Below are 288,358 nucleotides of genomic sequence, written 5' to 3' on the forward strand. Positions count from 1 at the left end.
TTTTTTGTAAAAGATTTAAATGGATATCTTATTAGAACACTAGCGGACCCGACAGACGTTGTCCTGTCTACACGTCTTTAATTTGAAAATTTCAATTTCAATTTTTTTAATAAGCTAAAACATTCTGGACCATTTTGATGAAAATTATTATTCAAATGTTATGACAATATCTAACGTCATTACATGTAAATTTTTTACAATTAGACTAATCGATAGCGTGTGAGTATGTGTAATGAAATCTTCAACTTGTTTTAATAAAAGGTAAAAAAGCTTACACTCAAACTATTTTATTTAAAAATATATTTGTTTATTTACAAAAACTTAATTTATCGTAATGCCATTGGATGTACAATATTTTTGGTTAAACCCTGAGGTGTATAAATAAATAAATTCGATGGTTTTCCAACTCTGAAACACGCAACATATAATTGGCCGTGAGAAAAATATGGGTTTTCTAAATCTAAGCCACAAATTGTCATTGTTTAGCCTTGTGACTTATTTATAGTCATAGCATATGCCAATCGGATTGGAAATTGTAAACGTTTGAATGGTATAGGCGAATCTGAAGGAATCATTGGGATCCGTGATAAAAGTACAACTTCACCTTGAAATTTTCCACCCAAAATAGTGGCTTCAAGAATGTTGCCCATGATTTTTTGTACAACTAATCGCGTGCCATTACACAATTTTGGGGCATTTAAATTTCGAAGCAAAATTATAGGTGAGCAAATTTTCAGTCGAAAATTATGTGGTGGCATTCCAGGGAAATCTATAGTGAATTTAAAAACTCTACAGGATAGTTGACAACTTCGTCAGGATCAACAACAGTGTCAATCGATTTAAATGTACTTTCATCACCAGGCAATGACTATTGTATTTTAAAATTGATGGCATTAACATCTAAATTGTTTGCGGTTAAAAATAGCTCGCTCTCGCAGCCATTCATGATTAGTATAATTATGTCTTAAATCTGGAAAGATACTTGTTATTAACTCATCTTTGGTAGCTACCATGTTGAAAAAATTCTCTGGAAGTCGAATAAATTGTGTATCTTCATACAGTTGAATTTTACCGTTGCCAATGTCTAACAATTGTTCAGAGAATCCTGACGCTAATGGATCATTTTGAAGTCGAACGCGCATATTAATAGTAAGGCGTAATTTAGTGACACTTGGCCATAGATAAGATTCTTTCAAACATGCGTTTATTTCGTCTGCATATGTCGCGCGTGGAATGACTGGTAATGTTTGTCTGAAATCACCAGACAGCAGCAGTAGAGCACCACCGAAAAGCCGAGCATTATTTTTGATATCTTTCAGGGACCTGTCGAGAGCTTCAAGCGAATGCTTGTGGGCCATTGTACATTCATCCCAGATAATAATTTTACATTTTCTCAAAACTTCAGCCATGCCTGAATCCTTCTTTATGTTACACATTGCTTCGGGATTTGTATGAACGTTCAAAGGTAATTTATGTGTTGAATGCGCAGTCCGTCCAACATCAAGTAACGTTGCTGCAATGCCTGATGAAGCAATGGCCAATGCAATATGATTTTGAGATCGAATCCGCGCAAGTATCAGTGCGATAAGAAATGTTTTACCAGTGCCACCTGGAGCGTCTAAAAAAAGAATCCACCTTGTTGTGCTGCAATTGAAACGTTAATTTGATTAAATACATTTCGTTGTTCAGCAGTAAGCAATTGTTCATTTTCCGCAACAAAAGTAGCCAAAGAAGTCTTATCGAACTGGTGTTCACGTTGAACATCGCTGTTGATGATGTCTACTGCTGGGCAATTCGGCGCTGGCATTCCAAAATGGATGAGCGGCATGTTTGAAATAAGAATACAAATTTCCTCAATCATTATTAATGACTCGTTGTATATTTCGGCGGAGAATTCAATATTAAGATTTTGATTAGTAATTCTAGTCCGATGCAAAATATCCTCGTTCATTGAGTCTTTCAGACGGAAAACACGTTGTCAATATTATTGAAAATAATTGACGAATTTGTTGTGGAGATGAGCTCAGGCTGCATCTGCAAGTGTGAGATCCCAATGGTTATCATCCTCCAAAAAATGTAACTCACGACACTCATCGAAGAAAGAGTCGTATGAAGTACCATTGACTTTTCGCAAATATTGGAAGGACTTCGGTCCAGGGACGTTAACCAGTAATAAACGCAAAAAAAAAACATTTGCGTTGCTTAGGATGAACTGTATATAATCGACCTAAAGTTTTTGTCATAAATATATCAGCGAATCCTGGTACTGGAATGTCTCGTTCCCGTGGTTCCCAATTCTTTGATTGTTTATTCCATGTAAAAAATTTAGGAACATCAGTGTACATCAACGTCCTTGCGAATTGACCAGCAGCATCTTGTCGACTACAATGTTAAGACAAATTTCTGAATCTAAACCATTCCCAGAACCCCTTGAACACACACAAAAAATTTCATCAAAATCGGTCCAGTCGTTTAAGAGAAGTTCAGTGACATACACACTCGCAGAAGAATTATATACATTATATATAGCCCATTTGACTCTAGTATATGAGAACTTACTAAGGAATTCGTAGATAGTGTTAGGTTTAGTTGCAAGTAATTATTAACGAAAAGCTAATCAAGAAAAAAATCCTTTTGAAATCAAAAGAGTCCATTTTTGAAGTAAAGGTTGATTTTTTAGCTATTATCTTCTTGGCAACACTAGTTTAAATAGCTGAAGCACGTTTCGTGTTCTGTTTTACTGTCAAACATCTTCAGTTTGGTCTATAATTGAACCATGAATCGTCCTACAAAAGAACAACTCTTGAAAATTATTGACTTGGAATATTTAAAATCATACTAAGCTGATGGACATCTTGAGGCGCAGTCAAGGGCAACATTTTCATGAAATAATCTTCAAAAATTAAATTATATGGACCGTACTATCAATTCAAATAAGAATTTCATGTATTTTTCTGAATTGTATGTGTGTTTTTTTTTTAACTTTCCTATAGCTTATTAAAATTCACCCTTTATAAATATATACATATACATATAAAACGGACAAACTAAAGGAAATATATCAAACTAAATTTTAGCATGCAATGAAATCCTTACTGAAAGGCATTGCGTTTCTCCTATGATTATACAATCCACCCAATCTTTTTCCGTGTAGAATATTTCATTCACGATATGAAGCACGAGATGGGTGTTTTGTGTTTGTTTATATTTGCCTTTTTCTTCTCTACCTGCCACTGAATAATAGGGAGATTGGCTTCAGTTTAAGAATTTCAATGCTCGGGTTTTTTACATATAATAAAAAAATTGCCGTTCCCCCGTTCGTCAGCCTGGGGAGTCATTCCGTAATTTTCGAAACGATAATCGTCAAAAGACGTAGAGTTAAAACAAAAACAAATTTTGACAACATAAATGTTGATCACGATACAAGAAGTATAGATTGCCCGGCGTATAGAAGGCAATTACAATCTGAGAGAAGTAAAATTAACTACTAGCAATTATCAGAAATTAAATGTTTGTGTCTAAATATTCAGGGATTGATAAATAACTTCAGTGAGCTTGAAACCATTATAAATGAGAATAATTTTGAATTCATATGTCTGACCGAAACCCATATAACAAGTGCAAATGAAAATAAAGAAATTGAAGTTAAAAATTATAGTGTAGTGAGATGCGAATCCATATCTACATATACAGGTGGTGTTGTTTTTTACATTAAAGATGGTTGGAACTATGAAGTGTTGCAAAATATTGTTATTGGAAAGCAAATATGGTGGTTATTGATAAAAGTGTCACACAAAAATTTAATGTTTGTACTTGCTGGTCTATACCGATCTCCTAGCTATAGTGAAACGATTTTCTTAAATTATTTCGAAAATTGGGTTGATAGTTCCAACTTTGCTCATAATTCAAATTTAATAATAATGGGAGATGTTAACATAGACTGGTTTAAAAATAATTCATTCAAAAAACAAATAAGTAGTGTATTTAAAGACAACGCGCTTCATCAGATGGTTTTTGAACCCACCAGAATCACAAAGAATTCAAGATCGTTAATCGATTATGTAATTGTAAACGACAAGACAAACATAAAAGCAAATACGGTGAGTGAATTGAAAATCAGTGATCATGAAAGCATTTTAGTAAAAATCAAAGTTCTTTCCGATATCACTTTAGAACCTAAATCAATAACATTTTTGAAATATGACAGTGAACAATTTTTGAATGAATTGCAAACTAAAAACTTTTATTTTGAACAAGATAATGTTGAAGTAAATTCACTTGCTGTCAAATTTAGTGAAAATTTCATAAGTGTATTGCAAATATTTATGAAAACTATAACTATTGAGCAAAATCAGAACGAATGGTTTTCTGAAAACTTAAGAACATTAAAAAACGATAAAATAGGATATCATATCGCGAAATTGTCTGCTGATGAAAATGATTGGAATTCGTATAAGAGGAAAAGAAACCGTTTTAAAACTGCCTTGGAGACCGCAAAAAACAACTTCGTTAGGAGAAAAATTGATAGTTCGAGAGATCAACAAACTATGTGGAGAAATATTAAACAGTTAATACTTAGGGAAACACCTAAAGAAATAAAAGAAATTTATCATAATAATACAGAGTATAGAAATAATATTGATATTGCTAATGTATTGAATAATTTTTTTGTAAAAAGTATAACTCAAATTAGAAACCAGATACAAGATATTGAGTATGTAAATCAAATAGATGATTATTATTATATTAAATTTGAATTCAAACAAATAAACACACTAGAATTAAAAGAAATTATGAAATTGATGAACAACAAAAAAGATACAAACTATGCTAATATTAGAATATATTTAGATACTTTTGAAATCTGTGGAAATTTATTGACAAAGGTAATAAATAATTCAATTCTTGAAGGAATTTTTCCAGATTGTTGGAAAGAATCAACTATTGTACCAATTCCTAAAGTTAAAAACACCAAAAACGCAGAAGAGTTTAGACCTGTTAATATGTTGCCACTAGAGAGTAAGATTATTGAAAAAGTAGTTTACATACAATTGCAAAAATACTTAGAATCATTCAATCTTATATCACATTATCAATCAGGATTCCGGAAAAACCATAATTGTGAATCTCTTCTCAATTTAATAATAACTAAATGGAAAATTGAAATACATGACAAAAAGATAATTGTTGCAGTTTTTTTGGATCTAAAAAGAGCCTTTGAAACAGTAGATAGAGATATTCTTTTAATGAAGCTAGAGAAATATGGCATTAGGGCAAACGAACAAAATTGGTTTCGATCATATTTATACCAAAGACGGCAAAAAACTAAGATAAATAGCTGTTTTTCAGACTCTATAGATATAAATTGTGGAGTACCTCAAGGATCTCTGCTTGGAGTCCTTTTGTTCTTAGTTTACATAAATGATATGGAAAAAGTTATTGAATTGTCCAAGCTGGTATTGTTTGCCGATGATGCCCTTCTTTTTGCTTCAGGAGACACTGCTGAGGAATGCATTATAAAGATAAATAATGATTTAAAAAATTTGCAACGATGGTTCAATATGAACAAATTGAAACTTAATATCAATAAAACTAAAGCAATGGTTTTAAATGGTAAATCAAACAGTGATATTTGCATAAATAATCAAAAAATTGAAATAGTAAGTGAGATTAAATACTTAGGAGTCTTGATTGATAATGGTTTAAGTTTTAACTCTCATGTTGATTATATTTGTAAGAAAATTGCCAAAAAAATTCACTTTTTTGGTAGAATCAGAAAAAGAATTTCAAAATCAACTGCTATAAATGTTTATAATACTATTATTAAACCTCACTTTGAGTATTGTTCTAGCATCTTATTTATGTGCAATAACACAATGATGAATCGCTTGCAAAAACTTCAAAATAAAGGAATGAGAGTAATTTTGTTGTGCAATAGACTGACGCACATAGAAGACATGTTAACACAATTATATTGGCTCAGTATTAATCAAAGAATTATATTTAATGTTTTGTTATTTGTTTATAAAATGAAGTTTAAGCTCTTGCCAAATTATCTATGTGAAAATTTAACTTATGTAAATGAAGTCCATTCTTATCAACTAAGAAATGCAAATGATTTTAGATTATTAAACTATAGAAACCAAAGAACTAGGAATATGGTAATGCATAAAGGATTATCTATTTTTAATAGCTTACCAAATGAAATAAAGAATGAATTCAATATAGATAAATTTAAAAGACTAACCAAAATATATGTTAAAAATAGATTTTAAGATAAAAATATGTATTTTTAAATAGCTTTTTTTAGCTAAATAAAGTTTAATAAAAAAAAAAAAAAAAAAAAAACGATTATCATTAACGATATCGTCAATAATTTGCTTCACGTAAATTTATCGCTATCGTCTCGTCAATCGTTTTCGGTATAAGATCGTTCAGTATGACTAAAATGTCAAAATGAACTCAACGAAAGATAATGCTTGTTCGATAACTTAACCCTAGAAAGATAATCTACGTCTGCGGGACGTATGGCGCGGGGAAAAAGTGTTATATCTTTTCAATTATAAGCCGTATTACATTAGTTTTTTATATTTGCTCAGGACTAGGTCAGAGCTTGCACGGTGCATCTTAAAATTCACGCTGAAGATGCATTAGGGCCAGTAATGACTATGTTATACGTCTGGGAGACGTATGATTATCTTTTATGAAACTTTTATGCACTGAACAAAAGTATATGGGGAAAAAACTTTTTTTTCTCAAAAATTACTAAAACTATTTTTTATAGTTAGCTTACCCCTCAATGAACTAATTTACCAAATATTAAGACTCAAAGTCAACTCAAAGGTTTCTTTAAAAAATAAAGAATTTTGTTCGTTCTGTTTTCAAAGGTGGTTTTTTATAAATTTTGCTCAAATTTTACTTCTTTTGTACTTAATTATTGATTCATTTTACTTAAAATAAAAATTGTCATCTTTAAACGCGCTTAATAAGTGCCATACGTCTCTAAGACGTATGATTATCTTTCACGCACTAAAAAATATGATTATCTTTCTAGGGTTAAAATGTTATTAAACTTGGTTTTTCTCTATGAGAAATTTTGAAAATTTGTAAAAAATGTCATGTTACCAAACATGCTAATTACTTTGTGAAGTTTATTGTTACTGTTACTTTTAGTGTTTTTATTTGTTGCCGCTGATGATAAAACTCTTGTTTCAAAATGTAAGTTTTTTTTGTATGATATGTTTTTAAATTGATAAATCTAAATATATAATTTTGTAAATACATAGGTCAGTAACACAAAATCAGTTCCAAATGTGTATCAAATTTATGGATGAGCATCCTTCCTTGGCCAATGGGTATAAACCTAATTTTGTACAAGGGAAGGCGGACCTAAGTAAGTTGTGGGCCGAATTGGCTGAGATTTTAAATTCGAATGGCCCACCTATGAAAAACAACTCTGTCAGTTGCATCGGCGTTAGCAGCAACAGCACCATCGACAGCCCCATCTTCCTCGGATTCAAAAAAAGTCAAAAGTCCACAGCATTCCCCAGGAAATGAGCCTGTACAAAATAGGAAAAGGTTGGTTTCGTAAAATTTTGTTAACTTTCTACATTATAAATATTGTTCTTCCTATGAAATATATGTAGATATTCAACCCCCTTCGTGGCAGCCAGTACCCCTAAACGCCGAAAACAGAAGGATACAAATGAGTTACTGAATGCTCAAATTGAAAATGATTCAATTTTTCAGGATAAATTATTGAACATTTTGCGAGAGCGAAATGAGCAAGATGCAATGTTTCAAGCCAGAGTCATTGAACAACTGGAAAGACGCAACGACATTGCAGAAAAGCAATTACAAAAAGGATATTTTTAAGTTGTGTGATTAATTTTGTATTTGAATTCATTTTTTTTTGCTTAAACTATAGAATTTTTGTGTTTAGTTTCTAGTTATGTATGTTAATTTATGCAGTTGTTTTTGTGTGTTAATGTTTTTTTTTCAGAAATATACCTAGTATAAATATATTTAAATAATAATAAATAATCATGTCAAAAACGAATTTTGTATATCATCTCTTATATTAATTGCTAATTGCTTCATTGCATTGTTTTCACTTGATATTTGCGATTCGCTCAATCCATAGCTAGGGAAGTTTTCGTCCACTATTAAAATGTTACCATTTTCAACATTATAATATATACATATGTTATGTAGAGCAGCACAAACATTTGCAAAGGTAGCAATGTTTATCAGTTCGTAGCAACTCTTTCTTTCTTCCAAAGGAATTCTCCATCGACCTGAGGATTCCAAAAATGTGTATTGATGTCTTGAAATAAGTTAATTTGTAATTTCCCATATTGCTTACCTTTCAAAATACCGATACAACGTTCAATTACATTTCTAGCTTTTGAATGAACATTATTAAAATGACTTTTCGTTTCATCGGATGAGCTTCTATATGGTGAAAGCAACCAAGGTTCTAATGGATATCCACTATCACCTACAAAATTTTGGTTATAATGAGTTATTTATAACGTATGAAGTGTTGTTTTTTTACCCAAAAGCCAATAGTTATGTTCTCGTACATTAAAAGTGTTTTCGAAAAACTGTCTTTCATTTGAACGTTTCCATACGAATGAGTCGTGTGCAGATCCACCGTATTTAGCATTAATTGCCATTATTCTCATTTTATGATCACAAATCTTAAAACAAAATCGATTAATAGATTTTCATATCGTTGTTTCAGTATTACTTACAACCATTGCATTTACGCTGTGTTTTCCCTTCCTGTTAAAGAATATTTATTCGTCTTCTCGTGGTCTTTGTAAATAAAAATGTGTGCCATCTATGCAGCCTACAACTAAAAGTACATCTTCAATGAATAACTATTTGCAATTTATGGTTTTTGTCAATATTCGTTCTATACTTAACCTCCTGGTATTGAAATTAAAACCATTGCTTTATTTCGGACTTTTCGTTTTTCCCAGATAGACTCCATTTTATCCACAGGGGACATAGCTTGGCTTCCATAATGTTTGTTGTTTCCGAAACTATTTTTGATAATGTTCTTTGTGCAAGAGCGAGTCCAAAATCGTTGCCTGTCAACCATTGGTACCCTGCGCCACCCAAAGTCTCAATAGTTATAGCAAATCTTAATATTGAAGGTATGTATGTAGAACGACTACCGTCTGGCAAATTTATTGTTTCCAGTATCATTATAAAGGCCTCTTTTGAAATGCGAAAACGTTGAATAAAACTACAATTTTGTTAAATTATTTTACAATAAGTAATATGTACATATTTTCGTTTGTATATAAAATAAAATGCTTACATATGGGTTGGAACAGAAAGAGGGTCTGATTCATCTCTTAATTGTCTTCGTAAACGTATTAATTGTTTTTTTTTTTTTTTGAGTTTTCATTTCCACTTTGTAACAAAAGTAAATTACGTCGAAACATGTTGACTTCAATTTGCTTAGTTGAATTTGGAAATTAATGACAGACGATACCTATTTAACTATCGTGCAAACGCTATCGTTTTGACGATATCGCTTTGACGATTATTGTCTTACGTGAAGTGATACTATTGTCGAAACGTTATCGTCTAACGATAATCGTTTTACGGAATGACCCCCCTGGTTTGCTTCGAGAAACAAAGTTATTTCCAACAAAAACGACCGACGGTGATGGCGACGGATGGTTGAAGGATTGCAATGTTCGGGTTTTTACATATCATAAAAACTTCGATTCGCGATCCTCAGCCTGGTTTGCTTAGAAACAAAGTTATTTCCAACAACAACGCACAGTGTTTGGGGTAAGTGATTTTTTTTGAAAGAATTGTTGTTTTTTCGAGAAACAGAAAAGATAAAAAATGCGTTTGGGTTTTCCAGTAATTAGGTTAGGCGCGACGCGCGGTGCGCCACACGCCGTTGTTTCAATTACATACAATCCTTTTCTTCTATTATTTATTTTTTCAGTTGAATTCCATTGTTCATAGTGTCAACAAGTGAGTAAAGCTTAAAGTTATTAAAAAGAGTTTAGAAAATAAATTATAAGTGTAAATAAGTGAATATTTTGGTAAATTGGTAGAATTTGTGTTCAAGTAAATTTAAAAATGAGTTTTGGTTTTAGTAGGAGCAATTTAAAACGCTTGGCAAAGCAAGAAAGGGATATTTTTGATAGGAAAGTTAATGAGGCCATTGCTAGTAATAGCACGCCAGCTTTAGAAACTGTAGACATAAATAGGGACTTAGAAAGTGATATTGAGAGTGAGATTGAAAACAGTAGTTTCAATGCTCCACAGACAAGCTCTCATATCTTTTCAAATCAATGTGAAAATAATAATAAATTGTCTGACAAGCTGAAGCATTGGTTTACTAAACATAATCCTTCACGGAATTGTACCGAGGACTTATTAAAAATTCTAAAGGCTTCCGGATCTAAACAGTCGGCAATTGACTCCATTGAATTTTCACCCACAAAGCAGCCAAGGCGGATTTTTAAGAAAACGGTAATTATAGCTATTATTATTTTATTAAATTAAATTTCTATATAATCTGCTTTACATTTTTTAAAGAATCAACAAGATATGATGGACGAAATGAGAGCGGACATTAAACGTTTGTGTGTCACCACGGAGCAGCTAAAAAATGAGATCTGCACTTTGGCAGCCCACATCAAACACTTAATAAAGGCTGATGTTATCAATTCAAAAGAAGTATCTACAAATTTCCCTATTGAAACAATCAGTGATTTGGACGAAATTGAAAAACGAGCAGAAGAAGATCCACAAAAATACGTAAGTATGCATTTCTCATAAGAAATATACATACATACATACATAATATCTATTTATAATCCTACTTGGAAAGATTATATTTTCTAAAATTAAAACATATTTCTATTTATTTTCTTAGACCGATATTTTCAAGAAAATTATCGATTCGTCAGGCGGGGGCTTGGAAAAGGCTCTGAAGAATATTATTTCGTCAGAGATAGCCATAGAACTCAATTATGAAGGAACGAATGGAAAACATTCTTTTAAAACGCTGACAAACATTAATTCATGTTTATATAGTAAGTTTATATAATATTTATTTTTATTAATATTATCCACTTGTTGTTATCAATTAATTTTTTTTTTAAACTATATTAACATGTTTTTTTTCAGATGCGGTGAAAAGAGATGGCCCTACAACAAAACTTATCTACAGAAAAGCTATCCAACAAGGTTTTAAGAGGATGAAAAACCTGCATTTTAAAAAGGGTGCTGCCGAGAAGAAAAGAGAAGATGGATTAAAAATGCATACTTCTCACATTTAATTTTTATTATGTTTGTTTTTATGTAATTATGTATTTTGTTTTTTTTTTTACAATAATATTCATTTTCATCTAATTTAATTTTTTTCAATAAAATCATAAAAATTTACATGACTGTTTTTTTAAATATTTGTATCCAAAGATTTAAGTATGAGTAAAAAATAAGTCGATAATAAAAACATGATTGACTTCATTTATGCACATTCACGACATTTTTCACCAGGTCAATTTGCATTAGTGAATGAGTTACATTGGCTTCCACTGGTCAATATTCATTTATGAAAAAGGAGTTCAATTTTGCAAAGTGAATTCCTTGGTGAACATTCATCACATTTTTCACCAATGTAAAGTACACAAGTATATCAGCAACTCCACTAAGCCAGTGATTTCCCCGGTGTGAATTCACGGTATTTTTCATCAACTACAATTCACTTTGGAATACACCAAATGCACTTGCTTGGTTTTGGATTGGTCAATCCAAAGTTCAAACCTCAATCCAGAGAGATTTCGATAAGAAAAGATTCAAAAATACATTTGTATGTATAGTTTTCATTCGCAAGGAGGACAATTGCTCGCATGTCAACCCTAAAGATCTAAGACCTATTAGCCTATCATCATTCATTCTCAAAACTCTGGATAGATTGATTGATATCCATGTACGTAATAGCATTGATAAGAGACTATAGATGTATCAGCATGCTTACTGCAAAGGTAAGAAACAGCCCTGCACACTCTGGTAAGAACTATCGAATACTACCTAGAGCAAAAGGAACATACTATGGTGGCCTTCCTGGATATTGAGGGCGCTTTCAACAACGTTGACACATCCGCGATCACTTCTGCTATGACCACCCTAAACGTCTAATACTCAATCTGTGAGTTGATTAATCTAATGCTAAAAAGCAGGATTATCAACTCTAAGATGGGGGATTTTTGTACGAAAAGGTCAGTCGGTAGAGGCACTCCGCAAGGTGTTATTCTGTCCCCTCTCCTGTGGAACATAGTGGTTAACTAACTACTAATATCCCTTGAGAGGGAAGGCTACAGAGTGGTTGCGTATGCCGATGATGTTGCTATCGCCGTCACAGGAGAACATCCTAATACACTGAGAGATCGCCTTCAAAACGCACTTAACATGCTCACTAAATGTGCTGATCACTACGGACTTAGTATTAATCCACAACAATCAGACCTCGTCCTTCAAAAAAAGGTGAACCACTAGTTTTTACCACTGAAGTCAAATATATTGGTCTGATATTGGACAAAAAATTAAGCTGGGGTGGAATCGGCTAAGGTGATTTTTGATTGTCACCTTTGTGATCATAAAAAGTGATCAAACTAATTTTTGCGTCTGTGTAAGGTGATCACCAAATTGTGTTTAGAATTTGGTATCACTTTAAAAGAAATTCACTGACGTTTGTTACAATTTCAGTAGTTGTATTCAAAAACCGATCTGAAGCTATCCGTATTATTATGTAATTATAAATTTTGATGTACCAAGTAGCCACGATGATGTTCTGCCTGCACAATAGTCAGCATTTAACTTTTCTCGTTGAGCACTCTGTCTCCATACAAAGCTGTCGTGAGCACTCCCGCCATATTTTACATTTATTGCCAGATTTTTTCTGTTCTCGTTGCAGATCTAGGCAACAAAAATTAATGAATCAACAAATTGACTAACGATCATAGCGTTTACACTATGTCTTCCTTTTCTATAGAAAAACAAATGCTCATTTTCCGAAGGGCGGAGAATCATAATATGACTCCCATCAATGCAGCCGATTACTAGGAAAAAAATAATAAAATAAAAAACAAGTAATAAAATTAGTTTATTTTTACTAAGAAACAAAATCCTACCTCCAGGAATTTGATATTTTTCGTAGAAGAACATTTTTGTTGCTTAAATTTGATTGTAAGTGGGCACAATTTCCTCTCCATTTGTTTTAAGGTCAAAGAAATAACCTCACAAACAGTACTTTGGCCCATTGGAGCTGACCAGTCAGCGCCAACTTGCCTTTGGTAGCCACCACCTCCAAGAAAATTTAAAGTCACGGCTAATCGAAGAATAGGGGGAATGTGTGTTGACCGCATATATAGCACATATGTGTACTTACTTTGGACTTGGAAGATCAAGAATGTTTATTTTATTGCGTAGGTTAATCCTCAAGAGCCGGACATTTCTATTATGACTAATATTTTTATTTTCAGCATTTTCAGAATGTAAAATCAAAGGCACAAACACATTCATATTGTCTTGAAATTTCCGCAACTAAAAATAAAATTCAATTTCCAATGAAAGTGACAACTAAAGAGCTGTCACCAGAAAAAGTCACCAAATCGTGATTGTCACCGGTGACTATCACCTTACACAGACCGAATTTGTTGATTGTGACTGTCACCTATCACAAATCACCTTACCCGATTCCACAACTGGAAATCTAATGTTCAGAAAAGAGTTAAAAAAGCTACAGCAGCTCTTTTCCTTTGCAAGAAAGCCATAGGAAGCAAATGGGGTTTTTAACCTCGCATAACCTTCTGGCTATACACATCGGTCCAATACTTATGTAAGGGGTTGCTGTATGGTGAACTACACCTTAGAAAGTCACATACTACGACAAACTCAGCAGAGTACAACGCACTGCATGTCTCTGCATAAGCGGGGCATTGAGAACCACACCCTCAGCAGCGTTAGACACTCCTCCATATGACACCCCTCGACATCTTCAGCAAACAAGTGGCAGCTAGTACAGCTATAGGACTAACGCCTCATCTCAATGGACCAACAACAAAGTGGGGCACTCCATAATTTTGAACCTCTTTGGTGCTATACCAAAGTACACAGACTACACTATTCCAAAACTCCAATTTGGACAAAACTTCCAGGTAACCATTCCATTCCATGATGAATGGGAAGATAAAAACTCCTGGATGACAAAAGCATTCATTTTTATACAGATGGGTCCAAGACAAATGAGGGAGTTGGTAGTGGTGTGTACTCAGAAAAGCTTAATCTAAGCATCTCCTTCCGCCTCCCTAATCATTTTAGCGTCTCCAAGCGGAAATTTTAGCGATCATAGATGTTCTCTCCTGGCTAAGAGAAAACGTGATATCAACTTCTCATATCCGCATCTTCTCTGACTGCCAGGCTGCTATTAAATCTCTTGACGCTGTCTCAACTAAATCCCAAACGGCCCTCGATTGTCGATCGTCTCTTATGGAGATAGCGCAGCAATTTAACATTCACCTATGTTGGGTGCCGGGCCACAGAGACATCACGGGAAATTGTAGAGCCGATGAACTCGCTAAAAATGGAACAGTCATGCCTATTTCACCTGAAAGGGAGGAGATAGGTATACCGAAAGCTACATGTAAACTTATGCTGATAGAAACAGCTTTTGCGATAACAAACTCTAGGTGGCACAATTTACCAACAGACGCAGCCACAAAACTCATATGGCCTTTACTGGACCTAAAGCGCTCTAAAGACTTGTTATCTCAAAGCAGACTAGCCTCAAATGACTTCTGCAGAAGCTGTATGGACGAGGAAGAATAGGAACAATCTCTCACCTTCTCTGCACTTGCCCTGCTCTTTAACTACGACGCAAACTTTATCTGGGAGACCACTCTTTTGACAATTCCAGTGACCTACCTAAAAAAGATATCAAAAATCTTCTTCGCTTTATAAAAAGCTCAAAATGGTTCGACTAGTAAGAAGTAATTCTCTAGATTCATGTGGTATCACAATGGGCCTTTTATTTTGGCTTAAGTGTGTGGATTCTGAATCCGCAGCAACTTTAACCTAACCTAACCAAACCTACTGTATGTATAGATGTTTCTTGGAATTCCATGCACAAACTACCAAATGGATTCTGATGAAACATCAACACAACACAGGCCTTAACTTATAGATTTTGTGTGAATCGTCCAAAATACAAATAACGAAAGTGTGAAGTAAGTAGTACAAAATTGCCTACTTTGTATAAACCGTTAAGAAACACTTACCTATATAATATTTGAAGGAAATGTTTATCTTCAATATTCCTTGAAAAAAGTCACACAAAGTAGAGGAAAAGACCTTGAAAATAGAAATAAATGTATCCCCATTAATTCTTAAATTTGTCAATGATTTTTAAAACTATTTTGTTGACGTAAAAACGTTTATTGAAATTTATGTGTTTCCGTGGTGTAGTGGTTATCACATCCGCCTAACACGCGGAAGGCCCCCGGTTCGATCCCGGGCGGAAACAAATTCTTTTTTGGGTAATTTACTTTTAACTTACCTATTCAAATATATTTAGGTTTTAACTTATCAGTTTCACTATTTTCTCCTCAAATCTCAATCAGCTTAGAAAAAAGTATTAAGAAACATTCTAGGGTATTATACTACTTGTTACGGTTAGATTCGTCTTTAATTTTTGATTAATTTCATTAAATACACTTTCTAAAAAAATAAACACAAATGCAAGGTATCACTTAAGTCTTAGCTGCACACCAAACCAAGGTAATCGTCCATCAAAGTTCCAATAGCAAACTTAAAAAATAAAAACATATTTAAATCAAACAGCCCAATGATAAAAATTAGTAAATCTTACAATTCCTGTGGCGTCCACACGTGTTCCCACGATTTTCAGTCGAATTTTATCCTCACCAGAAATTACAACATCTTCATCTTTGGATTTGTAACAAGGAGGATTTCCATTTGGACAGAATTGCATATCAGCGGGAATGGACTGAAAGAGATATGGGAAACGCTTGTGATAAGTTTTCTATACTTTTGAGCTTGAATTATCTTGAAAACTTACATGATGCGAAATGAAGCAAGATAGAGGACCGATTTCCGCAAACATACCGACCTGAGTAAGATGATAAATTGTTGTACTTTTTCTTTCATAAATAGCAAAAACTAGGGAAAACTTACTTTGTTAATTTGTTTGACAACAGCATCGAGTACTTCTCCCTTAAACGGACGGAACACTATTGCTTTATATTTCACCGGATAGACAACAAACCCTTGGCCAGGTTGAATGACACCAGAGCCGATTTGATCGATTGTTGTTACTGCAATAACGAAGCCGTATTTGCCAGTACATGTTCCTTCTACTTCGGTGTATAACTTTTGCTTGACTGTTTCTAGGAGTTGTGGTCCAAAATAGCGCGGATGCAAGAGGATTTCGTGTTCTAATGATATCTAAAGATTTAAATGTTTATTGTACACAATTTTCAAAAACAAGATATGCTACTTACGTGGTAGAACATTTTTGTTGATGGAATTAAGTAGAAATTAAGATTAATGTATAATAAATACTACTTGCATTTAATTAAACAAATATCTATGCGAATTATGGAATAAATATTCTTTTTCAAAGAATGCGCGTATTTTTATTATTTTTGGCTGTCACCTGTCAATTTGTAACTAGAAGGTACGTTCACGAGCTAAGCAAATTTGAAGCAATTAATGCTAGATCACAATGATGAAAAAGAACGCTTAAGGATTATACACATTTCACCGGAAGTCTTTGTTCATGGGTTTTGGTTTCTAAAAATGTTATAAGCTTTTCACACCAAGTCCAAAACCCGGTTTTCGCGAAATAATCGGTTTTAGCCGAAAACCTACATCGAAAACTCAAGTTTTCAAATACATTTTTGGTTAACCACAAGTTTTCGTAAACCACAAGTTTTACATAAAACATCTCGAAAACTAGTAGCAATTGAAATTCGAACTAAAAATACAAACCTTTCGAAACATTCGGCGCTCAAATTAATGTAACCAAAAAAGCTAATGGCTGCTGTCAAAACAAATATTTCATTTTGAAATAAATTTGGTCGTGGTAAATAAATTATTTATACAATTTATTTACAAAATAAGAATTATTTCTTTTTATTTACAGAATATAGAAGAGAAAGAAAAAGGAAACTTTGGGGCAGCTGCATGGCAACAAAAAAACGTAGAGAATAAAAGCCCGGTGACTATTTGCAACACTGGCGATTCTTTTATGATCCCCCAGAGTTTCAAACGCTCTTTGTTAAGCAAGAAACCGGAATTCACTATGGCTACTGGCGGGACAACCCAAGGACGAGGATGCGTCTTCAAACTCTTCGCCACAACGTTACATAGAGCCTACATAAATCCTTATTCACTGTTTAACTATTCATCCGTTTAGCGAATAGTATCAGTCTTATTTAATAGAATTCGCTAAACAGATGAATAGTTATACAGTGAATAAGGATTTATGTAGGCTCTATGTAACATTGCGAAAATTCCTATTTATAAAAAATTCTGCTATAAATTTTAGTTATACAATGCTTATATCAAAAAAAAGTACCAAAATGTCTATAAAATCAGCTTGTTGTCATAACAACTAAAATATAACAAAATAATTCCAATTATTTTTGTGATATTCTCTTTCGAAAATCTATATTTTGTTTAAATTCTTCGTTTCTTCGGCTCACGAGCTAAATTGGAGAGGCATTATTGTTTTTATTTTAATTTCAAATAAAAGAAGAGAAATCAAAATGACATTTACGAAATAATAATAACAATAATTTCCTTATGTAGGCTCTATTCAACCTCAAAACGCGTTTAGCTTATTATGGGACTATGCAACCTTGTATAAGTTTTATAAATAGTATTTTTGCGTTTAGAGGCATTATAGAGATTACATAACTTTATGTAGGCTCTATACAGCGTTTTTAAATAAGACTGTATGTATTTAAAATGCTTCTGGAAAAAGACTTCAGTTTAGATGATAAGATTTCTGTAATGGAAGAAAGTTTGTGCATTGACTAGGGAACTTTCAATTTGTGCGTTATAAAACAAAAATATACTAATTTACATGTTTCCTAAAAGTTGTTTCTCAAGAATGTGGTTTTAAGTAGAAATACCATACATGTCAAAAATTAATCTTTATTATAAAGATATTGGTTTGTTATTATATTTTAAAAATGATTCTTGAGCAAGTTGTAACCACAATTTGCTGGAACAAAAATATGGGTTCACTTTGAGGACGTATGTTTATCATGACACGAGTTAACCGTCTCAGGCTGATCTGCATAAACAAACGGTTTGCCAACGTTGATAAGGAATAATTGTATTAATTATGAATTGAAAAATCTAATAGAGCATTCATATTTTGACAACTGTCAATAAGACGAACTCCGTAAAAAGCACTATCAGATTGAAAATCTCAAGTTTAAAAAGAAAAACACTTAAAAGTGATTTCACCTCTTGTTATGCTTGTCCACTTGTAAGTTTAGTGGTTATATTGGTATGGTTCAACTAACCAAAATAGAGAAGTCAAACGGTGCCAAAATACATGATCATAACCACGTGAGATAGCACGGCCATCCATTCTATTGTTTCGTTTGCTGTGAGGCAAATGGCACCTACCTGTTGAAACCACATTTCGTCCACATCCACATCTTCCAATACGGCAGTAACAAGTTCATTATGAACTCACGATAGCAAACACCATTCACAGAGCCTGCCTGACTGGCCTCAACCAATAAACCACACTGGTTTTTCGAACCAAATGATTATTGACTGAAAATAATTTTCTTCGTAAATTAATCCACTGTTGCCATATCTTGCCACCATTTTCATTTAATATATTGTGTATCTATTCATGGTTCAGATTAAATAAGTTTATAATTGAGAAATGTCAAATAAAATGCAGAAAAAAAACTTAACGTTAAGGTGTTGTTCACATTTAACCATCAAAATTAAGTTTAAAAGTTTCTCCATATTTTCGCTAAACTTACAGAAGCGCTAGTTGTGCTAAGAAATAGATAACACGAACTTAAAGTTGTTTCATATCTAGTAGGTCAATGCATTTCCACTTATAAACCAGTTGTTCCAAGATAATTGTACAAAAAAGGACAGGTTAGCACTTCAAAGTTCATAGTTCTCAATTCTATATTTTTTAAACACTGTCATAAATTTTGTATAAATTCTTAGAAAATTGATGTTAGCTTTTAAATTAATTTTATCATCAGAAGTGTTCGTGTATTCTGAAGTTTTAGCTTTTAGGCCTACCAAATTGACAGCTAGATTTTTGGTCTTAATATAGAGTATCTTTTATGGAATTGGTTGACGTTTCAAAGAAATACAAAAAATTGAATATTCTCTTTTTTTAAGCAAAACTTAAGCTAGCATCACACTACCAGTGAATTCACTGACAACTGACAGGCTGTGACGTAAAAATTACGTCACAAAGTCGTCAGTGTGGTTGCGCGTAGTGTGATAGCCAGTTTTGGGACGTCAGTGAAGTATGTCAGTGCACTGACGTGTTCACTGACAAGCCGAAATTGTGTCAGTAACTGACACGAAAAATGGCAAGTGTGATAAGTAGTCACTGACACATGGGACAACTGGCAGACTTTTTTGAGAAGAGCGTCAGTACACTGACAGTGTCCCATCACTGACAACCCATGTAATTTCATGTGCTGTCAGTGTTGAAATCCTGTCAGTGAACTGGCAGGTTTTTTTGAAATTTGCATGTTTTCTGCAGGAGGTTTTATTTATATAAAATTAGTGGAGGCAATAACGTGGCTGATTCCGAAGCATCCATTAAAGCCAAGAAGCGGGCTAAGCGTGAGAGGGCTATGAACCATAAGTGAATATTTGAGCAGGAGACGTGTCTAATAGAGCATAAATAAATGCCCAAATATAAAAAGTGATTTGTGGGGGGAAGTCGTGAGGGAATTAAACATCGACACGATCAAGGTCGAAGAAGCAAAAATCAAGTGGGATAATCTACGAAGCAATTTTAAAGCTTTTTTGAACAAGCAACGCACCAAGAAATCTGGACAAGGTGCTATAGACGGAACCGCTACAGCTAAATACCCCCATTATTCGGAATTGATGTTTTTAGAATCGGCCGATGTGCAGCAGTCATCGCAGTCCATCTCCACGTTGGAATTGGTAATAATGGTAAATAATAAGCATTTTCAATATATCTTTTGATGAATGCACCGGGCGTACCTTTGTAGTTGTAATAAAGACTTCCAGCGTTAGGTGGTGCGTTTATAACCACATGGTTTCCGTCCACAGCACCAATACAATGAGGATACTGCTATTTGTCCCAGAACTGCTTTGCCACCGCCTCCCTCTCGACTTCATTTTTTGGAAAAGGCTTCTATTTAAACGACAAGGAAAGTTATTATTCATCAATTTGTATCGCCAGTCGCCAAATTATTGACAAATCATTATTGAAACAAACCTTAAAAAAATCACCGACAAGAACCTTGTAAATGGCGTCGAGGACTTCTGGAATAATGGCAGAAATAGTTGGTTGCTCTATGCGGAAAAGCAGTCGCAGGGAATTAAAACTCTCGCCGGTGGCCAAGTAACGCTGAGTGAGTGCGAGTCGTGCTTCCGCTGAAATGCTTTGCCGGAATTTTGTATCGGCTTTTGCAATATGTGGCTTCATTAAACTGAGAAAATAATCAAACTGTTCGCTCGACATGCGCATTACATTCCGATATAGATCCGGCTCTTCTTCCCGTAATTCCATGAGCAGCTTGGCACAAAACCCTTCCTTTTCCCTACGCTTCAACCATTTCTTCTGCCAAACACTACGCGGTCGGCGCTTTATCCTGTCGTCATCATCGTCGCTGATGTTTTCCAATACACACCCCGCCAAATAAACCATCGTTGCAGTTTCTGCCATCTCGAACAATTCTTCTTCCAACATTTTTAACGCAGCCACAGTGTTCCTCCGTTTAAAAAAGATATTATTTTTTTTTTGATTTAATTTATTTATGCGTCCACATAAGACCACTGACAACATAATATAAACAAAAACAAGAAACTGACAGCCCCGGCTGTTGATATTCAGTGCTGCCAGTATAGTGTGATAGCAAAACTGCTCACTGACCCAATTTCATGTAAATTTCACTGACGCCACTTGCCAGTGTTATGTGCCAGTGAATCATGTGTCAGTGTAGTGTGATAGTCAGTTTTTAAGGCGTCAGTTCACTGATCGACTCGGAAAAAAATTCACTGACTAGCATCAGGTGTCAGTGAGTTTTGGGACACACTGGCACGGGCCTGTCAGTAAGTGTGATAACCTTTTTTGCTCAACTGACCACTGACAAGCAATTGCTTCACTGGCGTTAAAACCACGTCAGTTTTTGTGACGTCACTGCCTGTCAGTGGTCAGTGAATTCACTGGTAGTGTGATGCTAGCTTTACACATGATACGTGTCCATTATAGTCAAAAAAACGAACTGTAAGGTGGGCCTTATATGCCATTGGTAATTATTTTTGTTTTGGAAATTCAGATACCTGTTCTACTTAAATTATTATTGTGAACCAACGACAAAACTTTGACACATCGAAATACAAATGCCAAAAATAAAGCGTTTGAAAATTCTCACAGTACCGCGTACATTTCTTGTTATTGTTTATAAACTTAAAAAAAGTAAATAAAACTGATTTTTGTTCGATAAAATCAAACAATGACTACGAAAAAATGTTCTTACAAGGGTTGCGGGAGTTTCACCAATAGTGCACATCCAACTTCAGAAACATTTTATGCATTTCCAAAACACGCCGACCGACTTAAACTTTGGATGAAACTTGGCGGAAATCTAAACGAAAAGGAAATACCACAAACCTCAAGATATTTCTGTTCAAAACATTTTGATGAGAGTAAGTATGTTGCGAGTAATCCAAGGCGCAAGCAGCTCCTAAGCACAGCTGTTCCTTATGCCTGCATGGAATCTCCGGAGCATGATGATATGACTATTGTTGATGAGTATCAATGTGTTGTGTCGAGCGTGCATCCTATTGAAGAGGATTACGATGCCAACGAATCAATGAAGATTCACGACGAAGATCTTAGTGAGGAAGTGGCAAATGAAATGAACTGTATTTCTGAGTCTGTGGAAAGTAAGAGTCTTATTGTTGATTACTTGTTTTTGACATACATAAATAAATTTCATTTTTTCATCTTCTGAAGCACTAGAAACCTATGAAGAAGACTACCAAAACGAAGTCCATTGTCCTGTTGATTTCGAAGAGAGCATTGAAGTTGAAAGGAAACCATTAAAACGAAAACTTGATCAACTAATAATTAAACACCCGGCGGCGGCGTCATTACAGATAGGTCCATCAAAACGAAGTCTCACTATTGTTTCAAGTCGACCGACCTCTACGATCAATGTACATCAGCATCAGCAAGTAGCAGAAAAGGAGACATATAACGAATGCAATCTTAACAATATCCTACCAGAGTCGAATAACATAACAACATTCATATTCAAGGGCGAAGAGTACGTTCAGATGCCAAAAGAACAATATAATCGTGAGAGGATGACCTTTATAAATAAGATAAGAAGCTATGAAGAGACTATAAGGAACGTCAAAAATATAATGGATAGTGTTAAGATTTAAAATTAAAACTGTATTAATTGTATTTTAAAATTCTTTTCAAATATATTCAGATATTTCCAAAATAACTTTACTTTTGTCATCTACTAACAACACTGGTCCATACAATTTTGTTTCTAGCAAGCTAATTGCACTTGCATGTCTCCGAAAGGTTGTGATGGCCTTAATTAAAATCATACTCCAGATTTGTTCAACACTTCATATAAAGACAAATGAAGACTCATAGCTTATGAGAATTTCAGAAAACGAAGAGAGAGTTTTTGATTGTCTTTAGCATTTTTAAAATAAACTCAAGGGGATGTGAATGCCCTTATAATTATTAAACACAATGCGAGCAATTAGGAAACTAAGTTAAGATTGGAAAGGATATACCGATGCACACTGAGAATGAATGTCTGCACATTGTTATGAGTAGGAAATATTGAGCCTTGTGAAGCATTCAATATCCTTGCAGTGCGACCAAAAAAAGAATCCCTACTTTAATTTACGTATGAAATTTGGCTCAATGGTAAACTAAAGAGAATACCTACCAGTACGGGTATTACGGTTGAATTGTTTGAGGGAGGAATGCAACTGGCGATTTCAGTTGAGTATTGTTTGTGCAAATAATGATTAACAAAAAACCTTCCGACGACGGTGCTCAAAAGGTACAAAAGTTGAAGTTATACAACAGGCACCTATCATTTTTAGAGCTTTCTTTTGAATTCTGTCCAAGAGACTTGAGTGGGTTATTAGAGCACCTGTCCAGATATAGGTGATGCATATGATATTGAGCAGCTTTGTGTTTGTCTGAAGTTATGAAGATTCTGCTGAAACTAAAGATTTATTTTGTATTGTAAGTTATATCCGCCCAACAAGCGGAGTAGATTTATATACCGAACATATTTCTAGTGCTCAAGAAATAGTAAGTGAATTAACACATAACCGATTTCCCTATATACTTGGTGATATCGACTGATGCTACATGGAAGACGATCATATTTTGATACCTTTTAATGCAAATAAAGATTTAGAAATGTTAGTAGTTGATTCATTTTCTTCTATGGGCCTGTTTCAAATTAATAATGTTAAGAACAGCTTAAATTGGATTTTGTTTTTATTAAAAATTTCTGATTTTCCTCTTTTAAATAACTCTATTCATCATAAGGCTATTTCTCTATCTTTTGAAAATTATAATTATGCTTCTGCCCCTCTCGAAAAACAAAAAAAATTAAACGGCATTAAATAACTTCTATAATACTGTTATCTGGAAGGATTTATTAGAAGGCAAGTCTCTAGAAGATATGTTTACAAGTTAAAAAGTATGTATTGTTAATGCAACGGCATTGAACGGTTTGTGTCACCTTAACTAAGAAAAAGTTGTTTAAGCTTCCATGGTTTAACAAAAGGATAACAAATTTAGAGAATGCTAAAAATAAGGCGTTTAAGCGTTATAAAGTAACAAATTGTTCGTAAGATCGTGCAGTATTTTTTCACTGAATCAAATATAAAATATAATTCTAAATCTTTTGGGATATTTCTGAACTGTAAAAGAAATTGTTTATCTTTTCCTCAATGTATGGAATACGATGAAATTACATCCAATGATATTCAGTCCTCGTGTGACCTATTTGCTCGATTCTTTCAAACTTCTTATAATTGTGATATTTTAATAAATATTAGCAACTTGTAACCTGATATAACCCCTTTGATTGATATTAAACCACAGAGTTCAGAACAAGATGTTTTGGATAGCTTAAAAGAAAATGATGTGTCAAAAAAACTGGCTTTGATATGATTCCTCCTATTCTTTTGTCAAAATGTTCGTATTCACTTTGTAGTGTTTTAACCCTTATTTTTAATAAATCTTTACAAACTGTTTTTTTTTTGTTCTAAATGAATGGAATATATCTTATATAGATCCCATTTATAAGAGTGGTCTTAAGCACTTAGTGAAGAACTATAGACCAATATCAAAACGTTCAGTTATTCCTGTCAAGAATTTCTTGTCTCAAAAAAAACACGGTTTTGTAAAGGGTAGATCAACGTGTACTAATTTAAATCTATTTGCAAATTATTGTTATAATCATGTTGAAAAGGGTAGACAAGTTGATGTCCTGTATATTGACTTTATTACAGCCTTTGACCGCGTGCATCATGGTCTTCTCCTACAAAAGCTTAAGATGTTAGGATTGAATGCTTCATTTTTACAGTGGTTGGATTCATACCTTTCTGATAGAAAACAAGCTGTTAAAATAGATGATTGTGTTTCAAATCGTATAAGCGTGGTGTCGGGTCTTCCACAAGGCAGTCATTTGGGTCCACTTCTTTTATAATCTTTATAAATGATTTACCTTCTGTTTTTAAATTTTGTAACTGCTTAATGCCGATGATGTGAATGTTTTCACAGGATCATCTTCAATTGAAGATTGCTTATTAATGCAGCTGGATATAAACAATTTTCTTAACTGGTGCAAATATAATCATCTTCAGCTGAATTACTCGAAGTGTACAATTTTTAGTGTATCAAAGTCTTCATCCCTTATTGACTTTGAATATAAATTCTATAATGTTAGTCTTCTGAGGGTAATGGAATTAAATGATCTTGGGGTGATTTTTGATTCAAAGATTGACTTTATATCTCATGTTGATTACATGGTATCTAAAGGTTATTCACTTTTAGGTTTTAGAATATTGTTGTATCGTCTGGTTTTCTTTCTATCAAAATAATATTTTGAGAATAGAAAGAGTTCAGAAAAGATTCACTCGTTATGCACTTCGAAAATTTAACTGGGTCGGGTCTTTACCATAGATTATAAATGAAGGCACGCTCTTATTGCCTTAAAAACGCTTAAATGTCGGAGAATAGTCCAAAATGTTTTGTTTATTAAGGATATTATTGATAACAGAATAAATTCTTGTGATTTGCTTTCATTAATTCCATTCCATGTCCCATCACGAGTTTTTCGCAAAATAAATGTATTTTTTTATCCTCCTCTTCATAGGACTAATTTTGGTCTAAAACTCTAAACGAACCAATGGGCAGGTTCAGACAACATAAGGATAAGGAGCTTTATTTCCAGTCAGCTTCATTCTCTGAACGTAAATTTTGACCAAGGCAACTAGTTAGTTTTTCAACTGTCATAATCTTCAAACTTGGAACCATAGAGGAAATATATTATCTAGAGTCCCGACTTAATGGGTTTGCTCTCTTTCGGCCTACAAGCTAAATTGGGAGGATTTTGTCCATAAGGATAAGCAAGTGTTAGTGGTCCCGTGCATTTCTTATGGGACCAAGCCATTATGAATGTAGTTGTTATGGAATTTGTGCCCACATTGCTCGACCGCGGGGGAAAAAACTATGAGGTGAACTCAGCCGTTCAAAAAAGAGATCCGTTGAATTCAAAAATTGAAAAATAAATGCAATATTTTAAGAAAAATTAATTTTGCAACTCCTTTTTAGTGAAAACAGTGCTAAAAATAATATTTAACTGCTTTTGGCAAACAAATTCTATCGTTTTTATGAAAAGTTTAGCTAAAAACAGAATAAATCATGCCGAAAGTATAGGCGCACCCTAGAACTGCAATGCGAACGTGGCGCAATTTGAGTTGTACCCAGTTTTGACAGATCAAAAGCGAGGTAAGTATTTTGACAGCGAAAATTAAATTAAATAAATCAAAACAAATAAATCAAAATAAAAGTGAAAATTAATAAAACAAAGTTGTTAATAGTACTCCTGATTAACTGTTTTATCTATATTATATAAATAATTTTATACAAAATGATCCAGAGTCAACTAATTCATCGATCTAAAAAGTGACTTCATCATATCCGAAGAAGTATTTCCCTACGTAACTTGGCTCTAGCTGATAGAGGACTCTTTCAGGATCTCTTTCCAGACACCGCTGGGTAAGTTGTATATAGTAATGAATTATATTCTGTTCTTCTTAAAACGGTAGTCCGAAAATGGCAAAACTTTTCACAGGTAAACACCAATCAATCTACGCCGGCTTTGATCAAGCTGCCGATAGTCTAACGTTGGCAATCTCCTGGTAATAATTGGACTTCTGCATGGCATCGAGAAAGACACAATCCAATTGCGTTAGTTGGAATACGGGTCTTATCGGTAATCCTAGTGGCAAAACAAAACGAAATAAACTAGGGTTGTCGGTCATTTAGACAAATTAGGTAACTATAATAGAAACCTAATGCGCTTTAAAAACTTAATCGTTTTGATAATCTTTTTTCAGAGTCGTCAACAATGCATCATGGTAAGAAAATCTGAATGTAGAGGACTTTGTTGCCAATATGGGAAAACACTTTCGAATGGGATTACTGCTCTCAATATCGTCAGTCCAGTCGTGACTTAATAGTGCAGCTAGAATGAGCTTTACCGAATTCACATAACAAATTTTCCAGGGTTATGACTTGTTGCATTTGCTTCAGAAATACAATTGTCGCTTTCAAATGGGAGGCAGTGAACAAATGGGTAACTTAATGACTGGCCACGAACTATCAGCAGAGTAGAAAAAAAGAAATCAGTATTTGGATTGGCACTTCCAATAGTGATCAACGAAGGAGAAGACAAGTTCGGAAAATCTGCTGGCAATGGTATTTGGCTGGACGAAGAAAAAAGTCGCCATTTGTTCTTTATCAGTTCTTTTTGAAAATGCCAGATTCTGAAGTCGAGAAGCTTCTCATGTTGTTCACTTTTATCCCACAAAGAAGAAATTGCATTTCTCATTGAAGAACACAAAAAATTACCAGAGAAGAGAAAAGCACAAAGAAGATGTGACGCTTCAAGTCTATGGAGGTGATTTTTAATAAACAAATAAATCACTTCTTTTAGCTATTTAAGTTTTTCTCATTCCAGAGGTATGTCTAAAACAAGACGAAAAAGTCACAGCGGCGCTCTATAAGGGAAATGTTGAAGGACTAGGTGAACTGAATTACAACGAAATCCCATCGTTGAGATTTTTTCGGAGCCTGAACTATCCATTCTTGATCTGGCACTAAAAGCTAAATGTTTTACAACTGAAAGTAAGTGAAAAGTGTTAAGTTTTTGCTTCAGGTAATTTATTTTAAAATTAAAATTCTTCTTTCAGCTGATGCGATCAGAATCATCACAACTGGAGGGTTCTATATCAATCAAAAGTAAATGTAGTTTATGTGTTCCGTTCCCATTTTCATATGTTTTGTATTTTATTTATTTATTACATCAATTAGAGTTAAGAGTATACTCAAATAGACTAATGAATATGACAAGTTTTATTTAAAATATTATATTATGAACTAAGAATGTAAAGTTAAAAAAAATAAACTAAGCATACATATATTTGAAGGTATTTCTATTAATATGAAAATTAAAGTCAATATTATTTGATAAGTTATTAATTTCTCTAACACTTCGAGTTAATGGTTCGTTGAAGGCATAGTTCATTCTATGAGCGTTCATTTATTTACTGTTGGTGCTGTTAATGCTTTGTTGCAGCTTAACTTCTGGCTTTTTGGATTTTCAAGTTGTTAATTTCTTATGTTTTCTTTTGTTCATAGTTTTCGATTTTGAATCGATCCGTTCAAAATGGTTAATGTTCCATTTTTGTTGGCAAGGATGAGTATATGAATAAAAACAATTTGTTTAGATTATACAATTAAAATTCACATTAGTTAAAAGTCCTTAACAATAATATTGTATTCTTTTCTGTGATAAGGAATTATTTAAATCATGTAGACTTTTTAATCTATATTCATGAAATAGCTTTTTTCAAAACAAAAAAATGAGTTATGTATGTTTTTTCAAACCTACAATATTTTTCCTCAGTATTTCGTTCAAATTTGTTTCGTACTTTTTATTACGAATTTGTAGTCTTAGGATAAAACATCAAGTTCCTGTAGTAAATTAAAAATTGACAAAAATAATATTGAAAATAGTTTTTTTTTAGCTAAAATCGAAGTTCGTATTCGTAATCAGCATCAACAATAAACTCACGAACTTTTTAAAACCATAAAAGTATTACAATTCAATACTTTAGGTAGAATCAAATGAAACTCATGAGTCTGTTAACCACATGGAATCGCGAAAGAATACACACGAACGTGATGAACCAAAACATAAGAAGAATAAGTATTACAAATATTAAATTTGTAATGCCTCAATAAAGAAAAATATACTTTATACAGCTTATTCGTTTTTCCAACGAACATTTAGTTATGTAAGTCCTCTGAAGCAAAAAGCACCAACATCTTTGAATTCAAAACAAATTCCTTTATTATTAAAGTAAAGTAAATCATAAATAATTTTGAATAAAAATGATCCTAGTCAGCAAAGAAACAATAGAATATACAATATATACAAAATTACAGTATAGCTCAAAATAAATAAACAAGTTTTTTGCAAAAAAGATTATTTTCTAGATATACATAGAAATAAATCTAGGCTTCAATTTGACCAACTTTTATCATCAAAAACTTTCGATGATAATGCGTGTTTTTGACATTCTTTCTTTTCGGGCGTGTGTATGTATTCACAAAAGTATATTTCATCAAGAAACTAAGGGTAACATCATCGCCTGGTTTCAATCCTTCTTCAGGTGTGAAGTTCAATTTAATTGTTACGTTATTGGACTTTCTCCAAGTGGTGAATCTATAAAAAAAATAAGAGAAACAACATAGAATAAGAATTTCCAATTCGATTTTTTTTGTTTTTTACTTTGGTTCCTTTCGTTGAACTTTTATTCGAAGTCGATCATTCGCCGTTCTTCTTCCTTGGTTAGCAGTTTCATAATGGTTGTGGTCATATGGTACATCGTTGGGTTAGTTAGCTTGAGGATCAATTCAGTGGACGTGCCAGGCTTCAGTGGCTTTTCACAACGCACAAGCAGAACGTCTGGCACATGGTAGTTAGCAAACAATTGAATGCGATACTTGATCGATCCTGGATGGCACTCCGGCTTGATGACATTGTGTTCGCATTGTCGACAACGCAGAGATCGCTTCTGCTACGAATAGAGGTTGTTCACTGTGAATGGTTGATCGGCAGGTTGACCATGACGCTGCTGAATTGTCGTGACTATAAAAAAATTAATTTTCATTATATAAGGAAATCTGAAATGGAAGTTGACTTACTTTTTTTGATGTTGATTTTCTGTGTGAAAATCGATGGATTTAATTCGCCGACATTGTCAGTAGCTGCCGAGAGACTGATCTGAATCTGTTTGGCTTCTTGGGGGATTCTTGTCGGGCCAGATCATTTGCCTCCGAATGATTGACACCGTTAAGCCAGTGCGATCCTTAGGAGCAAAATGAATGGATTCGTTGTAGATTTAAAATTTGAACTCACTTACAGTCAGGGTTGGACATTTTTTGGAGTCTTCCTGCGATTGTATTCTTGTTTTGTTTGCGTCTCTTGCAGAACTGCAGACTGGTAGTACTCTTTACACCTAGAAGATGAAGATTAAGCTAGTTGACTACGATATGAATGTTTCGATACGTACTTACACAATTGATGGAGAAGGGCGTCAGCGGTCGACTATTACATGGCAAAACTTCCACTTGCATCATTGACTTGGTCGTGTTGTTTCTAATGGTTTTGATCATAGACACACCATATGGTGTGTCTATGGTTTTGATGGTGACACCTCCGCCGTCAACACCTGCGGCAGCTATTGCAGTTGAGAAGTACATACAAAAACAATGGGCAGTATCTGTAGTTAAAAACATTGATATTATTTTGTTAAGAGAAATATAATATATACAAAAAACTTACCTGCAAATCAGCGCCTTGTTTGGTTTGCTTTCCAAATTACTTAAAGGAAATTGCTTCCTGCATTTTGGACTATCTAAAATGAAAAGAAAGAATATAAAATAAATCCATTATTGTTGCACCTCCTTCACTGCAATTTGACTTAATTTTTATTCAATGAAGTGAACTTGTATATACCCTCTTCATTATAAAGAATTTTGGTCTGAAAAATATCAAATTATATTAAAAATCAAAACAATTAACAAAAACTTACTCTAAAAATCCGAAACCCATTGTTTTGTTTTGCAAAATTGATTGTCATTTTTGACAGGTCACAAAAATTCCATAAGTTTCTTTTAAGCCCAATCCCCCATTTTGCTTTTTTTTCTCCACTCACATGAATTCACCGATAGAGAATTTGTGAGAGTTCACCTCGAATTTGGGAGAGTTCACCTCGAATAAAATTTGAGGGTGTTTCAGGTAGGACGGGTACCGGTCTTGGAACTTTACTTCACTAACCTCTACCTTCAGTTCATTGTAAAAAAAACTATCAAACACATTATTGTCTACAAAACACTCCTCAGGCAAGCTACAAATCCAGCACGATTTGTATTTTGTATTCATTCATTCTTCCAATTTGACAAGGAACCCTTTTATACAAAAGATCAAATGAAATTGTGCAGAAAATAAATAATCCATGGAGTAATAAAGTTCAGCTTTCAGTTAAATTAAAAAAAATATCATCAATTGTCATCGTGACATAAGTTCACTTTACTTGATAGTTAGGGAGATTTTTCTTGAGTAACTTTCCAGTCAACTTTCCTTAATTGAAAGCAATTTTTTGGCAGCTGGCCAATCAGATACTAGAAACTTGTCTTACTTTCAAGTCTCTTGTGTTGTCTGAACCTGCCCAATAACGCGTTTTCTGTATCTATTTAATATTGTTTATAATGAAATTGACCTTTGTATGAAAAGAGATTGTTTTAAGAAAACAATTCTTGAAATACATATGTAATTGATTGTAAATACGTATGTATTTATATCTTATTAGCTTTATAATTTTGTATTAATTTTGTAATCAGCAGACCTTCGATCAATTGATGAAATAAATAAATGAAGATTCGTCGAATAGAAAAGTGGACACTTTCAAGTTCAGGATGACTTATGTCACTAATTGGAAGCTTTGAATTAAGAGCAAACTGTGCTGCAAGCAAATTGAGCGATTCTTAGGAACAGAAAGAAGTTTGAAAGTTTTATGAGAGGGTGAAAGGGAATTCACAAGTTCATGAACCTCGAACCAAAAGACGCTTGAGGATATGAAAGGACCACTTCTGCTCACTTTAGTTAAGGATTTTTTGTCTACCTAGGCTCTTGCAAACCGCTGTTTCCTTGGGCCAAGAATTGAATAGTAAAGCCCTCTTGCGAGCGACCAAAGTGTTGATATATATCATCCCTGTCCTGATATATGGTACCTATGCATGGACTATGTCAAAACCGGATGAACTTTTCATCGTGGAAGACACGGATCAATTGGCGCGCATAAGTAGTAATTGATCTCACCTAACTTGGAGTGCGCAACTGGAGACATCTATGTACTCGTACCTACAGCTGAGCTATATGGAGAACTTTGTTGGGTGAGGGCTTAGTTCACACACGATTGTACCGCCACCTTAAGTAAGTAAGTAAATGTCCAAAACGAATTAAGAATAAGACTCAGTCATTATATTAAATTTACTTTCAAAACATTCAACTCTAAAAAGAAAAGCAAAACGACAATACTTTTGATTTTAAATATACTTTGTTATAATTGTATTTATTTATTTTATATAATAAGAAGGAATTGTACATCATTTTATTTATTATTTAGTAAAAAGAACAATACATTTATATAAATATTCATATATTCTTTATTATAACAATACAAAAAAAAACATATAAATAGGTATAGGTACATAAAGTTTTGTAATTAATTTAATTTAAACTTAAAATAAAATGTATGTAAATAAAAGAAATTATGCAACAAATTTATTAAAAAGATTAAGAATTCTTATTTCTTCATATAAAACCTTGTTTACACATTACATAAACTATTGTAAAATGTTTAATATACTTTTTAGTTCTCAAAAGTATTGACGATTTTAAATGGTGAATTTATAATAGTACCTAATAAGGTGTTTTGGAATGGAGACCTGTAATGAACCTGTTAATTTTGAGCTCAATCATCATGAACAAGAGAAATCTTTTAAAATTCTTCAATATTTTTAAGGATGTTCTCTTACTAATTCATATCCAAAACAATTACAATTTAATACCCAATCGAATTTGAAATTGGAAGAATCCACTTATAATAATAATGGTAATAATTATAAGAATGAATTCACAAAAAGAGTTTAACTTCTTACTAGATCGGCCCTAAAAATAATAACTACTACTAGTAGATTACTCATTCGGTTTATTACGATGAGTGCCCACAGATAATGCAGCGTTGGAAAGAAGAATGAAAACTACATTGCATAAGGAACAAAAACATCACTACGCGAGTGTTTCTTTAGAAAGTCAAACAGAGCCAACCTAGTCCAGCCGGACTTCCGAACAAAACAAGTTAGCAACATGGAACAAATTGATTAATGGATGAGCAAATCCCTAAGCGGAAAGCTTATAAATGCCATAAGCCAGCCCAATGTCAACATAAAAACGTTTAACTGGTTGATTGCTCAGGAAATATGTTGCCGAAAACCGAACGGCACATGATCGCCAATCAGTAATATCCACGATTTAGTAGAACCAAATAATATCTGGGTGTTTACTTTGCATTTTTCTGGCAATAAATACAAGCAAAGACATGGCTCAATAGCAAAACTTGTCCTTTCTTTCCAAGGTCATGGAACCGCTGATAGATTTCCAGCTTAAGGAATATCTTGAAGAACGGAAGCTTCTTAATGACCGGCAGTATGGCTTTCGTTGCAATAGATCCACTAGTGATCTCATAGTTTATCTCACCGAACAGTGGAACAAACCTTAATATCGTTTTGGAGAAAGTAAGATTATTGCACTTGATATTTCAAAACAATTTGATAGAGTTTGGCACCAAGCTCTCTTATCGAAAATCTGATATCCACAAAATAAACGCTGGTGTGCCCCTCTGCTCCGTTTTATCTCTTTGTCTGAAACTTCTAACTCACTTAATTGTTTCGCTGATGACAGTACCCTCAGCTTCTCATATGATAAGCTCATTAAATTCTGACCTTGACAGCATTGTCCAATGGGAAATCAAAAACCGTGTAGATTAAATGGTTCGCAAACTCGATGCTGTCCACTGTCACAAAAGCATAACCTTCCCCCAATGCCAATCCATGAGTGGTACTTTCATCGAGGAAACCGAACAGCTTTCAGTCCTATATGCATTACAAACCACTTGTTGTTGAGTGATCACATATTTGAAATCGCCAAAAATCCTGCTAAGTGTTTAGGTTTTCTCAATTTCCCAACTTGCGCAGCCACAAAACTCATGTGGCCTTTACTGGACTAAAGACTTGTTATCTCAAAGCAGACTTCATATTAGCTCCCTAATAGGTGTCCTTACGGGTCACTGTCTTATAGGCAAACACGTAATACGACTTGGTGTAGCCTCAAACGACTTCTGCAAGGGCTGTATCGACGAGGAAAAAGAGGAAACAATCTCTCACCTTCTTTGCACTTACCCTGCTCTTTTACTAAGACGCAAACTTTATCTAGGATACTACTCTTTTGATAATCTCAGTGAACTGGATAAAAAGGATATCAAATATCTTCTTTGCTTTATAAAAAGCTCAAAATGGTTCGACTAGTAAGAAGTAATTCTCTAGATTCATATGGTATCACAATAGGCCTTTTCTTTTGGCCTAAGTGTGTGGATTCTGAATCCACAGCCACTTTAACCTAACCTAACCGGGTGAAGCCTGGTAAACTAGCTAGTAGATCTAGAAAAATGAACGCGACATTCAACTAATAAGTTACGACGAACCGCTCTTGACGATCTCATTTTCCTCAGCGACGCCGTTTAGTAAATGGACACCCATTGCTCAAATTCGTCGTTCAGTCGCTCAAGGCGTGGCCGAGGTCTTATGTTTGTTATTGATTTGAGCGATTTACAACCATTGTTCAGGAGTAACTCTATTCACTATGAGATGACAAACCAGAATGGCCAAAAAAAAACAAACCCTCATAAATTATTAAATTATAATGATCAAATGTTAGACATGTATATTCAAGAGGACAGAAGCGTCCACAGGTTTTTTTTTTTCTCAAAGCCCCCTCTGTCTATCGACTCCTACTCTCACCTCCCCGTGGTAAACATCGGGTGCCTATAGTACTTCAACTGGAGATCGGGTTCTAACCCTTATTTCGGCAGAGGACGAATTCTCGAGATGGAATCAGCGGTGGCGTCTACAGTTCCAGTAAGGGTGAACCACTTAGTGAACACCTTATAGGGCTTCTTCGACATATTCGGAGCTCTTGAAATTGTACTAAGGATCTGGCCCTCCAGGTTGGGGGTTTTGCCGTCAGGGCAGCAGTGCTCTGGCTATGACATTAAAATTGTCTTAGGAGATTTTAATGCCAAGCTAGGAAGAGAAGACATCTTTGATGGCATAATCGGGAGATACAGCCTGCACGACACCACCTCCGACAACATCGGGGTGAGACGTTCTGGTAGCAAGTACGAAGTTCAAACATCTCAATATCCACAAGGGGACATGGAAATCTCCTCATCAATCAACTCGCAACCAGATTGACCACATTGCAATATATACAAGACACTTCTCCAGTATGATATCCGAACTTTTTGAGGGGACAACATTGACTCGGAGCACTACCTTGTTGTAGCCAGGGTACGGCTACGGATATCCCGATCCAAGCCAAAACAGGGAAGTACTGTGAGAAGATTCGACGTTAGACCTCGCAAGAGACTGCCATGTTCTATTCCGATCGAGTCTCTAATAACCTTTTAAGGAGTCCTATGCTGCCTGCATTAAGCATTGAAAATCAATGGCAACATTGCCTTGCAGCCATCAGAGATGCCGCCTCTTAAGTGCTAGGTTTCACACGGCCACTACAGCGAAACCTCTGGTTTGACGACGAATGCCGACAAGCGAACGCAGCGAAACAACAGGCATACAAAACGGCGCACAGATGGACCAGAGCTTCTCGCGAGCTCAACGAGCAGAAGAGAAGATAGAAACACCGCCTTCTTAGATGGAAACAAAGAGAACACGAGAAGCGCGATCGAGGAGATAGAGGGATGTCACAAAAGGAATGGGGTTCGTAAATTTTACCAAAAGGTAAAAAAAACCTCCCAAGGGCACCAGCCACGAACCGAAGCCTGTATAGACGATCAGGGGAACATCGTAGTAGAACAGGAATCGATGTTGAGAATATGGAAAGAACCACTTCTCCAAATTATATAATGGCGATGACAAACCGAATTCCGCTGTAAGGGAGATAGAACCACTCAACCTCGGCGACGCAGATCAACAATTGCGCCTACCCGACCTTGACGAAGTGAAGATAGCTATATCTAAACTTAAGTCAAACAAAGCTCCTGGAGCTGACGGCATCGCTGCCGAACTATTCAAAGCAGCAGACGATGACTTGGCAGGGAGCATGCACCAACTCATCTGCAAAATACGGTCGGAAGAAAGCATGCCCGATGAGTGGAATCTCAGCATAGTATGCCCGATACATCAGTCTTCTTAAAATTGCATATAAGATCCTCTCTGCCGTATTATGTGAACGTCTGAAGCCATTCGTCAACAACCTGATTGGTCCTTATCAGTGTGGCTTCATACCAGGAAAGTCCACTATCGACCCAATATTCACACTGCGGCAGATCTTGGAAAAAAAACCAGGAATTTCAAATCGATACCCACCATCTCTTTATCGATTTTAAAGCCGCGTATGACAGCATCCATAGGGAAGAACTCTACAGAGCAATGTCTAGTTTTGGCATCCCTGTCAAACTTATCCGTTTGTGCAGAATGACGATGAAGAATGCACGCTGCTCTATCAAGGTCGGAAAAGATCTTACCGATGCATTTGATGTCAAAAAAAGTTTTAGACTTCTTCAACATCGTCCTAGAAAGAAATGTGCAAAACTCAACCGTCAACACTGGAAACACGATCTTCCAAGGGTCCATCCAATTACTCGGATACGCAGATGATATTAACATAATTGGAAGATCAAAGCGTGATGTCAGTGGAGCGTATTTAAGCATTGCTAAGCGAAGAAGATGGGGTTAGTGGTCAATGAGGGCAAGACCAAGTATATGCTGTCATCAAAAAAGGACACTGAACGACGACGTCTTGGACAAAACGTCACCATGGACAGCTATAACTTTGAGGTAGTTAAGGACTTTGTCTACCTAGGCACCGCTATTAATGCAGACAACGACACCAGCGCTGAAATCAAACGAAGAATAACTCTTGCAAATCGCTGCTTCTTTGGACTTAGAAGGCATTTAGAAAGTAAATTCCTCTCTCGAGTATCTAAAATCACCATCTATAAGACACTCATCATCCCGGTTCTCATTTATGGCTCTGAGGCCTGGACCCTATCAAAGAAAGATGAGAACGTCTTAGGATGCTTCGAGAGAAAAATTCTTAGGGTGATTTTCGGTCCCGTACGCATAGATGGAGAATGGTGGAGAAGATATAACGACGAACTGTAGAATTAAAGTCCAACGGATTAGATGGCTAGGTCAAGTAGAGCGAATGGACATCAACACCCAGCCCGGAAGGTCTTCGAATCCAATCCCGAGGGACGGCGCAGTAGAGGAAGACCGCGACTCAGGTGGGTGAAGACCTCAACCAACTTGGAGTGCGAAACTGGAGACAGCTAGCTAGGGAACGAGCTAGCTGGAGTCGCATGTTGGTTGAGGTCTAGGTCCGCCCGGACTGAAGCGCCACCTGAATTAAGTAAGTAAGCATAAATTATTAATAGATTGAAAACCACACTTCTGAAAAACCTTTTATAAGCAAATATTGATCTCTCATGAAGAAACTTTATTAATAATGTAAACAAGATTTAACTTAATTTGGATACAAACAAAAACAACAACTTTTTTTCAACCAATAAGCATAGATTAAGGCAACTATTTAGTAAAATTTAACATTTAATTGTTAGTAGCACATCATTTTCATAAGATCTTTTTATGTGTTCAAGGAGGAGTTAATATTTTTATAATTAGAAACCACACAAATAAATATTTAGTTTTATATTTAACTGCATTTTTTGTGTGAAATTAATACGAGAAGGGAATGTTTGTTTTGGTTTAAAATGCATTTCAAAGTTGGTGTGAAAAACGGCTCCATTCGATAGCATAATCCGGTCGAAAGAAGAAACAAAAAAGTCTATAACTTTCATTAACAGAAATGTTTTCCCAAAAAATCTAAAACTCCTGCAAATGGCGTCCTTAATTTGGGACTAGGCTTAAATATTTTAGCTTCGATATAAGCTATGGAAGCATTTGTTGCCATTTGTAGTAACGAATCTTCTACGACGGGACTGTGAATAGGCCGATTGTTTCTTCTTAACCAACAAAGAGTTCGTTTATGTTAAATCATTGAAAGTAAAATAACAGTAAGCAAAAGAATAATAAATGATTGAACAGAGAAAAACTGTTTTAAATTAAATAAATTATATTTACCTATATAATAATGTATATTGTATATTATAAGTTATTTGTTTTTGTTTTATTTGTTAGTGTTTTAAATATAATGAAACAAACGGGAACAGGGATTAAAAGTTAATACTCAAAAACACATAAACATACACATACAAGTTATGGATAAAAATTGTTTCATATTTTTGTTTTTGTATCCTTTTAATACAGGATTGGTTTTGAAGAGGAGGAAAAAACAAAACGAAAAAAGAAAAGCTATCACCTGCTTTCGACCTGTTGCTCATCATCCATCTATTGCTCTCTTTTTATAGTTGCTCATAGATCCCATGAGAAGAGATGATGCTTAACAAGCATATCCCTTACTCCATCTTTAAGTGGTTGACTTTCTTTTCCTCGTTTGGGCGGCAACTCCCAGTCAGGATTCAAGTTGAACGCAAACTGTGACAGGATTCTCAATTCACACTTGATCTGAACCCAACCGGGAGAATAGACAAAACTCCAAGTGTGATACCATTTTTGGACGATTTCCACACACGAACAGAGCACCTCCAGCCACAGATGTAGCACCTGTTCGTTGAGACCCAGACAAATGAGACTACGCAACTTCACGTCCATTTGGGCATGAGCATCGTCGTGGCTTTGGTTGACAGCTTGAACACACCGATAAAGGAGCTCCTCGGGTGTGAGGACCTTGCCATCCTCATCTAATCGATACGTTTTACATAGCACCAGTCGGCTGTAGACCGAATCAAAATCCTTTTCCACCTCACGGGTGGCGGCTTCTTCTATGAATAACCACGGATGGCAGGGTCCACCGAGGAAAGTTGGGCGCTTCATGCCATGCTCGAGGACCTGTTTAATTGCTGGCGCTAGAGTGCCCCGCACCAGGTCTGTGACAGTCTCTGAGATGGCATCATCTCCCGCCGAGGTGTACTGTTTGCTTCGCTCATCGAGCAGCTCCACAAACTTAGCCGGAAACCAACCACGCAATCCATTTAACTCTCCCACCCAACAGTGCTCATCCTTTTGACTGATGATGGTGATGATGTCATTTTTCCGGAATCCCAACTCATCATCGTCGTGCCTTTCAAAGTCGTGCAGAGCTTTAGCTCTTCGTTTGCGGGTCCGCGCCACATTTATGAAGTTCTCATGATCCTTGGCGTGACTATCGCTGTTGTATTCGGCAGTGAGGCGGATGTGCGCCTGCAATTTAGGCTCGATGGTAAGAAAGTGGCGAGCAACTTTTAGAATCGCTTCTCGAAGATCCACTAGAATCTCCGTCTGGCGGATGTTTTTGTTCTTGAGTTCATCTGGCTCAGTGTCCTCACCGCCACGGAACAGCAATGTTTGCAACACGGACTTAGTTCGTTTGACTTGTCGCCTGGCAAGTTGCTGCTTGGGTAGATTTGGAACCGCCTCCGGATTGCCCACCAAACCCCCTTGGTCGGCCATCAGGTATGCTAAGTGCCGTCGGCGATGGGTATCGATGACGGTCTGGCTCAGAGAGCCCCCAACTTCGAGGGCATTGCGGAACAGCACCTCAACATCGTCCACTTCTCCGGGAATATCTGACAATGAGTTGAAGATTTGTGCTGAGTTCTCCAAGCGCTGTAAGTCTTCTGTTTTGATACGCAGCATTCCCAGCGTCAACTGGAACAGGACAATCGAACCTTCATAAAAGAACCAATCCCAGATGCGGACGAGGATTTTCATATGGACTACATTGGCGAACAGTGTCAGAAACCAGTGCAGTGTTATCAGCGAGAGTTCAATGTCATGCTTCTTAAGCGTCTCATCGACGGATGCCAGATAGTTAGCGATGAGTGTTTGCATCACACGTTGATCGGCTTGAATTCCCAAAAGAGTAGACGAATAGTACGATGCAGGCAGGAGATCCTCCACAATGGTTGCCATCATCCAGAACGCATTTTCCTCCTCCATGAACAGCAGCAGACAGGCGGCGATAACTCCAGTTCCCTGGCAATAGCCAATATCGGGAAAGAGCCAAGCGATGCCACGTAGAATTCTCCGTAAACGCGGAATTCCAGTGCCATGAGGGTTGCTGAAACAAGCATTGGTGGGAAGTATTCGCAGCAAATCTTTCTCTATCTGTTTCGATGTCATGAGTGCGTCGTTGCCCGAGGCTTTTATGATTTCCTGATACGATGTTTCAGTTTTGATTTTCTTCTGCAGAGCCCCAGAGAGTCTCATCCACATCTGTGGACGTAAAGAGTGAGGTATTCCATCGCGGACCATTTGTCGCAGCTTTTCGGTTCGTGGCAGGACAACATCGACATTTTCCCACGTCAACTCGCAAGCTTCTTTGTTGTGGGAGAACTCCAAGTGGGCAATCCATTGCTTTCTCTGCTCCGTATCCTCCACAAACGGAATGCCTAGCAATTTCTTAGAACTCTGTTCGGGCCCATCCTCCTCCTCCACTCGAAATCCGAACTCATCAAATCGATAATCAGGCTGGTCATTCGGACCCGCCTCGCATTCTGGCTGTCCCAGCTTGGCCAGAATTTCTTGTGGCCACATCGATGGTGTGAGTGCAGAGAAGGGTCCTCCAGGGTTCGGTCGCAAACCGTCCACAACACTCAACTCGTCGATTAAGTCTGGTAAATCGTTGTCTTCTTCCGAATAATTGAATTGCAGCTTTTTCTACAGACCGAAGAAAGTGTAGGCGTGTGAAAAACGCTACCATATTTTAGGTCAAAGATAAGGAAAAACTTACAGCATGTTCCTCACGGCCAACATAGCCCTCATGGTCTCGAGAACCAAATATAGACTTTGCCATTTCCATTTTTATGAGTTCAATAATAGATTTTTAACTGAACCAATATTAATTAAACATTTGATTTTAGAGAACTTTTGTTTTTACAATAAACAAATAAAAGTTTTACGTTATCATTTTTTCTTGCTATGACATCTACGATAAATGTCAAAAGTCATAAGTCGTCGAGACGTCGACGTCAACTTGTTGTTGTTGTTTTTAAAAAAAGGGAAATTTTTATGAAGTGTGATTGGGTGCGTTAAGAAATGTAACTATTTAAGTCCCAAGCAAACCAAAGCGGTCTTGGACAAACCTTAAAAGATTGACCATAAACTCGAAGCGATTTGCACTGCCACTGGTGATGGGGATAAGTGGTAACGTCAAGACGTGTCTGGAATTGAGTTATTTTGAAAAACAGGGACACTACATATAAAATGAACGTTTGTGAGATAGAGAGAAAAGACTAAATTTCAGAAGACATTAATTTCTGGATTATAGGAAATTCTAGAAATCCAGAAGTCAAGATTATAGTGAAGAGGAACATATTATAGCATCCTTGACATCTATGTCAGTATTGTAAGAATTATACAAGTGTAACATAAAAGCTTCACATTTCTCCTTTATATTTTGTTACTATGTTACATTTTTAACGTTTTGTTACACTATTTTCAAGAACTTCATTGCAATTTTCTTTTAATTGTGAATTGTTGTTGTTCGCGATAGTATGGCTCAAGAGGTGTCCATTTCAACTCGTCGTCGTGCCCAACAGTTGCAACTGTCACGTTCCTCGTTGATGAGCATTATTCATAAAGACTTGTATTTACACGCTTACAAGAGGTATTTGACTCAAGAACTAAAACCACTTGACCATTTTAAACGCCGTCAATGGTAACAGTGGATAATCTATTTTCTTATATTTTCTTAGAAAATCATTTTCAGTGACAAAGCACATTTCCACTTCAGTGGATTCGTCAATAACCAGAATTGTTTTGGACGAATGATAATACAAGGGTGATTAACGAAAAACCAGTGCACTAACAAAGAGTGAATATTAGGCCCATCAGACAGTTACTGTAAGTGGAGTTCACTATAGTAAGATGACAATGAACTTTTTTTGGCCCAAATTAAAGATTTATGGATATGTGGTTTTAAAAGGACGGTGCGACTTGCCACCCAGCAAACAAATTCAATTCCCATATTATCTGACATGGTGGCGATGCATAGGTCATGTGTTTTGACATCGTAGGACTTCTTCTTCTTTGGGGTTATTTGAAAGAAAAGGTAAACTTCGATAAGCCATCAACAATTCAAGACCTTAATTATGAGATAAATCAGCACATTGATTTCCTTAAAAATTTGGACCACCGCAATTGTGCAGTCGAGGTCTATTTAAAATCAATATTTGCCAACTTTATTTGCAAGATTTTGCTTACATAAGTGAGATACCTTTTCGAATTCAAATGCATTTGTAGTATATTTATAGAAAACTTAGCTACAATTTTTTGACTTTGGAAAAACTCTGTGCACCTAAATATAGCCAATTTTGTTCATTTTCGATTTTCTTTTTTTAAAGCTTATGTTGGGTTTTTAATTATTCAATTATTAATAACACTGCACTGTTAAAAATGTATGGTATTTTATAGGAAGTAAAAAGAGTTCCCACTTTCGGTGTATTCCTACCTCTACTTTTCAGCATTCTTCATTTTATTTATCGTATACACCTCCTCATATATTAACATTTACGCAAGATTTTAACGGCCTCTTTTGCGATTGTGGTAGAATCATGAAAACTTTTTGTTAACTTACTTTACAACCATTCATTAGACCTTCCGGTTCACTTAATCAAGTAAGATGGCTGGTGTAACAGTTAAGGATGTTGATCTACATGCTGTTATAAACCATGTCGCCATCTTCTTGAAGAAGACTGGCAAGCTAAAGGTTCCTGAACAAATGGACATCCTTAAGACTGCAAAGTTCAAGGAGCTTTCAGCTTATGACCCCGATTGTATCCGCGTTTATTGTGCGTCGATTTTTCGTCGATGGTATCACTGCAGTCCAGCTGATGTTGATTCCATAACTAAAATCTTTGGTGGCCGTAAGCGCAATATCTGTGCGAATGGGACCAAAAATCACCCGAAGAATTTTTCTCTCCATCTTCAATTTGCTTAAACGGATAATTTTGATAGACATTGCTCTGTAGAGATGGTGGGTTTCGATTTGAAATTCCTGGGTTTTTTCGAAGATCTGCCGTATTGTGAATATTTGGTCGATAGTAGACTTTCCTGGTTTGAAGCCACACTGATAAATACCAATCAGTTTGTTGACGAACGGCTTAAGACGTTCAAATAAAACGGCAGAGAGGATCTTATATGCAATGATAAGGAGACTGATGCCTCTGTAGTTGGCGCAGTTTAGATGGTCAAATTTCTTATGTATCGGGCACACTATGCTGAGATTCCACTCATCGGGCATGCTTTCTTCCGCAATCTCTTGCGTTTGTAGCCGTCTAACGTCGAATGTTCTCACAGTACTTCCTTGTTTTGGCTTGGATCGGGATATCCGTAGCAGTACCTTGGCTACATCGAGGTAGTGGTCCGAATCAGTATTGGCCCTTCGAAATGTTCGGATATCCTGTATACTGGAGAAGTGTCGTGCGTCAATCTGGTTGCAAGTTGATTGATCTGGAGATTTCCATATCCCCTTGCTACCTAGCTACCAGAACGTCTCGCCTCGCAGCGAAATCGATCAGCCTAATCCGTTGTCGGAGGTGGTGTCGTGCAGGCTGTTTCTATCGATTATGCCATCAAAGATGTCTTCTCTTTCTAGCTTGGCATTAAAATCTCCTAAGACAATTTTAATTTAATAGCCAGGGCACTGCTCATATTTCTTGTCCAAGAGCTCGAAGAATATGTCTTTGATGTCTTCATCTTTCTCCTATGTTGAGGCATGCGCGCATATTAGCCTTATGTTAGCGAATTTAGCCTTTGACAGTATTCAAAAAAGAGATTTTAAAATGATTGGTGACATTAACATCATCAACTCGTTTACATAGCTCGAACATCGACGCAAGGTTTCGTGCCTCACCCTTTTTTAGCGTTATTTTAACGGACCATGCTCCAGTGAAATAGTCAGATGCATTCCTCCTCTTAAACAATTTAACCGTAATACCCGCGCTTCTAGGAATGCCCATCAATTTACTTTTGAGCCCAACTTCGGCCGTACTATAAAGTACAGAGATTCTTTTTTAGCCGTACTACGCGAATGTGGAACGCCTTGCCACGCTCTATATTTAACTGTCATTGCAATGTTCAGAAATTTAAAACCAATGTACACCGACACCTCCTATCTAACCCTTCCCTCTTCCTAATGCTTACACTGTGTCTTTGGTTCATTAAAGGTATAAAAAACCCTTTTATTGTTTTCTAATTATAAAAAAAGGCTATCAGTCTTATTTAATAGAATTCGCTAAACAGATGAATAGTTATACAGTGCGTATGGATTTATGTAGGCTCTATGTAACTTTGCGAAAATTCCCATTTATTAAAAAATCTGCTATAAATTTTAGTTATACAATGCTTATGTCAAAAAAGTAGCAAAATGGATCGATCTTTTAAATTTATCTGTATATTTAATCGTAACCAATAAAATATGAAACTTTGTGTTGTGCTTTTGCTGTCCTTAAATCAAATAAAAATGGAAACTAAAACTAAAAGGTTCCGTACCGCAAACGGGTATTCGTCCGATAAAATAAGTAATATCAGCGATAAAAACCTTTGAATGAATTTAATAAAACTTCTAACATTTCATTCAGAAACTCCTTCGTTTTTTACAAATTTGTGTGCAATGCTTTTCAATTTAAACTTTTTAAGCGCAACAATGAGGGAAGCATCACAAATTCAGGTTGGTATGAACCTTTTTTTACAAACTCTCCGTCTTCTTGGAGTTATTAAAACGTGATTTAAACTATTAAAATCATTAATAAACGAGCTTAACTGGAAAGGCATTATTGTTTTCTTTTCAATTTCAATAATGGAGAAGAAATCAAAATGACATTTACGAAATAATAATAACAAAATTTTACTTATGTAGGCTCAATTCAACCTGAAAACGCGTTTAGCTTATTTTGGGCCAATGCAAACTTGCATTAGTTTTATAAATAGCATTTTTGCGTTTAGAGGCATTATAAAGATTACATAACTTAATGAAGGCTCTATACAGCGTTTTTAAATAAGACTGTATAAGAATAATTTCTCGAACCTCTTTTACGATCAATGAAGAATTAAATGAATCTTAAATAGGTTCTGTGCAATCAGAACCGTGCAGAATAAATTATCTACACAAACAGTTCTACTCAATGTTATTTTGGGATATTTTGTCCATATTTTGAAATCAGCTGACTTTTGACATTTCTGATAAGAAGAAAAGTGACATAAAAGTAATCTGTTGGAATATTGTTGGGTGTAAAGTAAATAATTAAGAGAAAAGTTTAAGAATAAAAACAAATTTATTTATTTCTCATTTACCAATAAACAAACAATTTAAACAAAGCTGTCTGATGAATATCAAACCCATTATTACATGTAAGATCCGTGTTTGTTTCTATTTTAAAAGGAAAAAGTTGTCTAGAAGTTACTCAAAAATTCTCTAGATTCTGGGGCAGGACCTCTTTTTCGTTCATTAGAAAACAATATCGTCTCGACGATTCCAAATGACACCTGCGAATGGAGACGCTCATATCATCTCCCAGCCAAACAGGTTCGGTTGGAGGCTGCTGTCCAGCCTCTTAATTATGAGGCCTTAGAAAAATACAAAAGAGGCAATTGGAGTATCCTTGAGCATCCAATTTTGCACATTTTTACCACTGAATGTGCGGTAGGTAGCCATTTAGAGCTGTTAAATTCATAAATCTTCATCTTGAATATCCATTTTTAGGATTTGGACACTTATAAATCAACAACTCGCGAAGAAATCGATACGTGGCTCAGAAAACTCAACTCTTATGGTGTCTCTGATTGGATGATCCTTCTGGTTGAAACATTCGATGCGAAGAAAACCAAAAATATACTCCCTCGAACCACTGTTTTGGATAAAATCCGTCTGGATTTTTGTTCGAAGAATGACGATCGCTGTATTTCTGTTCTCAACCCTGCCAAACAAAAATCAACCGAATCGTTTCGCTGTCTTGTCCAAAGGATAAGGTAATTCAAATCATATCTACAATTATTTTGCTACCGCTCTGATTAATTTCCACCCCCAAAAAGATACCTCATGCTAACGAGCTACACCCGCAACATTACCAAGTACGAAGAGCTCATTCGTGTGAGCAGAGAAAAACGTAATCAAGATGGATGGGATTTCCGCAAGTATTTCTTTCTGCAAGAAGATCTCGCCTTGATTTTTGAAAAACTTGAACTATATTCTGATGCACTGGTACAGTACGATGAGCTGGATGCAATATTCTCCCAATTTATCACAAATTCTGGCTTCGGTGAGAAACAAAAGTGGTTGGAGCACTTTAAGCAGCCACTCACCTCGTTTCATGGGATCTGTTTGTCGCGCAGGAACAAGTTTGAAATGCGTGAACGCATTCGAGAGTCGGCAGTGTCGATCCTTGAATTTCGTAACTACCTTTTCGAGCGACAGTCTCATTTATTGCAAATTTCCAACCTTACCCCCGAGATAGCCGAACGTCTGCTGAATTTTCTCTTTTCCACTCTGCGAGAGATCGAAGTGATCAAAGTCGACTGCCAGGAGGGTGCTCTACAATGTTGGGAGTTCGTGTGTGCCCGAGAGGTGCTCCAGATATGCGATCAGGCCATGGAACCCGATGAGGTTGTCTGCTTTCAACATTGTGCTCCGATTTGGAATCTTGCCAAGGACAAACTGTACGAACTGGGAAAGCTTTGTGGATTGCTACCAGGCTTCACTCCCACATCGGAGCAACTGCACATCGTAGTCAATCTTTCTGCTGGCATTGGGGACAACCCACTCGAACAGGAGTTCCTCAATCCAACTCCACAAATCGACACAAGATCACACTCCCCCAATCGAAAGCCCAAGGAGTGCCCAGCGGAGCAGCTGAAAAAAGCTCTCGGCTCAAATCAGGCATTTCAGAAGTTATACCTGGAATTGAGCGAACTAGCCATAAGCACCTATAAGCATGTTTCGCGGCTGCGTTCGGCTCGCTTGGCTGGTCTGGACTTGGGTAACTTTTACTGCGCCCTCAACGAACCCCACAAAGCAGTGGTCTTCTTCACAGATTTGCTCCGCGAATTGAAGGCGGAGAATTGGAACTATTTGGCCAGTCAGACACTCCTGGAGCTAGCCAGTTGCTACCGCAAAATGGACGATCATCTTTCATACACAAAGACATGCAGTGCTATATCCTGCTGCCAGGATCTCGAGATGTTAGTGCGAACCTTCTACTTTGACGAGTTCTTGAAATGCTTGCGAACTCTGAAGGCAAACCTAACAGTGCAATCGATGGAAACTACAGCCAATTTCTGTGTTCTCGAAGACCACTTTAAAATTTGCGAAATTGTCGTGGAAAACTCGAAGCCAATCATTCAAGACGACATCGTCCAGGTTCACGTCAAGGTGGAGAGCTTTTTTCCACGAGAGGTTTTCGTAGAAAATGTGTCGCTATCGTTTGAATTAAATTCAGCAGACGAAGAGGCACTCGTTGAAATTGCTCTGCCGAATATGCAGCAAAAACTGAAAGTATCCTTAAATTTAAGCTATAAGCAGGATAATACTTTGGAGAGTGCCTCAGTTGCCTATGAGAAGGTGAAGAAAACCCAACCGGTGAGGAGGACGAGCAGTACTAAGAGAAAACTATCGCCTGCGGTGCAATCGGATTTCCAAAATTTCGTCGTAGCCGAGGGTGTTGCTCTCCATCCAGGAATGAATGTCATCGAAATGAAAACCAAGGCCACAAGAGTTGGAATATGGATTTTTAAACAAGTAAGTAGGTCATTGATTCATATCAAACTAGAAAACAATGAGGTTCTGTTCCTATTAACCATCCCACCCCATATTTTAGATGTCAATTCGGCTGAATCAACTTCAATTTCTCTCCGAGAAGATTCCGTTTAAAGTCACACCATTCGAAATCACAACGAAACCAGCATCGGCGGTTTTGAGTTTCAAAAACCTCATCGCCGGAATTATACAACCCGTCCGTCTTATAGTCTCTGGTGGAAGTTTTATATTCCCTTCTGAGGCAAAAATCAGCTTAAGTTGCTCGAAGCATATGCGCGTGCGTTTAGGTAACGAACCGCAAGCTGATTTTGAAAGTACACTCAGTGTTCCCTTGTCGAATTTCAAGTCGTTCGAAGAACGTGAGATTCCTTTAGAAGTGATTACAAAACTACCTGGCAGTAATGTGGCCAAATACTCCGAGCACCGCATTACACTTGGTTGTCCGTGGTCACGAAATGAATTAACCATTCCATTGGATTTCATACCAGCCATTACGGCTTCCTATCGTCTGCATACCTGTGGTACTCAAAAATACGTTCAAGTACTACTCAAAGGTGTCAATGCAGAGTTAGCTCTCTCGGATGCCCACGTGAAATGCGATGTGCCCGGTGTTTATTTGACCGATCTGAATCCAGCCACACAAAAGGAGATTGTAAGAAAATCTATGCTTGTTATCAGTGAATATAGAAATGGTCTCTAATGTAAAGTGTTTTGCAGAGAATTTGTAAGAATCTAACGGTATCATTTATTTGGGGCATACAAATGGATTGGAATGCAGATATTGCAGCTAGCATCAAAATTGAGTTCAAAGTCAAGTATTCGGATTGTTTGAGGCCGTCGAGTCCACTGAGAGACTACTCATACACTTTTGAACTAAATGATTATACAACCCTGTTGAAGATTCAAGCTCAACTTGTGCCCAATGAGTTGTGTCGTTTGCGTTCTGTGTGCAGTATGAATTTGAAAATAACCAAGCTTCGGGACAGCAAGTTCGCTGACTTGATGTATGAAGTGCTTACCGATCATATGTGGGCCGTTTGTGGACAATCATCTGGTTAGTAATAAATACAAAAATTCATATATTTATTTTTTAAATTATTTTTGTAGGTATTGTTTCAATGAAGGATATAGAAAGTCATTCCATTTTACTTGATGTTATGCCATTGAGCACAGGTTTCCTGCCAATGCCAAGCATTCGCATATCGCAATATAAAACCGATCCCAACAAAGTGGTCCCTTTTGCAGTTGGCCAAGTTTATAATTCAACAAAAAGCATGCAAATTCATGTGATGGCCAACAATAATGGCGAGTAGTAAAATTATTTAATTTAGATTCATTAAAATATAAGAATTAATAATGTTTTTATTTAACCCATTTACAAAATATACATAATATAATTCCATTTCCTCAAAGGATTGTTGTTTTTATATATTTTAGACTTCGGTGGTGAGTTTATTTAGGACGTCTTCTTCTAAACGATAAAAATGCCAACCTTGAGTAGCTGTTAGATTTGTGGCTCCAATTTTTTCGTAGAACTTTCGAGCAGGATTCCAGTCGAGAACATGGAAATCAACTGTTTTGCAGCCGAATGCTTTGGCATTTGCGATTACTTCCTTCAAGAGCATCGATCCAACACCTTTGTTGCGGAAGTCGGGTTTAACATAGAGATCTTCCATGAAATATGATTTCGTTTGCCATATGGAGTAAGAGAAGAAACAAATAGAATATCCGATAGGTTTTCTGAAATGACAGACATAACATAAAGTTGTAAGAGTAAACTCAGTTTCCCATAAATCTGCATCTTTTTTATTTATTTTTTATTTAGATCACTAAGTGTGTTTGAACCTGTTCGGTCGTGCTTTCTTTATCTTTCATAATGTCTAATAAAGTAACCCTAAAGTGCCTTAAATGTCTAAATTCCTTGCTTGACGAGGGTATCAAGTGCGGTTTATTTTGTGGAAATTTTTATGATGTTCTCACAAAAAAATGTGCGAATTTGACTCTCTTCGAGTGAAATTGAGCGAACTTTTAAACAGCAAGCCGGCAAAAAACAACAATAACTTTGTTTCTAATGCAAGCGAATCGTGTCTAAATACTTTCAATCAACACCATGAATCCTCATTACCCGTAACTTGTGCTATGTCTATTTTAAGAAACAATGCCAGTTTGGTAACAACTCAATTTTTAACTGATATAAACAACAATACTAATAATGATTTAGCTGAAAATTAAAATTTGAATGTGCTTAATTTGCCTAACAATCGAAGTCGTCGGTGTTGACAACTTGCCCGATGATATGAACGTTGTATCCCCAATAAAATGGTTACAAGCATCCAAATTCTCAATATCAACTTCTGAACTAACAATTAAAAACTATGTGTCTCAAATCAAATGGGGTGGCGCAACAGTCCGTTGTGAACCAGGGCCTAGTGACTTACAACTCTCAACCATTCCTGCGTGCGAGTACTGTTGTCAGGAATGGAAGGGACCTACAATTTTAGGCCGAATCCGAACGGATAGTTTGAAAAAGTACTTTTTCATGACAAGAATTACTCTTGAAGGATTTGTCAATTCCTCGCAAGAGGCAGTACCCGCGAAAATTAATTTTTTAAATTAAGGTGGCACAGGCAGGGATTGAACCCAAGACCCCTTGCATGACAGTCCAACGCACTAACCATCATGCCACAGGTACTACAAAAAAAAAACTATGTGTCTAAAAAACTGAAAATTCCTTTTGATGAATCCTATTAACTCATAAAAAAAGATGATTATATAAGGAAACTAAAATTTATAAATTTTAAGGTCGGTATACCTGCGGCCAGGGTTGTTGCGGATGTACAAATTTTCACATGCGGATTTTTTGAGACTCGCATCCGCATCTTTAAGAATTTATTAAATAAAAACAATTTTAAGTCCGTAAATAAAGGAAAATTTTATTGATTATCTTTGCGTTTAATAATTAAATTTAAAAATGGTTGAGTTATATTTTTAATAAAAAGCAAGATTGCAGCCTTCTCAGACTGTAATCTGTTTCTTAGTGGATCGTATATTAATCCAGCTCTACTAAATAATTGTTCGCTGGGAGAGCCTTTTAAAGTGTGTTTGATTGACTTTCGGCCAATCAAGTGGATTATTATCCAATTCTAGTCTTTTTTTATTTCGGTAACACGGTAACTCCCTTCGGAGAAGTGCTTCGGGACTAGCGTTATCAGATTCTCCTTCACCTTCGTCTTCAGTTGATGAATCTAGCATCATTGCCATATCGCTTCTGAAGCAAGCCTTGTAACTTAAACCGGACGTTCCTGGTTCCGAATGTAAAGTCTCATCCATTTTCTTCTTTTTTGTGTTGTTTGCATTTGGTGACAACGTAGGAGAACTGGTGTTTAATGGATTATTTATCATCTTTAGAATTACATCTTTTATTCTTTCCTCGGTGATGGGTTTGAAAAATATATGCTTATAGCGAAGGTCTAAGTATGTTGAAATTGCATACAAATCGTTGTCTTGCAAATATGCAATTTTTTTTGAAAAATTATTTTTCAGATTTAAGGCTGCCAGCCGAATGGCATCAGTGTCCAAAGGTTTTGTTAAGTATTCATCAAGTTTTTTCTTAAGCATTTGAATTATAGGAATCACTGATGAAATAAGTGCCTGAGAGCTGCTCATTTCACGAGTAGCTTCTTCAAAAGTTTGAGTAGTTCAAAGCAGCTTTCAATTATTTTCCACTCTTCTGGCAAAATTAGTTCAATATTGTTGTCATTGTCATAAAGGTGTTACAATTTTTTCTAAAAAGTAGAAAGATGGTTTTATGATCATAACAAACAATTTTGTACGCTCTCAAATAAAACAAACTCTTCTGGGTGCTTTGACTTCAAATGGTTTTTCAACGAAGAAGTCGTGCGTCCTTTTCGTGAGTATGTTTTACGACATGTCAGGATCATTTTTATTTAAATTAAAATAGATCCAGATGCTGCTTCTTGTTGGTGGCAGCATTTATGTTCTGTATCTGTATCACATTTTCACTTAATATATAAAAATAAACTATGTCCTTTGGCCACTTAGCAAGAGCTTTTATATCCACAAATATTTGACCATTTCATATGACTTGTTGTTGCTTTTGTCGTCGCCTACTTGGGACCGAGATTTTTGAATTTAAAATTTTTACTAAGGGTGAAAGGGTCGTTTTTATTGATCATGATCATGATATAGTATGCCGTGCTGTTTGAAAAAAAGCGTTAAAAAACCTCCGCATCCGCAACAAACTCCGCATCAGTTTATGCGGATGCGGATGCGGATGTTGGAATTATTGCGAATAATCCGCAATTGCGGATGCGGATGCGAATATTCGCAACATCGCTACTGCGGACAAACTAACTGATGCAATATTGATATGGTTACCTTCATGTCAGAATATATGAATTATAAATTTTGTGTAATTGGTGATCTTAATCGCGGTGATATACTTTGGTCATCAACAAATAACAATTGCCTTGTTCCATTTTCTCTCCCGTCAGATATTGATTTTTTTTTTTTATTCACAAGCACTTAAGGGGTTATTAGTACCCTTTATATGTTTATATTTAAACACAGTGCGAGCGTTAGGAAAATAGGGAAGGATTGAAAAGGAGATACCGGTGCACATTGGTCTTAAAGTTCTGAACATCAAAATGGGAGGGAAAAACAGAGTTGGCCAAAGCATTCCACATCCTCGATGTGCGATTTAAGAAAGAATCTCTGTACTTGACAGTACGCCCGAAATTAAGCTCAAGGGTAAATTGATGAGCATTCCTAGAAGTGCGAGTATTACGGCTGAATTGGTTAAGAGGTGGAATGCAACTGGCTAATTCGACAGAACATTGTTTGTACAAATATCTATAAAACGGTGTTCAGATCAGAAGGGGTGACAAATTTCTTGCATCTTCGGAGAAATCCTAAGCACCTGGCAGCATTTTTTGCGATATCGAATATGTGATCATTCCATAAGAGGGGATCTGTGATATTCATACCGAGTACTGAAAGTTGATTAGTTTCCTGGATGCAAGTGCCGCTCATGGATAGCGGCATCGGAGGTGGGTTACGCTTTAACGACAGGAGACAGCATTGAGTTTTCGAAGCATTAAATTCTACACGGTTTTTGATTCCCCATTGGACAATGCTGTTAAGATCAGAATTTAATGAGCTTATCATACGCTGCCGTTTAAATTCCACATCCGAAGGACAAGGATGTGAATCTAGAAACGAATATGAAAAGCTGAGGGTACTGTCGTCGGCGAAACAGTTTAATGAATTAGAAGCGACAGACAAAAGATCGTTTATGAATATAAGGAACAGAGTCGGAGACAAAACGGAGCCCTGGGGTACACCAGCATTTATTTTATGAATTTCAGACTTGAAACGGTTAGAAAGGTAATTTCTAATCCAACGAAGAAGATAATCATCGATACCAAAAGCACGCATTTTCGATAAGAGAGCTTGGTGCCAAACTCTATCAAATGCTTTTGAAATATCAAGTGCAATAATCTTACTTTCTCCAAAACGATGTAAAGATTTGTTCCACTGTTCGGTGAGATGAACCATGAGATCACCAGTGGACCTTTTGCTACGAAAGTCATACTGACGGTCATTAAGAAGCTTCCGTTCTTCAAGATATTTCTTAAGCTGAAAATTAATCAGCGTTTCCATGACCTTAGAAAGAAGGGACGTAAGTGCAATTGGACGATAGTTTGAGGGAGAGGAGGATTCGCCTTTTTTAGGGACATGCTGGACAAATGCAGTTTTCCATCCACTCGGGAAGAGACCTGTAGAATAGGACAGATGGAAAAGCTTACGCAGTGGTTTTGCTAGCGTAGAAGAACACCTCTTCAGAACAATAGGGGGAATACTATCCGGGCCAGCGGATTTGTGTATGTCAAGGTCTTTCAGTACTCTTTCGACGGCACGAGTGCGAAAGAAGATTCGTCCCATACAAATTTTATTAATTGATTAATTGTTATCGAATAAGCTTATGCAAATAAATAATGTTACTAATTCGCTTGGAAGATTTTAAGATTTAGTATTTATTTCTGAAGATTTACAATCTTCTGTCATGGTCTTAAAAACTACAATTATTATAGTTTTAGCAAATTTAGTACTTTTATAATGGTTTATTAATTTAATGTTCACAATTTATCTTTGATGAATAATTGTTTTAGTAATATTAATTGGTCAAATGAGTTTCTGGATAAAAATATACATGAAAAGTTCCACTGTTTTAAATTCTTTTTTAACAATGTTTTAAATGATTGTATACCTACGTATAGCAGAAAAGTTAGCTCTCATCCGATTTGGTATAATAAACGAATATTAAATTTTAAAAATGCTAAAAATGCAGTGTTTAAAAAAATCCTTCCGATGATTCTTGTGCAGTTTTCTTTCAAAATTTCTTTATTGTAATTATATTCATTCTGTTAGAAGTAATCTCAAGCAATCTCCAACCTGTTTTTGGAAATTTATAAATACTAAACGAAGTGCTACTGGATTTCCAACAACTGTTTTTTGGTAATAATAAAACTAGTGATCCGAAAATGATTGTAGATTTTTTTTGGAAATTTTTTTAAAAGTATTTATAAGTCTTCTACATCTTCAACAATAAATTATCAATACATTAATGCCTTGCCTTGAAGATGCTTTGCTCAAACTTAAACCTAAAAAAACTGCAGATATATTAGGATTGTTCCCTATTTTCTTCGTCATTGTCCAAGCTCTCTTTCTGTTCCGCTATTACACCTATTCAAGGAATCTATTTCCAATGGTATTTCCCTGAATGAGTGAAAAGTCTCTATCATTGATCCGATTTTTGAATCTGGATCAAAAAACTTAGTAACGAACTATAGACCAATAACTAAGCTACCTGTTGTTCCAAAGCTTTTAGATAGCCTTGTTCAAGATAAATTTAAATCTATCATAAAGCAAAATGTAAGTCAATATCAACATGGTTTTTGGAAAGGTAGGTCTAATCGAGTTCTAATCGAGTATCATTAATACTCTTGACAATCTAAAACAAGTTCATGTGATTAGACAGCCTTTAGTAGGGTTAATTTACACATTCTCTTAAAAAAACTTCAAGCATATGGCTTCCATGGACTGCTACTTCAATGGTTCTCTTCATATTTACTTGTTCGAAAACAATATGTAAAGATCGGGGACTTTTTCTCAAAAGAGATTAAAGCAACTTCTGGTGTTCCAGAAGGTATTCATATGGGTCCTTTATTATTCTTACTTTTAATTAATGATCTTTCAAATGTTCTTAAAAATTCTCATTGCCTTATGTATGCGGACGACATAAAGTTCTTTTTTCGAATTTCTAATTTAAATGATTGTCTTCTGCTTCAAAATGATCTAAATTTATTTGTTGATTGGTGCAAGTCAAATGAATTGTTGTTAAATGTTGACAAGTGAGCTTGTATGGCCTACAATAGAACTTTGTTAAATATTGTTCCAAATTATTCATTAAATAATTTTCCGTTACAAGTTGTTGAAAAGTTCAAAGACTTGGGCGTTATATTTAATTTTTAATTGAAATTTAACTTACATATTAATTATATTGTATTCAAAGCAAATTCTTTACTTGGATTCATCAAAAGAAACTCATTGGAATTTAAGGACCCTTACACTATTAAATCTCTATATTGCAGTATTGTGCGTCCTGTTCTTAAATATAACTGTGTTGTTTGGAGCTCTACAACTGATTTTAATAAAAAGAAAATTGAAACCGTTCAAAAAAAATTTCTCAGATTTGCTCTTCGAACTATTTTTGAAAACAATACAGAAGGTTTCACTCATTCTTATAATTCGAAATGTCTATTACTTGGAATACAAACTCTTGAGTCGAGAAGAAAAATGTATAGAGTCATGTTTATTCGTGATATTTTGACTTCAACTATTGTGCCAGACAGCTCTTGTCAATTGATTCCCATCATACGCTATATGGACAACGTGAACCGATTTCCGCAAGTTGAAATTTATTTAATATGTTTTATTCTAGTTTAGATATATCAAACTTATTTAAAAGTCGATTATTCACTTTAATTAATTTTTTTTTTCAATTTTTTATTTTATATATAATATATATTTATAAATTGAATTGTATTATACATGTACTTAATTTGAAATATGTTGAATGTAACTTCGTAGACTGGTTACTTAAATAAACAAATATTGGAAACAAATCAAAAATGTTTTTCAGTTTCTAATTTATTTTTCTTAAATTTTTAACAAGGCATTTATAAATTAAGTCTATACAACTGCCAGCCTTCTAGTTCTGTTAAATTTGTAGCACTCATTTTATGGTAGAAATTTCGAGCTAGACTGGAATTATTCACATGGAAATTTATTCGTTTGCACCCAAAGGCTTTAGCATTTCTTTCAATTTCTATAAATAGTTTTTTACCAAAACCTTTATTTGTATAGGGTTCTCTTATGTATAAACTTTGCAACTCATAGGATTTTCCTTGCCAGGTTGAAAAGGAAAAGTAGCAGATTGCATATCCGATAGGTTCCCTAGAAATAAAGAAATGCGTTGATTTGAAGGTTTTTCGTTATCTTAGAAAAAAGAAAGAAAGATTGTAAAATGAATAGTATCTTATAGCGTTTAAGATACAACTGAATACCTGAGTATTTTTCAAGTCAAATGCATTACACAGAGAATTTACTTAAAATTATAAAATCCATTTAAGAAACTTAATAGGTTAGGCCTCTATCAAAAGCTTAGAGACTTCTTAGTACGTCCATTTTGACATAGAACTTTTTAGTAAGGGGGTTAGAAATTTACAGAAAAAATAGTCATAGGTGGAGGTGTTTTCAGAGCACTTAAAAGTACAAATTTTGCCTTCTTCTGTTTCTGTTTCTTTTTCCTTTCAACTACCGATTAAATTAGTCCGTGTAAATGTAAGCCCAACAGAGCTAAAGGAGCTGACATCGCTGTCAAATTATTAAAAGCAGCTGGCGATGACTTCGTAAGAAGTATGAACCAACATGGAAAGAATTGTGCAAAAATCAACCGTTAACACTAGAGGCACAATCTTCTAGAGGTTTATTTAATTACTGGGTTACGTCGATGATATCGACATAATTGGAAGATCAAACCAGGATGTCAGTGCAGTGGAGTGTATTTTTGACGAAAGTGAAGACAATGGGTTTAGTGGTCAATAAGCAAAATACCAAGGTTATGCAGTCACCAAAAAAAGACATTAAACGACGACGTCTTCCACGACATAGATGGCTGGGTCATGTAGAGCTAATGGACATCAACGCTCCAGCCCAGAAGTTCTTCAAATCCAATCCCGAGGGACGCCCGGCGCAGTAGATTAAGACCGCAGGAGAGGATCACAACCAACTTGACGTGCGAAACGGGAGACAGCTAGCTAAGGACCGAGATGGCTATAGGCGCATGTTGGTTGAGGCCCACATTCGTCCCAGAATTTAGTGCCACCTTAAGGCGCCAGTTATAGCTATCATTGGTTTTCTTCATTGAAAATAAACATTGGAATTTTTTGGCAGGTCGTTTATAGCTTTCATTAAACATTTCTGTCATTGAACAAAATTTCCTAATTGAAAGCCACCCACAAGTATCTTCACTGACAGAAATCTGTCATTGGAATTGTGTGAAATTGGAATACAAATCAGTGGATCGATTCGTTTTACTTTTGAAAATCCGTCCGAAAAATAGAAAAATACATTGCGCACGTTCAGCCAACATAAGGGACTTCATTTGCAGTCAATTTCATTCTTTGAACGTAAATTTTGACCAAGCCAACTAGTCTATCAACTCCTACTCTTACCTCCCCGTGGTGAACATCGGGTGCCTAGTACCTCAACTGGACATTGGGTTCCAACCCCAGTGGAAAGTTGTTGGGGGCAGCAAACGAGAGAGGGGGGGAGAGGTGTTTCCACTAAGGCACCTCTCCTTATCCAGGCGGCAGCGGACGAATTCTCGAGATGGAATCAACGGTGGCGTCTACAGTTCCAGTAAGGTTGAACTACTTAGTGAACACCTTATAGGGCTTCTTCGACATATTCGGAGACCAGGCCTGTAAGGAGCGGTTTATACGGCTCCCCTTCCTTGGAGTTATACTAAGGATCTGGCCCTCCAGGTTAGGGGTTGTGCCGTCGGGGTGACTTCCTGGCCACGTAAAAAATTGCTTTAGTTTCGAAGCACCAAAAAGCCTCGGATACGGACGGATTCACTGTTGACAACCCACGCAAACGAAATAAGGACAACGAACTTCGGATATGTGCGTGGAATGTTAGGTCCCTTAACAGACCATGTGCAACCGAACAATTAGCGGAAGCCCTAAACTGCTGCAAGGCAGATATTACCGCCATCCAAGAAGTGCGATGGGATGGACCGGGCAAACGCAAACTAAAAGACTGCGATGTATACTACGTCGAATGCTACCGAGAACAAAGACAGCGTCTATTTGGGTGTGGATTTGTTGTTGGAACTAGACTCAGGCAAAAAGGCATGAGTTTCACCAGTGTGATCGAACGCATCACGACAATCCGCATCAAGGCTAAATTCGCCAATATGCCCGCATGCCCCAACCGAGGAGATAGATGAAGACACCAAAGACATATTCTTCGAGCTCTTGGACAAGACATATGAGCAGTGCCCTGGCTATGACATTAAAATTGTATTAGGAGATTTTAATGCCAAGCTGGGAAGAAAAGACATCTTTGGTGGCATAATCGGGAGATACAGCTTGCACGACACTACCTCCGACAATGGATTCAGGCTGGTCGATTTCGCTGTTGGGCCAGACGTTGTAGCCAAGGTACGGCTAAGGATATCCCGATCCAAGCCAAAACAAGGAAGTATTGTGAGAATATTCGATGTTAGACGCCTACAATCGCAAGAGACTGCCATGTCCTTTTCCGATCGAGTCTCTAATAACCTCTTAAGGAGTCCTATGCTGCCTGCATTAAGCATTGAAAACCAAACGGCCACCACATGGAAACCCCTGGTTTGACGACGAATGCCGGCAAGCTCACGCAGCGAAACAAGAGGCATATAAAACGGCGCTGCACAGAAGGACTAGAGCTGCTCGCGAGCTCTACGAGCAGAAGAGGAGAGAGGAACACCGGCTTCCTAGATGGAAAAAAAGAGAGCATGAGAAGTGCGCGATCGAGGAGATAGAGGGATGTCACAACAGGAATGAGGTTCGTAAATTTTACCAAAAGGTAAAAAAAACCTCCCAAGGGTACCAGCCACGAAGCGAAGCCTGTAAAGACGATCAGGGGAACATCGTATTAGAAACGCAGTCGATGCTGAGAATATGGAAAGATCACTTCTCCAAATTATATAACGGCGATGACGAACCGAATTCCACTGTAAGGGAGATAGAACCACTCAACCAAGGCGACGCAGATCAACAATTTCACCTACCCGACCTTGACGAAGTGATGATAGCTATATCTAAACTTAAGTCAAACAAAGCTGCTGGAGCTGACGGCATCGCTGCTGAACTATTCAAAGCATCAGGCGATGTCTTGGTACAGAGCATGCACCAACTCATCTGCAAAATATGGCCGGAAGAAAGCATGCCCGATGAGTGGAATCTCAGCATAGTGTGCCCGATACATAAGAAAGGAGACCCTCTAAACTGCTCCAACTACATAGGCATCAGTCTCCTTAACATTGCGCATAAGATCCTCTCTGCCGTATTGGAAGATTTTTTGGCTTACTTTCCAGTCAACTTTCCAATAAAGTTGCCTTAATTGGAAGCTAATTTTTTTGCAGATACAAGAAACTTGCCGTATTTTTAAGTCTCTTATGTCGTTGGGGCCTGCCCAATACTTAAAATCAATCATCGACTATTGTAAGCGTGTGTTTTATTTTTTGCATGTTTTAGACTATAAAATTGTATTATTAAACTTACTTACAACTAACACTTTTACTTACGATGATACCCTCTAATCATTGTTTGACGCTTGCTATAAGCTAACTACTTTCTGAAGTGTAAAAAGAGCAAAAGAAAGCCTTAAAACCTACAGGATAACTATAACCTTCTCATGTATGTAGATAAATATCTTCATCTTAACACCTCGTCTGAAGTACAGATAAGTATATGTATGAAACCCTTGTCCTGTAAAATGTCAACTCAGGTATTTATCTTCCTGTCTGCTGTATCTTATTTCGATTTTGATGTTATCATCTTGTCCTTGTGAAAAGATTCGATGTTTACTTAGTGGTATGATAAATAATTCAATTAAACAAGATCATTCCTAACCTTAAAATTGTTATAGATTTTGTATTTAAATAAACAAATTTCCTATTAAACAAGTTGAAGTATACGTGTTTTTATTTTGGATTGACATTTTTTTTCAGTTAACAAATATTTGCTAAAGGTCGAAGATTCTATTGAATCACTTCTATTCCAAATAATATGTAAAATCAATCGAAATAAGGGCAAAGTTGGTTTGAAATACACACCATTACTATTGGGAGCATTTTTGAATGCTAAGTTCTACCTAGAATAATCATCAATAGAAATATATGTACTTTTGGGACTTCATTTTGCTGTGATTGGTATTATTTTGATCATTGTTTAACTGATAACAACGTGAAGGTTTTAGGGGTTACAGGTCACAAAAACCGTGTTTAAATAAAAACAAAAAAATGGAACCGCATACTTATGTATACATACAAACGTATGATCATATAGAAAGATTCATAATTAAATACGTACATACTTACACTTTCAGAGTAGATCCATCCATTTGTGTCAGTTCAGCTATAAAGCAATGAAATATTTCTTGGCCACCTTCAAAGCCCCCATCACGGATTAGATCTAAAATTATACAAATCTATTTACCATTGTTTTGAAATGTGTTTTTGGTTTTTAATATTGAAATTATAGGTTGGATATGTTTCGAAATATGTCTCGGGCAGTCCAAGTGTGTTCGGGAATTCCAGATAATTCACTCTTAATATTTTAAAATATCATATTTTCAGTTAGAATTTCAAATGTTTAAGAATTACATTATACACATTATGTACATATGTATGCTTAGTTTCAAGATAAATACGAACCTTGAACTGAGAGCTCAGGTCCCGAGCTCATCTTTTCAAAATCAGCAAGTTCCTGAAAAGTATAAATATATAAATAATATCACTTGTAAGTCCAAAGAGAAAAAGTTAGAATAAATTTAATTCTCTGTTGATATATCGAAAATGTTTACAAAATATTGAAAACAACATTGTGTGAAATTTAATTATATTTATTAATTTATGTATGTATATACATATATTGTTAATATTGGGAGTAATAAATAAAATTGAAGTTTATCATATAAAAATGTAATTGTTTTGAATCGAATCAATTTGAATATGAATTTACAAATTTCAATTGAAAAATGTGACATAAGCGATAAACCAAAAATGCAATATGACAAATGAGACTGCCTAATAGACATTTCAGTTAAAATAGTTTAACATTATGAAAGTTTTTTTTTGTTTTTAGTATAAGAAACTGTATTTTTTAGTGATTTTCCTTAACAATTTTTAAAAAAATTCAGATAAGATTGAAGTTGATGACGATTGATGGTTTAAGCGCTTGTAAATGTTTCTGCTTGCCGATGAGGATGCATTTTGCAGGTGTTCTAAACAAAGTTTTTCATCAATTTTAGCTTTCAAACCCACGAACATATTTTGCCATTCCTCTTCACGATTTTCCCTTTAGGAGAGTACTATATCAACTCCTGCAGCAAGCGCGTTCTATTCTCTGAAGGGAGATTCATTTGTACGGAGCAGTTTAATCAAAATCGTCTTATGAAGCCCATTTTTTGATAGTTTGTAAATCAATGCTTGTCGATTGACCGTATCATCTTTGAAGTCAATTAAGCAGCTGTAAAGCTTTTTCTTTCTCCAAATGTTGTCTTTCTATGCTTGTTACTGCAAAAATTTGGTCTACCGTTGAGAAACCGGATCAAAACCCAGCTTGGAAGATACTTAAGCGGTTGTTTGTCTCTATCCATCTCGTAAGCATCTCGTAAAGAATAGAGTTTAGGATTTTCTTTAAAGAGTTGAGAATAGTTTTCTGCAAGACTCCTTTCACCTACCTTGAAAATAGCGTAAATAATGGCTGCGTTAAAGCAAATGGGTATGCAAGCATCATTATAAAGTTGGTTGAACCAGACCACTAAGTAGTTTTTTAAGTAAGCAGTAGAATATTTGTAAAATTCTGTTGGGATTCCATCAGCACCCGGTGCTTTGTTGTTCTTCATTGTTTTCAAAACACTTTCTAGTTCAATCAAGGATATCGGTTTATCAAGTTCAGGAATAAATATGGTTGTTTAGCATGGCGTAACTAAACGATAACAGAGACTCATCTGCTGATAACAATCTTTTGGAGTAATCTGCCAAAACCTCAGCTCCGAGAGCATTATTATTTAAAGGAGTATGTTTACGCCCTCCTAATTCTCTCATATTATTCCAAAATATTTTAGAGTAATTTTAGACCACTAAGTTTTTTGCAGTAGTTTGAAGATAATAAATAAATTGGGTGGCAGAACAGTCCGTTGAGAACTAGGGCCCAGTGACTTACAACTCTCAACCATTCCTGTGAACGAGTAATGTTGTCAGGAAATGGAGGGAACCTACAGTTTATATGCTGAATCCGAACGGCTAATATGAAAAAGCACTTTTTCATGACAAGAGTTACTCTTGGAGAATTTGTCAATTTCTCGCAAGAGGCAGTACTCGTGAAAAGACTAGATGGCATAGGCAGGGATCGAACCCAAGACCTCTGGCATGACATTTCAACGCACTTACCATCATTCCATGGGTACTACTAGTAGTTTGAAGAACAAAGTTGTTTATATTCCTTATTAAAATGTAAGCACTGCTTTAAAAAAATCAGCGTTAGTAGATGTGAATAGTTTTAAGAAACGAATTGTTTTTTTTCACGAAGATTTACGAATTCCTTGTCATATTTTTGCAGCGTTAAACTTTTTGTTATTACTGATTGCGAACGGTGCTGACATCTTCATAATCCTCATTATCTACACATTCTGCGACTTGGTCGGCTACTCCCGTAGATTGTAGTGATGGAAGGATGCAACAATGTGTATTCAACCGAGATAGATAAAGAAGGGCCTTGTTGTCAACCCACCTCAACTTGTACATGTTTTTTGCGATATTTCGAGTTCCTTCAGAGAAAGTAGCTTTCACTACATTTTGTAGATGAGCTGAAAAAGTAGCAGCCAGAACCTCGAAATCTTCAATCGGTATTAACTGTTGGCCAGATACAGAACATACATATGTCTATAACCGACTGTCCTTGTCCGCTAATAAAAGTAAATTCACCCTCAGCGTCACTTTTGGAAAACCCATTCAACGCGAAAAATCCAAAGCTTTCCAGACATCTCCCGTCTCAATTAACCAAACCATCTTAAGAGTTTCTTCTCTTATTAAAAACCGTTCCAGTATCTGTATAATGGGATATAGAGTTCTGATATTAGCCAATTCGAGCGTTAAGGTCCCCAATAAGCATTATATTTCCAAGGGAGTTGCAATTAATTAAATTAAAAAGGATATCAAGGTCATTTTTCCAGTTGTTGCAATTGCGGTACAGTGGAATAATATAATATTTAATAAGATTGCTGCAGCTATATAGAGGAGCGTATACTGTCTTAACTAGCATGAGACGTGTTTCTTTAAGCACATTAGGTGAAATTCTCTACAAACGTCCCGGATTTAATACAAGAGAGTTTGTTACAGCCTACTCCTAAATGTACCTCAAATCTTAATATTAACGACTGCATATTCCAAGAGTCTAACAGGTAACAAATAATAAATTTGCAAGTCATCAAAATAAAGCTGATTTTGACAATCTACAATTCACAACATCATTTAAAAAAAAAACTGCAAAGAAGAGGTCCCGACAGGAAACCTTGAGGAATGCTCACTTTAATGGCTGAAACACAAAAACGCTTTAGCTTCGCCTGACGTTTACGAATTTAGTCATATGATTTCAATGCACTCACAATGGCTGCGTTCAATATCAGACAGAGAGGGTATGCGGATACCTTTTTGTTAGTTATTTACGGGTAAAATAAAAGCTGATCAAAAACAGCTGAGATATCAAAAAAGGAATCCAAAGGTATCCAAGAATTTCTGGGGTATGTAGGTATCTGACAGAACAGCTGATTCAAGACATGGTCGAATTTCAAGAAACTTGAAAAATTATTTCAGCTTTTCTTATTTGTTTTTAAATAAAAAGATACAAAATGTTAGTTGAATTTTGAGGATGTTCTGCACATAATAGACGATGAAGAAGCTATTTGCCTCCGAATTTTAGAAAGTAATTATGATCTATTTTTTGAACTTCAAAATTGACTTATTTTGTTTTCATTTTGTAGATGATCAATTTGCTAGGTCTTACCTCCAGTCTAGTGTCCAGCATTCTGAAGTTGAAGAACTTCATCCGGTTCCAAAGGTAGAACAAAATACAGGTAAACATATAGGTATTAATCTTGTGGAAATAAATAAATCTAACTTTTTTGTTTTTATGTCTAAAAGCAGACAGAAGCGGACAGCTTGTGGAGCTACAAGCAAATAAGGTCGCTGAAAGGAAAGGTAAGTTATTGTTTCAGATAATTTAAATTCCCATTCTGCTCTTCTTGGATGAGTGCATAAAGAGAAAGGACCCGAGAGTAAAGAACATGGCGAAGAACAATTCTTCAGGAAATTGCAAAAGTTCTTGAAGAACACGGGTCAACTTTTGATGAGAAGGAATTAGAAATAAAATTGAAAATTTTGAAAATTTTAACTTCGAAGCTTAAATGTTTCGCTGCTTTTTGTGAACAGCTGAAAGTTGTTTTTCTTTTTGATAACTAACTTAATACAGCTATCCAACTATAAAAATCTACCTATCCAAGATACCCTATAAAACACGAGATTGAACGCAGCCAATGAAGCTTCGACCTCTCGTGCATTTGACAATCGCGAGGAAATAACGTAATGTTACGTAATGTGACTCAAAACGAAAGCTCTAGTTCAAATTTGCTGAACATTTGCTTTGTCTGACAGCTCAACAGCTGTGAAAAAGTCAACAAACAAAAAACATTTGCTTCTGGAAGGATTCCCATTGGTTATTTTAGGCTGTGTAAGCTACTTCCGCGATAAATTAAAATTTTCCGATTTCAAAACTCATATTTCTTTATTTTGAAAAAAATTAAAAGATGCTTATAACAGAAGTGACATTTTAGAAATGTCATATTTGATGTGTCATTCAAAGCAACCTCAAAGCAGGCCCAACGGAAAGCAGACGAAGCCGAAGCTGCAGCGTGTTTGTGTTTCAGCCATAAGTTCCAAGAAGTATGAGGTGATATATCCAAATACAAACTGTCTGTTTTCGTTGAGATGATCACTCGAGAAAAAATTAAATTGAGTCTTTAACTTATGAGTTTAGAATGAATGATTAACTGACTCAAAAGCATTGAATAAATCAAGAAAGTTTTAAATAACTTTGTCAGCATTTAACGCTATCCGAAAATCGTTTTGAACTTTGAGGGCGGCAGCCTCATTAACCATTAAACATACATTTTTCCCAGCGTTTGAAAGGAACGGCAAAATGTTGATGGAACAACATTTGCAACTTTCCAGGAGATTGGAAACATTAACTTAGTCAAATATTTTTAGCTTTGGGAAGAATCAAGGGTAGCAGCAAAAGAATAAATGTCAAAAAAATAGTTGTGGAACTAATACAAATAAGAGAGTTAAAGCATTCATTAAAAGAAACACAACCAAACGAAAAGGAACCATAAGATATAAGACGGATTAAAGTCATAGATTGAACTTAGAATACTTCCTGTTACGGAAGAAGCAAAAGAATTGTTCACCTTAGTTTTTCAAATTATTCCATAATATGTTTGTGGAGCTTCTTGAAGCATCCAATTTGTTGAAGTAAAATGCTATTTTTGAGTCTTATATGCTACTACTCTTATTCTTCAGCCTAGCTAAGGCTGAATGAATTCTAATCGATATGTGTGATTTGACGACAAAGTTAATTTATAATTATGCTAGCAGCTCTACTGATTTCAAAAGCACTTTTGGAAAGGCATTAAAAAGCTCCAATACCTCGATTGGAAGCAATATTATCAAGAGTGAGTAAAGTTTAACAACAAGACGTGCGGAGATTTTATGTAAATTTGGATTGATCTTTTTGTACGGAATACACCGATTGTAGTTAGACTGCATGACGTTACAGCACAGATTTTATGAACGATATTTCTATATCTCTGCCAATTGTTAAGATATGGCCAACAGCAATAGCCATCTTTCTAAAATCCTTTGCTTTAGATTTTAGGGACCCAAGGTCGAAAAATATCAAAATTTGCAATTCGAAAAATCAGGCCGATTACAAATAATTTCGTATGGGAAGTAAAGATACCAATTAAATACATAGAGATACAATTTTACACTAACCTGAATCATCTGGCACACATCTTGCATATCGCTTGCTTGGGCTCTACGAACTTTAAACGATTCTGTTGGACTTTGTTCCATATCTTGAACCACAAAAATGTATGACAATGTGAGATGGTAAGTATTGATCCGAGCACAGGATTATTATAGACTGAAATGAGAAATACTGAACTTCAACATTAATCTTTATTTATTTCTTGTTTGCATAATAAGAATTTGATAAGATTGTAGGTTAGTATCTTATCTTTCGATTGACTTTATGAGAGTTATAATTTTTAGATCTTAACAGTGGCGAATAAAACTCAATGTACACATGTATTTTTTAAAACAGGCAATATATTTTTTAGGCCTAAAAAACAATAGTTGTTAAAGATTACTAAATTAAGTCTAAGTTAAGTTAAGTTAAGTTAAGTATTGCCCCCAAGTTCAATCATTCCCAAAAGGAAATTGCTGTGTCATATTTAATATTTTCAATACATTTAAAACAAATTGTTTATCCTTTGAAAAGGAAAAAAGCTTACTTTCTTCTCTCATAACTTACAAGTCATAATGTAATCAGGAGGTTTGGATCTGTTTTTTTTTTTTAAACATTGTTTTAGGTCCTGTTTTTCCTAAATTTTTCCTTTGTATAATTTCAAGAAGCGCATTTAAGTATAAATACAGTCGTTTTCCTCTAAGTCGAACTTTCTCGGAATATCAAATCTAGATCGAATTAGAGGAGTTTTAGAAAAAATCGAGTGCAGACGATATACATATTTAGTTCTTATTTCTTCAAAAGTTACGTATATTCAAGATATTTTGACGTAACTAGTTTAGATTAGGTTATAGTGGCTGTCCAAGATGGGAACGGACACACTTAGGCTATTTTAATTTCCCATTGTGGTACCACATGAATCTTGAGGATTCCTCCTAAGCTCAATGAAACAAGTTTGATCCCTTACGAAACGTGAGAGGCTGATTTTACCGATATGATTTAGATCATTTAGATCGTTAGAGAAGAATTCTCCTAGGTAATTCTTGCTTTTTCGAGCTAGAGCAGGGCATGTGCAGAGAAGATGAAGAACCGTTTCTTCCTCTTCCTCGTCGATATAGCTTCTGTAAAAGTCATTTGAGAATACGCCTAGTCTCGTAGCGTGCTTTTCTATTAGACAGTGTCCGGTTATGACACCTACTATTGAGCTTATATGCGATCTGTTTAGACAGAGCAAGCACTTTGAACGTTTTAAATCCAGTGTTGGCGAGATGTTTTTTGTGACTTGACACGTGGAGATGTTGTTCCACCTGGTGCCTGCCCTCCTCACAGCGTCTTGTATTAGCAACAGTTTACAAGTAGCGATTGGTATGCAAGTACTTGCCAAACTTGGTAGGATGGGTTGTACTGTACCGTTCCTGGCGAGTTCATCTGCCTTACAGTAAGTAAATTGGAATTTCTCTATAGCCCGGCACCCAGCAAAGGTGAATATTAAACGGTTGTGCCATCTCTATTAGAGATGATCGATAGTTATGGGCTGTTATAGAGTTTGTAGAGACAGAGCCCAGAGTTTTTATAGCGGTCTGGCTATCTAAGAAAATACGGATATCAGATGTCTTCTTTAAGCCAGAACAAGACTTCTGTAATCGCCAAAAGTTCCGCCTGGAACAAACTTTAATGATTGGGAAGGCGGAATGAGAGACTTAATTTCAGTCGTTCAGAGTACACACCTCACCCAACCCTTTCTTTTGTTCTTGACCCATCTGTATAGAAATGGATTGACTCATCTTCCAGGAATGCCTTATCCACCAAAAAGATCTTGGAGGTATACAAATCTGGAAATTTCTGTCGAATTGCAGTTGGGGGATGGTGTAGTCTGTGTGCTTTATAATTGATTCTAAATACCTAAGAATTACGGAGTGGCCAATGTTGTTGCTAGTCCACTGGAACGAAGCTTTGAGGCGAATAGTAGAGCTTGCAGCTATTTGTTTGCTAAATATGTCAAGAAGTGTTAGGTAGAGCAAGGTGTCCAGTGCCGCAAAAGGGGTCGTGCGAAGCGATCCGCTTATACATAGGCAAGCTGAACGTTGGACTTTATTTAGCTTATCCCAGTTTATACCTTTCTCTAAAGCAGTCCACCATACTGCCACACCGTACGCTAAAATCGGTCTGATTACCGATGTGTATAGCCAATGCGTGATTCTGGGTTGTCAACCCCATTTGTTACCAATAGCTTTTTTGACTCTTTACCATACGTTTCCAATTTAGTTTTTTAACTAAGACAAGACCCATTTTAATTGGATTTCTTTAATATAGGGAGGGTTGACAAATTTAATTTTGTATCTCCTCAAAAATAAGACCAAATCGGTTAACACCCAGTCCACACCGATCAGCCCAAAGTATAAGTCTGTCCAAGGCATTTTGTAAGAGTTCTTTTAGGGTGTTAAGATTTTTTCCTGAAACTGCTATAGCAACGTCATCCGCATAGGCTATCACTCTGAAGCCTTCCGCATCAAGTGATTCCAAAATTAGTCTGTCAAACAAATTAAAAGAGACGAGTAATAATTGTTTCATTATTTATGTCAACGTTTATTTTCATTCAAAAACAGTGCTGAGCGACACACACAAGGTTCTTTAATTTGAGACAAGCGTGCGATCATGCTTTCAAAAAGAGCTGTTAAAACTGTAGTAATAAAATTAAGTTATTATAATGTCCATATAACTTTGTTTCTACATGATTTTCTAATAAGGACTTGATAACTTAAAAAAAAAACACAAACAATTTGAGATATTTCAAAAACTCTATTAGCGACCTGAAGAGCAATCAACTTTTATGAATTGAACTCGATTTCTTTTTCGATCAATCGGTCCGATATTTTGGGTGAAAAGGCCGAAAGTTTATGTTCAATGTAGGCTTTGAGCTTTAACAACGTCATCGTCGACTTTTTGGCATAAAATTATGACTGAAAATAGTTTGGAAGTGTTAAAACACAAGAAATCGCAGGGCGGCCAATCGATTAGACAATTTCTTGGGATAACCACGATTATCAAAGTTACCCTACAATAAAGGTGTGCTGTGTGGCTTGTGGCACCATCCTGTCATCAAAGTCCATGGCTTGCAATTCGGTCCAAAAATAATCGGTAATAATGGAAGTAACGAAACAATTATAAATAAATTAGGTGCCGCAACAGTCCGTCGAAAACGAGGCCTAGTGACTTAAAACTCTCAACTACTTCTGTTTGATAGGTATGTTATCAGGAATGCAGGAAGGGGACCTTCATTTTTTAGCCGAATCGGAACAGGTAGATAAATTGAGAAAGAACTTTTCATACTCTTGGATGATTTGTCAATTCCGCGTAAGTACCAGGGAAAAACTTTAGATAGCGCAGGAAGCGGTTGAACCTACGATCTCTGGAACGAAAGTCCTGCTCACTAAATATTACGCCACGGGTACTACATCAATTTATTTGACGAAAAAATATGTCCCAATAACCTAGGATGGATTGGTGATTCATGAAGCGAAGATGAGTTTTCGCCCGACCAAAAACTCACATTTCGCTTATGTGAGCCAATAATGAGCTTCATTACTTAAAACAAAATTCTAAAGTTTCGAATTTTAGTAGAATTTGCTGATGAAAATGTTGCGATTTTCCTGAATAAATTGACAATGATTAATTATTCGATCATTGGTTAAAGGATGCGTTCAAAAATTGAATTCAAAGTTGCCAAGTCCCCTTTGGAAAACCCGATAGGTACCTAATTTTGTCGAGCTCCATTTTTGGAAAATATCAACTTCTTTCACTTTCCTTTCAATGACCTATCTTATAATTCATATTTATTACATTATGTACATAGTTAAAAAAAAAAAACTTTCAATTTGTAGTGTTCATTTCTTCCAAAAGAACAAAACAGTTTTGTCCGCAATCACAATCGCCAGCCACGCTTATTTTTTAATAACACGAAATTTACTCTTTGACGTTTGTCCATTTCAAATATGACGCAGATAAGAAGAATTCATTTTTCATTATATTTCTTGTCAAAACTGCACTTACTACATTAAAAATATATATTTTTTATCAAACAAAACACAATGCCAAGCCATAATAGTACTTAAATTGTGTTCAAATGAGCATTTAAGTCACCATAAAATAATTTAAAAAAATAGCCCTTCACTTAATACGGCCACAGCAGCCATTCGAGCGATAAAAAACATAACACTCTCTGATAAGAAGACGTCATGTCAACTCAGTGAGAAAATGAATTTCAATAGCGGCTTCAATGTTCAAAACAATGTCTGTATATACTTAAGAATGAAACAAGTCCTGATAAGGCACATCTTAAAGTATAATATTATTGTTTCTACTATTTGGGTTCCTATTAACCATTATCACGGATTCATTATAGTTTCTTTCGGAGCCATTTTTTCTGTAACTGTGTGGTCATTCTTCTGTTATCACAAAACACCCCTAACCTCGGTCCTCTGAACAGATTTACCAGTGGTGTATCGGGCAGATCAGCGGGCAAGGTGCAAAAGGGCGTCGCTCCAGTTTTATAGTTAAATGCCCCAAAGACAGCTTTTTCCGAAAATAAAAATGGGCAGTCCACAGAAACAGATTAGTGGTAGGACAATTCCTGCCTAAGGCTACCTAAGGTTTATTCATTGGTTGTGGCTCTTGCGAGGAATTGACAAATCCTCCAAGAGTAATTCTTGTCATGGAAAGTGCTTTCTCCAATAAGTCGTTCGGATGCAGCATAAAAACTGTATGTCCCCTCAATTCCTGAAATAATTCGTACACAGGAATAGTTGGTAGCCGTAAGTCACTAGGACCTGGTTCTCTAACCTTAAAGTAACAAATCCATACTTAAAGTTATTTTTGTAAACAGCCATTTACATAAACTAATCCGCCTCTGAGTCTCCGGCGTACCCATTTATCAGTAATAACAGCTCAGTAGCCTTGTTTTGTTCACATTATGTAGTCATTTAAATATTTAAAGATAAGCTTAATATTGTAATTGTTTTACAGTTAGAATGTTTTCTTCTTTTTCCTTGATTAAACATCAGAAGTCAGTACAATGATCTGTAAAGAAGCGAGAGAATAAAATGTCTATAAAGAAATGGCCGAAGTGACGCCTCATTTTAAAAATAAAAAAATAAAATTGGTATGGAAAAATTTCCATTTTCATTCTATTCATAGAGCGCGTAAACATTTTAAACACACTTTCAAAACCTAGATGGAAACTTGGATTGAAATCAATTTGCAGACACTTTAATCAGTTTCGGTTTGTGAAACTGATAATGTAGTATAAAATACGTACATATACATACATACGTAGTATATTACTACTGTAGTTTTATGTTAAATAAAATAAGTAATAAATATTTTTTTTTAAATTGCATTCTACATCGAGATTTAAATGGGTTATATTGAGCTTTGTTTGCTTTTAAAAACCAGCACTTCAATGAAAATTGACAATTCTTTACATTTTAAATTATTTATCTGTTTTAAAAAACATTTTCACCTGCCTGTATGAACTAGGTAACTCAATTTTTGTAGTTTTGAGATTTATGTAGGCAGAAACGTTTGTTTTATGAATTTAGTATGCTTTTTTCCCAGTATTCGAAAGTAAAACGAAGTAGGTATACACGATTAGAAGGTATTTCAATATTAGTCGGACCGTCAAAAGTCTTCCAATGCCATCCAATTAGGTGACAATTGCCAATTTTCTATCAAGTGCAAACTGTCAGTTTATACAAATTTTAGACGATTTTTTGGTAGAAAATCGGCTGACAATTGCCGATAATTTGTATCTTCCAATTAATAATTCACTGGTCTACAAATCTTGAATTTTTAAAAGTATTCCTTATGTAAAGTAGATTTTTTTGTTTATTTATAAGTACTTAAGACAAAAAACAATTACTTTTAATTAAAATAAGATTGATTTTTTAAAAAAACGGAAAAACTATTTTTTGAAAAATGTATCGGATTTTCTATGTTTTTTTAAATTCCCGACAGTGCTGCGACGTGTTTTTTTCGCGGCCCTCTTGTATTTTGCGTCTTTAATATCTCTATAAATAGTCCAATAAAAGTATACTAGCATTGAAGCGTTCCAATGGCCTTGATACCGATTTTCCAAGTTGGCGATGTCCTGATGAAAGCGCTCACCGTGCTCACCGCTAAAAGTTCCGCAATTATCCGGAAAGAACTCCAAGTGGGAATGGAAAAAGTGGATTTTTAAAGACAATTACAACCCAATTGTTGGTATGACGAAAGCATATTTTCGACAAGTTCAACATATCTGTCACTCCTCTTATTTACCAGAAAATTTTGTGCTACAATTCAAAAATCATACCAGGCTTTTTTTCCTTACCGTCTAGAACAAAGTCAAAGTTGACATCTTTAAATAAATCTCTTATCTGCGGACCGACGAATATGCCTTCTCTGACATTAGCCTCACTTATTTTTGGGGATTTTTGGCGATGGTATTGAAAAGTAGCTCCATCTCTGTCTATTGCCTTTACGAAGTTTTTCATGAGTCCTAGCTTTATATGCAAGGGCGGAAGTAACACCTTTTGTGGATTAATTAGAGGTTAATTTTTGCAGATTTTCTTCCCAAGTTGAAGCGACTGACGATGAGGCCACAACTTTTTAATACAATGCTATTTTCTATCACGACTGTCCCATTCACAGATGAAGCAACAAAATTTCGTGTAGCCTAATTGCAGTCCAAGCAGCAGAGCTACGAACTTCAGCTATCTATGAAACGTCTCCATTCACTCCGTCTATACGTTATGTTAAGGCTACCATGAAACCACTGACAACATTGCAAAAAACTAAACTTTCATCCATTTTGAAATATCGCTGGAACTCCTTTTGTCGAGTACGGAAAGATGTTATAACCACACCCCTTCCCAAAAGATTCCATTGTTGCAACCTAGAGCCTAGAAGTTCTGCTTTGTTCATGGGCAATTCTTAATCCCTAACAAGATCATTCAATTCAGCTTGTGTTATCGGTGTGGCTGTGATGATGTGCTAGGTTCTTCGTATCCTGACATTGAAGAAATTGTTGGTGAAGCAGGAGTAGGTGTTATTTCTTCTTCGTCAATGTGAGGGCTTTTTGGAATCGGGTGAAGATCGCTGTGTGGCAGAGGACGAATAGCCGATGATAAATTCGCTTACACGATAGTATTCTTCTTTTTTTTTTTGAAAATCCCTTGCCTCTTACAAACACATGAGTGGTAAGGCAGAAATAACAACCTTTTTATGACTAGTTGATGACTGCGAACCGAAATGATTTTGTTTCTTCCACTCATCCAATTTCTCAAACCTGTCGCACATGAATTGCAACAGAAATCCGGAACCCAGCTTTTATCTTGATGTTTCATACTTTGTTTAAAATAGTAGGAATAGGTTTCTTTTATCAAAATACAAAAGTTTTTGAAAGATGGCAAACTCCGGCACGGAAATATTCCAACTAAACTCATCCAAGTGAAGCACTATTTTATACGGGCTTTTAGTAGTTAATTGATCTTGGGGAATTCCAACGCTCGTTTCCAATTAACCCTATACTTTTATTGTAATGGCGAAATATGTACTCTTCCCTTCCAAAGGTCGTAAGCTTTTCCGGGTACAAACTTAAAACAAAAAAAACGAAAGTCAATTGCAAAATTTGTGGCCATATTCAAGTGGTTGGCAGTGCAGGTAGTTCCAAAACAAACAAAGGACGATAAAATAATTTTGTTTCATTTATTTATTTATTTAAGTAGCAATATACATTATTTCTTTTACATTTAGTAAGAACATGCTATTATGTTAAAATTATTCCGAATACTTTTTCACTGTAGACCAGTGAATTGTCTAATAACACGTTTAGAAGGCTTAACAAACAAATTGGTAAACTCATTTGAAGAAGAATTTCTCGACCGATGACAGAGGATATGACAATTTATTTTGGAAGTGACAACAGGTCGTACAAAAACATTAAAAAAAAGGCTGGGATACGACCGTCTGGGTCCGATCCCTTCTGTTGATTTGTCTTGATTAAAACTTTAACAAAATATTTATAACAATATTTTGTGTGAGATAAATTATTCGAAGTTAATATCGTTCTTTGTTTTTCTAATACTTCCTTTGAAAACTATTTCATCAGTTTTTGTAGGCTTTCGTGTTAAAAAAAAATGTTTTTTACAACTTCACCTTAAAATTACTAACAATATTTTGCATATGATAAAATAATTGGATTTTAAAATCTAGCATATATTTTTAGTCAAAGACCAATTTCAGTAGCATTTGTTGAACATTTTTATTTCTGGTATAAACAAATGCAGATTGGATTTTTCTATGAAAATTTATCACAGAATTAAATCATTTTGAAGCCATTACCTTATCGAGAACCGAATTTCTATTTTTACCAATTTTGAGTAGATTTTAACTTTTATGAAAACGCTAACTGTTGGATTTCTATAAAAAAATGACTGAATGTCGAACAAAATATTTTCTATAAGATTAAATTAGTTTGAAACCGATATCTTAAATTTAGTAATTTTAAGTTTTAGTAATTTTTTTTTAGGTTTTTATTTTTGTAAAAAAATGCCAATTCGTCTTTTCTTAAAATTTTATCAGATGTCAAAAACGTTATTCTTCGTTACATACATTTACAAAATAGTCTAGATGACAATAATTTGTTTTGTTTTATAAAAAACTGATGATTTTTTTTTCAAAATTATATCAGTTTGCTATTACGTCAAAATATATAATATAAAATTTAATTCAAGATGCTAGCGTAATTGGTTATTTGAATAATTTGTGGTAGCCATAATTATCATTTTGTACTATGACAAAAAACCATCCAAAGCCTTTCTGCATTGTCTCTACTAGTTCTTGAGAAATAGACGACGAAAAATAAAAATGAAGAACGAATCGTGTCTGTAAAGTTTTTTAATGAGCCAATACTTTTCAACTTATTTGAAAGAACAATAATTGTCCCATTATTTTAAAATACAAAATATTTACGATAGTCAAGTTGTCAAAATTAAAAAAAAAAACGAGTATGCAGTTAATTGTACACTCAGATGAAAAAAAACATTGTTGGCAGTTTAACAACTTGCATTTGAAAAATGTTCACATTTTAATTTTTAACTCAAGAACGTTTTCTTAAAATAATTTTTTTTTTTTTAAAAAATATAATAGTTGAATCAACAAATTGGATGATTTCACATTCGTCAACAGGGAATCTTGTTTGGAATCAAAATAAAATATTTATTTTCAGGGATGAAAATTGGAAGCAAATATTAAATATTAAAATAACAACTCCGTCGTGCACTAACACACAATATTTTCTTGCTTATATATTAAACCACATCTCGATTTCCAAAGCAAAAATGAAGTTGAATGTGTAACTTTACTTCACACACGAACAAAACGAAAATATCACATTAAGAAAGAAATTTTTGATTCAAATGTTTTGTGTTTCTCAACAAAAACGTAGTTCTTGAACTGCAAAATCTAACTGTCAATTTTATATGTTTAAAAATGAATACCACACACACATTATTTTAAAATAATGGACAATATAAGTGAAGAAGTTGAAATTAAAAATTTGGACACTGTAGTATGAGTTGTTTCAAGAATCTGGAACTCTATTGTCGAGCCTTTCTAAACCAGATAGCATTACTGCCATTTCAAGTTTAGAGTTTGATTTAGAAACTATCTTGAAATACACAGTCTCCGGAGAAGAATTGCTGGAGAAATGTAGAAAAAAAAGTAAAAACTTGAATTTCAAGAAGCATTGTCGACCAATTCACTAATAATAATTAAATTTTCGACAAACTAAAAGATTTTGAGGAAAAAGTTTATACAATTTTTTTCCAAATTTCATCAAGGACAAAATTATCTTTCTAGCATATAAAATAATGCAATCTAGAAAACTTGGAATAGGTAAACTTGCATAACATCTTTTTCAATAGATAGAAACTTAAAAGTTTGTATTCTTTTCAGATTCAGGACACTTTCATTTTTTCAATTTGCTGCATACAATTATTTTACCATCCAGAATCAACAGAAAATTTATTTATTTGGTGAGTTTAAACAATTTTAAACAAATCTTTACTTTAAAGATTTTAGAGGGAATAGCTTTAAAACAAATGAGTTTGTAAAACGCGGTAGTTTTTTGAAAACACTATTTAAATTTTTTGAATCCTAAGAAAATGTGTATTCAGTATGTCAAAAAGTGTTTACTTTGTTTTAAGAATACTTTTAGTCTTATAAAATTATCAATGACATCAATAATAACTTTAGAATAGAAAAAGTTGAAAAATTTTCAATGTCTGTAAAGTCGATAGTCTTAAACAATATGGAAACTGTTATTGGTTTTTAAATCTAATGTTTAATGGATTTAATTTGTATGTTTATTATTTTAGTTTATCTATTAATTTAATAAAAAATGTTAAAATGCCTTATGGGTCATAAACCTGTAATATTATAAATTAATACAAAAAACAACATTGACAATAATAAATAATACCTTTTACATTAACCGTAATTTTTTGTTAAACTTAAATTATTCCTCCAAGACCAATTTCTTCCTGCTTATGGACTTGTTTTTAGACTAAATGATTTTTGTTTTAGGTGAGTATTAAATATTTTGAGAACATTTTATAGGTCCTTAGGGCAAGAATTAAAGTTCTTGACTATTCCGAAAGACATGATTCTTACGACAACAATGTACGTTTTTAAACGTAAAAATACCGATAACATTAATTTTTGGGACAACAATGTTAATTCTTCGTTTATTGCAAATAATGTTCTTGATTTAAATATTAAAATTATTAAATTTTGAGAACTTTATTTTTTGTTTTTAAAATAAAAGTTTTCAATACTTAAATAACACTTTACTCTCTTAAGTTAAAATAAAAAGTTGTTGGGCAGATTTTAACCTACATATTTTCTTGAGACAAAGCTTAAAACTTTTGGCATAATAATTTTTTTTTCTGAGTGTAGCTTTTTGTTGTAAATTAATTGTGGAAAAACAAAATTTGTAGCTCGACGATTAATTAAATGAGGTCAGGTTAGCGCTACACTTTTTGATTTTGTTAAAACTTAGTATGCAACTAGTTGATAATTATTTGTTGTAAATTAGTTTTTGAAAGAAAAAAAATTCCATAATTTTGTTTCACTTAGATTTTTTTCTAAAAAGGGGATATGTAGTGCTGACTTGATAAGTAAATGCAAACAAAAAAAACAATGCTATTCGAAAATATAACGATGCAATTAATTGTTGTGTTTTTTTGTTTAAAATTATTTGAGATTGAAGCAAATTATATCTGATTCGAGCTGGAGGAATTTTAAAAGCCATTTTTTGAAAATATGCAATCGAAAGTTAATTTGTGATAGTCTGGGTCGAAATTCTGTAAATTTACTTTTTGACGAATTTTTCGGAAACGAGAGCTCGTAGAACATTTTGGTTTGCAGTTGTTGGTAGAGCATTTAAATATTTTTCTTTTGATGTGTATTTATCTTTAAAAAAAAATAGTATTCAATGTGTTGATTCATCAACGAATGTATACTCATTACTGCTGGAACAAAATGCAAAAATTGGAGCCGTAGCCGGAGTCGGAATAGTTGCTTGGATAATTTTTCCCGATAATCATTTTGTATTCTTTAATTTAACTTTTTTTTATTTACTCAAACAACCGCAATGAAAAATATTAATTTAATGCATAAACACAAACGACGAAATCAAATTTGATGTGCTAAAAATGATAAAAGTGAAAAGTGTCGCACGTCAAAGTTTAAAGTTGGTCAACTCTTCCGACTCCGGCTGCGGCTCCGATTCCAGTTCCGTCGCGTTGTGTTCGTGCACCTTCATTTGCGTGCTTTTAATATTTTTGAAGGTATTCCAGTTACGCCTCTGGCTCTGTCACCATTTTGTTCCAGCAGTTATTCGAAAGATTATTTGCCAAGCAACCATCAATAATAAAAGAATCAGAATGTTTGTTTTGGACAAAGTTTTGCTTTTGAAATTACAGCTTTAAGAAAGGTAACCGATGCTGGTCCAAGAATATGTCCTGAGAGTATAGTATGGGTCAACAAGTCAGATGGAACATCATAGGTTTAGGTAATGGTTAATAAAATCTTAATTCTAATATGTCATGCTATAACATCTGAATTTAAAAGATACAAAATAATGTTTATCTATTGCTTCAAAATTGCCTGTACCTGTTTCTTGTTGTGAAAGTAAATAGTTGTCATTTTTGTGGTCTGCTTTATAATCGTATTTGTTTCTTCTGCATTTTTAATATATTATGTACTGAGTATTTTATCATTTTCAGGCTTTTGAATCGGCTCAAACAACAGGCCCATTTGAACTTGAAAAGCTTCCTAAGCGCTTGCCCTATATAAACAAAATATAAAAATTAGTTGGATGCGGTGGCTGTAAGAGTGTAACTAATACTCTTTTTCGTTATTCTGCAAGTTTAGGATACTACGTGGGATTGATGGCTGAAACCCAAACACGCTTCAACTTCGGGTCCGCCTGACGTTTACGAGTTCAGCCATAGGAATTAAATGCATGCTTTTACAATGAAGCTTCGACCCCACGTTTCATTTGACAATCGTAAGGAAATAAAGTAATGTTATGTAATGTGACTTTAAACGAAAGCTCTAGTTCAAATTTGCTGAACATTTGCGTTGTCTGACAGCTCAACAGCTGTAAAAAAGTCAACAAACAAAATACATTTGCTTTTGGAGGGATTCCTATTGGTTATCATAGGCTGTGTATGCTACTTCCGCGATAAATTAAAATTTCTAGATTTTAAAACTAATATTTGAGAAAAAATAACAGCTGCTAATGACAGAAGTGCCATTCAAAGCAACCTCAAAGCAGACCCAACGTAACGCAGACGAAGCCGAAGCTGAATCGTGTTTGTGTTTTAGTCATAACCCTTAGTCCTTAGTAGTAAGGATAAGTAGATCGCTTACGGTGATCTGTAAGATAAAGGCGAATATTTGCAATCAACATATAAAGTACTACCTGAACTTATTATTGTCATGGAAGAAGGTTTATAAATAAAAAAGAAATAGCTTATTAAAAACAAATATAATTCAGATTTAATGCTAACTTTAAACTCAATATTTTCAAATTTACAGCAACAACCTACATATATTTCATCTTTTTGCCAGACAAAACTTACATTGACAGGGTAATAAACTGTGAACTGAAGTGTAATATTAAAATTAAGTCCATGTATAGTCCAGCGGTGTTAAATTGCACGATCCTGGGTCCAAGTCACCCACAGGGGCACGAAGCTAGATATTGCGCTCGCCAAAAGTTTCCTTATAAAATGATTGTTTCGTTGGCTGTATAGATTGTAGTGCTGGGCCGTATTTTGGTGATAAATTTGTACGATTTTCAAACGTTTTTTTCAGGATAAAGTCTGTTAATTATAAAATGAAAAGCCAAACTGAGCAGAAATCAAATGACAGCTGTCAAAAAGACCAACTCCGAAAAAAGTATTTGCAGATTGATAACCATAAAAAACTACCGTGATTATATTCACAAATCTTTTTCGATATTTCGAGTCTACATAATACATACTTTATTGTATGGGGCTTAGTTGAACAAATTACTTTACAAGAATGTATATTGAAAAGGTGGAGCGTTCTTAGTCGATATAAAGTAAACGAAGTCAAAGTTTCATAACTAAATATTTTAAATGTACTTCAATTCAATAATACAGTAGTCATAAAGTCTTTATTGGACAACGTGTTACCATTGACTACAAGTTCTATAAATAAGCTTGAAAATGCTCCTATACCTAAACAACACAACTCAATCCTGTTACTAAACATTTTTAGTGAATATGAGCGTTCTGATTGGGTTCGCTAGTGCCTCTTAATTATCTTCTATTATTATAAACTATAGTTTTAGTATACCTCAGTTTCCTGATATACTCGTAATTTGTTTGCTGATAGTTTATCTGTGTAGCATTTTATCGGCTATAGCACAAGCCTCTTTGCAAATGCTTCCGATTAGAGTTTATCGCTATTCGTTATCGAATAAATTATTATAAGTTGCTTTTGGTTTTTGTTATTGTAAACTTGAATTGGAGTCTTTCTAGACAGTGTGGCAGACAGTGAACTTGTTTCATTATAAACACTGATTGTATGAAGTAAATTATAAACATTATAGGTATCAACACTTTTATTTTATCTTATCAAGGTCACGGTTACGACAAATTGTTTTTGTATAGAGATTAGTTATCTTTTGTGTTGTTTATAAATATGAGGGTTCTATGGTACAACGATATTTATTAAGATTTCAAATTTGAAATAACATTTAAGATTATGTATGTAGGGTTTAAATTACTACTCCTATACCAGCGTATTAAATCAAGAGCTTTGACTATATAATACAAAATTAATTGACATTGTCAAAAAAGTCAGAGTTTTCATTAATATGCCGCAAACTAACGGGTTATCCATTTTGCGAATTTAAAAGTATAGGGCTGGAATTCGACATCTGTCAAACTAAATTGTTAAACTATTTTTTGTACAGTTGAAAGTGTGACATTTACGAAAATGGATCGCTATCGCACAACGCAGACAAATTGTTAAAACCTACTACAAAAATGGTGACTCTGCCACAGTCACATATCTATCGTGCTTGAAGGGAAGTGTTGAATAAAACATTGTCGAACAAAATCACTCTATTCAAATCTTTTTCAAAACGAACTAGTCGCTTACATTTTTTCGCTCAATAAAATTCTTTCTACTTGGTTGAAAACTTTTTCTTTTATTTTCAACACGTTATCAGCACGAATTTGTTTGTAAAACTTAGCTGAAAAGGCTTTACTTAACTACGATGGACAACAGTATAAATTTGCAAAAATTTAAGGGAAAAGATTACTCGCTCTGGAAGTTTCAGGTTTTGGTATATCTATGTACGTGCTCATGATTTAGATTGCTTTCTCGATGAATCCATAAAGCCAAGGGAGGAGTTGGCCCTTGCTGCTTTGATTCAAGAAGACAAAAAGGCACGACTGATAATCACTTCGTCAATGGATTTCAACCAGCTGAAGTTTTTGGTGACAAGTGACTCTGCAGCCAAGATGTGGACCAAACTTTCTTCTATATATGAGCAGAAATCAGGAGTCTCACTCAGCACACTGGCAGCAATAGTTCTATGAATATCGAAAATCGGAAGACGGCAACATGGCCAGTCACATATCAGATATAGAACAAATATCTAAACAGATTGGGTGCTCCGATGGCTACAATCATCTGCAGTCTTAAATGACAATTCAAACATTTCAGATCAGCATGAGATTCCGTGGCCCAGTCGAAACAAACGCTCCAGAATTTGACGCAGCGTCTAATGAAAGAGGACATGCTTCTATTTGAGAAAACATCAGATGATTCTGCTACAGACCATCAGGCATTGATTCATTACAAAAAGAAAAACACATCTATAGCAGATAAGAAGATGAATTCAACCTGTGGATTTTGAAAGAAACGTGGGCATTGGTCGAAAAATGTCGCACCCGACTTGCATAACAAAAAGACAACAAACAAGGTACATCATCGGCGTTAATGGCTCACTTCACAGACAGAAAAAGTGCATGCTGTTACACAGACTCTGGAGCATCGAGCGAAATGTGCTTCCAAAGAAGTGCGTTCAGTAGGCTGTTGATGAACGCGAATATCCAGTTTGCTTAGGAAATGTGTATGCACATGGAATCAGCAATGTGGAAATCAAACCAGATGTTTGTGGTAAGATGCAATTCCACACTGTAATAAATGTACCCTTTGTTCCCACCATTGGATTCAATTTATTCAGTGTCAGCTCAGCTGAAAGCTAAGGTGCTGCTACGAGTTTTGAGAATGGTCGTGCGGTGTTTCAGTCAGTCCTAGCATTGAAAGATGGCACAAGCGCTTTGGACATCTTAGCGTCGACACAATCAAGCAATCAGCTCTGAACAAACAACTATCTATCGGTGATTCACACAAATTCTTTTGCAAGGGATGTGCTCTGGGAAAATTTCATCGACAGAGTTTTGTCAAAGATGAAAGAAAGGACCAGGTTAATTGATCCATGCTGATCTCTGCGGAACAATGCAGAATCTTTCTCTAGGAGGTTCCAAGTATTTTCTGACACTGCATCTAAGTTCTCTAGGAGGTTCCAAGTATTTTCTGACACTGCATCTAAGTTCGACGAGTTTCTCACTAAAGCACGCGCCAGCTCAATCACTGTGAAAGCGCTAAGAACAAACAATGATACTGAGTTTTTGTGCAGAGCATTCAAAGGCATTTTGGCAAAGCATTGTGTTCATCATGAGACTTCTACACCATATGTACTTCAACAGAACGGTTTCATTGAAAGGCAAAACCGTACAGTAAAAGAGACTGCTCTCTCGATGCTTTATGATTGTGGTGCCCCACAGTTACTTTGGTCTGAAGCTGTCAATACAGAGGTGCAGATTCGAAATATTTGTCCCGTCTGATCAAACAATTAGAAGTCACCTTTTTAATTATGGAAAAGTGTAGCTTCTAGCTACAAAACTCTTTACACCTTTGGATGCAGTGCGTTCTATCATATTCAAAGAGAACATCGTAAAGGATTGGATGCTAAAAGTAAGCATGCTGCTTTCGTAGGCTACAATCATGAAACCAAAGGTTATAGACTGTACAATTATTATAAAATTGTTATAACTCGAGACGTCCGATTTGACGAAGACAAATCATTTTTTGAGTCTACAAATACCAGTTTAAATCAAACATCAAATCTATGTGCATTACCTTTAAACATTTTTGAATGCGAATGCAAGAGTGCGATGATGAAGTTACATTTCCGATGGAAGTTAGAGATGTTGACACCACATTACAAGAGAATGATAGCACTACAAATGAACGCTACCCATTGAGGATAGAATGATAAGCGATATGTGTGCTATAGCTTCAGCCGAAGAAAGTCCAACTAATGATGAGGCTATATCAGGTAATGAAAAATCTCAATGGCTAAGTGTTATGACTGAAGAGCTAGAATCACTTCGCGAATCTGACACATATGAAGTACTTGATAAAAAACAAACCTGGATGAAGCCAATTCAAAGCAAATGGATTCTCAAACGAAAGATAGATGTTAATGGTTTGCCAAGTCGCTATAAGGCAAGATTAGTTGTACAAGGATGTTGCCAAAAACCCGGAATTGACTACAAGGAAACATTTGCCCTTGTAGTAAGATTTGATTCTTTAAGAGTTTTGTTTTTTATTGCAGCGCACAAGCAACTCCACGTGCTTCGATTTGACATACAAAACTCATCATCAACCAGAAGCAAAATTGTGAACGAGTCCTGAGAAATTTGGAATATGGATTCTTCATCACCAGTAACTACAAAAGAAGAGAAGAAGTCAATTTCGAGAAGCTATCGAAAGTCTTATGTACCTGGTTGTTGCAACGCGACCGGATATTGCTTATGCGGTGATTGTCATCAGACAAACCGTCTGCTGCACGCATAACTAGTGTCAAAAGAATCTTCAAGTATCTCCAAGGAACAATGGATTATGGAATCGAATACTCCAAAGTTTCAGAATTTGCAGAGTTAACCGGATATTGTGATTCCGATTTCGCCAATGATGTGGACCCTCGCCGATCCCGAATTGGACATTTGTTTATGTTGAATGGGTCATATGTGACTTAGAGTAGTGAAAAGCAGAAAACAGTCTCTTTGTCATCAACTGAGGCTGAATATATATCAGCCTGTTCTGCAGCGAACGAAGCTATGAACTACGAACTTTTCTGAGGGTGCTTAATATTCTCAAAAAAAACAGCGATGCAAAACAATATTTTGTGAAAACATTAACACCATCAAATTGATTCAGAATCCAGAGTTCCATAAGATAACAAAACATATTTCCATCAAGCATAACTTCATTCGTCAGCTACAAAACGAAAATCACATAGACGTCAAACACGTATCTACAAAGGAGCAGAAAGCAGACATTCTCATGAAAGCGCTGCCCGCTCCAACATTTTCTAAACTTCGACTTTCTATTCGAATTAAACAACATAAGATGGGTTCGCAATGAGGGAAGGTGTTGAGTAAAAGATTGTCGAACAAAATCACTCTATTCAAATCTTTTTCAAAACGAACTAGTCGCTTACATTTTTTCACTCACTTAGTTGAAAACTTTTTATTTTATTTTCAACAGGGAGATTATGGTTTAAATAATAGGCTGGGTGGGTCGCATACCCACACAAATAACTTCCCATCCCGTCTGTGGATTATAGAAAACAATATTTTTCTGTGAAATAAAAAAAATTGAAGATAATATTTTTAATTTTTGAAAAGCTATTTGAGTCAAAAGTAAATTTTTACCAAGTTTTAGTATTGTTTGTTTGTAAGGTTTTTTTTCTGTAAAAAAAAACTTTCAATTAAATTTTTCTCAAAATTTTACTCAATGTTAAAAATTATATTTTTTAAAAGACAAAACTAGTTAAAATCCAATAACTCAAAGGTTTGAAAAGATATTTGAGTCGAAAATCAATTTTTACCAACTTTTATTAACTTTTTTGTTTAGGTTTTTATTTTTTGTAAGAAAACTGTCAATTCGATTTATCTCAAAATTATTCAGAATGTTAAAAACAATATTTCTTATAAGTTAAATTTAATTGGAAGCCATACTCTCAAATTTTTGAAAAGATATTTAAGTCGAAATTCAATTTTAAATGTTTTTGTTTTGGTTTTTATTTCTTATAAAAAAACCTGTCAATTCAATTTTTCTCAAAATTTTACCAGATATTGAACACATTATTTTTCCTTGCAAAAATTGTTTTGGAGATACAATTATTTTGTATTCGTAAAATTTTTGAGGTACAAATTTTGTTCTTCAGTTTTTTTGATTTATAAAAAAACAGTTAATTGGATTTTTTTCAAAATATATAATTGTTTGGTATCACGTTAAAATATATTATATTAAATTTAATTTAAGTCTCTAGCGTTTTTGTTTCATGAGATATTTAGGGTTGACCAAAATGTTCTCCTTTTTTTAAACTGCTATGGTAAAAAAAGCAGCTCAGAAATTTTCTTGAGAGCCCTTTCTGCATCTTTCTGTAGAAGAAAATTTATTTGAAGCCGATATCTCTTCAGGTTTTTGAGCTATAGACGACGAAAAAAAAACTTTGCGAAAGAACGAACGTACGTATCTACACACTCACGCACAGGCATCTTTCCAAAAATCTTTTATTTCGACTGTAGGGACCTTGAAACGTCGAGAAATGTCAAAATTTTCGATCAGACCCATTACAATAACTTCCTATGGGAAGTAACAAATATGTAACCGTTTAGGTTGTGTTTAGCATTTATAAAGGGACATATTTTAAAAACATGTGATAGAAAAATTTAAAAGCGAGATTGAAATTTAAGATAACTTAAACCTTCAAATAAGTTTTTTTTGTTTGTGGGACAGAAAAAAACGTAATTGTGCCGACCAGTGGTATTGGTTTTTTAAAATTTTATTTTTAATATTTTCGTCAACCGAATCTCACAAAACTTTTTTAATTTCATAAAGTTTTACCAATTGGATAACATTCTCGTCACTGTAAGCTTTTTACTCAAACAATGTCTACTTCTATTGTCGAAACGTTTCTTTGTTTCCGGAAAGTTTTTTAAATGTCTTTGACATTTGTTTTGGACATACTTTAAAAATACCTTGAGGTAGAATTCACTCATAACCAAAAAATGTTAAGACCAGTTTTAGCTTAAGAGATGATTTACCTAATTTTAACATCGTGCATACATCTCTTAACAATTTACTAAAGGTAAAACCACGAAATGGCTACTTTAACTTTTACCAAATTGGTAAATCCGTATGACATCTGCACAATTATTCTTATGGCAGCAGTCGATGGAATAGTCCAGTCAACAGTTGGAAAACCCAATGAATAGGTCCGTTCAAGCGCATTTGCTTTGTTTATTTTCACGAACTGTCACTTTTTAGACATGTTTGGATGCCTGTTTTTTAATGAAAGGGAATTAGCAATTTACTAGTTTAAAATTTTGCAGTACCTTAGTAAATTGCTAAATATTAAGCAAATTGATAGCTAGTAAATTTTTAAACCCTCAACAATAGATTCTTTAAAATTTTGCAGACCCACCGATCTATATTTAAGTCAATAGAGTAAATACAATTCGCATTGGGAATAAGTTTATAAGAGCCTAATTACGTACGTAGAAACAAAACATATATATAAATATATTTAAATAAATTATTTAATTTTTTTTTGTACTAAATGAGCGAACCAATTTAATGAAAACAAACACCATTTTGTATATATTATATGCTTATAACAAATTCCACAGTTCACAAAAAGTCACAATCGTAGCTTGAGAATTGGAAAATAATATTTTATTACACTATTTATATGTATGTGAATGTATGAATGACTTTATACATATGTACATATACTTATAAGCATATACATTCAAACATACATACATAACAAAACAAAAACATATAATTCACGCCATTTTTCTGTGGTTTGTCGGTATAGCACTCGGTTTTAAACGCCTCTATATAGCTTTTGCCTCAGATTTAGTTCCTTCTCGTTCGAGAATAACATCGAATGAAAAACGCCGGCTGTTCGTTAGCCATAGCCGACAATTAAAACCGTCATTCTTGAATATTCACAGATCCTCGCGCACTCTATACTCCCGAGGAACTCCGACGGTATATTCAGTTTTAATTCGAAAGAAGCTTTATTTCGAAATTTAAAAAAAGTGCAATTTCGATATCGAAAATATCATTTGATTGTTTTAGTTGACAGTTGATTTGACATTTGACAATATTATTATGTAAGAAGATCTTTTGCGAAGAATACGACCTGCGTCGAAGAAGGTATTAAGCGGGCGACTAATTTGTGATCGGTTTTTTGCCAGCAACTACTGACTTTACAGAGCTCACATTTAAATGGTGTAGTATAGAATGAGGCTCTGGACTGATAAAAAGTTTGTTTAATAATTTATTTTTATTATTTTTGGTTTGGTTATCATTATACTTTTCCTATCAGTCACTTAAACAGTCTGGCAGGGCTAAGCTGAACGTGATTTTGTTGTGTTTTTATTTTTTCAAAAACTGATTATGGTGTTATCGTGGTGTAAAAACATGTTCAAAAAACGGGTAAGTCTGATGTGAGTTTCTTGTCATAATAATTTTCGTGAGTTATCATAGATGGAATTCCATGCTTTATTTTTTTAAGGGGAGGGGGGTCAATAAATCGTTTACTATATTTATTAACATTCAGGGTGCATCGTTATGATATGAGAGCTCTGATGGCCACACTTCCTTGACATTTATTTATATTGTTGATAAGGATATCTATCGAATGCGATATCAAATGGGAACTAAAGGTGAACTTTGGTTGCGATAGGTTTTTTTTAATCAAAGTCGGTCGTCTAATCTCGGGACTTTTCTCCGAATTGCCAATGATTAAATTTTACTGAGCTCGTTAAAAAAAAGGTTAGACGGTTTTCAGCTGGTTAGTTGATTTTAAGTTTTCATAAGGAATGGATGAGGTTTTGGAGAGGATTAATTGATTGTCTAATATCTTCGTTCTTATTAAAATTATCTGAGTGTAATTGTCTTTTGAAAAATATGTTTCAATTAACCATAATATTTGGAGATATTATCATTTGGTTTCATTTGAAATGGATGTTTACTTGTTCTGTTCCTTGAAATTTTTATAACATCTATGAATAGAATTTATGGTGAAATTTTAATTTCGAGCTCGAATGTTTTGCACACAATATTTTTAAACACAAAATTTCAGTGATTTATTTACTCTTATGTTTCAAAGAACTATTGTGTGAAAGATGATTATATTATAAAATTATTATATGCTAAAAGTGTAAAGATTTTTGTTAAACAATGAATCTAAATGAATTAATAAACATCCACATAATCATTACTTTATATTCAAAAATTGGATAATTATCTTTAGACCTCCAATGCCTTATTGAAAGTTGAACAATGTGATTAATTTTTATTTTATATTTTTACTATACAATTACCAATAATATGTTGAGCGCTGAATTTGAAAAAAAACTTCTCTTAAAGGAATAAATTATCTTGGATTCGAATCTCGCCAATGCATGTTTCTATCTCATCATGTTTTTAAAACGTGTAACTTTAAATATGTATTAAATACAACTTAAAGCGGGGTTTTGAGGCTAAGTTGAAGCACAAGATATCCCTGAACAATTAATTTTTTCTTAAGAATAATTTGAAACACGTAAAATTGAACAAAAATTGTATGAAATATTTCAACTGAATATGTTGAACAAAGGACCGATTATACTTTTGGCAAACCATAGAAAATTCTACTAAAGCTAATTCATGAATGTAGAAAGTTTCAAAAGCCTTGTTTGTGTGTTTCTCCAATTTTAAAAAGTTATATCTCAGAACCCTTTCGTCAAAGAGTGATTTTGAAGTCGAGTTTTAAATAAGTCCACCAAAATTAATTAAATAGAAATGCCGAAAAAGCCAGTTGCTTTCCAACCCTAAAGCAATTCAGCCGTAATGTTCGCACTTCACCCCTTAGCTCAATTTCAGCCGTACTGTCAAGTATAGATATTCCTTATTGAACCAAACATCGAGAATGTCAACTATGTTTTTCTCGTTTTTTTTTTGATATTCAAAACTTTAATACCAATGTGCACAGGTGTCTCCTATTAAATACCTTACTATTTGCCTAAGCTTTAACTGTTTAAATATAAACATAGGGTACTAATAGAACTACATAAAAAAGGAACAAAACGTTGTCGATCAGTGTAATTTGGGCATTCAAGTTTAAACGAAAGACCCAACAAAGACTTTTCATAGTTATGAACACCCTTGTAATGATTAGAAAGAAGATGCCTATTGTAACCCGTTCCACTTTCATGCTGAAGAAGGATTACCTGTACGTCCACCGGAGTTGGACACTGATGAGCATTCCTAGAAATACGGGTATTGAATAGTTTGATTGGAGGAATATAACTGTCTATTTCAATATCGATAAAACATTCAAAGGCTTGAGACCTTGCGATAGTGTTGGAGATAAGCAAATGTCTCGGTAAGAAAACGATATCCTATATCATTTTTAGAGCTCTTTTCAATTCTATCCAAAAACTCAAGTACGTTATTGGGTCGCCAGCCTAAAACAAAAGAGTTATACTCGAGTTTAACAAATGTAACATCGCCGGAGAAAACTTAAACATTTAGCAGCATTTTTGGCGATGTCGAATATGTGATTACTCCAAAAAAAAGGATTTTGTAATATTCAGTCTCCTCGATAGAACTACCACCCATGGATATTGGCATTGATGGAGGGTTACGCTTTTGAGACAGTAGACAGCATTGAGTTTTCGAAGCACTAAATTCTACACGGTTTTTGATTCCCAATTGGAGAATGATGTCAGTATCAGAATTTAATGAGCTTATCATACGTGTTTTGATGGTTAGTGCGTTGGACTGTCATGCGAGAGGTCTTGGGTTCGATCCCTGTCTATGCCATCTAAAGTCTTTTCACGGGTACTGCCTCTGGCGAGGAATTGACAAATACTCCGAGAGTAACTCTTGTCATGAAAAAGTGCTTTCTCAAATTAGCCGTTCGGATTCGGCATGTTAACTTTAGGTCCGCTCCATTCCTGACAACATTACTTGCACACAGGAATGGTTGAGATTCACTAGGCCCTAGTTTTTAACGTACTGTTGCGCCACTCAATTTATTTATTTTATACTAGTTGTAAACTGAAATCAATTGGTTGAGGGGACTGTTTTTACTATAGTTTAACCTGCTTGATGTAAAAGAACTTGTCTTCTAAAACTTGAACGGGTATAAATAAAGTTTAATTGTACCAAAATTGATGGTGATATGACTGACCCATTGATTAATTTTATAATAAAGCATAGCTGAATGTACTTTCTGTGTTTAGAAAGCGATGAAGATGGAAGCCTCATTTAGGGTGGAATTTCGAGCCTATTGGACCATGGGAAGAAACGGAGGTAGAAGCGCATGAATCTTCTTTGTACTCCTTCTATTCTGTTTATATGGATTGAATAAAAGGGAGCCCATATTGTGCAGCCATATTCCAATATTGGTCTTACAAATAATGATATAAAAAGAAGTTTAAGAATATAAGGGTCGCAAAATCACGTGAAAAGCGTTTATAAATCCCAGTGAAATATTTACTTTTTTAATAATATAGTCATAATGATTTGTAAAAGTTGATTTTGAGTCAAGAATAATACCCAGATTAGGGAAAGTAGAGAATTTAGTTAAATAAAAAGGGTCTAATTGATAATTAAAAGTCAAACCATTTTGTTTGCTTGTAAAACACATTAATTTACATTTGTCTATGTTAAGTCAAAGCTTATTTATAAAACACTATTCGCGAAAACTATTTAGATCATCTTGTAGGAGTAAACAGTCGTCAAGTGAGTCGATACGTTTGAAAATTTTAATGTCACAGCGTAAATTAAAACAGTGTTTTATAATAGAAGGTAAGTCCTTAACGTACAAAATAAACAGTAAAGGTCCTAAGTGGCTACCTTGTGGTACACCAGAGTTGGTATAAAAATATGATGACTGCTCATTCCTAAAAACTATGCTGTATGATCTATGGTATAAGTACGACGAAACCCAACTAACTAATTTATCAAAGGCCTTACTGAAGTCTGTGAAGACACAGTCAACTTGTTTCCGTTTTTCAAATAAACAAAATGAACTGAAATGAAAGAAGTTAGTAACTGTTGACTTATTTTGAACAAAACCATGTTGACTGCCACAAATTATAGACTTACAATTAAACGGTATGACTTTACAAATAATGGACTCAAATAACTTAGGGATGACGGACAGTTTTGCAACGGGACGATAATTTTGTATATCATTTTACTACCCTTTTTATGTATCGGTGTTATGAACGAAGTTTTCCAAATTTCAGGAAAAATTGAAGGTTTAAGCCATTCATTAAAAAGAATATGAAGTGGATAGGATAAATAGGATGCGAATTTTTTCAAAATATAAGAAGGCACACCATCTGGACCAGGGCTATAACAAACGTCAAGTTCTGAAGCTTTGCGAACGGTATCATCTTTAGAGATCCAAAGACGCATTGTATTCAAATGAGGGAAATTTTGTGAGAGGGCCAATAACTCAGGCGTTTGACTGGAGTTCACTACTTCGAAAGCATCTTTGAAAAAATTTGCAAATTTTCTTCTTTGATATTGTGGCATTGTCTGGATATTGCGAAAATGGTTAGAGGATGATATTCTTGTGCTGATTTGCTGAAACGGAGTTGAAAAGTCCAAAGATAGAGTCGGCCATTCTTAATTTGAAAGATGCATAGTTCAATAAGTTGCGGTAGACCAATTTCTCTACTTTCATTGTTGTCGAGTAACCAAACTTTTTTTGAATATAATTCTTAATGTCAAGAGCATTAATTGAAGGGTCGAGTTTTGATATGAATAAAGTACGGTGACCTTCGACTTCTTTTGAACCACTACATACAGGAGTTTTATTTCGAACTCCCTATCCATTTGTATTAATCGTAGGAATTAATGGCGTATATAACGATAGCAGAGGTCCTATAGATGGCGTAGTGAAAGGAAGAGGAGGGCATGATGATCGCAATGATGTAAGAGCGTCTTTTAAAGGAGATTCAGTCGGTGTTGCCATAGGTTGTTGAGAGGTTGGTGAAGGGTGTATCAACACTGTTTCCTCGGATGTTGATGGTGTGGCAAATGTAACTTAGTAGCATTTTTTGCGATGTCCAATATGTGATCACTCTAAAACAATGGGTTTGTAATGCACATACCTAGAACTGAAAGCTGTTTAGTAGTTTCGATAGAACTACCATCCATGGATAGTGGCATTGAGGGAGAGTTACGCTTTTGAGAGAAACAGCATTGAGTTTTCAAAGTACTAAAGACTGTCATGCGGAAATTTTTGGTTATCTTACCTGTGCCACCTGAAGTTTTATTCACGGGTACTGCCTCTTGCGAGAAATTGACAAAATCTCCAAGAGTAATTCTTGTCATGAAAAAGTGCTTTCTCAAATTAGCCGTTCGGATTCGGCTTAAAAACTTTAGGTCCTCTCCATCCCTGACGAAATTACTCGTACACAGGAATGGTTGAGCGTTGTAAGTCACTAGGCCCTGGTTCTCTATAAGGACTGTTGTTCCACCTAATTTTGTTATCATACGATGCCGTTCGTAGTCCACATCCGAAGGACAAAGATGGGAAGCTGAAAACAAATTTGATAAACTGAGAGTAATTTTATCAGCGAAACAATTTAGTGGGTTAGAAGTTCAAAAAAAAAAACATTTATAAAAATAAAGAATAGTGTCGGAGTCGGAGACAAGATGGAGCTCTAGGGCACACCATCTTTTATTTTGTGGATATCAGATTTAAACCCCGCCAATTCTATTTGAACGGTCTGAAAGCTATTCCTAACCTAACGAGTGTCATTAAAAACCATCTTAGGAACTGACGAATTTTCTACTACTTTTGAGACTTTGTATAGTAATTTCTAATTATGCAAAAATTTAATGCTTCGAATATGTCTGTTACGGGTCTTGTTGGCTTGTTTAAACTTATTCTGGTTTTCCTCAGTGAGGTTGGCAACTTACTCCTTTGATCCTAATAACCTCTTTACAGCTCGAATAAAACCATGAGTTTCCTTTGGGTTTGAAAGATTTTAACCTATTCGGGATAAAATATATCATTCCATAAAGAATTAATCCTGGGATCCACGATATTATCGAGAAAGCATAGTGGCCAGTTAAAGTTCCTGAAGAAGTCGTTGAGACCGTACCAGTTGGCTTTCTTATATTGCCAAACGTTTCTCGTACGGACTTTTTGTTTAACTCGGGGTTTTTTGGTAAACGGCTTGATCGTGGTGAGAAAAGAACAATAGCACTAAGACTAAGCTTTATCCATGAAGGTTAAACTCTTAATGATCGGTATTTTCACCAACCTGATGGGTTTCACTCAGTGTCAGAACAGCTTACATTTATAGAGATAAAAACAGCTTAAACATAGGTTCTACGATATCGTGTTAATTAAAGACCCCAGGTTATCGTATAAAAATGGGTTTAAAATGTCTATGAATATCATAAACAGGAGTTTAGTTTAGCAAAGACAAAATCAGAACTTATCAACAAATTATGAATATGGCCCAATCTGACGGTTATGGTCATTTCTTGTTCCGCTTGAAATAAATAAGTGGGAAGAGCTCAAAATGTTGAATTAAAGTATGTTTGCATTTGAAAACTCGAAAACCCATCTCTAGGGATTCATTTAATCTATGCTTAAAATTATGAAGAAAAAGGCAAATAATTTCAAACGTTTGTTACATTCACATACTCGTAATTTTCAACGGAAACCACATCAAATACAAAAAAAAACTAAACACCAACTAAGAACACAAATATTTCAAAGCTCATAATTTCAATGGATCCAGAAAATGTGGAACGAATTTGTATTTAAAAAAAAGGAAAATTTCAACACACAGGAGAAAAATAAAATCAAATTGTTCATGTTGACTTATAAAAAGAAAACATATATTTTTCTGTCCAGCCCATAGGAGGTAACTATATAAATATTGACGTAGACGTATTTATGTACTGTACATGGAGAATGTAGCAGTGTACTTCGATTATAAAATATAATAGCGACATAAATAAATAAAAATATGGACTGCGTTGTGGTACGAGTATATAAAATGTATAGTCTTTGCATTTTGCTGTTTTGAACTTTGACAGGAAGTCAGTTTTGTTCTTTTGTTTTCGTTGTTATTGCTGATAAGAATATTATAGTACATGAGAGTCATCATGACAAATAATAATACTATGTGGTTTGTTGTTTGCTACGTGCGTCGCGTCGCTCGGTCGGTCTTCAGGGCTGGATTTTATTAGTTCTCAAAGTTTATGTTTTAAATTTGATTTCTTTCAAAAATGACTGTTCTTTGTGTAAGATATGTTAGATAGATAGATTTTTAGAAAGATGTCTGTGCGTGCGTGTGTACGTACGATCGTACGCGACGTTTTTTCGTCGTCCAAAGCTCAAGAACCAGAAGACATATCGACTTCAAATAAATTTTGTTATACAGATAATAAGGCACAAAGATGCAGAAAGGTCTCCCAAGGAAATTGCGTAGGTGGTTTTTTTTTACCGTAGCAGTTAAAAAAAGGTGAACATTTTGGTTAACCCTATATATCTCACCAACCAATGACGCTAGAGACTTGAATTAAATTTTATATAATATATTTTAACGTGATACCAAATCAGTATATTTTTTTAAAGTAATAAAATTAACTGTTTTTTTATAAATTAAAAAACTGAAAAAATGTGTCACCTCGAAAATTTTACGAATCCAAAATGATTTCATCTCCAAGTCAATTTTGTGCAACGAAAAATAACGTTTTTAACATCTGATACAATTTTGAATAAAATCGAATTGGCAGTTTTTTTTTATAAAAAATAAAAACCTACAAAAAGCATTACTCAAAGTTGGTAAAAATTGATTTCGACTCAAATATCTTTTTAAGATTTTGAGATTATGGCTTTCAGCTAAGTTTAACTTATAGGAAATATTGTTTTTAACATAAGGAAATATTTTGATGATTTTTTTTTACAAAAAATAAAAACCTAAAAGAAAATTTAACAAAAGTTGGTAAAAATTGATTATCGACACAAACATCTATTCAAAAACTTCAGAATATGGTTCCAAACTTATTTTATGTTATAAGAAATATTTTGTTCAACATTCAAACAAATTTTGAGAAAAACAGAATTGACAGTTTTTCTTACAAAAAACAAAAATCCTAAAAAAAAATTAATAAAAGTTTTTAAAAATTGATTTTCGACTCATATATCTTTTCAAAACTTTAAGATATTGGCTTCAAACTACTTTTATCTTTCAAAAAATATAGTTGTCAAAAAAATTACTAAAACTTGGTAAAAATTTACTTTCGACTCAAATAGCTTTTTAAAAATAACAAATATTGTCTTCAAACTTCTTTTATTTCACGGAAAATATTGTTTTCGATATTCAATAGTTTTTTTTATAAAAATCGAACACTCTGTTTTTTCATAAATCTAAAAAATTTCAAGATTCGTAAGAATAATTCAACTGACAACTTTTTTAACCCAACACGAAAACCTACAAACTTTTAAGCAAGACAAATCGACAGATAGGATGGGAAGTTATCAGCCTATTTTCAAAAAAAATTTCAGCTGATTTTTGTTTAAATTAACTAATAACTACAAACAATATTTTGCATACGAAGAAATAGTTTGATCTCAAAATATTTTTTGGTTAACAAGGATTTAAGTCGAAGACCAAAGTTTATAAATGTAAGTAGCATTTCTTAAAGTTTTCATTACTTATGCAAACAACTACTAATTGGATTGTTCTCAGCAAATTTAGCTCAAAATGAAATCATTTTGAAGTCAATACTTTAATTTATTTATGACATATCGAGAATCGAACATCAATTTTGCGATATCAATGGTTTGTTTTTGAAAAAAAGTGATTGCTGGATTTTTATAAAGATTGTACTGGATGTCAAAAACAGTATTTTCTGTAATATGAATAAACATTTGAGGCGAAACCTAATATTACAAATGCAGTTTTTTTTTTCTTTTTTTTCAAAATTTTACCACATCTCAAAATTGTTATTCTTCGTTGCATACAATTATTTTGGAGATGACATCATTTTTTGTTCGTAAAATATTCGAGGTGATTTTTTTTTATTTTAAAATTATATTAAGTTGGTAACACGTTACAATATATAGTATAACATTTAATTAAAGGCGCAAGATTTATTGGTTCGTGAGACATTTTGGGTTAACCAACATTTTTTTTTTTTTTTTTTAATGTTTTGGTAAAAAATCCACACACCTATAAGTCATATTAAATAAAATTCGCTAAACAGATGAATAGTAACACAGTGCATAAGGATTTATGTAGACTTTATGTACCGTTGCGAAAATTCCCATTTATTAAAAAACATTTTAGTTGTACAATGCTAATGTCAAAAAAAGTACCAAAAAGGAGCAATCTATTCCATTTATCTGTCTATCAAATCAGGTGTTTGTCATAACAAATAAAATTTAAAAATCTGTGTCTTTGTGGAAGAACATTCAGGAATTCAATTACTAAGTTATGTATGAAAAACTGCTAAGACCAAAACAATTTGGAATTTTCTAGAGAGCACCTAATACCTGATAACAAAATGCGGAATCTTTACTTCCAGACGCTAAAGCATCTTTCCACAGTGTTACGAGGAGCTATATGAGATATATTGTATCTTATTGCAGCATCTGTTCGAGGATTCAAAACGGGGGTAAAGAAGATATTGGTACAAGGGTACCCACCATCTCCAAGCAGACAACCATTAAACTCCCTATCATCAAATCTTTGTTTAATTCTGCTTTCCCTACAAATTTGAGAGTCATAAGTGTTGACTCTCCAGCGGCAAACAATGTCATTCATTTTAGGGATGCGTCGCATACTACTTGGGTATTCAGCGAGTAGTACCTTTTTTGTTTATATAGTACTGCCCTGATGGGCCACTTACTTTTAGGATACTTATGTGGGTACAATCAATAGCCCCAACCACCCTTGCAAACCCCCGTATTTGAGAGAACTTGTTCATAACTCTTAGCTGGTCCGAAAAAGAAGAAAGAAGTTTTTTAAAAATAACAAAGGGGTTTTGGTAGATAATGCTCTTGCCACTCACTTATAAATTTGGCAAGCGAAGGTTGGCTAAATCCGTATATGTCTGCTCCATCGTCTTGAATCTATAAACAAAGTACAAATTTCGAATTACTGTAAACATTTAGTACTTGTCTCGTTCCGTCCCAATATCTTATTGCAGCCATTACTTGGATATCTCTGGGAATGTGGCTTCCTCTATGTCGCTTCTGAGGTCCGAACGGATAATTGAAATTATTTGTATGATAAGCTCTTCCGAAAATCTATTTTTTTTTTATTCATTCTTCGTTTCTTAGGCTGGGTTGAACCTTTCTTTAGAAACTTTCCGCCTTCTCGGAGTTGGCAAAACGCGATTTAAATTATTTAAATCATTAATAAACGAGCTAAGCTGGAAAGGCATTATTGTTTTCTTTTTAATTTTAAAATGACATTTACAATATGTAACAATAATTTCCTTATATATGCTCTATTCAACTTCAAAACTCGTTTATCTTATTATGGGACTATGCAACCTTGCAAAAGTTTTATAAATAGCATTTCTGAGCTTAGAGGCGTTATAAAGATTGCGTAACTTTATGCAGGCTCTATACAGCGTTTTTAAATAAGACTGTAAATATTCTTGAGAGTCCTTTTTGCAACAAATTAATTTAAAGTCGATATCTCTATTGGTTCTTGAGATATGTACAACAAAGAAGCTTCCCGAATGCACGGACGTATATGAACGTACGACCCCTACGACTACTACCCCTGGATCCGCCGTTAAGTGTCATCTGTAAAGTTCGCTTAAATAAGTTTCAAATCGAGTGTAATTCTCTTGGGCCCATCCTTTAAATTAAAAATTAACATTCAATCTGTGAGTCTTATGGTAAAACTATGTTGTTTTTTTTTGGTTTTGTAGATATCTGATTAAAGGTTTTTGTTGTTAACTTGAGGAACCATTACATGTCGGCACCACCAAATTGCATCCTTCATTTCACAAACCGCAACTTTATCTTCTCTAAATTATTTTTAATGAATATTGACTTATTTTTATTAATTTTTGATTGTGATTTACCAAATTCACTTACCAAAACTGTATCCCAGTGTTTGAAAAAAGTCTTGGTAATTAAATTAGTGCACTGTAAAGATTTTGGGGTATGTAGGTGTGAGGTTAGGTATATGTGGAAGAACGCCCTTAAGTTCATAACGAAATAGATCTTAACTTCATAAACATAAACAGATCTTATTTCATAAACATAAACATGCCTAAATGCAGCAATATAGCTGTCTCACTTTTGATACCACAGTTTGAACTCTTCACATTGGAAATATCGCCATTTTAGTTTTTATTTTCTGTTTTCTTCGTCTATTCTTAATTTAAGTTTCATTATGAAACTGAACCTTTTATGAGCAAGTCGAGTAGTGCAAACTGCGGTAGGTTTTCTTTGGACAAATAATTAGTAATTCAACTAAATGAACTCCGTTACTTTCAGAAATAAAATATTACATACAATTTATTCTTATTCCGATAAAACTTTGTTTTTATTAATTTCGAGCACAACTTTTTTTAATAAAGAATTTTGTGGGAAATAAATTCCCCCACTTTTTGAATGAAACTATTTTCAGTTTAAGTATGGTAAACACAGAAAAGTGGAGTTAATTCCTACTAGAGGCGAAAATATTTCCCAACTAAAGGTAGTGTCCATGAAATAAGTTCTACAGCAATTGAAATGTTCCAACATATCTTGTAAACATAGACTAGTCAGGTAAGAAAGTGCATAAATAGATACACAAACCCTTACCTTTATATCAACCTACATTTATATCGCAGTCCAATTTGAATTTTATCATGTTTCTTTGTATTTGTTGTTTAAAATACAAGTATATTTATGCTCATTGTCTGTTCCCACAACACAATAATTTATAACAAACACATTCTGGGGAGCATTTAAAAACAAATTGTTGCTATTTTAATAAACCGTTCCGCTGCTAAGAGAAATTAATTAAAATCGTGCGCAAGAATATTCAAATTCAAACTATTGTCCTACTTTAAGTTTGTGATAGCATTAATGCCGCCCCCAAAATCAAAAACGGTAAATGACCTTTTGAGTTCTATTTTTTTATTCTGAATGAGTACACAATTTTATCTGTAATGTACGTACATATTTAAAAAAAAAAAGGAAATAAACTATTTTACTCATTCGAAAACCTTACGCGTCCAACTGTAGCGCATGTGTCATAGTTGTCCATGTCCACTAAAAAACAAACGACACATATGAATAAGTGTAGAATTACTTTGTCCATATTAAAAAATATGCCTATACGTGCGTCTCTAATGAACCTGATCGGGTTTAGACAATTCTCAATTGTATAGCATCTTCAGAACCACAGACTTATCTATACCACATACCTCTAAACCTATAAACCCTGACAAACAAAAGATAAAGTGTGATCGCAAGGATTATTTTGACAAATTTATGAGTTCTTTGGGGATTGGTTCACACAAAATAAAATATCCCTTGATGACGTATTTATTACAAGTTTGAATATTTTATTGGGATATTTTGTTTAGGTTTCAAATTTTTTGAGAATATTTGAATGTTTGAACATATTTTTTACGATGTCAATAATAATATCTATCTATATGTTGTGTACATATGTATTTATGATCATAACGATGATCGTTAACAAAGTTGCCCTGGCATGGATGGCGCTCTGTTCTGTATTGCGTCATTCATGGCATTATTTTTGCGGTCTCATGTTTCAAAGAGCTCTTTATGTATGAATGTTTTTTTTAGAAAAAGAAGAAATGCACTTGAATTGTCTTGAATCTGAAGTGAGTTCAATTTTAGCAGAAGTGGTCGGTCCATCAGGGACTGCCTTTAATTCGTACTTAGGAGTCATTATATAGTGTGTCCAAACGATATCGAGAATCAGAATTCGTTAGGGAAGTGATGATCGTTTTATGAACTTGAATCGATGAGGTTTTTGAAGAATACCCGCTCACCATTATAAAGTGGCTTAATCTGATAAATTGCCCATTACAATACGAGAGATTGAAGTAAGACGATTTCAAGGGCTTACTACTAAATATTATATGGGAGTGTAAATTTATCTTAGAAGAATCATAAATCATATACTGATCAAGGGATCGGTTTTGTTTATGGTTGAATAAAAACTCAATTCAAGCGTAAGAAAGGAGTATAGAGTAAAGAAGATATGAAAGAAGGCGACATATCCAATCCACATTAAAGAAGAATTTTTGAACACTTTAGAATTCTAGAAGGTAGTTGTTTATAACAAGCGTCAATCTACGATTAGAAGCTCATCACATAGACTCATAGGCTCAGTCGTTGGACAAAGAGTTAAGTTTATTTCATTCTTTCCATACTAAGTTATATGGAAATCAAAATGTTGAACATCAAATGTACTTAAGGTGATCCGAATAAATACAAGATATTGCATCAATTTCACAAATAATGAATTAAGGAAGAAATATTAAGATTCCATTTGAAGAAACTGAAAACGATGTTCATATGCAGTCAGATTATTAGGAACAGCCAAAGGAAGTCCCCTAAGGGCAAAGCGAATAAAATAGGAAACAATAAATTATTTTGATGTTGTCAAGAAATTAAATACTTACCCAATTTAAGCTCAAACAAACTTTATTGTATTTTAGTTGGCTTAAATTTATGTTTGATTTTACAACTTAAATATTAAATCAAATTCTTTATCCGTATGTATATATGTATGTATGTGCCGGTGCTTACTTCTCGTCCGAAAAATATAGAAAAACAATATGGCTGTTTCTTGGTTCCGGCATGTTGTGCCGACATAAAATACAAATTGGCTCATTCAGATTGGTAAAGAATGGCAGTAGCCAGGCAAAGAGACTTAAGCGGTTTTGTTTGTATTATTTTTTTACAGATGTGATGTGTAAGTTTTAAGTTGGGACATAATTGAACGCTTACACAAGATTGGGAGTTTTTGAACGACAGTTTTTGAAGTTTAAATAGTGAGTTTGATCCAAGCAAAGAAAAATGATGGAAAACCGGAAGATTCAATCTAGAATCAAATAATTGCGTGTATACAGAGTCAACTTCATAGCCTTTTTCTAAAACATTTCAACATTTTTTTTTTGAGAATGTTAATAGATTTTTAGCGGTTGATCTTTTTTCGTCTTACCGTTCGCAGATGAGGCTTTTACTTAAAAGTAATACACTCTCACAAACTGTTTGTTCAAAGAGTTTTGAAGTCCAAGAATGAAAATTTTGCAACAACTAACTAGTAGTTCCTCATGTCCTTAAATGTTGTTGTAAGAAATGACTTTTTCCAACAAAACATTCCTACACTTTTTTAATACTATCGGGGAAATGCCATCAGGACCGGCTGAGCAGTTATCATCATTAAAACAAGGCAGGGATCTGACTACAACTAAAAAGGAGTGTAAATGAATTCATATAAAAAAGCTCGTAAAATTTTATGAAGTAAATTTACTTACTTACTTACATACTTAAGGTGGCGCTACAGTCCGGGGCGGACCTGAGCCTCAACCAACATACGTCTCCAGCTAGCTCGGTCCCTAGCTAGCTGTCACCAGTTTCGCACGCCAAGTTGGTTGAGGTCCTCTCCCACCTGGGTGCGCCACCTGAGTCGCGGTCTTCCTCTACTGTGCCGTCCCTCGGGATTGGATTCGAAGACCTTCCGGGCTGGAGCGTTGATGTCCATCCGCTCTACATGACCTAGCCATCTAAGCCGTTGGACTTTAATTCTGCTAACTAGGTCAGTGTCACTGTACAGCACGTACAGTTTTACGTTATATCTTCTCCTCCATTCTCCATCTATGCGTACGGGACCAAAAAACACCCGAAGAATTTTTCTCTCGAAGCAGCCTAAGACGCTCTCATCTTTCTTTGACAGGGTCCAGGCCCTAGCGCCATAAATAAGAACCGGGATGATGAGTGTCTTATAGATGGTGATTTTACATGCTCGAGAGAGGACTTTACTTCTCAATTGCCTTCTAAGTCCAAAGAAGCAGCGATTTGCAAGAGTTATTCTTCGTTTGATTTCAGCTCTGGCGTCGTTGTCTGCATTAATAGCGGTGCATAGGTAGACAAAGTCCTTAACTACCTCAAAGTTATAGCTGTCCATGGTGACGTTTTGTCCAAGACGTCGTTGTTCAGTGTCCTTTTTCGATGACAGCATATACTTGGTCTTGCCCTCATTGACCACTAAACCCATCTTCTTCGCTTCCGTCGCAATGCTCAAAAACGCTCCACTGACATCTCGCTTTGATCTTCCAATTATGTCAATGTCATCTGCGTATCCGAGTAATTGGATGGACCTTTGGAAGATTGTGCCTCTAGAGTTGACGGTTGAGTTTTGCACAATTCTTTCCAGAACGATGTTGAAGAATTCGCATCACAGTGCATCGCCTTGTCAAAAACCTTTTTTGACATCAAATGCATCGGTGAGATCTTTTCCGACCTTGATAGAGGATAACGGATAAGTTTGACAGGGATGCCAAAACTAGACATTGCTCGGTAGAGCTCTTCCCTATAGATGCTGTCATACGCGGCTTTAAAATCGATAAAGAGATGGTGGGTATCGATGTGAAGCTCCTAGGTTTTTTCCAAGATCTGCCGTAGTGTGAATATTTGATTGCTAGTGGACTTTCCTGGTCTGAAGCCACACTCATAAGGACCAATCAGGTTGTTGACGAATGGCTTCAGACGTTCACATAATACAGCAGAGAGGATCTTATATGCAATGTTAAGGAGACTGATGCCTCTGTAGTTGGCGCAGTTTAGAGGGTCTCCTTTCTTATGTATCGGGTACACTATGCTGAGATTCCACTCATCGGGCATGCTTTCTTCCGGCCATATTTTGCAGATCAGTTGGTGCATGCTCCGTACCAAGACATCGCCTGATGCTTTGAATAGTTTGGCAGCGATGCCGTCGGCTCCAGCAGCTTTGTTTGACTTAATTTTAGATATAGCTATCTTCACTTCGTCAAGGTCGGGTCGGAATTGTTAATCAGCGTCGCCGAGGTTCTATAGTTCTATCTCCCTTACAGCAGAATTCGGTTCGTCATCGCCGTTATATAATTTGGAGAAGTGATCTTTCCATATTCTCAACATCGACTGCGGTTCTACTACGATGTTCCCCCGATCGTCTTTACAGGCTTCGTTTCGTGGCTGGTACCCTTGGGAGGTTTTTTTACCTTTTAGTAAAATGTACGAACCTCATTCCTGTTGTAACATCCCTCTATCTCCTCGATCGCACGCTTCTCATGCTCTCTTTTTTCTATCTAAGAAGCCGGTGTTCCTCTCTCTTCTTCTGCTCGTAGAGCTCGCGAGCATCTCTAGTCCTTTTGTGCAGCGCCGTTTTGTATGCCTCTTGTTTCGCTGCGTGCGCTTGCCGGCATTCGTCGTCAAACCAGGGGTTTCGCTGTGGTGGCCGTGTGAAACTGAGCACTTCAGAGGCGGCATCTCTGATGGCTGCAAGGCAATGTTGCCACTGGTTTTCAATGCTTAATGCAGACAGCATAGGGCTCCTTTAGAGGATATTAGAGACTCGATCGGAAAAGGAAATGGCAGTCTCTTGCGATTTTAGCCGTCTAACGTTGAATCTTCTTACAGTACTTCCTTTTTTTTGGCTTGGATCGGGATATCCGTAGCCGTACCTTGGCTACAACGAGGTAGTAGTCCGAGTCAGTGTTGGCCTCTCGGAATGTTTAGATATCCTGGATACTGGAGAAGTGTCGTGCGTCGATCGCAATGTGATCAATCTGGTTGACGGTTGATTGATCAGGAGATTTCCATGTCCCCTTGTGGATATTAAGATGCGTGAACTGCGTACTAGCTATCAGAACGTCTCGCCCCGCAGCGAAGTCGACCAGCCTGAATCCGTTGTCGGAGGTAGTGTCGTGCACCAAAGATGTTTTCTCTTCCTAGCTTGGCATTAAAATCTCCTAAGACAATTTTAATGTCATAGCCAGGGCACTGCTCATATGTCTTGTCCAAGAGCTCGAAGAATATGTCTTTGGTGTCTTCATCTTTCTCCTCTGTTGGGGCATGCGCGCATATTAGGCTTATGTTGGCGAATTTAGCCTTGATGCGGATTGTCGTGATGCGCTCGCTCACACTGTTGAAGCTCAAGACTTTTTGCCTGAGCCTAGTTCCAACAACAAATCCACACTCAAATAGACGCTGTCTTTGCAGTCGCCGTAATAGATATCGCAGATATAGTTTGCGTTTGCCCGGTCCATCCCATTGCACTTCTTGGATGGCTTTAAAATCTGCCTTACAGCAGTTTAGGGCTTCCGTTAATAGTTCGGCTGCACGTATAATGTTAAGGGACCTAAAATTCCACGTACATATCCGAAGTTCGTTTTCCTTATTTCGTTTGCGTGGGTTGTCAACAGTGAACCGTCCGTATCCGAGGCTTGTTGGTGCTTCGAAACTTAAGTTATTTTTTTACGTGGCCAGGAAGTCACCCCGACACGGCCCAACCCCCAGCCTGGAGGGCCAGATCCTTAGTATAACTCCAAGGAAGGGGAGCCGGATAAACCGCTCATTACAGGCCTTGGCTCTGAATATGTCGAAGAAGCCTTTTAAGATGTTAACTAAGTGGTTCACCCTTACTGGAACTGTAGATGCCACCGTTGATTCATCTCGAGAATTCGTCCTTTGCCACCTGGATAAGGAGAGGTGCCTTAGTGGAAATACCTCTCCCCCCTCTCTCGTTTGCTGCCCCCAACAACTTTCCACTGGGGTTGGAACCCAATCTCCAGTTGAGGTACTAGGCACCCGATGTTCACCGCGGGGAGGTGAGAGTAGGAGTTGATAGACAGAGGTGGGTTTTGAGAAAAACCTGTGGACGCTTGTGGCCTCTTGAATGCACATGTCTACCATTTGAACATCATGAAGTTAATTTAATGAAGTAAATAATCTTTTTGGAAGAACACTCGAGTTAGTTTTTTCTCCGACACAGTTTGCATTAAAACGAAGAAGATATAACTTGAATTCATATAAAAAAGCTCGTAAATCTTCGCATGCAAAACGTTCTACTGTTACTAATTTATTTAATCCTACGTCGTCTTGTTTAGATGTTTTTGAGAAACGTGAAAATATTGTGTTTTTACTAATTTTAGCAAAGCGTTTGATAAGTTGTGTCAAACGCTCATTTAAAAACTGTTTCGTCAAGGTTTAAAGGACAATTTCTTAAATTGGATCACATTATACTTAGAAAATAAACAATATAGTGTTATATTTCGTAATGAATGTTCAAGGTCTGTTTATTGTAAACTCTGATGTGCTCCAGGGCAGCCATCTAGGTCCAATCTTATTTATTTTAGTTATAAATGACTTGGTTTCGATCATATACAAATTCTTCCGTTCTTATATATGCTGATGACATTATACATTCGAAAAAAATTAACATTACGGGCTGGAGCTTCGATATTCAATCACTCGACATGTCCTAGTCATCTTAAGCGTTGTACACGCAGTTTTTTGACCAGTAGCAGGTCGCTCTACAGCTCATATAATTCCTGATTAAATCTTCTTCACCAGATGGTAATTTGCTTGTCGACACAAACTGGACCATACATCATACGAAGAACCTACCTCGACTCTATTTGACGACAGTAAATACTTCTTTTTGTCCTCGTTAATGTCAAGACTCATTTTATTCGCCTCAGACTCGACGTTAGAGAAGGCACCCGTCGCTGTTCGTTTGGTTCTTCCCATATTGTCGATGTCATCTGCACATCCAAGATATTGCGTGGCCTGAAGCCACACTATTAAAGACCAATTAGTTCGTCAGTAAATGGCTTCAGGCGTTCACAAGACCTTGTATGCGATGTTTAAAAGGCTAATGCCTCTGCAGTTGGCGCAGAGAAGGCGATCACCTTTTTTATGGATCGTTGTTGTGTTGGTGCTTCCAACTAAGACATTTTTACATGGTCAGAAAGTCAAACCAACGGAAAAACCCCCAACCTGGAGGGCAAGATACTAAATATAACTCCCAAAACGTGGAGCCTTATAAACCACTCCTTACAGTCCTGGGCTCCGAATATGTCATAGAAGCCCAACAAGGTGGTCATAAAGTTAACTTAACTGGAACTGTAGACCCCACCGTTGATTCCATTTTGGAATTTCCTCCGCTGTCAACTGGATAAGGAGTGGTGTCTAAGTGGAAACACCTCTCTTCCGCACTTTTTAAAGAATTAAAATCAATATTAATAAAAGTAACCTTCGTTACAAATCGATCGCCTTATTATTTCTACGCAAAATCAAATAAAATAAATAAGATATAATTCTAAGAACTCAAATGAAAATATAATATTTAGGTATTAATTAGATTAGCTTTTCCTTGGTGAACTCCTTTTCTTTCAAAAAGTCAAATTCAAAAATTACTTTCAACTAGCTATGACCCATTAGTAACACGTTTTTCACTTTTCACAAATTATTATCAAGGCCATTGTGTTCTCATGCATTTAAATTTTCCCAATCTTATTTTCTATGCTTCAAAGAGCAACAATTTTATTCCAAACGAAACTAATTTTATAAACCTCGATCCTGAAGACTCCCATATAATGAATTGGACTTGGAATTTTTTCATGTAAAATTACCTTCAAGTAAAATACTCTTCTTCTCGCACTTGTAACAAATTTTTGAAATCGACCAGAAAATTATCCCATAAATAACATTGTCGAACTAATTGTCAATCCCAACATCGAAGGAATTTAGATCCTTTGCCTTTTCGTATATATCCTTAAACTTAGAATGTGTATAGTTTCCAACATGATCATCAAGATCGTAAAGTACCACAAGGTATTAAATTACTGTAGAACCCATGAAGCCAGTGTTCCAGTTATGAGTGCATTTCATTATTATTTGTTCGAACTCCGAAATCATACACGCTTCCCTTGTGTATATTAAAATTAATATTTTCTCTGTAACCATTTCAAAATACGAAAAAAGGAAGAAAAGTAATTAAATCCAATGGCTGGTGCCTTGAAGACGTCGTCGGTCGCGTCGTCGACAACGACAATTCACGTAACCTACATTTTTGTATCACATATTCAATCCATATTAAACAAACTCTACAAGTCAGAGGAAAGTAATAAAATTGCGGATTTTTACGACTTTTACTTTTATTTAAACATTTAAAATACAGTAACCTTAAACTAAACATGAACTGTATCTAAAAATTCGGTTATTAAAATCAAATAATTCTCGAAAACAAATCGTTTATATTGTCAAAAGAAATATAAAACGGACCATTAAAAAATTGTTTTAGTACAAAATTTTATTGCATAATGGGATTTATGAATTTAGCTGCACACTTGTAAATTATAATTTTTAAGTCATAAATTCGTTTTATGCAGCATTTGTATACATAAAACGTAATCTATAAAGATTTTTAATCGGACGTCAGTTTAGTTAATTTTCAATGAGCTCTGAAAAATATGAATTTGAATTTTTTGTATGTTTTCATGAAAGTGAAAACTATCTCTCTGGGTTTTTAAACATTTTAAAATTTAACAACAAAGTTTTTCATATAAAGAAATAGTTTAGCTTGAAAATTTAGTTTTGTTAAATAGATTTTTAGTCGCAAACAAATTTTTACCAATTTTAGTAACATTTATAAATTTTTTAAATGAACGAAATTAATTTGAGAGATATCAAGAACTGAGCATTTTTATACAAAAAAAAACGGACTGTTGGATTTTTATAAAAAAAAAAATGATTAAATATTGCAAACAATATTTTCTGTGAAATAAAAAAAGTTTGAAGACAATATTTTTAAGCTATTTGAGTTGAAATTGAATTTTTACCAAGTTTTAGTTTTTAGAATTTAATTTTTTGTAAGAAAACTGTGGATTCGATTTTCCAAAAATATACTGGCTTGGCATCACATTACAATATACAATTTAATTCATGTCTCTAGCGTCATTGGTTCGTGAGATATTTAGGGTTAACCAAAATTTTCTAGAGAGCCCTTTCCGAAAAAAACGTCGCGAATCTTTTATTTATGAATTCCATAAAAGTTTGAAGTAAGTTTCTATGTATAGTTATTTTGAATGACACTATTATTGAAAAAATGGGTGGATATTACGCCCCTATTCCGGAAACTATGAATTCTTATTGTTTAACACCAAGAACCTTTTTATAATCTTAGTGATCTTTTAATCAATAAGTCATTTATTGTATTTTGTGATTTTTAAAGTGTCAAATCTGAGAAGCTTATCATAAAATGGACTTAAAATTTTGCTGTTTTCCATGACTAGCTTAGCAAATTCTTTCAATTATAAGGTTTTGAGTTTATTGGTTCTTCAGGATATAAGGGAGTAAGTTGCGTTGTGTGATATGTAACGTGATTTTGAACAACCTAAAAATACCTTCGCTTCAGTTTCTTATTTGTAGTATAAGAATCGTTTTTTGATCGTTCGTTGATATCCACATAAATATTTTCAATCAAAAAGAAAATTTGGGAATAAATATTTAAGTAATTCCTAAAAGCCTGTTTTCTTAGCAGAATTATAATTGCATAAGCTCTTGCTTAAATTTATACTGGTATTAAAAGATATTAAAGATATTTTGAGTAAAATTTTCACTTATTACAATAAAAAGAGTCTAAGGCTTGTTACAAAATTATAACCGCCAGACAGAAAGTTATTATGGACCAACTAGAACTAGGATAAGTCATATGATAATTTTGGTCTACTATCATTATGATAAATAATTTTTTTTTTTTATTTGGAGTTAAAACATTGTTTCCAACAGTCAGCTCTGAAATCTTCGGTTTTGTAAAATAAAAACTCTAAGAATACAAATATGTTATTGCTCAAATAGCTTATATGAATTTAATTATACTAAGGTGTATATTTCTTTGTTTAATGAAATACAAATATTAATATTTCGATAATGAATGAATGCCAAACGAAAATGCTTTAAAATAAAATTAAAATAAAGTAAATTTTTTTTGAGTAATTATAATTTTTGCTGATAACGAAAAATAAGAACAATAATTATTTGAGAATAAAAGTTCAAATAAAAGGTTGAATGATGCATTAATTAATTTTAAATATTTTTGGTAAGTAGGTATTGTTTGCTCTTATTGAAGAAATAAATAACGAAGAAGCATAATTTAATATATTTAGTATTGGGTCATGAAAGGGCATAATATACTGTAAGGCTTCGTAGACTTGACTGAAAGAATTCATTAGTCTTTATTGTTTAAAAAAAGAAAACACATTTTTTTTGTAAGAAAATATTATTTATGAACATTGCTTAGCTTAGAGACTGATAAATACATAATCAATTTATTAATAACTCTAGATACATCCTGCTAGTTCCTTGTGTCACACATATCCATTTAGAGAAAGGACTTCAAAGAGAACCGCTTGTCAATACGATAAAGTCGACAGGGACGGTCTTAATAATTTTGTCAGGAATCTTAACTGATCACTATATGCTTTCTTAATAGTAACATAGTCTCCAGTACAAATATGAATAGGTTTAAGAATATCAAACCTTCAACATTAAAATAACACGATATGGCATCTACAAACTCTTAAACTATTACAAACCTCTTTGCTTCATTTTAAGGCCAATCGTGCCGTTATTATCGTAAAGAACCTGACTATAGTTTTTATGATAATTTAAAAGGTTACTCAAGCATCTTCCTTACCAAAATCTAAATAAGTGATGATATTGTTGACAACAAATTAAGTCTAGTTAAAAATGATTTATCTCCCGGGCTGGATGGTTTGCCTAAAATTTGAATAAGAAAATGTGCTATCTTTCATTTAAGCCTTTTTCAGTACTGTTTTGTGTTTCCATTTCTCGCGTTGTGTTCCTATTAATTCCGTTTTATTTATAATTCAACTCTCTCTGTTTACGCTGATGAAATGAAAAAAAAAACAAAGGTTATTTCTACTCCATTTGATTCAGTCTTACTCCAAAATTATCTCGACTCATTTCAGACTTGGTGCGACAATTTATAACATCCACCCGTAACCGACCAAATCCACCCTACCGAAATAACAGTCTGCACGATATTACCATTCGTTATTTTCGACAGTCAGTTAAATTTTTAAGACCAAATTGATTATATTATTAACAAGGCCAACTCAGTCCTTGGATTCATTTAACGTTGGTCTAAAAAATTCTCGAACTTCTATGTCACTAAATTCCTATACACCACCTTTTTGTTAGACCTCAACTTCAACTTGAATACGCTAGTCAAGTCTGGTCTCTGGTCTCCATCAGAACTTTCAGTCTCAAAGATCTGTACAACGCCAATTTCTTCTATTTGCAGTCCGCGGTCTTCCTTGTGTTGATAATCTAATGTTACCACCATATGAAGATAGTTAAACAGATTTTAATTTGCAACCCCTTTAAAAACGCTGAAAAGTCACTGATATTATTTTTCTTAACCAGCTTTTAGCAGATACCATGGACTCACCATTTCTTCTAGAAAAGAATCCTATGTATACTAATCCAAGAAAGTAAGACAGGTCGCACTCTTTCGTCTTCCGCATCACAATACAATCTATGGATCAATTCAGATCACCTTCCAATCCAATAATTGTTTCCTTTCAACTTGATAGTTTTATGAGCGAGGGTGAACGGAACATGACGTTATTTCCTAAACTAGTGTGTTCAGAGGCAAATGGAAACAATTATCGAGAGAACTTAGAAACCTTGCTAAGAAATCGAGAAATAGCCAACTTTGATCAACTAGAAAATATCCTATTTCGAACCAATAGAGAAAAGGTACTAAGTTATTTGTCGAACCATGGTTTGATACTGAGTGCCTAAATACAAGGCAGAAGTCATTATCGTGGTTTCGAATTTTCCAGCGCAACAGCATTAATTTCAACAAAAAACAATACTTGGAAGCAAACCAGTTGTTTAAAGAGCTATGCAAACACAAAAAGAAAAAAATATTTTGAAATGGAAGCCAAAAAACTGGCGAGCTACAGAAACTTGGCTGAATTTTGGCAATTGGCATGGAAACTTAACGGTGTACAATACACTTTAATATAAAAAGCACCACGGGCTAATAGAATACCAGCTGAATTCTATAAATATGCGAATAACAACCTTTTTGAAAGTTTAGCTCTTTTGTTCAATAATGTTTTTGAAACAGTTGTTATACCGCTTCAGTTCAAGGAAGCACTGATTTTTCCTAAATACAAGAAAGGATGTGCATCGGATCCAGCAAACTATCGGGGAACTTGGTTTCTTAATGCATCCTATAAAATATTTACCGTAATAATGCAACGAAGAATGTCAACATGGATAAAAGAAAATAAACAATTAAAAGAATTTCAAGCCGGCTTTAGACATGGGTATTCAAATGTTGATTCTATATTTGTGCTGAGGAGTATTGCAGATTCATTCTTAGACCAAGACAAAAAACTCTAGGTGTTCTTTATTGAATTCAAAGCTGCGTTCGATACTATTGATCGTAAATCGCTAATCTATAAGTTGTTCGAAATAGGAATGTCTCTGAAGTTTGGCAGACTAATTGAAAACATGAAGACACTCGATCTGCTGTGTGGAATGGTGAAGAAAAGTCTGATTGGTTCCAATTTGCATCAGGGGTTAGGCAAGGTTGCACACTAAGCCCGCTTTTATTTGCAATATTCATAGAGGATCAAATCGACTGGTTGCCCGGAGGTATTGTTTATGCGGGGAAGCTGATTAAAGCTCTGCTATTTGCAGGCGACATTGTACTACTCGCATATACTCCAGAATCACTTCAACTAATGATTAATCGGATACACGAATATTCCAAACGTTGGGGATTAATTGTCAATTTATAGAAGTCGAAAGTGATGATCTTCAAAAAACATGGAGGGAGAAATTGCGCAAACGAAAAGTGGAAATTCAATGGAGAATTGATTGAAGTGGTTAAAGAGTTTAAGTACCTAGGAGTTACCTTCACGAAGAACTTAAGTACGGAGAAACACTTTACTGAAAAGCTTAATAGAGCGAAAATGGCGATAAACCTCACATGGAAGAGATGTTTCACGAACGAATGTGTGGCTCATAGTAGCGAATACAAAATTTTTTAAACGGTAGCAGAATCCATTATGCTTTACGCTGCACAAACTTGGGGAAGTAAATATTATGAGATGGTTGAAAAGTTACATTAAACGAGCATTCTATTTGCCAGCCAACACACCGAACTATGTCATAATGCTAGAAACGGGATTTTCTCCACTTTTGGCGATAACATTAAAACTGAAAGTGGATTACATAATTAGAAGCTCAAATTTGGGAGACTATCGTTTACCCAAAATATCAGCTCTTAAGGCTATAATTCAAGGAGTGGATGGTATCGCGAATGGCTTGAATTGACAGAAAATTGTGGAATTAATTTGGTTTGTAATGTCGAGAACCTTTCCAAATTAAAAAAGGACATGTACCAAATTATTTCCAAGGTAGATGAAGCAGCTAGAACCAAGTTTATGGATGAAGCTTCAGACTCCTTACATCGTACGGTCTACTGCCAGCTTAACCACAATTTGCAGCAGTTAAACTACTTCCGTGATGAGATTAGTGTCAGGCAAATATCTATGATGGTTAGACTACGAGCTGAAATTCTAAACCTGAACTATATACCTAACAGAGCAGAGATCTTCCAGTCATCTGAAATATATGCAACAGGATGGAGAGGGAAGACGTTGTGCATTTCTTGGGAAAGTGTCCTACTCTAAGAGAAACGAGAAGATGTATATGTTTGGAAAAGATTTTCTAACCATTGAGGAAGTCATATTTGAATAAATCAAATGAATGTTTCTAAACTGTATCAGTTCTGTACAATTGCATCAAAGATATCGAAATAGAATCTTACAAGGACTTTTTTGATGGAACACCTTTTTTATTCTTATTATTATGTGATAATTGTTAATGAAAATAAATTAAAAGTTGGTAATTGTAAAATTTAAAGTCAAATTTTAAAAATAAATAATATTATAAAAGCATATAAATAGTCAATTCGGCAGACGGCAGATAGCCATGTCTAATGATTTTGTTTTATATTAAAATGTTATATTAATTTTATTAATTATGAATAAAATCAATTCTAAATCTAAAAAAAAATAAAATACAATCAATGGCCTTTTTAAACTTATTACAAGCAAACCATTGACTTCGAAATCCTTCCAAGTCCTTCCTCCCTAAGAACTGTATAAACTCTTTTTAAGTTTTAAACATAATGCACTTAAAACTATAGCAAATAAAAATTAAAAAAAAAAAGATTAAGCCTAGTTAATATATCCAAGGTTAAGGCACAATTCGTTTTGAGCTACAAAGAGAAAGAGGTTACCAAGTACAATAACTGTATTCTTCTGTATTACATATATGTTTGCAGAAAAAAGACAGCCTTAAAATAATCTGAGAATTTATTCGAGATGAACTCTGAAGAATTTTAAAAGGTTATACCAGTTGAATATCCGTCAAATTTACGTTTATTAATAACGTATACGAGTATCTCCAAAACATATGGGGTTCATTTTAAGATCATACTCAGCAAAAATACTCCGTTTACGTTTCACTCTTCACAACCTTTTGTTTACATTGTTGTATTTGTAATTTTGACAATTAGTCCATGATTAGATGTGAAAACAAACAAAAAAACGATGTTGTGGGCTAGCGGCACTTTTCAAGGCAAAAACAAAATGGGAGGTTAATAAGTTTTTTTTTAGATTTTTATTTTTACTTTTTTCGATGAAAAAGTCAGTTTTAAGCTTTAACTTTGCAGTAATTTTGTTAATAGCAAACCAATGTACATTTTTGTCTTAAAAAAACATTTTCAACATGAGTTTGTTACAATTAATTCACTAATTTGCAGAAATTAATACGAAATTCTTTAAATTTCATTAATTAACTTCGGATTACACTGGTCAACAAAATTTTAACTTTTTTTTGCCACACGGACTTTTTTGATATTTTTTGCTTTAGTTGGTGATTATAAGAAAAAATAAATAATTCAAAAAAATTTGTTGGCCAAAGATTTTTTTTAATTGAGTAATTTAAAATATAGCGAAATAACACAGATCTTTTTAATCAAAAATGTATTTTTTTTTATAAATGACTTAATAAATCTTAGATTTTCTTCCATGTTTCGCTTTTGGTTGGTCCCTTTTAATTGCCCAGCAGTAATCCGCTAACATATTTGGGTTCCATTTGCCCTAGTACCGCTTTTCCATATTCAAAATGTGTTGATGGAACCTCTCACCGTGCTCGTCGCTGACAGGCACTTAATTGTCACGAAAAAAATCCAGGTAGGAGACTAAAAAGTGGATCTTAAGTGACATGTTGCAACCCAAAGCTTAATATGTCATAAACAGCTCGCTAACCAACTCCCTGTAGCTGTCACTCTTGTGGTTATCCAACAAATTTGAAACAATATTTTTAAAAGCCTTCAATGCCGATTTTTCTATATCGCTTAGTTCTTAGACGAGATCCTAATAGTTCTGATTGTTTTTTGGACAAATTTAGATTCCGAACTAAATCATTTAAGTCTCGTTGAGTTATGAAATGTGGCACGTTTGCGATTCCTTTAAACTGAAAGTCATCGTCCTCGTCAACACATTTACCTGAAGTGAACGGGTGTGAATGGTCATTCTCAACAGACGTAGTTGCAACTAGTAATAGTTCTGGCAATTTTTTACAATTAGAGACTGGTCTTATAGCCGAAGATAAGTTAGGGTAAATAACAGTATTTTCTTTCTTGTATTTTATACCGTTTATGTCAGTGAGACAAAAATAGCAATCCGAAACGTGATGTCGCTGTTTAGACCATATCATGGGTACTGCAAAAGGCATAGGTCGGGCGCCTTTCTTCCAGTCGGTTGAATTTTTCACACACGTTATGCAACAGACATAAAGAGCCCAGGATTTGTCTTGATGTGTGACAGAAAAACCAAAACATTTGTGATAACACTCCAACACAAGATTTGTAAAGTTTCGTCTTTGTTTTTTGAATGTCAGTTCTCGTCAAACATAACATAAATAGAAAGGATCATTGTTACATTTCCTCGACATGTTCACAGGGTTAATAACAAAAAAATGCTAAAACAAAAAGGTGTTAAAATGCAACCACAAATATTTTTAAAACGGTTTACTTGGAAGCGCCTCTGTTAATTTGCCTCGTAGTACAAGTTTTGAGTTATACCGTATCACAACAAAACTGAGGCTAATTGACACTTGACAATTGTGATTTAATAATGAGACTAGATTGACAAAACAAAATTAGCTATCAAAGTTCGTGTGACAAAACTAGTGTTGACCAGTGTTATTGTATCAAGGATTCGTTCGAAGAACCATCAAGTTAGAGTGCGGGCGCAATTAATTGAATTCTAATAAATTAGTTAATGAACAGCCCAAATATTTTTTTGCAAGTATCAATCAATCTGTATCAATTTAATTAATCCAAGTATATTTATAGTTTGTTTTTAATGATTTAAGCTTGCAAATATTTTTCATTTCCATTTGCATTAATAAATATTAAATTTAAAAAAGAATTATTATCGAAAAATACCTTATCCATACCATTCTTGATTGATGGAAGCATACATGAATATGCATCAAAGAAACACCAATGTCTTGAAAAAATAATCAGAACAATTATAGCGAACCTGTTGAAATGCAGAGTGATGCAAATAAGATGAAAATTTTGACATATGTATATCACAAAATGAAAACCTCTTAAAATCGTTCTGAATTCATGCACAGTTCATTCAATAGATCATGTAATCGAAATAAATGCTTATTGTTGATGACAGAAGTTTTCATTGCTTAAAAAATGTTTAGTTACCAAAGCTCAAGTTTACTTATTATTGTTTGAAGGGTATGTTTAGTAAAAGTGCATGTTTTTGTTTTTCTTAATATGGTCAGTCACTCTATCCTTTTGAAAAAATTGCATGATGTTGGTTTCCGATGATTCATCTACAATTGGTTTGAATCCTACCTGTGTAAAAGGTCTCAGATATGTAATGTTCGTAGTGATTCCATGGATATTAACTTGGGTGTCCCACAAGGGTCAGTTCTTGGGCCCATTCTTTTCTTGGTTTATATAAATTCTATCTTTGCCATTTTTAGGGAAAGTTAACGCATTTGCTGATGATATAGCAATTGGATACAATTCACTTAGTCCATTAAATTTGGTTTCGGATATAAACCATGATGTACATTTATTAAGGCTATGGGTTTGCGGAAGATAAACTTTTAGTCAGTAACAAATCCAAACTTATGATGTTCAGCAATGGACATACAATTATTGTTCCATGCTCCGTCTTGTTCTAGTTTTAAACTCTTCAATAGCAAATGTCTAGTATCTCATTTAATAAATACCCTCAATTCTGAAGCAAATTGCTGCAGTACATGCTTCAATATAGAAATAGTGAAAGATTTTAAGTATTTAGGTGTCAAAATTGACCAACATTTAAAATGGACTGAGCACATTATGGATTCAAACCAATATCTTCTTTCAACCGTAAGATGCTTTTATCGGTTAAAAAAATATTGTTCATTCTCCACGTTATATATTATATGCAACGCTGCCCGCCTCACTCACTCTGTAGATTTATTTAGACAAACAGGTATTCTACCAGTAAGACACTTGTTTTATTTTAAGGTTTTGAAAATATTTTTTATGAGGAGTGGTTATTCGGAAAGCCCTATGAGTAATACATATAATATGAGAAATTCTAACTCGGTACGATCAAACATTTTTCGAACTACACTTTCTAGGAATTCTTACACTATCGTGTCTCGCAAATTATACAACAGTCTTTCAGCTGAATTACGAAGCTTAGAAACCGTCCACAGTTCTTAAAATCAGTTAAATTATGGCTTCATAAAAAACTTTTTTCACTGTTTCTGTTCTTTTATCATATACGTTATTTATAATACGTCTACCCCACAATATAAAAATTTGCAAATGTGGCATTAATTCAATTTTAACTTAAAATTCAAATGCTATAACCTATTCAATCTAATTAATTGTACAAAATACATATATTATTAAATAAGAAATAAGATATCTAAAAATTGTTAGCGGAATACGATACTAATAAATAAAAAAAATAAATATAATAAATACTTCTATAGGTTACATTTTACAAATGCAGAACATAAACAATAGTTTTTTAGATATAAAGCAGAGGTTAGTGTAGACAAATATTCTAGAAATGTTCATATGCTACAAAATTCTTAATTTTATGCGTAAGCATAGAACATAACATTATTTAGTGAAGAAATGTGCATTTTGGCTCGTTCACCGATTTTTTTTGTTGCTATTGGGTGTTCGGTTTCCTCAACTGGAATAAAAAAAGTTACTTGAGTCTATTTATTGCACTCATTTCGTTGGTATTGTGTGTAACCATATTTGCTTATTTCTATTTCTTAAAGATGCTTTACACAAAGCAACTTATTTTTAAAATATGGTTCCCTTAAATTTGTATTCAAAAATCTAACTACAAACTAAATTCTAATTTTAACATAGTCCCTCAAAAAGAAATTTGTAGGGAATATTTCTGCAACAAACAAAACTACAATTTGGTCTTGCAAAAACCGAATCTGAACTAGCTAAAGTGGACAATGAAAATTCACAAATATGTTTCTCGTAGCATTGTCTGTACAAAAAAAGTACGGAGAAACCCGCCTATTGTTTCCACCTGAACTTCTAACGACGCCCTACAAAATGCTATAAGCAAACTACACCTGAAAAAATTGTCTGGTTTGTTTTTTACAAAGTATTGAATTACACTTTTGTCGATTTCCAATTATACTCAACCAGTTGCAGCGCATATTCCGTCCGCAAATAATTTAAGTTAACAAAAAACAGAACTAATAAATCATTAAATTAATATGTATTTGGTCAATTTTATTTTGTTTAATATATATTTACAACATTTATTTGAATTGAAATTAAAAAGCTATACAAAACTTCCAATTTAAGACCATGTCAGCACTTCAGATTCTGTTGGTTAGAATTGTTTCATTTCTGAACGAAGGCCATAAAGCCTGATGGGCCTGAGTTCTAAAATGAAGCATTTTGAGGGGCCTGAAGACTAAATGACTAAATGTGAGAATATGTTTGGTTTTTACATCGTTTCACCCACACTTTCTCACATTTAGTCCTCAGTAGCAAACCGAAATGTCAGTCTGAGATTTCCTTTTCGTTAAATGGAGTGTTTTTGATACTCAGTTTTCGAAACGAATAAGAGTACAAAAAGTTTGAATAAGTCACAAACTCCTATTGATCTTGGTAAACTCCAAGCGTCGCTTCGATAGATTGAACTTCAACCAGAAGTTATTCAATGCGAATCAAATCATGGGGACTTCAATTTAAGGTTTTTAATGCGTACCATCAAGTAAGAATTTATAAAATCTTAACCTAAGTCTTAAAAAACTTAAAACTCCCTAAGAACTAGTTAAGTCATTATAACGAGCAAATCGAAAAGATTTTCTTGTTCGTCAAAATTGTGAAAATGTTTTATTAAATAATTTACATTTTTAACTTCCCATAGGAAGTTATTGTAATGGGTCCGATTTTTCGAATCGAAAATTTTGACATTTCTCGAGTTTTCAAGGTCCCTAGAGTGGAAATAAAAGATTTTTAGAAAGATGTCTGTGCGTGCGTGTGTACGTACGTTCGTACGTCCGTACGTTCGCGACGTTTTTTTCGTCGTCCATACCTCAAGAACCAGAAGAGATATCAACTTCAAATAAATTTTGTTATACAGATAATAAGGCAGAAAGATGCAGAAAGGGTTCTCAAGAAAATTGCGTAGGTGGTTTTTTTACCATAGCAGTTTGAAAAAAAGGTGAAAATTTTGGTTAACCCTAAATATCTTACGAACCAAAAACGCTAGAGACTTGAATTAAATTTTATATAATATATTGTAACGTGATACCAAACAGGTATATTTTTTGAAAAAAAATAAATGTAACGGTTTTTTATAAATCAATAAAACTGAAAAAAAAATTTGTCACCTCCAAAATTTTACGACTTAAATATGATTTCATCGCTAAGACAATTTTGTGCAACGAAGAATAATGTTTTTGACATCTGATGAAATTTTAAAAAAATGTAATTGACAGTTTTTTTTTATAAAAAATAAAAATCTAAAAAAAACATTACTCAAAGTTCGTACAAATTGAATATCGATTCAAAAACTTGAAATTTAGGCTTCAAGCTTATTTTATCTTATAAGAAATATTGTTTTCAACATTTTAAAAAATGTTGAGAAAAATCGAAGTGACAGTTTTTTTTTACAAAAAAAATAAAAACTTAAAAAAAAATGTATTAAAGTTGGTAAAAATTGATTTTCGACTCGAATATCTTTTCAAAACTTTGAGATATTGGCTTTAATTTACTTTTATCTTTCAAAAAATTTTGTTGTCAACATTCAGTTAAAGTTAGAAAAAAATCGAATTGACAGTGTTTTTACAAAAAATAAAAACCTAAAAAAATGTATAAAAGTTGGTAAAAATTTACTTTCGGCTCAAATAGCTTTTCAAAAATTAAAAATATTGGCTTTAAACTTATTTTATTTCACAGAAAATATTGTTTTCAATATTCAGTAATTTTTATATAAAAATCCAACAGTCCGTTTTTTCATAAAAAATAGTAGGTACGCAAATTTGGTAAAAATTGATACGAGTACATATGACAAACTTTTAAGCAAGACAAATCGACAGACGGGATGGAAAGTTATCAGTGTGGGTCGCATTCCAGCCTCTTTTATAAAAAATTGTGTTGGTAATTTTTAATTTTTAAAGAATACAGCATTCAACTGACAACTTTCTTAACCCAATACGAAAACCTAAAATTTTTAAGCAAGACAAATCGACAGACGAGATGAGAAGTTTTCAGTGTGGGTCGCATCAACGCCTATTTTTTAATGTATATTTTAAAAGTTGAGTAGTCAACAGTCAACATTTGAAGCTAAAACTAAAATGTTCACAATAAAATAGCGACTAATTTAACTAACTAACATTTGTATAAAAAGTTTTAAATCTTTTTTCTGCAAGCAAAAGTTTAACGTATATAAGAGACGGATATAAAATATTAACTACATATGTAAATGGACATATTCCTAAAGTTAGTTACAAATAACAGAAGAACCTTCCCATAGGTTTTCTAAAGTACCGATTTAAAAAAAATGCACCAAGATAACTTAAGAAGTTTCAGAGACCAATTCTACATGCTCTTATCGTCATTTTAAGATTGATACAATTTTCCTTCTTCAATAATTTTATCACAGAGAAAAGGACATTATCTTCCCAGGATTGAACATTTATGCATATGTCCATTTATGAATATTTTCAATCCTTTAGTTATCTGCACATTTCTTTTTAAATTTAAGATTTAACTCAAAAGACTTATCGCGCTCTAAAGATAAACGCGGGACGCTGAGATAAGCATAGACGCATTTTATCGTAATTTTTCTAAAAAATCAAAAACAAAAAATATTATCGCAACAACACAAGCGCCAGCCTCTTTTCTGCGTTTGCTAAATTATCGCTAGTCCGCCCCTACATTATAAATTCTCAGCATGAGCGCCATCAAACGCCGCGCATATGTGAATATGAAAGGGTAAAGCAATATATATAAGGAACGCCTCGTTGACAGACTTCACAATAATTCATCATAGATATAACCTAACCATGCCAAATTGGCGCATTATCACATCTGACCACTGTGGAAAATCCTCGCACAAAAACAAGGCTCGAGGTTTCTCCTCTATATCCTCCTGCTGCTGATCAGTTTACCAAATATTTTTAGGTAGATAATAATATTTTCAATGGAAATAGAAATAGAAATGGAAACAGAGCCATCAGCCAAGCAGCGAGAGTTTACGCCCCACATTAGAAATTTACCAAAATAACCAGATGCAGCAACAAAAAGCCAAACATTTTATCCGCATGTGTTTCCAAGTTATTGTGACAGAAGTATAGTGGTTAAAAACGCCCCTGCTATAAGAACTATAATGTCCATTTATATTACGGTTAACGAGCGTTCTGTGATCGAATCATAAACTCATCATTGAACCGTTAATGGATATGCGACTACAACGACGACGAGTATTGAGCCTGCTTTTTAGACTTGAATTCCCTAGCGTGAAATTTGCATTATTTGACATATTATAATTCTTGAATGGATGTTCATAGTGTTGTCAGTGTTGTCAAAGCGAATACTGACTAGCTGACTGATCAGATCACTGATGGACGTTGGCGTTACCATTCGATTGAATCAGCAGAAGAAGTGACTAATTAGCGTTTGGAATGAAATGAGAACATGTACTCTATCGATCGTTCAAGCATCATCTACATTAAAACGGGATCTGAATGTAAACGTCTGTGGAGCTGCATCAGTTGTGATTCAATGGATGCTGTAAATGGGCTGCAACAAAGGTCGCGAACTTCATTGAGATAAAAATGTAAGATTCTAGCTCAGAATGAAGTTTCTTTTAGGGTAGAGTAGAGGAATTGGTTGTAATCTTAAAGAACATCATTCATATCGATCGCCAGATAGTGATATTTGAAAAAGATCGTTATTGTATGGAAATTCTCTTTTCAGAAAATGTTTACTTTGGGAGGACGGACGAAATTACATGTTTCACTTTCGGTTTAATGATTCATCGGTTCGGTTTATATTCGGATTGTAATTGAATTTATCCAACTAGTGTGTCCAATCCAGCTCACGGATGAGAATGGTAAATTGTTGAGAATGAAAAAGGTTACCCGTAGAAATTAATGACACCTCGAGGCCAATAATTTAACTTTTATTTTAGTTGACGAAACAGCGCAGGTTCTCCTTGGATTCAAGTAATAAAGTACAACAGCTTAATCGATCTTCCGCTTGTTGTCCCCGTGTACATCAGCCTCAAAATGGCCGCTCCACCAGATGTTCAGATATGAGGTCTACCTCTTCTTCTTGTTCCATCTGCCTAGGCGTTTAATACTTTACGAGCTAGAGCTTTGATATTCATTCATTCAACATGCCCTAGCCGTCTTAACTGGCTAAAAACAATGGTAAAGATGAAGCTGGTGGTACTATCAAAGTTAAAATGAACAAAAACAACACACAGCGCTACAATGCGAATTTCAAGCCGAAGCTGAAGCGCAAGTTGGGTGAACTTTTACTTTTGACATGCTGCGTAGGTTTATATGCTAGTACCCGTGGCGTGATGGTTAGCGCGTTGCACTGTCATACCAGAGGTCTTGGATTCCTTGGCACCCTGCTGTGCCATCTAATTTTTTTTTCCAATTAACAAAACATTTAATAGTAATTATTTATACATAAAAAGTGCTTTCTCAAATTAGCCATTCGGGATCGGCTCGCACAAAGAAATGGTTGAGAGTTGTAAGTCATTTAGGTCCTATATGGTCCCTAGGTTTTCAATGGATTGTTGCAGCACATAATTTATTTTTTTTTTTTTATGGTTTATATTGATAGTTGGGGGATCAATTTGGAAACTTTTAACTTGATGCTGTAAAGATTGTTGACATTTTAATGGGTTCGTTCAACACAATGATCTTTATTTAAGTTTTGAAAAGATCTCTCTTTGGGATTGTTAAATGTATTTCATAACTTGAACGAGAGACACACATAAATAGGGACAGCTTGAAACTTCAATTCTTGTCGCACATCACTATTGTGGACGTCTCTTGCTTTAAAATGTACGTTTTTAATGACCATCTCTCCTTTAATCGCTTTTTTAAGCTTCAAGTTTCCCCCAAATGAGGTTTTATGAACAATTGCAAATATTTTTAAGGCTAGTACAGTTCATTATTTGTATCAGTTCCGCGAGGTGTTATTTTGTAAGTTGACACAAATCCGTCCGCGTAAGGACTGTACAAGGGTGGTCCGATAATTATTTGGCCTCGCCGCCTATAGGCACCACTCTATCGCAAGAGAAATTAACTACCGTGTAGAACATTCTTGTAGACTGCTACAGTCGAAATTTCAGCCCAAGCTCAGAAATGGACGTGCCCCAAATTTTAATAAAATGAAAAAAGAACATAATCGTTCGGTGATTCGATTCCTGTTTTTAGAAGAGAAATCGGACAGCGAACTCAAAGTTGCCACGTCCAGATGCCCCGAAAAAGGCTACTACAGAGGATAGTTTAACAAAAATTCACTACTACCGATTGAAGGTATACGAGATAGCTGAGACTGTAGGGATCTTAAAAGAATGTGTGGGTCATATCCTACATGAAATTGTGGGTATGAGAAAGCTGTTCGCGTAATAGGTGTGGCGTTTAAACAATCCGGACAACAAGTTGAACCGTGAGAACACTTCAAAACAGTGTTTTACACTATATAGGCGCAATCCAAAGAAGTTTCTGCGTCGACAAAGGACCTTGGAACAGTCGAAACAGTGGACTTCACCTGGCAAACGTGTTTCGAAAAAGGGGAAGACTGCGATATACTCGTAGGTCGGAAAGGTTCGGGCCTCTGTTTTCTAGAATTCACAAGGTGTGATCTATATCGACAATCGACGGGATGACAACGAACCGGCTCACATCTCCGTCCTCGAAACTGCTAAATTGGCCGAATCGGGCTTCGAACAACTGTTGCATCAACCGTATTCTCCAGAGTTGGTCCCCTGTGACTTCTTTTTGTTTTCAGATTTGAAAAAGTCACTTGCTGGGCACAAATTTGCATTGAATGAGGAGTTTGGTGCGACAACGGATGCCTACTTTTGCAGACTTTGAGAAAATCTTTTTTTATGACGGGTTACAAAAATTGGAGCATTACTTGTGCGGAGTTAATAGGCTACTACGTTGAAAATTTTTCAAAATGTTTGGTTTCTCTTATTTAAATTTAGGATTAAAAAACACTTTAGCCATTCTGCAAGGAAGAATCAAATCAGAGGACTCTAGAATTTTTGCTCGGCTCTGTTTAAGTTTTATTTTTTTACTTAGTATATCTTTTCAAAATTTTAGGTAATTTTATTTAAACTAATTTTAACTTTTAAACAATATTGTTGTCAATATTCAGTAAAATTTTGAGAAAAATCTAATCTACAATTTTATTTAGAAAAAATAAAAAACTTAAAAGAAAATTTAAAAAAAGTTGGTAAAAATTGATTTTCGATTCAAATATCTTTTTAAAAATTTGAGATTATGGCTTCCAGCTAATTTTAACTTATAAGAAATATTATTGTTGTCAGCATTCGGAAAAAAATTTGAGAAAAATAGAATTAACTGTGTTTTTTTACAAAAAATAAAAACTTAAAAAAAATTAATAAAAGTTGATAAAAATTGATTTAGGTCTCAAATATCTTTTCAAAACTTTGAGATATTGGCTTTAAACTAATTTTCTCTCTTAAAAAATATTGTTCTCAACATTCAGTTACATTTTGAGTAAAATCAAATTGACAGTTTTCTTACAAAAAAAAAAAAAAAAACAATACTAAAACTTGGTAAAAATTTACTTTCGACTGAAACAGTTTTTCAACAATGAAAAATATTGTCTTCAAACTTTTTTATTTCACAGAAAATATTTTTTTTTTTCGATACTCAGTAGTTTTCTTTTAAAATTCCAACAGTCCGTTTTTTCATAAAAATATGAAATCTAAAAAAAAAATAGTACGTAAATTTGATAAAATTGATGTTAGGTTTTTAATATCTTTTTGGGACAGTTAAAGTCTTAAGATTCGTGTTCCTGTTTTAAAGCATTCAAAGCAAATTCACTTCAAAATGTAAATTTCTTCAATTCTAGTTAGTTCTTAAAAGTTTTTGTATTCAAGGGAAAAACAATTTTGAAAGAAAAAAAACACTTTAATAAAGCCTTACCCTATTTACGTGCATCAAAAATAATAAAAATATCATGAAATTGAAGACAAGTTTCAGGAATTTAAGGCAACTGAAAACAAAGATTCAAGGTGTTGTTGACAGCAAACTGCTTTTGGGTGAAAGTTGTTAAATCCATGAATTTCTTTACTTTTTTTTGTATAATTGACAGGCACTCAAGGATTTATTTGTACCCTTTATATGTTTATGTATACACAGTACGAGTATTAGGAAAATAATGAAGGATTTAAGAGGAGATACAGGTGCCATTGTCCTTAAAGTTCTGAACATCAACATGGGAGGGAAAAACAGAGTTGGCTAATTCATTCCACATTCTCGATGTGCGATTTAAGAAAGAATCTCTATACTTGACAGTACGCCCGAAATCGAGCTCAAGGGTAACCTGATATTATGATATATGATTCATATTTGCTGTTTGCTGATTCCTCGTTAGAAGTTCTACTTTTAAAAACAAAGTTTAAAAATAAGTATCAAATGAATTTCTACGAAAATTAAAAATCTCCCAGAGGGGGAAGGGGTTCATGACCCCTGCATTCACAATTATTCGGTCGCAAGATAAAGCTTGTATTAAATTTTTCTACGCCAAAATCTGATAGCGTACAAAAAAAGAGGTTTTAACTATTTTAAAACGATAATTTTTTAGATGCTCTGACGTTTCTGAAAATTAAGCAACTTTCAAATGTTATTTTTTTTATGATCATATTATTCTTTCTCAGATAATAATCAATTGATGAGTTGATAGTTTATTTTAATTTAATTTTTTACATTTTATTGGTAAGTGTTTTGTCAACTATCTGACATTAAGTTGTCAACCAACTTCTGACTTCTGAATTAACCGTGTTCTCACACTTCTTCGCTCATTGGTAGATAGATTTATGAGACATTGTCAGTTCTGAAAATATGGAATTTTTCAAATATTGCTACCGTATCTAGAAAAACTCAGTTAGACTACAATTTTTATTAACAGTTAACACTCATCATCAGACATCAAAAACAGTTTTTAACATTTTTATTGGTCTTATTTCATTTAACTATAAAAATAAACTAGAGACAAAGGAAAACAATGGACTCACATTTGTTAGTTAATGAATTTATAGAAACCTCAATAAATGTTCCTTCCTCCTTAAAACAATCAGTGTACACACTTTTCTTTAACTCGCCGCATAATTAAAAGAAAAAAACTTCTACTTCCGTTTTTCACAACAATTTTTCCACCAACCGACGACCGAACGGCGCGGCGACGCGTCTTAAAAGTTTGTTTTTACCAAAGCATCAATTTGGGATTCATTGGTTAAAGTACCTTTCTATATACCTATAGCCTTCTAACTACCTATAATAAAATATTACACTTTTACCTAATTACAACAATACAACTTATCCCTGATAAAAGGTACCTATGTACTTCCTGATCTAATTGATACAAACATTCGTGCACGTTTTTCAGGTCATTTTCATGCTATTTTACATCAACAAATATATAAATCAAAATAGAAGGAAAGGAATTAGGTAAGGATCAATTCTATTTTCCAAAACCAACTCACATGTGTGTTATTTGTGTTTTTGAAGACAAATACAAAATAACAAAATTGTTTGTAAGTTTCAAGACGATATCCCTTAAGTGTGTTCTTTAATGAGAAATGAAGTTTCGTAAACAAACCAATAAAATGTAAAGGTTATTTTGAACCAACAGACAAACAGAGACCCTTATGTCGATCATCAAAACAATTTCAAATCACTATAGAGGTAAAAAAGGACGAATGTGTCATTCGATGATGACCACTAAATAGACGAGTCATATTGCATTTATATTCGATCACAGGTCAGAGGATACGGCACGGCACGTGACCCCTCGGTTTTGAGCCTAAATAAATTGTTTTTGTGTTTTTTTTAATTCTCTATAAGGTTGTTGTGTCCGTATTGTTTCAGGTAGATGATAGCTTAAGGACTTCAATGATATTTAAACAGGTATTTTTGTTGCATAAAATTCTTTGGACAAATAAACAATAATACAAAACTGAAACGGAGTTGTTTTTCGTTTACTTTCGCTGTTCATATTAAGTGCAAAATACACACGGACAATATTTTATGGTTGACATATTTATTTGCTTGTTTGTTTCCTTTACACATAAATGTTATTTAAATACATGTGCAGATGAGGATGAGTAATCATTTCAAACAAATTTGAAAAACATATTTTTTGAATTTGATTTTACTTAACCACAGCAAATAAACCAATAAGTAAGGACATGTATAGGACGGAAGAACATAAACGTCACAAATTTTATGTGAGAAAATGGGAAACTTCATATAATCTAAATCTACCTACAAATTTATAACAGGCAGGATTGTAGTTTATTAAAATTCACGAATGTAGATAAATAACCCATAAATACAATGGTCTAAAGTAACCTTCACCTGGGAGATTTCTTTTAATTTTTCCTAGGACTTTCCCTTGAATTCGAAACTTATCGTATTGCTTCATACTTCGTTGGTAAAAATACTACTTAATACAGAGGACTGGACCAGGAACATAATCTGAATCGGAAATCTAGCCCTTATCCAATTGCTCAGCTTCCTCAACTTTTAACCAATTGAGCCTTAAAGCATATACTGTTAAGTTGTATAAGTAAAGATTTGTTAGTAATTTAAGGTAATTCACCAAAAAGCGGTTTGCTGTCAGAAACAACTAAAATCGGTTAGAATTTGTAAAAACATTTAGTAATACTTTAAATTATGCTCATAAGATCTTTTCTGAGAGAAAGATTTTAATATTCAGGTTCTTAAGAAGAAACCTTAAATAAAAGACCGCCAATTTGATGTTAAGTTGCTTGAAATTTCTGAAACTCGTCTTCAATACCATCCATCTTCAATTTTTTTGACGTATATATGTAATTAAATTTAAAGTGTTTTTATTTCTTTCAAAATTGTTTTTTCTATTAAATACAAAAACTTTTAAGAACTTACAAAAATTGAAGAAATTTACTTTTTGAAGTGAATTTGCTTTGATTGCTTTAAAACAGGAACACGAATCTTAAGACTTTAAATGTCCAAAAGCAGCAAACAACAAAAACGAATGTCTACTTGAAAAGGATAATTAACGTCCGTTATTTATTACTTCAATATAAAACATGCTGGAATGCGACCCACACTGATTACTTCCCATCCCGTCTGTCGATTTGTCTTGCTTAAAACTTTGTAGGTTTTCGTGTTGGGTTAAAAAAGTTGTCAGTTGAATTATTCTTGCAAATTTTAAAATTACCAACAAGATTTTTCATACAGCGAAATAGTTTAGTTTGAAAATCTAGTTTTCTTAAATCGATTTTTAGCCGAAGACAATTTTTTACCAATTTAAGTAGCATTTCTAAAATTTTTACAAATTGGATGGATGAAATTAATTTGATTTTTGTAGATTTTTTTTATGAAAAAAAGGGACTGTTGAATTTTTATAAAAAAAAACTAAATATCGAAAACAATACTTTCTATGAAATAAAAAAGATTGAAGACAATATTTTTAATTTTTTACAAGCTATTTGAGTCGAAAGTAAATTTTTACCAACTTTTATTAATTATTGTTTCAGGTTTTTATTTTTGTTAAAAAAACTGTCGATTTTCCTCAAAATTTGTCCAAATGTTGAAAACAATATTTTTTATAAGTGAAAAATACTTACTTACTTACTTAAGCTGTCTCCAGTTTCGCACGCCAAGTTGGTTGAGGTCCTCTCCCACCTGGGTGCGCCACCTGAGTCGTGGTCTTCCTCTACTGCGCCGTCCCTCGGGATTGGATTCGAAGACCTTCCGGGCTGGAGCGTTGATGTCCATCCGCTCTACATGACCTAGCCATCTAAGGTCTTGCCCTCATTGACCACTAAACCCATCTTCTTCGCTTCCGTCGCAATGCTCAAAAACGTTCCACTGACATCACGCTTTGATCTTCCAATTATGTCAATATCATCTGCGTATCCGACTAATTGGATGGACCTTTGGAAGATTGTGCCTCTAGTGTTGACGGTTGAGTTTTGCATAATTCTTTCCAGAACGATGTTGAAGAAGTCGCATGACAGTGCATCGCCTTGTCTAAAACCTTTTTTGACATCAAATGCATTGGTAAGATCTTTTCCGACCTTGATAGAGCAGCGTGCATTCTCCATCGACATTCTGCACAAACGGATAAGTTTGACAGGGATGCCAAACTAGATATTGCTCGGTAGAGCTCTTCCCTATAGATGCTGTCCTATGCGGCTTTAAAATCGATAAAGAGATGATGGGTATCGTTTTTTGGCTCCTGGTTTTTTTTTTTAAAATCAGCCGTAGTGTGAATATTTGGTCGATAGTGGACTTTCCTGGTCTAAAGCCACACTGATAAGGACCAATCAGGTTGTTGACGAATGGCTTTATAGGAAACAAAGCTTTATATATACAGAAACGACGATTTTGGGCAAGCATTTATTTCATCACTTTTTATACCTCTTGGAACAACTGGCAATGTTTGCTGAAAATCACTAGCGAACAGTACACCTCCCATCGGATGTTCATCAGTTATTAAATCTCTAAGTGTACGAGTACGATCCAGAGATTCAGGCCCACCTTTATTTACCATAGTCGATATATAGCAGTATGAATCACCATGAAATATATTTGCAAAAATTTCGGTTCGTCAGGGTTGTTAGGTAAAAAAAATCCAGCTAAATGATAGACTTGACCCTGAATTTTAAATTTAGGTATAAAATCTCCATCGCTGATTTCATTGGCACCGAATAACGTCATTTGGAAAGGAGGATTGTAAACACGAATCATATCAAGAAAATATTTAGATTCTCGATGAGAATGATTCAAAAGACTTTTTAATGGTTTCGGTGGATCAGATATTTCTGCAATAAAACTTTTCCTCCTGAACAGCTGAGACCTGGTGGTTCTTTAGGCTTTTTGAATGCAGAACAGAAATTGCACTTCCTATCGAAACGTGAGATCAGTGAGATATTTGGAATTTATTTGTATAGATAACAAATTATTGACTAATATTATCGGACTTTATTTATGCCTAAAACCTGCTCTATGATATCCTCTTTCATTTAAAAAAAGTTCACGACAATTGGATAAGGAGTTTCGAAGCCAACCCGTAACAAAGATTTTCTCTTTTGCTTGATATCAGTTTTATATATTATATGAAGATGAGAACAAAGATTTTCATCTCACACGCACAAAATATTGTTATTAATATTTTATTAAAGTTTTAGGCAAATCGAACAACGACGGTTACGGATGTTTATCCCAACATCTTTTTTTATAAGCTCAAGTCAAGAGAATCAATTTTTACCAGCTTTTATTGAATGATTTCTTTAGTTGCGTTTTGTGTTTGTAAAAAAAAATTTTAATTTCGTTTTCCTTAAAATTTGACCACATGTCAAAAACTTGATTGTTCGTTGCATAAAATTATTATTAAACCTGTACTAACTTCGTAAATAAAATTTAATTTAATTGGATGGTGTTGTTGGTTCGTAAGATATTTTGGGTCAACCAGAACTTTTTAATTTTTTATTAAATTTCTCTAGATATAGTAAAACAAAACCACCCAGTACATTTTTTTGGAAGTCCTTTCTGCATCTTTCTATGTTCGTCCCCGTGTTATGTCGGAAAATCTATATCCATAGTAAAGTATAGGATTTTACACGAATAACAAAAACAATATCCATAGTATGAATACTAGCGACAAAAGTTAGAGTAGAATCTTACTAGGGTTGGGTTTTTGACATTTATATGAGTCTCGAATGGATCTTATGTGATTTCGTTTCATTTGTATCTCGATGGCTGTGTTCGTTAAGTAGTTGTACATTTGGTATCATGTGTTTTCCATTGGGGAACAAACAATCTGTTACTGTTGATATTATTTAGTTTTGTTAATTAAAATGGACTAACTGGGCTTATTTTGCAGAAAAAGAAAAGATAATTAAGTTTTGCTATGTTTTCACTAAAGGTTTATCTAAGTTTTGATTAAATAAATTCTTTTGGTGTTTCCCCCGCACAAGAACATTTAAAAATGATTAAGTTTGACAGCACTTTCTAAAATGCAAATGGTGTTTCGATGTTTTCGATAAAACGATAAAGAACTGAATAATCCCCGACCGGAATCGAGTCAAACCAAGCTCATTTCAACTCAATTCAGTTATATAAAGAATTGAGACGAGCTTCAAGCTCGCTTCAAGACCATATGCTAATGAAGTAATCTACAAACAAACCCCCTTCTTGAAGTTTTTATTTTTCGTCAAAGCTGCAAATGTTAAATGAAATATTTTTATATCTGGGGAGAGTACGATAACTTAGGCGACAAGATATTATAACAGATTTGTGTAGAACAGTTAAGACCAAGAATTTTTTTATAACGGCAGGTGGGGTCTATCTCCCCCCGTTTAGGCGGTAGGGGCAATTTAAAAAATATGTACTTTACATGGAAAACAATTATTAAATGATATTGGTAGTACTTACACCTAAGTTTTATACGTTTTTTTAAAGCCAAAACTTTTGTCTTTTAGCTTGTTTTTAAATCAAGTCAACACATTTTTTTTTTTTTTTTAAAAACACACACTCAAGGGGATATTGCTACCCTTATTATGCAGAGGCACAGTGTGAGCACTAGGAAGAGGAGGGAGGGTTTAAAAGGAGATGTCGGTGCACATTGGTTTTGAATTCCTGAATATTGCAATGACTAGGAAAGACAGAGTGTGGTAAAGCATTCCACATTCGCGTAGTACGGCTAAAGAACGAATCTCTGTATTTGACAGTACGGTTGAAGTGTTTAAGGGGAGGAATACAACTGGCTATTTCACTAGAGCATAAGCCGTTAAAATAACGGTAAAAAAGGGTCAGACAAGAGACCATACGACGATGTTCAAGCAAAGTAAATGATTTTATGATGATATTATCATCTATCAATTTAAATGCTCTACGTTCAATACTATCCAAGAGGCTTAAGTAAGTTGCAGGAGCACCAGCCCAGAGATGGGAGTTATACTCAAGCTTTGGACGTATGTAAGTCTTGTAGATAATAGCAAGATCAGAAGGGGTGAAATATTTCTTGCATCGTATAAGGAAACCCAAACACCTTGCGGCATTTTTGGCGACATGTGATGTATGTGATCATTCCACAAGAGGTGGTTGGTGACACACATACCGAGAATATCGAGGTGTTCAGTCTCAATGGGGGTATATCTCGCTTTAACGATACAAGACAGCATTGGGTTTTCGAAGCATTACATTCCACGCGGTTTCTTATTCCCCATTGTACAATGCTGTTTAGGTCGGAATTTAATGAGCTTATCATATTTTGTCGTTGCAGTTTCACATCCGAAGAAGAGGGATGTGAGTCTGAAAACGAATATGAAAAGCTAAGAGTACTATCGTCAGCGAAACAACGTATTGGATTAGATGTTACAGACAGAAGATCATTAATAAAAATGAGAAAAAGTGTTGGGGATAAAACAGAGCCCTGGGGCACACCAGCATTTATTTTATAGTTTTCAGACTTTAATCCATCCAATACTACTTGTATTGAACGATCCGAAAGGTAATTACTAACCCAATAAAGCAAGGATTCATATAAATCGAAAGCAAGCATTTTCGATAAGAGAGTCTGATGCCAAACCCTATCAAATGCTTTCGAAATATCAAGTGCAATAATCTTACTTTCTCCAACACAATGTATAGATTTGCTCCACTGTTCGGTGAGATGAACCATGAGATCACCAGTGGACCTATTGCTACGAAAGTTGTATTGCCGGTCATTAAGAAGCTTTCGATCTTCAAGATATTTCTTGAGCTGATAATTAATCAGCGTTTCCATGACCTTGGAAAGAAGGGACGTAAGTGCAATCGGTCGATAGTAAGAGGGTGAGGAAGATTCGCCTTTTTTGGGAATAGGCTGGACAAATGCTGTTTTGCATCCGCTCGGAACGAGACCTGAGGAGTAGGAAAGATGAAAAAGCTTACGCAGTGGTTTTGCCAACGTTGAAGAACACTTCTTCAGAACAATAGCGGGGATACCATCCGGACCAGCGGATTTATGTGTGTTTAGATCTCTTAGGACTCTTGCGACTTTACGAGTGCGAAAAACTCGCTTAAGTACAGGTGGAGTCATAACACTCACTGGCGGCGTAGAATTGGCGACGAAAAAGAGCTTACAAAAGGAGTGTCATTGACAACGAGCGTAGGAACCGAAGAAGAGGAAGAATTCCTCATGTTTTTAATAAATGACCAAAAATTTTTACTGCCTTTGGGACATTGCAGTATTTTTTGCCGTAAATTTGGGTCATGTAAAAATTTCGTCCGTCGAATATGGGCGTTGCAGGCTTTCCTGGCTTGTTTGAACTTTTTCCGGTTTTCCTCAGTACGGTTGGCTTTATAGCAACGGAAACTAACCTCTTGTTTGAGTGTTTTTTTAAATTATTATTCTGACAGATCTTCTTTCAGTTGTACCAATTTTTAAATACAAAAATCTGGCTACTGCTGATCGTTTTGTTGGCTATTTCTCACTGTAATATATCTGGAAAACCAAATGCATATCTACCAACATTTATTAGAAGTCAATATCTGTACTAGATCTTCAGATATGAAGACCTTGAAATGTCGAGAAATGTCAAAATTTCAAATTCGACAAATCAGACCGATTACTCCTTAATAGAAGTTGAAAAAAAAAACATTTCGCTAAATTAAGTATGAATCAAATAAGGTAGAATTTTAAACTGTTTAATAGACGATTCTTTTTTATAGTATACTGCCTAGAGCCCATTGGTTAAAGAAATGTCATTTAAATAACAAATTATGCTCTTGTAAATGTTTAAATTTTATTTATAGGAACTAAACGTACAATGATTCTTATTCCTAAATCAGGAAATGATTATACCTAATGAAAATACGTAAACTGAGTATCAAAGAAAACACCACAAAAAAGGTTAATTTTGAATTTCAAAAGGCGATATCTCGGAAATTCTATGTGAGAGTATTAAATGCCATCAAAACCGTCCAGAATAGTACATTTTAATTGTCAATTACAAAACCTTGTACCAATGGCGGATCCATGGGGGGGGGGGTCGTAGGGGTCATGACCCCCCCGGGAGATAATTTGTTTGCTTTTTCGTAAGAATTCCCTTCAATTCAAAACTAATCGTATTGCGTTAATGGATATGACCCGTATTATATTTTGAATTATTTATTTTTTTGTATATGAAAACAACATTTGTATTTTACTTCCTTAAACTTTGTTGCTAAAAGTACTACTTTTGACTGGAGATTGGTCAAGGAACATAATTAGAATAGGATATTCAGCCCTATTTCAAAAACACAGCACAAATTCATCAACTTTTGACCTATTGACGATCCAGGGGGGGGGGGGGTCATATGAGCCAAAAAGCTTATACAGTTAATTTGTATACGTAAAGATTTTATTTAAAGATGTATTAGTAATTTAACGACATTCAACAAAAAGTGGTTTGCTGTCAAAAACAACTCAAATTTTTATTTTCGCTCAATTTGCTTTAAATTATTTTCATAAAAAATGTTTCTAAGAAAAACAGCAATTTCAAAACAATTTCCTACATTTCGGCGCGAAATGCACCAAAAACCCTCTAAGCTATTGTATTTTAGCTCTTAAATATGGCATATTTAGACAACTGTTCGAATCTTGAAATGCTTTCTAAATAATTTGATAGCTAAAGTTGTCATTTTAGCAATTATTAAATTTTGTCAGCATCCTTAACAAAACATTAGAAAACATTTTTAAGCGGTGAGTAGGTAAATACTCATCTAAGTGTGTAACCCCCCCTGATGAAAAGTTTGGATCCGCCCTTGCCTTGTACCTAGACCAGTGTTTTTGGAAGTAGTCTTATTTTCCAATGATTCAACTTCAATAGTGAAAAACAAGACAACTTTCATGTTTCTATTTGTGTTACCTATAATGCTTTCTTCACCAATATTAGTTATAATCATAAACTTAACGAAACTTAACTGAGTTATGAGTAGAATACATATTTTAATTCATATGTTTTCCTACGACTTTCATAGTGTCACTTCAAAACTTTCATAGTTCTACAATACATGTACCTATGAACGACATAGCCTCAATCAAGTTATATTTACAAGCCACAAGTAAATGTAAAGGCTATGTACCTAAATAACTTATGTAGGAGCTCCAGTGCTCCATAATAATTTTCTTAAAACTACTTTATGGTAACCCTTGTTCATATACCATAAATATGTACTATATAAACGAAGAAGTACATTTATTTGCCCGTCCCGTCTCCGTTCATCAGAACAAACATTACTGTTAACAATATAATTATAGATAGGTACTCCATTCCATTCCCACTCCGACTATACTCAATTGTTATTCAATTTAAATAAATTCTGACAGTTCTACATATTTACCCAATGAACAACATCACCAAATGGGGCGTCAACAAAACGTCACACAAACACCGTAACAATTTTATAAAATCATTACTCCACGTCAAACTACTTCAAGAAATAAACACAAAAGAAAACACAGACAGTGCCAGTGACAGAGAGAGGGAAATATAGAAAAGGGAACGTACCTATCTTTCAGTCCTCAACAAGTTAGGTAGGGGAAATTTATATTTTAATAATGACATTAATTTTTATAGCAACTCAACCAACTATCTCTTTCGCACACGTCATATTAAGTGTTGTGTTAATCTCAAAATTATAGAAAATGACTTGCTATAATATTATGTTTATTTATTTTTAATTTGAATTTCAGTTTGGTCCAGCAAAATGAAGCTACCAGTCAGGGTATCATCATCGCGTCAGAGCAACACCAGGAGCAAAAGCAACATTAATAACAACAATAAAAGTGATAAGTATATACTCAGGAAAAACAATAACAATAACAATGGCAATAAGGCAAACAATAACAACACCATCACCAACCAGTCTCCTTCGACCAATGCCATTAGTCAGCTTGGAGGGGAAATGAACAACAACGGCGAAGGATCAATTCAACAACATTCCAACACACACACCCTCAATCACCGATCATTGTCGTCGTCATCGTCATCGTCGCCATCCTCTTCGGTTTCGGTTTCGGCTTCGGCAACATCATCCTCATCATCGACACCAACGCCAACGCCACCGCTGCCGCAGGCATTTAACAACGTGACAGCAGAGGCAGTTGAACAAAAACATATAACAACCACCAAAACATCATCAGCAGCGGCGTCCATGACAGCCACAGCCACATTAACTATGTCTAACCCGACACCAACTACGACGATCATATCAGTTGCCAGCGAAACATCAAACCAAACAGTTTTATGCTGCAAAACAGAGCCGGATTTAGACGACGAAGCAGCAACCTTATCTTCGACGAATTCAAACACAGTAGTGTCAAAAAGTATCTTATCACCTTCGGTAGTGAGTGCAAGTGGTAGTTGTAGTGTTAGCGTGTTATCTAATTTACCTACGTCGTCATCAACGTCAGCGTCATTATCAACAATTGTGGCGCCCATCAGTTCTTCCATATCAGTGCCAGTTATTGAACATTCACGAAAAGATATCAATGACAGTTCTTCTAACGTCACTAATAATAACAACAATGTCATATTGAGATTAAATAACAGTAATAATAGTGAAAGTAATGAAAATATAATTCTCCTACCAGCCGGTAATGAACATTTGACAGATAGTGGTGCTAGTGTCGCTATTACTAATCAAAACCTTCCGAGTGGTTATCGTGGTTCAAATAATACAGTTATAATATCGAGTAATCGTTTGCAGCAACAATTAGAACATTCCCAAGCGACATTGCAATACGCCGCCGATTTACAGCAACAATATCAAAGTAGATACACGGCTATCTCCCCGGCGGCGATCGTGGCAAATTTGAACGATCACAGTGATCCATATTTGAGCTTGAGCAACAGTAACAATAACAGCATATCTATGCCCCCGTACAATTGGGCATACGACTTGTCCCTGCATCACAAGGATTCCGAGAGTAGCAAGCTGATTGCTGATCAACACCATCACCAGCAGCAGCAGCAACATCAGCATCAGCACCAACCCCACCAGCATCTCCAACATACTCAGGATATTCTGCTGACGGCAGCGAATCACACAACGCTCGATCAATTGAACATGCGGAGCAATTTAGCCCTCTACTCGTCCTTTGGCGGTAGTGTGACGGATCATTTGCATGCCACAACGGCATCAACAATAGGGGACAATGCCCCCAATAACATAGACGAAGTCATTCAGGACACTCTGAAGGACGAGACCTGTTCGATGGTGGACGAACATCACATGGGTGGCGGAGGAGAAAGTGGTGGCGAGACAACGAGCTATCTGACTTTGACCAGTGGCGGAGAATTACATCAACATCATCACCATCACCACAATCACAATCAACACGATCACCACGATCAGCAGCAACACCATCATCACCATCACCATCAGCACAACAATGGCGCCAATAGCGGCGGTGAATCGCCCAATGACAGCGATGTCGATATGCAGAACAATTATACGCAGCTTACGAATGCTTCGCATCGTGATAGTATCTATGGCAGTGTCACACCTGAACACAGCCTAATTCATCCCGTGAACGATTTTGATTCGCTAAGTCCAAGTTTGACTTCGAGGTAAGTTTGTTTTGAACTTTTTTAATTATTGTTTACTTGCCTTTCCCATTTGTTGTTTTAAAACAAACGCTTTTATTTTTGAGTTGATTCTAACACCTGAAAGGAGGTATTCAAAAATATAAGATTTGAGCATAAGCTTTTGTTCGAAATTCCTTTGTCTTAAAATCAGTTTTAAAAAAAGACTGGTTAAAATTCTGTCTCACACACAAAAGAACAACTTATTTAAAAGATTCACATTGTTCTATCACATCAAGTTTTTAAAATATGCCTTAAGCAACAACCGGGGTTTTAAGCCTAAGTTAATGCTCATAATATCTCTTTACAATCAATTGTGTGATGATTTTGAAAAGTGCAAATCTTTTAAATACAATCTAAAGCTTTTTAGTATCGTTACTTAGTTTCTGGCTTTCTTGAAATTCTCATTAGATAGCAATCTTTATTTGAGTCTATGTGAAGTTTCGAGAAAAACTTGGATTTTATACTTTAATAGTTTTAGAAAATACGTTGTGGGCTTACATTTTTAGTGCTGATTTCAAATCTAAACTTTAAATATTTAAAATACCCGTTTTCATTTTTATTTTTATATTTTTTTAATATATTTCAAAAACTTTGTTTAGACAACAGATTCAAGCACATAATTTAATTTCAAACCGTTTTGCCTTTTTCTGTTGAAAAAACAATGCACCGTTACTGTGAGTTACTTTTTGGTGCGTTTTGTGGCACCAGCTCATCGGGCCTTATTTTGGAAAAAAAAAACAGGCAGGAACTGTGAGTGGATTTCCATGATGAGCAAAATGGTTTAGCGTTTTTTTATTTTAGATACTTCTAAAATAAGTGAAATTCAACAAGTGTTTCAACAAATTTTTTTTTCGAAAATTGTATGAAATAATATAAATATTCCAACTTAATATTGAATTTGGAAAACCATCATGGATTTTATTGAAAAAAAGCTACTTTATAAATTTAGATAGCCTCAAAAAGCCAAACGCATTTTCTCGAATTTTAAAAAGTGATACATATCTCAAACACCTGACGTGATACAATAATTTTGAAGTCGGATTTGAATTAAGGCCATAAAAACAAATTTGAAAAATGGAATTTGAAAATCTTGTCGAATAGTGCTATTTTTAGTTGTTGCTTTGTACACATGGTGCAGCTTTAGTAAATGTTTGCTACAACACGCCTTTCAGTTTTAGAGCCTAAGTTTCTATTTTTTTTTTTCAAATAGAACCTTTTTAAACAAAACCTTTTTAAATAGAACTTTTTTTCATGGATAAATGGATTTTCAAATTCCTTGAGAGTTGTTTTTGAAAATCACTTGGGTATAGAGCCTTAATTTAAATTTTAATGTCTAATTTTCGGCTTGCTTCAAAAATAGTTCCATGATCAATTAAATATTTCCTGTTTCGAAAATATTAAAGCATTCAAAAGATAAAATTTGATTTCATAAAAGTGTGTCCATACCAAGAAAACATTTCAGAAAAATTCGTTTAAAAACGTTTCTGAAATGTTTCGCATTTGTTTAAACAACATTTCAGAAACATTCTAGAAAGCAATTGTTGAAAGTATCCTATTCAAAACGAACAAAGAGTGTCTTACTGTGTTTGATTTATCTTATATTTTTCATTTCTTCTTGATGTTTGAAGATTCTGAACAGTAATAATATTTATTTTGAATACATCAAACATATAAAAATTAGTACATTTTGATAACGATTAAATAAACTAAGTATTTAAAAACAAAGTATCAATCAAATCTCAACTTTCAAAACCCCAACTAGATTTGTATGCTTTTATACCAATGAGAGTACAGCAGTTGCTATGTTTTGTAGCAGACAGTCCTTTGGTTAGAACATCAGCAGGCATCTCTTCAGTTTTCAAATATTCTACTTTTAATTTATTACCTTCTAAAAGATCTCAAATGAAATAATGCCTTATATATCGATGTGCTTTAAACGGGCATGATAAACTTTGTTTTTAGATATGTTTATTGAAATCTTGTTATCGCATTGCAGTATAAGTTCTTGATTCCAATTAATTAGCTCTCGCAATAAAGATTGAAGCAAAAGTGCTCTTAAGATGTTGAGGCTAAAGCCATATACTCAGCCTTTGTGGTGGAGAGAGCAACAGTAGATTGTTTCCTTGCATTCCACGAAATAGGTCCTCCTTGGTATTTAAAGAGATAACCTGTAGTTGATTTTCTGTCTGAGTCCCAGTGAGCATCCGGAAATCCTTCTAAACATCCTTCAATTTCTCGAGTGTATTATAGCTTGTAATTTATTGTTCCTTTTATATAAAAAGTTAAAAGTCGTTTAACCGCTATCCAATGAGATTTTGAAGGATTATTATTAAATCTTGATAAAGCCCCCGCTGCAAAGGATAAATCTGGGCGACTTACTTGTGCTGCATATAAAATGCTTCCAATAGCTTCTTGATATGGAACGGTTTTCATGTAATCAGTTTCGTGTTTGCTTTGTTGATGTGTTACAGGATACAGGATTACAATCCTCCATGTTGAATCGCTTGAGAATATTCTTTAAGTATGTCCGTTGGTCTATCCATAACTTTCCCTTTTCTCTCGATCGCGAGTTATTTGCATACCAAGCATAAATTAAGCTTCTCCAAAATCTTTCATCTCGAATGACTTAGCCAAATTTTCTTTGATAATTCTTTTTTTAATCTTTGTTATTAATTGTAAAAATCAGTATGTCGTCTACGTAAATAGCGACGAAAGTTTTATCTGTGATGTTTGTCGGGTTATAAATACACGGATCGGTTTTTGATTGTTTGAGTCCAATTTTCTTTAAAGTTCCAATTTCTTATTCCAAACTCTGCTAGCTTGTTTGAGGCTGTACAGTGATTTCTTGAATTTACATACTTTATATTGAACATTATCAAAACCTTCAGGGAGATTCATGTTAATTTCTTCGTTAAGTTCACTTTGCAGGAAACAGTCACAATATCCATTTGATTGATATCCAAATCATATCTACAGCCAAACTTAAAAGTACCCTTATGGACGTGTACCTTACGACGACGGGAGAAAATATTTCTTGATAATCGATCCCTTGACGTTGCGAATACCCCTTTACGACCAATCTAGCTTTGTATTTTTCGACATAACCTCTTGCATCTTTTTTCGTCTTAAATGTCCATTTGGAATTTATGGCTTTCTTTCCCTTTGGTAAAGAAACTTTCCCAAGTGCCACTTTTCAAAAGAGCTGTATGTTCATCTTTCATTGCTTTTTTCTAAGCAGACATATGTTCGCTCTTCATTGCCTCAGCGACTGTCTTTGGATCTTCGTCATTGTTGCTGGCCACGTACGATAGATAACCGTATCTTTCAGGTGGATTTCTTATTCTGGTAGATTGTCCTATTGCTCTCTCAGATATGATTCCTTCTGAAGATTCTTCAACAATTAAATCATCTTGGGCATCCAAAAAACTGTTTTCACTTGCAGTATCGTCACATATTTCGATTGGTATTTCATTGCTTGAATTCACTGATGGAATTTCTTCTTCATTCGTATCGTTTGTCTCACCATCTTTTGGAAAAATTTGCTCATGGAAAACTGTGTCTCGACTTATTATGACTTCTTTTCTCTAAATGTCATAGAAGCTATATGATTTTGAGTGTGTGCAGTTTCTTCCGCTTTTCTTTTGGAATGTGAATAAATGCTTGTCAACCAAAAACTTTAAGATGCTGCAGATTCACTTTTCTTCCACTCCAGATTTCTTCAGGTGTTTATTCTTTTGTACCTTTGAAAGGGGTTCTCTTCGTCAAATAAACTGCCGTATTTGCAGCTTCAGCCCAAAAAAGTTTGTGTAAACCAGACTCGATGAGAAGACAACGTGCTTTTTCGATTAAGGTTCTATTCATTCTTTCTGCCAACCCGTTTTGTTGTGAAGAATATGTAACCGTTGTTTGATGTTGCATGCCTGCATCTGCTAGAATCTTCTTCACCTTAAAATTGCAATATTCCTTTCCATTATCGCTTCTAATGGCCTTTATTTTGTTACCAGTCTGATTTTCTACAAAATGTTTGAACTCAAGAAACTTTTTCTCTACCTCATTTTCGCTGGGTTGTACACCGTTTCTACCAAAAACCCCAAAGAAAGAAGTCGAACGTTTAGTTGAAACAATATATCGTCTTCATCCATTACTTATAATTCGAACCATACAAAGTTCGTTATCATCGAATCCCATTCAAAGTTACTGATTGCCTGATAAAAATACAGTTCGATGATGCCATCAGTTCACAAAACGCACCAAAGAGTCACTCACAGTCTTGGATTATCATTCGTCTAAATGCCGCAACTCTGATTATTGACGAATCCACTGAGGTAAACATTTGCCTCATCACTGAAGATGATTTTCTATGATCATCCACTGTTGTCATTTCTTTCCACCATTCCGACCATTTAAAACAAGAAAGTTATGGAGGTTTGAGAGTTTGTTAAATAGCTTAAGTTCAATTCGTTGCTTTTTGCAAAAGGTAAAACAACTTAAGTAGAGTCTTATGCATCCATTTTTTTTTGGTAAAATATCTCAATTTATTTTTATGTTCAATATTAATTAAAAATATTCGACGAACCAAATTTTAGCATGATCGGAAATTAAGGCAAAAAATACTACAATGTCAAAAAGGTAGTAAAAATTTCTAGCCATTTGTTAAAAACGTACGAAACACCACGTCATCCTCGGTTCCAACGCTCGTCCACAATGACACTCCCTATGTAAGCTCGATTGATAAAGCCAATTTGCTTGCAGTACAGTTTGCTGCGAATTCGACGCTACCGGAAAGTGTCATGAGTCCTCCTGTTCTTTCGCACTCGTGCAGTTGCAAAAATACTAAAAGACCTTGACAAACACAAATCCGCTGGGCCGGATAGTATTCCCCCTATTGTTCTGAAGAGGCGTTCTTCAACGCTTGCAAAACCACTGCGTAAGCTTTTCCATCTGTCCTATTCTTCAGGTCTCTTTCCGGGCGGGTGGAAAACTGCATTTGTGTAGCCTGTCCCCAAAAAAGGCGAATCCTCCTCCCCCTCTACCTATCTTCCAAAAGCACTAACGTCCCTCCCTTCCAAAGTCATGAAAACGCTGATTTCGATTAAGAAATATCTCGAAGAACGGAAGCCGGCAGAATGGCTTTCGTAGCAATAGGTCCACTGGTGATCTCATGGTTTATCTCACCGAACAATAGAACAAATCTTTACATTGTTTTGGAGAAAGTAAGATTTTATCACTTAATATTTCAAAAGCATTTGAAAGAGTGTGAAACAAAGCTCTCTTACCGAAAATGCGTGCTTTTGGTATTGATGAATCTCTTCTTTGTTGGATTAGAAATAACCTTTCTAAACGCTCAATACAAGTTGTATTGGATGGTTTCTAGTTTGAAATTCATAAAATAATGCTGGTGTCCCCCAGGGCTCCGTTTTGTCTCCGACTCTCTTCCTTATATTTATAAATGATCTTCTGACTGCCACTTCTAATCTAATCCATTAAACTGTTTCGCCGTACCGTACCCTCTGTAGCTTCTAATACTCGTTTATAGATTTACACCTTGTCCTTCGGATGTAAAAATTAAACGGCAGCTTATGATAAGCTCTTTAAATTCTGATCTTGACAGCATTGTCCAATTGGGAGTCAGAAACCGTGTAGAATTTAATGCTTCAAAAACTCAATGCTGTCTCCTGTCGTTTAAGGGTAACACACCCCCGATGCCACTATCTATGAGTGGCACCTGCATCCAAGAAACTAATCAATTATCAGTACTCGGTATGTGTATCACAGATCACCTTTTATGGAATGATCATATATTTGATATTGCCAAAAATGCTGGCAGGTACTTAGGATTTCTCCGACGATGCAGAAATTGTTCACCCCTTCTGATCTGGCTTGATTAAAATTCGCATATATGTTTCAGGTGCCCCTAAAACAAGTTTAAATCTCTTGGATAGAATACAAAAAAGGGCTTTAAAAATGATAAGCGAAAGAACTGTAATCGAAACATTTACATCGCTAGAACACCGCCACAATGTTTCAGTCCTTTCGTTGTTTTATTGATATTTTTACAAACAATTTTCTGTCGAATTAGTCAGTTGCATTCTAGCCCTGTTTTTCCCTCCCATTTTGATGTTCAGAATTTTAAGATCAATGTGCACCGGTATCTCCTGTGTTTAAATATAAAAATATAAAGGGTACTAATTACCCCTTGAGTGCCTGAAAATTATTAAAAAAAATAAGTTAAATCGGTAATGTCAACTTACGACATTTTATCACAAAACTTTTCCTGCATTTACGTTTCTTGTATTGACTTAAGATATTTTACCATATTTGATAAATAAAAAAAGAGTGAAAATCAGTAAATTTAAAACAGTAAAAGTTTTTATTTTGGTAAAAGTACTTAAGTCAAAAGAAAACATTAATAAATGTATTAAATACTGCAATTATCAACATTTAATTTAACTATTTATATAATTTACTGAAAACTGTATCTTCTTCTTAGTTTGTTTTAAAAATCCAATTTCTGAAAACCTATAAAAATAGACTTAGAGCTTTTACCCTTGAACCCAGTATTTATCATATCAACCATTGCAGTGATAACTGAATACAAAATATTGTCTAAATCTTTCATCTTCCAATCACAATTAGTTTTTTTGTTTAAGCATGAAAGTGAATCATATCACAGTTTTATTCACGCTTCAGTTTTCATCTACTTTTGACAATGCCAATTCAAAAATCACTTTCATTGTTTTAAATCAATGTACATAGAATCCAATGTCCAATAAAAATATAGAGGTACTTGAGTGAGTGTTTTTTTAAACAGAAATTCTATATCAGTGGAACGTGCCAGGTTTCTAACTTAGGTACATTTATATGTACATAGGTCTTTATATTCATACGTACATACAAAACAAACTTATAAGGTCCAAATATCTCATACTTTTTATTATGACGAATCAGAATGAAAAAAAAAAGGAATACAATATTTGTATTGTTTTTAAATTTTAAATTTCGCATTGACCAAAACATTAAAAAGAAAAAGTTTAATAGAGAAACAAAAATCGTTTCAAATTTCAATGTCGATTAAGTGATGTGTATCACATTTCCAAACATGTTTTTGCATCTAATGTGTAAAGTACTGTAGACGTAGAACTTTTAGAAGAAATATATTTTTTTGAGAAAATATTTATTATAGCAAACACATTTTCTTTCCGCCAACAAATACAATACTTTGACAAACTATGAGCAACAGCTAATCGGGGTGTAAGCTTTTTTTTATTGATTGTTTAACTTTTAAATTTTACATTGCCTCGATGACGTTAACAACAACAGTCAAAGTTGAGTTATGTTACGTAGCATGGTGACAACTGATCTTACTTTGAACTGCAAATTGTGAGTTGGTAATCAATCCAGGCAATTCCAGTAAGTTTGAAATTCCATTGGGGTTCATTTGAGAAACTAATGGCTGCAACACAAACACGCTTCGGCTTCGTTTGCGTTACGTTGGGCCTGCTTCGAGGTTTCTTGAATGACACTTCCAATATGACATTTTTAAAACGGCTCTTCTGTCATCAGCAGTTGTTGTTTTTTCTCAAAATAAAAAAAATATTAGTTTTGAAATCGAAAAATTAAATTTATCGCGGAAGGAGCTTACACAGCCTATATTATAATAACCCATGGAAAGCAAATGTATTTTGTTTGTTGACTTTTTAACAGCTCATGAGCTGTCAGAAAAAGCAATTGTTCAGCAAATTTGAACTAAAGCTTCCGTTTGGAGTCACATTACGTTACATTACGTTCTTTTTCTTACGATTGTCAAACGAAACGTCGAAGATCCATTGTAGTAGCATGCATTGAATAATTCCTATGGCTGAACTCGTAACTGTTGCTCTATATCTGGGAAAACAAGCTGAATAAGCTCCTCTTTTTTTTGTGATGTGACATAAATCGGTGGGTAATGTGATGAATCCAGTCAAGGTGTCCACTGCGACTTTATTATTTCGAAGGTCAAAACAACTGCTTCTGAAGCATATTTGTTTTGTTTGATCTGGTTTCTGAAAATACCCTCATGTTTGTTGTTAACTGCGGAGTATCTTTAGGTATTGATACAAATATGATGATTTTAGGCATTCCTTTAGTTTCTTTGCAACAGTTGAACAGTTGATGACCAAAATTATTTGACAAAAGAATCATCTCCCCACTGAATATATCTCAGTTTTCTCGAAGATCTTTCAAAGTTCTGTCCAGTGCCTCCAGTAATCCTTTAGCCACCTTCATAATAATTACAAGATAGCCGTGGCCAAACGTTTTCAGTTATTTGTTAAAGTGTGGTGAATAGGGAATATAGGGGCCATGGCAAAAGTTCCACGCCTTTTGATTGAAGTCAACTTCTAACAATCCTCGAAGTCTGAATGGTGGCATTATCTTTTTGGAAAATCCAAGGCAGATTTCGAAAAATCTTTCAATTTTTGGAAATTACCGTCCCTGTTCATTATTATGGAAAAAAACTTCAAGTCGATTGTGAAAATTCAATGCGTTTCCATTCACATCTCAGGTTTATTCTTATAGTTTTCTTCTCTGTTTAGTATTCCTTTTTTTGTGTTACCTTTTAAACCGTTGTGATTCCGGATGATACTCAGCTTTTAGCCCTCAATTGAAGCTATGGTAGAGTGGAATTTGAAACAAGGCAATCCCCTCGATATTTTACGTTCTGAGAATCCTAATTCCTTGAAAGCATTGATTTTAAGTCTTTCTGTAGCTGCCAAAGTCTTTAGAGAGCCCATGTGTGTTTGTTTGCTATGCAGAAGTATTTTCCTGCACGGAAATATTCGCAATTGCCTGAACCTTAAATCACCTTTTTATACACCTTTTCTGGGGCGGAAGCACCGGGGCCTCCACAAACGGGGGCCCCCACAATAGAGATTTCGGATAAATTTTTGTTTCAAATTCCAACTAGTAAGCACTAGCAAGTAGTACCCGTGGCATGATGGTTAGTGCGTTGGACTGTCATGCCAGAGGTCTTGGGTTCGATCCCTGCCTATGCCATCTAAAGTCTTTTCACGGGTACTGCCTCTTGCGAGGAATTGACAAATTCTCCAAGAGTAACTCTTGTCATGAAAAAGTGCTTTCTCAAATTAGCCGTTCGGAATCGGCATATAAACTGTAGGTCCCCTCCATTCCTGACAACATAACTCGCACACATGAATGGTTGAGAGTTGTAAGTCACTAGGCCCTGGTTCTTCATGGACTGTTGCGCCACCCAATTTATTTTTATTTATAAGCACTAGCAAACATCTTTTTTATTGATATTGTTTTTGTTGGGAAAGGCAGCTGCTAACTTTTGTCCATCGACTGTTCAATTCTTTGATTTCGTGCAGAATTTATGCATGTTTTTCACAGCCAGTATAGAGCGGCACCGAATTCTGATTGAAGAATTATCGGAGAAGAAAAGCGTCCAGTTTTTAGTCTTGAAAAAGCTTAACGACACTCGTTATTCTTGTCGAGCTGAAGCTGCGAAAGCCTAAATCAACGGTTGTTCGGAAATCGAAGAAGCTCTAACCAGCATATCTTCCAATAAAGAGCAAAAAGACATCGTGAGGAATAACGCAACGCACCTTCTACAGAAGATGAGTGGTCTCGAAACCGCTGTGTTTGCAACATTTTAGAACGATATCTTGGAGCGATTCATCGCTACAAATAAGATTTTGCAAGCCCCGAAAATGATTCCTGAATCGGCAATGCGTGCACTAGAATCATTGAAATCATTCGTGGAATCCAAACGATTTGATTTTGATAAATACGATGAAGCAGCCAAAAAAATATCCCATACTGATGAATATTTACAATCACGTACCAGAACGAGAAATGTGAGAATCCGCTCGATTACGGGAAAGCACAAGACGCAAATTTGTCACCCAAGGAAAAACACAAAGTATCCGGCTTCATCCCAGTGATTGGCCAGCTATCCGTTTCTCTTACTGAAAGATTGTATGCCTATGAAGCTGTTCGTTTTGGATTTCGATATTTGGATTCCTGAATCACATCGAGAAGATGGATGCAGAGGCATTGGTGAAAGTGTATCCGGATAATTTAGAATCTAGTCTTGGTAATGAGTTGTTTCAATTTGTGTCTTTGATTGACTCATACAAAAAGGAAAAGGACTACGGAATATATCAATCACCGGAACTATTTTACTACCAAATTCTCGAAAATCAAAATTTCATATCTTCATTCCCAAACCTCGAAATTTTATTGAGAATGTATTTGGTTTTGATGGTAACAAATTGCACTGGAAAGCGCTGATTTTCAAAAATGAAAATTATATAAAAAAGCTTCGAACAACGATGGGACAAAACCGTCTATTGAAGCATTCTTTCCTGACCATTGAAAGCGATTTACTCCAAGAACTGGATTTCGACGAAATCATCAACGATCTTTCGTTGTCTTACATATTTACGTTAAAAATTAAGCCTCTTAGTAAAATTTTAATATTTACAATGATAGATACAATTGTTTCCTTTTACTGGAAGAATCTTTTCTATGCTATAATTCAATGTTATAATTGACTTGAATTTGAATTCCTCATAAAACTGTTAAAAGAAATCATTAAAAGATCTTTAAATTAATAGGTGGGGGAACAGTCCGGAGAGAACTAGGGCCTAGTGACTAACAATTCTCAACCATTTCTGTGTGACAGTAATTGCGGAAGTATCTTACACACAGAATAATAACCAATAGAAATTTCTCCAAAAGCAAATGTATTTTGTTTGTTCACTTTTTTACAGCTGTTGAGCTGTCAGACAAAGCAATTGTTCAGCAAATTTGAACTAGTGTTTCCGTTTAGAGTCACATTACGTAACATATCGTTATTTCCTTACGATTGTCAAATAAAACGTGAGGTCGAAGCTTCATTGTGATAGCATGCATTGAGTTCCTATGGCTGAATTCGTAAATGTCAGGCGAAGCCGAAGCTGAAGCTTGTTTGTGTTTCAGCCATAATGTTCTCAGGGATGGAGGGGACCTACATTTTAAACCGAATCGGAACGGCTAATTTGAGAAAGCACTTTTCATGACAAGAATTATTCTTGGAGGACTTGTCAATTCCTCGCAAAAGGCAGTACCCGTGAAAAAACTTTACGATGGCACAGGGAGGGATTAAACCCAGGACTTCTGGCATAACAGCCCACGCCACAGGTACCCACAAATTAACAACTAAATAACATCAAATTATCCATCTCACTGTCACTACATATTTTTGAAATTAAGTTGTAAGTATTCAAAAGCTCTTTCAATATAAAAAGTTGGTCATTGTTAAAAATGAATGTATTGCAAGCCAAGATCACTCAACCTTATAAACTAATTTCAAACCATATCTGGTATGCTTAGTGCCGTACCAGGTTTATCTATAGCTCACATACAAACGTTAAGCTCAAAAAAACGCATTATAGAAAAGAAGGCATAATGTTACTTATGTTGGGGCTTATAAAGTTCATTGACTTCTAAGAAACCTATTTGTAAAACAAAAACGTTATCAGCATAGCCATTATTTAGAGACTTATGAATTCTTTATGCACTACACGTTCAAAACAATAAACACAAAAATTAAACTAGAGTAACATCCATATAATTAGTAAACAGAAAAATTGCTCATCAGAAATACAAGTTCTGCGGGTGCAATAACATGAATGACAATACCTTACCTATAAGTCACTTTTGTGACATCATAAAGGCATAGGTTCAAGCATAATAGTGCATGGAATATTTATTTAGGAAGGAAAAACACTGTAGGCTTGGATGACTTTTCCATTATCCCCCTTAAATTATTAAACAATGGAAACAAAAACAGTTTCTTCCAAAATACTATGAGTAAGCAAACTTATGTGAAAATTGAACACACCTGGGTAATATTGCTATTTCCAACTAAATGCAATGTCAAAATGCATTCTTTTCTAAATGATTTGGAAAATATTGGCTTTGACAGTTGGAGCACGCGTCCACGCATTCATTATTTGTCATAGACCAGCATTATATTCAAAGTGCAGTAATTAAAAGTTGTAACTTGTGAGCATTATTTGAAATGGGAAAACACTGACGTGAGCAACATTTTGTTTGCTTTATTGTTTAGGTTTATTTGCGTGGACATGGATTTTTCTAAAATTAATATTAACGTCAAAGTCGAAAATACTTTTCTAAATGTATATGAAGTTTTTTAGCAATAATGACGTGCTTCAGGCAGTAGATGAATGTGTTGAAATGTGAGCGCTGCAAAATATAAATGCTTTGAAATACCAGTAGATTTTTTCAAAAATTGGAATAACAGCTTAAAGACCTACATTTTGGATTTCTTCAACTGCCTCTATGAGAATGCTTGTGTTCCTTCAAATTTTATTACAGCCCTTATTTTCACAATATTTTAGAAAGGAGATCCTAATAATAATGAGAACTACGGGAGAATATCCATTCTTAACTCGCATAGAAAGATATTTGGTAGAATTCTTTATGAAAGATTATCAGCTGCACTGAAAGAACTAATCTTCTCAGCATATTTCAAGCTGGCTTCCACTCTGGGTTCACCACTATGGATCACATATTTGCATTGACTAGATTTGCTAGAAATCAGATTAAAAAATAAAAAACTTTATGTCTGTTTCGCCGATTTCAAAGCTGCATTCGACACAGTAAACAGACAGGCTTTGCTTTAGAAGCTCTCAAATATAGGAGTATCACGAACATTTTTGATGCTGTACTTTCAATTTCTGAAATCTTCAAACGCAGCTGTATGGGATGGATCTAAACTGTCAGAGTGGTTCGAAACAACGGCAGGCGTTCGACAAGGATGCTTTCTTAAATTATCCGTTCATATTCGGTTTAAAACTGTAGGTCTACTCCATTCCTAACATTCATTAAAAGACCATAAATTCGTCTAAACATCGATCTTCATCTTCATATATAAATTAACTTTGAATTTACTTCCAAATCAGAAAAATTTGTTTCTCTTCGACTTATCCCAGGTTCCAAGTTTCCTATTTTCATAGAAGAAAAAACAATGTCAAACATTTAAAGCTTGTCCCACTTTACAAAAATAAGCCTTTAGTCATGCACCTTTAAAATACATGTACATAAAATGACCCACATTCTATCAGAAAAGAGTATAATAAAGCCTTCTATTATTTCTTTGCTCTCAAGTTTCAAGTTTCTGTTTTTTTTTGTGTGTTTTTTGTTTGTTATTATTTTATTTATGTATTATTTATTTTTGCGGATTTTCACCGGAACTAATGATGTCGTCACCCATATTTCATTTGTTCGCATAACAGGCCGTTAAAAAAATGAGAATTCACTTTTCTTAATAGAATTTGTTTTCTATACAAAATACCTTCCATACAATTCGATAAAGACGACATTCGACATCTGAGTTTTGTGCCATTAAAATCGATCCCAGGCAACGTTTGTTGTAGGGTAAAGAGGTCTAAATGGGCTCAAGCAAGTTATAAAGTGTTTGTAAATTTTAATAAAAAAATATATAGATCTGAAGAAAATTTCTTACTTGTAAATACATAGATTACTTAACCTCGTAAGTCAATCAAGTGCACCCAACATTCATATCACTGTTCGACATAAGTACTTCTTTTTAAAGGATTAAGATGTCCTCAATTACAATTTTGCTTCTAAATTTTGATATCACGACAGTTTAAGAAAAAATCCTCTTAAAATGCTAAGGACTACCCAAACCAGGGTTTTTAAGGCTAAGTTGAAACACAATTCTGTGCTCAAAAGGTAAAGGCTCTTAAGTGGTTTCCGCTATTTATGTTTTGTCCACAAATAATTTTTCTTTTTTACCCTCGTTTATGAATCTTTTAAAACAATAAAAGTTATGACCTTTGGTGTTTAGCGAATCAGACTTTCGATTTTAAATTTTTGCTCAAATCTTAATAAGACCCGTTTCTATATTATTTCTATATTTTTTTAAAATACAGTCGACTCCCTCTAAGTCGAATTTCTGTCTTATACAAATTAATTCACCATATTTTTGCATATCCCTCATTTTTCATACAAAAATCTTCCACCAAAATTTGTTTAATTGAAGAAATTGAAAAACAAAAAGAAAATTGCTCAGAATATTAGCGTTCTCAATAGTACTCTTTCTTAGTAAAGGACTGAATGAAAAAAAATACTGACTCGGCAACATTGTGTTAATATTAGTCACCTTAAGCGGATTAAAGTTCGTGAGAATAAAGTGTTGACAAAGCTGTTTTCAAATGGTTCAATAGTATGCGTGGCAATAGTTTAAATGTAAACGGTTCAGTCTTATAAAAAACTGCCGGAATTAGCAGACAGCTTAGTATTTCCAAATTTCAAGGCAAGTGATGGTTGGCTAAGCATATTTAAAACCTCAGCAAAGTTTTATCTGGTGAAAGTGCTTCTATTTGATAATAACAAAGCCAATGAATTTAAACAACAGTTTCAGAAGTTGTAAAAGGATTTAAACCTCGATGTAAAGTTCGGACGATCAAAGCTCAAACGCATTGTCACCTTTGTCTACTAAGATACCAAGATCTTAAGTGTTTGGCAAACCAAAAATGAGGACTGTAAGCTTTTTAAAATAGAGTAATTTTTAAAACTCTTTTCCATCTCTGACAACATTACTCGCCACAAGAATGGTTGAGAGATGTAAGTCACTTGGCCCTGGTTCTTAATGGGCTGTTGCGCCACCTAATTTATTTTATTCTTAATTTTTAAGACGAATGAATATTAAAGCCAATATAATATATCAATCAAAAATTACTAATTTTTGTTTGTATAATTTTGTTGAAACAATAATGAATTACAGTAATAAAAAAACGAGCCATAGAAGTGAGAAGTTTTTGTTTTTTATATTCAACACAAACAAAATAATAATCTTTATATGACATCCCATTAAGGTTCCACTTTAAGGGAGTCGACTGTATTTCAAAAATATTTTGTTACGGCAACAAAAATTACTTTCAACCAGTTTAACATTTATCAGATTGTCTTACAATTTTTTAAGATTAATTTAAAACACGTGAAATCTATAAACTTATGAAGATTTTTCGAACATTTTAATGAAACTACAGTCAAACTTCTTTATAACGAACCTTCAAGGGAACAAACAATTGCTTCGTTATAAAGAAGTTTTATAAAAAATTCGTTATAATGAACATTTTTTTTAAACATTGCAAGCCTTCTTTTATATTTTGAAAAAAATGTATACTAAAAACTCATTTTAAGGAAATGTAGGTATGTCTTTTTATTTTTAAATAAAAATATATCAATTTTCGATTTTACATGAACAGTTTTTGTTTACAAAAATCTTCCAATTTAGTAAGGTGAAAACATTCATCATCTGAGGTTTCATCTATTGTTTCAATACAGCTTCGAATGTTATCAAATGCAGCTCTCATATCATTATCGTTGGTTTTTTTTTCGAATAAATTCGATTTCAGCATTGTCATCTGATGAGTCCGATTCCTCATCCTCAGATGAAATAAAATTCAAAACTGTTTCGTCTGAAGGAATCTCTATGATAGCAACATTTGCATCCACTGCAACATAATCGTCAAATGTAAGAGGATAATCATCACTTGGTAAAACTCTGTTAAAGTTGCTATTGTTCTCGATTATTAACATCTTATTGTTGACAATGAAGCTAAGTCTTCATCGGACCAATTATGAAAACTACCAAACTTATCTTTGGTAAAACAAATACGAATTGTACTTGAAGGATTTCAGACCAATAAGCATTACATCTTTTGCAAAAAACATGCAAATCTACGTTCACAGCCGTAGTACGTCCAATCTCAACCTATGGTTCGATAATTTGGTCGCCTGCTCTTAGCAAAGCCTTTAATATTGATAAGCTAAAGAAGGTTCAGAGAACAGCTTGCGTTGGCACCACAGGGGCTATTTTGGATCTTTTACCAATCGACCTTTTTATTAAATACATAGTTTCCTGCAGCGCTATTAGGCTGAAGGAATCAAACAGCTGGTTGTCAAAACCTTATGGTCACAGCAACACAACGAAATTGATTCCCTCAGATATTATCTCGGTAGACACTGACTACTGCACTCCTACTTTGAGCCTTAGTTAGAGGTTTTATGGTTATTTTCCCATCGAGAGAAGATTGGGAGGATGTCATCAAGTCGATAGGTTTCGACACAACCATCTTTACTGACGGCTCAAAGATGGAGTGCGGAGTTGGTTCTGGGATCTTTTCTGAGTCGAAATGTAGCTAAATCCTTTAGGCTTCCAGACTTTGCTAGCGTTTTTCAGGCTGAACTGCTGGCAATAAGGGAGGCATGTAAGATATTTAAACAAAGCCCAAACCAAACCCGAAATACGGTTATCTTCACAGACAGTCAGGCAGCTGTCAAAACCATTAACTCGGCCACATCCTCATCTAAATTGGTCCAGCAATGCCGCGAAGAGCTTGCGAACCTGAATATTAACCTCGGTGTTACCCAACTGCATTATATCTAGGAAGATATGGCCCCCCTATAATAAAACCCGTACAAACGATCTTCTATGTTGCGGTTTGTACCGGACATTGGCCTAAAAGAGTTCATGCAGAGAAGTTGGGTATCCTTTACAACACCTTTTGCCGTAGTTGTAGTGACCAAAAAAAAGTGAAACGATAATCCATTTCCTCTGCAAATGTCCTGCTTTGGCAAACACCAGAATGAAATGGTTTGGAAAAGCATTCTTTCAAGAACTCGATGAGCTATCTGAGACAAAGATTAGAGACCTAATCTTTTTTCTCAATGCGACAAAATGGCTCTAACATAATCGCTATGAAGCTTCTCTATAAATCTTTCCCTTTCTATCACAGGTCAAACGAGTTTTTGGTATCAAAACGGCGCACTACAGCGCTAATTGGATCTCAGGCTAGGTTGATTTGAAATAGCCATTTCCACCTACCTACCTACTTTTTTTAACATCGACGCACCAAGCCTTATAAACATCTGTAATGGAATCAAAACAATAAACCAAATTTTTCTGCAACATCTCTTTTCACCCCTTTTAACTTTTTCAATCATCGATAACTTATCTGATACCGAAATAGCTTTGCGCTTCGACATTTTGGCAACAATTCTCGACCTCAAAATGCCAACTCAAACAAATGACCTGTGGATATGCGTAACACTTTCACTACGCGTCCATGCAAACACACATTCATTTTAAGAAACTTCTTCCCAAAATGTTGAGTTCTCTTTTAAAATAAGGAATACAAATCGTAGTACTTTTATTTTCAAATTTGCAAATTGATATTTTGTTACAAGGAAACAACTTTGCTTTCTGGTCAAAAAATTGGTTTCTTATAAAGAGAATTTCGCTATAGAGAATTTCATTATAAGAAAGTTCGTTATAGAGAAGTTTGACTGTACTATATATATTTGAACTGAATATCAAAGAAAAGGATTATAGATTTGACAAACTATCACGAATTTAATAAAAAAAGGTATTTCTCGAATTTAGATGGCCTCGAAAAGCCCTGTGCATGTTTTTTTTTTCAACTTTAAAAAGGAATATTACTAAAACCTGAGTCATTTTAGAGATGCATTTGAATTGAGGCTATCAAATTGAAAAAGTGCAATGTGATTGCAAGGCTTCAGTGTTTCTTAAGCAATATCCCATTTTTGACCAAAGATCAGTGATGTTTCAACAGAATTTTGAGGCGCAAACCTCAATCTTCGAACTCACTTTTTTATAATGCAATGGTCGTGTCATCAAGTCTGAATTCTGGTTTAAGAATCCTTAGCACTGCTCTATTATAGTTAACCAATTTACACTGAGTTCCCCTAAACTATTGTTAGATGTACAAGTGTAAAGTTATTTATGTGAGTTGCGAATTTATGCACAACTAAACTATAGTTACTACCATTATTCGTGCGTGCAGCTTTACACGCCGCGGCTGTATGGCTGCGGTGGCGGTAGTGGCAGTGGCAGCGGCAGCGGCCGCTCGGAAATATAATATAATGTTGACAGGTGATCGAGCGCGTGTATTTTAAAAATCAAACTTATGCACGTACTTGATCGTTGATTTTTCGATTGACTTTACCTACCTACCATACACCAAACCCCCCTCAAAAATATTAACCAAAAAATGAAGAAAAGCATCTAGATACTTCCTATATACAAATATATTCAAGTCATAGATATATAAAAATTATATAATAAATGAAAATACACACGTTTCGAGTGCATCATAATTAAAATAGGAACTAAGAACTTAGAAAAAAGTCGTAATGAAAAATTGCGCTAAAAATGCACTAAACAAGTGAAACATGTCTTTTTGTCAGAAATCAGAAGTCAGAAGTCAGAACGAGCTTAGCAAGTGCGGCCAGAGGGTACCATATACTCGTACCTACAATCTACATGCATTGCATTAGCTACAATTTCGGGCTTGAAGCTTGTCTATATTGTTGTTTTATATACCCTAGGGGAGGCTATATTAGCTTTAGAGCTAGTTTTCTCATTCGTTTTCGTCTACGTCTACGTCTTCTTCTTCTCTTTGTATTTTAGATTCGATTCGGTCGATGCGAGTTACTTTTATCGTATATGAATACGGAGCTAACGATTTTGGGTGGTGCGTAGTTGGATAAGAATAGTGAAGTTGATTGCACGTTAATTAATTATTATATTGATCTTCTAAGTTGTGTTACAGATTTTGAGTTTTAATTGTTTTTTTTTTCAAAATTTTGAATATTGGATTATTTAAAATTAATAATCGTGTGTTTCTTTGTGAGTGATGAAAAGTTTAAATGAAATGTATTAATTCGTAGTTTAAATTATGGAAATAAGGATTTGAAATTAACGTCTATTATGGATTTACGTTTTATGGATTTCGTTATGGAAAGATGGTATGTGAAGATAAGAAAAATATCATGTTTTGAGTGCCTTTGTTAAGATCTGCAATTAGAAGACTGAATTTCGTTTTAAGATTCAAATTTTTCAAATATAGGTTGGAAATCGAGAAAACTTAAGATTATACTTTTTTTTTTAAATATTCAAGACTTTCATTTGTTTTTCTTCAAAACCAATTCCTTGACAAAGTTCTTAAATCAAATTAAAATAGCTTTTCCTAATAATTCTCGTTTTATATTAAAAAAAATTGTTTAAACATTTTTAGAACTCGAGCATTTTTTTAACTTTCCATAATTTCTTTAGAACTCAGCGTACATTTATTATTAAGTTTTTAGGACCTAGATCTCGTTTTCGAACAAAAAACTATACTTTTATAGAACCCGGTTGGACATAAATCCATTTCTGAAATTCTATCGAGTAATAATATTGAATTTTTGTCAGCTTTTATTTAGCAGTAAACAAATTGGTCATTGATTTCAGTTTTTTTACATTCAAAAAAGTTTTTTTCTTTAGAAGTTTTTGTTTTTTTTTTTTGTATTTTCAATATTACTTTGTATTGTTTGCTTTTCAAATGTTTTGCTTATTTGGTTCTAAACATTTTCGAAGTGCTCGCTAAAGTCATAGCGATCTTTGGCAAAATTGATTTACATAATATCGGCGGTAAGAATGTCCATAGAAATAAAGGTTACAGAAATTGAAACAGGGCCTATGGACCTTATGACTTCCTTGAAAAGAGCGTTTTTAAACTGAAAGTATAACTAAATGGACATTAGTGCTTTTTAGAAGGACATAATGTCCACTCACACGAATTGACTTCTTTAAAGAAACAAAATGTCTACCTACGGACAAATTGTACGTTCGAGATTTGATATTATTTCTTGAAAAATTGTTTTATTGTTTAATTGTTGTTTTATGTTCCTTTGTTTAGTCAGAAGCTTAACAAAACATTAAAAGTTGTTGTGAGTTGGGATTGGGCGCTTCCATAACTATATTTTCTAACAATTTATTATTATTGCACATTACGAAATTCGGTAAGTTCAAATTTATTAGAACAATGTTAACTTATCATTTAATCATTCAAAGGTAGTTAAAAACATTGCTTAAATGACTTGTATTATCCTAGACCCTAGGTTAGGTTAGGTTAGGTTAGGTTATAGTGGCTGTCCAAGATGGAAACGGACACACTTAGGCCAGTTTAATGGCCCATTGTGATACCACATGAATCTTGAGGCTTCCTCCTAAGCTCAATGGAACCAGCTTGAGTCCCTTACGAAACGTGAGAGGCTAATTATTCCGATATGATTTAATCGTTTAGATCGTTAAAGAAGAATTCTCCTAGGTAATTCTTGCTTTTTCGAGCCAGAGCAGGGCATGTGCAGAGAAAATGAAGAATCGTATCTTCCTCTTCCTCGTCCATACAGCTTCTGCAAAAGTCATTTGAGAATACGCCTAGTCTCATGGCGTGCTTTCCTATTAGACAGTGTCCGGTTATGACACCTATTATCGAGCTTATATGCGATCTGCTTAGAGAGAGCAAGCACCTTGAACGTTTTATATCCAGTGTTGGCCAGATGTTTTTTGTGGCTTGACACGTGGAGATGTTGTTCCACCTTGTGCCTGCCCTCCTCGCAGCGTCTTGCAGTAGCAACAGTTTACAAGTAGCGATTGGTATGCCAGTACTTGCCAAACGTGGAAGGATGGGCTGTACTGTACCGTTCCTGGCGAATTCATCTGCCTTACAGTTACCTGGAATGTCTCTTTGGCCCGGCACCCAAGGTGAATATTAAACTGTTGTGCCATCTCCATTAGAGATGATCGACAGTTATGGACCGTTATAGAGTTTGTAGAGACAGAGTCCAGAGATTTGATAGCGGCCTGGCTGTCAGAGTAAATACGGATATCAGATGTTGATATCACGTTTTCTTTGAGCCAAGACAAGACTTCCTTAATCGCCAAAAGTTCCGCCTGGAACACGCTACAATGATTGGGAAGGCGGAATGAGAGACTTAATTTAAGTGGTTCAGAGTACACACCTCCACCAACCCTTTCTTTAGTTTTTGAGAAGACCCTAAAATTTGAGGGTCTTATGTAAATAGAAGATTTATCTCAGACTGAGATCTATATCAGAATCTTAATGCTCGAAAACTTGATTAAGAAATGATTTAGAATTTTATCGAGTTCCAATTTTTCAATCAACCGAGTCTTGGAGACTAGAACTTTGTCAAGGAATTTGGCGTAAAACAGACGACAATAGATGGTAAAGTGTTTTCTAATAAGAGAATTTATTTTCTGTACTGTTTTGGTTTCCCTCTATGAAGCTGTTTGACATTTTGACAATTAAAAAGTACTTAATTGAAAGGTGTATTTTTTCGACTTTTATTCCAATGCGTTTGGCCTTTTTCTAAAAATTAAACGATACACGACTCAACAAAACCTTCACAGTCACAGCAGTTCGCAGTTTGCAAGAGGAATTTTACTGATCGTGTTTTTTATTCGAAGAGTTATTAATAATTGACCACTATTCTTTTATGAATTTGTTGGTGAAAATTCAAGTCAAAATATTTTATCATTTATCTTTATACCAATTTCAATATTTTGTTCCCGATTTTGCTTACTTTACTGTAATTTAATAGTCTCAGTTAGCCTGGAGGAGTTACTGATTCATATTTCATAATAATGATTCAATTCCATAAGTTCAATATCGTCAATGATTGTCTTTTAGTTATAGGTGTAAGCACTAAACATGCACATATAAAGCACAAAGTAAACGAACGTGACTTTACAACAAATTTGTTAAAAATGTTTTGTTTAATTTTTAACATTATATGATTCTAAGCTTTTTCTCCAATTGTTTTTTCTACTTAAAAAAAAAACAAAGGCAAACTATGTATTTAAGTAAACTAAATAACAATATTAAAGAACAAAGTATTTTAAAATAGAGACACACAAGATTTATGTATACGTATGTATGTTTAAATTCAAAACGACAGTATTGAGCTTCCTATATAAGGTCATTATCAGACTTGTAAAAGAATGCATAATCTTTTTGGAACGCAATCTTTTATGGATTCAAAATAAAGGTTGCATCATTTGAATTCCCCTGTAGTATCCGTGGCATGATGGTAAGTGCATTGGACAGTCATGATAGAGGTCTTGAGTTCGATTCCTGCCTATGCCATCTTGTCTTTTCACGGGTACTGCCTCTTGCGAGGAATTGACAAATCTCCAAGAGTAACTCTTGTCATGAAAAAGTGCTTTCTCAAATTAGCCGTTCGGATCCGGCATATAAACTGTAGGTCCATTCCATTCCTGACAACAATACTCGTACACAGGAATGGTTGAGAGTTGTAAGTCACTATAGGCCCTAGTTCTCAACGGACTGTTGCGCCACACAATTTTTAATTGAATTCCCCTAAAGATATTTGATTCAAATTTTACAATCTTCAATTTCTTGTTCTTAGAAAAAATTGATTAATTTTGTTGCCTTATGCGAGATGTTTGGCTATGTTAGGTAAGGTTATAGTGGCTGTCCGTGATGGAGTAGGGCACACTTAGCCCAGTTTAATAGCAGAAGAAGAATTCTCCTAGGTAATTCTTGCATTTTTAAGCTATATCGGAGGAGGTGAAGAACTAATTCCTCCCCTTCTTCATTCCAAACAGTTTCTGCAAAAGTTATTTTAGAATACGTCTAGGAGGGTGGCGTGCTGTCTTATTAGACAGTGTCCAGTTAATCTATTGTAGACCAGATGTTTTTCGTGACCTGATACTTGGTGATTAGCTATTAGCAACAGTTAACATGTAGCAATTGGTATGCCAGCATTATCCAAGCGCTGTAATGTACCATTTCTGGTGAGTTCGTCTGCCTTTCGATTTCCTGGAATGTCGTTATAGACTGTTATACAGTCTGTAGAGACAGAGTCGATAGATTTGATAGAGGTTTATATCACGTTTTGTGTAAGCCAGATATTTCTCCACGTTTCAAGGTCCTTAGAGTCGAAATAAAAGATTTTTAGAAAGATGTCTGGGTGTGCTTGTATTTTCGCGACGTTTTTTCGTCGTCCGTAGCTCAAGAACCAGAAAAGATAAAGGTAGAAAGGGCTCTCAAGAAAATTGGGTGTGTGGTTTTTTTACCATAGCAGTTTAAGAAAAATGTGAACATCTTGGTTAACCCTAAATATCTTACGAACCAAAAAAGGTAGAGACGTGATACCAGACAAGTATATTTTTTGAAAAAAATCCAATTAACGGTTTTTTTTTTTATAAATAAAAAAACATGAAAAAAATGTGTCACCTCGAAAATTTTACGAGTACAAAATCATTTTATTTCCAAAACAACAATTTTCGACTCAAATATCTTTTCAAAAATTTGAGATTATGGCTTTCAGCTAACTTTAACTCATAAAAAATATTGTTGTAAACATTCTAAAAAAAAAATTGAGAAAAATCGAACTAACAGTTTTTTTTTTTTACAAAAAATTAATAAAAGTTGGTAAAAATTGATTTTCAAATTAAATATCTTTTCAAATATTTGAGATATGGGCTTTAAACTACTTTTATCTTTTAAAAAATAATGTTGTAAACATTTAGAAAATTTTCGAATTGTTACAAATAATAAAAACCTAAAAGAAAATTTAATAAAAGTTGGTAAAAGTTGATTTTCGACTCAAATATCTTTTCAAAACGTCGAGATATTGACTTAAAACTGCTTTTATCTTTTAAGAAATATTGTTGTCAACACAAAATTTTGAGAAAAATAGAATCTACAGTTTTTTTTACAAAAAATAAAAACTTAAAAGAAAATTTAACAAAAGTTGGTAAAAATTGATTTTCGACTCAAATATCTTTTCAAAAATTTGAGATATTGGCTTTAAACTTTCTATTTCACAGAAAATATTGTTTTCGATATTCAGTACTTTTTTTAATTCCAACAATCCGTTTTTTCATAAAAAATTAAGTCTAAAAAAAAACATAAGCAAATTTGTTAAAAATTGATGTGCGGTTTTTGATATCTCTCAAATTAATTTCATTCATTCAATTTGTTTAGAATGCTACTTAAATTGGTAAAAGTTTGTTTTCGACTAAAAATTTATTTAAGAAAACTAGATTTTCAAACTAAACAGTTTCTTGATTGAAAAATATTGTTGGTAATTTAGAAATGTTTAAGAATAATTCAACTGACAACTTTTTTAACCCAACACGAAAACCTAAAAAACTTTTAAACAAGACAAATCGACAGACGGGATGAGAAGTTATCAGTGTGGGTCGCATCCCAGCCTCTTTTTTTCATTTAGATTATATTTTGATGTCTAATTCAAAAGCTCTTTTCTAATCTTTTAATTATTTCATGCTTAATATAAACACAACAACAAAACTTACAAATTTTACAAATATTAGAGAATGGACTTTATGCCTTCATTGCATTTTTGAAACACTCACCTACTCGTAATATTATATTCATTTTTATTACAAGCACCATGAAAATCCACTTAACCATTCATCTTTTTCTTTATTAATAATTTTGCATTCACAAAAACAAAACGTCAAAAACGTAAACAAATCTTAAAAAAAAAAACAAAGCGGATACTGTAGCATTGTTCTGTATATTGACAAATCAACGGACAACGACGACGCCGACGACTACGAAGACAGCTACAAAGACGCCTCAAATTTGATGACTTATAATCAAATTATTTGAACATATTCTTAGTGTCGTCATATTGCTCGAGTATTCCAAACAAACAATTATCAAAAAAAAAATAAAGTTCCTGGTTTATTTTGTATAAATTGTCGCGGCTGGAGTCAAGTGTGGCGATGTCTTCACGATATGCCCTCATCTCTTCCCTACATAGAACCTTTCCATCTGCACGCTTCTTCTTAGGGTAAGAATTGACAACTTATATTAAAATGACAGTTTTGTTTCTTGTCATTCTTTCTTTTTGCTTTGAACTTAAACAATAAAATATTGGCTGACATTGTGCTTTATGCACTTTTTGTTTTTGACGTACAAAGCAATTTTTAGGCGAGACCACCAACGTACAGTTATAAAACAAAACTGACAGCGGTGCGGAGGCGGACCGGACAACGTACGGTCTGTGGCGCGCGGCTAATATAATACCGAAAGACCGCGCGCCAAATAAAACCCAAAACCAAAACACAAGACGACACCAAAGCAAAGAAGAAGAATGTCAGAATAAATAATAACGTTTTTTGTTGACAAGAATTCGATATATGGAATATTTTTGTTTGTAGGTGACTTACATTTTTCTATATTATTATCAAGGTTGCCACTTACATAAATGAAACAAACTAAGTGGACACCAAAGTTAAAAGCTTTGAATGTAGCTGGTGTGCTTAAAAGTAAAAGTTCGTCTGTGAAAACTATTTTTATGGCGGTCTAACAGTTCGTGAAAAAAAGTAAAACAAACAAAGCTGGATTTTGAAACAAGCCTATTGGTAATGGCGTATCCAGGGGGGTCATATACAGTAAAGTTGTAGCAGTAAGAATTGCATCCAAGGATTTGTTAATAACTTAACCACAATCACCAACAAGCGGTTTGCTGTCAAAAAGAACTTAAATATTTTTACATACAATTTAGAATTTGGAAAAACTTTAGTAATGCTTTAACTTCTTTTCATAAGATCTTTTTTAAGAGAAAGATCCTAATATTTAGGTCCTTAAGAAGATACTTTGAATAAGAGATCGCCATAATTTGATATTGAGTTGGCTTTAAAAGTTCTGAAACTCTTCTTAAATTCCATCTTATTTTTCGTTTGACGAATACCAAAAATGTGAGTTGATTTTCTATTAAATACAAAATCTTTTAAGATCGTACAAAATTAAAGAAATCTACTTTTCTAGGTGAATTTGCTTTGAAAGCTCTAGAATTGAGATTTAAACATGAATTTCAAAAATATAAACATTCTAAAAAATCAACAAAAGTGACCTTTTTGTCAAACTAATGACTAAGTGAAAAACATACTATACATTTCATATCTATTAATTTAATATAAAAGCTTTGAATCTCTGGAGGATTGAAATGAAAACACATTCTACAACGTGTAATTTTTGAGTGCCACACTAAAGTTTCTTCCCAACTTCTTTGTCTATCTTAATAATTTTTGGGAAAAAGCTACGTTTCATCACAATCAGCCTTATCGGGAATTTCTTTGGAAATAATTTTCCCTTCCCGGGAGCAAGTTCCTACTATCGGGAATTCCTCACGGAATTCTTTTTCCTTGGGAACAAATTTTGCCAACTTGAAAATAATAAATTTGTTTTCGAACATAGTTTTGGAATGGTTTGACCGTCAGTTCTTAGTGAAAAAAAACTGTTTGTTTTCGTCGTAAACCTAATCTTTAATTAAAAATGCAAAGAATATCATTTTTATAATTAATCGATGAAATACAACGAGAACAATGAAGTTTTTGGAACTAGCTTCCTTCATTATCATCACTTCCATTTCAAGGTTGTGTCTTGAGGCTTCATTCAACTTCTTCTTCTGAAACTCATTTGTCATTGGAGCTGTGTAGTGTGTATGTTTTCTTGAAATGGTATTCCATTTCTTTTTGGTGTCGTTTCATAGCCTCAACTGCCTCTCAAACTTTTTGGCAGAGTTCTTTTTGGATTTCAATTTCTCGTTCCAAAGCGACTTTAAAACTTATGCCTTTTCGTGGCTTTTTTGTAGGACGAGAAGTTGAAGTTCTGTTTTCAATGTTCAGCTGGGAGACCAAAAGTATCTAGGCATTCTTCCACCAATTCTTCTAAGGCACAAATTCGTATTATGGGGTTTTCCAACTCACTAAATTTATACTCCTTGTTTGGGCCTCCACCGAAAAACATTTTTAAGCGGTTTTCAAAAACTCGTCTTTATGTTTAGTGGTTCTAAGTCTTGATTAAACCTTGCGTATCACTTTGAAATGTCAGAAACTCTCAACTAGGAAAAACTCTTAAAAGGATTTCTTTATTTCATTTTTATTGAAATGTTATTAGACAGTAAGATCATTCATAATCAGCAAAATCTTTATATATTTAACATCTTACGCTTATCCCTCTTCATGAAAGAGATTCCCACTGAACTTTTTCAATTTCCTAAACTTCGCTTATGTAAATTTACCAAATTTGGCAACCACGATCCTAACCAAAACTTTTTTTCTCCCTCGTCTCTTCTAAATGGGATTTGGTGGATCTCTTAGCTCAGTCATTTAAGCCGGTGAATGAAACCATAAGAAACGAATTAAAACAATCCCTTTAAACAATGTCAATAAACGAAAGACTCTAAGAAAATAATCACAAAATAAGGGCATTCCAGTAGCCATCATAATGTATCATCTTCGTCAGAATGTATAGTGATGGTTAAGACCGTGATCAGTCAGCATTTAGCCGGCGGCGGCGGCAGCATTCAGCTTCGAAACGGATGCCTAAAATAAAAGCTATATACAGACCATAGTTCACTCCATACATAATCCAAATCCCAGTCGAAAGTGTTATGTTGTTTTTTCGACAACTAAGTATCAATATAAATAATAGATCATCTTCATTGTGGATCCAAATAACTCTCAATCGGGGCGGGCGGTCTGTGCGTCGTCGTGGCTTGGTACAGTAATGACGTTTCATCATCGTCATCATCAAGTCTTATACAACTTTGATAGTGATCTTCGTAATTTAGTAGCGGTTTCAGTTGTATTTCTGCTTCAATACTCTTTTTATCTTGTCGAATCGAATTCAATCAAATAGAATCGTAAATTTGTGTTTTGTTTGATTAAGCTCGGGCTTTTGTTTAAGTAAACAATAAATTTTGGTCATGGTGCAGTGTCCAATTGAAAGGTAAATAAATAGATTTTTAGAGTGGGACTTTATTGTCAAATTTTAAGGCATTTGAGATCACCTGCAGTGCTGGAATTGAATTTTGTAACTTTTGTTCTTCAGACTGAGTATTAGTTCTTTATATAAACAAAAACTGAATTTATAAAAATTTAATTAAAAACTTGTCTTTTAGGAAAAGCTCCGAAAATTACTGCCCTAGATTTTTGGTGTGAATCTAATTCTGTTATAGTAAACACTTAAACCCTTGTGTAATTACAATAAAAATTAAAAATTATAGTTCTTGTGGCTTGATGGTAAGTGCTTTAGACTGTCCGAGGTCTTGGGTTCAAACCCTGTCTGTGCCATTAAAATCTTTTTTTTTCACAGAGTACTGCCCTGTGTGAGGAATTGGCAAATCCTCCAAGAGTAATTCTTGTCATGAAAAGTGCTTTCTTGAATAAGTCTTCGGAATCGGCTTAAAACTATAGTTTCCCTCCAACCTTGACAATATTACTCACACCCAGGAATGTTTGAGAGTTGTAAGTCACTAGGCAGTGGATGGAATGTTTCAGTTAACAGTTGGGAACTCCAAGTAATAGGTTCGTTTGCTTTGTTTATTTTCACGAACTGTCACTTTTTAGACATGTTTGCATGCTCGTTTTTTAATGACAGGTGATACGCATTTTACTAGTTTGGCAAAGATTTTGGAGTCAAACAGTAAATTACTGAATAGTTAGCAAATTAGAAACTAGTACATTTTTTAAGCCTTTGCAATTGGTTGTTTTAGATTTTGCTCCAGTATCTTATATTTAGAAGTATTATACAAAAGTCTGAGGAAATATTGAAATGAGCAGCCATTTCTTACAAAATTGACAAATATGTCAATGAGCTTACAATAAGCAAACACATTAAAATTCATTGGCTTGACAAAAAGCTTAATGTGGAGAACAAATTCTGGTACTTGTATCAATACTTTAAATTGTCATATGTCAAAAAGTTGTAAAGGGCTCACCAATAAGAAGTATCATTTTTGGTTTATCACAATTTAGGCAGATGTCACTTTGAAGCTATCATATTTTGACATTTGAAATGTACTAAAAATGGTGACGACACACGCCTCAATACGGCATTGAAATTAATAAAATTTTCAGTTACAGTTTAACGTTCGTAATTTTTCAAGAAAAATTCCATTTACAATATTATTTGTATGACTTTTTGATGAAAGAAGAAATTTGTGACTTTATCGAGTACGTACAGATGCAAAAGTCCGAAAGAATTCCTCTTGAGTTTAAATTATTATTTTTGAAAAACTTTTAAATTCAATTTAAATCTCGATCATCTAACTCTCGGTTTATTTTTAATATTTAGTTAAATCTAGCATTTCTTCCCTTTCAAGGTTAGTTTAGGTTAAAGTGGCTGTTGATTGGGAAGTCCAACACACTTAGCCCAAAGTATGGTCCGTTGTGATGCCACATGGATCAGTTGATCAGCTTAACTCGTCCAACCAATTGGAGCTCCGAATAAAGCGTAGGAGAGAAATAATGTCAGAATTTTTTAGATCGCTGGTATTGTTGAAGTAGTAGCCTCTTAGGTGGATTCTACGTCTTTGTGATAAGGCAGGACATGTGCACAGAAGATTATCATCAGAAAAATCATTTGTAGGGGCTCCAAGTCGAATAACATGCCTTCCTATTAAGCAGTGCCCAGTCAGGACAATTATAACGTAGCTAATATGCAATCTACTCACAGAGATTAATTGTTTTGAGCGCCTGGCGCTAAGATTAGGCCAAATTGGTTTTGTCGCTAAACAGATGGTGGTGTTATTCGACCTGAAGTTTGTTTTCTTTGTTATCTTGCTTTAGCATGAGTTTACACGTAGCTAAGGGGACCGCCATGTTTTGTGATGGGCGGTGGTCCAGGATTGTCAGACATGATCTCTACAAAAATGGCCTTTGGCCAATATCCAGTTCTCGGCAGAGATCGTGCCATCTACATTGCTTCTGTCGACCAACAACAACATTTTGTCCTTCAGAAAGACATTTTTGCCTTCCGAAGGTCAAGAGAAGTTCTGTGTTTAGCATTTTGGGGCGTTTGGGTAGGGAAACACTACCCTCCATAGACCTTTGTCGACATTGAGTCTTGGCTGGTCTGTACGTTAGTTTTGGCCAAGAAGCTCTTGGTCCATTTTATTTTGACATCGTGCTGAGAGTTTCCTCTGGCGCCTAGCTGTTCACCAAACGTCTAGAGAATCCTCTTAGCACTACGCATGTCCTTGTAGTAGGCCTTGGAGGGTCTAAGCTTTCGCCCATCTCCCCCAGGACCTTCTTTAGGATTTTTTGCTTTCGTGGTAGAATGACCTGGCACCGCAGCCCTACTACCTCCGACTCGCGGTGTTGATGGGCTGAGAGGTTTACTCTTTGTGGTAGTAGAGGAGCCGTTCTTCACAACTGCCTCACTACAAGAAGAAGGTAATTTTGTCAGATTATCCGATTTTCCACTGGCGACTACAGGGCTGTGACTGGTGAGTGTCCGTAGAAATGTCAGCACCGTGGAAAAGGGATGAGCAGCAGACAACTTTGCCGTCGTACTGCTTTCGGTCTTTGAATTTTGTTTTGTTTTAAAGTTGTTCATAAAGTTGTGTTTTGCTTATTTGTATATCGTTTTTTAACACAAAATATATCTTAATGAATATTGTGGCTTCTTAGAAGGACAAGGACATACGAGTAATATCCACTCATAGGAATTGAGTTTTATTATTGCACATTGCTTATTCGAGTTCTAATATTCAAGACCCTCAACAATTTGAGAAAATGGAGTTTTTTCAATACACCAAGTTTACGAAACTAGAACTTTGTCAAGGAATTGGCTGAATAAAAAAATAAGATCTTTCCAAGGAAATGTAAGGTTTACTTAGGTTCTTTTTCGTAATACTGTTGAATTAGGAATTAGCCTTGTTCAAGAAATATCTTCTCACCATATCAAAATATTGTTATTTGTTATGTCTTTTCTTGTTTTTTTGTTGTTTTTGTTTAACTGAAAATGGATTCTTATCGAAATATTCCATTGTTGTTTAAAAATGAAAGAAGCAAAAGTGGAAAAAATCTGCCCTCCTCTTATCAAGTTTTTTAATCTATCTTTCAAAAAAACTCTAAAAACGATTATTTTATAAATAAATTTTCATTGCAGTTCAGTCTACGCAAGACCATTAATAACGTCGGCTGCCAATGGTATGCAATATCTGAACGGAAGTCCAACTCATGACGGATCGCATATGTGGTCAAGCACATCATCAAATCTGATAGTGCCACCATCAGGTGGCAATACAGTTGCTAATACAACTCCAGTCGATGAATACGGTTCAACGAAAAATAATCTTGGTGGAACCTTACCTGCATTCCAGAAATTAACCTCCACAACAAGTGGAAACGGTCATTTTTGCACTTCAGCTGCTGTTCGCGGAGCAAATCAATATACAGCCTTAACTAGCTATAGGGCTCAGGTAAGTTTTCCTCAATTTCTTTGTTTTAAGATCTTCTGGCAAACCTTTATCTTATTTGAAATTTTTGTTTATGGAACATTTTTAGAATGAATCCGGCTGGCAAGGACAATATGAACAGGGTACCGCAATTAGTTATGCCACGACACCGTCCACCATCAGTGGTGTCATTTCAAATTCAAATTCCCGTGGACGAACCACAAATGATTCAACAACACATCTATCAGCATCGGCTTCGTTATCTGCAAGTAAGTGTTGCGGATGATCTTCGTTCGTTTTATTTATTTTTATTTTTCATAATTTTTTTCTATCTTGTTTTTAATTTAATATTTATTTATATAAATTTCTTATCAGTTATTTTTTTTGTTATGATTTAATACAATTCCAAATGATTTCTAAGTTTTGAAAATAAATTTAATTTAATTAATATAAGAAGTGTATAAATATACGCGAAAGGTCATTAGGAAAAAAAGTCAAGATAGTGAGAATTTGGGTTTTAGAAATATTTTTCTTCGTTTATGTACATTTAACAGGCGCCGCTGCCGTTGATGAAGTTATTTGATCAGCTTTATTATTCTTACACAAACTCTATTTGAAATTCTAAAGTTTTTCTAGAAACATAAATAAATAAAAATAAGAAAGAACGAAATTGCGGCTAGACAGATATTTGGCATCTTTTGTGTTGAAAAAACATAAATTCACGGTCCGTTTTTGATTGTTTTTCTTTTTCATTGGATGAGGTGTGAAATTTGTGTGAGAAAAAAGAACAAAAATCTGTAGCTTGAGTTAGGTCAACCTAGTTAAATGTTTCTATGACCATATGTACATACAGGATGTTTTGAGTTGAAGACTATATGCGATTGTTTGTGAGCATCAAGACTATAACAAATATGTAAATGTTTGCATTCGGAGAACAATAGGTTTGAGCATCGTTTAGAGTTTACTTTCGCTTTTAAAAGAATATCACGTTTTTTGGAAATTTGCATAGGACATAATGTACATTGAAATAAACTGAAGAGAGTAAAAGGTTTTAATAGGTATAGTGACAGTAATACGTTCCTATTCATGCGTAATCTTGGGATGGTAAGCGACTTCATTTACAGTCTTCTGAATTGTTTGAACGTAAAGTTTGACCGAGGCAACAAGTTAGTTTTTCAAGTGTCAGCAATTTCAAAATCAGAAAAGCTATACCAAAAACATTATTGTCTACAAAACACTGCGCAGGCAATCTATAAGTCCATCACGACTTGTATTTTGTATTTGACAAGGAACCCTGTTTTACACAAAAACTTAATTGTAATTGTGCAGAAAATAAATCACAGAGTGATAAGGTTCAGGCTTTCAGCTGAATTTAAATAACATGATCAACTGTCATTTTGGCATAAGAAGACTTGATTTTCCAGTTAACTTTCCAATAAAGTTGCCCTAATTGGAAGGCAATTTTTGGAAGCTGGCCAATCAGATGCTAGAAACTTGCATTGCTTTCAAGTCCCTTATGTCGTTTGAGCCTGTCTATTAACTGCAACATAAATGCCAATTCGAAACGATATATCAGTTGGCGCCATTTGCAAAAATATTTGCAGTCATTACGGTAATATTGTGACATATATCTTCATCCAACATTTAATTAAACTAGTTAAAGGAAAACATTATAGTTATCCAGTACTGACAAGCCTTGAAATATTGTTCGCAAAGTTTCCCTTCGAATATATATTTAGATACTATAATTTTCAATATGCATATCTTATGAATCTCCAGGTCTTGATCTAAGGACAGGTTGAATTTTTGTTACTTTTCAGCCATTTTCTAGGTCCCCTAAGAAAAGATAAATTTAGAGATCTGGTAATTTCTTATAAATTTGAGTGCATATATCAATGTACCTATGCCTTCAGGACGTCTGCTAACTTATGCCATTGATCCTTTAGGTTTATTCACTTTAAGTTTAAAAGAAATCCGTTTACTATACTCAAAAATCAGTAAAGTGAAGGACCAATGCAACACGCTTGCTGCACCTCTTTTTATCTATTGAAACTACTGCAAAAGTAATTCTTATTCGAAAAGCTAAGAATTTGAACTTCATCTCAAAACATCATGCGAGAGGTCTTGGGTTCGATCCCTGCCTGTGCTACCTAGAGTTTTATTAACGTGTACTGCCTCATGCAAGGAATTGACAAATTTTCCAAGAGTAATAATTGTTATGAAAAATTAGCCGTTCGGATTCGGCATATAAATTGTAGGTCCCCTCCATTCCTGCAATTACTCGCACACAGGAAAGGTTGGGAGTTATAAGTCATTAGGTCCTGGTTCTCTACGGACTGTTGCGCCAACTAAGTTTTATTTTTAAGAAAATGGTATAAAGCTTCTTTTTTATGTCGGCCATTTCCAAGAATTTTGAACTTTATTTGAAATCCTTCTACTTCAATTATAAGAAAAAGGCTTCTTGAAATTCATTATACGAGACCCGTTTGGCAATATAAGAAAGCCAACAGGGACGGCCTCAACGACTTTTTCAGGAACTTTAACTGGCCACTATGCTTCCTCGATAGTGAAATGGATTTCAGTGATTACAAACTTAATTCTTTGGGAAATGAGAAATTTTAATACGAACAGGGTGAAATCTATCAAATCCAAAGAAATCTCATTGTTTAATTCGAGCTGTAAAGAGGTAATTAGGATCAAAGAAGTTAGGTTCAAGATTTAGAAAGCCATGAGTGACATGACTCAGCGTGTACTTTAATGTGTAAACGATTCTATGGGATGAAATTTCTTTTGCACTTGAACAGCTTCTAAAGTACTTAAAGATCTTGAAAAACACAAATCCCTTGGCCTGGAATCCCCGCAATTGTTCTGAAGAGGTGTTCTTCTTCGCTGGTAAAACCACGGCATAAGCTTTTTTATCTGCCCTATTCTACAGGTCTCTTTCCGAGTGCAGTTTTATAGCCTGACCCTAAAAAAGGCGAATCCTCCTCCCCCTCCAACTATCGTTCATTTGCAATTACAATTGGCGTCAATTCTTTCCAAGGTCATGAAATCATCGATCAATTTTCAGCTTATGAAACATCTTGAAGAACGAAAGCTTCTTAACCCTAGAAAGATAATCTACGTCTGCGGGACGTATGGTGCGGGGAAAAATTGTTATATCTTTTCAATTATAAGCTGTATTACATTAGTTTTTTATATTTGCTCAGGAATAGGTCAGAGCTTGCATGGTGCAACTTAAAATTCACGCTGAAGATGCATTAAGGCCAGTAATGACTATGTTATACGTCTGGGAGACGTATGTTTATCTTTTATGAAACTTTTGTGCACTGAACAAAAGTATATGGGGAAAAAACTTTTTTTCTCAAAAATTACTAAAACTATTTTTATAGTTAGCTTACCCCTCAATGAACTAATTTACCAAATATTTAGACTCAAAGTCAACTCAAAGGTTTCTTTAAAAAATAAAGAATTTTGTTCGTTATATTTTCAAAGGTGGTTCAGATTTTTTATAAATTTTGCTCAAAATTTACTTCTTTTGTACTTAATTATTGATTAATTTTACTTAAAATAACCCAAATAAAATGAATTAAAATACAAAATAATGATGAAAAATCAATTGTCATCTTTAAACGCGCTTAATAAGTGCCATACGTCTCTAAGACGTATGATTATCTTTCACGCACTAAAAAATATGATTATCTTTCTAGGTTTAATGACCGGCAATATGGCTTTCGTAGCAATAGGCCCACTGCTGATCTCATAGCTTATCTTACTGAACAGTGGAACAAATCTTTACATCGTTTTGGGGAAAGTTATATTATATCACTTGATATTTCAAAGGCGTTTGATAGAAATTGCCATCAAGCGTTTGGCAAATGCGTGCATTTTGTATTGATGATTCTCTTCTTTGTTGGACTAGAAACTACCTTTCAAAGTCTGAAATTCATAAAATACATGCTGGTGTTCCCCAGGGTTCCGTATTGTTTCCGGCACTCTTTCTTATATTATAAATAGTCTTTTGCTTGAAACTTCTTACCCACCAATTTGTTTCGTTGATAACAATACCCTCAGCTTTTCGTATTCGTTTTAAGATTCTCGTCCCATTAAACTGGCCTAAATGTGTCCTTTTCCATCTTGGACAGCCACTATAACCTAACCCAACCTAACATTAAAATCTGATCTTGACAGCATTGTCCAATAGGGAATCAAAAAACTTTTCGAATTGTATGCTTCGAAATCTCAATGCTGTCCCAGAAGCATCACCCTTCCCAAATGCCACTATCTATGAGTGGTACTTGCGTTGAGGAGACTGAATAGCTTTTAGCTCTAGGTATGTGAATTCACTTTTTGTGGAGAAACCACGTATTCGATTTTTGCCAAAAAAGTTTATAAGGGTTTTCCTCCGACAATGCAAAAAGTTCCCTTCCAAAACTCGAGTATAGATCTCATATGTGGGCTTGTGCATAACGTACTTTGGATAGATAATAAAAGAAAGATAAGAGAGCTCTAAAAATGGTAGAAGATCGTTGCTTCTCTTCAACACCGCCGCCGCAAAGTCTCATGACTTGTTTTATCGTTATTTTATATAAACAATACTCTTGTGAAATAGCCAGTTGTATTCCTACCCTCAAACAATTCAACCGTAATACCCCTACTTCTAGGACTACTCTTCAGTTTACTCTTGTGTAATGTCAAGTACAGGGATTCTTTCTTTAGCTGCACTTCACGAATGTGGAATTCCTTACCAGGTTCAATATTTCCCACTCATTACAATGTGCATTCCATCTTTCTTGTTCAATTGCTCGCACTGTGTCTAATCATTATAAGGGGTTTCATAACCCCTTTAATTCACCCACAATTAAAAAAAGAAAAAATAAGAATCTCTAAATTGTTAACATACAGTGTCGTTCAAAACTTACTTAAGCAACTTATTTCGTTGTTTTTGCTTTTCCTGGATAATTTCCTGGGTTAATGTAAGGTAATATTTTCGTTTCCTGACTTTAAACGAAGAATTTGTGAACAAATTGTATGCTCTAAAATTTAGAGGAAGGTTTCTTTGTCATACTTAAGACTTGTAGCACGCTTCAGTGAAACATATTGTTGTTCTACAAAACACTTAAGAAAAATAACTAATTAAGTTGCTTTATTTATATCCGGCACTGTAAGAATAAGTATTATGGTAAGTTTTCAAGTATCCTCGAAAAAATAAAAAAAAAAATGTTAAATAATATTTAAATTTATTTTAACTTTTAAAACTTAAACTGAAAACATTTGGAATTAATAAAATACTTTATTTATATAGTTTTTTCTTTATTTTTAAATACTTTATTTTCATATTTTAAGCTGTTTTTCCTAAAATTTTATAATAAATTCAATTAATATCATGGGTTATCACAAATAGGGAACATAATACAAAGTGTAATAAACAAAACAAACCAAAAGCACAACACAAAAACAATATTTTATACAATTAAACTTTAAAAATAAAAAAAAAAAACACAATTACAAAAAGAAAAAAACCAACAACAAATCAAACTGTTATACTTTTTAAAGCATTTTTCGATGCCGATTTTATCACTGAGGGGCGTGAATGTGTCAATTGTGGTGCCGTATCAACCCCATTATGGCGTCGTGATAATACCGGACACTATCTATGCAATGCATGCGGTCTCTATCATAAAATGAACGGAATGAATCGGCCCTTAGTTAAACAACCTAGAAGATTGGTAAATTATTTAAAAAAATAAATATTTTTTTTTCTTAAATTATAAATTTTAAAAAAATATAACAACAAAATAAAAGAATGAACAAAATTTTTGAACTAAAATTTTTATAAAAATTAAAGTTAAAAATAAAAACTCTTATAGAAATCCGACGTAATTTTTTTTATTCAAATACAAAATAAGTAATTTTTCATTTTGTGGGGGCCAAAGCATTGATTTTAATTGAATTTATTATAAAACTTAACAAAAACCAAAAGTAAAAACATTTTTTTTTTCAAATATTCTTTGTATAGGATTTTGAATAATTCAAGGCTTAAATTTTAAGCAAATAGTTTATAATAATATTAAAAAAAAGAAAACACGAAACTATTTATCTTAATGATAAATTAAATGAAAGAACTGAAAATTATTAAATTTATTAAAACAATTTAATAATTATTATTACAGTGGCTGAACAAGGTGGGGATTTCTATAAGAGCTTCTATCAGTATAATCAATTGCCAAGTAGGCCAACAGAGGAAACAAAATCAAGTCGGCGACTGGTAGGTTTCTTTTCTCTTCATTATTAAAAATTTAATATTTTTAACTTTTATTTTTTATTTTAATTAAATATTTCAAAAATATTGTTCCACCAACTTTGTAAAAGAAAACACTGTAAAATTAATTAAATTCATTCAATGATTTAATTTGATTTTTGTGAAATGTTTAAACAAAGTCATTGTTGTTGTTATTCAAACTTAAATTAAGATTTTTATTTAAATATAATTTGCATATAAACATTTTATAGAGCGCATCACGTCGTCAGGGATTATCTTGTTCTAATTGCCATACCTCACAAACATCTTTATGGCGACGTAATCCGAATGGAGAGCCAGTTTGTAATGCCTGCGGTCTTTACTTTAAATTGCATAGTGTTAAGAGGCCTTTAACTATGAAAAAAGATACAATTCAGGTATGTAATTATAGTTTATAAAGTTGTTAGTTATGTTGATTTATTTATTGAAAAACTTTCCATTCTCTTTTTGATAAATAGACACGCAAAAGAAAACCAAAGGGATCTAAGGCTGCTGATAAATCATCATCTTCGAACAATAATAACTCCAAAAATTCGAACAACAATTCAAATATTATTCAGGATAGTAAAGCTGGTAAGTTAGAATTTTTTAAACAATCTTTAGCTTTTGGTCAAATTTTCGACACTAATGACACGTTGCGAACTTCTTAAAGTCTTCAAAATAAAAAATGAATAAAATTCATAGAATTGCAAATTTTCAAAAAAATGTTCGATACTTCGGCTGCGATTGTAATAAATTTGAAAAATATTTCGATTTGTTGAAACTTACCTTTTTGGGACCAATGTGTTAAAAGTTCTCCCCTTCTAAAAATAAGAGATTTGCTTTGAAAAATCATTGATTTAATTTTGTTTCAGATTTGCTCAAGAGTGAAGTTTGTCCTAATTTTGATGTCTGAAAGACACGAATTCAAAACAGTGTTTAAATGTTCTAAAATTATGAGAACGACCAGCGTAAGGACTATTTCCAAATAATTATACTGGTCAACAAAGCTCCGTTTCTAAAAATAACATTTTTCAATAGGTTTTAAGAAAGCCATGTTAATATATGCAACTTAAAAAATTTCTCCTCACGTAAGGTTACTTTTTAAAGCTATTCAAATTTTTGAAATTGCTTTTTAGTAGTTTTTTGTGATAGTTTTCCAAAATTTCTAATCCAGTTTAAATATTTCTAGTATTTAATAACATTTTCTAAAAATTTTTATAAGTATTAGATTTCACGTGTCTCAAATTAATCTTAAAACACTGTAAACGGCTTTGAGTTTTGAAAGTAAAATTTTGTTTTTCTAACGATTTCATCGTCTAAGGAATTCTATAATATCAGGTTTCTAAAATATGTTAAAAAATATAAAAATTATGTTGGAAACGGGAACTTTAATCGAAGTTCTTTTTAATTTTTTTTTTTCAAAACTGTAAAAGCATTAAGTTAAAAAACACCGTTTGTTGGCAGTGTTTAACGTTTTTTAAGGGTCATATTTTAAAAACATGATGTTCTAGTAAAATTAAAAGGGAGATATAACCCTTAACCTTACTTTCTTAAGGTGGCGCTACAATCTTGTGTGAACTAGGGCCTTACTCAACAAACTTGTAGATCTGTTTATCCCCTAGCTAGTTGACTCCAGTTGCGCACTCCAAGTTGGCTGAGATCAGTTTCCATTGTGCGCTCGACCTGATCCACGGCTTTCCTCTTCTACGCTATCCTGTGGGTTTGGATTCGAAGACTTTCTGGGCTGGGGCATCGGTTTCCATTCGCTCTACGTAACCCAGCCATCTCAGTCGTTGGACTTTTACCGTTCTGGCTAAGTACAGTTTGTAGTTTTATCTTCTCCTCCACTCACCTTTTATGCATACCGGACCGTAGATCACATAAAGAACTTTTCTCTCGAAGCGACCCAAAGAGTTTTTATTCGCTTTTGTCATTGCTTCTAAACTGTAGCAGGACGGGGATGATGAGGGCCTTATATAGCGACACTTTGGTCACTCAAGAGAGGGATTTACTACTCAATTGCTTTTTTAGTCCAAAGAAAAAGCGGTTAGCAAGAGTTATTCTGCGTTTGATATCAGCGCTGGTGTTGTTTTCTGCGTTTACAGCGGAGCCTAGGTAGACGAAGTCCATGACTACCTATAAGTTACGTCAGTCGATGGTGAGGTTTTGACCAAGACGGCGGTGTTGTATGTCCTTTCTTGACGACACTTTGTTTTGCCCTCATTAACCTTTAAACCCATTTTTGCCGCCTCTGGCCTCAATACCCACAAAAGCCCCATTGACATCACGCTGAGTTCTTCCGATTATATCAATATCATCAGCATATGCTAGTCATTGGACAGACTTTTGAAAGATAGTGCCTCTAGTGTTGACATGTGAGCTCTGCACTATTCTTTCAAGCACGATGTTAAAAAAATCACATGACAGCGCATCACCTTGTCTAAAACCTTTTTATAACATCGAAAGGTTCTGTTAAGTTGTTTCCAACCTTTATGGAGCAGCGTGAATTCTCCATTTTCATCATGGATGCCAAAAATAGACATGGCTCTATACAGCTCGTGACTGTAGATGCTGTCATATGAGGCCTTGAAATCGACGAAGAGATGGTGGGTGTCGATTTGATGTTATTGGGTTTTATCCAGGATCAGTCATTATGTGAATATTTGATCGACTGTGGAATTTCCTGGTCTAAAACCACACTGATATGGATCTATCAGGTTGTGACCTATGGACTTTTGACGTTCGCATATTACGGCAAAGAAGATTTTGTAAGCGATGTAATGAAGACTGATTTCACTGTAGTTTGTACAGTTTAGAGGGTCTCCTTTTTTCAGTATCGGGCAAACAACACTGAGGTTTCATTCATGTTACATGCGTTCTTCCGACCATATATAACAGATAAATTGATTCATGCTCCTAACCAAATTTTCTCCAGCTGCTTGGAAGAGCTCGCCATTCAAGTTTTCAGCTAAGATATCACTATCTCAACTTCGTTTAAGTTGAGAACACGGGATTGTTGGCTTTCTTCGTCTATGTTGAGTAGATCATCCTACCCGACAGTAGAATTCGGTTCGTCGTCGTCGTTATACGATCTGCAAAAGACTTTCGTCTTTGTAGCCTTTGGTTTGAGGTTTATGTGCTTTTGAATTTCGTTTTACCTGCTCGTAAGACTTACGAGCTGCAAATCTGCCAATGAACCTCTCAACATCTTCGACCGCACGCTTCTCATGCTCTCGCTTTTTCCTTCGGAGATGTCGGTGTTCCTCTCTTCTCCTCTGCTCATAGAGCTCACATTATTTGAAATTAACTAACCTGTTCATATTTTAAATTTACCAATTATTTAAGAAATATTACTTTAATTTACCTTTGTTTATTTTCTTCTACAGAATTACAAAATCTAACATCAACGATTCAACACACTTCTCACTCGAATGTCAGCAGTCCAAATACCTTAACCCCTCCACCGACAGCATTGGCCCATCATACATCAACTACCTCATCGGCTTCGTCAAACCATCAGGACATTATGCATGGCACTCCATCGCCACCAATTAACCACCATGACAATATGTCACCAATGCATTACAGCACGCCACTCTCCGTGCTAAATACTTCGACATCATCGCTTGTCAATAACAACAACACCACAAGTCAAAACAACAATAACAACGTCCTAAGCCCGAACATTAAATACAATCTACAAAAGTATCTAGCAATAAACTCAGATCCTCAACATCAACTCCAACAACAATTGCAACATCAAATCTTTGAAATGTCACCATCGCCAAGTGACCAACAACACCATGGTTATAGCTCTACAGAGTCACCTAGCTATTTTTACGATCATCTGTCCGGCGGCGGAAGTGGCGGCGGCGGCGGCGTAGAGCATGACACGAACTTAATTAAGATTGAAAACCTTCACCTGCATCATCATCAGCAACACCAACAACAACAACATCACCAAGCGTCTCAAATCATCCAACAAGCCATCAGTCGAAGTCCGTCGGTTGAGGATGAATACGAGATGCATCAGCAACGTCAGCACCAGCAACTTCAACATCATCAGCACATAATTCAATTGTCACAGATGAATTCATTTGGTGAATTGGAGAGAAAATTGGAACGAACTTTAGAGCGTGGCCCGGTCGTTAAGACCGAATAAATGTATTTTTGTAACCAACAAAAACATGACAAAACAACAAAACAAACGAAAAGACTTATGAAATAAGTTGAAGATCCAAAACAAAATAAGATTTTAATTTATAAAAAATTGAATTAAAAAAAACTTCGATATTATTATTAATTATTTGCCTTTTAATCTAATTCTATTATATATTTGTATATATGTAGTATTTCTCGAATTCTTAAGATACATTCCTTAAAGGGACAAAATACAGCGAAAAATGACAAAGAAATTTTAGTTTTAAGAATAAAATAAATATATTTTTATTTTAATAGAAAACAATTATTGAAATTGTATAAAAAATATTTTATTTTCCTACAAAAAAAAAACAGAAAACAAAACCAAACTCAAAATTATGTGTTTAGATAAACATTTTAAATTTTTTGGGTTTTAAAAAAAAACAAATCTCGAAATAATAATAACTCTTTTTTCTTAAATCTTTTTTATATATATAACTAGTTATTTAATAAATTGTTATCAAATAATGTATAATTTTTAAGATATAAATTTATGTAGATAAGAAAACTTATATGAATTTGAAGTAAATACAAATAAATTTAATAGAACAACCAACGGTTTGTCAATTTTTAATAAATATAAAATGAAATTAATTTGTGGTTTGATGAGGAATGTCGGCAGGCAAATGCAGCCAAACAACAGGCACGCAAAGCAGCGCTGCATAAAAGGACGAGAGCTGCTCATGAACTCTATGAGCAGAAGAGGCGAGAGAAACGCGGACTTCTCAGAAGGAAAAATAGAGGGCATGAGAAGCGTGCGGTCGAAGATGTTGAGAGGTATAAAAGCAGGAATGAGGTTCGAAAGTTTTATGAACAAGTGAAACGAAATTCACAGGTACATAAACCTAGAACCGAAGGCTGCAAAGACGAAAGTGGAAACATCATAGTGGAACCGCAGTCAATGCTGAGGATATGGAAGGACAACTTCTGCAGACTGTATAACGGCGATGAAGAACTGAATTCCGCTGTCAGGCAGGATGACCCATTCGATATAGACGACGAAAGCCAACAATCCCGTCCTCCCGACTTATAGACGAAGTAAAGATTGCCATATCTAAGTTGAAGTCTAATAAAGCCGCTGGAGCAGATGGCTTGAATGCCGAGCTCTTTAAAGCAGCTGGGGATAAGCTGGTTAGGAGCATGCACCAACTTATCTGTAAGATATGGTCTGAAGAAAGCATGCCCGATGAATGGAACCTCAGTATTGTTTGCCCGATCCTGAAAAAAGGAGACACTCTAAACTGCACCAACTAAAGAGGAATCAGTCTACTTAACATCGCCCATAAAATCTTCTCTGCCGTAATATGTGAACGTCTAAAGCCCATCGTCAACAACCTGATAGGTCCTTATCAGTGTGGTTTTAGACCACAAAAGTCCACAGTTGATCAAATATTCACATTACGGCAGATAATGGAAAAAAACCAAAGAACACCAAATCGACACCTACCATCTTTTCATCGATTTCAAGGCCGCATCTACATTGACGAGCTGTATAGAGCCATGTCTAGTTTTGGCATCCCTGCCAAACTCGTCCGTTTGTGCAGGATGACCATGGAGAATTCACGCTGCTTCATAAAGGTTGGAAACAACTTAACAGAACCTTTTGATGTCAAAAAAGGTTTTAGACAAGGTGATGCGCTGTCATGCGATTTTTTTAACATCGTGCTTGAAAGAATAGTGCAGACCTCACACGTCAACATTAGAGGCACTATCTTTCAAAAGTCTGTCCAATTACTGGCATATGCTGATGACATTGACATAATCGGAAGAACTCAGCGTGGTGTCAATGGGGCTTTTGTGAGTATTGAGGCAGAGGCGGCAAAAATGGGTTTCACGGTTAATGAGGGCAAAACAAAGTACATGCTGTCGTCAAGAAAGGACATACAACACAGACGTCTTGGTCAAAACGTCACCATCGACAAACGTAACTTTTAGGTTGTCAAGGACTTCGTCTACCTAGGCTCCGCTGTAAACGCAGAAAACAACACCAGCGCTGAGATCAAACGCAGAATAACTCCTGCTGTTTCTTTGGACTAAGGAAGCAATTGAGTGGTTAAGTCCTCTCTCGAGGGACCAAAGTGTTGCTATATAAGACCCTTATCATCCCCGTCCTTGGGTCGCTTCGAGAGAAAAGTTCTTCGTGTGATCTACGGTCCCGTATGCATCGAAGGGGAGTGGAGGAGAAGATGGAACTACGAACTGTACGGGCTGTACAGCGACGTAGACTTAGCCAGAAGAGTAAAAGTCCAACGACTAAGATGGCTGGGTCACGTAGAGCGCATGGAAACCAATGCTCCGGGCCGGAAAGTCTCCGAATCCGCACCCACAGGACAGCGCAGTAGAGGAAGACCGCGGATCAGGTGGCGCGCACAAGTGGAAGGTGACCTCACCCAACTTGGAGCGCGAAACTGGAGACATCTAGTTAGGGACCGAGCTAGTTGGAGAAGTTTGTTGGGTGAGGCCCTAGTTCACACAGGACTGTAGCGCCACCTTAAGTAAGTAAGTAAGACAGATTTGCGTCTTGTGCTTTTCCGTAATCGAGAGGATTCAACCTCTCATTTGTCGTTCTGGTGCGGGTGCGTGATTGTACATATTAATCAGTATGGGATATTTTTTGAATTGCTCTAAGATATCGTTCCAAAATGTTGTAAATAAAGCGGTTTCAGGACCACTCATCTTCTATTGAAGGTGCGTTGCTTCATTCCTTACGATGTCTTTTTGCTCTTAATTGGAAGATGTGCTGGTTAGAGCTTCTTCGATTTTTGAATAGCCGTTGACTATATAGCTTCAGCTCGAGTGATTCTAAGCTTTTTCAAGATAAAAAACTGGCCACTTCTCTGATAATTTCTGAATCAGAATTCGGTGCCGCTTTGTACTGTTAAAAACGTGTACAAATTCTGCACGAAATCAAAGAATTGAACAGCTGATGGACAATTAGCAGCTGCCTTTTCCACTAAATTCGAAAAATTACCACAACAAGGTACGAACGCCGATGAATGAATTTTCTCCAAAATAAGAGCTTGCATCCCCTTGTATTTGCCATTAATGTTTGCAGCATTGTCATATGATTGGCCGCGGCAATCCATGATGTCTATTTGATGGTCACCTACAAATTTGAGCAAAGCGTTTGCTGTGGCTTCGCCAGTATGACCGCAGTTTGGTAAAAAGGTGAGAAAACTTTCTTTTAGCTCCGTCGATCCTTCCATTTATCGAAAGTTGATCGATGTGAGTCCACTTATACGGGATAATATTTCGATTTTTTAATTCTGGATACTATTTCAGTTAGTACCTTATCACCCATAGAACCGATCAGTTCCTTGCAAATCATGGAAGAAATGTAACTGACTTGACCAATCCCTTTCTTTGCATGCTCATTGAAATGGTTTACCAGGATTGGAACATACTCGGCTGGCAATTCCAAAGTGCTCAGGGAATGAGCCAACAATTTCATTGTCACGTCGAAAGGCTAATCTGCGTTCAGCAACGAATTTAATGGTAGGTACTAACGATAATTCTCAGAATTTTCGACAATACTCATACTCGATTTGCAGAGCCTCTTGCATCGCTAGCTTTTTGATCAATGCGTCCTGTGACTTTTCCCCGTTGCAATAAACTCATTACTGATTCCAATGAAACAAACATTTTCCGAAGTCTCTATTGTGGGGGCCCGCAGTTTGTGGAGACCCCGGGGCTTCTGCAAGGTAGCCCTCCCCTCAATCCGACTTTGCTGGGTAGGTTTCTAACACAACTTGTAACAATCAAACACGTTAAAGTAACAATCAAGCCTATTACGAAGTCGTCTCGTTTTTCCGACGACTCTCGTTTTCTCTATTGTATCTTTATTGAAGTGGCATTCCAAAAGTTCTTCCACGCGACAAATTTGTAGCAGATTTTTAAACGATGCAAGAGTAACAAGCATCTGTCAAAATGAAATTAAAGTCTAAATAAAAAATCATTGTTCAATGTTTAACAAATGCGGATTTATTTAATTATTAATAAATAAATAAGTTATTAAAATGATAAGTGTAGAAATGTATTACAACACGAATAGCGATAGTGATGACGATGTAAAAGGTGGAGTGCGTCTGATTTGTTAATTTCCACAGCAAATGTATATACATATTTTGTTTTTATTTATCGCAAATATAAATAAATTGCATAAAATAAATTATTTAACAAGGAAACTTACAGATTTGCGAACTTCTATTTCTTCGTCGGGAGCAAATTTTCAAACGAGAGATACCGTAGTTTTTTTTCATTGTAGTCGTTTCCTTTCGTGTTACAGAATGTTGAATGAAAGCGTTCAACACACTTGACGTTTACAGACATCATGGAGAGATATTTAAGTTGTTTTTATACCCAAAGCATGTAAATGCTCGCATGTCAACCCTACAAGATCTACGACAAAGTCTATCATCATTCCTATTTAAGACCTTAAGATTGATTGATATCCATTTTATGGCAAGTATAAATACAAGACTTCTGTCTCTCATCATCTCTGAACGTATAGAGGGTTCGCATGAGGAATTAATTAGTTTAATGCTGCCTAACAGAATAATTAACTTAAAAGTGGACAACTCATCTGCTTGAGGATTTCGTTGGTAAAGGGTTTTTCAATAAGGGCGGGTAGATGTTGAAATGGAGTAAAAAAAGAGGCTGACCCATACTGATAACTTCCCATCCCGTCTGTCGATTTGTCTTGCTTAAAAGGTTTGTTAAATAAGTTGTCATTTAAATTATTCTACACAATTTTAAAATACCAAAATAGTTTGATTTCAAAACCTATTTTTGTTAACAAGATAGGTTTTTATTTTTTTGTAAAAAAGCTGTTAATTGTTTTGATTTCCAAAAATATATTTTTTTGGTATCACGGTACAGAATATAATATAAAATTTAATTAAAGTCTCTAGCGTTATTGGTTCGTGAGATATTTAGAGTACACCTTTTTTTTAAATTGCTATGGTAAAAACGCCCACTCAATTATTTGAGATATTTTTTGGAATTTTTCTGCAATATTATCTGTATAACAAAATGTATTTGAAGTCGATATCTCTTCTGGTTCTTGAGCTATCGACGGCGAAAAAACGTCGCGAATGTACGGACGTACGAACGTACAGACATCTCTCTAAAAATCTTTTATTTCCAATTTTTAATGACTCTTCCGCATGGATCCAGCTGAATTGGAGCGAGGGCCTGTGTTATGTTCACCTTTAGGGCATCGGTCAGTTGTGGTTTATTTGCATAGACCTCTGACTTCAAGAAACCCCACAGGAAAAAGTCTAGCGGGGTCAAATAGAGTGACCTTCGTGGCCAAGAGAGATAACCTTGCCTTCAAATCGTTTATACAAAATGTCAATAGTGGATTTTATGTGGCGCCGCTGTCCTGCTTGAACCATATGTCGTCTGGGTCCATATGGTTTTCAATTAGGGCCATAAGAAATTAGTTATCATCGTTATGTAGCGCTCACTGTTGACGGTGAACGCTTCACTAACGTCGTTTAAAAAAAAGTACGGACTAATTACGCCGCCGCGCCGGCCGGCGTAACACCAAACGGTAGCTTTTTGGGGATGCATTATGAGCTGGTGAACCTCGCGTGGGTTGGTGTATACAGAACTTTTGCTTGTTAACACACACAGCAATTTGTCCAAAAATGCTCCTCGTCAATAAAAATAATTTTTCGGCCAAAATCAAGGCCATCTTTTCAAACGGTTCGAAGCCCAGACAGCGAACAAACGGCGTTGTCTGAACTTTGAGCTCCATGATCAGTTGGTTCTTGTACGGGTGAAGCCCCAAGTTCCGACGCAAAGTTGAAGTCTGCGAAAAGCCGAGTTCTTGTGCACGGTGAGGAATAGACTTCTCGGGTTTTGCTGTAGACTTTGACGAACCGTGGCCATGTTCTCGGCCCATCTTATGTTCCTTGAACGTACGGGTATTAACTGATTGTTTACTGAACCAGTCGTCTCAAATTTGGTCACAAAACATTGAAGGGCCACTACATCTACCGTAAGATGGGAGCAATGCGCCCAACGTTTGCGTTAACGAAAACTTATTTTGATACTAGAATTTTATAATTTGAACATGCTGTTCAATCGTGTAACTAGCAATGATAAATTGGCATAAATAAATAGATAAATTAGGTGCCGCAATAGCCCGTTGAGAATAAGCGCCTAGTGCCCTACAACTAATCAACCATTGCTGTGTGAGTTTTCTGTTGTTAGGAATGGAGGGCACCTACAGTTTTAAGCCGAATCCGAACGGAAAATTTAAGAGTGCTTTCGTATGGCCTTCATGACAAGGATTTGTCAATTTCTCGCAAGAGGCAGTACCCGTGAAAAAAAACTTTAGATGGCATAGGCAAGGATCGAACCCAAGACCTCTGGCATGATAGTCCAACGCACTAACCATTATGCCACTGGTACTGGCCAAAATCTATTAGCGTCAATTGAAAAACCCTTTTTAAAGACAACGGAAGGTGGTGTTCTTCCCTTCTACTTTGGAACCTGGTGGGAAACGAAATTCTATTGGATGCCGAGGGTTTTACAGTGTTGATCTCAATCATATACACTTAATCAGCCCCTCACGTTTCGTAAGGGACACAAACTGGTTTCATTGAGCTAAATAGAAAGCCTCACGGTTCATGTGGTATCACAATGGCCCATTAAACTGGCCTAAGTATGTCGTACTCCACCACGGACAGCCACTCTAATCTAAGCTAAACTAGCACAATTCAGAAACTTAACTCCATTCATTCTTTTATGAATAAAATGGACGAGCTTTTGGTCGCTGTTTAAAACCATTTTTTAATTTTCTGTAAGAGAGGTTAACAGTGCAATTTTTGTTATTAGATTTCTTGGAACACTGTGGTCCAGCAAGGCAACGTCTAAAAATTTTGAAAGAATACCTACATATCTACCAATCACTAGGTTAAGGCTACACATTTTGGAATCGAGTTTCACTTTTATAGCTGGTAGAAGTTTTGTACGTGGCCACTTTACTTCCTCGGAATTTCCGACGATTAAAAAATAAACTATTTAAAAAGGGTAAACAAAAGTACGTCAGAAGGATGAGGCCACAGGCCACACCTTCATAAACTTTACCAGATAGCCATGATAGTTATGCCAAAGTCCGGTGAATATGATGGCCATGTCAAAGTTCCCCGTCTTCTAATTTAATTTAATTCTAACAACCCTGGAAGTGTGGATGGGAACATTGTCTTGTTGGAAAATCCAAGGCAGAGGTTCAAAAACTTTTGCATTTTTGGAAATGACCATTCCAGCAAAAATTTATAATTGTTGCCGTTCACTATTGTGGACAAAACTAAAAATCGATTGTGCCATTGTAGGTTATAGCTCCCCACACCATTACACCTGATGTACGGCTATGATGTCTTTCTAAAATAAGTTCATCCATTCACTGCTCAGGTTATTTTTTTAGTTTTCTTCTCTGGATAGTATAATTTGTTTGTATAATCCTTTAAACCGTTGTTATTCTGACTGATACTCAGCTTTTGGCCCTCATTTTAGTCGCTGGTAGAGTGGTATTTGGGACAAGCTGTAAAAGAATTTTTGTTAATTTTTAAAATAGACAATTTTATAAAAGTTCTTCATCAAATAAAAAAAAAGACTATTCTTAAAAAAATGTCCAAGTTGAAATTTCTTTAAATAATAAAGGTAATAGTCAGCTTTATTATATTTTTAAATTTGTAAGAACTAGATATCCATCAAAAAGTTTTATGTTCTAAGATTTTCTATATTTTCAGAATCCACATTTCAAATAATCTATTTATTAAAAACAAAAATCAATTTTCTGTGACTTTAAAAATTTAAACTTCTTAATGCTTAATAGATAATAAAAAAAATAGAACGTATAATAATAGTTCCAATAATAATTCCCTAACACAAGCCTCCAAGCATCAAAAAAATAAAATTAAATCCAAAAATGCAAAATTCAGACACAAACTCCATAAAGTGTTCTCTATTTTTAGACCGGAGCAACAAATTTAAGGGTTAAGGTTCAAGTACACTTTTTTTTAAACTACCCTAAAACTACAGTAGTTTTTTATGTATAGAATTGATTCTAAACATCAAAGTGTACCTACCTACAACTTTGTCTCCAAATAAAACTCTTAACTTATTCCTATAATAAAACTGCCCTTTGTAAGATGTTAAGGTTTTTATCACAAAGACATCAATTTTATTATATTATTTTGATTCAATCCTAAAAATTCAAGTTTTCTGAAAAATGGCAAAATAAACAATTTTAAATAAAAAATGAAATTGTATGTAAATGCACCGATGCACTTAAAACCACTATTTATTGAATACACAATCCAATTTAAAAATAAAAATACCCATATTTTTGTACTAAATTCTTCAAACCGGTTCATACACAGGCTATATAGCGCATACATGAACCATTTGTCATATGAGCGCCTGCAAATAAGGGGAACACTTTTCAAATTTGAGTTTAAAATTTGTCTTTGGGTATGTTTCCATATAAACCATCTTCAAAGGTTTAACGGATAGAATTTGAAAATTACCACAAGATTTTACATACCATTTCGACCATACGAATGTTTTTTAGTTTTTTTTCATCGAAATTATAAAAAGCAAAAACAAGAAAAATCGGAAATTCGAATTTTCTCAAAAACGAACAGATAGATTTTTATTAGATTTTCTCTTACATTTTTCACTTGTGACGTACCAGGAACTATGTACATAACATACATATATCTTAAGTTTTGCGTTCGTAAGAAATTTCGAATTTGAGATTTTAATTAAACATGACATTACGATGGTGAAGAAGTTCCCCGATTCCGTCGTCCGTCTGTTTTTCTGTTAAGGCCCCTACACCCCAAAGCATTGGGTCGATTAATTAAGGTTTTCAGTCGATTTACGTCATGAGTTTTTTATTTTTGTTTTAAGACCATAAATAACAGTAGTCCACATACAATTTTTTTAGTCAAAAATTGAAAATTCGAATTTTCTCAAAAACAAACCGATTGAGTTTCTTTTTAATTTTCGTTTTTTTTTTTATTTATTTAATTTTATACAAAAAGAATATTTTGTTATTTTGTTTTTAAGCTTTCTTAAGAACTAATCAACCGATTTGAATAACCTTAATTTTATACTCTCTTAATAATATTTGATGATCAAAAATGTCATTGAATTATTATGGATTTTTAAAAATATGTATATCAAAACTTTGTTCCTGGTAAATCCAATGAGTTCAAAAACTCAGTTGGATAATTTACAGCTTCGGTAGTATTACAAACTGTTTCAAAAGATTTGTATGACTCCAAGTCTCCTGGTAATAAATATTGTATCTTGAGATGTAATTCGTTGACATCGACATTTTTTGCTGCTTAAATTGCTCTTTTTTCCAGCCGTTCATGATTTGTACGTTGATCTCATCAGCGTACGTTAAACGCGGAATAACGGAAAGTGTTTGTCTGAAATTACCTAAAAAGAGTGCTGCCAAATGGTCTGTCGTTGTTTTTTATATATTTCACTGTCCTGTTCAACGCCTCAAGCGAATGTTTGCGTGCCCATAGTGCATTCATCCCGTATGATAATTTTACACTGTTTCAGCACTGTGGCCATGGATGATAGTTTTTCTTTAACTGCACACCGCCTCTGGGTTATTTTAAATATTTAGTTGAACTTTAAACACTAAATGAGCTGTTCAGCCTCCATCCAATTAAGTTGACGCAATGCCATTTGTTCTTCAATCATTTTCTACAGTATTGTATTGCAGTTGACGATTCACTTCAGTGTCTAATAAATCAGATGCATTTCGATTTGGTCATACCAAGATGACTGAGTGGTAGGTTGGCCATAATCATCATCAGCCATTGAATCTTTTTGATTATCCCATAATGTCGCTGCTAGGGCCGGGAAACATTTAGTCAGCACTATATAGCGAATTGTACCTAAGCGAATTTATTTACCTGTACAGTTCAATCCTGCTTCAGTTAGCATACATTCCCATTGGTTGTCGTCTTCCGGCAAGCCGAGTGCAAGGCATGCATCTTTAAACGTTGGATACTGTTGTCCATTCACTTTACGTATATCTTGAAATGATTTTGGGCCGGTTATATTAAACAATAACAGTCGAAAATAGAAGCATTCAGTCTACCTTGGATTTACTGTAAATACTCGCCGGAACATGCATCAATCTTATACGGCGCTGCGTACCTTGCGTACCAAGGAATCCATTTTTTTTTGTAGCAGCCCATATGAAATAGCGCAGTTCTTATGAATAAAGTAATGTTAAAGTTCCAGTAGTGTTAAAGCACCAAAAGCATTCGCACGATTACAAAATTGAAAAAATTCAGTTAGTGTATTTTTTGGTGGACTAAAAGCGCAATCAATCGCTGTATCGCTCGTGAAATATACGCACTAGACGAGTGCGCGAAGTAAGCCCACATTTTTTTCGATTTTCCAATTTTGGAAAGTTGTTTCCGGTTTGTTCCGCATTGTTCCATAGTTTTTTTTTTTGAAAAATACCACAAAATGGGTTTTTTTAGGCTCCAAAAACTGTCCCGCCTTTTTCGAAAATTGATTTTTTGAAATTTCTTTCAGGTTGTTCTAGTTGTTCTGAACATTGTTCCAAATTTTTGGACCTCTATGATCAAAATTTTAAAAGATATGGACAAAATTTGATAAAAATTCTAGCACCCATCTTTCGAAATTCCAACTTTGTATATATTTTTTAGATTCTAAAAAGTGTTCTAATCATTGTTCTAAAAAATATGAGTCGTGAAATGTATATTTTAAAAGATATTGCTCCCGATTTTTATGCACATGTACAGCAACCAAAACTTGGCTTATAACCTAATATTTAAGCTGATGATCAATCTTGGAAAAAGATGTCGGGGTCTTGTTTTGTTTGTAAAGTAAGTAAGTTTTGTAAACAAATATTTTAGCTCCCCTTTTTAAAAAATCTAAAATTCAAAAAATCTTCCGAATTAAACCATAGTTCCCCAAAGTTCGTGTCCAAATTTCACCCAAAACCATAAGCAAATATATCCAAAGGCGCACAACAAAATTCAAAAACTTGTTCCCAATTGTTCCGGGGCTCTTCTAAATTGTTCCAGACATTTGTTTCTTAAAATTGATTTTTAGTATGAACAATTTACAACGAATACTCCCCCGACCCCTTTTACCAAAATCGATATCTACAAATTTTTCCCTATCCAAAATCACTCCAATCAAATTGGTCCAAAGGTTCATTCAAAAATGAAGATTTTAAGCTGAAAAAATGTTAACGGAAAAATTTTGTTACTTGTATTGATATTTTATTAACTTCCCATAGGTAGTTATTGTAATCGGTCCGATTTGTCGAAACATTTCTCGACGTTTCAAGGTCCCTAGAGCGGAAATAAAAGATTTTTAGAGAGATGTGTGTGCGTGCGTGCGTATGTGTACGACTGTTATACAGATTATAATGCAGAAAGATGTAGAAAGGGCTCCCAATTGTGGGGATCGTTTTTTTACCATAGCAGTTTAAAAAAAAGGTGAACATTTTGGTTAACCCTAAATATCTCTTGAACCAAAAAAAAAACAATTAACGGTTTTTTTATAAATAAAAAAAAATTTGCCACTTCTGAAATTTTACAAATATAAAATGATTTTAACATCTGGTATTCAAAGTTTTTTATATAAAAAAATAAAAACCTAAAAAAACATTACTCAAAGTTGACAAAAATTGATTTACGACTCAAATCACTCTTTTCAAAAATTTGAGGTATTGGCTTTAAATTAATTTTATCTTATAGGAAATATTGTTTCAAAATTTGAAAAAAAATTTGAGAAAATTCGAATTGACAGTTTTTTGACAAAAAATAAAAACCTAAACAAAAAAATTAATAAAAGTTGGTAAAAATTGATTTTCGACTTAAATATCTTTTCAAAACTTTGAGATATTCCCTTTAAGCTACGTTTATCTTTCAAAAAATATTGTTTTCAACATTCAGTAAAATTTTGAAAAAAATCGAATTGACAGTTTTTTTACAAAAAAATAAAAACCGAAAAAAAATTAAGAATAGTTGGTAAAAAATGATTTTCGACTCAAATGTCTTTTCAAAAATTTGAGATAATAGCTTCTGACTACTTTTACTTATAAGAAATATTGTTTTCAAGATTAGGACAAATTTTGAGAAAAATCGAACTTACAGTTTTTGTATAAAAAATAAAAAAGTAAAAAGAAATGTATAAAATTTGGTAAAAATTGATTTGCGACTCAAATATCTTTTCAAAAATGTGAAATATTGGTTTCAAACTAATTTTATTTCACAGAAAATATTGTTTTCGATATTCAGTAATGTTTATATAAAAACCCAACCGTCCGTTTTTTTCATAAAAAATAAAATCTACAAAAAATAGTACGCAAATTTGGTAAAAATTGATACGAGTACATATAGACAAACTTTTAAACAAGACAAATCGACAGACGGGATGGGAAGTCATTAGTGTAAGTCGCATCCCAGCCTCTTTTTATTTTTATGACCAATTTATCAAAGTCTATATCAGATAATCCAATTTTTATCCTTCAAAAAATTTTAACTTCCTTCTTTTTGTTTGGCATTTTTATTTTATATTTTAAAAAATTCAAGTTTTAATTTCTTAGCTTTTATTTGTCAAAAACTTTTCGACAACAATGTTTGAATAACTTACAGGGATAAGAAGGATGGACATGTGACACACACAATTCGCCCAACAGGAGGATTTAACTGGTAAGTAACTTAAGTGTTGGATATCTACTCAGAACTTTGATTTTACATTGTGTAACAGACTTTCTATTCAATTTATTTATTTAATAACTTAAACAATAAGATACAATATCTCATTTAATGTAGTGCAAGCTTCAAAGAAAATTCTATGATATCTATATTATTTAATGTAAGTGTTGCAAGCAGAGTTTTACAAGTTCAGAAAGAAAAATAAACTTAATTATGTAATCACACTTTAATTTATAATTACTACAAAATTAATCTCCCAGGAATTGCTTCAGTTTAACTCAGTAGATCTGGCAAAAGAGTACACGCATTCATATTTTTTGAGTCCAAAAATATACCGCGCGATACTGTTGTATGCCACGTTGAGTTTTCGCTTGTGCTCATAGTCGCAGTTGCTAAAAATTTCACACCCAAACAGAAAAATTGGAATAAGTAGCGTTTTTTCCAGGATTATTCTGGTTTTTAACGGAGTGATTTTTTGTATTGCCCAAAGCATGCGAAGGCCTCCAGATACCCTACCCAGTGTCAATCTGATATGGTTATTATAGTTAAGGGTTTTGTTAAATGTTATACCAAGATTTTTTGCGGAGTCAACGAATTCGATACTACTATTATTATTAGATACACTTTTGGAAAACATGAAGTCTCAACTGCTTTTCTGGAAATAACCAAACATTTTCAATAAAGCCGCTGTAGCTAATGGCTTGAATGCCGAGCTCTTTAAAGCAGCTGGAGATAAGTTGGTTAGGAGCATGCACCAACTTATCTGTAAGATATGGTCGGAAGAAAGCATGCCCAATGAATGGAACCTCAGTATTGTTTTCCTGATCCTGAAAAAAGTAGACCCTCTAAACTGCACCAACTATAGAGGAATAAGTCTACTTAACATCACCTATAAAATCTTCTTTGCCGTAATAGAACGTCTAAAGCCCATCGTCAACAACCTGATAGGTCCTTATCAGTGTGGTTTTAGACCAGGAAAGTCCACAGTTGATCAAATATTCACATTACGGCAGATCCTGGAAAAAAACCAAAGAACAACAAATCGACACCCACCATCTTTTCATCGATTTCAAGGCCTCATGTGACAGCATCTACAGGGGCGAGCTGTATAGAGCCATGTCTAGTTTTGGCATCCCTGCCAAACTCGTCCGTTTGTGCAGGATGACCATGGAGAATTCACGCTGCTCCAAAAAGGTTGGAAACAACTTAACAGAACCTTTCGATGTCAAAAAAGGCTTTAGACAAGGTGATGCGCTGTCATGCGATTTTTTTTTAACATCGTGCTTGAAAGAATAGTGCAGAGCTCACACGTCAACACTAGAGGCACTATCTTTCAAATATCTGTCCAATTAGTGGAATGTGCTGATGACATAATCGGAAGAACTGAGCGTAAAGTCAATAGGGCTTTTGTGAGTATTGAGGCAGAGGCGGCAAAAAGGGGTTTAACGGTTAATGAGGGCAAAACAAAGTGTCGTCAAGAAAGGACATACAACACCGACGTCTTGGTCAAAACGTCACCATCTACAGACGTAACTTCGAGGTAGTCAAGGACTTCGTTTACCTAGGCTCCGCTGTAAACGCAGAAAACAACACCAGCGCTGAGATCAAACGCAGAATAACTCTTGCTAACCGCTGTTTCTTTGGACTAAGAAAGCAATTGAGTGGTAAAGTCCTCTCTCGAGGGTTCAAAGTGTTGCTATATAAGACCCTTATCATCCCCGTCCTGCTATACGGTGCAGAAGCATGGACTATGACAAAAGCGGATGAAAACACCTTGGGTCGCTTAAAGAGAAAAGTTCTTCGTGTGATCTACGGTCCCGTATATGCATCGAAGGGGAGTGGAGGAGAAGATAGAACGACGAGCTGTACGGGCTATACAGCGACGTAGACTTAGCCAGAATGGTAAAAGTCCAACGACTAAGATTGATGGGTCACGTAGAGTGACCCGGAAAGTCTTCGAATCCACACCCACAGGACAGCTCAGTAGAGGAAGACCGCGGATCAGGTGGCGCGCACAAGTGGAAGGTGACCTCAAACAACTTGGAGTGCGAAACTGGAGACATCTTGCTAGGGACCGAGCTAGATGGAGAAGTTTGTTGGGTGAGGCCCTAGTTCACACAGGATTGTAGCGCCAACTTAAGTAAGTAAGTTTGACTTTGATGAATTTTAACTGAGACCATTCGCTTGGGACCAGCATGAAATCCTGAACAGATTTTCATTGACTTCGTGTGCTGCATTTTCCACAAGGCCCAAATAAAAAGTCCTCCGAAGCTGAACGTCGTCGGTGTACATATCAACTGAGGAACTTAATAAAGATTTGAGTAGGTCATTTATGTAATCCAGAAGAATAGCGGACCAAGTATTGAGCCCTGTGGAACACCTAAAATCAGTGGAAGGAAGTCTGATACGGAGTTATTAATAGCAACTACCTAAAATCTTCCCTCTAAATACGAGGCTAAAACCTTTATAGATGACAAGGAATAATTAAATTGACTTCGAAGCTTACTACACAGAACATTGTGGTTTATCTTATCAAACGCTTTAGAGAAATCAAGGAAGATAAGGAAAGCTATTTTGTCATTGTCTACCGCTTACCTGATGTCTTCTGTTACATTTACTTAATCTGTGTACAACTATGTTTCGGATAAAAACCGGACTGATTTTTCACAGAGAGTAATTTATTATCTTGAAGAAATCAACGTATTTGGAAACTTGAAAAAGTGATTTTTCAAGAACTTTGGAGAGAAACGATAAAATGGCAATGGGTCTGAAATCGGTTTGATTTTTGGGAATTGGTATTATTTATGCACGCTTCCAAGCAGAAGATATTAAATAAGTGTGTTATGTACTTTAAGATATGAGGCAAAATTATTTTTAAAAAAGTTGGGCTTATCTCATCAAAACTAGTAGAATTAGATTTTATAGACAAAACGCTTTCTAAAGCATCTACATCATCAACAGCTGTGAAGCTAAAGTAAGGCATGGAGAAAGAGTTACCAGAAAGATACTCGGCTGATTTATCTCGAAGAATGGTCAAAGAATTATCACTGTTAAAGTGGTCACAGTTGTATGGTGCTTCACCAGCATTTGTGGAAGAAGCAGAAGCAAACATTTTATTTAACCCATTACAATCAACATTGATGCTTTGTCGGTTTACTTGTTTGCCCACTCCAATGTCTTTTAGATTTTTCCACAATTAATGTTTAGCCTGCGAAGGATCCAGTCTTGGGGCATAATAGCGTCTTTTTGCCTCGTTTGTTTTTCAGGTTACTCTATTTTTCACTACACTAAATCTTTTCCAAGCTTTTCAAGCTTATAGGCTTGATCTCGCTGGTGCAATAGAATTTTAATTTCATTAGTAAACCATGCACATGAGTAAACCGGCCTGAAAGATTTTGTTATGAGCGGAACATGAGTATCGAAAAGAATTTTAATGTTATTTTGTATGAAACCTACTTGATCATCAACATGGGGCATAAAATGAATTCTGAACCAGTCTACTGCCAGGAGATCGTTTTTTAAATGACCCTTAGCATTACCCATTTACTGTGTATTTTTTAATATACATTATTGTAGAAGAACAAATTTAATGTCTTATTGTTAGAAAATAATATGAACAAAAAGAATGGAAGTAATACTGTAACCCTGGTTCTTCAATCTTTCGTACTTCATAAAATCTTCAAAGTTTATGCGTGCTTGTTCTAATGATAGCTTAAGAACTTATGTGGATCACTTTACTAATGTCGTCATACATAGTTTGTGTAGAACTATATATTTGTTAAGTTAAAATAGCGCTCAGAAAATTGCATGTGTGTCAGCTCAAAGAATGGAAAAAGACGTTTACCTAGGCGTTTTAAATTTTGTCTTTTTTTGAAAAACTCCGCGCATCCCACCAGACCAGGTACAGTGAAATTAACAACAACAAAAAAGAAATATATCACGTTAAGTAGGTAAAACAATATTGTTTATAACATTTCTTCTGCGGTTTTGTATCTGTGTGTTCATTCGTTATCAAATATTTACCTTAGATAACGACTTACACTTTATATGGAAAAACCAAGCGCAAACACAGTCAGACGGCTTGAAGTGAAATTTTATGGTGAAAAAAAGAGCTCTATAAACAGAAAAACTCAATAATGCGATCCTTGTTCACCCGTCGCCCGTTCCGTATCCGGGAACAAGCAATCTAAAACTTATATACCCCTGAACAAAAATTTGATTTTCAACAGGGTGTTGTTTAGATAGTTTTATATATGTTATCACTAAACTGTGTGGATAAGGTACATAAATGTATATCTTCAGTTTATTAACATGGGATACACTGCATTTCAAAATTTATGACGTAAGTAGGTATATAAACACACACATAAATGCAAAAACCTCCACACAAATACATGAACGCAAACGATTATTTTGTTGCCCACCTTTTAGCCAACAACAACAACAACAAGACACCGTCGAGAACGGTGAGGGCGACACTAAATATCTGGTCGCGGGTATCTATCGCGCAAGAAAGATATGCACAAAGTTCTTGTCTTATCATTGCTAACTGAAGCCTGATATCGGAAAGATATCTCATTAAGTACACGCGGCATCAGATAATAATATCAAACTAGATATTGTGTGTAGTAAAAGTGCATAACCGATTAAATTTGTTTTTATTTTACATACCTACATACATATAGGTACAGTACATATTAAAAAATATTCATTATACATGAGAACAAAATAAAAAAAACGGACCCAAACAGCCACCGAATATCATCGAGGCGAGAAAACGCTAACCAGCAACTAATTAAACCTTACGGACAGATTACAAATTATTCGCTAAAAGATACATGGTAAGAAGTTACGATTTTATATATTATCAGATCTTATAACTACATAGATACATATGAGCTCACAAGATATGGTGTTCCGATTTTCGATAAGACCAAAACGTACCAGTGATAAAATATACTTATAAAGCCGATCGCGAGTATTTTTTTTACGTATATGTGGTTTGATGAAAAATTTAATCGGGGGGCACGCCATTTAGTATTATTTTTTGGGATTGGCAAACTTTAATTTATGCTTTAGTTTATCTTAAAGTGATAAAGTTACGTAGATTGTAGAGATATAAACATATCTATATCTCGTTGTCCTATCAGTGATGTTTTCTTTTTAAACAGGAGCGACAAGATATATAAATTTATCTATCTCAACCTACTGCGTATTATTTCTTGATTTTAATTGACTTTGTGGGTTGATTTAACGATCAATAATATTTTATTTGAAATGTCAGCTAAGAAAATTGATTTTGTTTACTTTCTTGCGGACTTAAGACTTAACTTAAAAAACCTATGAGTAACTACAAACAAAAAACGCAAAATAATTTGAACTTACCAAAGTTACGCCTACAAGCAAAGTTAAAGTTTTTATATCTTCTTTCATATTCATGCTTCAAAATTTGTTCGTGTTTAATTTGAGATTCTGGGGTCAAATTTTTTGACGAAGTTCTAAAATAAAATGAAAAATCCATCTTGTAATTCTCGTTTTGCTTCTGAAATTTTTTGTCAATAAAAGAATGCTCACAAATTACTCTAAAAAATAGACTAAACTGAATTCAATTGAATGGCAAAAAATCGCTAGAATCCAATACAAAATTCGTCATTTAAAACACGTTTTTGAAGCAAAGTGAAGCGCGACAAGAATTGAATCTGCACAGCATCAAGTCAAGAGTTTTCAACTTTAGCCCTAACTGTCCATATAACCACACTAATGTCAAAAGTCTGCGCAGCATGAAGTCAAAAGTAATAGTTAACCCAACAGTTTTCGTATACTTTTCAACTTTGATAGTACCACAAGCTTCATGGCTGAAACACAAACACGCTTCAGCTTCGGCTTCGCCTGACGTTTACGAATTCAGCCATAGGAATTCAATGCATGCTATCAAAATGAAGCATCGACCTCACGTTTCATTTGACAATCGTAAGGAAATAACGTAATGTTACGTAATGTGACTCCAAACGGGAGCTCTAGTTCAAATTCGGTGAAGATTTGCTTTTGGAGGGATTCCCATTGGTTACTATAGGCTGTGTAAGCTACTTCCGCAATAAATTAAATTTTTTCGTTTTCAAAACTCATGTTTTTTTATTTTGAGAAAAAATAACAGCTGCTAATGACAGGAGTGCCATTTTAGAAACGTCATATTGGAAGTGTCGTTCAAAGCAACCTCAAAGCAGGCTCAACGTAACGCAGACGAAGCCGAAGCTCAAGCGTGTTTGTGTTTCAGCCATCAGCTTCACCCACCATTGTGGTGTTAAGTCAGTAATTGTGTACCTCTAAAAGTACCAAGGTTTTCGTGTTTAAAAAAAAACAAGTTGTCAGTTGAATTTAATCTTTTTCTTTGTAGTAACCGTGGCATGATGGTTAGTACGTTGGAGTGTCATGCCAGAGGCCTTGGATTTAATCCCTGCCTATGCCATCTGAAGTTTCTTCACTGGTACTGCCTCTTGCGAGGAGTTGACAAATCCTCCAAGAGTAATTCTTCATAATCATAAAAAGTTCTTTCTCAAGTCAGCCGTTCGGATGCGGCTTAAAACTGTAGATTCCCTCCATCCCTGACATCAGCACTCGTACACAGGTATGGCTGAGAGTTGTTAGTCACTAGGCCGAAGTTCTCAACAGAAATTTTATTAAAAATCAACTAAGATTACTGACAAAATTTGCATATGATGAAGTAGTTTGATTTCAAATCTTTTTGTTGACGAGATTTTTAGTTCGAAAACCAATTTTTACCAATTTTACTTAGAAAACTGGCTGTAGAATTTACTAAATGTCGAAAACAATATTTTCTTTAAGGGGGTATTCTGGTCTAGAAATTAAAAAAATCGATTTTTTTTTCTTTTCATATTTTCATAGTTTAATTATTTAAGAATATGTCTACGAGAGGATTTTCCCAAATTCAAATTATTTTCGGAGAAATAAGTATTTTGCTGAGCAGCCATCCAAATCGGTTGGGCTGCAACTAATAGAACAAAAGACATAATGGGGTACTTTAAACGCGTTTTTCTCAGAACTGTCTTTTTGAATCTGATACCCACGATTTCTCAGGTTCTGCCGAACCGATTTACTTGAAATTTTAAGAGATTCTTCTTTAGGGACTTGTCTACGTCCGGAACTACGGTCATCCCCAAATTTTCATTTTTAATATTTTTAACAAATCGAAGAATGTTCAAAAAAATGGTAAATTTTTTATATTTTTCTTTAGACAGCCGCCATTTTGTAAAAAGAAATGTTTGTAACTTTTCCGTAGTTCCAGACATTGCGACATTATTGTAGATTAATAATCTTTTTTAGTTTTTGATTTCAGATTTCTAGGAGAGTTAAAATCGTGGGTATGGTCACGCACCAAATTTTTGAGACGCACCACTCCATGAACTGATAACTAACGGAATTTTGATTTTTTTTTTTACTTTTTTATTTTTTTTTGTATGCTTCTAATGTGAATAAATAATGTATAAAAAAATGTATGGTAAAATTGTTGCTTGCTTTTTTCTACAGCAATTCAAAAATTACCTAAAATTCATGTCTCTAGACCAGAATACCCCCTTAAGGTGAAATTTGTGTAAAGCATCTTAAGTTTTTGAAAAGGTGTTTAAGTCGAAAAACAACTTTTACCAAGTTTAAGGAATGTTTTCTATATATTTTTATTTGTTTAAGCTTTCACTTTAATTTTTAACAGAATTTTACTGAATGTTGAAAACAAGATGTTTTTGTTTAAGATGAAATTAGTTTGAAGCCAATGGCACGAAATTTAACACCTTACTATTTTTAAACAATTTGCTTAAGTTAAAATCACGGAATGGTTACTTTAACTTTATGCAATTTTCTAAATTCTGACGACATCTGTACAATTATTTTTATAGGAGCAGTGGATGAAATGGTCCAGTCAACAGTTGAAAAATCCAATGAATAGGTCCGTTTAAGCGTATTTGCTTTGTTTATTTTCGCGAACTGTCACTTTTTTTTCACGAACTGTCGTTTTTTAGAAAACGAAAAGAAAGGTTTAAACTCTTAGAGACCATTAGTAAATTGCTAAGTAGTAATTTGTTACACCCTTTATAAAAGGTTCTTTTAAATTTTGCGCTGCTATCTTTTATTTTTAAAAAGATATTTAAGTCGAAAATCAATTTTTACCAATTTTAGTAATGTTTTTCTTATTTTCTTTATTTTTTGTAATTCGATTTTTCTGATAATTTTACGAAAAGTCAAAAACGTTATTTCTCGTTGCATGCGAGTTCCTTGGCATCTATCAAAATATTCTATAATTCAGATCGACAACCTTAAAATAATAATATGGTCCATAGGTCTTAACCTTATATTAATTTACATACTTCAAGGGCTAAAGTGACAATTTTACATAGTACAAGGGCCAAAATGCAATTCACGGTCTATCCTTTTAATTTGGATGACTCCTTCCACATAAAGGTATTTCCAGCTTTTAAAAGTTTTATAAATATGCATTATTTAAAAAAAACTACAAACAGTAAAATTAAGGTAAACATAATAAATTGGAAAGAAAATATAGTTTGACAATAAAAAATTACACGTCTTCTCACTTCAATTTTTGAGAGTTGCTGTTTTTGGGACTTTTATATTCTTGAAATTTTTGGCTTAAATCTCAATTCAAGCACCCAAAGCACCCAAGATTTCGTCAAATTATTAACACATTTAAAGTGTTTTTATTTAAAAGATAATCAATTTTGAACGAAAAAAAAACACTTACATTTACAGAATTGATGAAGAGTTTAAGTAATTTAAAGGAAACTTTAGTTAGTGTTAAGAAAATAACAACAGTTGTTTTCTCAGAATATAACATGAAATTGAGACCAAGTGTTAGAGACCAGTTATAGCTATAATTGAAATCGGTCAGGAAAAATGTTTGAATCGTATTTGACGTTGTTTCCCTTTGATTAGAAATGAAAATTACAGGTATACTGATTGATCGAACATCACACAAAGAAGAATAAAAAGTGTAATTGCGCTTTGATTTTTCTCTAAAAATGCATTTTTTATTTTCCGGGCGAAAATTCATTTTCCTGAACAGCTCATACTTTTATGCCCAAAAGTGAAACGAATCGTTCCACTGATTTGTGTTATAGTTTCACACAATTCCAATGACAGATTTTTGTCAGTAAAAATTTGTTGGTGAATTTCGATCAGAAAATTTTTTTTTAATGAGAGACAGTTTTAATGAAAGCTGTAACGACCTGTCAAAAAAATTTCAATGTTTGTTCTCAATGATGAAAACCAATATTTCTTCTAAATATTCTGATTATTTCCTCTTTCCCTTATAAAAGGTCTTATTAAAATAATTTGTAGAGTTACTTTAGTTTTTCAAAATTTGTCAATACCTTCAAGATAATTACACAGATTTTTGTTTTACTTTTGACAAATAAACCAATTCTTAGGGTAATATCGGTAAATTATTGTTATCAAATTATAGTAGATGAAATCTTTGCTTTTTCAACTTAATTTTATGAAAATTTGATAAATTTGTATTCCTTATAGTTGATGGCCTGGATTCAATTTAATTACCTAAGTACAAATGTTCGAATTACTTACAACATCAAATTTATACACTCAGAGAAAAAAATAGTTATGCCAAAAGTTTTATACTTTGTCTCAAGAAAATATGTAGGTTAAAATCTGCCCAACAACTTTTAATTTTAACTTAAGAGAGTAAAGTGTTATTTAAGTCTTGAAAACTTTTATTTTAAAACCAAAAATAAAGTTCTCAAAATTTAATAACTTTTATATTTAAAACAAGAACATTATTTTCAAAACACGAAGAATAAACATTGTTGTGCCAAAAATTAATGTTATCGGTATCGTTACGTTTAAAAACGTACATTGTTGTCGTAAGAACCATTTCTTTCAGAATAGTCAAGAACTTTAATTCTTGCCCCAAGGACCTATAAAATTGTCTCAAAACCTCAAAATATTAAATACTTACCTAAAACCAAAATCATTTAGTCTAAAAACAAGCCCATAAGTAAGAAGAAATCCTATCCTTAAGCAGTTGCTGCAATTGGCCTTGGAGGAATAACGTTAAACACAAATTTACGGTTAATGTAAAAGGTATATTATTTATTTTCAATATATTGTTTTTTTTTTTATAAAAAGAAATCTCATAAATGTACTCTTGTATATTTATTTGGCCTAATTTCACGGCTCCTTTTGAGGAGAGTGCCTGAAAAAGAAATAATTTTCAGATCAAACTAGTGTTTCCCTTTTTTGTTACAATTCCAATTTTTGTTCACAAAAAAATATTCAAATTACCTATTCAATTATTTAAAAGAAATTGAAAGAGTGTGCGGTTAAAAATTTAATTTTAAACTGTTTTAAATTAAGATACATTCGAGAAGTTTTAATAGTAATTAAAAATTTTTGGCACGACTTTTATTTATGTCCACAACTTCATTTTTCCCGAGGTATTTCAGTCGAAAATTATTTATATTTTTAATTCTTACTTGTATTTTTTTCTAAAATAATTTTACGCAAATGTAACAACGATATTTTCTATAAGATGAAACTAGTAGGCCTGTATATTTATTTGTTCACGCACGATATTCGAGCCAAAATTTAATTTTAAAAAACAAATAAATTGAATAATCGATTTTTCTAAAAAGTTCACCAGACGTCAAAAACGTCTTTTTTATTTTCTTATTTAATCGGTACAATTTGTCGAATAGAAAATGTTGAAATTTATCGTCGTTTCAAGGTCCCTAGTAACTAAATAAAAGATTTTTAGGGAGATGACTGTGTGTGCGTGTGATACGTACGTTCGTACGTCCGAACGTTCGGGTAGCGTTTTCGTCGTCCATATCTCAAGAACCAGTAGAGATACCGACTTCAAATGGTTGGTGATGCAAAAGGACATAATTGTCTCTTCGAATATTTTACGAATAAAAAATGATTTTATCCTTAAAATAATTGCATGAAACGAAGAATAACGTTTTTGACGTCTGATTAAATTTTAAGAAGATTCGAATTGGCAAAAAGACTTACTATATGTTGGTAAAAATTAATTTTTGACATTGATATCTTTTTAAATGTTAAAGGTATTGGCTTCAAACTAATTTCATGTTATAAAACATATAGTTTTCAACATTAAGTAACATTTTGGGAAAAATCAAACTATCAAAGTAAAAACATATAAAAAACATTACTTTCCAAAAATTTCAGACAATCATTTTCATCTTATAGAAAACTGTTTTTAACATCGAAAACATGTTTGCAAAAATTTAACTGTCAGTTTTTTTCATAAAAATTAAAATCTAGAAAAAATAGTACGAGAAATTGGTGATATCTCGTGATTTTTTTTAACAATTCACGAAAATCTACAAAAACAACAAAAAAATTATTTAAGAATCGGTTTTTGAATAAATATTAGAAGAATAAAGACGACTGTCAAGTTAGCACTACATTTTTCTATATATATACTATTTTTTGTTGTTGTTGTAAATAAGTTGAGGAAAAACAATTTCAAAAAATTTTGTTTACTTTCAATTTTGAAGTGAGTGCGTGAAGTTGGCCCCCTTTTTTGTATTTTCCTTTTACAAGAAAGTTATTCCGGTTTGGTCCGCATTATTTCAAAGTTATTTTTTGAAAAACACCCAAAAATGGTGAATGTTGATCAAAGTTTTAGAATAAAATGAAATACTCTAGCCCCCCTATTTTCGAAATTCTAACTTTTTACATTTTATTTAGATTCTAAAAAGCGTCCTTACCATTGTTTTAAAAACTAAGAGTATTAAATAGTATATTATTTTCAAAAATGCAAAATACGTTCTTAGATTCGGAATCTAAAAGGCCTTTTGGTTTTGCTGAAAGAATACAGCTTTGGCTTAAAATTTTAAATTCTTTCAAGGGCACTAAGGAGGAAAAACATTATTTTTTTTCATTTTTGTTTGCCTTTAGCTATATTTGCTTATAGTTTCTATACGAAATTTGAGCACGAACTGGGGGAAATTTAACTTGGAACATTTTAGGAATTTTTGATTTCTTAAAAAAGGGAGCTAACAAAATGTTTACAAAATTAAAAGACATCGATTTTTTTCTTTCCACAACTAATTTTAAACAAAAAAGCTACAATTAATTGCATTGCTACATTTTCGAATATCATTGTTTTATGCCTGGATTCACGGTGTCAAGTTACCACTACATACCCCTTTTTTAAAATAATGAAAGTAAACAAATTTTTTGGAATTTTTATCTTTCCACAACTAATTTACTAAACTAAATTTTATTGTAAAACTATTGCGTACTTAGTTTTAACATAATCAAAAAGTGTAGTGCCAACTTGACATATTTGACACCTCACTACTTACCACTTTTTTTAAAAATCGTCTAGCTAACATTTTTTTTCCACAACTTATTTACAACAAAAAAACTACAATTAACTGCATAGGTACTCGGTTTTTTTAAATTTCGAAAAATGTAGTGCTAACTTGACTGTCGTAGAATAAAGAAAGATATTAATTTCCAATTATTAATCGCACGGAATATATTTTTCTGAATATTTTGTTAAAATTTTAAGCAAGATTGCTCAACAAACGGGATGATAAGTTATCAGTATGGGTTGCATCTCAGCCTCTTTTTTTTCAATAAAATCCGTGATAGTTTTCCAAATCTTAAATCCGTTTCTTCAATATTCAGTTGTATTTGAAATAATATTCGAAAAAAAACTGAAAAGTTGTTATAAGTCTGTAAAAACTAAACAGAGACGCGTAACCATTTATGCTTAAACTATATACAAAGGCAAAATGGTTTGAAAGTAAGTTTTGTTCTCGTAACAAATCTGTTGTTTTAACAATTCTATTATATAAGGTTTTTAAAATATATTAAATAAATTTAAAACAATGTTGAAAACGGGCATTTTTAAAACTTTATCAAAAAGTTAAAAATAAAATTCAAAATCAAAATCAGCACAAAATATCAAACAAAATTTTAAAACGTATTTTTCTAAACTATAGAATTATTTAATTCAAGATTTGCTCAACACTTATTATAGAGTCAAGTAAAGACTCATAACTAATGAGAATTTCCAGAAAATAAGTAAGATACTAAAATGATTTAGATTATTTCTATAGCAGAAAAAGATTTGTTCTTCAGAAAATCATTATAAAAATTATTGTAAGGGAATATTTTGTTTTTTAACTTAGCCTTAAAAATTCGATTTTGGTTGTTTTTAGAATTTCAAAAAAAAAGTCATATTTTTTACAAAGTTAGGACATCTTAATCCTACGTATTGTTGTGTTTGTGAGAGTTTTTTTAGTAGAATTTTATTTGGTTCCTATAATGTTACCAACAATATTTTACACAGAAGGAAATAATTTTTAAAGACAGTAACTTAATTTTTTCTCGATTTTCGATTTAAATCGAAAATCTAACTTTTATTTTCTGTAACATTAAATAAAATGATTTTTATAAGATGCAAGATATTCGAGCCAAAAAGTGATTTTTACAAAGAAAACACTGAGCTAGCCTTAATTAAATTTTGTTCAATCTTAAGGTAATTTTGTAACACGTCACAACGTATCATCAAATTGAATTGAAGTGCGTAGTGTTGTGGATTTGGGATCAACCGAAATTATATATTATGCGTAAAAACCGCAGACTCAATTTTCCTAAAAGTCCTTTCTGTATCTTTTGATGTCTATATCTCTACTCGTTTTGACATAAGACACACAAACATATTTCTTAAAACCTTTGTTTTAGATTTCAAGGCGCTTTAAACGTCGAGAAATCTTAAAAGGACCAATTACACAAATCGGTACCGATTACAAAACCTTCGTATATGTTAAGTTAATAACCATGATCCATGAAATTAATTTATTTTTCATCATTTAATTTATTTCATTTATTTTATAAAGTCACAAAGAACACTCTCTGTGTATCACATTTAAACTCTTTATACACTTAACTTTATAAATAGAATCCTTATCGTATCACACGTTTCAGACCAACACACAAAAAAACAAGCGATTAATCATGATTTTAATTTCAAATTTTGTTTTCAGAACTCAGGTGGTTACCATCATAAAATAATAATTCCTTCACTCTGTATACATGCACTTTATAATTATTGCTATTATTATTAACCTTTTCCAAAGGTAAACTTTACTGCGCATTGCGCCTCTCCGCAATCAAAAAAGTAATAAGTAGATATTTTATGTATTTTGAAATTAATCAACGACTCAGCACAAATATTTCTTTCTTTCACTTTTTTGTTTCTTAGAAATATTCCACGTAATATAAAATTAGGAATTTCAAAGTTTGAAGGTTATTTTTTATTTAATTTTTGTGTGTATTCAATTAAAAAAAAAACAACAAACAAAAAAGACTGCTTCACAGTATTCGTCACAATATTTTTCACTTCACTACGATAAGATACATATCTGCCAAAAAACATTAAATTGTATTTTGTCTGCGATCAATAATTGATTAATTAAATTTTTATATCACTCGAGAAGAAATTTCTTTCAATTCTAAATTCGTAGGAGGCTATATCCAGATTGTCGACAATCTTTTAACATTTTTACTTTTGATTGTGCAAGTTTTTTTTTCAAGATAGGACAGAGACTTTATTTATAAACTAAAAATGATAATTCATTAACTTATATCTCTATATGTGAATGATAATTATTAACGATAAAGATATTTACATAGCGAGGAAAAAATATATAAACTTTATTATTAGGGTGCGGAAATAATATTAAAAAGAAAGGATTTCCTTTCTTAACACATTTTATTCCCACACGTACAAGGACTTTGAAAAGTTGTAAAAGACTAAAACTCAAAGCGGAAGACACAAATGTACTAAGGAAGGTATATATACAATATAGGGTAATCTTCCTTTTATTTTTGTATGTTATTTTCTTATTAAGATATTGAACTTTATCTAGCCATACACAATTATACTATATGGCTAAAAAATATCTAGGGTGCGAGAGATATGATAAAGAATTATCTTAATTTGTATAAAGAAATGATGTTTGTCCTTTTCCTTATCGAACTTAAGATATATACATATGTAAGTGATAAGCATTTTAAAATAGATTTTGTGAATGAAATTTTCGTTTCGAAATCTTAGATATTAAAAACACTTATAGTTAAGTCATGGATGGAATCTTGAATTAGTTGGTAGCTATGAGATCAGAGACTTGATTTTAATATAATATATTTAAATATTTATCAAAAAAAATTATAGCGATGAAATAGCAAACATCTGTTATACACAAGGAAACTCAATCAATAAAGAAAAGTCTAAGCTTAATATGCTGGAAATGATTTATTCAAAAGGACAACTGAGGTTTTTAATCTGGCGGTACTTTTTTCGGAGTTGGCATTTGTCAGCTGTCATTTTTTTAATGCTCTTACTTACTTACTTAAGATTGCACAAAAGTCCGGAGGGGACTTGGGCCTCAACCTACCATCTGGCCATTTGAGGTGCGGTCTTCCTCTACTGCGCCGGCCCTAAGGATTGGATTTTAAAAGACCTTTCGGGCTGGAGCATTGATGTCCATCATGATGTTCTACATGACCCAGCCATCTAAAATGTTGGACTTTAATTCTTTTAACAAGGTCAACAGCCCGTACAGTTTGTTGTTGTATCTTTTTTTTTTGAAGCATCCTTAGACGCTCTCATCTTTGTTTTAAAGGTTCCAGGCATATGCGTCTTAATGAGAACATGGATGATGAGTGTCTTATAGATGGTGATTTTAAATGCTCGAGAGAGGACTTTACTACTCAGTTGCCTTCTAAGTCCAAAGAAGCAGCTAATTGCAAGAATTATTCTTCGTTTGATTTCATCGTTGGTGTTTTATATACATTTAAGCTATGCCTAGGTAGACAAAGTCCTTAACTAAGTCAAAGTTAAAGCTGTCCATGGTGACGACGTCGTCGTTCAATGTCCTTTTTTGATCTTCTCGGTTTTCGTCACAGTGTTCAAAAACGACGCATGACAGTGCATTGCCTTGTATATAAAACCAAATGTATTGGTGAGATATTTCCCGATCGATTTTCTTTCAATTTACACCACATCTAACGTAAACTACCAAATTGAATACTTTACACCAGTGATTAAAGATCTTTTTTAACAAACATGTTACATTAAAAACGTTTCATATGAAATCTCGAAGTTGTCATTGGCCCTCTGCGGACATACTTAATGCTATTAAGGCGGTATGAGATGTCTCATACCGACGTTGGAGACGTTTTGGTTGTCCTGAAATGGTCCTCGACTTTAAACGTTAACGTAATTCTTTAACGAATTTGATCAAAATTGAGAAATACAAATTTTATAACAATAAGTATTGATTTAAAAGGTTTGAATGTTAAATTCTCCACTTCAAAAACCCAATTCAGTGAAATGTCTTTTAGACGTGCAGAGAATAATACTACTAACGCCTTTTCGGTAAGTGTCGTAGATGATTATCAGGTTGGTAAAGCAATTTTCTCCATAAAATCTAAATTCACCGGACTTGACAATATTCATCCTGACTTTATTAAAATCCTCCGAACCTTCCTCTTCCCCACATAACTCATATATTCAACACATGTGGAAGATATCGAAAACTATCCCTATCCTAAAAAAAAGGAAAAAAAGGAATATAGACCGATAGCTATCCTATCTTTTCTATGAAAAGTTTTTGAAAGTCTGATAAGTAACCAGATAAAATATTATATTAAAGACTAGCAATTTTTGAATCCTTTGCAGTCGGATTTCGATCTGGGCATACATAGTTGTGTTTTAGCTTAATTCAACGTATCTGATGACATAAGTCATGCTTTAGACAATAAATTTACAACTGTGATAACCTTAACTTGACTTTTCAAAGTCATTTGACTGTGTAAACCATAATCTTCTCTGTGATAAATTGACGACCCTATTTAGCCTATTGATTTACAGGCTATATATGATAGGTCGAACGGAACTGACTTAAACTCAATCCTGAAAAAACGAAAGCTCTTCCCATTTCAATAAACAAACCAAACCCAGATAATTTCCCCTTCCGTTATGTTGAATAATTGTCTTATTGAATATGTCTCCATGTTAGAAAATAAGGTTTGGTCTTTAACGACAAGTTAACTTGGAATAACCATGTCGATTCACTTACAGAACTATTTGTTACTAAATCCGTACTACCTACCCATATTAAATTAAAGCTGGTTAAAGCACTTGCCCTACCTATAGTAACAGACGTTTACATAATACGTCAGAAAGGATCTATTATGCGATGTTCTTCGACGTATCTACGACGTTGTGAATGGTCAGCTGGCTTCATTTGTTGTATTCGATGTAGTTTATATATGGATGTAGGTGTAGATCCAAATGCAAAATACTCTATAATGTGCCGTAAGATAGTCCTAAATCATGAGAACGACGAGGAATCCACCAATTCGAGTCTTCGGGAAAACCTTCATAACGAAGCTATGATGGACAGACCTTGCAATGTCTGTAACCAATCCAATCTCTTCAAATGTCTTCACAATTTTGCAATTTGCTTTAATCTTCTTTTAAAGCACGATATGTGGCTATAATAGAATTACCATTCTTAAGTAGTTCTTAAAAATTTTCAAGCGTTGTGCGGTAAACGATCCATTTTCGTAAATGTTAGACTTTCAACTGAAACAAAATTGGTTTAACAACTTAGTTTAACAAATGTCGAATTTCAGACCTACACTTTTGATACCGCAAAATGAATAACCCGTTATAAGTTAACAAAGGTGCAACTGTTAATGATTTATAGATAGATAGATATTTATATTCAATAATTTGAAGGTTCTCGTTTCATACATTTTTTGATTTAAGGAATAAATAATAAGGCATGACAAAAAGTCGTCTGGCTGAGTGACAATGTCATTTAATTTTATATTCATTTTAAATTTATTTTTTTCAAGTAATTGTTACTTATTGACTTGTAGCAATAAATAAATACCTTTAATTCAATCAAACAAAAAAAGGAGAGTACTTGGACTTTACTTTAAGTAAATACTTAAACAAAAAAATGAAAATTTGTTTACTTTAAGTTTATTTACAAAATCCAAAGAAAAACATGACAAAAAAAAAAAAAATATAGTTTAAAAATGTTCATCTATGATTCTTCTTCTATAGATCATCGCCTCGGTGGTAAGTTTTTCGGTCAGCAACCAATCTTCTCCATTTAGGTAACTTACTATTTCATTGTCGCTTAGATAGCTTCTTCGAAAAAAGAGTATCCTTAGCTCCTTTAATATTGGACATACACCGATGAAGTGGATAGTGTTTTCGTCCACTCCCATATTGCATAAGGACCAAATCCTTTCTGTGTGGCATGCAATTTAGATTAAGAAGTTCACATCTTACTTTAAAAATAGTTCCAATAGTTTTTCTGGAAAAATCGAGCCTAAAGTAATTATGTTCATTTGTGTCCCTTTCCGTAGACGTTCTCAACTTTTCTATGAATGTCTTCCTTTCATTTTCATCGATCCTCGTACATCTGGAGACCAGTACATCCATTCAGTTCTAGAATAATACCACAATTTGCAGCTAGATTAATCCAATCCTTGTAGAATCCAATTTTTCGACGCATGAAACTTCTCAACATAATATTTGGCAATCGGTTTCAGTCCATATTAATCACCTGTATCGAATAGTCTGCGCTCAGCTTCAATGTTGATACAAAGAGTGTCGAAAGCCCTGTTTCCAAATGATACATGCACTTAGGCGTTCTCAAAGGGTGGAGAAATACTTTTCTAAGGAAGATTTAAAGCAAAGTTTCAACAATTTCGTATTTCCAAAAACCCCAAATCTGTGCTCCATAAAACAGAACTGCTTTTGCAGTTGCTTTAAAAACTTCATATTTGGCGTTTTTTGATATGTTGCTATTATTGAAAATTTTGCTTGTAGTTCGAGCAAATAGCCGTTCTAGCAGCATCAGCCTTGGCTTGTGTTTGTCCATGTTCAAATTAAACATAATTGACTACTTTCAATACTAATCCATCATATCTCCAGTTTCATCCTCTTGCGGTCCGTGCTACATCATTATCTTAGATTTTTTCAGAATTTACTTCCAGTCCCCATTTTTTACAATAATCATATAGCCTTTTGATCATAAGCTGAAGTGAAGCTGGAGACGCTGCCAAAAAGACAATGTCATCAGCATACATAATTATACTTTTATTTTTGAGCTTTCAAACTCCACTCCACAAGGAAGCCAATGAACCAAGTCATTAAGAAATAACGCAAATAACAATGAGCTGAGATTGGATCCTTGACGAAGTCCTCGATTTATTTGGATCTCTTTTGATTTGCCACATCTATTATGAACGCTAGCTGTCGTTTGATTGTATAGTTCCAGTGTTTTTACAAACTTGTAAAGTTTATAGAACAGCGTTTTTCTGTCAACTGTATCAAATGTCGCTTTTCAGTCAACGAAAAAGTTATAAAGTTTAGCATTGCGGTTGAGTTTGCTTCGTATCCAAGAATAAAAATGTTATCAGCTGTAGAATACCCTTTCCGAAACCCTGACTGATACTCGCTCAGTTTGTTGTTTAAATTTACCCAGTTAATAAGCCTTCTATTTAGTATTGAAGTGTAAATCTTAAAACATGCATTAAGATATAATATTCCCCTATAGTTTCTGGGTCGTTTGGGTCACCTTTTTAAGTATTTTAAATATAATAGCATCATCAAAGTAATCGGGATGTACAGCAAAACTAAAGATGATACTGAGTGCTTGCGCCAGTTTTTGCTTAAATTCGGTGCGGAAGTATATTTGAAGGACTCTGCGGGACACACCTCTGTGCCAGCTGCTTTGCCATCTTTAAGCGACTCTAGTACCCTTTCTACTTCCAAAACCGTTATCTGCGCATCAAGGATATCATCTTCAGCATATGGTGTCACAAAACTCCATACTAGTTGTTCTGAAGAGATATTTAGCAACCCTGAAAAACGTAATCTTAAGTCCTCCAGAGAAATGCTCGTATTCTTAGGTTCTCCTTTATTTCCGTTTTTTTTTGTTAGTTTCCAAAACTCCGTGGTATCCTTGCAATGGCTTAACTTTCTGCACAACCTTTTAAATTGTTTGAGGTGTCGATGTAGTCAATTCGAATTGAATCAATGTTGTACTTTCTAAAGAAATTAAGTAAATGCCTTTTTTCTAACATTTTCACATGACTGGTCGTACCAATCTGACTTTTTCGTATAGTGTATATTGTTTTCATTACGCCTGCTGATTTAATGATTTATATGACCACCCTATTAAAAACCAAAATAAAATCGACTGCTAACCATCCAGATCCACTCGCAGAAAAGTTATGAGATGCAAATTTAAGGAATAATAACTCGGATCCTCCTACACGATGGATCCCAAAATTTGGTAGAACCACAGTGGAATGATACGAGTACACTGATATTACGTTTTTATGAGAAAGTCTCAATGAATGTCCTTAGAGGCTTAAATACATAACATAAATACCTTTTACTTATTTAATAACATTAATTTAGTTTGTATAAATCATTAGTTTCTTGTTCCAATGTAATAAACTTTATTAAATTTTGTCTTCTATTTTTATTTTAAGTTCTAGTTAATATTAGCTTTAAGTTTGGCTATCAAGAGCCACTAAATGAATGTTCATATTTCGGGAGAAAACATCCGCAATTTTTGTAATGCTTGCTTTAGAAAAAGAACACAATATCTATTCTGTTAATAAATATTTTTGTATGCCGGACAAAGTTTTCAAAGTCTCAATAAAAAATTAAATTGAAATAAGTGTCCTTTTCTAAACGAAGATGATTTTATTTTATATCGACAATTATAATATATCAATATGAAGCCTTTTTTTGTTAGGTTTGCTAATTCAAGAACTGAAATGACCACCTAGCAGGGCGTATATTTGGTGAATTGGTCCAAAGCAAAATTTGCATTGATCCCAATTTTCATAAGCAAATGTTGTTTAGCTTTACTTTTGGTTGAGTGATATAATTTAAGTGATGATTGATAATCTAAAAGCATTGTAGTTCTTTAAAAAGGATGCTGCCCAAAATGTAAAAGTGCAGGAGGTGCTAAATGTTACATTTGTCAGCTCGTGCCACAATTCAAAGTTCTCTACTTCTAAAAGCAGCACTTTACAATACAAATTTTCCTACAAAAAGAATGCAATACAACCAACAAATTTTCAAAAGATTACATAGCATTAGTTTCAGTAGAGCAACCATTTTGCCAAAGAAACACTTTTGATGTTTATGAATTATTTTCTCCGCAATAATATTTTCCTTGCTTATCTAACTGCACATGCAACTTTTATTAATAGTTCTTGCAATACTCGGTTGCGTTTCTTTAAACAATTTAAACAGGATTGAAAAGAAATTTATTCGTTTAATTATAATTTCGCATTTATTTATATCAGCATTAGAAAATATTAACAGGAAAGTTTCGGTTTTGTGTTGGTTGCAGATTATAATTTGTATACTTTTTAATAGGTGACATAATTAATAACAAAAATGTACATTGATTTATTTATTTTGGTTATTTATATTTATACCTACTTTTAAAATATATGTTTTTCCTTTTAGGAAACTTAGGAATAAGTGATGTACTTAACAAGCTAAATAACACGCAATAATTAAAAATAGAGGCTTATACAAAGAAGTTTTTTATTATAATTGTAGCAATTGTGTTTGTTTTGTTTTTAGGCGTGTGGTTTTCAATCTGGCAACACTCATTTATGTAAAGTCGCTTGTCTACGCAGATAAGAGAATATTCAGGGCGTTATTGTTGGCATAAGGTCCAACTTGTTGCAAAAAGAGGTAGAAAAATGGGCCTCTCGGCTGGAATTTATTCAAGCCAGCTGCGACGGCAACTTGAAATAATATAGCTTAGTTCTTTGACGCAGCATTATAAGCATTTCATTTCTTTTAGAAAACCACAGATCTGAAAAACACGGTTTGTTTAAGCAAACTTTAATGATATTTTAATGCACGCCAAAAATTATGCTAAAAGTAAGTTGGGCTGTCCAAAGTAAATATTTCACTACTTTTAAACTAAACAATGATAAATGCTGGCCAAGTCTTCGATACAAAATTCGTTTATGCCTCAATATCACTAAACAATAAATTGTTTGATTATTTTTAAAAGCACAAATCTTTCTTTTTTAGAAACAATTTAAATCATTTTAGTATTACTAAGTTTCTGGAAATTTTCATTAGTCATGAGCCTTTATTTTGAATCTATGAATATCAAGTTTCCAGAAAAACTTAATTTGATTAGTTTTGGATATTTTTAATAGTTTTGGAAAGCACGTTTTGGATACAATTTTAAGTGCTGATTTCGAATTTAAACTCTTATTTTAACTCAAGTTTTAAAAATACCCATTTTCAACATTTCTAGAACTGGATATAAAGAATTTAGGCAACAGATTCGTTACAAGTACCAAACTTTACTTTCAAACCGTTTTTGCATTTTTTTTAGATTTTTGTGAGACAGGTTTTGAAGTTTTTAGAATATAATGTGAAATAATATAAAATTTTCAACTGAATATTAAAGAAAAGGATTGTAGATTTAGAATAAGAGCACGGATTTGATTGAAAATAACTACTTCATAAAATAATATAGCATCAAAAACCCTTATATTCATTAATGTTTATTCGAATTTAAAATTAATATCTTAAAAATCTGAAGATATACTGCAAACTAAAATATTTCTTTATATGATTAATACTTTTAGTAATTTTAAAATTTGGAAGAATAATTCAACTAACAACTTTTTTAACCCAATACGAAAACATAGAAACTTTAAAGCAAGACAAGTCGACAGACGGGATGGGAAGTTATCAGTGTGGGTCGCATCCCAGCCTCTTTTTTTATATTTTAGCAAGCTTGAATTTATTTTAAATATATATAATATTCATTAACAGTAAAGTTGCGATAATTAAAAGCATATTTTAAGAATTTGTATATATTTGAAGAAAATCGGTGCGATTTATTGTTTAAGCTCCTAGAAAGAACTTCCTTAAAGAATTGAAAATAGGTCAGATGCTGATGAAGTGGTAGCTGTTCTCAGCTGCATCAAGATTACACATTGTGCATAAGCCAACAGTTTCATGCTGAAATGCCCTAGCATTCAAATTAAGTAATCCACACCTCGTTCTTAAAATCGTACTTATCATTTCTCGTGAATTTGAGTCATTAAAATAGTTGGGTACCCCTGTGTATGATACTTGCTATATTCGTCGTGAAATTGTGATTGTGAAGCACGTTCGGTAGAATCATTCCACTGTTGTTCTTTCAGTTTAATTAAAAGCATGTTGTGGGCATGTTACAAATCAAGATCGTTGTCAACGATGCCAGTCGCGCGGAAAAGGTCTAACCATTCCTGGACCCAATCAATATTTTTGCGAAGTACTCCGTATGAAAGTACGCATGGTAATCTAGAGCTGGGAAGACTGAAATCTTTTCGCACTGGTAGGTCGAGCAGAAAACACTCTTGACTTGTTTCTAACCTGGTAAGTACACTATTAGTGTTCTATCTCATCTAGGCACATCTGACCATTGTGTCATATCAGCAAAATTTCTCGTGTAAAAACTCTCCAGTTAAATAAAGAGCTCCTATAAGAGAACCGTTTGGCAATACGAGAAAGCCAACTGGGACGGTCTCAATAATTACTTCAGGTTCTTTAACTGGTCACTTTGCTTCTTCAATAGTGACGTTGACGCCAGCGCTGATATGATCACAAGTTTGATTCTCCTGGGAATCAGAACTTTTATCCCGAATAGGGTTTCAAGCATCAGGCCTAAGGAAAACGCATGGTTCGATGCGAGCTGTAAAGAGGTTATTAGGGTTAAGAAGGCAAGTTTCCGTTGTTTTAAAGCCAATCTAGCTGAGGAAAACCGGAATAAGTTCAAGCAAGCCAGTAAGGCCTATAACGCCCATATTCGACGGACTAAATTTTTACATGACCAAAAATTACGGCAAAAAATACTGCAATGTCCCAAAGGCAGTCAAAATTATTGGTTATTTGTAAAAAATATGAGGAATTCTTCCTCTTATCACTGCGTAAGCTTTTTCATCTGTCCTACTCCTCAGGTCTCGTTCCGAGCGGATGGAAAACCAAAAAAGGCAAATCTTCCTCACCGTCGAATTACGACCGATTAAACTTACGTCCCTTCTTTTCAAGGTCATGGAAACGCTGATTAATTATCAGCTCAAGAAATATCTTGAAGAACGGAAGCTTCTTAATGACCGACAGTATTGCTTTCGTAGCAATAGGTCCACTGGTGATCTCATGGTTCATCTCACCGAACAGTGGAACAAATCTTTACATATTTTTGTAGAAAGTAAGATTATTGCACTAGATATTTCCAAAGCATTTGATAGGGTTTGGCATCAGGCTCTCTTATCAAAAATGTGTGCTTTCGGTTTTCATAAATCCCTCCTTCATTGGATTAGTAATTACCTTTCGCATCGTTCAATACAAGTTGTATTGGATGGATTCAAGTCTGAAAACCACAAAATAAATGCTGGTGTGCCCCAGGGCTCTGTTTTATCTCCAACACTCTTTCTTATCTTCATTAATGATCTCCTGTCTGCAATATCAAACCAATACATTGTTTCGCTGATGATAGCTCTTAGCTTTTCATATTCGTTTTCAGATTCACACCCCTCTTCTTCGGATGTGGAACTGCAACTACAAAATATAATAAGCTCATTAAATTCCGACCTAAACAACATTGTACAATGAGGAATAAGAAACCGCGTTGAATTTAATGCTTCGAAAACGCAATGCTGTCTTGTATCGTTAAAGCGAAATATACCCCCCCTGCCATTATCCATAAATGGAACTTGCAACGAGGAAACTGATCATCTCAATATTCTTGGTATGTGTATCATCAACTACCTTTTGTTTACCGATCACATACGCGATGTCGACAAAAATGCCGCAAGATGTTTGGGTCTTCTAAGGCGATATAAGAAGTTTTTCTCCCCCTCTGATCTGGCTGTTATTTACAAGAATTATATACGTCCAAAGCTTGAGTATAACTCCCATATCTGGGCTGGTGCTCCTGCAACTTACTTAAGCATCTTGGACAGTATTGAACGTAGAGCATTTAGACTGATTGGTGATATTCAATCATAAGATCATTTTCGTCACTTGAACATCTTCGAAATGTTTCTTGTCTCACCCTCTTTTACCGTTTATGCTCTAGAGAAATAGCCAGCTGCATTCCTCCCCTTACAGTTCAACGGTAATACTCGCGCTTCTAGGAATGCTCATCAATATACCCTCGAGCCCATCTTCGGTCGTACTGTTAAGTACAGAGATTCGTTCTTTGCCGTACTAAGCGAATGTGGAATGCCTTGCCACATTCTGTCTTTCCCAGCTATTGCAATATTCAGGAATTCAAAACCAATGTGCACCGACATCTCCTTTCAAACCCTCTCTCCCTTTCCGAGTGCTCACACCGTGTCTACATAATAAGGGTAATTTGAGTGTGCGCTTATTATAAAAAAAAAAACTAAATTATTTTTCAAGAACTTAGACCAGGTTGCGTTGATTGCATTTTTTTATGTTGCAAGCCTCTTTGTCAGATGTTCAGACCAAGACATACATATGTAAAGACGACAGCAGGATATTTATTATTTATGCTAGTTTGTTATTTTTACTTCTACACCTTTGAAATTCAATTTTTCACTAAACGTTCTTCGGCCTCCACATTCCTAAAAATAACAATTTCAGATTTCGAAAGATTAACTTCGAGGTTCCATTTATCGCAATAGCTGCTAAACTTGTTTATAATTGTTTGAAGTAAAGCTGGACTCTCAGTCAAAAATGTATTCAGATGGGGAGTTCAGAATGTACGTCATTTAAGAACAAGATAAAAAGCAAAGCGTTTAGAAAGCAACCTTGTTTAACGACTTTGCTCGTTGTAAAGAAATTAGAGGTACTGCTTTCATCCGATAACTCGGCAACTGTATCTTGGTATAATAGCTTGATAATTTTAATCATTTTCGTCAAGATGCCCAATGTTATAAGTTTGTGAATAAGAGCTTCTCTGTTAATATTGTCAAACGCAGCTTTTAAAACTACGAATCAAGCATAAAGTTTCTTTTTCTGGCTTAGTTGCAGCTGAATAAGGCATGAAAGATTGAAAATCTGATCAATGGTACTATAATCTTTTCGATATGCAGCCTATAATTCATTGAGTACATTGTTGTTTTCGATCCAGGTACTGAGGCGGTTTAGAAGAACTGAGGTAAATAATTTGTAGAGGGTATTTAAAAATGAAAGCCCACGATAGTTAGATACAAGACTAGCGTCACTTTTTTTGAAAAGCGAAAAGATAATTGATTTTTTGAGGATGTTGGTATTGTTTCTGTTTCGTAGATTCTTAAGAGAAGGTTAGGGTAAGGTTAGGTTATATTGGATGTGAAAGATGGAAACGGATACACTTAGGCCAGTCTAATGGCCCATTGTGATACCACATGAATCTTGAGGCTTCCTTCTAAGCTCAATGGAACCAGCTTGAGTCCCTTACGAAACGTGAGAGGCTGATTATACCGATATGATTTAGATCGTTAAAGAAGAATTCTCCTAGGTAATTCTTGCGTTTTGGAACCAGAGCAGAGCATGTGCAGAGAAGGTGAAGAACTGTTTCTTCCTCATCCTCGTCCATACAGCTTCTGCAAAACTCATTTGAAAATACGCCTAGTCTCGTGGCGTGCTTTCTTATTAGGCAATGTCCGGTTATGACACCTATTATCGAGCTTATATGCGATCTGCTTAGAGAGAGCAAGCACCTTGAACGTTTTAAATCCAGTGTTAGACAGATGTTTTTTGTGATTTGACACGTGGTGATGTTGTTCCACCTGGTTTACAAGTAGCGATTGGTATGCCAGTACTTGCCAAACGTGATAGCATAGGCTGTACTGTACCGTTCCTGGCGAGTTCATCTGTCTTACACTTACCTGGAATGTCTCTACGGCCCGGCACTCATCAAAGGTGATCAACAGTTAAAGTGTTTGTATAGACAGAGACCAGAGATTTGATAGCGGCCTGGCTATCAAAAAAAATTCGGATATCAGATGTTGATATCACGTTTTCTTTGTTCCAGGGCAAGACTTCCTTTATCGCCAAATTTTCGACTGGAACACGCTACAATGATTTGGAAGGCGGAATGAGAGACTTAATTTCAGTCGTTCAGAGTACACACCTTCTTTTGTTTCTGAAACATCTGTGTAAAAACGGATAGACTCATCTTCCAAGAATGTCCTATTCTCCCAAAAAAATCTGGGAGGTATAGAAATCTGGAAATTTCTATCGAATTGCAGTTGGGCGATGGTGTAGTCTGTGTGCTTTGGTTCAATGCGACGATGCTTTGAGGCGAATAGCAGAGGGAAATATGGCAAAAATTCAAAAGCTGTTATTTGTGTTCCAGTATTCGTAGGATTACCGCGCATCTCTTTGGTTAGTTTCCACCAATCTTTTGCTGTGTTAATACTTCGAAGTTGACTGGAAATGCATTGCTAGTACGATCTTTGTTTTTTTTTGTACTTAGGGCTTTGTACTTCTTATTTACTTCTAATAGTTTCTTCTGCTTGCATCAAAATTATATTTTCTGTAAATGTTAAGTAGCTTAAGTGAAGATTTTCGAGCTTCATGACAATCAATATCAAACCAGGGTTTCTTTCGCTCAAACTTGACATTGGTATTAATAGGGTTCCCGTATGTTGCATAGATAGTAGATACACTCTTTTAAGGAGTTGCATCGTGTTTCAACACTATTCAAAGGCAATCAATTCTCTTCATGTATTGAGTGCGTCTATTGTTAAACCATTTAAATCTTGGAAGCAACAATGAACTGGGAGAACTTTGCGTACCTTCAAAAGCTTTGAGACCTTAAATTAGCGGCATGTGGTCCAAAAAGGTTGTATTTTCAATTGAAAAACTTTTAATCATTTCCAATGCACTGTATGAAGGGCAGCAGTAGTCAATTACTGTTGCCACAAAAGTAAACTCTCCAGTTTTATCGTTAAAGCTTCTCCCGTTAAACATAAATGCGCCGATGCCTTCTAAGAGCTCTCAAAACATATTGCTATTGCTGTCACTTTCAGTATCTTTTGAAATTCTCACTTCAGTGATAAGCTGTGATATCCGTGAATCGACTGTTCCTTTGATTCCTGTTCTGACGTTAAGATCTCTCATAAGTATAAAGTGGTTTGATTGAAATTCATCAAAGAATGTTTTTAATTTTACGAAATCACGCAACAAATGATTGCAGTTTAAATAGGAACCAGTTTTAAATATGTACAAAATTTACATACAAATTAAATACTTTCATAATTCTGTTATCAGCTATCAGCTCATAAATGAAAACAAATTAAGTCACTATAACGTTGATTTGAATATACATACATATACAAATGTACATAATTAATCAAATGTAGATAAATCAGCGCCAGTTTTCCGCTTTCGAATAACCTACTCCCTATAATCGCTCTTGTATGTAAAAATAAAACTTATCTCAAAAAATTTACATTCTCTTAACAGCTGAAAGATAAAATTCCAATGACGATAATTTTATGTAAACACATATATTAAAAAACATTATCTCCTTTCTATCCCTTAAAAATAAAAAAAACGAAGAGACCTTAACCCTACCTATAACCTATACTTGTATAATATGGTTTAAGCTGCATACGCAAGGATCATAAAAATAAAAAAGTTCCAAGACAAATAATTAAATATCAATATAAAATGATTGAAGAAATCGTAATTTTTTCGCGTTCATATATCTGGTGTAAAACGAAATCTCTGAAATGATACGTTAACTTATCTAATGCCATTATCTATTCTGAGATATTCGATATTTTTGTACTAATAACACGATAGGAAAAATCATCGATAGGCAAGTTTGATTCAGTTAAAAACGCCAGACTCAAAAGGTTTATAACAATGAATATTATTATAAAAAAAGTGTTTTTGAATAAAATCAATGTCCATCATATTCGAAGATGTCAGTTAATTTACTCGACTTATCCTCATCCTATGGATAGATCGTTCGGTCGGGTTAATCGTTCTCCTTCAAAGTTTCTCCTGACATAAGTTGGTGCATTTTCGAAATATACGTGGACGGAAATTATGTGTTTTTGTCGGGCACTATAAATGTGAATATTATTTTTTAAGTGGTCCCTCTTCTTAAAATAAAAAAATAATAATTAAAAATTATTGTCTGCGTAGCTATTTGTTAATAATAATAATAATAATAATTAATTTCGTTGCTGTTTGAGATGGATATCTGTTTTATTCAACGAGTTTCCATGAAATTCTTTTCTATCGATTTAAAGAATCTCACATTGTCGTCGTCACCTGAAGGTGAATCAAGTGAAAAAATAATAATTTAAAATATGTCAGGTAGCCTCTTAAAATCGTCAAAAATAAATATAAAAATTTAATAACAACACGGGAATTTTTATTTATTAATTTTGATTTTTAATACCGATAAAATTTGTTTGTCCTTCTCACAAATCGTCCATTTTTACTTCGTTTTATTTTTTATAAATTTCGTTGAAGTGGTTCTGAGTATGTGAGTGATTGATATTATTTTCTTACGTCGCAATATGGCGTTTCATTGAGTTGGAGCTTATTTTTATCGTATGACTAAAAAGCTAGAGAGCAGTAATAATTCGATCGATCGATGAGTTATGCCTCATACGAGACGTGTCCATCAAATGGAGTATTATGGCTTTATGACCCCATTTTCTGATTGGCTGAAAGGTAACAGAGGCAGGGAGAATATAATAATAATAAAACAAAAACAAATTAAATATACAAAAAGCACTTTGGTCAATAAACAATAAAAAAAGAGGGACATACAATCAACAACACACCTTCATTGTTTATTTTGTTGTTGTTGTTTTATTGGTAAATGAGTGTTGAATTTTTATATTTTATCAAATTTTCCGACGACTACGACATTATTGCCTCAATTATTTTTTTACCTTTGGAAAATATTATTGAGAATTTGTTTCATACAAAAACACGCTACAATTCTGAATTGTAACTACGTAAGACCAGCAGCTTATTGATGGATTTATTAGCACAGCGATTGGGAACAGTGATAAATACGACCAATATGATGGTTTATCGATTCACGGGTAAGTCACATGGGATTATTTTATGTACTCGTATAATGTGCTATTTTTTATTTTTTTGGTATTAAATAAATTAATAAAAATCAATAAATAATAATCTAGAACAGTAATCAAGTGAGGGCGAGATTATGGTATAGGTTTAACTTCATTCAAAGAGCTGTTGGTTTTGTTTTGGGTTGATTTAAAAATGATTTGGTATTTTAAATTAATAGAACAAAACTGAAGACAATCAGAAAAACGTATTTGACAGTCAATATTATGATATTATGTAAAATAGTTAACGTTGATGGTCGATAGTAGGAGGTCATTATTGACAAATTAATTTTTAAGCTTTGACTGCCACACGTTTTTGTCCGGCACCTCATAATTCCCCAGAAGCCGCGTCGCACATTTTCGTGCGACACCTTGTACTTCAGTTCAGGCCATATCGTTCGTGTTTGAGCGACAGTATTTGGGAATTTGTATGGGTTCTGGATTGTGTGGCTTCTGGTGAACATTTTGGTCTAAATTTCGTGGCTGTAGGATAACTTTTGAGTGTTTGTTCATATAGGTACTTCTTTTTATAACTTTTTATTATTCAGAAAAAAAAATAACAATATTATTTTATTCAAAAAATTAAGTTAAAATTAAAAATTAATTAGTTCACTATTACTTATTCTAAAATTCTAATAGCAAGAGGTTTTTCACGATTTCTCTGGCGTTGGTTTCTTCTCCTGTCTCTACTGTGTGGATGGAATATTTGGGGCAGGAATCGATTGATCAGATACGGCAGCTATATAACAAGAGCATGTTTTGTCAATAGCATCCTGACATCTCAGGTGTCCTTCCACTTTAGAACAACAATGCCGTTTTCTTCCTCACGTGCTACTATTTCTCCTCTCTTTAGCTGGGCGTTCATAACCTCTTTTGGGAAGAATTTTTTGCTCGCTTGAAGTGTCCCAACTACATGCGTTTTTTGGTCAAGCATGGAGCGTGCCTGTTCGTAGCTCGTATAAAAATTGTCAACAAATAGAGTGCGACCTTCTCCTTTCAATAAAGAATTTAGTTCTTCACAAACATTTTTTGCCAAACCAACTTCTCGAACACCTGTTGAGATTTTGCCGGGGTAAATTTTAGTAGACTAAGTAAAACCTCCTGTCGAGCAACGTTTGAATAACTTAACACCATAAGGATGAGCTTTGTTTGGTATATATTGTCGGAAAACTAGCCTGCACATTTCCCATTTATTTTCATTATATTTTCTCCGGGTATAAGCACCCTCTGAAACTTCGTGTGCAGCATGTACAGAAGAGGTTTTAGTTTTCCAATTCTATCTCCTACCACTATGGAGGTGTTGTCAGTAAAATGAATGAAGTTCAGAAGAAGGTGGAAACGATTTCTAGAAATAGTTTTAGCAGGAATGCCAAAATTGTAAATATTTTTCTTCCACCAATCCAATTCGAGGTCCATCCATAGTAAAAGCCCGAGGAATTTTCATATCTCTGTGCCGTTTGTGGGAACCCATTTCTTTTATCTTGATGCACGAGTTATTTTAACGCAATGTATTTGCTGCTCTGCATTCCTTTCTGATTCCAAAACTATTAGTTGTATTACCTCCTTATCAATGTTAAGGTGAAAGGCTTCAAGACAGCATATAGTTGAGGGCACGTCTATTAGGAAACCTGACTTTCCAGTGAAAGTAAAGGTTTTCTGGCGGGAAGAAAACTCCATCCAGCGTACGTTGTCACCTGTATCAATCAGGGTTGGTGTTTCCTCGGTTTCTTCAAGCATCTCTTCCTCATCACTTTCTAGATTTTCCGCATCAACCGCGTTCAGATTTAGGCTCATCGTTTGGTAGCAAATTATCATCAAAGTCCAAATCATCGCCACTTCCTCCCATTTCTGGTTACCTATCCATCTCATTTTCATTCAAATTTTGTCTTTCCATTTCAAATAATAATTTTTTAGAAACCTATAACTGTACTAAAAGTATTATTGACAACTTGCGCAATCACTTATGAAATACTTACTAAAAACACAGGAGATAATACGAGACAACACGAAGAAACTACTGCCGTACGTTTTTGTGCAACGTGGCTCCAACGAGTATAATTTATTTTATGGGGCCCGTCGCACGAAAACGTATGACACACAAATACCGTCAAAATTTCACAGTTATGAAGACAAAAAAGTAAGAATTAGTTGGAAACTTCTTTATAGGTACTAAGATACGCCAAAATGAAAAAAATGAGTTAGCCTCGCGTAAGCCATAATATTAATATCACTTGGCAGTCAATGGATAAGGCACCAAATTTTGGAATCGAATACGCTTTGTATAGCTCGTGGAAGTATTGTACCCGGAAATGTTGCAAATTTAAAAAAATTAAAGGGTAAATTTGGATCGAGCGTTGGAATTCCCAAAGATCAAAAAATAACCTACAAAGGGTATACAAAAGTGCGTCACTAGGATGAGGCTACATGCAAAAAATGAAAAAATTAATGAAACGTTTAAATTTTACGGTCTTACAACATTTTTTTAAAACGTGTTTTTTTTTTTAATAACGTCTGTCATTTCAATCATATAACCTGCATAACATGGTTTGGAATATAAACCTTCCCTTTCTCTTTTTTTAATAATCACAGGAAATTTGGACTGAAAATACAAATTGTAACCAACGGTCTGTCAAAGTTAAACTACTCCATCCGATGCTTCTTGTGTAAAAATAAATAAATTAGGTTATTCATCTTTCAACTTAAAACTTTCTTGCTTCTTGCTATTTTACGCATTGAGAGTCTTGGGGACCTACTAACTCGATTTTACAATGAAATTGCTCAAATTCAAAAATTGGTATACCATGTATCTATTTGACTACTTTCGAACCAACCAGAATCGAATAGTGTAGTAGTAGCAGTAGTAAAATAGGAGTGCCAACTATATTCTTATGAACTTTCGAATAAACGAGGAACTACGTAACTCGAAAGTAGAATTCAAAACAAGGCAAAATCGAAAATAATCACTATAAATCAAATCAAATTTGTTTGCGAGCGACGTTTTTTTTTGTCAAAGTGTAAGTAATATGTTGAATATGAGTTCGGGAGTTCGTGGTTTTTTCCAAAAATAGCGTTTTTAACTTTCGTTTCCCTTTCTCATTCATTTCAAAATTCATCATCAGCATGCACTTGACTCTTTCGATTAAAGTCAAAACTTCGGCAAGTATTTTTGACATGGTTTTCTGTGCAATTCCAGCGTTCTTGTCACCACCGATTAGGTTTTGGTAACCATCTGTTGCCAAAAACTTCAATGCTGATGATAATTGTAACAGCATTTAAAAAAGTTATAAGTAAGAACATAAATCCATCTTTAGAAAGACGATAGCTCTTAACAAAACTGAAACAAAAGTATATATTTTTAATTAAGAATGCGTTAAAATATTCTACCGTACATAAAGGGTGATTTTTAAAAAGGTATGGACAAATTTTTCAACAAAAAAACACATAGAATTTGGAAAAATGCTTGAAATTATTATTTGAATCGATAGTACGGTCCATATAATTTAATGTTTGAGGATTATTTCATTCCAATGTTGACCTTGACTGTGCCTCAAATGACCCATGCGCTAAGTCCAATTTTGGCATACTCTTTCCAACATTTCGGACGATATCTTACGATTAAATGCTTCAATGTTGTCTTCCAATGCGTCAATTGAAGCGGACTGTTTGTATAGACATGAGCTTTAATATAGCCCAAAAAAAAATATTCTAAAGGCGTTAAATCGCACGATCAAGGTGGCCAATTGACCGGTCCCGAACGTGAAACGAAATGTTCTACGAACTCGCCTCTCAAAAAGTCCATTGATGAGCGTGCTGTGTGGCATGTTTCACCGTCTTGTTGAAACCAAATGTCATGCAAGTTAAGCTCATCATCTCACGGTAGCGCTCACAATCTACGTCTATTGATGCCAACAGCCCATAAACCGCACCAAACGGTGACTTTTTCTGGATGTATTGGTATAGTTCCTGAAATGCTTCTAGATGAAGCAATTGCAATTCTGCTTATTTAAGTACCCTTTGAGCCAAAAATGAGCTTCGTCGATGAACACAAGAAGAGCGCGATGAACTTTCTTAACAGAGCAAGCATTTTGATAATAAAATTAAAGAATTCAAGACGATTTATGGTTAAATTATAGACCAAACTGAAGATGTTTGACAGTGACACAAAACACGAAACGTGCGTCAGCTATTTAAACCAGTGTTGAAAAAAAGATTATAGCTTAAAAACCAAGCTTTATATGTATTTACAAACCTTTTTTTATATCAGCTTCATTATTTTGGAATTGTCTCTTTTTCTTCTGCTTTCAATTTTCTAGTACTGCATTTCTTTGCAAATAAACCAAATTCCAAACGATGTCCATTTTTGTAATAATTATTCTTGTCCAATTTTGTTTCTGTTATAAAATTGTCACACAATTCGATACACGTTAAAAAGTACAAAATTTTTTGAAAACAAGTTGGTAAAACCTGCATCCGATTCTACTTTTATACGTAGTACGATTTGAAATTAGAATTGGAAATGAGTTTCGAATAGAACCAAAACTAGGAACGAGTTACGTAGGAACGAGTAACATAGCCTCTGAATCCTTAAAAGCATCTATTTTTGCTCTTTCTGTATAGCTGCCAAAGTCTTTCCAGGGTTCATGAGTGCTTCGTATTTAATCTTTCAATACTCTTTTGAATACTCTTTACAAGAGTATTTGAAACATTGCAGAAACAAGATTTAAATAATTAAATGTAACCGTGACAAATTTGGCTTTATCATAAAGATAAGTGTTTACCATTATGTTTTAAATATAATTTCAGATGGACCAATTTTCGACCACTTATTGTGGCAGTTGAGACCGTATGTCAAATGATGAATATTCTTTTCGAATGTGTTTATTTTCTAAGGTTTACCTCTGTCGTCAAGTGACTTCACGTACCTCGCAAAAAATAGTCCTTCAGCAGAAAGTCGCACGATCTTGGAACAAAGTCACAGATCCACGTTGCGAGATATGTGGGTAAAAAATGTAAACGTTATGTAAACGTTATGCAAACGTCGATCTATTGATTATGAAATGGCAAGCCAAACTAAGTAAAACAGCTTTAAAAAGACCAACTTCAAAAAAGCATTGACAGATTGAAAACCAAACGTCTAAAAACAACAATCGTTATAAGCAATTTTTTAAGTGCAACATTCTTTAACTAGTAAAAAATGTACTTATCCATGGCAACCTAACGTTTTCCAGTAAAGTTATGCTTAATAAAATATACAGATATTATTATTTTTATTAACTTGCATTTGCTTAAAAGGTTTAAACTTTGTCATTAAGTGTGAAAAACAGAAATATTCTCAGCATGGTATTTTTTTTGAAAAGTAATGCCTAACCACTCGGCCATAACATACGTAATTTAGATTTTTAAGGTGTATTGAGTTCGGAAATTTTTCGTGTAAATACGGTCTTCTTTATAGACTCACAATAAATATCGTCTAAACTTGCAATTACGCCCCCAATAAACTTCTCAAGAATTATAAAGTCATACATTGGACATATTATCTTATTAAAAGCACGTATCGTCCAAGTCATGGACTTCCATCACAATTCAAAAACAGCAGAAATGGTTTATCATTCCACCACATCGTTCCGATTAAATACGAACTAATGACACACTTCGACCGTAGATGAAACCAAAGGCACTTCTCAGATCACTTGTAGTTTTTTGAACCCCGGTGCGATAATTTTATTTGTTTCCATACCCGTCGATTGAGAAATGTGAAACTGATGTTTGAAATTTCGCAAATCAATATTTTTGTAGCAGAGTAAGTGGTCTGAATTTTGTGTTAGTACCCGTGGTGTGATAGTGCGAAATATTTTCATGGCGAGGTCTTGGGTTCCTTGCCCATGCCACCTAAAAGTGTTTTTTCACGGTAACCTACTGCCTCTTGCGAGGAATTGAAAAATCCTCCAAGATTAATTGTTGTCAGGAAAAGTGCTTTCTCAAATTATCAGTTTGGATTCGACGTACAAATTTAGGTCCGTTTCACCCCTGACATTACTCGCACACAATGGTTGAGGGTTATAAGTCACTAGGCCCAAGTTCTTTTCCAGCTGTTACGATAAATTATTTATTTCCTTTAGTATACATTTTGGGAATAATTTGTATGTTGAATTTATAATAATGTTCTTACTTGTATTAAATACAAATTTAAATTTAAATTAATTACAAATTTTTGGCATACTTCGGTTGGCGAACTTTACAATTCGAGTTCCAAATTCAGTGCTACCATTAAAAAAAAAAGCAAGCATGCAAAATCAACCAAAACTATAAGCAACGTTTATTTGTTTTTTGGAGAAAACGAAAATTACAAAAAAAAAGTAAGAATGGTTCGACTGCGCAAGAATATTCGAGACAACTCTAATTTCTTGAAAATCCCTAATATTTTGTTCCTTTTGGAAGTTCTTTTAATTCTATTTAATTTCTTAAGTTTCAGATCATATTTTCGACTGAATAAGGAAGCGTTTGTATTCGTATTAAATAAGTTGGAAGGCCAATTAAAAATGCAAGCACCTTCTTAATCCCTGCTATACTAAAATTAGCTTCTGCCCTTAAATTTGTTTGCTAGTAGGAGTTATCAGAGCACCGTAGGAAAAGTGCAAGAAGTTAAGGCATGTGACCATAAAATATGTATTCGTTATGTTGATTCAAGATGTCCTGGATCAACCCCTGATTTCTTTGTATGGAACTTTAAGTCAGGTCTTGAAACGTGCTACCAAAGAGGAGATCTTGAAGGCCTTGAAACGTGGTACCAAAGTGGTGAATGTTCAATGTTCCTTGGTAGTATTTATATTTTTATTTCGTCGTTCAATAATTTCCATCGCGAGTAGGTGGCCCAAGTGAGTTGTAGCAAATTGGTCCCAATATTCCTTTTTTTTTTGTTGAGAAATCAAACTCTCCAACACCTCTCACTACATTCGGGTTCGATTCCATCAGTTAGACTAACTTTTTCGTACCGATTTGTATTACCTATCTTGCAGCTGAAGAAAAATGCATTGATTATCAATGCTACTTAATAAAAGAAATAAAATATACATATGAACTTAAATTGTTTTATTTGTCGACATTTCTTTTACAAAAGCTTTGACATTCTCTCACACAATATGAACGTTCGACAAATAATATCACAAATAACGTTCAAATCAACGAACATTCGGTAGTGACAATAGAGTGAGATCAATCTTCGAAAAATGTATGAAATTTAAGTCGAATCAACAGTTCTTAATTCGCCAACGTTAATACAAATTTCTCACGCTCACACGTTAGTTAGTTTTTAATTGTTTTCTTAAATCAAGGTCTTATTTTATAAATCTGAAAATTCTTCGAGTTCCTTATGCACTTTATAGGACTTTTGACTAATTTTAAATTTTACAGATTTATTTGAAAGAGAGTCACACAAGGTCTGAGGATACCTATGGAGTTTTATTTTATTTTACTAATTTAAAAAAAATATGTAACACAAATTTCTTACCCCCAGAAAAGAAATATCTTAATCTGTCAACCCACTTCAAGCGCATACCTTTACTTTTGGACTGAATATTTTGAGAATGACATAGAGAAACTTTCAATCGGCTTCCGCGGCGGCGGCTTTATAATATCCAAAAAAGATTTAATTGAGTTTGTTGCATGTGATATTTATATAGCTTCTACCACAAGGTAGTACAGTTCGGTGGCAGTGGCGTCGACGAAGCGAGTGGCGGAGTAAGCCTTAAATATTTTCAAATACCTTTTTTTGTTGTTGTTTCAATACAATAAAAGCCATCACACTATCTATACCGCAATGTATCTGCGGATTTAAATATTTGCTGCGATCATCTTGCTGTTGTTGATGCGAATGGTGCTGCTGCTGCCGCTGCTGTTTCTCCCCCGAAAATCCGGTAATGTTGAATCCATGTTTTACCATTTGTAATACGCCAGACGGCAGATGGATAGATACTTTTATGCCACACGTTAATTAATCACATTTCATAGCGAATCAGACAGAAATCTTTCCTTTGGTTTATATGCATGGAAGATAGATTTGTGGTGCAAGGTTAAGGTGAATTTCACTCGTTTGTATTTTAAGAATTATCAAAACTTCGTTCTTCTAAGTGATTTCAAAGTTATGGGAAATGATAAAATTAAAATCCAAGAAAGTCAAATTTGATATAGTAATTTATTGAGCATATATGAAAAGGGAGATGATGAACTTGTTTTTCATTTTTTAAGAGAGTTTTGATCTTCTCCTTGGTCCTTTTGAGTGTACATGGTTATTGAAAATATTCCTTCAAATTTTCACCTATTTCATTCGGCCAGAAATTAATACTAACAATAACTGATAGTGAGGGTTTAATATGTTATCCGAAGATCTGGCATTTAAGATTTCTATGGGTATCAATAATCAACGACCATAATGATGATTTCTCCTAACTTTGACAATATTGAATGTTGCTAAAATTCACCTTAAAAGCTGGACGCTCGTAAATCCCAGATTCTTGATGTTTGTCCATTTTAGATTCAACGAGAGCGTGGATGGATGGATGGATAGATGTATACTAAATGATTACTGATTGTTTTCTTTGAATCGTGATTCGTTATATAAGAATATAAATGTTCACATAAATATATAATGTATTTATATGAATGCAACCATTTAAAGTTGTAATGCAAGATGGAGATGGAGAAGAAGAAAAGAGTTAAAGATAGAAATATGCTATGATCAAAGATGATAGATGAAAAGTTGCTAATTTTGGAATGAAGTTTCTATACAAAGGGGAAGATATTTTTACTTCGGAAGGCAACTGCAACAATAAATGGCATTTTGTCTGCTTGAGAAGTTTGATAAGATTATATTTGCACAGAAAGATATTGATTCCTAGCTGTAGTAGTTTTTAACATTTAATATCCAATTTATAGAATAGTGAAGGTTGCTACTCTTCAGAGCGGGAAAAGTATAAGTTCTCATAAAAGTTCATCAATCAGTTCAAAAAGCTATATTATGTTAGCTAAACTATAACGACTCCCACTTTTAAATTTAAATGGTGCTTCTCCAGTTATGTAGCGTTGAAACCTGTAAAGACGATCAGGGAGGAGGGGGGAATTGCATATAAGGTTCTTTCTGTCATATTCTGTGAACATCTGAAGCCGTTTGTCAACAACATTATAGGTCCATAACAGTGTTGACCTAATATTCACATAAAGGCACATCTGGGAAAAACTCAGGAACTTCAAATCGATACCCACTATTTCCTTATCGAGATCCCTGCCAAACTTATCCGTTTGTGCAGAATGACGATGGAGAATTTTCGCTGCACTATCAATGTCGGAAAATATCTCACCGGTGCATTTGATGATCTGAAAAGAATTGTACAAAACTCAACCGTTAACACTAGAGGCACAATCTTCAAAAGGTCCATCAAATTACACGGATACGCCGATGATATTGACAAACTTGGAAGATCAAAACGTGATGTCAGTGGTGCGTTTTTCAGAATTGAGAAGGGAGCAAAAAAGATGGAAAAACAAAGTATATGCCGTCATAAAAAAGGACATTGAACTAGGACATCTTGGGCAAAACGTCATTTTGCATAGCTATCATTTGTAACTTAGAGGAAGTTAAGGACTTTGTCAGCCTAGGTACCGCTATAAATTCAGAAAACGACACCAGCGCTTCTATTAATTGTTTCAAGTCTTGTTATACCACATGAATATTTAGGCTTTCTACTAAGCTCAATGAAACCAGTTTAAATCCCTTACGAAACGTGAGAGGCTGATCATGTTAATATGATTTAAATCGTTTAAATCTTTCTAGAAGAATTCTCCTAGGTAATTCTTGCGTGTTTGACCTAGAGCAGGGTGTGTGCAGAGAACGCCAAGAACTGGTTCCTCTTGCAAAAGTTATTTGAGAATACGCCTAGCCGTGTGGCGTGCTTTCCTATTAAACAGTGTCCTGTCCGGTTATGGCACCGATTATTGAGCTTATATGCGATCTGCTTAGAGAGAGCATGCACCTTGAGCATTTTAAATCTAGTGTTGGCCAGATGTTTTTTGTGACCTGACACGTGGTGATGGTTTTCCACCTGGTGTTTGCCTTCTTCATAGCGCCTTGTATTATGATTAGTTTACATGCCAGCATTAGCCAAACGTGGTAGAATGGGTTGTATACTGTACCATTTCGGGCGAGTTCCTCTGCCTTTAAATTTATTGGAATATCTGTATGGCCCGGTGCAAAGAAAAGGCGAGTGTTAAACTGTGGTGACATCTCTATAAGAGATGATCGGCAGTTTTGGACGGCCTGACCATTTGAGAAAATACAGAAATCAGATGTTGATATCACGTTTTCTCTAAGCCAGGGCAAGAATGCATAAGGGTCACGGAAATCACGACTAAGTCTCTTTATGATCTCAAGAACCAGAAGAGATATCGACATCAAATAAATTTTGTCATACAGATAACAATGCAAAAAGATGCAGAAAGGACTCTCAAGAAAATTGGGTCGGTAGTTTTCTTACCATAGCAGTTTAAAAAAAGGTAAACATTTTGGTTAAACCTAAATATCTTACGAACCAAACACGCTAGAGACTTAAATTTAATTACATATAATATATTGTAATGTGATACCAAACAAGAATATTTTTTGAAAAAAATCCAATTAACAGTTCTTGTTATAAATCAAAAAAAAATTGCCACCTCGAAAATTTTACAAATTTGTCGAATACAAAATGATTGTATCTTCACAACAAATTTGTACAATTTAAAGAAAAATCTAATCGACACTTTTTCTTATAGTAATAAAACCTTAAATAAAATTAGCAAAAGTTGGTTTCGAGTCAAATATATTTTCAAAACTTTGAGATTATGGCTTCCCATTAACTTTTACTTCTAAGAAATATTGTTGTCACCATTCAGTAATATTTTGAGAAAAATCTAATTCACAGTTTTTGTACCAAAAATAAAAACCTAACAAAAAAACAATACTAAAACTTGGTAAAAATTTACTTTCGACTCAAATAGCTTTTCAAAAATTAAAAATATTGTTATCAAACCTCTTCTTATTTCACAGAAAATATTGCTTTCGATATTCAGTAGTTTTTTTTATCCAACAGTCCGTTTTTCATTAAACAAAAAATCTACGAGAAATATTACGCCAGTTTGGTAAAAATTGATGTTCGGTTCTTGATATCTCTCAAATTAATTTCATTCGTCTAATTTGTAATAATTCAAAAAATGCTAAACAAATTGGTAAAAATTTGTTTTCGACTAAAAATCGAAAAATAAATTTTCAAACGAAACTATTGTTCTAGGTAATTTTAAAATTTTGAAGAATAATTCAACTACAAGTTTTGTAACCTACAAACTTTAAAGCAAGACAAATCGACAGACGGGATAGGAAGTTATCACTGTGGGCATCCCAGTCTCTTTTTTTAAAAACGATGAGATCCAATTGAAGAAGGTGTTGTTCAAACCTTTAGCTTTAAAATAAATGTATTGTGTGTTTTTCAAAAACATCTTAATAAAAGGACGTAAAGTTGAATAATTTAGTAACAGTAGATTTCTTTTTTACTAAACCATGTTGAATTTCACATAATAATTAGAGTCCAATGAAAAGAAGTAGTACCCGTGGAGTGATGGTTAGTGTGTTAGTGGACTGTTCGGCGATTCTCTTCAGCATTTACACCAGAGCGATCTGATAGGTAGTCTTACAAAGGTAATTGCGTACGCCGACGATCTAACGGCCCGAAAGGTTGTGGTTATTAGAATTCTCTTGCAGCGTGATTTCGACAAGATTCAGCAATATTGCGACGACTGGAAACTGAAAATAAATGTCCAGAAGTCAGAGACAATTCTGTTCCGGACTCCGTTGGCTGGGGCCACGAGGGATACGTGCAAGAATTGGCGCAAGATGGTCATCGTTGATCTTTACGGGCAGCCATTAGCGAGCAAAAGTGTAGTGAAGTACCTCGGTATCTGGTTAGATCAGTATTTATATTTCGACAGACATATAAATGCTGCTCAGAACAGGGCCAGAGGAGCCTTCGCTCTGACGAAACGGCTGTTTTTTAGCAGTCGGCTTGACCCCAGAGTGGAGGTAATATGCTACATGGCCCTCATACGGCCGATGATCGTTTATGGTTGTCCTGTGTGGTTCAACGTTGCCCCTTCCCAGATGGAGAAGTTTCGGGTGTTCAAGCGGCAGTGTTTACGATGCTGTACCGGCTTATATCGAACAGCCGAATCTGCATTACTATTCCAACGAGATCCTATACAACAGAAATTGACAATTTCGTGATAAAACTCGTTCGAGGTCACATTGCGAGAGCTATGTCTCCGACCAACAATTTAATTTTTGGGGCGTTCTATCCGAACGACGAGTATTTTGAGAGCGGCTTCATTCCACCAGAGACATTATTCTTTTTAGACAGATTCGGTCTGATACAGGATAGAGTGGCAGTTCCGCTAATCTACCACGTCAGACGAAGAACCGTGGATAGGCGACTCCTGTACAATCGGGACGTCATGGCACAAGGCGGAGCAGAGCTCCTTCGGTTCAGTAGGGCTGTGTTCGAACGGGACCGAACTGATAGGGTGAAGCAGGAGAACCAGTTTTGGTGGCTTCAATCGGCACTTGATGGTGAGTAGTCGGGATGGGGTTTTAAGCCTTGGCTGGCTTAAATACTTGTTTTATAGTTTTATGGTTTAGTTTTAAGTAGAATAAGCATGGTGGCACAAAAGTTAGATAGTTAGATTTGCTGCTCTGTGGTTGTTCTAGTTTTAAGAAGTTTATAGGTATAGGATATGTAGTTTAAGTTAGCTATAAGTTTTATATTAAGGACTTTATTTTAAGTAATTTTTAAGTAAAAATACAAAATAATCTTGATATTAGTTTTTTTTCAAATTTTCTAATAAATACAAAAATAAACAAAATTTCAATTGAAGTATAATAGATCTTAGGGCCGAAAGGCATTAGTATTCAATGTTATAGTTTGACTTAGAGTGTCCATATGGGACCAGTAAGTAAGTTGTAAGTCAAGCTTTAAGATAGGTTTAAGATTGAATTAATAAAAATGAATTTAAAAAAAAAAACAAGTGCTTTCAAGGACCAGCAGTAAGCTTTTGATTTGTCGTTTAAAATACAATTTATTTTTGATCTTAGGTTAGGTTAGGTTGAAGTGGCTGTCCAGATATCATTGACACACGTAGACCTCAAGGGTCCATTGTTATACCACTTATGAGGTTACTCATGGGAGAGTAATGAATTTAAACAAACCATTTTGTACTTTTAATAAAGTTAGAGAGACGTTTTGTGTCAATCGTTGCCAGTTCACTGGTATTATCGAAGAAGGGATTACCGAGAAAGTAATTCCTTCTAATGGAGAGTGCTGGACATGTACATAGAAGGTGTTGGACTGTTCCCTCTTCCTGCTCGTCCATGCAGCTTCTACAAAAGTCATTTGTGTAGACCCCTAGCCACAGAACATTTCTTCCTATTAGGAGATGATCGACAATCGTGGAATATTTGAGAGTTTGTGGAGACAGACGCGAGAGATTTAAGAGCGGCTTGGCTGTCCGAGAAGATTCGTATATCCTTGCAAGATATAACGTTTTCTTTGAGCCAGGATAGTGCTTCTTTAATCCCCATTACTTCGGCCTGGAATACACTACATTGATTGGGAAGTCTATAGGATAGACTGCGATTCAGTTGTTCCGAATAGATACCACTTCCAACTTCGTGGTCGGTCTTTGAACCGTCTGTATAGAAGTGCACCGCATGGTCTTCTAGGGGTCTCTCTTCTTCCCCGGAGGATCTTTAAGGGATGGACACATGGAAGCTTTTACCAAATACCATTTTTGGGGTGTTATAGTCTAAGCGATCTGGGATAGATCTGAAACTGTCTAGAATATTAGTATGTCCAGTATTGTTACTGTTCCATTGAGAGGTGGCTCTAAGCCTCACATGGTTGGCTGCCACCATTTTGGAGAAGATGTCAAGAGGTGTTAGGTTTAAAAGCACTTTCAGTGCTGCGGTTGTTGTTGAGCGAAGTGCTCCTGTTATGCACATACCTGCTGACCGCTGGACTTTGATGAGCTTATTTAGATTTACCATCTTGTCCAGTGCGGTCCACCATACGACAGCTCCATAAATGAGTATCGGTCTGATTACTGAAGTGTATAGCCAGTGGGTTATTTTTGGGGAGAAGCCTTTTTTACTCTTTCATCAATATTTGCCTTCCAATTTAGTTTTTTGTCTAAAATGAGGCCCAAATATTTAGCTTGGTCGGAAAAGCTTAATGGTATTCCTTTAATCTTGGGTGGGCTAATCTGAGGAATTTTATATCTTCTCGAGAAGAGTGTTAATTCTGTTTTGTGTGGGTTGACGTCCAATCCACATTGTTTAGCCCATTTAGTTAGCCTGTTTAGGGCATTTTGTAGGAGTTCCGAGAGAACTTGGGGGTGCTTCCCAGATACGGATATCGCAACGTCGTCAGCGTAGGCAATCACCTTTTTGATCTTACAATACATTGAAAATGCAATGAAAAGAATTAGTACCCGTGGCGTGATGGTTGGTGGACTGTCATGCCAGATGTATTGTGTTCAATCCTTGCCTGTGCCATCTAAAGTTTTTTTTCCACCGGTACATGCCTCTTGAGAGGAATTGACAAGAGTAATTCTTGTCATGAAAAGTACTTTCTCAAATTGGCCGTTCGAGTTCGGCATAAAAACTGTAGGTCCCCTCCATTTATGACAAAATTACTCGCACACAGGAACGGTTGAGCGTTGTAAGTCACCAGGCCCTGGTTCTCTACGGATTGTTGAACAAAAAGTACATTGCATACAATAGACTCGAACAGTTTTGGTATCACGCATTTGTTTACTATAGGTCTATAGTTGATTTCTATTTCTAAATGTTTACTAAATTTGTACGAGTATGTGCACAGGAGTAATAAATTAACTTTACCAAAAATTAGGAAAAAGCGAAGCAACACGCGATTTTCTTATACGATGGACTAAAACACTCATCCAATTTCATAACACCCTGCACACCAGTACCTTCGTTTATTTCAAAATTATTTGAACTCAAGTGAGGAAAATTAACTTCAGAAAAAGAAGAGTAAGAAAAAAGTAGCTTCTTTGAAGAAGTTTGCAAAACATGTTTCGTCCCTTTAAAGGATTCGCCATTTTAGGGTATAATAAGCTTTACAAATGCTGTTTGGTTTTGAAGTTAAATATTGGTTTATATATATTTTTGAGTTAACTGCTTCATTTCCAACCAACTTTATTTTTGCTCTTAATCTAAATTTTAAAAAGGTAATAATTCTATTTCTAAGTAATTTTCTCTCTTAACAGAACTCTTCCTGTTTCTGAAAACAGAAATGTGAGTTCAAGGTTGGCCTCAGTTGTTTACGAATTTTATTGCGTTATTGCTATAAACGATTACTAATATGTTCCTTCTATACGATTATTTGAAAGTTAGGAAATAAATAGCCAAATAACATTTAGACCACATTATGTACTTTTGGCACACCGCCATTTTTAATTACACAAATAGCACGTGCACACTTTTGTTTCACCTATAAAGGCTTCGGCTAGCAATAATATGAAAGTAACAGTTATTTTTTATATAAACATATACTATACATATATGTATGTATTTTTGTCAGGTGTTTTTGTTGATGAAGGTATTTGAAAAAAAAATTATTAATATTATATTTTCTAGTACATATACAACACCAACTTGTGATAAGACTGATAGCTGAATATCATAAAAATAAAAACCCTCACAAGCTTCGCTTCTTCATATAAGTTCATTTATGTATAGTTAAGCGTCATGGAACATTTTTTATTATACTTTGATGTCCCTCCCTGATAGTGAGCGAATAGAAAGAGGTACATAAATAAATATTAAACAAATATTCCCTGATAAGATAACACGAACAGAAACACTCATCAAAAACGGGCATGATTTTTGAATGGTTGCGAGTTGCGACGACGCGTATAGAAGGCAGAATACCTATGTACCTTGATTACCACCTATACACTTATTCCAAAAAGGTATAGAAAATATGTTGAAATCGTTTTTAATACCACAAAATACAAACAACAACAATAATACACAAAAGTGTTGTTTTATTTTCTTATTTTTTTATTTTTCTTTGCGCCATCGATGAATTTTTCGAACTCAGTTCGAGGTAAAAAATTCGCGTCGCCAGATTGGTGATCGATGAATTGCCATAAACCCAATCATTTAAAAAAAAGTTAAGAAAACATTTTCAACAAAAATTATTAATCCTACCAAGATTAGAAGTTTTGAATTTGTGCGCTGAATCAATAATTTTTTTCTCAAGAAATTTGTGTCTCAAAAAGTTTTAGTTTTAAATACTTTTGTGATATTTTTCGAGTTATTCAAATTAAGAACAAAAAAAAGTTTAAAAATGAAAGTAAGTTTATAAAATTGAGTTGCGTGTTTATAATAGAAATACCTAAGATATCTAAACAAAAACAATATAATCATTGCCTGATGTGAATATCTAACAAAGATAATATACCTTCGTGATATTTAATCGTTTTCGAGATAAGTTTAAAAAATAATTTAGTGCGTTTGCTGAGTACATATGATAAGTTTTACTGTTGCGCTACTGATGCTTTACTAAAGGAACCTGTCAAAGATCTTCATACATGTCAAAGCTATCAGTTTCAAAACATTAAGAGTCTAAAATATCAACGTTTGCCCAACTACTTACAGGAAATTAAATACAACGAGTTCTTCTTTAAAAATTCAATCTATTCAACAATTTATTTGAGACTGTATATCGAGCATTTAAAGTATCAATGCATGTGAATGTTTTCAAAATCCTTTAGACCTAGACCTTTTAAGTCAATGTGTAGATTTACTCACCATTTTATCAAATTTAATGGTCTGGCAGTTTTTTTCAGCCGTGGTCTGGGGTAAACGTTCGAAATCTATAATTTTTATGATTTTGAGGTCGAAATGATAGCCACACGAGTGATACATCAACAAATTAGAAAAAATCCCCCGATAAAAAAAAAAGTGTGTCCAAGACGTTTAACTTTTATATAACTTAAAACCATGTATATCAGAATACTTCTCTTGATCTTAGGCGATCTTAGGGGATGAACTTTAGTTTGAACGGAATTTATTTTAAATAAAAAATCATTCATCATCAGATTAATCCGATGAAAAATTGAAAGTCATATGTCTTCACTTTCAATGCCTTCATTTTCGATTACATATATATTTTCAATGGTTTCTGGTTCTGCTATTCCGTAAAACCATTTCAGTTTTACAATTATATCATCGATCCATCAAATTTCCAAAACATTGAGAAACAGGAGTTAATAGATATTTTAAAATGTCTTTCATATCAATTTTAGATGATGCTATTAATTTTATCCTTCTTTCCAAATTCCTTAACATTTTTATTTTGCACCTAAGCGCTTTAGCCAAAGTGCTTCTGGCGTGGCTGTCGATAGAAACATATACTCTGCCTCTGATGTTGAAAGCGCTACTGTCCGTTGCTTCTTGGAGTTCCAAGAAAGCGGTGCTCCTTGAAGCATAAACGCATAGCCATCTACGTCGTAGGCAAAATCTGCATTGCAGTAGCCGCAGAGTTCTGACTTGCCATGTTTGGTATAAACAAGTTTTGCATATTGTGCTATTGCGGTACCTGAAAATACACGAGGCGGCATCTCTGATAGCTTCAAGGCTTCCTTGTTTTGGCCTGGATCGGAATATCCGTAGCCGTAAATTGCCAACAAGGAGGTAGTGGTCCGAGTCAACGTTGGCCCCTCGGAATGTTCGGACATCCTGTATACTGAAGAAGTGTCGTGCGTCGGTCGCAATGTGGTCAGTTTATTGTCAATATTTCGTTTGCGTGCGTTGTCAACAGTGAATCCGTACATATCCGAGGCTTGTTGGTGCTTCGCACCTAAGGTATTTTTTACGTGGTCAGGAAGTCACCCCAATGGCGAAACCCCCAACCTGGAGGACCAGAAAACTCCAAGGACGGGGAGCCGGATAAACCGCTCCTTACAGAAGAAGCCCTAAGTAGTTCAACCTTACTGGAAGACGACACCGTTGATTCCATCTCGAGAATTTGTCCGCTGCCGTCTGGATAAGGAGAGGTGCCTTAGTGGAAACACCTCTCCCCCTCTCTCGTTTGCTGCCCCCAACAACTTTCCACTGGAGTTGGAACCCAATCTCCAGTTGCGTTAATAAGCACCCGATGTTCACAGCACTGAGGTGAGAGTAGGAGTTGGTAGACAGAAGTGAGTTTTGAGAAAAACTTGTGGGCGCACGTGTCCTCTTGAATGCACATGTCTACCCCTCATTATTCCAACAAAATCTGTTGAGGTTTACTTTACATCCATTTCATCCTCTTTAGTTTTGTGTGAAGTGCAAATCCAAGCTTGTAATCAGAGGTTGGGGCCACACCCTTAACTTAAAAACGCCTCTTAAAAACATTTTTTAATGTTCTGTAAAGGAGGCTGAAAAAATAAAAATCACATTATGTTTATCTTAAGCTAACATTCGCATATTTCAAGTGCCAAAGTGACAATTTTAATTATTCGCTTTTTTTAAAACAGTGTTGCCCAACAAGGAATTTAATTATTTTGGACAACTCCCTACAAAAAAAAAGGATTCCAAAATTCCAATTGTTTTTTGTTTTAAATATGTCGTGTTTCACTGTAAAATACAATATAGCTTCAAAAACGTTGATTCAAATAGCTAGATAATGGGAAAACTTGCCAGACAAATTTGATCTGGTATTTTCTTCTGACGCAAATATCGGGAGTCTATTGTTCTAACCATTTTCAGTTTAATTACTCCTAGATTGAAGCCAATGCCAGAATACAAATTCAAAATGATGGGTGTTTTATGCGAATCTTTTGCAAATATTTTGGTAAAAAAAAAAAGTAAACAAAACATACAAAACAAAAAGAGAATAATGTTTGTTTCTTGAATTTACAGGAAAAGTTGTATTTAGGTTCATAGTTTCTCTAAAAATTAAATAAAAATAAATTAACGTTGTAAAGAAACTTTTTATTTATTTATTTATTTATTTATTCATCAATATGAGATTTAAAAATCTACAATTAGACTACTAGATAAATATTTACATGTTTAACATTTATTAAATAAACTTTAACTAACTTAATACTTAAAATATAATTGATATAAGAAGTATATAAAAATAAAATATAAATAAAAATATATACATAATTAATTCGTTCATACATGATCAAAATATAAAATCAATTAAAATGAAAATGCAATAATAGTTTACTTTTCAAAGAAGATCTACTTAAGTGAAAATCAAAATCAATACAATTTAAAATTAAGTTTGTTTCTTTGACACAGCGGGTTAAAGGTTCATTTTTCGCGTAATTAACTCTGTGTACATCTTCTAGAAACAAACAACGTATTCGAAGTTGTCGCGATGGAGCATACAAATTTATTAAAGACAACAAAAAAGGGCATTTGATATGGTATGATAAAATGTCACTTATAAACATCACAGAAAACATTTTACGTCTATTTTCAAGTGATTGAATACCTAAAAGTTGGCATCTAGTTTTGTATGATGGAGTTTCGATGTTCCAACCAAATTTTTGAATAGTGAATCTTGTAAATTTTTTTTGGACCATTTTAATTCTTTTAGATTGAACGTTATAAAAAGGGTTCCAGATAACACAACAGTATTCCAAGATTGGTCTTACATAAGAGGTAAAAAGCGATTTGAGAGTAAAAGGGTCTTTAAAGTCTATGCTATTGCGTTTGATAAAACCGAGCATGGAATTAGCTTTGGTTACACTAAATTCAATGTGCTTAACAAAGTTAAGTTTAGGGTCAAAAACAACACCAAGATCTTTCTTCTCCCCTACTCTTTCTAGAACTTGATTTTCAATATTATATTCAAAGATGATTTCAGAAAAGTTGCGGCAAAAAGAGAAACATTGACATTTAGCTACATTTAAATATAATTGGTTTTTCTTGCACCATTGGGATAGTTTCAAAATATCGTCTTGTAAGAGATGACAGTCATTAATAGATTTTATGCAACGAAAAAACTTTAGGTCATCGGCGAAAAGAAGTTGACTAGAATTAAGGAAAATACTAGGTAAGTCATTTATAAAAATTAGGAAAAGAAGTGGTCCAAGATGGCTACCTTGGGGCACACCAGATGAAACCAAAATTGGTTTTGAGAGAACTTCGTCAATGCAAACAAATTGAACTCGACCCTTAAGATAAGATTCCAACCATTTCAAAAACATAGAATGAAATCCAAAGTTTTTTAATTTCTTAATTAAAATAGAGTGACTTACTCTATCAAATGCCTTTGAAAAATCGGTATAAATTACATCAATTTGATGTCCTTCTTCGAGATTATTTAAAATGAAATTGGAGAAAATAGAAAGATTAGTCATTGTTGATCTTCCTGCAGCGAAACCATGTTGTAACGGTGAAATGTGTTCCTTAACTAAAAATGTTAGTTTTTCATATATCAATTTCTCGAAAAGTTTTGGAATACATGACAATTTACAAATCGGACGGTAGTTACATATTTGCTGTTTAGACCCTGATTTGTGAATAGGGTTTAAAAATGATTTCTTCCATGATGGAAGAAATTCGCCTTTCTTCAAAGAGCTATTAAAAATTAGGAAAAGTGGTTCAGCTAGAGAAGCAGCACATTTTTTAAGAACAATAGGTGGAATTTCGTCTGGACCTGGTTTATTGTCATCATTTAAACTCAAGAGACCATCTTCAATTTCGGAAATATTTAACTCTAAACAACCAATATCAGTCTTACATTCAAAAGACAAATATTCGTCTGTCCATGCTGAACTTGCATTCGAATTGGCGTAACTAGATTCAAAATAGTGTGCGAAGGAATCACAAATACTTGACACAGTTGAAAATGTTGACCCAAGGTAATTCATGCACCTGGGAATACCAACCGAATTTTTTTTACTCTTGATGTATGACCAGAATGACTTACTATTTTTTTTTAGGTTAGATTCAATTGATAAAATATAATTTTGAAATAAAAATTTGCTAAGAACATTAAATTCTCGTTCCAATTGGATATAAATATTTTGTAGTTCATCTTTATTTTCTGCTATCCGTAAGCGTTTATAAGCCTTGTTTTTTCTATTGCTTAAGTTACTAAGCTTTTTATTGAACCAAGGTGGCTTAGAATTTGCTTTAATTTCAACTTTAGGAACATACATATCAATTGCCAATTTCAGGTTATCAATAAAAATGTCATAAAAATGTAATAAATCCAAAGAACAAAAATACTCACACCACGGAATATGCACCATGTAACTCGCTATGCCTTCGAAATTAGCTTTTTTGTAATTCAGTTTCAATTTCACACAATTGTCAGATTTAATAAAATCATAAAAAGAGAAACAAATATCTAAAGCATTGTGATGAACAGAGTTAGAAAACATAGGATATATTGATTTATTAACAGATATAGCTAGTTCTCTGTCAACATAAACAAGGTCCAGAATACGATTTAAATTATTCACACAACAGTTAATTTGGATTAAGTCAAAACTTGAAAAAGTATCAATTACTTCACATTCAATATCTGAATTTACATTAAATGACAAGAGATGTAGTTCCTCGGGATCGAATACCCATTCAATGTTTGACAGATTAAAATCTCCAAGAATAATTACATGTTCCGATTCAAGCTTTGTTAGATAGAATTCACAATTTTTTACATGTACTTTATAAAGATCAAGTGGGCTTTTAGGCGGAATATAACATACAATAACAATCACATATCTATTTGCGAAGTTAATTTTTACAATTATTTGGTCTATGTCATATGGACAGGGAGAAGAAGAAGAAGGTAAATCTAATTCAGTGCAAGTGTATGACGAGCTTACTGCAATGAGAACACCTCCACCTCTTTCTAATCCAGTTGATTGAGAACATCGGTCTTTGCGAAAGAGAGCATAATTGTTGTTGCTGCAAATTTCTGCATTATGATGATTTCTTGTTAGCCATGTTTCAGTTAGTGCAATGAAATCAAATCGAGCAGAGGACAAAGACAAGAACATATGTTGCATTTTTGTGCGCATTCCCCCTACGTTCTGATAATAACCGAAGATATTAGATCGTTTGTTAAGGTGTTCGTGAGAGAAAGAAGTAATCGGAGATTGAGAAAATGATGATGTTGATTGTCAATTGAGCGCTGGTTGTTGTAATTGTTGTTGGGTTGTAGGTGGAGTTGGTAATGGTAATGGCTGAGGTGGTAAGGTTGGTAACGGTGGTGGTGGTGGAGGTGTCTGAGACGTTGAAATATTTAGAGATGAAGATGTTTGAAGAGACAATTCTTTATTCTTATTGTTGTTGCTGCTTTCTCGCGATACGAATTTCTTTATTTGAACAAAGCACGGCCATAAACACGAATCCATTATGATAGAATATTTTGAGGCTGGGACACTTAGTTTAAATGTAACGAATTTTAGTTTAGATGTATCAATATCTTTTTTAACCAAAGCATAACATTTGAAATGGTTTGGTGAAATATTAGTTTTCTCAGAAATGTGATTTATTATATCTTCAGGCTTAGTGTCTCTACTAAATTTTGATAAGTGAATCCACGTATAGTCGGCGAGAGCACAGAGAGTAGCCGAAGAGTCAGTACCAATTATTTTTTTAGTATTAGTTGAGTTAGAATTTTTTTTTTTTTTAGATTGAACTTCGGTCCATTCAGTAGTATTTTTGAATACACCGGGTTGTTCTGATATGATGGAATTATGTTCGGATGTTGAAGCAGATGATTTTGTAACACTTTTTGCTATTTCAGACTCTTCAGATATATTAAGGGGAGGAGGTGGAATATTTTTTGTATTTGGCTCAATATTAAAATTGGTTAAAGAACTTGAGTCATTGCCACTTTAGTATCGACCTCAAAAACTACAAATTGCAGAATCTTTTTAAGTTCAGTTCTCGACAGATTCAGATCTTCGATACTAAATTAATAGGTGTGTAACGTATTTCAATTGGCCATTAATTTAATGAAAATGTAATTTTTGCCGTTTTTTAAAACTCAATTCTAGAACATCCAAAAAAATAGGTTTAGATACGACTCACACTGATAACTTCCCATCCCGTCTGTTGATTTTTCTTGTTTAAATGTTTGTAGGTTTTCGTGTTTTGTTAAAAAAGTTGCCAGTTGAATTATTATTAAGAATTTAACAATTACCAACAATATTTTTCAAATAAGGAAATAATTTAGTTTGAAAATCTAGTTTCGTTAAATAAATTTTTAGTCGAAAACAAATTTTTACCAATTTTGAGTAATGTCTTTTTTAGGTTTTTAGTTTTTATAAAAAAAATTGGCAATTCGATTTTTCTCCAAATTGTACCAGATGTTAAAAACTTTAATTTTTGTGGCAATGATTTTATCTCCAAAATAATTTTGTATTCGTAAAATATTCGATGTGACAAATTATTGTTTTCAGTTTTTTTTATTTATAAAAAATAACGTTAATTGGATTTTTTTCACAAATTATATTTGTTTGGTATCAGTTTACGATTTTTATATACAATTTAATTCAAATCTCTAGAGTTTTTGGTTTAAGAGATATTTAGGGTTAACCAAAATGTTCTTAATTGCTATGGTAAAAAAACCACACACGCAATTTTCTTGAGAGCCCTTTCTGCATCTTTCTGCATTATTATCTGTATAACAAAATTTATTTGAATTCGATATCTCTTCCGATTCTCGAGCTATATGGACGACCAAAAAAACGTCGCGAACGTATACAAACGTACGTACGCACGCACGCGCAGACATCTATCTAAAAATCTTTTATTTCGAATCTAGGGACGTTGAAACGTCGGAATATGTCAAAATTTTCAATTTGACAAATCGGACCCATTACAATAATTTCCTATGGGAAGTTAAAAACAATCGTTCCAAAGATTAGATTTCTTAACTTGTTTATGATCTTAAAAGCTTTGTATTTAAAAGATGGAATTGAAGACGAGTTTCAGTAAATTCAAAAACAACTATCGAACTGTCTATGTGTTATTCAAGATCAAGAATCAGGACCAATCTATGAAACATCGACAAATGATTTTTATTTCTTAATTCTTAAATCGCATTGGGGGAAGTATAAGGTTATAACACTTTCCCGTAGCTTTTAGTCCATCAGCTCATGAGGCTTGGTTCTTCTTAATCTCCGAACATTGTCTGGTGCATTTAATACGGTCTCCATTTCAGAGTTAGTATGACTTTGCAGTCGCTGATTGTGTGATGCAGCGTGTTTCTTAACCACTTCTGTAACCATTTCAATTTGAAGGTCACGATGTAGATCGCTATTTCTTATATACCAAGGGGCATTTATTATTCCACGAAGGACCTTGCTTTGGAATTTTTGGATGGGTTCAGCATTTGTTTTCTTTGTACAGCCCCATAGTTGGATGCCATATGTCCAAACGGGTTTCAATACTTGCTTATATAACATTAGTTTGTTCTGGATAGATAGGTCAGAGTTCTTTCCTATTAACCAGTACATTTTTCTGTACTTCAAGTTTAGTTCTTCTCTTTTCTTTTTGATGCGTTCTTTCCATTTAAGCTTTGGATCCAAATTCATTCCAAGGTATTTGGCGGTATTGGAGTAAGGTACTTCTGTACTGTTTATACAAATTGGAACATTGTTTGTAAAGTTTATATGAGTCGATTTTGTTTCGTTTAATTTGATACGCCATTTGTGCGTACAATCACTAACTTTATCGACTGCATTTTTCAATTTTTGTGTAGCCTTCGTAACGGATTTATCTGACACCAATATTGCAGTATCATCAGCAAAGGTGGCCATGATAGCGTTGATGTCTACTGGAATATCCCTTGTATATAACAGATACAGGGTTGGTCCTGGGACACTTCCTTGTGGTACATCGGCTTCAATTTTCTTAAGTTCCGAGTAATTTTGGTCGTACCGTAATCTAAAGAGTCGGTTCGTAACGTAGGATTTCAGTATTTCGTAGTACTGCCTGGGGAAGTCCCTATGCAGTTTGTACTCAAGTCCCAAGTGCCAAACCTTGTCAAAAGCTTGAGCAACATCTAAGAATACAGACGAGCATACTTGTTTTTCTTCAAGTGCCTTTTCCACAACATCCGTAATTCGATGCACTTGGTCTATCGTGGAATGTTTATTTCTAAATCCAAACTAATGGCTCGGAATTAGTCTTCTTTCTTCAATTATTTTGCTAAGCCTTTTCAGTAGCATTTTTTCAAAAACTTTTGCCATGATTGGTATAAGCGATATTGGTCTGTAAGATGTAACTTCTGTTGGTGGCTTACCTTGTTTAGGTTTAACAATGACTTCTGCAATTTTCCAATGATGTGGCACATATCTTAGTTTAAGGCATGCGTTTATTATAAATTGGAATTTCTTGAAGGCTATAAGAGGTATTTCTTTCAGAACCTGAGCAGTTATAAGATCGTACCCTGGTGATTTTTTGTTTGACAACTTATGTTGACACATGCTTCTTACTTCTTTGAGCGTGACAAAAGGTATTTCACATTCGTCGTTTCTGTCAACAAACTGTAAGGGATCTGTAGCTGTGCTTGCTGGGAATGGCTTGAAAACATTCGCGAGATGTTCAGCGAAGAGATCAGCCTTTTGTTTTGGGTTTCCGATCCATTTACCATCTTGAGATTCTATCGGCGGGTTTTGTGTCTGAGGTCTTTTTAGGCGCTAAGCTGCTTTCCATAAGGAGTATTCTGTAGAAGCATCCGTCATCAGACTTTTCAGGAATCTACTTAGTGAATCATTTTTAAACTCACAGATTCTTTTTTTTAATTCGTTTTTAAGACGGTTAAAAACTACCTTATCATCTGGGAATCTCGTGGATTGCCATTTTCATCTAGCTCTTCTTTTTTCCAATATCAACTCCTTTATTTCGATAGGATATTTTATTTCTTTTTCTCTCGCATTCGAAATAGTTGGAGTACTTTCTTCTGCAGCCTGCTGCACATCAGCAATAAATTGTTCTACTTCATGATCAATTTGTTCAATTGTTTGCATAGGGGATCTTAGGTTTATAAAATTTTCAAGTTTGTCTCTGAATTCGTTTCAGTTTGTTCTGTTATTCACGAGCTTGGAATTACTTTTTTCTATTATTTCTCTTTCGCTCAGTGATAAAATTACTGGAGTATGATCTGATGATAAATCGTAATTACCTTCGACACTTATATGATTTTGTTTAATACCTTTAACTACGAAAAAGTCTATAAGGTCTGGTATTTTATTAGTATCAGATGGCCAATATGTTGGCGAACCAGAAGAATAAAATTCGCAGTTGTATTTTCGGCCTGCTTGGTATAGCCGTTTACCTTTTGTTGTTATGAGCCTAGATCCCCATTGGGTGTGTTTAGCATTGAAGTCGCCACCAACAAGGAAGTAATGTCCTAACAAATGTAGGAGTTCTGCATAGTCTTCTTTAGTTAGAGAGCGCCTCGGAGGGCAGTATATAGCTGCTATTTTGAATTCTTTCTTTTTATACCAATACTAATTGTTGTTACTTGCATGGTTTCTTTAGTAAACTTTGGTTCTTCATAATGTGTTAAGCACTTTTTTATAAGTATTGCTGATCCTCCCCTTGCTTTGTCAGCTGGGTGCGGAGCGTGATAACATGTATAGTTTGGTAATTTATTATCAAGACTTTGTTCATTAGCGAGGTGGGTTTCGGACACCAAACAAATGTCTATATGCTCTATGTCTAAAAAGATGTTTAGTTCTGATACATGCTGTAAAAGACCGTTTGCATTTATAATGAAAATAATTTTCTTTTAAAGTCTGGTAGTCAAAATATCAAATCCGATAGTTTCAAAATTTGATAATTTGAGAAAGCACTTTTTATGACAAGAATTACTCTTTGAGAATTTGTCGGTGCCTCGCAAGAGTCTGTAACCGTGAGAAAACTTTAAGGGGCACCTGATAAAACTGAAGTACTTACAAGAATTTGAAGTGTCCTTTCTTGAGAGTATAATGTTTTTTTTTTTCGAAAAACTTAGATATGTTAGCTTAAAGAATCATTTTATTTTAAATTTGTATTAATGAATGAAATGAATTTATTGATTTTTTTGTGACATCAGGCACGGCAACGCGTTGACCTTCCTTTACGTTGACCATGTAATTCTAGGTCAATAAGTATTTCCTTATATGAAATAATTTTTTTTTTATTTGGAAGTTAAATTGTATTTCAAAAGCCCCCCCCCCCCCTCCCCCATTCTTCAACGCTGGAAAAACCAATGTGTAAGCTTTCCATCTTTCTTTCCTACTGTACACGTCTCTTTCCGAGTCGGTGGAAAACAGCATTTGCCAAGCTTGTTCCTTAAAAAGGCTAATCCTGCTCTTCCTCTAACTATTGTCCAATAACACTCACGTCCCCTCTTTTTAAGGTATGGAAACGCTGATTTATTATAAGCTTAAGAAATATTTCAAAGAACGAAATCTTGTTAATTACTAGCAGTAGGTATGGCTTTCGTAGCAATAGGTCCGTCGGTGATTTTATGGTTTATCTAACCGAACAGGCGAACAAATCTATGCATCGTTTTGGAGAAATTAAGGGTAGTGCACTTTCCTTCAAAAGCATTTCTTAGAGTTTGACACCAAGCTCTGTTATCGAAAATGCGTGTTTTTGGTATCTCGTCATCATTGGATTAGAAATTACCTTTCTAACCGTTCAATATATCTTATATTGGATTGTTTCAAGTCAGTAATACATACAAAAAACTCGTGTCCTTCAGGGCTCCGTTTTGTCACCTATACTCTTTTCCTGATGTTCATTTACGATTTTTAGTCTGAGACTTCTAATCCATTAAATTGTTCGCTGACGACAATATTCTTAGGTTCTTATATTCGTTTCTAGATTCACATCTTTGTCCTTCGGATGTAGAATATCAACTACAGCGTATGTTATGCTCATTAAATTCTGATCTTGAGTGCACAATGGGAAATTATTAAACGTGTAGAATTTAATGCTTCAAAAACTCCTGTCTCCAGTCGTTAAAGCTTAGCTCACTCTCATGAGTGTAACTTGCATCCAAGAAACTAAGAAACTTTTAGTACTCAGTGTGTGACTATGACTGATTACCTTTCATGAAATGATCACATATTCGATATTGCCAAAAATGCTGCTAGGTGCTTAGGATTTCTCCGAGATGGTGCATGAAATTGTCCTCTCCTTCTGATCGGGCTGTAATTTACAAAGCCTTCAAACGTCCAAAGCTTAAATAGGTATATGTAACTCGCATATTTGGACAGGTGTCCCTAAAACCAGTTTAAGTCTTTTGGATAGGATCCAAAAAAGAGCTTGTAAAGTGATAGAAGATTACATCTCTCGAAGACCGCCGCAATGTCTCATGTATTTCATTGTTCTGCCGGTTTTTTTATGTAAATATTATTTCGTCGAATCAACCAGTTCCGCATTCAACTCCTGAAATTATTCAGCCGTGATACTAGCACTTCCAGTTATACTCATCAGTTTAACCTTGACTCAATTTTAGGTTTTCTGTCAAGTATAGAGATTCTTTTCTTAACCAAACATCAAGAATGTGGAATGCTTTACTCAACTCTGTTTTTCCCTCCCATTTTCATATTAAAAAAATTAAGACCAATATACAACGGTATCTCCTCTTAAATATTTCCCTATTTTCCTAACACTCGCACTTTGTTTAAACTTTAAACATGTTAAGGTATTAATAACCCTTGGGTGCCCGTTAATTATGAAGAAAAAATGTGCTTACACCGCCGGCAAACAGTCGGCTTTAAAAAATCCATATGACTCAAACTTCCTAAAATTATAAATGCATTAGTTTTAGAAGTTTTAAACAATATATTGGCCAAATGGCGGCCTTCTGATGCAAATGTCCTTGTCGTTCTAATAAAACTAAATCTCTCTATATTGTATTCAAGCTAGAAAAAGTCTTGAATCATGAATCTTCACTTCCGTTGACTCTTTAAAAAAAAATTTAAAAAAATTTAATTAAAATAATTTTTAACCTTAGATGCTGCCGAAAATATTTAGGGCATGAATGTCATAAAAATATACACAAAAATTTCATTAACTATTTAAAAGGACCTCAAATGCAAACAAAAAAAAATCACTAAAAACGTCACTCTAAAAATGAAAACTATTAAGAGATCTTCGTATCTCGACTATCGTATGGCTTTCAAAATGAAAGATACAGATGTTGATATTATTTCAACAATCTTGAGGTGATCAACGCCAATGATTGTCACTATTTGTTGGCGTCATGCTCAGGTATCTACCTTAAAGTCCTTAAAAAAGTTTCATTCATAAAATGTGTCCTTTTTCAAAAATAAAAAAACCGACAGGAAATTAACCATATCATTCGCCTTTTCTCTTTTATTTTATTTTTTGTAAAAATATCAATTATTCGAATTAGACACGCGTCTTCAACAAAGAAAAGGTACCTGGCGTATACAGTCCTTCAAATAGAGACTTTAACACCAACGATGACCGGGACATCAGTTAATGAATGGGACTTATGTATAAGGTTTGCATGATCATGCGTATATCTAGTGAATAGGCAATGTGGGAATATAAATAATATATAGAGCATTGAAGGTGCCCATATCATGTCCAACATACACACCGCAGTCCATATATGTATGTACTAGCAATGACTACGGCTGGATTCGAAATTAAGTTCCACAAAAAGGTAATAAAATATGATATCAGTTAATTGGACTATTCGAAAGATTTATGAGCTACGGATAAGGTTTTTGATAAGAGAGCCCACATTAACCATTAATAAAACTAAACATATATAGGTATACGAAAATTTCGTCTCGTTTGGGTGACTGGAATATTCAAAGGAACAAAACTAATTTCATTGAAACTTTATTTTTGTTTAAATTTTAAAATATTGGAAATTGCTTAAAAGTGTCAACTTCACTTCGGTAAAATTAAGGCATATCTATTAGATGACAACAATTCAAATGCGGGTACTGCATATTATATATTCGATTGTTTTCTTTATTTACTCTAGAGTAACCAATTAATTAGAAAAAAAAATGAAATATTCGGCAATCAATACTTAGAAAAACGGTTTAGTTCAATGTGTCATTTCATCAGTGTTTGTTTTAACGTTGAAAGATTTTCTACATAACAAAGTCACTTCTGCAGTAACGTCGGGTTACCAATGCAATATAAAATTATTAAAATAGTGTCAACAAATATACAGTGTCGAGCAAAAGTCTTGGTACCCGTGTGGATATTCTTGAAAAATGAGTTGTGTAAATGATATAAAGACACAATTTTCAATTTATGTTTTGATTTATTCAAGTTTAAGTTTATTTAACAAATTAACACAAGAAAAACGGAAAAATATCCTTCAAGGATATATATAAAAAAAGTTAAAATAAAAGTATTAGTCCCTAACAACAATATTGCAAAAGTCTTGGTACCCTAGAAGGACAAAAAAATTTAATTCGGTTTCGAATGTTTTATGTTAAGAATATAATTACCTAATATTTTGTGGGAAAACCTTTAAGCCAAATAACCTCTTTTAAACGATTTGGCATAGAGTTCACAAGTTTTCGCGTGACATCTGACCCTATTAATTGCCATTCTCATACCGGGAGCTCTTTAAAGTGGGTTTTGCTCGTTATATTGTGTTTTCGAAGTCGTTTCTCTAAGACATCCCATAAATGTTCGATTGGGGGGGGGGGGTAACTAGCATGTGGAGCGTGTTGTAGGAGAACCACAACTTTACATTTGTAGCCGTATGCTTGGTATCGTTGTCCTGTTGGAAGTGATATGTGTCTACGATCCCAAATTTCTCTGCACTTTGTTGTAAGTTTTGTTTTAAGATGTTCAAATAAACTTCCTTATTCATAATTCCATCAATTATTGTCAAATTCCCGACACCACTGGATGACATACACCCCTATACCATTACACTACCGCCACTATGTTTCCCAGTTTTAATTGTGTTTTTAGGATTCAAGGCTTTGCCTTGTTTTCTCCACACTATAATCCTCCCATCTGAGCAAAACAATGTTGAATTTCGACTCATCGGAGAATATTACGTTGTCACAAAATTCATTTGATTTATTTTTATAATCCTTTGCAAAGTCCAGTCTTTTCTTTTTATTAATTTCACTTACAAACGGCTTTTTACGAGGTGTGCACGACTTAAACCCAGATCTCTGGAGCGATCTTGCAACTGTCCACGGAGAAACTGTTTTTTTTTAAACTAATCTGTATATTGGTAGCAATCTTTGGAGCACTTTTGATTGGGCCTTTTTTTATTATACTCGCGATTTTTCGTTCATATTTTTCTGTAACTTGCGCGGACGACCAGACCTGACTTTAATTTCGATTCGGTTTTCTTTATTGTAACGGTTAATCACATTTTGTATGGTAGATTTGGGTCGTCCAACTATTTTATTAATATCCGCATAACTTTTAACTTGCTCATGGCAATTAATAATAATTTGACGCTCATTTACCGTTAATTCTTTTCTAACCATCGCTTTTTTGGTTTTAAAAAACAAAATTTCTTTAACCTTAACCTGCACGACCGATCGCTTTGTACTGATTGACTAACACATGTCATATTACAAGCTTCATATAAAAAAAAACAAAGCCAACAGGACCGTTACAAATTTAAACATTTAAAACTAGTAAAGTGCAGAAGTACCTAGACTTTTGCACTACTTTTTTCATAGATTTCAAGATTTTATTATTTTTTGCTAGAAAATAGAATTTGTTTTTGAATTTTTTCTATTGGTAAAACAAAGAATAAGGTTTTATCACAATAAATAACTTGATGCATGAAAATTAAGTCCTTAAGTTTTCTTTTCTTTCAAAGCTTTTAATGACATGGCACTTGAGTAGCATGACTTATGCTCGACACTGTATATCCCCATCTGTTGCACTCGAAGACCTTCTAATAAAGGATGATTTTTTTAAAAGCTATAAGAAAGTTTAAAAAAAAACACATACAATTCAGAAAAATGCATGAAATCTTTATTTGAATCGATCGTACGGTCTACATAATTTAATGTTAAAGGATTATTGACTGTGCCTCAAATGGTCCAATCGCTTAGTCCAATTTTGGCATACTTTTCCAACATTTCGGCCGCTATCTCGCGAATAAATGCTTCAATAATGTCTTACAATGCGTCAATTGAAGCGTGCTTATCTGTATAGACCTGAGCTTTTTAAATAGCCCCACACAAAATATTATAAAGGCGTTTAATCGCACGATGACTGAACTCGCCTCTCCAATTAGTCCATTATTGCGCATGTGGCACCGCCTTGTAGAAACCACATGTCATCCAAGTTAAGCTCTTGCATTTTGGGGAAAAAAAAGTTGGATATCATCTCACGGTAGCGCTCACCATTCAAAGTTACGTTACATCATTGCCATCATAATTTCAATACGCCATATATATAGGACCTCTGCTATCGTTACCAGCGCCATTAATTCCTACGATTAATACAAATGGACAGGGATTTCGAAATATAACTCCTAAATCTAGTAGTTTAAAAGTAGTCGAAGGTCATTCAAATCAAAACTCGACCCTTCGGCTAATGCTCTTGTCATTAAGAATTATATTCAAACAATGTTTTGTTTCTCCACAATCATGGAAGTAGAGAAATTGATCCACCGCAACTATTCGAAATATGCATCTATCAAACTAAAAATGCCCGACTCTATCTTTGGACTTCTCAACACCGTTTGTATGTGGCCTATTGGATAATAGTCAACGAATTTGAAAGCAAGCAAATCAGCACAAGAATATCATCCTCTAACCATTTTCGCAATATCCAGACAATGCCACATTATCAAAGAAGCAGATTCAAAAAATTCTAATCTTTTATCAAAATGTCAACGGACTACGGACAAAGATCAATAAGGTCTACAAAAATATAACCATTCTACCACACGTAATAATCATTTTGACTGAAACTTGGCTAAACAATACATTCTTGGATACGGAACTCTTCGATTCGAATTATCAAGTGTACAGACGTGATAGACACTGCTTAAATGACATTAGCACTGTAGGAGGTGGACTTTTGCTTGCCGTAAAATATTGCTTGATATGCACTTTGATTGACGACTGTCATCAATATGATGTAGAAATGATTTGCATAAAAGTTAAAACTGAGACAGGACTGCTATACATTATCGCCACATATACCTTCAAACTCTCCTAACAACGTTTAGACAAAATAAACGATCAAATTGAGCCACAAGATGAGCCACTTAGGAGATTTCAATCTTCCAAACTTGATCTGGACTAAACAGACGCATGAGAACTGTCCTCTACCAATGAATTCTTGATCATTGACAGTCTTTTCTCATGTGGACTAAACCAATTTAATGGGATTGCCAACAACTTCAACCAAATGTTGGACCTTATATTCTTCTCGGAAACACTCAATGCTGTAAATTCAGCCAGTCGAAGAAGACCGACATCACCCAGCATTAGACCTATCTTTAATTTGAATGTATGTAATGTTTGCTTTAAAAATTGCAGACTTAATGAACTTTTCAACCTGTTATGTAATGTTAAATGGAATCATTTTTTTTGAGAACTGTGATATTAATGCTATGTGCTATAATTTCTACTGTGTTCTCTTTAACTATTTTTATGAGACCACACCATTTCAAAAGCGCGCAATATTTCTAAATCTCTTCCATGGTTTGACTTTTGCTTAAAAAACTTAAAACCTAAAAGAAACAAGGCCGGGATTAAATATAATAAAACAAAAGCTGATAATGACTTGGTAAATACAATGAGCTAAGAAATATATTATTGACTATTCAGATATTCTTTATAATGATTTTATTTTAAATACTGAAACCGACATAAAAACAACCCAAAAAACTTTTGGAGCTATGTTAATAGTAAGAGAAATACACCCAGAGAAAAACAGCATCATAGATTTAAGTAAGAAAGTATTTAAAACTAAGTTGCTATAACTTTTGATTTATACACTTTAATTTAAATATGATCAACTTTGTTTTAAATAAGAAAAATGTTTGATTGATCAAAGTATTGTTAAACACCTTTGAATTAATGTTTTTCTATTTTGAAATATAATAGAGTAAACTCAGAAAACTTGGTTGTTCATTTAAAGACGTTTAATATTAAATTCATTTACGTTTATTTTTGATACGAAAATAAATGCTCTTTGAATCAAAGTTAAAACTCATTACATCAAAGTGGCAACTCATTTGATTTTTGATATACACTACTACTATAAGATCTAGACAATAATTGTCTTATACATATGCAGTATGCACGTATCCTCTTTTGTTACCAACACCAATACGATTTTCTGTGAATATTCATGTCGAGACGCGTACGCCAAGAAATGTGTTTCATTCAAAGGTGTTTCGATTTGAATCATATACATATGCACTTTAAACCAAAGTAAAAATGAGACAAATCAAAGTTGTAATCCTTTGACTCGTGAATGATGCCGGTCGAGTAATTTATTTGCCATTCGCTCTAGTTTCGTGGCTGTGAACAGTTCTAAGAAAAGTTTAAAGTATTAAGTAAGACAAATAAAATAAAATAAAATCTATTTATAATGGTGAAAAACATCAATGATAAAAATCAGATAGGACGAAAGTGGACAACTATTGAATTTAATTTATTCAAATTCTTCCAACGACCAGGACAATACAATAAAGCTACATATTGAGGGAATTTGATTTAGAAATTCTCATTCAGAAATTTAAAGGTAAGTTTAAATTGAGCAGTGCGCTTAAAAGCGACGGCGTCGTCGCTTGGTAGCGCACTGCTCAACAATTTAATTACTGTCCCTATTATTTATCACTTAGAAACAAATATTACATACGCTGCCTTCAATTTTTGTCGAAAGAGGATATCAAAGAAATACTACTAGACTGAGAGCTGAATTTTGAGAAAAATTATTCCTTTGGAGAAAGAAGGAGGTGAGTTTATTTTTTACTTAGACAAAATAAATAATGTTTTTCAAGTATTCTTTGAAGGCTGTAGTTTATTATTTTATATGTAGGTATATTTTTAACATTATTTGCAGTAGATACAACTTTCCGAAAAAACGCCATCAATTATTTTACTTTAATTATCCCATTAATTTTATTTCAGTTTTGAGTTGACGACGAAACCCTTTCAGCAATTTCAAAAGTGACAAATTGGCAGTGCCAAAACTGCAACAATTCTGAAGCGGGCTCATCAACACAAACATCAAGCACAAATTTATTTTTAAAATTGTAAGTATACATACATACATAACATGTTATATGTATCTACATAATGTTTGTACTTCAGTTAAAATAAAATATATTGTAATCCTACCTCTATTTATCGTTTAGGATATTTTAAAACTTATGAACTCATCATCAAAAGGAAAAGCTGTGATCGATTTATATAAAAGGGTATCAGTTTGAAAACGCCCAAAGAGATGCCCTTATACAAATCATAATTGAGGAGGTAAATTGGGCATATTATGTCTTGCCATGAGCAACCTCAAATGTAACATTTGACACAACGGCTATATAAAACTTATATGTATGTATATCGTAAGCTTATACACAATAAATCATGTTGAAGAAAATTCTTGTTTTTTTTTCAATTTTTTGATAAAGGTATTATTTTTTTGAATCAAAAGCGGATCGTATTTAAAACAATGATAGAGCACTTTAATTTAATGTTGACTAGTAATTAATGTAAATATGTTTGGAAATGATTTATTTGCGATACCTATTTACTTTGATTACAAATCGTGTTTAAAATGAATTGATATTTTTTTGAATCAAATGTGGATCGTATTTAAAACAATGATAGAGCACTTTAATTTAATGTTGACTAGTAATTAATGTAAATATGTTTCGAAATGATTTATTTCCGATACCTGTTTACTTTGAGAACAAAGCGTGTTTAAAATGAATTCATATTTTATTGAACCAAATGCAGATCGTATTTAAAACTATAATGCTACCACTTTAAATCATATGGGTTTCAAATTTGATTTAAAATTAAGTAGGGAATCACTTTTCATTAATGAACAACTTTGATTTAAATATTTTCGGCATTAGAGCCAAATCATATTGCTTTTACTTTGATTCAAAGTCGTTTATTTTGATTTTACGTGGTTTTTTCTCTGGGTGTAGAGAAATACTGACGGGTATCCATACTGCATGTTTTTTAACAACGAACTTAGCCATGATTCTGAAAAAATTTGAAATATGTTTGCAAATTTTTTCAAAGATGCTTTCGAAGTAACAAAACACCAGAGTCATTGGTCCACTCACAAATTTTCCCTCATTTGAATTCAATTAGTCTTTGGATCTCTGAAGATGAAATCGTTCAGACCTTGATGTTTGTTATAGCCCTGGTCCAGATGGTGTACCTTCTTATATTTTGAAAAAATGCGCATTCTATTTATCCTATCGTCTTCATATTCTTTTTAATGATTCGCTTAAATCTTCAGTTGGAAAACTTCGTTCATAACACCGATACATAAAAAGGGTAGTAAAAATGAAATACAAAATTATCGTCCGTCATCTCTAAGTTATTTGAGTCCATTATTTTAAAAGTCATATCGTTTAATTGTAAGTCTATAATTTTTGACAGTCAACATGGGTTTGTTTAAAATAAGTCAGTTACAGTTACTTACTTCTTTCATTTCAGTTCATTTTGTTTGGATTTGTTTGAAAAACGGAAACAAGTTGACTGTGTCTTCACAGACTTCAATAAGGCCTTTGTTAAATTGTGCCTTAAAACGTTAACTTTCAAACTTAAATCCCAAGGCTTTAACGGCAAATTTGTTAGTTGGGTTTCGTCGTACTTTTGTAATATATCAAACAGCGTAGTTTTTAGGAATGAGCAGTTATTATATTTTTATACCAACGCTGGCGTACCACAAGGTAGCCACTTAGGACCTTTACTGTTTATTTTGTACGTTAACGACTTACCTTCTATTCTTCTATTATAAAACACTCATCTGTTTAAATTTATGCTGATGACATTACAATTCTCAAACGTATGGACTTACTCAACGAATGTTTACTCCTACAAGATGATCTAAATAGTTTTCGCGTATGGTGTTTTATAAATAAAAGCTTTTACTTAACATAGACAAATGTAAATCAATGTGACTTACATGCAACCAAAATGTTTTGACTTTCAATTATCAATTAGACTCTTCTTATTTGACTGAACTCACTACTTTCTCTGACCTAGGTATTATTAATTATTATTAATTTTGGAACAATTAAACTTTATTTATAGCCGTTCAAGTATTAGAAGGCAAGTTCCTTTACGTCCTATATCAAGCATATTGAACTATGGTAAAGACAGTCCCCTCAACCAATTGATTTGAGTCGAAAATCATTTTTTACCAAATTTTGTTGTTTTTTTTTCGGTTTTTAATTTTTTGTACAGAAACTGTCAATTTGATTTTTTTTTAAATTGTACTGAATGTTGACAACAATATTTTTTGAAAGATAAAAGTAAATTAAAGCCAATATCTCAAAGTTTTGGGAAGATATTTGAGTCCAAAATTAATTTTTACCAACTTTTATTAAATTTTTTTTTAGGTTTTTATTTTTTGTAAGAAAACTGTCAATTCGATTTTTCTCAACATTTTGAAAAATGTTGAGAAAAATCGAAAAAATGTTGAGAAAAATCGAATTGACAGTCAGAGTGGTCTCATAAAAATAGTTAAGGAGAACACAGTAGAAATTATAGCACATAGCATTAATGTCACAGTTCTCAAACAAATAATTCCAGTTAACATTACATAACAGTTTGAAAAGTTCATTAATTCTGCATATTTTAAAGCAAACATTGCATACATTAAAATTAAAAGATAGGTCTAATGCTGGGTGATGTCGGTCTTCTTCGACAAGTAGGGTATTGGCTGAGTTTACAGCAATATCAGCATTGAGTGTTTCCGAGAAGAATATAAGGACCAATATTTGGTTGAAGTTGTTGGCAATCCCATTAAATTGGTTTAGTCCACATGAGGAAAGACTTTCAATTGTCAAGAATTCATTGGTAGAGGACATGTTAATAGGAGATAGATAGTTCTCATGCGTCTGTTTAATCCAGATCAAGTTTGGAAGATTGAAATCTCCTAAGTCTAGTAGCTCATCTTGTGGCTCAATTTGATCGTTTATTTTGTCTAAACGTTGTTGAGAGAGTTTGGAGGTATATGTGGCGATAATGTTTAGCAGTCCTGTCACAGTTTTAACTGTTATGCAAATCCTTTCTACATCATATTGATGAAAGTTGTCAACCAAAGTGCATATCAAGCAATTTTTTTACGGCAAGCAAAAGTCCACCTCCTACAGTGCTGATTAAAGCAGTGTCTATCACGTCTGTACACTTGGTAATTCGAATCGAAGAGTTCCGTATCCAAGAATGTATTGTTTAGCCAAGTTTCAGACAAAATGATTATATAGTGTAGTAGAATGGTTATATTTTTGTAGACCTTATTGATCTTTGTCCGTAGTCCGTTGACATTTTGATAATAAATTAGAATTTTTTGAAGCTGGCTTCTTTGATAATGTGGCATTGTCTGGACATTGCGAAAATGGTTAGAGGATGATATTCTTGTGCTGATTTGCTTATTTTCAAATTCTTGGACTATTATACCACTAGGCCACATAGAAACGGAGTTGATAAGTCCGACGATAGAGTCGAGCATGTTTTTGTTTGAAAACAATATTTCTTATAGAATAAAAAAAGTTTGAAGCCTGAATTTCAAGTTTTTGAAAAGATATTTGAATCGATATCCAATTTTTTACCAACTTTGAGTAATGTTTTTTTTTTATATTTTTATTTTTTATAAAAAAAAACTGTCAATTCGATTTTTCTAAAAAATTTATCAGATTTCAAAACATTATTCTTCGTTGCACAAAATTATTTTGGAGATGAAATAATATTTAAGTCGTAAAATTTTGGAAGTGACAAATTTTTTGTTCAGTTTTTTGATTTATAAAAAAAACCGTTGAATGGATTTTTTTCAAAAAATATACTTTTTTGATATCACGTTACAATATATTATATAAAATTTAATTCAAGTCTCTAGTGTTTTTGGTTCGTAGGATATTTAGGGTTAACCAAAATGTTCACCTTTTTTTTCAAACTGCTATGGTAAAAAAACCCCACGCAATTTTCTTAAGAGCCCTTTCTGCATCTTTTGCATCTATTTGTCTTATTATCTGTATAAGAAAATTTATTTGAAATCGATATCTCTTCTGGTACTTGAGCTATGGACGACGAAAAAACGTCGCGAACGTACGTACGTACGAACGTACGTACGTACGAACGTAGGTGCACACGCACGCACAGATATCTTTCTAAGAATCGTTTATTTTGACTCTAGGGACCTTGAAACGTTGAGAAATGTCAAAACTTTCAATTGGGAAGTTAATAAGAGAAATGTGTATTCTTTACCGCTGAGAGAATATGTCCACCTTAATCCCTTCCATTACCAACATGACGATCGTTTCTGTAAACTTCGAACTCTTGACTAAAAAGTTTAGTGTCGGAAAAGCTTGAATTAAGTCAATTTTATGTCAAAACGAATACGTAGTGTGGGAAATATTGGGAGTTAAAAATGACAGCAGTTTTGCTGCGTAGTCCCCTTACGTTTTGGCCTGTTATGCTTTTTGACTTGGTTTTCAAAGTCTCTGCGGGCCATATATTTGTATTGGAAATGGAATCGATGAACGAGGGATTCGTTACTAATTTAAAAGAGGACACAAAGCTATTTGGTTTACTGGTCTTATTACACCTAATGGGTGAGCAACAAGGCATGCTCTTGGTAGATTCTAAGTGAACAATTTTATCGTTTGGCGTTGTAACTGAGTCCAGACTAGATATAAACATTATTTTTGGTTTCGAGACAGCTTTGATAGAATTTCTAGCAAGCATAGAGTTTTCTCCGGTTCTTTTCTTGGACTTTTTCTTTTGCATGTCAGATACACTTTCTGCGCCGGAACCTATGATTGCACAAGCATATCTTCATCTGCAGAAGAGAAAGCACCAGGAATTTGGAACTGAGCTTAATTATTAGTCGAAGTAGAACTATCAACCATGATGTTGATTATAGAATATGCATTTATTGTTTTAAAATGTAAAGTAGAACCAACGTATTTTGCATCGTAAAGATTACCATGCTGATAACTAAAACCAAACAAATTGATCAAGTTTTCCAGCACTTGTTGTTATCCGACTGCAGTATTTTCAAGCTTTACACGGCACAGGTCCGTTACGCAATGAGATTTAAATTTTCTCTGAACATACTTCAACTGTAAAGTTGTAAATTTTCACAAAAATACCAAACATACATACATATTATGTATGTATAAACGATTAGAAAACAATTTAGTGATAAATTCAGTTAAAAAAGATATCGGTTCTATAAAAATATAGATATAGTTAAGGAATCACCAAATAAACTTCATCAAAGATAAATCATTATCTATACACAAAAAGCCAAATCAGGCAATTCTTATGATAATAAGTCTGACAAATATGAAAGGGGCGGGGACCTATGTAGGTCCTTGTCTGATAGATGTCTACCAAGTAAGTGTGATACTTAATAATATCATCATCAAAATACAAATTTACATACAAAAAAGTGTATGACATCAAATCGTTAAAAAAATACAGTTAAAAAACAAGATAATGATTAAAGATTACAATTCGTTACGTGGCAATCTATACAAAAGGAAAATTAAATTCTTATCTTCAAGGTATTATCTTTTTGAGCAGATAGATAGATATAGTAAAACTTTGTAGACATTTTTAAATTTATCATTTGGCATTTGACCTCCTGCCGAGAAAGATACCATAACTTTTAACTGTATATAGAGATAGTAATTTGTGTGATTTTTTACGTCAGGTTTTCATGATTTTAGCACGCGTCATGGCCACTCATTTCCGGCAATTACAATTGATATCGCGGCTTTACCGTTGACGGAAATGTCTCTTCAACACACCCTTCACAAGCAAGTGTCACATTGTGTCGATTTGTTATAGGTTAGTCATATGTACATCATTGTAGTATGATGTTAAAAAGCTTTACTTTGATGGGTGCAGTTTATATAAGACACTTGAACTAATTCCAAAATTGTTGGGAATTTCTCAATTGTATTTGATTTTCTTTTGTCATTGATGAGTAAGAGTTTTAGCAATTGACGCATGTACTATAAATAAATAGATTAGGTGGCGCAACAGTTCATGAAGAAACAGGGCCTAGTGACTTACAACTCTCAACCATTCCTGTGTGCGAGGAATGTTGTCAGGGATGGATGACGCATGTAGTATATTATATTACATTCAGCGTATATATTCTAGGTTAGGTAAGGGTTTGATTAAGGATCCTGCTGACCGAAAAAACTAACACAATTAGTCCGTTGTGATATTGCATAGATTTTAAGATCGTCTCTACTCGTCAAACCATTAAGAGCTAGAAATTAAACTTAACTTTCTAAATTTCTTTTTGAGCTAGAAAAGACACAGATGAACAACAAAATTTTAAATAAGATGGTTTCAAAAGCTGTTGAGTTTTCCAAAACAACAAACTAAACTAAACTAAAATCTGTAGTACATTTTCCTTAATATATCATTTGAAATGTTGTCGAATTGACGCTTACTGCACTTTCAAGTCCCGCTGTTACTTGATGATGTCTACAACTACAGTGCACTGTGGACTTGAAATAACTCCATACAAAAAATGTACACCGGTAAAACACGGTCATGGCCATACGATTTTTGCGTTACGAGAAATTAATTGCGTAGACAATTTATGGTGCCGGCGTACATCTAAGTTTTCTCCTTCGACCCAATTCTGGCCGTACAAACTCGTCTAATATCTGTTAACGATAATTGCTCCCTCAAAAAAATAAGGACTGATGACGTCAGATGCCGCTACTCCTATCTAAAGGGTAATCTTTGGCGAATGAAGAGGTCTCTCATGAATCACTAATGGTTTCTTATCATGCCAGTACGGAATATTTTGTCTAGTGGCGTTCTCTATGGTGCTTGTTATAGTATTGCACAAATTGTGCATCCTTCCTCTTCCAACGCCACATAATACGGCTCGTGAACCACTCTGGAGTTAATACGCAACCTACCAACAGAAATGAGTTCCTTTGAGTGTTTTGGATCAATAATTAGTAACAGTAGCGTCTTTCAAGCGGAGGTCCTGGCAGTGACAACAGCTGCTAAAAACGTATCAATGATGGCGATACCACGAGCTGATATCACATCTTACATTGATAGCCAAGCGCCAATAAAAGCGATTACTGCAACTGAGGAAAAACCAAAGCTTGTTTCATGCTGCCGCGAAGAGCTTAAGGTTCTTGGCGCACAGCAAGAGTCTGTTTGGTGCCAGGCCATAGCAATATACCAGGCCACATGAGATAATCAACAATTTTAAGTTTTTACTGAATTTATGGAGACAGAGGCCAATGATTTAAAGGCAGCTTGACTGCCCAAGAAGATGTGTCAAGACAATTTTTTTAAGGCAAGGAATAACGTCTTTTATGGCTAAAAGTTCTGCCTGGAAAACAATCCATTTATTGGATATATGAAAAGAGTGAACAAAATTTAGTCCATCAAACTATATGTCTCCAAAAACCTCGTCCTCCATTTTAGATATATTTGTATAGAAATGAACCGTTGTATGTATTCCATCAATAACTCATTCTTCACTAAGACCTTGAAAAGATGGACCTTTGGAAGTTTGTGCTGAATTCTGAATTGGGGTAGATGTAACCGGCGCGTTATAAGCTTGAGATCTAAGAGAATTTGCAAAAATGGAGTGTACAGTATTATTGATCTCGTCTACAATAGAATAAGACCAAAGGGCTTTTCTTCGTCTGATTATATTAGCGAATGTAAGAAGGGTTTATTTGTTGGGTTTTTATTTTTAGGTAAAGAAGACAATTGCAGTTTGTTTACTACTTAATTACAGAGGAAGTTTTTACAAGCTGCTTTTATCTAGTCCATATTCCATCGGCATGGAATGAATTGACAGTTGTTTTTATACCCAAAGCAGGAAAATGCACAGAAGTTAGCCCTAAGGATCTATGACCTATAAGTCTATCATAATTCTTTCTTAAGAAAGAAAGGCTGATTGATATAATTTTAAGGGCAAGTTTTGATACAAGATTTCTACCTGTGTCTCAACATGCCTACTGTTGAGACAAATCGGTGGAAACTGTGCTACACACCTTAGTAAGGACATCGAAGGTGCTTTAAACAACGTAGAGAAATTTGCAATCACATCTGCACTAACATCTCTGACCGTAGAGGGTTTGGTTCGGGAGTTAATTCATTTAATGCTGACTACCAGAATAATTAACTGAAGGTGGTGGTCTATTTCCTCTCCTCTATAGAACCTGGTGGTAAATGAAATCCTAACTGGTCTGGATGAGTAGGATTTCAGAGTGATTGACTATGCGGATAACGTTGCTATGACGGTGTCAGGAAAGCATCTTAACAATCCATATTGCAACTTATATTAAAAGCATCTAACTAAAGTTGTCAGATACTAATCTGGGTCGTATTTTAGAAAAAAGACTAAATTGAATACAGACAGCATTATTGCACAACTGTAATTCGACAGAATCTTCCTAATATCAATTGTAGCCTGATTCAGTCGAAAATTTTGGCAACAAATGAAGCCTTGTCCCGGTTAGGCAGCTAACAACGGTTTAACATTCACCTTTGCTAGGTGCTGGGTCCTAGAGACGTTCTATGAAATTGGTGAATTCACCAGAAATGGTACAGTACAACCCATTGTACCTGTTACGTTTAGCTAATGCTGGCATACTTTTGACCTTTTCAAAAGCTGTTTGGATGAGGAAGAGTACGCCTCCTCTGAACATGCCCTGGTCTAGCAGAAAAACGCAAGGCTGACCTAGAAGAGTTCTTCTACAACGATTTGAACCATCTCAATAATATTAACATAATTAGTCTTTCACATTTCGTAAGGAACTCAGACTGGTTTCATTGAGCTTAGAAGAAGGCCTTAAGATTTATGTGGTATCGTAATGGGCCTAGTCCATTACGGACAGCCACTTCAACCTTATCTAAATTTCAGAGGATACGAAAAAGAACACCATTTTTTTTTATTGGCCAACATTGTTTTCCTTCTATGCATTTGCCACTTGACACGCCTTCCCCATATTGTATTGGAGCTACGCTTTCATGTTTTTAAAATCGTAGGATCTAACCAATCACTTTTTAATTTTTATAAGCCCTATGCATTGAAAAATATCAATTTTATTTAACATCCATGGTTAAGCATCAATAACCACTTGCAACTAATTTTTAAGAAACAAAATAGAAAACTATTTCAAGACATGCAAGGTTTCAAGACATTACAAACAACTACATAATATGTTAGATACTTTTCATTTGAAAAAGCCGCAAAGTGATACCCCACCATGCCTCTTCGTTGTAATCGTTTTAAAACAAATTGCACATTTTTGGTAGACATGTCTTCCACTCATGGGTTGCCTACAATTTTTATTGGATTTAATTTAAAGTTGTCTGGGCTGAAACCAATTTATAGATTTTACTAAATCATTTCCAATCACAGTTCAGTAAGGCGATACATTGAATGTAACACAGTTTAAGCTTCTTAAAAGGTTTTACCATGTACCAAAAGAAACCCGTATATTAAAACAAAAGACCCAATAAATTTAAAAACAAGCAAAAAACTCACCCACTACTAATTAAACATCCTATTGACTATAACTTTCCTTTAAAGTCCCAAAAAAAAAAAACCGAAACTAAACGATCTCAGAGACACCGGCATCGACTTTGAAACCAGAACGCATAGGCATTGGCTTTGGCAAGCAACAGATGAACAAAATAAATACATAAAGTGTGACGTTTTGTAATGTTCATAGTCAGAAAAAAAACATTGTCAAACGAAACCTAAGAATATAAAAAACCAAAGCTATACCGCCAAACGACATATCGTCATCATGAAGACCGACAAACCTACAACAACGAAAAATGTCAATATTAGTTGATACCAATTCGAAATTTTATTTGAACTTTTTTCCGTTTCCGATTTTCTGAGTTTGCGTTTCGTAGATGTGTTGATTTGTTGTTGTTGTTGTTTTGTTTTGTGGCTAAGACAAGGTGCACAATAAGAAAACAACAAAGTTAACAACTTTACTCTTTGGTAAATAAAAATTGGTTAAAATGTTTTTATTTTTTGTGTTCTAAATGCGTGACTTAAGTTCGAATATAAGAATCACCATCACAAGCAAAAACACTTTCCTTGGTCGGTGGCGGCCGGCGGCGGTGATGATTTTTGTTGACTTTTTCGAACTCTCTTCCGTTCGTTCTTGGCGGTAAATATACCGTAACAAGACTATAAGTCATTGATTTTTTGTCGGCCACAAAAATAAGATCGTTCAAACCAGAATAGACAGTCATATTAGTCTGTGATGATGGAGTGACATAAACGTACGTCGTCGTTAAGTTGACAAACTGCGTTCTGATAATAATTATTTTTATTTGACTTTAATTGAATCTTTTAAGATTGATACCTATTAAATTTTGCTACCAGTATTAATTTTTTTTTTCTTTTTAGATGGAAGCGCAGCAACAGCAGCAGCAACATCACCAGCAACAACAACAGCCTATTGAACTTATAACGGAAATAAAAACAGAACCAAATAATGAGCAAGTACCCTCACGAACACCAACAACTGAGGAACAGCATCAGCACCAACAGGAGCAGCAGCAGCAACAGCAACAACAACAACAACAGCAGCAGCAACATTTGCAACATCAACAACAACTTCAACAAGATCATCAACAACATCAGCAACATCAGCAACAGCAGCAACAACAACAACAACAACGCAAGGAACATAACACCCTTAACGTTTCTAGACTCTTGCGTAGTGACCTTATCGATCCAACGTCAGTGCCAATTGCAAGGACACAACAGCGTCGCATTCTGACAACTGCTGGAACTTTGCGGTGAGTGAGTGTTTTAAATTGAAAATGACGTATCACATGATAGAGAAATGAAGACACACGTGAGCTCTTGTTGTATTTGACATTTCAAGTAAAAGTGGTTTTTATCTGTAAATACTCGTATGTTTAAAAATTGAAATGATTTATTAACAGAATCAGTTAATTAAAATTATTTAAATAAGGAAATCGTTTAATGAATTCAGTTAAAGCCATAAATAAATTATCAAACAAGAAAGGAATATTTTTGCTATGTTTTTGTACAGTGCTTATTTGTTTGTTGTATCAAAACCGACCCTTGGATTTTAAAATAATCTCAATGATCAGTCCTAGCAAAGTGATTGCCGGATTTAATGAATAACAAACAGATTCAAGGAAAGGTTTGGTCCGTTATCCGAAATTTCAAACAAATGTGAAAATGTAGGGGCAAACATGGGTCTTCAAGTTTTTTTAAAAACAAGGCACGGATATCAAATTCGAGATTGTTAACTTACTAAATATTTCGATGATATATACGCACAAATTGTGACTTGCTTTTTTATATTTAAACAACTAAATTTTATTCTTGGTGTATGGCCTCACAGTGTAAAGTGTAAAGAAAACAAGAAGTCGGTGAAAGAGCTCTTGAAATGTTGACAAACACATCGGTTTTTGGCAATGAGTTTGTATAAAATCGATAAGTTTCGTTGAGGAACAGATCTTATTCGGTATTCTAGTGAGTTTGTTTGTATATATGTATTTTAAAATTCATAATTTGTCTGAATTTTCTAACAAAGAAGGTACAGAATTCCATATCTTAATGATTCACTTTTCCGCAACTGGAAGATAGTGAATCCCGCCACTAAACGATCAAGGCACATTGATGAGTTTCATGCGCTCTTATTTTACCAGATTGGTTTTTAAATCATTAATTTAATTGAACAGCAATTTACGCATTAAAATAACAATTCAATTTATTGACAACAATTCAATAGAACAGTAATAATAAAAAAATATAGAAGACAATTTAACAACTTGAGATTTTACAATTTTGACATTTAAGCGTTAAGGCTACTAATATGTAGGAACATCTTTTTAGGCGGCAGCAATGGAAAACGTTAGCCGCGGTTTTGGAGAACGAACACAAAAAATACAATCCAACTGAGTAGAAAATAGATACTAGCTTTATACTTACTTACTTCCTTCAGGTGGCGCTACAGCTCTGTGTGAACTAGGGCCTCACCCAACAAACTTCTCCATCTAGCTCGGTCCTTAGCTAGATGTCTGCAGTTTCGCGCTCCAAGTTGGGTGAGGTCACTTTCCACTGGTGCGCGCCACCTGATCCGAGGTCTTCCTCTACTGCGCTGTCTTGTGGGTGTAGATTCGAAGACTTTCCGGGCTGGAGCATTGGTTTCCATGCGCTCTACGTAACCCAGCCATCTAAGTCGTTGGACTTTTACCATTCTGGTTAAGTTTACGTCGCTGTACAGCCCGTACAGCTCGTCGTTCCAACTTCTCCTCCACTTCCCTTCGATGAATACGGGACCATAGATCACACGAAAAACTTTTCTCTCGAACCGACCCAAGGTGCTTTCATCCGCTTTTGTCATGGTCCATGCTTCTGCACCGTATAGAAGGACGGGGATGATAACGGTCTTATAAAGCGACACTAGGGTCCCTCGAGAGAGGACTTTACCACTCAATTCCTTTCTTAGCCCAAAGAAACAGCAGTTAGCGTTTGATCTCAACCATCTTATTGAAAAACAAAACAATTTCCAAAAACCTCTTTACCTCTGTTTTATCGACTCCACTAAAGTGTAAGTGTCGAACTGCGAAAACAAAAGCATATGGACAGCACTATAATCATTTCTCTTTAGTTGGTGCAGTTTATAGGGTCTCCCGCTCCAGCGGCTTTGTTTGACTTCAGATTAGATATGGCAATCCTTGGCTTTCGTCGTCTATGTTGAATGCTGCATTTGCCTGCCGACATTCCTCATCAAATCAAAGGTTTCTTGTTGGTGGCTGCTTGAGACCCAGGACCTCAGAGGCGGCTTCTCTGATTGCCTCTTGCCCCTGGTTTTCGATACATTGTGTTGGCGACAGAGTTTTTCGAAAGAGGTTACTTGTAACTCAGTCGGAAAAGGCTTTGGCGATTGTAGCAATTCCACGTTGTATCTTCTCCTACCTGTTTTGCTTTGGGTCTCAAAACCCGAAGTGCTACCTTGGTTACAACGAGATAGTGGCCCGAGTCAATGTTAGCTCCTCAGAAAGTTCGGATATCCATGATGCTGGAACCGTGTCTGGCGTCGATAGCAATATGGTCAATCTGGTTGACGGTAGATTGATTTGTAGAGCTCCAAGTTCCTCTGTGGATGTTGCGATGTGGAAAACGCGTACTGGCTACCATGACGTTTCGCCCCACAGCAAAATCTATGAGCCTGAAACCGTTGTCGGAAGTGTTGTCGTGCAGGCTGTTTTTAACAATTATTCCACCAAAGATGTTTTCCCTTCCTAGCTTGGCATTAAAATCGCCTAGGACAATTTTAATATCGTAGGTGGGATAGTACTCATATGTTTTGTCTAAGAGCTCGACGAATATATCTTTGGTGTTCTCGCGTGCGCGCTATCAGGCTAATATTGCCGAATTTAGCCTTGATGCGTGTGGTCATGAGGCGCTCATTGATACACCTATAGCTCAAGACTTTTTGCCTAAGTCTGAATCCAATGACAAAGCCGCATCCAAATAAGCGCTGTTGGTTTTCGTGGTACCAGTCATCATAGTAAATATTGCAGTTTTTCATCCTCTTTTTGCCCGGCCCATCTCATCGCATTTGCTGTATAGCCGTGATGTCTGCTTTATAGCAGTGTAGGGCCTCCGTTAATTCTTCGACCGCACGTGGTCTATTAAAAGACTTAACATTCCACGTGCATATCCGAAGTTCGTTGTCCTTAATTCGTTTGCTTAGGTTGCCAACAGTAATTCCGTCCGTATCCGAGGCTTGTTGGTGCCTCGCAACTATGAGGCTTTTACGTGGCCAGGAAGTCACCCCGACGGCACAACCTCTTACCTGGAGCGTGAGATCCTTAGTATAACTCCAAGGACGAGGAACCGGATAAAACCGCTCCTTATAGGCCTATGCTCTGAATAAGTTGTAGAAGCCCTATAAGGTGCTCACTAAGTAGTTCACGCCACTGTTGATTCCGTCTTGAGAATTCCTCCGCTGAAGTCTGGATACGGAGAGGTGCCTTGGTGGAAAAACCTCTTCCCCCTCTCTTGTTTGCTGCCCCCAACAACTTTCTACTGGGGTTGGAACCCAATCTCCAGTTGAGGTACTAGGCACCCGATGTCTACCACGGGGAGTGAGAGTAGGAGTTGATAGACAGAGGTTTGTTTTCAGAAAAACCTGTGGACGCTTGTGTCCTCTTCAATGCACATGCCTACCATTTGAACAGTAAAAGTTATATAGCACATAAAATGATATTATCAAACAAATTTATGAACAAACAACCGGACTACATACAATCAAAATTAGATAAAATATCACACAAACAGAATGATATTGGGGACAAACAATGTTTATTAGAAAAAAAAATTAAACAAATTCAAGGAATTCTGGAAAGGAAGAGACTGACAATTTATTTAGCAAAAACGAATTTTGAATTTTTTAAACGGTATCGAAATCGCAATCGAAACAAATGCAAACGAACTGAATTTGTAAGGAGAATAGAAAAGAAAGGAGAGAGAACGAGGCCATTATTAATTTATCCTTTATAGCCAAAATAAGCAATCATACACAAATATTTTCTGTTTTATTGGACATACATAAGGAATGTAGGAAACGCAGTTCGGTAGTTCACCGAGAGAATTTGTTTAACAAGTCTTGAAAAACAAAACACAAAAATGACCATAGTCCAAATATACACGCCAACAACTTATTCAACGGACAAAGAACTTGAAACCTTTTACGAAAACTTAGAGCAGGCTTATTATAAAGCAACAAGAACTGAAATAATGTTTTTAATAAGTGATTTCAACAAAACACTTATCCCAAGTCCCAATGGTAAAATGGAGAAGAAAATCTTTTTGGGCATTTTGAAATGAATAATTACAGACTTAAAAGCCTTTTATCGACATTCTATCAAATTTTATTCGAAAACTATACATGCATGATCCAAACCAGCAATGAATGACAATCAACTACGAGAGCAAGCAGGATTCAGCGAAGCATCTCAACCACTGAACACTTTTAGACAATCAACCATCTAATTGAAAAACAAAACAATTTCCAAAAACCTCTTTACCTCTGTTTTATCGACTCCACTAAAGTGTAAGTGTTGAACTGCGAAATCAAAAGCATATGGACAGCACTATAATCATATAAAAGTGGACATCTTATTGGAAAATAACAATATAGACTACTTTGAAGACTACGTGTACCTAGGGCAAATCGAATCTTTTAAAAAGCAAGACTAAAAAGAAATAACTAGACGAATCAAAAACGCATGGAATTAGTTTAGGAGCTTTAAATAAATACTGAACTCTAACCAAAGCAGTGATTCATGAAAATGCGTATTTCACTTTTCAATTCTAACTGTTTTGACACATGGGCTTTAAACCCTAAGCCTAACGCCATTAATCAATTTAACCAAAACTAGTATAACAGATTTATATGGACAGCAATGGGGCGCTTATAAAGACAAATATTTTGAATTGAAAATGAAAACTTTTGTAAGTTAATATAAATATCTACAAATTTAAGAAAAATTATAATGTAATAAGGTAATATTTAGGTTTGATTTCTTGGAGAGAATTTGTAATTAGTAAAATAATAATATTTTCAAATAAAGGTTTAAATAATAATTTGAGGAATTAAAAGATATACGATTCAAGAATTACATTTCAGTAACGATTGCATTTCACTATCTTAAATTTTCTGGCTTAATTTATTTTGTATCGAACGGTTGTACAAGTTTACTTTTATAACTATGAATATAACTAGAGTTGTCAATTAAAATATCATGTCTCCCTTACTATAGAATCTTATAGAATCTGAATCGATATCATTATGTGCGCATGTAAAATAAGCCTTAAAATATATATCTAACATTTTTTGCCTATAGAATCAGATTTAGGTCAACGACAGTAGTTAAAAAAATAGAAATACAATTTTTTTTGACATTAATGGTAATTTTTTTGGAGAACATAAAACACAGATTTAATTTTTATTCCAAAAAACTTGTGTATATTGTTCATTTTATAAATATCTCACTCAAAAATATTGTTAGTATCTAGATTAAGATATACAGGACTATATGGAGGTAAATTCCAAAGCAAAACTAAATTTAGAACACTACGAGAGTTGCAATACCATCAAAACAAAAGAGCTGAGTATAAAACGTGATTTTATATTTGTTTAGTTTTTTTTTGTCTACACTTTCTGTTAGTTAAATTATAACTAATTGTTTTTTTTTGTTTAACTGTAGTGAGGTCAATGATCCAGTGAGAGAAAACGACACCGATTCAGACTACAACAGCCACCAACACTCTCCATCGGATTTTGGACAAATGGCTCCACGAGCTGACGAACCCCCAACTGTTTATACCTACGAGTCAACAGCAACAAACCAGACACTAATTGGCTCTGAAAACCAATCTATCAAAATCGAGTCCCTGGACAAAGATCAGCAACAACAATTACAACAACAATCCGACCAGCCATCGTCGGGTAGCTCTGCGGTTTTTGGAGAAGCAGCTGTTGTGTCGGCTGCATCACTGCAAAATCACCATGGACAGCACACACAGCATCACAGCACAATCCGTGTATATGAAGATGAACGCTTTGCTGCCATCGAACATGGCGATCAAACCCAGATCATTTACAGCTACGATCCGAGCGCCTTAAATGGGGCTACTGTCGTCGACGCTCACAACGAGTCAAAGACCTTCACGAATCTAGGTCCAGCTGGTGGAAGTCTTCCAACGGCTTCTGGTACCGAATACTCAGTGACTGGGAATTATAGTCAGAGCAGTCCATATGCTGGCTTGTCGCAAGCCTATAACATAGCTAACGCCAATCCCCTCCTGTATAAAACCGACCCAACGCTGAATTCGATGCGACCCAATAGTCAATTTCCCCTAACGGTTTATGAGAATCCGGGTGTAACTGAATCTTATTGGCCTGCAACCACATCCATTGAATTCCCTAATATTGTAAGGACCGAACATTTTAACAAATTGTCAATGAACTCCTCAGGACTATTAAATTGTTTATATTTGCAGAACACCTACAACCAGGTCATAACCGATGAATATGGCTCACCAAACGGAAGCCCTTGGACGACATCCTCCGGCGGCGGCACCACCACCGCCACCTTCGATACGACAGGAGTTGAATTCAAGTGCCAGTATTGTGGATCACTTATGCTAAGGAAGGACAATGATTTGATTTGTATTACATGTTCGGCGTCACGAATGTCCCACATGACACGTTTGCCACCACGCCAAACCAAACCAAAGACATCCACTCTCAATAATAATCGCAGGAATGGAGTTAGTTGCGCGAATTGTTTTACCACATCGACCACGTTATGGCGACGCAACAATGAGAGCCAACCGGTTTGTAATGCGTGTGGATTGTACTTTAAGCTGCACAACATGAATCGTCCACTAACGATGAAAAAGGAAGGCATCCAAAAGAGGAAACGCAAACCGAAGCTGGCGAATGGAACACCAATGAGGAACCCCCTACCAAGTGAGTTTTCTTTATTTTTCCCTTTTTTTGGGAGGATCATATTATGTTTGAATGTTGTGTCTGATAGAAAAAATCCTTTTACGCCATTTTGAAGACATAAAATGGGATGGAACCTTTTTCTTTTAAATTTTTAGTCTTTTTCTGGTTTTCCAATCACGTTTTTGAGATTTCAATTGACTTCATCATAAATTAAAAATAATTTTTATCGACAGCATATTTTTGCTGACTTTTTGTCTATTTATAAAACTCAACAAATTACTTTTGATCTCAGGTATGGTAGTGCCATCACATCATGCAATGTATCCGTCGCAAGTTCAAAATATTGGACTATCGATGGTTTCTGCCCAAGATCTGCATGACATGTCCACCGGTGGAGGCAGTAATGGCAATCGCATCAGCATCAGTCACGCAGATGTCAATTCGATGAACATACCACGTCATCATATTCAATCGGATGTTCCAACATCGGTAGGGGATAACAATCACTCTGCCCAATATAATTGTTGTGAGCCTCCGTCACAAAGTCAATCGCCACATTTACCAAATTCCAGCACCTTAAATCGACAGATTAATCAAACGTAAGGTTTCTTTAGACTTCTTTAAGAAAACAAAATTAAAGTCAAATATACTTTTTTATTTAGAGTTCCTCCACTAGATGGCGGTAGATCGGTCAATGGTGAAATTGCGACCAGTGTTATAACAAGTACCGGAATTCCCGAAAGGTCCTCGAATAACTAAAATTAAATTAAGAAAACCAAACGCGTACAGGTGCAATGCAGGTACCTCTGTCTAATAATTAAAATGCTCCACATTTCACAATGAAGCCTTTCCTCAATTAATTGTATCTCGCAAAAACACAAATACTGAGTTGTTAAATCATGTGAGATATTTTCGAGAGGGAAGAAACGGAGAATTTAAAAGAGTAAATTTAATTGCCAAACATTATCCAACACCAAATATTATTTGTAATTTAATTTTATATAAGAAATAAATGTATACCAGTAAAGTTAGTTGAGCTAGAAGCTTTGATTAAACTGAATAATTAGCTATTAAATTCATTACTTTTACAAAGCTTTGATTTTTTTTGGATTATAAGATGTATTGATGTAAAAGCATAAAAATGGTAGTGTTTACGATATAAACTTATTTTTGATTGTAATTCTAAATTAATTAAAAATTCATATAGTTCTAAAAACTATACACATGTCTGTAATTTCTATTTGTTTTTCTTAATTAAATGGTAATGCTTATTTAAATATTTGTAAAAAAGTGAATTTATTTTTAGTGTAATAAACAACCTTGAAAATATTGAGTTACCTTTTAGTTTATTCTATTTCTTTTATGATTTGCATAATTTTTAAATTATAAACATGTTTTCCTCAAGTTTTCTTTTCAAGATTTTTACTGCATGAATTTTCGTAATAACCTATTTTAGTCCACCACTTGTGGGATGGATGTTGGCCATAGGTTGACAATGAAAAAAAAAACAATTCAAAGACTTGAAATAATATACCAACAAATAATTTACTTAAAATGAAATTGTCCAAGAAAATAAAATAACAATTTTATATTCCTATATACCTCTAATTTGATTCCTTTGCGAAACTTTAACAAAATTGTTAAAGAAAATCTTTTAAAAAGCCGATCGTCGACGATGGGGAAGTGTTGACCAAGACGTCGTCGGTGTTGTAGGTCCTTTCTTCGTGAAAGCAAATTAATTTTGTTTTGACATCATTAACGAGTGTGTGAAGTTAGCCCCCCGTTTTTCGATTTTCCAGTTTTGGAAAGTTGTTCAAGGTTATTCCCGGTTTCTTCCGCATTTTTCCAAAGTTGTTTTCTGAAAAATATCTATAAATGGGGGATTTAGACTCCAAAAACAGTTTTTGACCCCGCACTCCATTTTCAAAAAGCGATTTTTTGACAACTGTTTAAGGTTGTTCTTATTGTTTTGAACATTGTTCCAAATTTGTGGACCCTTTTTATCAAAATATCAAAATATATGTGCAAAATTTGAAAAAAATTCTAGGCCCCCACCCCCCTTTTCGAAATTGCAACTTCTTATATTTTTTTAATATTCCAAAAAGTGTTGTTATCATCGTTCCAAAAAATAAGTTTCGTGAAATGTATATATTTTAAAAGATATTGCCCTTGATTTTTTGTTTTTAATACAAAATACGTGTCCCCTTTTTTCATGTTTTTTTTAAGCCTACATTTAAATTTAACGTGATGAAACACATGTACTGTACAGCAACTAAAACTTGGCTGATCTATCTATCAAAAAAAATCTCAATGTCTTTAAATATTGTTAAAATTATTTTATCTCCCCTTTTTCAAAAATGAAAAAATCAAAAATTGTTTTAAGTGAAAGCTTACTTCCCTCATTTCGCGTCCAAAACTATAAAGAAATATAGCTAAAGCCACACAAAAACGAGTTCCATCCCAAAAGGTGCCAAAGCTGTTTTCTTTCAGCAAAGACCACATTTAAAAAACACTTGTATATGCGTAATCACTCGATCAAATTGTATCATTTAAATATTTCAAAAATAAAGATATTAAGTCCAAATAAAACTTAACACTGTACCATTCTGTTAACAATATTCTGGTCCCCCTATTCCGAAATTCAAAACTCCAAAACTTGTTCCCAATAATTGTTCCGGCGCTTTTGTTAATTTTAGTATGAAAAATTTACAAACAATGCTCCCCCGGCCGCCCTATTTCCAAAATCGAAGATCTTAAACTTGATCCCTATCCAAAATCACTCAAATATTTGGTTTCAAAGATTTATTCAAAAATGAAGATTTTAAGTCGAAAAATCAAGCTATCCAGCTATCCTTGCCCCTCTTTTCAGAAATTCCATAACTTGTTCCCAATCTCATTTTTTGGAACACTTTTTAGAATCTAAAAAAAATATAAAGTTAGAATTTCGAAAAAAGGGGGCTAGAATTTTTTCAAATTTTGCACATATCTTTTGAAAATTTTGATCAAAGAGGTCCAAAAATTTGGAACAATATTCGGAACAACTAGAACAACCTGGAACAGTTTTCAAAAAATCGATTTTCAAGAAAAGGGGGGAATCAAAAACAGTTTTTGGGTTCTCTTTCGGTTTGTCGTCAACGTTCAACTCACAGGAGAAGTGGTCCTTCCATATCCCCAGCAGTATTGACTGCGGTTGTACTCTGATGTTTCCATTTTCGTCTTAGCATCTTTCGTTTCAAAGCATATGCATTGTGAACTTCGTTTCACCTACTCATAAAACTTTCGAATTTCATTTCTACTTCTGAACCTCTCGCTCTGTATATTTTTTTTTCTAAGAAGTCCGGCTTTCTCTCTCGTCTCCTACTCGTAGAGCTTATGAGCAGCTGTCGTCCTTTAATGGGTTTAATGAAAATAATCTATTTATCAACTTCATCTTTAGAAATTGAATCTTACTGCAAAAAATTCAAAGCTTTCTTTGTAACACAACCATTTATAGAGAGAAATAAAACAACTTATGTTTTGAAATAAATCGAATAATAGTCTTCATTTCGCTTTTCATATAGAATCGAGGCTCCAGAGTCGATTTCGATAGTCAGCCATAGTGAGAAGTTTCAGCTTTTTATTTGTAATGGATAGAACCATTAAACCATTTATCCTTTTTTAGCATGCCAAATTACTTCTCCATACCATTTCGAGTACAACAATTTTATAAATTGGGTGGCGCCAACAGTCCGTTGTGAACCAGGGCCTAGTGACTTACAACTCGCAACCATTCCTGTGTGCGAGTACTGTTATCAGGAATGGAAGGGACGTACAATTTTAGGCCGAATCCGAACGCCTAATTTGAGAAAGCACTTTTTCATGACAAGAATTACTCTTGAAGAAATTGTCAATTCCTCGCAAGAGGCAGTACTCACGAAAATTATGTTTTTTTTTTAAATTAAGGTGGCACAGGCAGGGATTGAACCCAAAACCTCTTGCAAGACAGTCCAACGCACTAAACATCATGCCACGGGTACTACTTTTATAACATATTCAAAAACTTTAGTTTTACACCATCAGAGTCTTTCACAATCGATCTTTCACAATTGCTTATCGCAAAGAACCAAAAGTCGACACCTATAGCTACCATGTGCACTAATACAATGCAAAGAAAAACAAATTATGACTTGAATTGATTTGAAAAGTATTCGAAGTTATAAAATTAATTAAAAGATAGAACTTGTAAAACTATTTTACTTAATTTTCAATTAAGATTTCTGTTTCATTTTCATTCGATTTTGGGATCCTATAGGTGATACTTGTTTTTCTATATTTATTGCTACTTTTCGTTTTAACCTCCTGATAAAATTTACAAGATTGTGTTTATAAAGGTTATTTTCTAGCTAATATCTTTCTTGGGAACACTGGTTTAAAAAGCTGACGCATTTTGTGTTTTGTTTTATTGTCAAAAATCTTCAGTTTGTTCTATAATTCAAGCATCGTTTGTAAGACGATTGTCTTACAAACGAACAACGCTTGCAAATTTTTGAATTTTATTATCAATATGCGTGCTCTGTTAAGAAAGTTCATCGCGCGCTTCTTCCAGCGAGTGACGAAACTCGTTTTTGGCTGAGTGGGTATGTAAGCAGAATTGTCGATTTTGGAGTGAATAGTAGTCAGGAGCATTGCAAGAGCTACAAATGCAACCAGAAAAGTCACAGTTTGGCGGGGTTTTTTGGGGCTGGTTTCGTCATTGTACCGTACTTCTTCAAAGATGATACGAATCGTAACGTGACTGTGAATGGTGAGCACTACCGTGAGATGATATCCAACTTGTTTTTGCCCAAAATGCAAGAGCTTGACTTGCATGACATGTGGTTTCAACAAGACGGTGCTACACAGCACGCGCTCCAATAGACTTATTGATTGAGAGGCGAGTTCTGTTAACATTTTGTTTTACGTTCAGGACCGGTCAATTGCCCGCCTAGATCGAGTGATTCAACCCCTTTAGAATACTTTTTGTGGGGCTATGTTAAAGCTTATGTCCATGTCTATTGACGCATTGGAAGCCACCATCGAAGCATTTATTCGTGAGATACCAGCCGACATGTTGGAAAGAGTATGCCAAAAAATATGCGGATGGACTATTTGAGGCTCAGTCAAGGTCAACATTTGCATGAAATATTCTTCAAACATTTAATCATATAAACCATACTATCGATTTAAAAAAAAATTGCATGCATTTTTCTGAATTTTATGTGTTTTATTTTTTAAACATTCATATAGCCTTTAAAAAATTACCCTTTACTTATGGTTATATTCTTATATTTTCTTACTGGCATTAAAATTACACTTTTCTAATTAGTTTTGGCAGCCTTAATTAATCCGACTTCAAAATGAATGTATCATGTCAGGTTTGTGAGATATCACTTTTTAAAATTCAAAAAAAAATATTTTGAGGCTATCTACATGTTTTAAGTAAGGTTTTTTTAATAAAATCCGTGTTGGTTTTCCAAATCTTTTATCCTTTGGTTTAAAATTCAATTCAAATATTTTTTTTATTTCATATTATATTATTAACAAACTTCAAAAGTTGTTTGATTTCAACTGTCTTACAAACATATAAAATATAAACGCTAAACCATCTTTGCTAAAATGGTATTCAACAGGAAATACAAAACGGTTTGAAAGTAAGTTTGGTACTTATTACGTTGCAACTGTTGTTTAAACAATTCGATTAACTATATCAAGTTTTTGAAATATATTCAAGAAAATAAAAATAGTGCAAATAGTTAAAATTAAAGTTCAGCAGAAGCCAGATTTTTAACTTCCCACAGGAAGATATTGTAATGGGTCCGATTTGCCCAATTGAAAATGTTGACATTTCTCGACGTTTCAAGATCCCTAGAGTCGAAATAAAAGATTGTTAGAAAGATGTCTGTGCGTGCGTGTGCACGTACGTTCGTACGTCCGTATGTCCGTATGTCAGTATGTCCGTACGTCCGTACGTTCGCGACGTCTTTTTCGTCGTCCATAGCTCAAGAACCAGAAGAGATATCGATTTCAAATAAATTTTGTTTTACAGATAATATAGCAGAAAGATGCAGAAAGGCTCTTAATAAAATTGCGTGTGTGGTTTTTTTTTACCATAGCAATTTGAAAAATAAGATGAACATTTTGGTTACCCCTAAATATCTTACGAACCAAAAACGCTGGAGACTTGAATTAAATTGTATATAATGTATTGTAACGTGATATTAAAGAAGTATATTTTTTGAAAAAATCCATTTTACGGTTTTTTTGTATAAATCAAAAAAACTGAAAAAAAAATTTGTCACCTCCAAAATTTTACGACTTAAATATGATTTCATCTTCAAAACAATTTTGTGCAACGAAGAATAATGTTTTTAACATCTGGTAAAATGTTGAGAATAATCGAATTGACAGTTTTTTTTTATAAAAAATAAAAATCTAAACAAAACATTACTCAAAGTTGGTAAAAATTGAATATCGATTTAAATATCTTTTCAAAAACTTAAAATTTAGGCTTCAAACTTATTTTATCTTTCAAAACATATTGTTGTCAACATTCAGTAAAATTTTGAAAAAAATCGAATTGACAGTTTTTTTTACAAAAAATAAAACTCTACAAAAAAACAATACTAAAACTTGGTAAAAATTTACTTTCGACTCAAATAGCTTTTCAAAAATTAAAAATATTGGCTTCAAACTTATTTTATTTTACTGAAAATGTTGTTCTCGATATTCAGTAATTTTTATATAAAAATCCAACAGTCCGTTTTTTCTGCTTCAACGAGGGGGTTTGTTCGTAGACTACTACATTAACATGTGATGTAGAAGCGAGCTTGAAGATGGCCTCAATTCTTTATATACCTGAATCGAGTTGAAATGAGCTTGATGGAGTAAAAATTTAAGAAGAAAAACCTGTGTGGAATAGTTGGTTTAACAGATAATACATTATGGTATGTTTATTTGCATGTTTGTGTACAAAAAATATAATTTTGTTTTATTCAAATTACATACAAAATGGACATGGAGTGGGTAGCATATTCTTATATGGTGCTGAACTATTCAGTTTTTCATTATTTAACAAGAATCAAACTTGCACTTCACACACTTCACACATCGAAACACCATTTGCATCTTAGAAAGTGCTGTCAAACTCAATCATTTTTAAATCTTCTTGTTAGGTGGAAACACCAACAAGATTTATTCAATCTAAACTGAGATAAACGTTTAGTGGAAACATAACAAAACTTAATTATCTTTTCTATTGTTTTCTCTTGCAAAATAAGCCCAGTAAGTCTATTTTCATTAACAAATATAAATAATATCAATTTTTCCCCCAACAGAGAACACATGATTCCAAATGCACAACTACTCAACGAACACCGCCCTTGAGATACAAATGCAATACCAATGTCAATGTCAAAAACCCACCCATAGTAAAATTCTACTCTAACTTTTATCGGTGTTATTCATACTATGGATATTGTTTTTGTTATTCGTGTTAAATCCTACTACACTATGGATAGATTTTCCAACAAAACACTGGTAGGGGAGAGTGGGGCTTAAAGTAACACTTTATACGAAAACCTCTGTAGATCCTAATATTTTGAAGACAATTCTGCCAAAACTTTTTTAAATTTAAAAACAATGTTTCAGCTACAAGATCCACACACAAATTTAAACAAATTATGCTCGAAAGATGTCAAGATATTACATTGAAAAAAAAAAATAACGTGTTGTTTCAACTTACCCCCACATGGGGCTAGTTGTAACATAAGTAGGGGTAAGTTGTAACACAAATTATAAAAAACTAAGAAATATTTTTAATGAACATTATTATTTTATTAAAATCTGATAAAAAAACATAACTCTTAATTCAATTAAATAAAACTTATGCTAAGGAAAATATATTATTTAAATATGTTTTGTAAAAAAACAGCCCCAGTTTTAATTAAAAAAAAAATAAGTTAAAAAAAAAAAAATCACAATTCATTCATCAAAAAATATAGGACTATAGGAAGAAGAATTTTTATCCGTGTCACAGTTGAGGCATACGTATACACGAAGAGATCTTTTTACGCACTTGGTGGAGGCAATTTTCCCCTGGCAAGCTTTCAGAAAATTCCCCACAATAAACGAGATACAAACTTTGTTGGTCATCATCATCTTCTAATGAAGAGGCTAATACCTTTTTCTTCAACTGTTATTTTTGTTTTTTCCTAGGCCTCTTGGTTCTTTTTTTGACCAGAACTTTGTTTCTTTCCTCCAATATGGCTGCTTTCTCGGGTATATCCGTCAAAATTGCCGTTTTTCTAACCATACGGGTATATATTTTTTTCGCTGCCCTGCCTTTGGAAAAGGCCTTATATGCTCGGGTGGGAAATTATTTATTTGTAGTTCGAATCCGGATGGTCCCGGTGAACATGTATAGGTATCGGGGTCCAATGATAAAACAGGTTCAGTAACTGTAACTGAAGACTGTGCCACTGCAGGTAATGTTTGGTCAGGTTGCTCCTCGTAAATGGCTCCTCCTGTTTCAGCTTGTTGTTCCACACAAGGAAGTGTGTTATTAGATTCTGTTGGATTTGGCCGATCAGTTACAAACGCCAACAAGAAATCATGATCCTGAAAAATGTGTTCGTTCAGGGGAACGATTCCAGTCTTCTTAAATCCATTTTGTATGTTTGTCGGATTCAGGGCTAAGGGCAGAGCTTTGCTTACGATTGACGGAATATCATGCACTGTCATTGCTTTCCGAAAAGTCGAGGGGTAAGTTTTAACATGTTACTATTTACCCCGCAAAAACGTACAACTTGCCTCACCATGAAATTTCGCACAAAGAAAATAATATACAAAAAACCGAATATAACATATATAAGATATACATACAAAAACAACAAAAACTATGATGAATGTTTAAAAAAACAACCACCACGCTATCTCTTCTGTGTGAACAGGAAGTCCAAAAATACAAACAAAAAAAAGTTAGAAACCTGCTGTTTTTTGGGACTACACACAGAACTTCTCTCGTTGACGTCCAATTGACAACTGTAGTAGTGACGCTGATAGATATGAAAAGGATGCACATTTTTCTCCTTCACGCGATTCTTAATTTTAAGGGGAACCCTATTTTTTTTAGCTGTTACTTCTTACCCCTGTTACTTTAAGCCCCACTCTCCCCTATAGATTCAAATAAAATTTCATACCTTATGAAACTAAGTGAAATACTAAAACATTATGTGAGTTTTACCTTATTCTTAAAAAACCCGTTTTTGGTTGTTTAAATCATTTTTAAAGGGGTATATTTTAAGAACCTGGTGTGTTAGAAAAATTAAAAAGTGAGATTCGAATTTAGGACATCTAAATCCATTAAAAAGGTATTATTTTGTTTGTGGCCAAGAAAAAAACGTTATTTTGTCGACCAGTGTAATCTTCCAGAATTCTGGATATTTTTATTGACTTTACGCCAAAATATATTTTTTAAATAATTAATGCAGCTTAAGCTCTTTTAAATTGTATTGACTTAACCAGAAAGAAGGGAATTTCTTCTTCCGGATATGATGTTCAAGAGAAATTTGAACTTGTGAATGTAATTAATTGAAGACAGATTGTTCGTATTCCAAAAAAAAAATTAAATAAAGCAGAATTTTGCAAATATAAAATATGTAAATTTTGTATCTTGAAAGACCCAACAGCAGTTCACTGACAAAATTTTATTCTCAAAGCTTCTCAAAGAAATAGAACGTCAAAAAAAGAATCGAATGAATCGATTCTACATTGGGACAAACAATTCCTGATTAAAAATCGAGTTTAAAATTGTATACACACATTGCCCCCTTATCCTTATCTAGAAATGCAACCCAAAAAAAAACATATTTTTCGACTGGATCCCTTTTTTCCAACATGGCGCCCAATAAACCAATTTTTGTGTTCATTTTAAAGGTGGCGCCTCACCTTTTTCGGTGCCTTAAGTGGTGTTTTCCCATCATCATCATCCATCCATCCAACCAAATATAACCAACCGAACCGTTCGCTTCTTTTTCCGTCGCGGTGCGTCGTCGTCGCTCTGTGACTGTGGAATCCCAAAAATTAATTTAAAAAGAATAAAAAAATATATATAACATTTATTTTTGCTCCTTTTCAAAAGTAATAAATATTTTTGTGTGTGATACGAACCATACCGCGGAACTGATAACATCCAAAATTATGCTTTCATTCCCTCCTCGACGTCATCGTCATCCTCGTCGTCGTTGTCGCCTTTGCGTCGTGGTCATCGTCATCTTTATAAAAATTATTCTTGTCTGTTCTGATCGGCAATAGTATCTATAAAAAAAACTGCGCTTAAACCCGAAAAGAACAGACATATGATGATGGTGATCCAAAAGCCGGACCATAGAACGAATATGGACAAGAATCAAGAAAGATCTGAAAAACTCAAAAACCAAAAAACAAAAAAACGGAACTGAATAAACGAAGGCGTTATCTTAATTTCGGACACTTTTTGTCCTCGAATGCATTAGCAGCGAACAAGGCACGAGGCGTCAGTCGGAAGGTTTGCCGCACTCGCACGCCGCCACCGCCGCCGCCGCTGGGTAGATTCCCTGATGATGTATACATAATAGACCCTCTTTGGTTTCGATGAAGCGACTTTAGCTTACACGTTGTGCCTTTCACCTGGGCACTTTCAATGTCCGTCTCTCAATACAGACTGTATATTTTTTTCTAGCTATCCGTTTCCTCCATCATTCGTTCCAAATGGTCCGTCCATCCGTCCGGCAAGTCTGTAGACCAGACTCAAAGTAGATATCTACCTTTTCCTATATATAATGGCAATCAAAAAGACTCGACTCTGTATATACCTCAAGATTAGCGCAGATGAACTCTTTCGAAAGATAAATAAGTATCGACCGGATTGGAGTGTGTGGCATCATCATGATTAGAATAGGTTCTCAGGTAGAATTATTGTGGATTCTCCTTTGGGAAAGATATTCCTATTTTATAAATTTGTTTTTTGCTCGAATCTGGATTTCTTGGAATTTTAGTAGATTTTCTGAGAATTATTTCGTGAAGCTGGATTGGGATTCCCCAAGAGCATAGAAATGAAGGCGAAAGAAAAGAATGTGATATTTTATTAATTGAACGAAGAGAAATACGGAATAGAAGTATGAACATTTAAAACTTTGTTTTTAATGATCTGTTAAATTCATATTAAGCTCAGCGAACATTTTATAACACAAATAGGACTTTGAGGAAAAAGTTAATCAAAGACAAAACTTTTATCAAGTTTATTTATTGACAGAGTCAGTACTAAGTTGTAACTAAATTTTAATTTGTGTTTCGATTGGCGTACTAGTAATTTGTAAACCTTAAATTGGCACTCCGTTTTTAAATGGACGTGCAATAGCTGTTAAAATTCATCGAAGTTAAAATGTCTGTTATTCTCACTTAAAAAATAAAGATTTGTACCTAAAAACATATAAAGAGGGAAGAAAACCGCAACAACAGCAGCTTGGAGACAAGCAATTTTAAGATGTACAATGAAATTCTTTTGATTCTTTGGGAAAACAAAAATTCGGCGTAATCGGAAGTTGCTCAGGGAACTGAAAAGTCTTAAAATTTAACAAGAATTCAAGCCAAACTAAACGAATAGTTCTTAAGAAAAATCCGCACTACTTTAAGAAAAACCGGAGAAGTTTGCCATTTGAGTTTTCAAGACTTCAATAAACTGTAAAAAAAAAACGATATCACGTAATTTTGTACTCTAACATTTTTGTACCTCTAAACATGGCCAACCAACATAATAAAGCGCACATTCAATTAACTAAGCTGTGTGCATATAATATAAGCTTGGATAGATGGGCAACATGGCGCACTTCGTTCAATGGCTGCCAAACTTTTTTGGTCTATTTAATTCACTTAAGGTTGTTGACATTAACTGTAAATAGGGGCGGTCGTCAGTTGGAAGACAAGGAACCTTTATTTTTTTGCAATAAGGAAAGCGTTGATGTTCAAATGGTAGACATATGCATTCAAGAAGACACAAGCGGCCACAGGTTTTTCTCAAAACCCACCTCTGTCTATCAACTCCTATTCTCACCTGGGTGAACATCGGGTGCCTAGTACCTACCTCAACTGGAGGTTGGAGGTTTATCGCGCTCCCCGTCCTTGGAGTTATACTAAGGATCTGACCCTCCATGTTGGGGGTTGTGCGGTGGCGGTGACTTCCTGACCACGTAAAAATACCTTAGTTGTGAAGCACCAACAAGGTTCGGATACGGACGGATTCACTGTTGACAATACACGCAAAGGAAATAAGGACAACGAACCTCGGATCTGTACGTGGAAAATTAGGTCCCTTAACAGAACACGTGCAGCCGAACAATTAGCGGAAGCCCTAACCTGCTGCAAGACAGATATTACTGCCATCCAAGAAGTGCAATGGGATGGACCGGGCAAACGCAAACTAAAAGACTGCGATATATACTACGGCGACAGCTACCGAGAACGAAGACACCGTCCATTTGGGTGTGGATTTGTTGTTGGAACTAGACTCAGGGAAAAAGTCTTTAGTTTCAACAGTGTGAGCGAGCGCATCACGACAATACGCATCAAGGCTAAATTTGCCAACATAAGCCTAATATTCGCGCATGCATTTTATGAAGACACCAAAGACATATTCTTCGAACTCTTGGACAAGACATATGAGCAGTGCCCTGGCTATGACATTAAAATTGTCTTAGCAGATTTTAATGCCAAGCTAGGAAGAGAAGACATCTTTGGTGGTACAATCGGAAAATACATCCTGTACGACACCACCTCCGACAACTACTTGAAGCTGATCGATTTCACTGCGAGGAGAGACGTTCTGGTAGCTGGTACGCATTTGATACATCTTAATATCTACAAGGGGACATAGAAATCTCCTGATCAATCAACCACATTGCGATCGACGTACGGCATTTATCCAGTATATAGGATGTCCGCATTTTCCGAGGGGCCAAACACTATTTAGTGGTAGCCACGGCTACGGATATCCGTAAGGAGTCCTATCTTAAGGAGTCCTATGCCTCCTGCATTTAACATTGGAAACCAATGGCAACATTGCCTGGCATCCATCAGAGATGCCGCCTGTGAAGTGCTATGTTCCACACGGCCATATCAGCGTAACCCCAGCAAGCACACGCAGCGAAACAAAAGGCATACAAAATGGTGCTGCACAGAAAGACCAGAGCTGCTGGCGAGCTCAACGAGCAGAAAAGGATAGAAGAACACTGGCCTCTTAGATGAAAAAAAAAGAGAGCATGAGAAGCGCGCGATCGAGGAGATAGAGGGATGTAACAACAGAAATGAGGTTCGTAAATTTTACCAAAAGGTAAAAAAACCCCCCAAGGGTACCATCCATGAACCGAAGCATATAAAGACGATCAGGGGAACATAGTAGAAG

The 288,358-nt window shown here is 34.3% G+C and overlaps 8 protein-coding genes, 3 long non-coding RNA genes and 1 other non-coding gene across 21 annotated transcripts; 8 read left to right on the plus strand and 4 right to left on the minus strand.

The window, feature by feature from the left end:
- The first annotated feature begins 9,639 nt into the window (after nucleotides 1-9,639).
- On the plus strand, nucleotides 9,640-11,103 carry LOC129942284 (uncharacterized). The gene is made up of 4 exons (XM_056051151.1): nucleotides 9,640-9,813; nucleotides 9,977-10,509; nucleotides 10,576-10,797; nucleotides 10,916-11,103. Exons 2-4 carry the CDS (start codon nucleotides 10,114-10,116, stop codon nucleotides 11,087-11,089), a joined length of 792 nt encoding a protein of 263 aa, XP_055907126.1. The 5' UTR covers nucleotides 9,640-9,813; nucleotides 9,977-10,113; the 3' UTR covers nucleotides 11,090-11,103.
- A 4,389-nt stretch (nucleotides 11,104-15,492) lies between these two features.
- On the plus strand, nucleotides 15,493-15,565 carry Trnav-aac (transfer RNA valine (anticodon AAC)). Its single transcript has one exon. It is a non-coding gene; the product is annotated as a tRNA-Val (tRNA).
- A 129-nt stretch (nucleotides 15,566-15,694) lies between these two features.
- On the minus strand, nucleotides 15,695-16,725 carry LOC129940121 (DNA-directed RNA polymerase II subunit RPB7). The gene is made up of 5 exons (XM_056048371.1): nucleotides 16,563-16,725; nucleotides 16,237-16,506; nucleotides 16,121-16,171; nucleotides 15,911-16,048; nucleotides 15,695-15,849 (listed from the first exon to the last, which is right to left on the minus strand). The coding sequence occupies exons 1-5, from the start codon at nucleotides 16,572-16,574 to the stop codon at nucleotides 15,799-15,801; spliced, it is 522 nt and encodes a 173-aa protein (XP_055904346.1). The 5' UTR covers nucleotides 16,575-16,725; the 3' UTR covers nucleotides 15,695-15,798.
- Nucleotides 16,726-21,656: 4,931 nt separating this feature from the next.
- Nucleotides 21,657-22,783, plus strand: LOC129939642 (uncharacterized). The gene is made up of 2 exons (XM_056047730.1): nucleotides 21,657-22,209; nucleotides 22,280-22,783. The coding sequence occupies exons 1-2, from the start codon at nucleotides 21,777-21,779 to the stop codon at nucleotides 22,711-22,713; spliced, it is 867 nt and encodes a 288-aa protein (XP_055903705.1). The 5' UTR covers nucleotides 21,657-21,776; the 3' UTR covers nucleotides 22,714-22,783.
- Nucleotides 22,784-26,686: 3,903 nt separating this feature from the next.
- LOC129941283 (uncharacterized) lies at nucleotides 26,687-27,959 on the plus strand. Its single transcript, XR_008780841.1, has 4 exons — nucleotides 26,687-26,878; nucleotides 26,941-27,503; nucleotides 27,564-27,730; nucleotides 27,796-27,959. It is a non-coding gene; the product is annotated as an uncharacterized LOC129941283 (long non-coding RNA).
- Nucleotides 27,960-29,158: 1,199 nt separating this feature from the next.
- On the minus strand, nucleotides 29,159-30,786 carry LOC129940725 (uncharacterized). Of its 3 annotated transcripts, none has more exons than XR_008780745.1 (5): nucleotides 30,706-30,786; nucleotides 30,456-30,654; nucleotides 29,816-30,393; nucleotides 29,400-29,759; nucleotides 29,159-29,333 (listed from the first exon to the last, which is right to left on the minus strand). It is a non-coding gene; the product is annotated as an uncharacterized LOC129940725 (long non-coding RNA). The 3 variants fall into 3 exon arrangements; XR_008780746.1 differs by having other exon boundaries at nucleotides 29,816-29,979; nucleotides 30,034-30,393; nucleotides 30,456-30,779; XR_008780744.1 differs by having other exon boundaries at nucleotides 30,456-30,779.
- A 7,301-nt stretch (nucleotides 30,787-38,087) lies between these two features.
- Nucleotides 38,088-41,045, minus strand: LOC129938633 (small G protein signaling modulator 3 homolog). Its single transcript, XM_056046301.1, has 2 exons — nucleotides 40,824-41,045; nucleotides 38,088-40,750 (listed from the first exon to the last, which is right to left on the minus strand). The coding sequence occupies exons 1-2, from the start codon at nucleotides 40,890-40,892 to the stop codon at nucleotides 38,405-38,407; spliced, it is 2,415 nt and encodes an 804-aa protein (XP_055902276.1). The 5' UTR covers nucleotides 40,893-41,045; the 3' UTR covers nucleotides 38,088-38,404.
- A 4,247-nt stretch (nucleotides 41,046-45,292) lies between these two features.
- Nucleotides 45,293-49,255, plus strand: LOC129953276 (trafficking protein particle complex subunit 10). The gene is made up of 7 exons (XM_056066290.1): nucleotides 45,293-45,442; nucleotides 45,511-45,734; nucleotides 45,795-46,060; nucleotides 46,124-47,825; nucleotides 47,905-48,495; nucleotides 48,561-48,897; nucleotides 48,951-49,255. The coding sequence occupies exons 1-7, from the start codon at nucleotides 45,418-45,420 to the stop codon at nucleotides 49,154-49,156; spliced, it is 3,351 nt and encodes a 1,116-aa protein (XP_055922265.1). The 5' UTR covers nucleotides 45,293-45,417; the 3' UTR covers nucleotides 49,157-49,255.
- Nucleotides 49,176-86,911, minus strand: LOC129953284 (thialysine N-epsilon-acetyltransferase). 4 transcript variants are annotated; one of them, XM_056066302.1, is made up of 5 exons: nucleotides 86,774-86,909; nucleotides 66,310-66,475; nucleotides 60,913-60,964; nucleotides 60,577-60,670; nucleotides 49,177-49,583 (listed from the first exon to the last, which is right to left on the minus strand). In XM_056066302.1, the coding sequence occupies exons 2-5, from the start codon at nucleotides 66,388-66,390 to the stop codon at nucleotides 49,277-49,279; spliced, it is 534 nt and encodes a 177-aa protein (XP_055922277.1). In that variant the 5' UTR covers nucleotides 66,391-66,475; nucleotides 86,774-86,909; the 3' UTR covers nucleotides 49,177-49,276. The 4 variants fall into 4 exon arrangements, with proteins under 4 accessions (XP_055922308.1, XP_055922277.1, XP_055922287.1 ...); XM_056066312.1 differs by having other exon boundaries at nucleotides 49,178-49,583; nucleotides 66,310-66,460; nucleotides 86,774-86,911; XM_056066323.1 differs by lacking the exon at nucleotides 49,177-49,583 and adding an exon at nucleotides 56,056-56,381.
- Nucleotides 86,912-87,135: 224 nt separating this feature from the next.
- LOC129953264 (uncharacterized protein DDB_G0283357-like) lies at nucleotides 87,136-179,498 on the plus strand. Of its 2 annotated transcripts, none has more exons than XM_056066268.1 (8): nucleotides 87,136-87,454; nucleotides 135,643-137,521; nucleotides 168,397-168,709; nucleotides 168,795-168,954; nucleotides 174,242-174,414; nucleotides 175,199-175,363; nucleotides 175,445-175,559; nucleotides 178,355-179,498. In XM_056066268.1, the coding sequence occupies exons 2-8, from the start codon at nucleotides 135,657-135,659 to the stop codon at nucleotides 179,128-179,130; spliced, it is 3,567 nt and encodes a 1,188-aa protein (XP_055922243.1). In that variant the 5' UTR covers nucleotides 87,136-87,454; nucleotides 135,643-135,656; the 3' UTR covers nucleotides 179,131-179,498. The 2 variants fall into 2 exon arrangements, with proteins under 2 accessions (XP_055922243.1, XP_055922252.1); XM_056066277.1 differs by lacking the exon at nucleotides 174,242-174,414 and adding an exon at nucleotides 174,859-174,953 and having other exon boundaries at nucleotides 178,355-179,497.
- A 16,874-nt stretch (nucleotides 179,499-196,372) lies between these two features.
- LOC129942196 (box A-binding factor) lies at nucleotides 196,373-276,210 on the plus strand. 3 transcript variants are annotated; one of them, XM_056051047.1, is made up of 6 exons: nucleotides 196,373-196,752; nucleotides 267,807-268,201; nucleotides 273,659-274,385; nucleotides 274,455-274,926; nucleotides 275,198-275,504; nucleotides 275,568-276,210. In XM_056051047.1, the coding sequence occupies exons 1-6, from the start codon at nucleotides 196,750-196,752 to the stop codon at nucleotides 275,662-275,664; spliced, it is 2,001 nt and encodes a 666-aa protein (XP_055907022.1). In that variant the 5' UTR covers nucleotides 196,373-196,749; the 3' UTR covers nucleotides 275,665-276,210. The 3 variants fall into 3 exon arrangements, with proteins under 3 accessions (XP_055907022.1, XP_055907023.1, XP_055907021.1); XM_056051048.1 differs by lacking the exon at nucleotides 196,373-196,752 and adding an exon at nucleotides 221,201-222,097; XM_056051046.1 differs by lacking the exon at nucleotides 196,373-196,752 and adding an exon at nucleotides 238,312-238,578.
- On the plus strand, nucleotides 256,143-257,877 carry LOC129942197 (uncharacterized). Of its 2 annotated transcripts, XR_008780987.1 has the most exons (5): nucleotides 256,143-256,743; nucleotides 256,809-256,931; nucleotides 257,032-257,145; nucleotides 257,321-257,445; nucleotides 257,548-257,877. It is a non-coding gene; the product is annotated as an uncharacterized LOC129942197 (long non-coding RNA). The 2 variants fall into 2 exon arrangements; XR_008780986.1 differs by having other exon boundaries at nucleotides 256,146-256,931.
- Nucleotides 276,211-288,358: the final 12,148 nt, after the last annotated feature.

The sequence above is a fragment of the Eupeodes corollae genome, chromosome 1 (assembly GCF_945859685.1).
Source record: "Eupeodes corollae chromosome 1, idEupCoro1.1, whole genome shotgun sequence".
Taxonomy (NCBI): Eukaryota; Metazoa; Arthropoda; class Insecta; order Diptera; family Syrphidae; genus Eupeodes; species Eupeodes corollae.

Coding starts and splice junctions, on each gene's coding strand:
- LOC129940121 (XM_056048371.1), bottom strand. Junction 16,172..16,236: donor TTGTCAAACAAATTAACAAA/GTAAGTTTTCCC, acceptor CATCTTACTCAG/GTCGGTATGTTTGCGGAAAT. Junction 16,049..16,120: donor CTTGCTTCATTTCGCATCAT/GTAAGTTTTCAA, acceptor TATCTCTTTCAG/TCCATTCCCGCTGATATGCA.
- LOC129938633 (XM_056046301.1), bottom strand. CDS start 40,892: ATGGAAATGGCAAAGTCTATATTTGGTTCTCGAGACCATGAGGGCTAT. Junction 40,751..40,823: donor TTGGCCGTGAGGAACATGCT/GTAAGTTTTTCC, acceptor TTCGGTCTGTAG/AAAAAGCTGCAATTCAATTA.
- LOC129942196 (XM_056051046.1), top strand. Junction 268,202..273,658: donor ACAACTGCTGGAACTTTGCG/GTGAGTGAGTGT, acceptor GTTTAACTGTAG/TGAGGTCAATGATCCAGTGA. Junction 274,927..275,197: donor AATGAGGAACCCCCTACCAA/GTGAGTTTTCTT, acceptor TTTTGATCTCAG/GTATGGTAGTGCCATCACAT.
- LOC129953276 (XM_056066290.1), top strand. CDS start 45,418: ATGAATATCAAACCCATTATTACAT. Junction 46,061..46,123: donor TGTCTTGTCCAAAGGATAAG/GTAATTCAAATC, acceptor ACCCCCAAAAAG/ATACCTCATGCTAACGAGCT. Junction 48,898..48,950: donor CGTTTGTGGACAATCATCTG/GTTAGTAATAAA, acceptor TTATTTTTGTAG/GTATTGTTTCAATGAAGGAT.
- LOC129953284 (XM_056066302.1), bottom strand. CDS start 66,390: ATGGAACAAAGTCCAACAGAATCGTTTAAAGTTCGTAGAGCCCAAGCA. Junction 60,965..66,309: donor ATGTGTGCCAGATGATTCAG/GTTAGTGTAAAA, acceptor TATACTTTTCAG/GAACTTGCTGATTTTGAAAA. Junction 60,671..60,912: donor ACCTGAGCTCTCAGTTCAAG/GTTCGTATTTAT, acceptor GTATAATTTTAG/ATCTAATCCGTGATGGGGGC.
- LOC129939642 (XM_056047730.1), top strand. CDS start 21,777: ATGACTACGAAAAAATGTTCTTACAAGGGTTGCGGGAGTTTCACCAAT. Junction 22,210..22,279: donor TATTTCTGAGTCTGTGGAAA/GTAAGAGTCTTA, acceptor CATCTTCTGAAG/CACTAGAAACCTATGAAGAA.
- LOC129942284 (XM_056051151.1), top strand. CDS start 10,114: ATGAGTTTTGGTTTTAGTAGGAGCAATTTAAAACGCTTGGCAAAGCAA. Junction 10,510..10,575: donor GGCGGATTTTTAAGAAAACG/GTAATTATAGCT, acceptor CATTTTTTAAAG/AATCAACAAGATATGATGGA. Junction 10,798..10,915: donor AAGAAGATCCACAAAAATAC/GTAAGTATGCAT, acceptor TTATTTTCTTAG/ACCGATATTTTCAAGAAAAT.
- LOC129953264 (XM_056066268.1), top strand. CDS start 135,657: ATGAAGCTACCAGTCAGGGTATCATCATCGCGTCAGAGCAACACCAGG. Junction 168,710..168,794: donor TAACTAGCTATAGGGCTCAG/GTAAGTTTTCCT, acceptor GAACATTTTTAG/AATGAATCCGGCTGGCAAGG. Junction 174,415..175,198: donor TTAAACAACCTAGAAGATTG/GTAAATTATTTA, acceptor AACATTTTATAG/AGCGCATCACGTCGTCAGGG.